This window comes from Anomaloglossus baeobatrachus, chromosome 1, assembly GCF_048569485.1.
Source record: "Anomaloglossus baeobatrachus isolate aAnoBae1 chromosome 1, aAnoBae1.hap1, whole genome shotgun sequence".
NCBI lineage: Eukaryota > Metazoa > Chordata > Amphibia > Anura > Aromobatidae > Anomaloglossus > Anomaloglossus baeobatrachus.
This window is the reverse complement of record NC_134353.1, coordinates 257,299,840-257,588,197: the sequence shown is the minus strand read 5'-3', so window position 1 is coordinate 257,588,197 and position 288,358 is coordinate 257,299,840. Positions and strand designations below refer to the sequence as shown.

Genomic DNA, 288,358 nt, shown 5'->3' with positions numbered 1-288,358 from the left:
CTTACTGTCCCCCACCCCCAAAAAAAAAATAAAAAAATATAATATTTGGTCTGGTCACAGCCCTTATAAAGTAATTTTCCTCCTATTGAAGCCCCTAGATTCCCCTTTCATTGTACCCATACAGTATGATGCCAAAAAAGTATACAAATGTAAAAGCTAAGGACAAAGAGCCCAAATAGGGTCTTACCAGATATTAAAAATGTGGTGTGCAAGAGATTACACTCACCTTATAGGGTTGGGTAAGTCACAACCACTACGCATGCATTAAGATAATGGCAGCTGCTGTAGCCCCACGTGGAGAGGTCTTCAGTGCTGGAGAGGAGAAGTGGGGTTAATGCCACGCTGTCGCCAAAAAGGAGGAAAATTGTTGATTCAATAAATAAAAGTGTTTTATTTCATAGGCCAAAGCATTTCAGGGATCAAGTCCCCTTCTTCAGGACCAAAAAAAGGAAAAATCAACAATATCTAATTGTTGATAACTTGATATTGTTCATTTTTCCTTTTTTTGGTCCTGAAGAAGGGGACTTGATCCCTGAAACGCATTGACCTATCAAAACAGTGAATTCCCCCAAAGCACCCTCCACACACACAGTATGGTGACCACCGGCAAAGTATGGTGACTCCCATGCAATAAGATAGCCCAACTGTGACCCCCTACACAGCCGTTCATGCAGTATAAAAGGCATGCATACTGTATATTTGCCTCTATTAGCCCTCCAAACATTATAATGGCCCCCACCCAGTATAATGGACTCCAAAATAACATTCATACTGCATAATCGCTTGCTTACAGTGTATTGATCTGCACACAGCCCTCCATAAACTGTAAAGGGTCCCACATAGCCCTCTAAATACTATAATGGCCTCCAAATATCCTTACAAATATTATAATGCACCCACATATCATTTAATATAGTATAATGGTTCCCACATAGCTCTTCATATAGTACATATAGTATAAAGGGCCCCACATAGTCCTATATATAGTATAATGAGTCCAACATAGTCCTTCATATAGTATAATGGGCCCCACATTGCCTTCCATATAGTATAATGGGCCCCACATAGTCTTCCATACAGTATAACAGACCCTACATTAACTTTCATATAGTATAATTGGCCCTGCATAGGCCTCCATATAGTATAATGAGCCCTACATTGCCTTTCATGTACAACCCCTGGCAAAAATTACGGAATCACCTGGCTCTGAGGATGTTTATTCAGTTGTTTACTTTTGTTTAAAAAAAAAAAAAAAGCAGATCACAGATATGGCTCAAAACTAAAGTCATTTCAAATGACAACTTTCTGGCTTTAAGAAACACTAAAAAAATCATGAAAACATAATTTGCTAGCCAGTAACAGTTACTTTTGATGACCAAACAAGGGGAAAAAATTATGGAATCACTCAATTATGAGGAAAAAATTATTGAATCACCCTGTAAATTTTCATTCCCAAAACTAACACCTGCATCAAATAAGATCTGCTCATTAGTCTGCATCTAAAAATGAGTGATTACACCTTGCAGAGCTGTTGCACCAAGTGGACTGACATGAATCATGGCTCCAACACGATAGATGTCAATTGAAAAAAAGGAGATTATCAAACTCTTAAAAGAGGGTAAATCATGATGCAATGTTGCAAAAGATGTTGGTTGTTCACAGTCAGCTGTCTAAAATCTGGACCAAATACAAACAACATGGGAAGGTTGTTAAAGGCAAACATTCTGGTAGACCAAGGAAGACATCAAAGCGTCAAGACAGGAAACTTAAAACAATATGTCTCCAAAACAGGAAATGCACAACAAAACAAATGAGGAACGAATGGGAGGAAACTGGAGTCAATGTTTGTGACCGAATTGTAGGAAACTGCCTGAAGTAAAGGGGATTTAAATACATTAAAGCTAAACAAAAGCCATCATTAATATCCAAACAGAAAAAAACAAGGTTACAATGGGCTAAGGAAAAGCAATCGTGGACTGGATACACGTTATATTCAGTGATGAAATTATAGAATAAGAGGGCACCTTTTCCCTATTGGGATCACCATCAGCAAAATTAGGGAAAATTAAGACAGGAGAAAAAGAGTTGCTGTATATAGGGATCAACCAATTCGTTTTTGTTCAATTCAAAAAATGTATTTTATTGGTACAAACACTTGTGCATACATAGAATCCACACAAGACATTGAAAAGGTTAAAAACATTTAAAATATGTATAATCAACGAACACCCCAATACATAGTTCCATGTCAGGAACCTGACACCGAAATTCCGAATACCACTATACTAGATGTACCATGCAATAATAACTCCAGGTGGGATACAGAGCATAAATGTCATCAGTTACTGCAATCATATACCCAATAGTACATAAAAATATAGCATACTATCTGACACCACCATTGTTAAATACAATGTAATAATTAAAGACCACCAGCAGGACAAAAAAAAACCCAACAAAACAACCTTATATAAAGGAAATCAGCGTACAACAGACACCGATTTAAGTAAGGTAAAACACCAGCTAACCAAAGGTGTCCGAAATGTAACACCAGGTTATATTGCCACCTGCTGAGGTCCAGATTTAAAGCAGCGCAAGGTCCCAGGATCGGTGTGGGTATGGGGTGTTGCCCCCCATTGGTTGATCCCTATATACAGCAACTCTTTTTCTCCTGTCTTAATATTCAATGATGAATCGCGTATCTGCATTGGGCAAGGTGATGATGCTGGAACTTATTTTTGGTGTCGTTCCAATGAGATTTATAAAGATGACTGCCTGAAGAGAACATGTCAATTTCCACAGTCATTGATGACAGATCAGATAAAGGCACTGGGGAGATGGCTGTCATTACATTTTTAATAAATGCCCAAGTTTACATTGAAATTGTGGACACTTTTCTTATCCCATCAATTGAAAGGATGTTTGGGGATGATGAAATCATTTATCAAGATGATATGCTATAGAGCAAAATCTGTGAAAACATTCCTTGAAAGAAGACACATAAGGTCAATGTCATGGCCTGCAAATAGTCCGGATCTCAATCCAATTGAAAATCTTTGGTGGAAGTTGAAGAAAATAGTCCATGACAAGGCTCCAACCTGCAAAGCTGATCTGGCAACAGCAATCAGAGAAAGTTAAAGCCAGATTGATGAAGAGTGCTGTTTGTCACTCATTAAGTCCATGCCTCAGAGACTGCAAGCTGTTATAAAAGCCAAAGGTGGTGCAACAAAATACTAGTGATGTATTGTAGTGTTCTTTTGTTTGTTTGTTTTTCATTATTCCATAATTTTTTCCTCACAATTGAGTGATTCCATAATTTTTCCCCATGTTTGGTCTTGAAAAGTAACTGTTACTAGCTAGCACATTATGTTTTCATGATTTTTTTTAGTGTTTCTTAAAGCCAGAAAGTTGATATTTGAAATGACTTTAGTTTTGTGCCATGTCTGTGATCTGCTTTTTTTAAGCAAAGGTAAACAACTGAATGAACATCCTCAGAGCCAGGTGATTCCATAATTTTTGCAAGGGGTTGTAGTATAACGGATCCAATATTCTTCTATATAGTATAATAGGCCCCATAGTCCTCCATATAGTAAAATGGGCTCCATAGTCCTCCATATAGTATAATGCACCCCCTTAATCCTCCATATAGTATAATGCACCCCTCATAGTCCTCCATATATTAGAAAGCACTTCATAGCCATCCACATAGTATAATGGACCCCAAAGTCCTCCATATAGTATAATGGACTCCATAGTACTCCATATAGTATAATGCAAAATATAGTCATTTATATAGTATAATGCACCCAATAGTCCTCTATATAGTATTATAGCCACCACAGTGTACTCACTGATTTAAAAAACATAAATGTAATACCTTTCCCCGTTCCCCAGCTGCTCCATTGTTAGCAAGAGCATTCTGAAGCTCTTCTCTGATTGGCACAGCTGGTGTGATGAAGTGACATCGTTGCGCCCACTGTGCTGAGACATCAGAACTCAGACGCCAAGGGTCTTTCGTCATTGTTTTCAACTGTATCACTATCCAAGTTTCCAAAACAGTTGAATTTGCGAGGATTGGTAAAGTTGCATGGTGCTGACGATGGCACTAGGCTTCCCCCGACTCACGGGCCCCATAGCGGCCATGTGGTCTACCACCATTGGCGGTACACCACTGCCCCAAGTACTTTTCCCAGTTACCTCTGGACCATGAAAAAAAGCACATGTGCTGAACACCACTATCACACATTTAGAGTTTGTATCGCACAGTAATATGTCAAATACAGTACCTTGCAAAAGTATTCACACACTTGGCTTTTTACTTATTTTGTTATATAACAATCTGTGCTTAAATACTTTTGTAATCTGATTTGTGTGGGATGCATCAGCACTAAATAGTCTAAGGTAGGAAAATGAAGTGAGAAAAATATAGACAAAAGCTAAATTTTTGGGATAAAATAAACAAAAATTGCCATGTTCATATTAATTCATCCCTTTTGCTATTAAGCCCCGAAACACTTGTGGTGCAAGCAATTACCTTCATAAGCCACATCCTTAGTGAAAGGAAGTCCACTTGTGTGCAATCTGTGTCTTATGGTCTGTCAGTATATACACACACATAGACTATAGAGGCTGCAACACCATTAAGCAAAAGGCACCACTAACCAAACAACACCATGAAGACCAAGAGTTCTTCCAACAAGTCTGACAAAGTTGTTGAGAAGTACAAGTCAGGGGTAGGTTCTTAAAAATATCCCAATCTCTGATGATCCCTGGAGCACCATCAAATCCATTGTCAAATGGAAAGAACACAGTACAAACCTGGCAAGAGAGGGACGCCCACCAAAACTCTCATTATTCACAGAGGCAGCACAGAGATGAAAGGTAACCCTGAAGGAGCTGCAGAGTTCCTATGCAGAGACTGGAGTATCAGTCCATACGACCACAATAAGCTGTATACGCCATAGGGATGGGCTTTATGGAAGAGGATCCAGAAAAAAGCCTTTACTTACAGTTAAAAATTAGAAGACTCATTATGGTTTTGTCCAAAGACATGTGGTAGACTCCCCAAATGTATGGAAGAAAATGCTGTGGTCAGATGAGACCAAAATGTAACTTTTTGTCTATCACAGTAAGCGCTATGTGTGGCGCCAAACCAATACAGCTCATCACTCTAAGAACACCATCCCCACAGTGAAACATGGTGATGGCAACATCATGTAGTGGGTATCTTTATTGGCATCAAGGATAGGGTTAAATGGTCCGAGTCACAGGGAAGATGGATGGTGCGAAATACAGGGATATTCTTGAGCAAAACCTGTTTCAGTCTTTCAGTGATTTGAGACTGGGATGGAAGGTCACCTTCCAACAAGACAATGACCCAAAGCATACTGCTAAATCAACACTAAGGGGAAACATTTAAATGTATTAAAGTCACGTAGTCAAAGCTCAGACCTTAATCCAATGTAGAGTCTGTGGTCAGACTTGAAAATTACTGTTCACCAGAGGAAACCATCTAACTTAAAAGAACTGGTGCAGTTTTGCCTTGCGGAATGGGCAAAAATCCAAATGGCAAGATATGGAAAGCTCATAGAAACTGTAATTGCCGCAAAAAGAGGCTCTACAAAATACTGACTTTAGAGAGGGGAAAAGTTAAGCACACTGAAGTTCTCAGTTATTTTGTCCTTTTTTTTGTTTGCTTCACAAAAAATGAAACCAAATGTTCATGGTTGTAGACACGTCCTTTACATAAACTGATGTGAATCCTCAAAAAAAATCTGTGAAATTCTAGGTTGTGAGGTAACAAAACACCAAAAATGCAGGCTATTTGACAAACGTTGTATTCATATACTCTTAAGGCTGCCATGTACATTGGATGAAACTTAGCCAAACTGACTGATTTCAGCTGGACCATCCAACCACCTGATGTGCGTTGGCACCTCCCGACTCTCCTCCAACAGATGATCGCACGGGAGAGAATAATTGCACACTTTGAATTTCAACACCCAGTCCTTTAGTTTTCAGTGAAGATAAGCTGCTGTCAGAGGAGACTGCCAGAAGCTTTCTCCTCTCTCACCTTTTCACCTATAAAAACACTTATATATGTGGGTGATTCAGGTCAGATAGCTTTCTGATGAATAAATGTTCCTCCGACATTTATCTTATGTACTGTATATTCCCATCTTTATACCTATATTTCAAACTCTGGAATATGTTGGTGCTATATAACAATATATTGTTTTACCTATTAATTCTAAGATTTTCCTTGTTGTAATGTGCACATTATAGATTCAGACTGAAGGCATCAAAACCCACGAAGGAACACATAAGAAAACAAGTAGTAAAGAAAAAAGTTTTAAAGAAACCAGAATATGTGTTAAACCTTAGATTCCTCAAAGTATCTTCTTTGATGACAACTTTAACCCCTAACGATGGATGACGGACATAGAACGTTATGAGCGAGTGTCAGTTCCCAGGCATTTGGTTGCCAGTGGAGTATGGTGGACTGATCCCGGAACTATAGCACCAACACCAGCCCCAGTAGTGAGAACTGTGCAATGGCGGCTCCATCTACATAGCCGCAACCCACAAGTGGCCTCCTGAAGCAGTTACTGAAACACGTGTCGGGACCGGTCCCACACCTTGGACGGCAGGCTTTCCCCTTCAGCCCTTTTCTACTAATATACAGGTAGGCTTTTTCACTCTGACTGATTACCACCAACGAACTAGGGATTTAATCACCTCCTATTTTCCTTGCCCTATTTGCATTGGCGGTTTTCTTTATGATTTTGCCTCCTGTCTGACCCTTTGGGTATTGTTGGGGTCAGCCTCCTGTCCTCTCTGTGGGACATTTCTCCTCTCCACCTCTCTTACTGGTTTTTATAACTATTAATCACTTTTCTACTGTGATACTTACACTGTTTTATAAATAATTTTTTGTACAATAAAATTGACATACTTTTTCAAACAGTGATTGATTACTTTTCTTGTACTCGCATGGTATAGCCCCCTGGTGTCTCTGTTCTCATTCTACATTGCAGCTACTACCGCAATATACAGGATCCGGTGATATGCAGTTTTTGGTGTAGGTGAAGAATGCAACAAGTTGCGTTTTTGATAAAAGGTAAAAAAAAACTGTAACTCCCCGGATCCTGACACTACCGCACGCAAACGCATGTTGCCGCAAGTCCATTGACATTGCATTGAGCAGACAATGGATCCGATAAGATGTGTCTTGCGTTTTTTTGCCGACCGGCAAAAAAACGCTGATGTGAAACCAGCCTGATTCTTTCTGTGAGATAATCCCTACCTGATTTTTATCACATGCATCAAGGTACTTTATTGCTTGGCTAGCCGTTTCTTGGCCCCGTCTTGACATTCAGTCTTCTGCGTCTTGTTCAGTGATGGTTTCAGCCTGCCTTACTTTGCCCTTGTCTCTGAGCACACTTACACTTCTGGGCACTCCATGGAGATTGCAGTTCTGTAATATGACAGTATTGCAGGTTGGGTTCCTAGACACTTCAGGTTTGATTCATCTCAATTATTTCATTTAATGTACATTTTTTCCTTAACACATTTTTTGTGACCCTGTTGACTATTTACAACAAATCTTTTGAAGGTTCTGTGATCACAGTCTAATATCTGAGCAATTTCAAGAGTACTGCATCCTTTTCTAAGACTTGTAACAATTTTTAACTTTTCAGAGTCAGTTAAATCTGTCCAGATCCGCACGCACGGATTACTACTACGGCATCGGACTCTGTTCACATTGCAGAGTCCGACGGGCAACCTGGTCTCTCTTAAGTTCTCAGATCAGCTGGGTGTCGGCTGAGTTGTTTCACTGCTCCCAGCCGTGCAGGAGTTAATCCTTTTTGGAGCAGTGTGCAACTCTTCTGAGAGCCAGGTTGCTGATTAGGCGTCAGCGATCCTGGTCTCAGTGGTTGTCAGTTTATGGTGAACAACAGTTGCTTTCCTGCGTCATATGAAAGGTCCCCTGTTGTGAGTTTATTCCCTACCCTTTTCTTTATTCTCCCGTACACATATAGTCTCTCCTTTGTGTTTAAGTGCAGCGTGTAGGAGGTTTTGTTCTTCGTTGTCCGTGTCATTTCTGTGGGGTTTTGTTTCTAGGTTTCTGGACCGCTCCTAGGGTGGGGGGAGTAAAATCAGGACTCGGACAGGAGACAGGGTCACGTTGAGGGCTCGGACTTGGCTACCATCAAGCTTACCTCCAAGAAGAGGGTCTCAAGTCTAAGGGCCAGTTTAATAACCCCTGGTCCATCAGTATATTCTCCATGAGACATTTTGCCTGAGAAAAACAAGCTGTTTAATAATTTTAAACTCTTGATAAAGAGTGTTGATATCCTTAGAATTATGTCATCCTTTTCATATTATGGATATGAAAAGGACAACGTAGTGTTCCTGAAGGACAACAACCTGAAACATATGTTGAAATTGGCGAAGAAATGGTTCAATGACAATGAAGTACAGGTGCTGAATTGATCCCCATAGTCCTCAGACCTCAACACAAGCAACCACTTGTGGGTATAGTTGTGTGGAGCCCAGCCCAGGTCTGCATTACCTTCAGGGTCTTCAGGGACTCCACGTGGAGGGACAGTCTGGTCACAGGTAGGTTGTCTTCTTAGGATTCGTGACGCCACTCTCGGTATTGCGGTCAGGGGGACCGCCACTGCAGATTAGGGGACACCTGGGGCTTATGTTGAATGCAGCTAGATGTGGTGGCCTCCCGAGAGTGAGGCTAGCCCAAGGGCCCAGTGTGGATGTGTAGAACCACAGGTCGCAGAATGACTCACACGCACAACCAGAGTGTCTTTCAGGGTTTTTACTCACATAGGTGGCAGGGTGAGTAACCCGGGACGATGCTTCAGTAGACCAGGAAGAATCAGGTATCCCTTTGGCTGAAATAGGGGTGACTGCCGGCTCGCCTTCCTAGCCCTCGTGTTTTGAGGTGACCCCGACTTGTAGTCTTGCTGGCATCACCCAGGGAAGTCGCATTCGCCTTTCTCCCCTTTCTGGCCCGTTTGTTTGCAGCGTGGACCAGACGATTCTAGCTGCTACCTTTTGTCGCCTATGGGCCCCCTCGTTGCTGCGTGACTCCGGACTCTGTGTGTGGTTGGTGGTAAGCTTGCAGTGCTCCCACCGGCAAGTGAAGCAGGCCAACTGAATAGGCCCCTGCTCTGGGTACCTGTACCACATGCGGCCAGGGTCTACTGGCAGTCCCCGTACTCAGCCACCTCTCTGCGCTCCTGCCTCAAGTGGTTTTCGGGTAGTCATTTCTTCCCCGCCAGCAGCCACGAACGGTGCAGTGTCTGGAAGAGCTCTGCTCCACTTTGCTCTGCCCTCACCAGACGCGACTTCTCTCCTCCACTTCCTCTCACTGACTGCTTCTGCACACTCCCTGTTCCCAGTGACACCGCCCACCACTAGCTGGGAGGCGAGGGCCACACCCCCTCCCTGAGTCTGCTCAGGGGTCCTCTCTAGCAGTGTGTGTGCTCCTGGTTACTGAGTGTTCCGTGTGTCCACACCCTATTCAGCCTCTGGGAATACCTGTGTTGTACTGCCCTTAGCATGGGTGCAGTACTCAGTGGTGCCTGACCAGGTCAGGGGCGCCACATTTGGAAACAAAAGCTGTATACCAGTATGCACCAACAGTGGGAACGTGAAGAAGAGACCTGGGATCAGATTTCGGTCGAGACATACTTGAATTTGATAGAGAGCAAGTCGAGAGCCCAGAAGTATCCAGGCAGTGATTAAAACCAATGGTGGATTTGAAAAATACTAACAAAATAATACAAATTTAAAATGTAGATTTTTAGGAGCAAAACAGTAACCATGCAGTGGCATGACAAGAATCTGTATAACTAATCATATGCTAAATAGTTGAAAGTCAAATTTATCAATGAGATAGCCAAGATGATTGTCTATAAAGTGAAGGTAGTCTCATGGCTGAAGCTCTAGTGGATGATGAAATATGGAGCCTGAAATTCAAAAGTTCAAAACATTGTTACCCTTTTGCTCTTCAGTGTACAAAAACATGCAAAAGTTTAGGCACCCCGGATCACAATCACTGTTCTTGTGAACAGTTAATCAAATTGATGAAATGATCTTTAAAAGGCATAAAGTTAAAAATAACACATTTCCTTTGTATTTTAGGCAACAAAAACTATATAATATATATATATATATATATATATATATATATATATATATATATATATATATATAGATAGATAGATAGATATATTTATTTTTATTTTTTTTATTTTTTTTTATTTGTTTATTTATTTTTTTCATCTTTCTCATCTTCAAAACGACAAAAAGGAAAAATGGGCCAATGCAAAATTTGAACACCCTTGAAGATTTGTGTGCTTATATAACTTGGACCAAGTTTCAGACTCTAATTAGCCTTTTAGGGTTATGGCTTGTTCACTATCATCATTAGGAAAGGCCAGGTGATGCAAATTTCACAGCTTTATAAAAACCCAGCCTCCTCTAAGCTTGTGCAATAAAACAGCAGCCATGGGTTCTTCTAAGCAGCTACCTATAAAAATAGCAACAAAAAGAGGAAAATATCCTCCAAAAATTAAGTATTACTCACAGCAAGATGGGCTGCAGTGTGTACATCGCCCAGGCCAAAAACTACTACTCTACCAGGATACAGCTAAACCCCCACTAAGTGGAGGCATCACAGGTGCAGGAGGAGCAAATCACACACACACCTCCATGAAATGGAGGAGGCGATTGCTGGATGATAAAACTGCACACTAGTGGCTTGCATAGAGCGCTGTACACACATGCAGATGCACAGTCACAAACCCGCAGCCTATTAGGTGACGCCCATACTATTAGATCAGGCAGACTGCCAAGCCGTACCCCACCTGTGTATCATGCACAGACAGACACTCTACAATGCAAGGCCCAACAGAAAGGGGCCTGGCTGTATCCTGTACAAAAAAATATGAGGTTTTTGTATGGCCATAAAACGTAAGCCTACAACCCTCGTCACGGGACCTCATGCTTGTAGGTCCCTACACTAAATATAAAAATAGCAACAAAAGCTGTATCCTGGTAGAGTAGTAGTTTTTGGCCTGGGCGATGTACACACTGCAGCCTAAGCAGCTACCTAGCACTCTGAAAATGAAAATGGTGGAGGTCCACAAAGAAGAAGGCTAGAAGAAGATAGCAAAGCATTTTCAAGTTGTCCTTTTCTTAGTTTGAAAAGTAATTAAAAAATGACAGTTAACAGGAACAGGGGAGGTCAAGATAATGTCTGCAAGACCAAGCAAAGTTTCTGTGAGAGCTGCTCCTAGGGTTGCAAGAGAGGAAAATCAGAACACCCTCTTGACTGCAAAAGACCTTCAGGAAGATTTAGCAGACCCTGGAGTTGTGGTACATTATCATACTGTTCAGAAACACGTACAGAAATATGGCCTGCATGGAAGATTCATTAGAAGAAAATCTCTCCTGCATCCTCAACATAAAATTCAGCATAAGAAGTATGCAAAAAAAACATTTAAACAAAATTTTAAATTTTGGAAACAAATGTGGTAGATGAGGTTAAAATAGGACTCTTTGGCTACAATGATCAAAGGTAACAGAATTTCAGGAAAAGAATATCTTGCCAGCCATTAAGCATGGTGGTGGATCAATCATGCTTTGAGGTTCTATTACAGCCAATGGCACAGGGAACGTTTCACAGAGAAAGGGAAGAATGGATTCAATTCAATTTCAACAAATTCTTGATGCAAACATAACACCATCTGTAAAAAAAATCTGAAGTTGAATAGAAGATGGCTTCTTCTATGAATAATGGTTCCAAACACACATCAAAATCCACAATAGACTACCTCAAAAGGATCAAACTGAAAATTTTACAATGGCCCACACAGTCTCCTGATCTGAACATCATTGAAAATCTGTGGCTAGACAACAAAAGAGCAGTGCATGCAAGACGGGCCAGGAATCTAACAGAACTGGAAGACTTTTCCAAGGAAGAATGGATGAAAATCTCGCAAACAAAAATTGAAAGACTCTTGGTTGGCTACAAAAAGCATTTATAAGCTGTGATACTTGCCACAAGGGGGTGCTAATATAACATAGGTGCCCAAACATAATTGTTTTGCATAGGCCATTTTCATTTTTTGTTAATTTAAAAAATGAAAAAGATAAAAATATTTTTAGGGGCCTAAAATAGAAATGAAATGTGTCATCTTTACCTCTATGCCTTTTTTCTAGATCATTTCAACTTCATCTTGCTTAACTGTTCACAATAACAGTAATTTTGTCCAAGGGGCCCAAACTTTTGTATGCTACTGTATATAGGCTGTATTCTCCTATTAGCCCTTTTGAATATTAAAAGCTGGGAGTTATAACAACATATCAGTGTGAAAAAATATTATTTTTCATTTTCACAGCACAATGCTACAAAATTCAGTGAATACTCTGTAGGCTTAAATGATCACTGCACCCATAGATAAATTCTTCAAGATGTGTAGTTTCCAAAATGGGGTCACTTGTGGGGCTTTCTACTGTCTCAAGGGTGTCAAAGGAGTGAGAGAAGGAGCCCATTCCCGCTCACAATCTTCTAAATGCAGTGATAAGAGATCAGGAAGAGGTTAAAGTCCAAAAAATATGTTGTTTTACTGTCTGTATATTTTTGTATGCTGATCATCTTAATATTATTGGTAAACTGTAAAGTCATTGTGTGTCTGTATTGGTATGAATGACCATCAGCAGATTTGGCTTTCAGTACCATCTTTATGTTGATGACACACAGCTATACACCTCATCCCCTGAACTCACCCCTGCTGTTCTACAGAACACCAATGACTGCCTGACTGCAGTTTCCAACATCATGTCTGCTCTCTATCTGAAACTCAACCTTTCCAAAACTGAACTTCTTTTCCCTCTATCTTCCAACCTTACTAAACCTGACATCTCCCTCACTGTGTGTGGCACAACGATAAGTCCTAGGCAGCAGGCCCACTGTCTGGTTGTTATACTTGACACTGATCTCTCCTTCACCTCCCACATACAATCTCTTGCCCGCTCCTGCCGCTTGTGTGACGCCCTGGACTAGCCAGGTAGTCACAGGTAGGCCCTTGCACAAACACCCTTCACTTAATAAGGTACCAGCAGCCAACCTAAAAACCCTTGTCACCTCTCTCAGTGTTCAATGGTCACACCAGGGGGCGGAGCCAGGCTGTTGGCCATTCCCACCGAGGAGTCCAGGGGGCCTGAGGCAGGAGAACAGTGTGCAGTTCAGTGCAGTTGAGTTCAGTTCAGTGAAGTTCAAGTGCAGCAGGCCTGAGGCGTCAGGTCTGCAGCGGCAACACTGATCGGTGCCGGGGTCATAGCCCTGGTACCGCAGCAAGGTGGCAGAGGGTGGTTGCCGCCTGCAGGAGCCGGGAAGACGGCTGGTGGAACCGTAAGGGACCGGGACAGGGTAGTGGCCCGCCGGTACCGAACCGGGGAACCAACTTGAAACCGGAGCACCAGGAGGGGTATTCAGACCCAGAACGAGGTCCAGAAGCCACTGGACCACATCGAATTTACTGATTCAGGTCTGGACTTTAGGTCCTTTCCCGTCCCAAAACCCGAAAGATGGCAACAGCCCACCAATGGGGATAGAAAGCCACCACACAGGCAGAGAGATCCCACATACCAGTGCCTGCGGGCAAACGGGTTCCCCGACACACATAAAGCTGAGGAGCGGACTACCATTGCTGAAGCATAGGCAGTCAAGTTCTACAAAAGAGGTGCAGGAGAAAGGCGGGAACCACCAACCTGGTGAGGGACCAGGCGCAGCCGGCTACGGGCACCGACCACCATCCTTTTTGGTTTACCAAAGACTCTGGTCTATTTGTCAAAGTGAGTACAACAGTGCCCTCGGGCTGCGCACCGTACCGCACTAACACGCCCGCACCTCGCAACCACCGGGTCCCGGGACCATCAGCCCCTACCCATGGAGGGGTCAACACCAGGCTGCGCAACACCGTCCCCGGGAACCTAGTCAACGGCAGCTGTGGTGTCCACGTTCACCACAACCCGTGGGTGGCGTCACAAACTTACATCCCTACACACCACAGCCTCGGCCGTGAACCTCTCCCCACCGAAATCCCCTCACGTAGCGCCAGCCTCCCTTCAGAGCGACGTGACCCCCGGGTCCGGAGGCACTCGAGCCATCCACCAAACGAGCCCGGATCCGAGCGGCTTGGCTGCTGCCGAGCGCGGGGTGGTACACATCGACTCTTCTGGCGTCACGAACAGGATTGAACCCATCCACTTACCGGTGGAAGTGCGCCTTGAAGTAGAAGTCAGCGGTGACCCGTTGAAAAATTTCAGAATCCACCATCTTGTCACTATCCCTTGGCGCGAAGTTTCCCGCCAGACCTGTCTTCCCCGCAAAAGTTGAAGCCCCGCCCCCTGGGAACAGAGCGGTGCAGAGAAGTGTGCGGCTAAAAAGTGAAGCCGAGAAGAGAGATCGCCGAGTGCCGCGAAAAAACCAAGGGGGAGCAGATGGAAGATGTCTGCTCCCAAGCTTGATGCCAGCCCTGCGCCGACCGTTGGAGTGGCGGCGCCCACCGAGAATGTCGCCGGCAAGGAGGAGGTTCCAGCTCCCGCTCTGGACGCAGGAGCGGCGGGCCCGGAGGTACCGGTGGTGACTCCCCGTGCAGCAGCTGGCGGTGACCCGCCTGCCGCAGGAAGGATGTCGGCTCCGGCAGTCCGCCCGGCCGTGATGGAAACGGTGCCCAGTTCGGAGGCCCCCCGGATCGCCAGCTCAGAGTCGGAGGCAACGGATGGCAGCAGCTCAGGGGATGACACGGAGTCCGTTTCTGGAGATGAGGCCCCGCTCGTCATCGGCTTCTTTGGGAACACGATGATGGCGATCTGCAGGTACTGTCGGCAGCTAGGGCACTTCGCAGGCATGTGCCCTGAGAACGGCCATCCTTAAGGAGCCGCACCACAAGTTAACCCCTGAAGTACCAAAGTTTTAAAAGTTGAATGTTTTAAAGTTTTAAAGGACCTGCTCCTGCAGTAACCCTCCTGCCTTTGTTGAATGTCCCCATGTTCCCGGGAGACGCCATCCAGCACATGGGTGGAAAGAGGAGGACCCTGCCCGACTTGTTGAACGCCGCTGCGGTTGGAGTCCCATAAGGTGCCATCAGGGGTCAGAGCTCCTGGTGGAGGATGGCAGGGAGTTAAAGGAGTGAGGACAGTTCCAGTTCCAGAGCCCGGTTACCATACCCGCACTGCAGGCAGTGGGAGACGGGGTCTTTCTGGACAGTGTCACCATGAGTGAAGTGGCATTGGGGACCCGTGCTGCCCTGTAGTGGACTGTGGGAAAGTGGCTGGAGAAGGCTGCGCCGGCAGCAAAGTCCCGTTTGTAAATAAGTCCCGGACCACCCTTTTGTCCCACAGCCTCCGGAGAAGCAGACTGGAGGAAGGGCCTGCGGGAATGTGATGGCCAAGGCCCTGTCACCAATGAAACCGGTGACAATCCTCGAGGTCGGGGGTCCCCTGGACGTGGGGCCTCTGAGAGACTGCCGGGTAAGGAACTTTTTGCCCGGCCCGTTTGGGCAACACTTGGACCCATTCCTGTTCCTGGACTGGGGAAAAGGGGTGCTGCCTGTTTCTTAGAAACAGCATCAAGGCTATGTTTGCTTGGGTGGGCAACTGAAAGGACCCGGTCCTGTTATCGTTAATAAAAATGTTATATATGTGCAACGTTCAAGGGATGATTTCCAAAAATTTGCTTGAAATGTAAAAAAGTTTAGTACACTTGTACCTGTTTTACCCGTTTTATCTTTTTCAGTAAACAAAAATAAACCGGTGGTGGTCGGGCAGCCCGCGGACGGTCTGCATTAAACCAGGGGGTCCGGGTCCGGAGGCGATCGAGCCACTCATCAAATGAGCCCGGATCTGATCGGCTTGGCTGCGGCCGAGTGCGGGGCGGTACACTTGCACCTCAAGAACATCTCTAGAATCTGCCCCTTCCTCACAATGGAAACGACAAAAACCCTCACCGTGGCCCTGATCCACTCCCGCTTTGACTATTGTAACTCTCTATTAATTGGTCTCCCCCTAACTAGACTCACTCCTCTACAGTCCATCCTTAATTCAGCAGCCAGGGTCACCTATCTGACTAACCGCTACTCGGATGCCTCTGCTCTGTGCCAGTCCCTGCACTGGCTGCCCATATATCACAGGATCCAATTCAAACTGCTTGTTCTCACCCACAAAGCTCTCCACAGTGCAGCACGCCCCTATATCTCTGCCCTCATCTCTGTCTATCACCCCACTTATTCTCTACGCTCTGCAAATGACTTTCGACTAACGTCCACACTAATTCGAACCTCCCACTCCCGGATCCAAGACTTCTTCCGAGCTGCACCAATACTCTGGAACGCTCTACCCCAAGAAGCTAGGATGACTTACAACTTACTCAGCTTCAGACGCACCCTAAAAATGCATCTTTTTAGAGTGGCTATCACACTCCCTAGCCGAACTAAATTCACATAGTCCCTCCACGCCTTCTCAGAACATAACCTCACGTCAAACTCCATGGAACCCAAATGCATCTCAAGGTTCTGGCCAACTGGTCCAGGCAGCCATTATCTATCCCCCATTTCCTTGAAATGGCTGGATTGCCATTGTAAATAAGCACTTGTACCTTGCCCCCCCATCTCATTGTAGACTGTAAGCTCTCACAAGCAGGGTTGTCTTTTATTTCCCTCAAATTATTGTATGTTCTATAACTGTTACTTGTTTGTATATGATCCTCCGGAATTGTAAAGCGCTGCGGAATATGTTGGCGCTATAGAAATAAAGATTATTATTATTATTATTTATAAATTGATTTAGGCTTCAAATATTCATTGCAATTTTATGATGTACTGTATATGAAAATGTTGGATCGTTATTTTTTTTCCAAGGTTCTAATCATATCATCCACATTATTTATAATTCATTAAAAACTTCCAAATGTATTCATAATAACTGCTAATAAAGTAGCCTCTAAGCAAAAAAAATCCCATTATGGCAAATAGATTTTACTATATGTAAAGAAAATAATAAGTATTATTGATCAACTCAAGAAAATGCTCCTGCTATATCAGCACATTCTGTTATGTTATTATGTTCTTTACCATTCGTTAATAATGGCATTATTACTGGTAGATGTGAAAAAGAAGCATACATTGTTTACGGACATGCTTAGACATTGTGTCACTTGAGAGCAATGACTCATGTGGCAGCCTGTTCTGCTGCTCTTTGAAGTGATAGGGTCTCCTGGTGTTGAGTCACTGTCAGGTAATAAAACCTTCACAGATTGTAACCTGGTGGTGACTCAAACCCTGCATGCCTGTTGCACTAATGTACACAAAGCATATCTGTTTTGCAATGGCCGCAGGCACTTTGTTTGGTCTTGTCTCCTCGCAAGCCTTTCAATTCTCTTGGTTTCACTCTGGTCAAGTGCCTTGCTAAAAGCTTTCGAAAAGCTGCCTTCATAGTGGCCTCCATATAGTGTGATAATATCTTTGAAATGAGACTCTGAATTTAATTAGCAATCATTATTTTTTATTATTACACAATAAAATGGTACCAACATTAGGAAAAACTGCCTATCAGATAAAGTAAACATTATGAACAATCCTGGTTTGTGAAGCAGTAATCAGGGTGCATCCCTTCTGATGGCGAATTCCCGACAGACCACCATACAAGAGCAGAATTATTGGAAGACGGAGGCAGCAATCCAAGTTTGTTGCAGAAAGGTTTATCAGTCCAACTGTTTTGGCAGGGGAGAGGGGCTATATCAGCCAACACACAGGAAGGGGGAAGCAATGCTTTATAGTTAGGGAAAGGGGGAAGTGGTGACCCCTGACTACAACCTGCAGATCACCCTCACTATCATCACCGACCCTATACAGGTTCCACACCTGTCGCCGAGTTGGAATACCTGGGGCCCTGTCTTACCCTGGCAAATGGGCCCTAAGTAAGGATGGAGGGTATGAGCACTAAGTCAACACTACTAACACTAAAGACACTAGGGAACAATAACTGCAATCACCAGAGCCCTGGTAGATAGCAAAAGACAAACACTTATCTGAGCAGCAGCAACCACAGATGTCTGGTGCAACAGAGGACTACCTCTCCAGAGCTCAGCAAGGAACAAATTATAAACCACACCCAAACCACCCCAGGGTGAGGTTAATAAAGGAAGTCAGAGGCTGGCAACTGAAAGATAAAACCTACAGTTTCCCAGTGTCAAAGAGTCCACAGCTGCAAAAACAGGAAACTGTTGGATAACTACATGTGCTGCCAATCTCTGGGATTTTCTAGCACTCGCTGCCACTGGATTGTCAGTCTCCATTGACACCTCCGTGATAGGCCGTGACTCATCCATGACACCAATATGTGATATTTAGAATATAAAATTAGCTTTTCTCAAGCATATAGTTTTGTCATCAAATAATTGCATGTTGGACAACTAATGCACCATCTTTCAACAAACATGGATTGCTGCCTTTGTCTTCCAATATTTCCACAATGGGGAAGATAGGTGCTGTAGGGTGAAAAGAATGGAGGAGGGTATACAAATATTTTCAGTTGTGCTCAGCTGGGGTGGTTGTGTGAGACACAACCATTTCAAAGTTTTAGTTTCCAGCTGGCACTGCCCTGTGGCTGAGGGAAGGTGCCACCAGATAATTCTCCATGTAGTGATAAAAACATGTTTAAAAAAGTGGCTACCCTGCTGGAAATAAGGCTGTGTGCGCAGTGAGCACGTGTGCATTTTGCATGCATTTACGCAGCGCTTTGCACTGCAGCGTAAATGCATGCGTTCTGCCTTCCAGCAAAGTCTAAGTAACTTGTGCGAATTCCATCCGCATGTTGCGTTTTAGAATGTAGCGATTTGCATACTGAAATTTGTGGCCGAATCGCTGCGTTCTAAAAAGCAACATGTCACTTCTTTTGTGCGTTTTGGATGCTTTTCCCACCCTGTCTATGGCAGAGCAAGCATCCAGAACGCATGAATTCTGCATCCTTTCTGCACTCAAAAGACATCCAAAACGCGGCTTTTCGGCTGCGTTTTGAAACGCACATGCAGTGACAAAACGCTGCAGAATATTTGACAACCAGAACACAGACGAGCGCATATGGCCTAAAGGTTCTTTTATTCCACTACGCGTTCCATTGCTTTAACGACATCTTTTTCAAGTGAAAAAAAACCCCTATCATATGAAAAAGATGCTGGCACGGTATTTCTACTTAGAACATTTCCACGATGTCAGATTAAAAAATTATTGGTCCCGTTTCATAAGGGGAAGATGCAGGGTGGTCACCTATTGGCACAACGACAAACATGTTTAACACAGTGGTAGTGTAAGATAAGTTTACTTAGTAAACACCATTTCACTATGGATACAGACATATGCGTAGTTTTCTGTTTCAGCTTAGTGGCACTATAGATGTAGCCAGTAGCGTAGCTAGCGGGGGGAGGGGGGCAGAGGGTGCGGTCGCCCCGGGCCCCGTGCTCAGAGGGTGCCCACTTGGAGCTACAATACTATTAACTGAATCAGTGACACTGCACCTTTAAATACAGTGGCTTGGCCGTGTCACGAGGTTTAGGTCCTATCACACAGCGCACTGTTTGCAGAGGGTTCCCTGCTGCTGTTTCTCCAGGACCTGTGTGGTGCTCAGAGCCGGCTCCGCCTCCCTCTCCCTCCCTTGTCTCAGTGATTTCCTCTGCTGCACACGGAGCTCTGGGCTGCTGGTAAGAGGCAGAGAGGATCTAAGATTGTGTGCAGTGGGGGAGGGGAGAGATTTACTGTGGTGACAGGGGGCAGTGTCCATTACTGTGCAGTGTGGGGGCCTGATAACATATGTACTGAGGGGATGTGTGTGAGGGGGGATGGGGCTGTATATTATAAAGGCCTTATCACATGTATGTACTGAGGGGATGTGTGTGTGTGGGGGGGTGGGGGCTATATATTATAAAGGCCTGATCACATGTATGTACTGAGGGGATGTGTGTGGGGGGAATGGGGGCTGTATATTATAAAGGCCTGATCACATGTGTGTACTGAGGGGATGCGTGTGGGGGGGAATAATAATAATAATAATAATAATTTTATTCATTTATATAGCGCTATTAATTCCACAGCGCTTTACATACATTGGCAACACTGTCCCCATTGGGGCTCACAATCTAGAGTCCCTATCTGTATGTCTTTGGAATGGGGGCTGTATATTATAAAGGCCTGATCACATGTATGTACTGAGGGGATGTGTGTGTGGGGGGAGGGGAGCTGTATATTATAAGGGCCTGATCACATGTATGTACTGAGGGGATATGTGTGGAAGGGAGGGGAGCTGTATATTATAAAGGCCTGATCACATGTATGTACTGAGGGGATGTGTTTGTGGGGAGGGGAGGGGAGCTGCATATTATAAGGGCCTGATCACATGTATGTACTGAGGAAATGTGTGTGTGGGGAAGGGGGGCTATATATTAGAAGGGCCTGATAACCTGTAGTGTGGGCCAATCTTACTGTGTATAGGGGAGCTGTGGGCCCATCATACTGTGTATAGTGGAGGTGTGGGCCCATCATACTGTGTATAGGGGAGGTGTGGGCCCATCATACTGTGTATAGGGGAGGTGTGGGCCCATCATACTGTGTATAGGGGAGCTGTGGGCCCATCATATTGTGTATAGGGGAGCTGTAGGCTCATTATACTGTGTATAGGGGAGCTGTGGGCCCATCATACTATGTATAGAGGAGCTGTGGGGGCATCATACTGTGTATAGGGGAGCTGTGGGCCTATCATACTGTGTATAGGGGAGGTGTGGGGCCATCATACTGTGTATAGGGAAGCTGTGGACCCATTATACTGTGTGTAGGGGAGGTGTGGGCTCATCACACTTTGTATAGGAGAGCTATGGGCCCATTATAATTTATATAGGGGAGCTATGGGCACATCATACTGTGTATAGGGGAGTTATGGACCCATTATACTGTGCATAGGAGAGCTGTGGGCCCATTATACTATGTATATGGGTATAAGGGAGGTGTGGGCTCATCATACTTTGTATAGGAGAGCTATGGGCCATTATACTGTGTATAGGGGAGTTGTGGGCCCATTATACTGTGTATAGGGGAGTTATGGGCCATTATACTGTGTATAGGGGAGCTGTGGGCCCATCATACTATGTATAGAAGAGCTGTGGGCCCATCATACTGTGTATAGAGGAGCTGTGGGCCCCTTATACTGTGCATAGGGGAGTTATGGGCCCATTAGACTGTGTATAGGGGAGATGTGAGCCCATTACACTGTATAGGGGAGCTGTGGGCTCATTACACTGTGTACAGGGAGCTGTGGGCCTATTATATTGTGTAGAGAGGAGCTGTGGGCCCATCATAGTGTGTATTGGGGAGTTGTGAGCTCATTATAATATGTATAGAGCAGTTGTGGGCCCATTACACTGTATAGGGAAGTTGTGGGCCCAATATATTGTGTATAGGGAAGTTGTGGGCCCATTATACTGTGTATAGGGAGCAGTGGGCTCATTACACTGTGTATAGGGAGCTGTTGGGACATCATACAGTGTATAGAGAACTTTGGGGACATCATATTCTGTATAGAGAGTGATGAAGCCCATCATATTGTGTATAGAGAGCTGTACCTGGGAGACTCAGGAAACTTTGTTAAATGTTAAGTAGTGGACACTTAAGAAGCATTACTGTGGCGCCCTGGACTAGCCAGGTCGTCACAAGTAACACACACACAAACCCACCTCCTAGACAGTTACATTAGCCAGACACAAAACCCTTGTTGCCTCCCTCCAGGGTCTGATGTCCACACCAGGTGGGGCGGAGCCAGGCGGCTGGCCTCGCCCACCGAGGAGTTCACAGGAGGAGGCGGGAAAAGCAGACAGTTGAGTCCAGGAGGTTGAAGTGAGAGGAGTGAAGTGGAGAGTGTCTGGGTTTGTGGCCCAGGCACTGACAACAAGGTTGGCAGACGGTGGTGGCCGTCTGCAGGAGTGGTGGATCAACGCGGAACCGTAGGACCGGGGTCCGGCGGTGGCCCGCCGGTACCGACCGGGGAGCGAAGTGAAGCTAGCACATACAGGCAGGGCCATCGGACCCCGACTAGGCTTGGAGCCGCCGTCAACAGTCAAATCCGAGTGTGACAGGAACCCCAGGGGTTTCCTAACAACCAAGTCCCGATTAAAGGCAACCGTCCGCACCGTGAGGGTATACAGCCACCGCCAGCGGCTAGAGACCCAAGGGAAAGCGCCTGCGGGCAAAACGGGCTCCTCCGGCATCCATACACCGGGGAGCGGACTACCGTTGGGGACCCATCGTAGTCAAGACAGTACACAAAGGTGCAGGGAAAGACAGCCGCCATCACCTGTCCGGGGAGAGACACTGCAGCCGGCTGCGGGACCCGTCCATCCAGCCGTTTGGTTTACCGGAGACTTTGTGCATCTCTTGCTGAGTGAGTACACCCATGCCATCCGGCACCGTGCCACACTGTCCCTGCAACCCTGCACCTCACCGATTCTGGCTCCCCGTCACACCACCGGGCCCCGGGACCACCAACCCCTAGTCACGGAGGGGGGAAAACAACATCCCAGCTGCTCCCTACCATCGCTCCCGGGATCCCCGTCACCAGCAGCGGTGGTGCCCATCTTCACCACAACCCGTGGGTGGCGTCACGGACTAAATCCCCAAACAAACCACCCCCTTTTCACTCACGGGCGAGTAGCGCCGCTTGAGCCACCGAGCAGCAGCAGCAGCGCCGGACCCGAGCGTTAGCGAGCGCAGCGCCCCGCCGCCCGCGACATTACTGTTATAGGGGCACTAAGGGTATTGTGACCGTCACAGGCACACTGGGGGCATTATTACATTCTAGGGGCAAAATGTGGACACTTTTCTAGGGCACTTGCCAAGGGCAATAATATTTTTTAGGGCAATTTACCATCTAGAGGGCACAAATGAGGCATTATTACCATATGGGGTACTGTGGTGCCATTAGTATGTGGGGTGGTAAGATGAGCAGTTATTGTAACACACAGCAGGTGCAGCAATAGGGGCACATATGGCAGCAGTAGCTCAGTATTGGGGTATCAGGAGGATGAGGGGTTTGTGCAGGTCGGAAATACATGGGGTCAGGGCTGGAAATGAGAGAAGTCAGATGAGTCTGTGTTGTAATTTCTGCAGACGAGCCCTGGCTGGAGAAGTCGCCATGTCGGGCTGGGCCAAAAAGAAAAGACGAGAAAAGTGAATGAGTTCATCAGAAAGAACATTAGCTGTAAGTCACCACCTATAACTATACTATAATCTCCCCCCCCCCCTCCCCTACCCCCCTGAGCTGAACCACTAGCTACGGCACTGGATGTAGCTTTTTAGAGTTTATGTACCCTTTTGCATTGCTACTAAATGGCATCCAGGATGTTCTTGATCACATCCTAGAGAATCTCAGGCTTTTCAGTTTTCCACATTTGTTTTGCCACTCTAAATAAAGCAACATTGGCAGAAGTCTTGTACCAGGTTACTGATAAAAATCGTTTAAGTAAGTCCAGATGGATAAACAGGAATTTCTGATCTTAGATGATGCCACAACTTGCATTATGTTACAGTGTTCAGGTCCATTTGAGAATGGTTGTAAAGAATATTGTGTTTTTTACAGTTCTTCTCTTGAATTGAAAACTATTTTTAAAACAGCAAACCTCAAAGTAATATAGAAGGTGCAGAAATAGGTTTTCGAAACTGTATGTGTGTGTTACGCCTCTGCCCGTTGTGGGTCCGCTACATATCAGGATTTGCAGGCACCCTGGCGCCCTATTATTGAATGAACGTCCTTGGCCTATTTAGCCGCTTCCCGGACTCTCACCTGGGCCCTGGTATTGACTTTGATTTACTGATGGAGACTAAAGCTGGGTTCACACATAGCGACAGCGACAACGACGTCGCTGTTACGTCACCATTTTTTGTGATGCAACAGCGACCTTGTAAGTCGCTGTTATGATCGCTGCTTAGCTGTCAAACACAGCAGAAGCAGCAGCGATCATAATGACACGCGTCACTGTGCTACATGTGCAGAGATCAGGGAGCCGCGCACACTGCTTAGCACTGGCTCCCTGCACTCCTAGCTACAGTACACATCGGGTTAATTACCCGATGTGTACTGCAGCTACATGTGCAGAGAGCAGGGAGCCGGCACTGGCAGCGAGATCGGTGGACGCTGGTAACGAAGGTAAATATCGGGTAACCAGGGAAAGGTCTTCCCTTGGTTACCCGATGTTTACCCTGGTTACAGCTTACCGCAGCTGCCAGAAGCCGGCTCCTGCTCCCTGCTCGCTTCATTTCGTCGCTCTCTCGCTGTCACACACAGCGATGTGTGCGTTACAGCGGGAGAGCGACGACCAAAAAATGAAGCTGGACATTCAGCAACGACCGGCGCCCTCACAACAGGGGCCAGGTCGTTGCTGGATGTCACACACATTGACAGCGACGGGACGTAGCTGCAACGTCACAGAAAATGGTGACGTAGCAGCGACGTCGTTGTCGTCGTCGCTCTGTGTGACACCACCCTTAAGGCCCAGACACACTAAACAACTTACCAGTGATCCCAACAACGATACAACCTGATAGGGATCGCTGGTAAGTTGCTAGGAGGTCGCTGGTGAGATGTCACACTAAGCGACGCTCCAGCGATCCCACCAGCAACCTGACCTGGCAAGGATCGCTGGAGCGTCGTTACACGTGGAAGCATGCTGCGCTTGGTAACTAAGGTAAATATCGGGTAACCAACCCGATATTTACCTTGGTAACCAGCGCACACTGCTTAGCGCTGGCTCCCTGCACACCTAGCCACAGTACACATCAGGTTAATTACCCGATGTGTACTCTGCTACGTTTGGAGGCAGCAAGAAGCCGGCTTCTGCGGACGCTGGTAACCACGGTAAACATCGGGTAACCAAGAAGCCCTTCCCTTGGTTACTCGATATTTACCTTCGTTACCACCATCCGCCGTTCTCACACTGCCAGTGCCGGCTCCCTGTTCCCTGCACTCCTAGCCATAGTACACATCGGGTTAATTTCCCGATGTGTACTCCAGCTACGTGTGCAGGGAGCCGACACTGACAGCTGAGAGCGTCGGACGCTGGTAACGAAGGTAAATATCGGGTAACAAAGGAAAGGGCTTCTTGGTTACCCGATATTTACATTGGTTACCAGCGTCCGCAGAAACCGGCTCCCTGCTCACTGCACATTCAGTTGTTGCTCTCTCGCTGTCACACACAGCGATGTGTGCTTCACAGCGGGAGAGCAACAACTAAAAAATGGTCCAGGACATTCAGCAACAACCAACGACCTCACAGCAGGGGCCAGGTTGTTGCTGGATGTCACACTAAGCAACATCGCTAGCAAGTTGTGCCTCAGCAGCGATGTTGCTAGCAATGTTGCTTAGTGTGACGGTACCTTTACCTGATGTGAGCTCTGAGGAGGACTGTGCTTTTACTTGCTTTGTACCTACTGTAAACTCTGGAGTCCTGTTTGCAACCTATCTCGGGTCTAAGACCTTCTGTTCCATAGCTGTCTAACTTCCATGCCACTAATGCAAGTTTTCTTTCTTTTACCTTCCTGACAGCAGTCTCCAGCCATCTTGTGTCCTTCGGTGGCGCCCTGGACTAGCCAGGTCGTCACAGGTACTACAACATTACACCCCCACCCCGAGACAGGCACATCAGTCAGACACAAAATCCTTGTTGCCTCCCTGCAGGGGCTGATGTCCACACCAGGTGGGGTGGAGCCAGGCGGTTGGCCCCACCCACTGAGGAGTTCACAGTCCTGGAGGCGGGAAAAGGAAGTCAGTGAAAGTTGAGTGAGGAAAGTGAAGGAGAAGGAGTGAAGGAGTAGTGGAGGAGCAAACTGACAGTGTCTGGGTACGTGGCCCGGGCACTTAGAGCAAGGTTGGCAGACGGTGGTGGCTGTGTGCAGGAGAGGCAGATCAACGCGGAACCGTAGGACCGGGAACGGGCGGTGGCCCGCCGGTACCAAACCGGGGAGCGAAGTGAAGCCAGCACAAACCGGCAGGGCCTGCAGACCCCGACCAGGCTTGGAGTCGCCGTTAATAAGGTCAACTCCATCAGTGACCGGAACCCCAGGGGTTTCCTAACAGCCAAGACCCGATTGAAGGCAACCATCCAACCAATAAAAGGAAATACAGCTACCGCCACAGCTAGAGTTCCAAGGGCCAGAGCCTGCGGGCAAAAGGGCTCCTCCGACACATACACACGCTGGGGAGCGGGTTACCGGTGGGAAGCCATCGGGACCGAACATCCACAAAAGGTGCAGGGAAAGGCAGCCACCACCAACCGTCCGGGAGAAGCCACAGCAGCCGGCTGCGGGACCCGTCCATCCAGCCGTTTGGTTTGCCAGAGACTTTGCGTACATTTGTGGCTGAGTTAGTACAACCGTTCCTTCCGGCACCACATTGCGCAGTCCCCGCGACCCTGCACCTTGCGAGCCCTGCCTCCCCGTCACCTCACCGGACCTGGGACCACCAACTCCTACCCACGGAGGGGGGCACCAACATCCCAGCTGCTCCCTACCATCGCTCCCGGGATCCCCGTCAATAGCAGCGGTGGTGCCCAACCTCACCACAACCCGTGGGTGGCGTCACGGACCAAATCCCCAAACCAAACTACCCCCTTTCAGTAACGGGCGAGGAGCGCCGCTCGAGTCCCCAGATCCGGCCCACCGCTCGAGTCACCGAGCAGCAGCAGCAGCAGCGCCGGACCCGAGCGCGGTGAGCGCAGCGCCCCGCCGCCCGCAACACTTCCATCTGTATCAATGAGGCCAGGTGACACCCATGGCGGTCATTTGCAAAGCCGCCATTTTGAATTCAACTTTACTTTTTTTATCAGGGTGTATCCATACTTATGGCCCACCCAGGGTGTATTCATACTTATAGCCCACCCTGTATATATATATATATATATATATATATATATATATATATATATATATATATATACACACACACAGTGGGTGAAATGAGAATTGGCCATGTCACCAATTATATAAGCAAGTATATTTCTACTAGATGGTGGCCCGATTCCAATGCATCGGGTATTATAGATACAGTTAGGTCCAGAAATATTTGGACAGTGACACAATTTTCGCGAGTTGGGCTCTGCATGCCACCACATTGGATTTCAAATGAAACTTCTACAACAGAATTAAAGTGCAGATTGTAACGTTTAATTTGAAGGTTTGAACAAAAATATCTGATAGAAATTGTAGGAATTGTACACATTTCTTTACAAACACTCCACATTTTAGGAGGTCAAAAGTAATTGGACAAATAAACCAAACCCAAAAAAAAATTTTTATTTTCAATATTTTGTGGCGAATCCTTTGGAGGCAATCACTGCCTTAAGTCTGGAACCCATGGACATCACCAAACGCTGGGTTTCCTCCTTCTTAATGCTTTGCCAGGCCTTTACAGCCGCAGCCTTCAGGTCTTGCTTGTTTGTGGGTCTCCTGTAATCAACCCCAGACCTTTTAACTACTTCATTGATTACAGGTTAACGAGGGAGACGCCTTCAGAGTTAATTGCAGCCCTTAGAGTCCCTTGTCCAATTACTTTTGGTCCCTTTAAAAAGAGGAGGCTATGCATTACAGAGCTATGATTCCTAAACCCTTTCTCCGATTTGGATGTGAAAACTCTCATATTGCAGCTGGGAGTGTGCACTTTCAGCCCATATTATATATATAATTGTATTTCTGAACATGTTTTTGTAAACAGCTAAAATAACAAAACTTGTGTCACTGTCCAAATATTTCTGGACCTAACTGTATGTGCCCCCATCATGGTATAGGCAGGATCCTTGTGTATGCAGCACCCTGGTCTGTGTCCCATCCTGGTATAGTCTCCATCCATCTATGGCCCTCATCCTGGTATGTGGGCTGATGTTTGATGTGGCCCCATGTTGGTATGTGCCCCCATCGTGGTGCAGCCACCATCCTAATATGTGCCCCCATCCTGGTCTGTGTGCGCAATCTGGTGTAGGCAGCCTTCCGGTATAGGCACCATCCAGAATGTATCCTAAGGTGTCCCTTGTACCTGTCCGCCGGCTACTCACTCTTGTGCGGCGTCCGCTCCGCTTTTCCACTGTGGCCGGCGGTGAGTTGCAGGCTGTGGCGTTGGGAGGTGTGGGTTGGCCTGGTATGTGGGCTGATGCTGTGAACTGGCCCCATGCTGGCATGTGCCCCCATCGTGGTGTAGCCACCATCCTGACATATGACCCCATCGTGGTATAGATAGGATCCTTGTGTATGCAGCATCCTGATCTGTGTCCCATCCGGGTATAGTCTCCATCCTTGCATGGCCCCCATCCTGGTATGTGGCCCCATCGTGGTATAGGCAGGATCCTTGTGTATGCAGCATCCTGGTCTGTGTCCCATCCTGGTATAGTCTGCATCCTTGTATGACCCCCATCCTGGTATGTGGGTGTCTGTGTTTGATATGTGTCTGTGGGCAGTGTTTGATATGAGCGGGGTTGTGTGTGTGTGTGTGTGCGCGCAGCAGTGTGTGTGCGTGGTGGTTTGTATGTGCCAGTGTGTGTGTGTGTGTGTGTGTGCGTGTGTGTGTTTGTGTTGGACTGTGTGGGAGTCGTGGTGTGTGTGTGTGTGGCTTCATTTCCCGCTGGCTATGAATAGTAATGATTGGCTCATGAGCACTCCGGGACGCAGCTCTCCCACTAACCACCGATGAATGCAGGGGAAGCACATGGCTACTTAAAGATTAACACTGCAGTGAATGTTAAGTAGCCGCTCATGAATAGTAATGAGCAGCTCATGAATAGTAATGAGCAGCTCCTTAACATTCACAGCAGTGTTAATCTTTAAGTAGCCATGTGCTACCCCTGCATTTCTCTTTGGTTAGTGGGAGAACTGTTTTCCGAAGTGATGGGTTCCTAGAGTGCCGCAGCTGTGTCTCCTCCGGTCCCCGTCCCTCTGTGCCTCTGTGATGTAGTTGGGTCACTGACCTGCGCTTTGGGCCCTCCTGTGGGTTGGGGCTTAAGGACGCTTTCACACTTACATTGAACGACATCCGTTGCAATCTGCCACCTTGAGGAATTACGTTAACCGTTGCAGGAATCCGTTTATTCCTCATCGGCTTCTATTAAGGGCGGATTGCAACGGATGGTGTTGCGTTGCATCCGTCTCGCGGCGCATCAGTTGTTTTGTCGGTGAACGTCAGTGTCCGTCGGGCGGAAGGAACGCTGAATGTAGCATTTTTTGCTGCTGTAAAAAAACGCACTCCGCAGGATTCCGTCGGGATCCGTTAAGAGGCATAATGAATGTCTATGGTGCTGGATTCCGTCGCTATCTGGCGACGGATTCCAGTGCAAGATTTCATCACGTTCCACTGAGCATGCTCAGCATGTCCAGCAGAACGTTCTAAATCGTTAAAAGCACTCCTGGTCTCTCTCTCTCTGTCTGTGGGTCTCTCGCTCTCTCTCTCTGTCGGTCGCTCTTTCTCTTGGTCTCTATCTCTTTCTGTCGGTCTCTCTCTCTGTCAGTCTGTCTCCCCCTCTCTCCCCCTCTCTCATACTCACCGATCACCGTCACTGCACAGCTGTCACACTGCTCTGGCGGCTTTTCCTCTTTTGCAAATGCCGGCCGCTCATTATTCCATCTCGTATTCATTGCTTTCCCCACCCACCGGCGCCTATGATTGGTTGCAGTCAGACACGCCTCCGCGCTGAGTGACAGCTGTCTCACTGCAACCAATCACAGCCGCCGGTGGGCATGTCTATATCTTACAGTACAATAAATAAATAATTGGTCCCCCCAATTTTGATACCAGCCAAAATAAAGCCACACAGCTGAAGGCTGGTATTCTCAGGATGGGGAGCCCCACATTATGGGGAGCCCCCCAGCCTAAAAGTAGCCAGCAGCCGCCCGGAATTGCCGCATCCATTAGATGCGACAGTCCCAGGACTCTACCCGGCTCATCACGAATTGCCCTGGTGCGGTGGCAATCTGGGTAATAAGGAGTTAATGGCAGCCCATAGCTGCCACTAAGTCCTAGGATAATCATGGCAGGCGTCTATGAGACACCCCCCCATGATTAACCTGTAAGTGAAAGTAAATAAACACATACACCGAAAAAATCCATTATTTGAAATAAAAGACAAAAAACACCATCTTTCACCACTTTATTAAAATCCCCAAATACCCCTCCAGGTCCGGCGTAATCCACAGAGGTCCCATGACGCTTTCAGCTCTGCTACATGAAGCTGACAGGAGTGGCCGTAAAACACCGCCTCTCACTGTGAGCTCCAGGCAGAAACTGAAGTGAATCGCGCTGTCAGCGGAGAAGCGGAGACGTCACTCAGGTATTGCCAGTGTGTGCGGTGATGATGGGTGCGATAGTGCCTGCGTGTGTGCGGTGATGATGGGTGCGATAGTGCCTGCGTGTGTGCGGTGATGTTGGGTGCGGTAGTGCCTGGGTGTGTGCAGTGAATATGGGAGTGGTAGTGGCGGTGTATGTGCGGTGATGATGGGTGCAGTAGTGGCGGTGTATGTGCGGTGATGATAGGAGCGGTAGTGCTGGTGTATGTGCGGTGATGATGGGAGCGGTAGTGCCGGTGTATGTGCGGTGATGATAGAAGCGATAGTGCTGCTGTATGTGCGATGATCATAGGAGCGGTAGTGCTGGTGTATGTGCGATGATCATGGGTGTGGTAGTGCCGCTGTATGTGCGGTGAGGATGGGAGCGGTAGTGCCGGTGTATGTGCAGTGATGATGGGAGCGGTAGTGCCGGTGTATGTGCAGTGATGATGGGAGCGGTAGTGCCGGTGTATGTGCGGTGAGTATGGGTGTGGTAGTGCCGGTGTAAGTGTGGTGCTTATGGGAACGGTAGTGCCGGTGTATGTGCGGTGATGATGGGAGCGGTAGTGCCGGTGTGTGTAGTGATGATGGGTGCAGTAGTGCAGATGTATGTGCGGTGAGGATGGGAGCGGTAGTGCCGGTGTATGTGCAGTGATGATGGGGACGGTAGTGCGGGAGTGTGTGCAGTGATGATGGGGGCGGTAGTGCCGGTATATGTGCGGTGATGATAGGAGCGGTAGTGCCGGTGTATGTGCAGTGATGATGGGTGCAGTAGTGCCGGTGTATGTGCGGTGATGATGGGAGCAGTAGTGCTGGTGTATGTGCAGTGATGATGGGTGCAGTAGTGCCGGTGTATGTGCGGTGATGATGGGAGCGGTAGTGCCGGTGTATGTGCGGTGATGATGGGTGCGGTAGTGCCAGTGTATGTGCGGTGATGATGGGTGAGGTATTGCCTGGGTGTGTGCGGTGATGATGGGAGCGGTAGTGCCGGTGTATGTGCGGTGATGATGGGAGCGGTAGTGCCGGTGTATGTGCGGTGAGGATGGGAGCGGTAGTGCCGGTGTATGTGCGGCGATGATGGGTGCAGTAGTGCCGGTGTATGTGCGGTGAGGATGGGAGTGGTAGTGGCCGTGTATGTGAGGTGCTTATGGGAACGGTAGTGCCGGTGTATGTGCGGTGATGATGGGAGCGGTAGTGCCGGTGTGTGTAGTGATGATGGGTGCAGTAGTGCAGGTGCATGTGCAGTGAGGATGGGAGCGGTAGTGCCTGTGTATGTGCGGTGATGATGGGGGCGGTAGTGCGGGGGGGGTGCAGTGATGATGGGGGCGATAGTGCCGGTGTATGTGCGGTGATGATAAGAGCGGTAGTGCCGGTGTATGTGCGGTGATGATGGGTGCAGTAGTGCAGGTGTATGTGCGGTGATGATTGGTGCAGTAGCGCCGGTGTATGTGCGGTGATGATGGGTGCGGTAGTGCTGGTGTGTGTGCGGTGATGATGGGTGCGGTAGTGCCGGTTTGTGTGCGGTGATGATGGGTGCGGTACTGCCTGGGTGTGTGCGGTGATGATGGGAGTGGTAGTGCAGGTGTATGTGCGGTGATGATGGGAGCAGTAGTGCCGGTGTATGTGCGGTGAGAATGGGTGCGGTAGTGCTGGTGTATGTGCGGTGATGATGGGTGCGGTAGAGCCTGGGTGTGTGCGGTGATGATTGGAGCGGTAGTGCCGGTGTATGTGCGGTGATGATGAGAGCGGTAGTGCTGGTGTATGTGCGGTGAGCATGGGAGCAGTAGTGCCGGTGTATGTGCGGTGATTATGGGTGCAGTAGTGCCGGTGTATGTGCGGTGATGATGGGAGCGGTAGTGCCGGTGTATGTGCGGTGATGATGGGTGCGGTAGTGCCGGTGTGTGTGCAGTGATGATGGGTGCGGTACTGCCTGGGTGTGTGCGGTGATGATGGGAGTGGTAGTGCAGGTGTATGTGCGGTGATGATGGGAGCAGTAGTGCCGGTGTATGTGCGGTGAGAATGGGTGCGGTAGTGCTGGTGTATGTGCGGTGATGATGGGTGCGGTAGAGCCTGGGTGTGTGCGGTGATGATGGGAGCGGTAGTGCCGGTGTATGTGCGGTGATGATGGGAGCGGTAGTGCTGGTGTATGTGCGGTGAGCATGGGAGCAGTAGTGCCGGTGTATGTGCTGTGATGATGGGTGCAGTAGTGCCGATGTATGTGCGGTGATGATTGGAGCAGAAGTGTCGGTGTATGTGCGGTGATGATGTGTGCGGTAGTGCTGGTGTATGTGCGGTGATGATGGGAGCGGTAGTGCCGGTGTATGTGCGGTGATGATAGGAGCGGTAGTGCTGCTGTATGTGCGATGATCATGGGCGTGGTAGTGCCAGTGTATGTGTGGTGAGGATGGGAGCGGTAGTGCCGGTGTATGTGCAGTGCTAATGGGAGCGGTAGTGCCAATGTATGTGCGGTGATGATGGGAGCGGTAGTGCCAGTGTGTGCAGTGTTGATGGGTGCAGTAGTGCAGGTGTATGTGCGGTGAGGATGGGAGCGGTAGTGCCGGTGTATGTGCGGTGATGAATGAGCGGTAGTGCCGGTGTATGTGCGGTGAGGATGAGAGTGGTAGTGCCGGTGTATGTGCGGTGCTAATGGGAGCGGTAGTGCCAATGTATGTGCGGTGATGATGGGAGCGGTAGTGCCAGTGTGTGCAGTGTTGATGGGTGCAGTAGTGCAGGTGTATGTGCGGTGAGGATGGGAGCGGTAGTGCCGGTGTATGTGCGGTGATGATGGGGGCGGTAGTGCCGGGGTGTGTGTGGTGATGATGGGGGCGGTAGTGCCGGTGTATGTGCGGTGATGATGGGAGCGGTAGTGCCAGTGTATGTGCGGTGATGATGGGAGCGGTAGTGCCAGTGTGTGCAGTGTTGATGGGTGCAGTAGTGCAGGTGTATGTGCGGTGAGGATGGGAGCGGTAGTGCCGGTGTATGTGCGGTGATGATGGGGGCGGTAGTGCCGGGGTGTGTGTGGTGATGATGGGGGCGGTAGTGCCGGTGTATGTGCGGTGATGATGGGAGCGGTACTGCCTGGGTGTGTGCGGTGATGATGGGAGCGGTAGTGCCGGTGTATGTGCGGTGATCATGGGAGCGGTAGTGCCGGTGTATGTGCGGTGATGATGGGATCGGTAGTGCCAGTGTATGTGCGGTGATGATGGGTACGGTAGTGCCAGTGTATGTGCGGTGATGATGGGTGCGGTACTGCCTGGGTGTGTGCGGTGATGATGGGAGCGGTAGTGCCGGTGTATGTGCGGTGATCATGGGAGCGGTAGTGCCGGTGTATGTGCGGTGAGGATGGGTGCGGTAGTGCTGGTGTATGTGCAGTGATGATGGGAGCGGTAGTGCCGGTGTATGTGCGGTGATGATAGGAGCGGTAGTGCTGCTGTATGTGCAATGATCATAGGAGCGGTAGTGCTGGTTTATGTGCGATGATCATGGGTGTGGTAGTGCCGGTGTATGTGCAGTGATGATGGGACCGGTAGTGCCGGTGTATGTGCAGTGATGATGGGAGCGGTAGTGCCGGTGTATGTGCGGTGAGGATGGGAGCGGTAGTGCCAGTGTATGTGCGGTGATGATGGGTGCAGTAGTGCCGGTGTATGTGCGGTGATGATGGGTGCGGTACTGCCTGGGTATGTGCGGTGATGATGGGAGCGGTAGTGCCGGTGTATGTGCGGTGATCATGGGAGCGGTAGTGACGGTGTATGTGCGGTGAGGATGGGTGCAGTAGTGCCGGTGTATGTGCGGTGATGATGTGTGCGGTAGTGCCGGTGTGTGTGCGGTGATGATGGGAGCGGTAGTGTCGGTGTATGTGCGGTGATGATGGGGGCGGTAGTGCCGGTGTATGTGCGGTGAGGAGGTTGGCAAGGTTTCGTCAAGTGGCGGTGTTCTAATTGAGCGGTCGTTGCTGCTGATTGGGTGTGGGTAGAGTAAGGTGTGGGTGGGTGGGGGATGTGATGCAGGGCCACTGCTGATTTGGTGAGGTGGAGTGAGGGGTGGGTGTGTGGGGGGGTGTTCGGCCTGTTGGATATGTGTGGGCGTATGACGTCATTTTTTGGACATACAGACAGAGAGACAGAATAGGGCAATTATATATATAGACTGCCAGGTGCTATTGAGTTTCTAACCAGGTGTCAGTAACAACCCATCCAGTCCTCACAGAAAAAGAAATCAAAATCAAACCATACATGTACATAAATAAAGTTATGTGTGTAATAATGAAATATGAGACAATGAAAAATTACTGTAGACAAGAAGAGAGAGGTGCAAAAGTGATGGAAAGATATGACACCAGATGAAATCTGTATAACAAGAAAAAGAACTTAACATATGGATGAGCACACCACCGATTAGAAGGTCAAACGTTTATTGGTAACAAAAAACACATGGGGGAAAACAATAAAAATCCTAATGTGTGCAGCAATGCATCCAATCCCCAAACAATAAACTGTATGTATATCCAAGACAATGCTGTTAATTAGTCCACACAGACCTGGGAATTATAACTAGTGATGAGGGAGTACTAAAATGCTCAAGTACTCGCTATTCGAATCGAGCAGGTTGGACAATCACATGGGTGCTACACGACACGAGTAGCGAGTATAATGGAAGTCAATGGAAAACTCAAGCAATTTTTCAGCAGACCTTCCCAAGAGGTGTGGGGGGAGGGGGCAGGAAAATCACTGAAATGGATGGAAATAGTGAACAAATGGAATGAAACAGCATGGGGGAGATGCTTGGACCCATCTCTGACTCGCAGGCTGCTACTGGGAACAATGCTGTCAGAGTAATATGCCACTTTTACGGAGGGACAATAGACATACAAAACCGAATCTAAAATGTATTTTACAGGAAAAAAATATTCTTTCCTATATAATGAAAGGAAATATAAGGCAAATTAAAACAGTGGGAAAAAATGCATCCGCCACCTCTTAGACTATGTTCACATGTAGCATTTTTGCACTTTCTCATGGATTTCAATGTTGACAAAACGCTGAAAGAATTGACATATTGCGTCTTTGAAAAACACAGCAGTTTTCCATTGCAGTCAGGGAAAAAAACAATTGTGTGCATTAGATGCATGAAATCTCTGAGCTTTTGCTAGAACTGTAAAAATCAGCTTTTATTTTGCATAAAACACAAGAAAAAATGCTGCAAAAAAATAAAAAATGCCACATGTGAACATAGCTTTAATAGCTGGGCCATCTCTCACCGCATTTATTTAAAAGAGGGATTGCAATACATCCTGGAAGACATGTAAAAGAGGGCCTCAAAATAAATTTTGGGGCAATTTTAAAAAGAGTGGGATTTCTACAGTGACAAAGCCTATGCACTGAGTGCAAGGCCTAACAAAAAAATTAAAGGAGGGAATGCAATACACAATGGAGGACACATAGAGGAGGACACCAGAATACATTTGTGGACAATTTTAAAAAGGTTGGGACTCTAAAGCGGGCTTTACACGCTGCGATCTTGCTAGCGAGATCACAAGCGATCGTACCCGCCCCCGTCGGTTGTGCGACACGGGCATATCGCTGCCCGTGCTGCACAACCTCGCTTACCCCCGTCACATGGACTTACCTGCCCTGCGACGTTGCTCTGGCCGGTGAACCGCCTCCTTCCTAAGGGAGTGGGTCATTCAGCATCACAGCGACGTCACAGCAGCGTCACTGAACCGCCACCCAATAGAAAAAGAGGAGATGAGGGGCCGGAACATGCTGCCCACCTCCTTCCTTCCTCCTTTTCCGGTGGAGGCAGGTAAGGAGATGTTTGACGCTCCTGCGGTGTCACACACAGCGATGTGTGATGCCGCAGGAATGACAAACAACATCGTACCTGTTGCTGCAGCAATATTAAGAAAATGAGCGACGTGTCAACGAGCAACGATTTTTCACGGTTTTGTGCTCGTTGCTCATTTGTGTTACACGCTGCGATGTCGGTAACGGCGCCGGATGTGCGTCACTACCGACGTGACCCCAACGATATATCGTTACCGATATCGCAGCGTGTAAAGCACCCTTTACACTAGTAAAGCCTATTCACTATATGCAAGGGATGCCAAAAATAAAAAAGAGTTACTCCAATACACTCTGGAAGACACGTAGAGGAGCGCCCCAGAAAACCATTATTTCCCATTATTAAGATTGGGAATCCTACACTAGTAAAGCCTATGCACTTGTGTCGCCCGGGGACCAAGGGTACTCAGATCCGGGCCACGAGGTCACTTCTGTGAGTATCACGGTGGCGTGACCCGGTCTGTGATCCCAGGCTCCACAGTAAAAGGGGATTTGGTAAGGGAGATTGTCCGTGACGCCACCCACGGTTGTGGTGAGGTTGGAACACCACCGCTGCTCTGGACGGGGATCCCGGGAGCGATGGTATGGAGCAGCTAGATGTTATTTCTCCCCTCCGTGAGTAGGGGGTTGGTTGTCCCGGGGCCCGGTGATGGGGTAAGCAGATGGCCTCCTCCTGAACTTGAGGGCGCTCAACAGGGGTGACAGTCCATAAAACAGTCAACTTTTTAACTTGTGGGTAGCCGTCCATGCTCCACTACCACTGCCGCCACTCCCAGTACGGGGCACGGATTCCGTGCTCTGCCTCCTGCTCAGAAGCCAGGCCCACTTGGATGCCCTCGGCGCCGGCTACAACCGGCATCGCTAACTGCTCCATCTCTCACTGGCCTGCTCCTCCTCTCTGCAGGTGCACTCCGGCTGCTCCACAGCCGTGACGGGGTACCTGGGAGCGGCTGGCGCCACATCTGGGGCAGACATCCAATCGGGTGCCACCTTCGTTGCGGCCGGGCGGACTACCAGAGCCGACGTCATCACCGTGGCGGCTGGGCGGACTGCCGGAGCCGGGTAAGATGTCATCGGGGTTGCGGCTACTGCTTGTCCAGGAACGGAATTAGGCAAAGTCCTGGCGTCCCTGCCTTTACAGTCCTAGTCACATAAACTGCGGTTCCTTCTTCCTGCTCCCCCTTGGTACTCGGGAGCAGTCCTTCTAGCAACTTTTAAAGTTTCCCTTTCACTTCCGGTCCTCCGGAGCTTCACTTCCGCCCGCGTTCTCAGGGGGCGGAGCCTCTTTTTCGCGCCCGCCGCTCGGAGAAGAAGGCGCCAAGCTGTTGTTTTTGGCGCCTAAGATGGCGGCTAAAATGGCGGACTTCGGGATTTTTCCTCAGCGGGACGCCGCTGACGGACGGGGCAAGGCGCACTTCCTCCAGGTAACTGGATGGGTTCGATCCTGTTCGTGACGCCAAATGTGTCGCCCGGGGACCAGGGGTACTCAGATCCGGGCCATGGGGTCACTTCTGTGGGTACCACGGTGGCGTGACCCGGTCTGTGATCCCAGGCTCCACAGTAAAAGGGGATTTGGTAAGGGAGATTGTCCATGACGCCACCCACGGTTGTGGTGAGGTTGGAACACCACCGCTGCTCTGGACGGGGATCCCGGGAGCGATGGTATGGAGCAGCTAGATGTTATTTCTCCCCTCCGTGAGTAGGGGGTTGGTTGTCCCGGGGCCCGGTGATGGGGTAAGCAGGGAGAAGGGTGCAGGACTGCGGTGCGGTGCCCGAGGGCACGGGCGTACTCACAAGTAATTCACACGGAGTCACTGGTAAACTAGAAATTGCCGGTGTTCACAGCCTTCGGTACGGGGGTGTTAGTGTCCCACACACGGTGCAGCAGCTCCTGTTCTTTCCCTGCAGCCAGGTGCCTTTCTCTCCACTCTCTTCCTCTTTCTCCTCAGCCGTGAACGGGGAATCCACTCCCCTGTAGTGATCCGGGTCACCCTAGGTACCGAGGGGCCACTACCCTGCTCCGGCTACCTCTGGCCCCTTCCTCACTACGGCCTGTCCCGGCCCTCTCGGAGCACGCTTCACTTTCAGCCTGGGAGCTACAACTCCAGACTTCTCTTCTGTCTCCTCTCCAAACACTCTGCTCAAGCCCCTCCCCTCTGCTCTGCTTTTCTCTTACCCTGGGGGATGTGGTTTGTCCTGCTGCACCGGTGTGAGATCAGATTACCAAGGAGGATTAACTCTTTCTGTGACAACCTGGCTTTGCCAGGGCGTCACACACTATATGCAAGGGCTGCCAAAATACATCCTGGAAAACATGTAGAGGAGGGCCTCAGAAAACCATTTTTTCAATTATTAAGAAGTGGGACTCCTAGACAGGGAAAGCCTATGCACTAAGTGACTGGGCTGAAATCATTTAACCTCTGAGGAGTATACATATACAGTGAAAAGCAAAAGTGTAACAATGTTTTGAACTTTTTACTTTCAGCAGCTATACATACACTACAGTTCAAAAGTTTGAGGTCACCCAGACAATTTTGTCTTTTTCATGAAAAATCATACTTTTATTTATCAAATGAGTTACATAATGAATAGAAAATATAGTCCAGACATTGACGAGGTTAGAAATAATGATTTTTACTTGAAATAATAATTTTCTTCTTCAGACTTTACTTTCGGCACAGAATGCTCCCTTTGCAGCATTACAGCTTTGCAGACCTTTGGCATTCTAGCTGTTAATTTGCGGAGGTAATCTGAAGATATTTCACCCCATGCATCCCCCCTCCCACAAGTTGGATTGGCTCAATGGGCACTTTTTGCGTACCATACGGTCAAGTTGCTCCCACAACAGCACAATAGGGTTGAGATCTGGTGACTGGGCTGGCCACTCCATTACAGATAGAATACCAGTTGCCTGCTTCTTCCCTAAGTAGTTCATGCATAATTTGGAGGTGTGCTTTGGGACATTGTCCTATTGTAGGATGAAATGGGCTCCAATTAAGCACTGTCCACAGGGTATGGCGTTGCGAAATGGAGTGATTGCCTTCCTTATTCAAAATCCCTTTTACCTTGTACAAATCTCCCACTTTACCAGGACCAAAGCAACCCCAGACCATTGCATTACCTCCACCATGCTTGACAGATGGTGTCAGTCACTCTTCAGCATCTTGTCAGTTGTTCTGCATCTCACAAATGTTCTTCTGTGTGATCCAAACACCTCAAACTTCGATTTGTCTGTCCATAACACTTTTTTTCCAATCTTTCTCTGTCCAATGTCTGTGTTCTTTTGCCCATATTAATCTTTTCCTTTTAATAGCCAGTCTCAGATATGGCTTTTTCTTTGCCACTCTGCCCTGAAGACTCTCTGTCTCTCTCTCTCACTCTCTCTCTCTGTCTCTCTCTCTCTGTCTCTCTGTCTCTCTCTCTCTCTCTGTCTGTCTCTCTCTCTCTCTCTGTCTCTCTCTCTGTCTCTCTCTCTCTCTGTCTCTCTCTCTCTCTCTGTCTCTCTCACTCTTCTTTTCATTATTCTGGCATTTGTTTGGCAAATATAAATAATTTTGGTTCCTATTTGACCTAAAACGGGTAAGGTTTATTCTAATTTCATGCAGGTGTGTCTTATTTGATAGTGTATGTAAACTTCTGGTTTTAGCTGTGTATCTATAGCATTTTTTAGTGCATTGTTGCCAGCAAAGTCAATGAGAATTGTGACGTTTTGTGCACATTGCTTTTTTTTCTTTTGCAGATTTGATACAGAAATAAATCTGCAACATGTCAATTCTGTCAGAATTTTTGCAGCATTTTTTCATAGAATGCACGTAAAAACACGCCAAAAACGTTGCAAAAAAGCGCTACAAAGCACAGCAAAAACACGTTTTTTTTCTGCCAAAAGATGCAGATTTGGTGCAGAAATTTCTGTAGCCATATGCTCAGTGTGCCTTATAGTTAGGATTAAAACCATATTAAGCCAAAACCTGTTGTATTATGTTTGTGTTGTCTTCAAATTAGTACATGTGTCCGTAAGGACCAAAAAAGTCATTTTTCACACATGATTGTGATTGTTCAGTATAACTAAGGCAGGCTTTGCACGTTGCGACATCGCAAGCCAATGCTGCGATGTCGCACGCGATTGTCCCCGCCCACGTCGCAGGTGCGATATCGTGTGATAGCTGGCGTAGCGAAAATTATCGCTACGCCAGCTTCACATGCACTCACCTGCCCTGCGAACGTCGCTCTGGCCGGCGACCCGCCTCCTTCCTAAGGGGGCGGGTCGTGCAGCGTCATAGCGACGGCACGTGGCCAATAGCGGCGGAGGGGCGGAGATGAGCAGGATGTAAACATCCCGCCCACCTCCTTCCTTCCGCATATCCTACGGAAGCCGCGGTGACGCCGGTAGGAGATGTTCCTCGCTCCTGCGGCTTCACACACAGCGATGTGTGCTGCCGCAGTAGCGAGGAACAACATCGGACCGTCGCGTCAGCGTAATTATGGATTACGCCGACGCTGCACCGATGATACGATTACGACGATTTTGCGCTCGTTAATCATATCATCTAGGCTTTACACAGTACGATATCGCATGCGATGCCGGATGTGCGTCACTTTCAATTTGACCCCACCGACATCGCACCTGCGATGTCGTAGTGTGCAAAGCCCGCCTAAGTAGCTTTTTCTTGGATGGTTGTACATTAGAAATGGTAAATATGTTATTCATGTCAAACCTTGCCAATTTTCCTTTCTATTGTGCACCTTATTTTGTTTAAAACTAGTCATAAATATGTCTAAAACTTGTACAGTCCAAAGTCATACTCGCTATCAATCTTTCAGAAGCAAAGTATTGAGCATGTTGAAAAATACTATTCTCTCTACTGAAAATAGTGTATAAATATGTGTAACCTGAAATGGGCCTCTTTTGGACACACTTTTGTCCATATACACTGGAGATCAAAATTAGAGAACAACACAAAATTTCCTAAATGTTAGGCTGGACTCACACAAGCGTATGGCGCATCGGATGCGATATGCTATTGACTCCAGAGTGTCATGTGTCTGTAACCCGATCTTGCGATCAGGTCACAGATATGAAGCTGAGGGTGGGCGCTGCAGAGGAGAGGGAGGGGTTAATCCCCCAATCTCCTCCATTGTCAGCCTGTGCGTATATCGCACTGCACTGGGATAACATCCGAGTGCAGTTTGATATATCTCTCGCACCCATTCACTTGAATGGGTGCGAGTGATACGGCTCTCGAAGAAAATCACAGCATGCTGCTACTTTTTTCGCATCCAGAATCTGAATGAGAAAAGCTGCCCAACTGCTCGCCCTCATTGACTAACATTGGTCAGAGTGCAATGTGAGATTTTCTCGCATTGCACTCGTCTGATTTTCCGTACCCTGAAGGTCATTATATAGTCCTATGTGATTATATCCTAACATGAGTAAACTAGCAGTATTTTAAGCTTATTTCATAAATTAAATTTTTTAAAATGCACATAATAAAAATGTAAATGAGATAAATGGAAAATAACACTGATCAATATTAGAGAACACTTTCAGATACCTGAAAGTTATTGGTGTTAATCTGGCACCTTTCCTTAATTATCTGACAAACCCTATTTAACTGGAAGCCTAACTTTCCAGTTTGCACTGACTTTGCAAAAATGGTGTGCCATTCCAATCTGATTGAAACCCACTGGCAGCAGGTTGTATAGATGATGGCTAAAGGGGTGACCCTATCAGTCATAGCAAAAGAAGTTGGACGTTCCAAGAGTGTGATTCCAAGAATATTGATTCTTTACAACATCACAAACTCTTTTAAGTCCTCCAAGAAGGTTGGTTGCCCTCAAAAGACAAATGCCAAAGTGACAAAGTTATGGGCAAGAAACCCACAACAAAGAACTGTAGAAGAGACTGAAAAGAAGAGTGGACCAAAATCACACCAGAGCAGTGTGAGAGACTAGTGATGTCCTGTAGCCGCAGATGTGCTGAGGTCATTCAAAGCCAAGGCCTGTACACTTCATACTGATTGGTGACTGTTGTTACCTTCAGAAAATGTAGTCATAATCTTTCTATGTGCTACAGTCATTGCTGTTCTCCAATTATGATCATTGCATTTTGGGCAAAATAAAGGTTTTATGTTGATAAACTTTGGATCTTCTGTAAAACACTGTTCTAGTGGCATGCTGTACCCCTTACAAAAAAATCTTCAAATGTTGATCAATGTAGATTACATTATTTCTGAAAAAAGCAAGTGATCATACATTGTTTTCTAATTTTGATCTCCGGTATATGCCCCATTCAATTTAAAAGTCACCTTATTCAGAAAAGATTTTTCTGTTTAAGAAAACCCTTAATCCAGAGAGAAAGGTACCTGTCATGGTTCCACCTTCCCGTCCACATGGCTAGGGGGCGAAGCCTTCTCTCGGGCCTCACTTCTGGAGCTTGGATGCTTTAAATTCTGTCATCTCTGGTGAACCAGCACCGGCTATAAGCTTAGCACTGCTTTGCCTGTGATTTCTGGTCCCTGTAAGTGTTTCCTGATCCGTCCTTCCCCTGTGCTCTGTCTGTGTTCCGTCCTACCTCCTTCCTTCCCACAATAGCCCCAGTCATTCCCCCTTCTCCTACCTCCCCACTCGGTTGCGTCCTCTGGTACTGACCTCGGCCTGGCCTCGACCCCACTTTTGCTCGTTCCTCCAGTCTTCCTTCTTACCGTACTGTGTATGACCTGGCCTGCCTGACCATCCCTCGCACGCCCCGTGGCCTCTGTATTCTGGCTGACTCTGCAGGGCAGTGCTCCAGCACACACTGTGTGTCCACCTCCATGATGATTCAGCTCTGTGTAGTGTCTTTACCTGCAGGGCTCCAGCACCCCCTGGTGGTAGCCTGACAGTACCGAGCTGCAATATCTGACATGGCCTATGGGCCAGAGTGGCACTGTTTCTAGAGAAAATGCCAAACATGTTATTTACAAGTACTATTACTATTTATCTACTTACTGCAGGGTGTGTGCTCTTTTTTTCCTAGGTTTGTCTGTTAATGACCACAGTGTGACTGTTCACCTACACAATGCACCTATACCCACAGATGTGCCGGCCTATTTATTCAGTTTACCTTTATTTAATCCACAAAAACATTTATTTTCAGCATTTTAACAGAACTCCTAATATGCTTAACTAATTTATATCGAAATAAGCCTTTACAATATTAGTTAATTTCTCCTATGTTATGTAATTGTATGTATCAAAAAGACAGATTTATTTCATTTATGTGTCAAAATGGTTGTAAATTACTTACAATAAATAATAAACTTAAGATTTCCTATAATTCTATTCTCCCAATGTATTCAGTAAATATATAGCCCAGTCAGTACATCTGCTATTGAATCTAAAGGCCGCTTTACACGTAACAACATCGCTAACGAGATATCGTTGGGGTCACAGAATTCGTAATGCACATCTGGCCTCGTTAGCGACGTTGTTGTGTGTGAAACGCACGAACGACCATTAACGATCAAAATTACTTACCTAATCGTTGATCGTTGACGCGTTGTTCCTTTCCCGATTATCATTGCTGTTGCAGGATGCTGGTTCTTCATCGTCCCTGCGGCAGCACACATCACTACATGTGACACCGCAGGACTGAGGAACAACACCTTACCTGCGGCCGCCGGCAATGAGGAAGGAAGGAGGTGGGCGGAATGTTCGGCCCGCTCATCTCCGCCCCTCCACTTCTATTAGGCGGCCGCTTAGTGACGTCGCTGTGACGCCGCACGAACCACCCCCTTAGGCCCCCTTCACACGCACGTGTCTCCGGTACGTGTTAGGTCCGTTCCTGCACGTACCGGAGACACGGGCACACGCAGACCCATTAAATCAATGGGTCTGCGCACATGTGCGTGTTTTGCCATGGAACGTGTGTACGTGTGGAGCATACGTGTGTACGTGTGGAGCATACGCGTGTCCGTGTGTTCCACACGTAGACATGTCCACGTTTTCTCCGGCATCACGGGTGTCACACGGCCCGCATATGGACCACACGGATGTAGTGTGGATGCAGTCCCGTGTGACACGCGCCGGAGAAAACTCACATGTCAGAGAAAAAAATAACAAATCTTTACTCACTTTCTCCAGCCCTCCTGTCTCTGCCGCTGCTGTCACTTGCTGCCGACCGACGCTCATTATACTCATTGAATATTCACTTCACTGCGGCCGGAAGCTGCAGCAGCGGGGAGTCGGCAGGGCTGGAGACCAAAGTTCAGCACCACGGACAACGACGCCAGGGACAGGTGAGTTGAAAGTTCTCATTCTCCGTGTGTTATCACAGATAACACACGGAGAACACACGTAGTGCCATAAACACGGCTCACGGGCGGGAAAACGCACCTTTGACATGTCCATGAAACACGTGCGTGATTTTCACGGACGTGTGAAGGGGGCCTTAGAAAGGAGGCAGTTCGCCGGCCACAGCGACGTCGCTAGGCAGGTAAGTATATGTGACGGGTGTAAGCGATGTTGTGCGCCACGGGCAGTGATTTGCCGATGACGCACAACCGACGGGGGCGGGTACGCTCGCTAACGATATCGATAGCGATATCGCTGCATGTAAAGTGCCCTTTATTGTAACTGGATAAGTTTACTATGCAGAATGCTTTATTTTATTCAGGACACCATTTTATTTAAAAAATCATGGTCATCTATACTTTTCGGTTCTAAAAATGAACAATCTGACATATTTTAGGTCCCCAGTAGACTATGGATATTCAGCAGGTCTATGTAAAATGGTTACGTACAGTGAAATGCACTGTGAAAACTAGTTTGGACATAGCCTTAATATCAACATTAATTCAGCAATATTGGAACCGTCCTGATACAGCAGTTCCAATTAAAGCTCCATTAAGATGTCAGTGATTATTCTTGTATACAAAAAATTGCTAATCTTCAGTGTCCCCATGTTTTGGTGCAGACCACTTGGTCCATGAGAATACATGGACATGAACAGCCCCATAGACTTAAAGGAATAAAATGAAACATATACAAAAGAGGGTGATCACCAAGAATATCACAAAAGATTTCTTTGTATAAGGCCCCCTTCACATGTCAGTGATTCCGGTAAGTATGAAGTCCATTTTCATAGACACGGACTTACGCAGATCCATTAAAATCAATGGGTCTGCGCACACATCAGTGTTTTCACAAGGACCGAGTGTCCGTATGGAGCACACGTGTGTCTGTGTGTTCCGTTTTTCTCCGGCAGCACTGATGTCAAACGGACACAGAGTGGTGTGATCAGTCTGATATCAGTGTGACATGCACCGGAGAAAACACGTGTCTTTGAAACAAAATGATTTTCTCACCTGTCTCCAGCTCTGCTGTCTTCGTTGTCTTCGTCCTCATGCATATTCACTACACCGCGGACCCGGCAGCAGCAGTGTTGAAGACAACAGCACCAGGAACAAGTGAGGATAGAAGTTCCTGCTGTCCGTGTGCTATCTGGATGGCACATGGATAGCACAGGGACAGCATGTGTGCCAAAATCAAAGCACACGGATGGGCCTTGCAAAACACGAACGTTTTTCCCGGGCGTGTACAGGGGGACTAAAATATATGAATTTATTGACACATATGCCAAACACACATATTAAAAACATTTTTAAAAGCTAGTAGTCCCTGATGAAGCTGTTCACATAGTGTGGCGATACGAGTTGGATATGCTCTTTTTCTTTTTCCCTAGCTTCATTTTCTACTTGTGGCCAGGAACTCCTCTCATTTCAGCCTGTGTTCCCTCCATTGTTCATCTGTCTTGTGGTTTTAACTATTGGATCTATGCTGTCTTGTAACTGCATGTTTATTCCCATTAGTCCTTCGAGGGATACACATGACTCATTTGTGCTTGCAATTTGTATATTTAGTGTAATCATGATCTGATGGTGATATAACATGTATTTATGTACATGAGGTTTCCTCTTCAACAGTCAGGGTTACCCTTTGGTTGTACAACTACAGGGATGTACAGTCATTATGGCCGTTTTGCTTTTTTAAATGCTTTTAGCATGTATGTTTGGTATATGCGTCAATAAATTCATATATTTTATGCAATTAATTGTTTTGTGATATTCTGGGTGATCCCCCTCTTTTGTATATACTTTTTTATTCCTTTAATTGTTATTTTGACATATGCAGGGTTGATCCCATAACTATATTGTTGGTGCCCTCTTTTTCTTTTTTTCAGCCCCATAGACTATGGTATGAGCTTTTTTTGCAATAAATATGGATATAGCTGGTACGTGAAGCACTGTCATCTCAATGAGCCGTAGGTCTAAACTTCTCATTAGGCACATTAAATATGTGACTTTGTAAAGCTCTGCATTAAAGCTTGGTGGACGCAAATTATTCCTGCTCAAAAAAATAGCACATAGTACCTGTCAGGTAATCACACCAGGGCCCTATAGTTTCCATATGTACCAGGTATACATTAAACATAAGTATAGAGCTCCATTCATTCAATGAATGCCTAAAAGTGCATTTGAGGGTATTTAACCTTCGTCAGGCTGCATAATTTTGCCAACATTTCTCGACCCCTTATTTCGGAAGGGGGTGGTGATATTTCATTGAAATTTGGCCAATATATTCTGGACCAAAACTGCTGAGATGTCACGAAATTTCAGCCCTTTATGGCTTTTCGAAAAAACAAATTATTGCAATTTTAAAACTGAATAGTTACAATTGTACCTACTCAGCCAGACGAACGTTAAATAGATGTGTAAGCAAATTAGCAGGCTTTCTATGCACAAGAAACATCCAATGCATCATAAAGACTCATATAGGAAAACTCCCAACAGGCAAATAATCAAGAAGAATGGAGTCATATTCCAAATAGTAGTTTTAAAAGTACAGCTTTATTAGATACAATATGTAATAAAAACCACACACAGTGTAAAAAAGGGGGGGAGAGATAAAGTGCAAACAGGTAGGGCAGCAAAATTGCCGTGGATAGAGTGACTTGGGAGCACTAATGGTGTAATGGTGTAACGGGGTGCCAGGGGCGCCTCTGGGCTTGTAGTCGTGGCCCCTTCTGTCAGGCTTACCCCTGGCTCCGCCGTCACTATCGGGACGGGAGATGTCTTGGTGGGGCAGAGTGTGGTGGTGCAGATGTCGTCCGACGTATAAACACTCTCCAGGCATGGTTCGATGCAAATAAAAGACATTCTTTATTTCACAACTCTTTCCAAAAACCGGCAGTTACAGATGACTTCACGTTCTTTTCTTAGCTGGGGAAAGCCTGCCCTGACGTCTCCTCCAGTGGGGATGTGCCCGGCTACTCTACTTCACCTGGCTCCCACTTATGGCTACCCACAGCCCGGACCCACACCGGGACTGCTTCGCACTATGAGGTTCCGCCCGCTCCTTTTCTCTCCGGCTTCCCTGTTCTTCCAGCTCCCTTCTTTCTTTCTTTCTGCCCACTCAGCTCCACACTCTGCCCCTGGCTGTTTCTTCTCTCCCGTCCCGGACACAACTGCCTTCAGCACACACTTCCTTTCCCCCTAAGCTGCCGGCTCCTCCTCCCTCCTGTACAGTTTCTATGGGGACAGCATTAACCACTTCAGAGAAAACCTGTGCTTCCTTGTAAGGGGTCTGCCCACCCCTTACAATGGCATACACTGCAGCGTGTACCAGAATTGCAGCTGACAAGCACACTGTGCTCCTTGAGTAAATTGTAAAGATCTTTGGTACTACCAATGCCTAGAATCAACCACTAAGTCACTAGGGTAAATTAACCCCTAACAGGTGTGGGCATCCCCATCCGCGCACAGGACATCGATGAGGTGCATGTAATGCGTATCGAGATGCAATATACATCCCCCATGTGACTGAAACTGCCTGTCAAGCTGTCCAATAACGCGGATAAGGGGGGGGACCCACAACCACAATTCCGTAAAATAAATGTGGAGAGACTCAGGCATGGAGAGCCCAGACTGTGCAAGTAAAGGTGATTACCCAGCTGCAAGTCAGGGCCAAGCTGTCAAATCAGTATGTAAAGTCAAAAGTGCTCACCCATATTAAACAACCCACGGCAATGCTGTCCAGGGGGCCCCGACGCTGCGTTTCGCGTTGGGCTTCCTCGGGGGGCCATGCCTGAGTCTCTCCACGTTTATTTTACGGAATTATGGTTGTGGGTCGCCCCCCCTTATCCGCGTTATTGGACAGCTTGACAGGCAGTTTCAGTCACATGGGGGATGTATATTGCATCTCGATACGCACTACATGCACGTCATCGATGTCCTGTGCGCGGATGGGGATGCCCACACCTGTTAGGGGTTAATTTACCCTAGTGACTTAGTGGTTGATTCTAGGCATTGGTAGTACCAAAGATCTTTACAATTTACTCAAGGAGCACAGTGTGCTTGTCAGCTGCAATTCTGGTACACGCTGCAGTGTATGCCATTACACCTTAGTGCTCCCAAGTCACTCTATCCACGGCAATTTTGCTGCCCTACCTGTTTACACTTTAGCTCTCCCCCCCTTTTTTACACTGTGTGTGGTTTTTATTATATATTGTATCTAATAAAGCTGTACTTTTAAAACTACTATTTGGAATATGACTCCATTCTTCTTGATTATTTTTCTATGCGCAAGAGTAGGAAAGGAACATCAAGAATTGGATAGGCCAAAAGCCTCTTTATCAAGAGAACCTTAGGAGATTGACAGCAAACCAGCAGATGAAACTACAGCAAGATGTCATCTCAACATGTACAGTTTGTTCACCTGTAGCACTGCAGAACAGTAGCGGCAGCAGGCCCCATATCATTTGCCACGTTATTCCAATGAAAGTGCAAGGGGAAAAGTTTTCTCCTCGCGGAGACTGACAGAATGCACTATCCTCTTCCATCATATATCAGATGATAATAGTCTGTGGGAGCGCAACAAAAAAATCAGATCCCATCTGAAAATGGGTGTTGAATTCGATTTTTATGGATACTTTGCCATGATTAACCTAGGAAACTGTATTTGATCATATATACTTTAACACGTTCATGTAAAAATATGGACGGACTTAAAATATGTACCGTAGACGCGGATGGTAGATGGGTGGCACATTCATGACAATATGGATGAAAATCAGAATTTTTCCATACTCTTGCTTGATTTTGATCGTTAAAACACAGCATAGCCATGCAAGGTACCGTAAGCTATTGAAGTATCTTTCAAGTTGTAAAAAAAAAAGAGTAGCACCACGTCCTATGCTTTTTCTGTAACTCCCAGTCATTTCTATGGGCATCACAATTATAGTCAATAGCATACAGCAGCGATGATGTTTATCAAAACTCTCCGTCTGGTGGCCGCGACTTAGAGGCAGTTATTTGTGTAAAGGTAGAGAAGGGGATGATCCTTTAATATAAATGAAACCGTGACCATTTCTGGATTACATTGTGAATGTAAATAATTCCTTATAAGATCTAAAAAGTCATGAATATTTTTTTGCCCTCCCCAATCTATACACCCATGCATCTTTATGTTTTGGCGGTAAATATTACAGCCGCCTTTTTAAGCCAGGATGTGTATTGATAATACTAATTACTTGGATTATTTCTAAACATGTTTGCATTCTATGATTACTTAAATAAATCATCAATAAAAAGTGAAAGTTTTTCCTACATTTGTAGAGATTCAGAAAATAAAGGAAGAAAATATTACCGCTTCTGCTTCTACAGAATTTCTAGTACTTGTAACTGCATCTCTAGGGCAGAGCGGAAATATTTTTGTTGTACTATTTCTTCATTGGCGGAAAATAGTTTTTTGGTCAAAGATCAAGTTATTGTTGATTGACAAGTTCCAAGTCACATTGCTGTTAAAGGTAAGTTCCCACGATGAGTATTTTGTGATTTTCTAGTGTTGGATTTTCTCCACCTCTTCAGTAAATTAGGTTACGTGCATCTTTTTTAATGCATTTTTTGGCTATGTTCACACAGGGCTTTTTTGGTAAGTTTTTTTTCCTGACCAAAACCTGATCTTGTGGCAGGAAATCGCCTTTGAGTCATCTGCGTTTTTGGTGCGGTTTTTAGTGGCGTTTTGTCTGCAGATTTGGTGCGGATTTGCTGCTTTTTTTTACTACAAAATGGGTTCTATCAATGAAAAAACGCAGTAAATCTGCAGCAAAGAATTGACATGTTCATTCTTTAAAAACCTGACCAAAAACGCAGGTATTTGACAAAACAGTCAGGAAAAAAACCTGATGTGTCTGTGTGTGCATGAGATTTCAGAAATCTCATAGACTTTGCTGGGACTGTAAAAAGCAGCTTTTGATTAGCATGGATTTGCATAAAATCAAGGCAAATCTACGGCTAAAAAAAAGCAGCAAAAACTTACCAAAAAAGTCCAGTGTGAACATAGCCTTTATATGTTTTTTTTTATCACGGTTTTGACACTGTGATTATTGTCTTTTGTTGGTGTGTCATGTTTTAACTAAAGCTCCTTTGTTTTTGATACTTCTTTTGTATTTGGCTTTGACAAACCTTTATTGGTACAGTCGTGTGGGGATTACCTGCATTTTTTCTATGAGGAATACACATAGAAGAAAAATTGACATGTTGCGGATTTCTTAAACGCACTGCAGGTCTGTATATCATGAGTAAAAAAGAAGCCTAGTGGGCAGGAGATTTCTATAAATCCCATCCACTTTGCTGGAAATGTAAGACGATGTGTTTGTTTGTGCAGCAAATACATGTAGTGTCAAAAACTCACCAAAAACTCATCGTGGGAACTAAAAAAAATGCAAAATGTATCAAACTGTATGAGACTTATTGTAGTACATTCAGATTGAAAACATTGTTATTGGAGTGGCATAATCCATAACTGAAAATAATTACCCATTTATTAATCAGTGTTTTTTGATCTACAATTAATAATATTATTGCTGTATTGTTGTTTATAAGTAAAACAAAAGTTACCAACATTTCTACAAGGGTGACGTTGCTTGTCATCATTAATTTGATTAGGCCTATAAAAAAAGGTCACATAAGGATATTGATAAATCCTGGATTTTATCACTATCAAGCGTTATATTTCGTTTTTAGTATAAGTTTATTGCAAACAGAATATATTATTATTAAAGGAATTCATTATTTTATTTAATTATAAATAAAAGAATGACAAAATAATAAATACATCAAATAATAATTAATAAAAATGATTATTATGTATCATTTATTATTTTATGTATTTATTATATTTTAATTAAGGATACAATATTATGCATTTATTTTGTATTTATTATATTTATGTATTTATTAATAATATTACATAAAATAATATAATACATAAAATGATACATAATTGTATCCTTAATAATTAAAATAAAATACATAAAAAAATTATACATAATATTGTATTTTTTTATTAATTATTATTTGATGTATTTATTATTTTGTCATTGTTTTATTAATAAATCAAATAATGATAAAAATAAAATAATGAATTCCTTAAATAATAAGAATTAAAAACAAAATAATAATAATATGTTTTATTATAAACAGTTCTTCCCCTTAATCATCTGCAAGTTTTTCTAGGCCATATAACCATAACATTTGATTTAGCCCATACTTATTCAATGCATAAGTCACATGCTAGACCAAAACAAATCATGTTTTTTTTCATATTGGGATTATGCAGTATTTTTTTCTTTTTATTTATATTAATGAATAGATTATTGCAACACTGTAAACTCTCAGTAAATATCTATTATATATACTTATATACTATTAGATTATTAGACTATAGACTATACTTATTAGATTCTATTAATCTGCCCTTTTATTAAAAAGTACATTACATGGCGCTGCTATTTCAACATAAAAAAAATAAGAAATTAAATAAAAAATTAAGATACTAAAATTGATTTTTTTTCTCTGCATAGGAAGATCATGGCTTTCGATAGCTCGCTGCGTTAGAATGGCATTATTGTTATTTGTTAGCCACACACTCCATTTCTTACAGATCTGGCTCAAGCACAGATGTGATTTAAAAGGAAACGGGTAAAAGAAAAAAAGAAAAGAAAAAAAAAAAAAAGTATTTTGATGTCTGCTTCCCTCCAGCTTTTTCCTTTCCTGCTCTCATAATAATCAGCATCCTTTCCTACTCCCCCTTATCACTGTAATCTCCTCCTCCCCCAAATATTCCTGCAGGTTTGTGTTGTCTACACTTAGAAATGCTGCTGGTGAGGTTTCCTGAGCTCATGTAGTAGACATAAATCATTTTACCCTTTTTTGTATGTAATAGAAAAAAAAACAAAAAAACCCAAAAACCTAAAGATGAGAGGGGAAAAAATGGGAGTGGGAGTTCTGTGGCCACATGAAAGAGTTAGGAGATAGGGGAGGCTGCAGAGCAGGCATCTCTGCTCAGCCTGGAAGAAACACCAGCAGTCTTCCAACTTCTTATTACTAAAAGCAAGAAAACAAATCTGAAATGTATTAGTGCACAAAACAGCCAAGGACATGATTGTTTATTTACAGGATGCAACCAAAAAATTAGGAAAATGCAGTATTATTCTTTATTTTCTATTATATCTGGTGATACAAATATGGCTTAAACATGACAGTAACAATAGGAAACAGCCCTGCCCATAAGAGCTTACAATCTAATGGAGAGGTAATGTCTGAAGAGCCATTAATGTTACAATCAGAGGGAACATTGCTTCTTCATTCATTCTATCCTCTTTATGTGTTTAGGTATTTTATATGATCTTATAAACAGTTTCATAGATATGGGATTATAGAGAAAGAAATCCAGATGTGATCATTGATAGCGAGTTCTCCAAATAACAGGATTATTTCCTCTTCATAGAGATCTTCCTCTAAATCACTATCGGAAACAATGTATCCTCCTGAAATAAATACCCCTCCACTTCAGCATGTAGGACTTGGATGAGGAAACCTAAGCGGTGGATAATAATAAGTGTGCAGCATTGGCATCCACCCTGCCTGCCAGGCTCTTTGTACTGCCTCTGCCCTGTATCCCTGGGGCAGGGAAAAGGTGCTCCAAAAATTAGGATGCAAATCCAGGCAATTAGCATGAGAGTAGGGGGAGGAATTACCCAGAAATGTGTGAGTGCCCAACTTCTACATAAGAGGCTGCCCCTATATGTACCAGAGGGGAGGGACACAGTGCAGACAACTCAGGAATAGCTGCCAAATGTCACTGAGTGCACTCAGCATGGAGCGCACCCGGGTGTGGGGAGTGCAGGGAAGGGCAGTGGTGCCAGCTGCAGACACCGTAAGGAAGGTGCTCACCTCTACCCAGACGGCCTCTCCATACAGCAGCAGCTCCTCCGCGTCCTCTCTGCCAAGAACACGGCTGAGATTCCCCTCTATGTCCTCCATCAAATGGGATCTATCATGTTACTTCTGTTTGATCTCAGCTTATACTCACCCAGCATCCGAGTATTAGAGAGCCCCCCTGCTGCCTGCCCCCCAGATTTAACAATTATATATACATACATAATGAAGTATGCTTACACTATGTCAAATATGGGACATACATTTATTGCCTACAAGTAGAGATGTACACACACTCATACAGGCAGACACACACACACAGGCAGACACACATACATACAGACACACATACACTTACAGGCAGACACACACGCAGACACACTCATACAGGCAGACACAGACACACAGGCAGATACACAGAAACACATTTTTATCTTTAGAAGTGCAAACAAATTTGACACAGTTGATGTGATATTTTGATACTGTGAAGCATACTTCATGAAATAAATATATACTTCTATATACAGTTGACAGTGATATATATATAGATATATACAGCATATATATTGTATATATAAAGCATACCTGTACGATTTCAATCACACAATTATGTCTGATGATACCTGCATACATGTATCCTTTATACACAGTGTGTATATATATATACATACACACACACACACACACACACACACACACACACACTTATAGTCCTGTATAGATATATGCGTATATAGTTCTTATATACACACACATATATGCTTTTGATGATCATTTTGGCACTAGCTGCGGGTCCTGAAAAGTTCCAGCTCTTGTCCGTCCAGGCCATGTCCACCTGCCCGGCTTATTAGATCTGTCTCGTATGTTTCCCCTAATTGCAGTTATTAGGAGTCTCTGATTTTGGACTGTACTCCCTTCTCCCCCTCCCTCCTGTGACCCCCTCTCTCCCTCCTGTGACCCCCTCTCTCCCTCCTGTGACCCCCTCTCTCCCTCCTGTGACCCCCTCTCTCCCTCCTGTGACCCCTTCTCTCCCTCCTGTGACCCCTTCTCTCCCTCCTGTGACCCCCTCTCTCCCTCCTGTGACCCCCTCTCTCCCTCCTGTGACCCCCTCCCTCCTGTGATCCTCCTGCCCCTTTGCTGGGCTGGTGTGTGTCTGTTTCCCTCCTCTATCAGCGAGCTGTCAGTCAGTGCGGCGGCTTCTCTTTCATCTCCTTCCACCGCCCCCTCCTCCCCTACAGCAGACAGAGCGGGGGAGGAGGGGGCACAGGAGGAGGGGGATGTTAAAGTTACATTACACAAACACACAGGGAGAACACAATCCCACCCAGAGCTAGAGCAGGACGTGGAGCGGGGTCTACAGAGGAGCAGGAGAACCTTATGGAGTAACCTGGGGATTGTGGGGTGACAGACACTGGAGCTGTGCCTTGTGGGGTCCATGCACTGCTGAGGGGGCTCAGTCCTCACCAGTGGCTGGAGTTCCTTCTCAGACATCCTCCTGGTGCACTCAGCCTGAGTCACTGCCATCTTACTCACAGTCACAACAAACTTTTGTCTGCTCCCTGCCGCCTTGCATGTGACGCTCTCACAGAGGAGAAAGTTTGGATAGTGGCACCAGAAGCCTTGTCCTCGGGATCGCAGAGCACAGGTGAATTGTGGAGACCCAAGGAGTAAGGAGCAATCCCTGGAGCTGCTTCTCGTCTGCAGCAGGTCCTCCTGCAGCCTGGATATAGGGATCAGCTGGATGTGATTAGGTTTGGGGAGATTTGCCATTTCTTGTGTGCTTTCTGATCCGCTGTGCTCAGTAGTGGTGTCTTCTCCTGTCACAGCCATGCCTCAGCTCTCTGGAGCAGGAGGAGGCAATGGAGGTGGTGGGGACCCTGAGCTTTGTGCCACTGATGAGATGATCCCATTCAAGGATGAAGGGGATCCCCAAAAAGAGAAGATCTATGCCGAGATCAGCCATCCGGAGGAGGAAGGGGACCTAGCAGACATCAAGTCCTCTCTGGTGAATGAGACTGAGATCACCCCCAACAGCCATGAGGTAACTAGAAGCCCTAGAAGACACCTGGGGCTACTGGGGAGGGGGGCTGGTTTACTTGGAATAGGGCTACCTGGGGCTACTGGGGAGGGGGGCTGGTTTACTTGGAATAGGGCTACCTGGGGCTACTGGGGAGGGGGGCTGGTTTACTTGGAATAGGGCTACCTGGGGCTACTGGGGAGGGGGGCTGGTTTACTTGGAATAGGGCTACCTGGGGCTACTGGGGAGGGGGGCTGGTTTACTTGGAATAGGGCTAGCACGGATTTTCCTGGAAAACTCAAAGTCCACAAGTCTGTAAAACACCAAAACCCAGTACCAATAGTAAGCGATTTCTGTGTAGACCATGATGATAGCTCTCCAGGGTGTACTGGTCTTCATAAATCAGATTACATCAGCATGCATTGTTTTATAGAGACTGGATACAATGTTTAATAGGAAATATGATTAATGGTGGTTTGGCTATGACCGACCCCAGCTTCATGTCTAGATTCTAGAAGATGACAATTGTCCTCCTAACCACTCATCAGTAGTGACCATATAACTGGTGGAGAATGAAGGACTTCTAGGGTTTTACCTACATCTGGCCAGGAACAGGGCTCACTGACACCTGTACTGACTGCAGATGTTGGACTATTGTTGTCAGGTTTCCCATAATTCTGCTGACAACTATTGTGTCCTAAAGATTTCTGCCATGACTTTTGTCAGGTCTTCATCTGGATTTGTATGTCTAGTTTGTCATTACCAATGCTGTCTTTTAAGAGTGTAATTGACGTAGACTGATACACAATAATTTGGAAATTTTTTTAGATTTTTTTTTTGTTTGCTTGATTCACAATATTCTGGATTAGTAAATCTGGAAACTCCATTATCAGTGTGTTTTTTCTTTTTCCTATGACCTCTGAATTACTGTGGATGCCTCTTTGGCCTTGGCATGTGTCACCTCCATTGGTCATGTGAGCAGTGATGGTGATGCAAGGTTTAATTCTAATGGCTTATCAAAACTAAACCTCTGTATCATATCCCTTTATGTCAATGTTTACCCCTCATAACAGTAAACAAAGTGAGAATTCCAATAATGCAATACAAGTAATGGATACAATGTACAATGGTGGCCCCTGGCAGATGTTACATGGCTGGGATTAGGCACCATTGTGATTTAATGATGTATATTTCTTTAGAGGTACACTTTTGTGGTCATTTAAGAAGATTGCAGCCGTATTAATGAAACAGCAAAAATGTGTTACACCAAATCTGTGTAATAGGTTTAAAAAAAACAGATGCAAGTGAGTAGTAGCACACCACAGGTTACCTGCTCCAATGGGGTTAATGGGACCTGGGATAGGACTACATAATGAATAAATCTGATTATTATACCCTTTATTGGCTATATATATATATATATATATATATATATATATATATATATATATATATATATATAATTATATTTTTATTTTTTTTATTTATGATTCCTATTTATGTTACTTTAGTACTTTTGCTAGCAAGTAAAAAATAGCTAAATATCTTTTTTATTATTGTGTATATGTATGTGTGTGTATGCATGTGGGTATATGTATGTGTGTGTATGCATGTGGGTATATTATATATATACCCACATGCATACACACACATACATATACACAATTATAAAAAAGATATTTAACTATTTTTTACTTGCTAGCAAAAGTACTAAAGTAACATAAATAGGAATCATATCAATAAAAAAAATAAAAATATAATTTATATATATATATATAATTTATAAATTTATTTTTGTTTTTAATTTTACTTCATTAGGGACCTTCTTGTTAGAACCGTTCATATATTAATGTTTTCGGGAACAATTTGTTCTTCTATGAAAAAAACCCCTCCCATCATAAATGCTTCCAAGAATTAAGATTATTTAATTCATATACAGTAATACAGTACTGTTGTTTGTTTGTAATAGTCAAAATCCACTAATGAAACTGATTGTTTCTCTGTGGGCCATAACATCGTGTATGTATTCTTATTTGTACATATTTGCCCGTCATTGGCCCAGTAATATGGTATTACCATCCATACAGTTTACGCAGTGTGTTGTCGCCACTCTTCCAGACCTAACCCGTCCAGAGACAGTTGTGGTGCAGCCATGGTTTTGGCCATTGCTGCAGTAGAGCCAGGTTTTGGCCCATGCTGAGGGTAGAGCTGATTTATGAAATTGAACTCCTAGGGTGACATAAGTTTGTGTAATTGCTGCATTGCATATTCAGGACACTTGTCATTTAGACTAATTGTTTCCCAGCAACTGAAATGGCAACACACATATGGCTGGAGTCTCCCTTATCTGTCCAAGTTCTGTGTCTGCTTTGCTTTGCCTGTATGTAAACTTTTCCTAGCCTATCTAATCTTAGATTAACCCCATGTAACACCATAGCCCTGCCTCAGCCCTTTGAATTTTTGTTTAATTTGACCCAATCCTGGGACCTCCCCTAGAAGATTAGGCTCTACTTGTACATATAGATGTATACAAGGTTAATTGAGTTGATAGAATAAACAGCTTTCACCCTATACATGTGACAGAACAACCCCTCTGTTGGTGAAACCTCCATAGCACAAAATGACAACACCAGTCAGGCACTAAAGGGCTAAGTCCAGACAGGAGAAAGTTCACAGGACTCCCATAGCCTTCTGTGACGTATCAATGAGCCAGACATATGTTATAAGCTCTATTTTTAATTAGTGTTTTATTGTGATTCTGGCACCAGATCTTCCCCAATTTAGATGATTTGGCCTAACATGAACCAATTAATTCTCCAATACGGCGCGTTCTATTTTAAGGCCTTTGGCTGTCTATACTGAGAAAGCCCTACACCTAGATACAGAAATCCTTATTAGTGATGGGCGAATAGTAACTATTCGTGTTCAGATTATTCATAACGAGTCCCAAAGTACTATTCCGGAATTCGGCACTAATAATGAACCTAATACAAGTCAATGGAGAACCCGAGTGTTTTCCTTATCGTGACAAATACTAGAATAGTACTCGGTATTATAAATGATGCACTAGATGGCACACGATCAGCTACACATAGGGCATGAGAGCTATCACATACACATGACTTTTCTATAGGAAACACATTCTTCCCTACAGAAAACATGAGCCATGTATATGCAATAGTTCTCATGCCCTATGTGTAGCTTCTGTGCCACTGATGCCCATCTTCATCACCCAACACTGGAGGAGGCCTTTTGTATTTCTAATTTTCATTACACAACCGTAGTTGATAAATTGGAATAGGGTAGTAGTGATGGACCCCACGATGTTGACTTCCATGTTGAGTTTAGTAATAAAGTCGATTGGTCTTGTCTTATCCTCTAAATGTATTACTTTAGTATTATGTTTGTAATGCCTCTTACAATCCAGTTTACCATAGTTATATAGGTTGGAGTTATTCTACTACTTTTATGGGATATGTAGTTCCTTTTTAAATTTCTATTTTAACCTCTTTGGTGCCAGTTGCCTAATACGAGTGTTCTCATACAGGTAAATACTCTTGCTGAAAGAGAGCTCTTGTGTTCACAATTGGGCTGTCATCACGCAAGTTTCCCCATAGCCAGCTGTGTCCAACACAAGCAAAGCAGAATGCAGGTGATGCTACGTGAAGTGAAGGGGTTATTGGCATATTTTGCAAACATACCCTCTGACATAAGAGTGCCCACCTAGAGATGTTGCTACAGTTTAGTGTGCATCCTATTACTTCATAGTCCAAAAATAATTCAGTCTAAAAATAGTGGCTTTATAGGCGATAATGTAGGAAAAAATAGCTAAATCGTGTAGACATTGTTCTCATGATATTTCTAAAATTTTGATGTTGTTTCAACATGAGCTACAATCACATATAGATAACCAGCCTGTGCGTTTGTCCTCGGCATACGCAGAGCATGTTGATTTGATTCATTGCATTTTACCATTGTATAAATAATAGGAAACACGTTTGGTGACCGGCATTCAGGAGCCTTGTGCCGATGACCTGAACCAATGGGTTCAACAGGATTACAGAATATATCTGCAATCTGTCTGATCTCAGATCTTTCTCACAAATAATGATTTATTTTTCATTTTTTGGTCTTGCCGTGAAGAAGTACCAAATTTAATACTGGCATGAATCAATTCCTGAACAACACTATGATTTTTATAAAGTAATTAGCTGGTTGCTCCTCGTAGATACAGAATACGTTCATTGCTGCACCATGTAATTCATGGAAAGTGATACCGAGGCGTTAGGGGACGCTTGTGAGCCTCATGTAGCAAATTCGGACTTTTGGGTCTCCTCACTATTGTAATGATATAACAGTGGGAGTGTGAAGATGTTTGTTTTTTCTTAATTTATAACACAAGTAATAGTCATCATGGTCTAAAAATAATGTTCACTTTAGCCGAAATCGTAACAACCTAAGCACTTTACTAGCCACATTCTGATCTATAGTAAATATATATCTGTTTTTAGTAAGGAAGCAGTAATCTATATTATATACTATATAATACTATATAAACTGACAATTCCCATTGATCAAACACAAGTTTTCTACCATTTTCGACACAAACCTTGTTTTGGCTGTGTCTGTGTGTCTATATCAAGTTTTCCAAAATTTGCTAGATCTGGTGAAGCGCATTTTTTGTAGTCACGTGTTCTTCAGCTTTTTTTAATGGTGGAGTTACTGTACTCTGGCTGACCTTGTCATATGTCCCCCTATATCGTCTAAGGCTCTAATTCCTGTTAGTTTCTGACATGGCTGCTTACTCTGAATTTTTAGCATTTTATATTGAATTTCTTGAGAATCTCTCACGCTCGCTTACCATACAGGCTGACAGTGGAAACCTGACGTGACAATTTTGTAGAACATTCCCAAAAGTAATGTTATCTGGGTATGGAAATATATCTACAGAGCTTTGGATTAATTCATTCACAATGATTTGTGGTCTTGTCAGACAAGTCCAATTCTGCCAGAGAAAGAATCCGTCATTATCAAAATTCTCAATTCTTAGGTAAAATCTGTTTTCAGTGAGGACTTTCCCATTACTGAGATAGGAGATGGCAGTTGTTACTGAGCAGATTCTATGTCGATAGAAGATTGAGGAGGGGCGGCGCTGTCTAGCTCCTCCCTCTGCCTCTAGCTCCTCCCTCCTCCCGTCGTCATAGAATCTCTTCAGTAACAGCTGCTATCTCTTATCTCAGTAATGGGAAAGTCTTCACTGAATACAAATTTTACATCCGAATTGAGAATTTTGATAATGACTATTGATGAGCGAGCACTGCCGTGCTCAGTACTCGTAACGAGCAGTAGGATGCTCAGATTGGCTTGACTTGAGTACCCGGGTATAATGGCAGTCAATGGGGATCCTAAGCATTTTTCGAGAAGATTTCACAGAAAAATGCTTGAGTTCCCCGTTGACTTCCTTTTTATAGTTGGGTACTCAAGTCTCGCCCATCCAAGCTTCCAACTGTTTGTGTACTAAGCACCAAGCATGGAAGTGCTCACTCATCACTAATAATGACTGATCAATTCTGGCAGAGAAAGAAGCAAATTTATCTGATAAGATATATTACAAAGTTGCTTATTTTCATGTGTACGAATGATTTATGAAATAAGAATTAAATCGACAGTTATACTTTAACTTATTATTCAATTCATTGCTTCCCTTACTTGACACCTATGTAGTGAAACCTCAGTCCACAGCAATTACTGTGAGTAGACTGCTTTCGAGTAGCCTGAAGTGTGGATGTGATAAATGCTCTTGCACCTTCTCACGTGTTTTGCCCACACATTCCCGACTGATCTGAACCATCAAACAATTGAGAACAAAATGGTACCAGCTGTATATTTCTCATCATTTGGAAGCTTTGGTTGTCTGACATCTATATTTCAATAATTTTTACTTGGGTGCCAATGAATTAAGCTAGATGATTTGTAATTCTTAAATTCTGATTTTTTTTTTTTTTTGTCTAATATACTGTTTTATGACTTATTAATATAGTAGGATACAGAACATTGATTTCAATGAAGTCCGTGTTTTGGTCTTATTCGCCTGGGCAGAGCATGAGCGTTCTCTCCCCACTGTGAATGAATGGAAGCTGCACAAAGTGAAGGCGCATAAAGCATTATAGTGGTAAACCCCATCTGAAAGAAACCAGTCAACAGTTTCACGCTGCCTTTATCATGTACAGCATAAAATCCAGACACTCCCTCATACAGATAGCTACGTATTGGTCCTAAGAGCTGCGGTGTCTTTGAAAACAAGCTTGTATGGAGAGAAGTCTGATGGGCAGCTCACTTCAGCTTTTTCCCACACCCCAGATCAGTTTAAAGGCATATTCTCAATTTTGGAAGTTATCATCTATCCACAGGTTATCCACAAAAATTGAGCTCTAAAGATAATGTGCATTGCTACTCTATTCATTCTTAACCCCTTCATAACCTTTGACGTAAATTTACATCAAAGGTTGTGCCCCTGCCTTTGATGCGGGCTCACATGTTGAGCCTGCATCTTTCCCTGCACGTCGGCTGCAGCTGACATATGCCTCCAATAGCAGGAGATCCATCCATGGCTGTTAACCAGTTAAAACCCACTGTAAATCTCTGACAGAGGGATTTAACACGCAGCGCAGGGAGCACATCCTCCCCCGCCCCCCTCACTCCCATCGGCATGCCCATGAAATAACTATCATCCTGTGAGCGCCGGCAGTGATCCAGCATTCATAGATTTCTGCTATACTGATGCCATTCCTTTTACAGCACAGGTGATCGCAGCTTCAAGTCCCCTAAGAGGATTAGTACCTACAATAAAAAATAAAATAAATATCAGTTCAAATCACCGCCCCTTTGCCACATTGAAAATAAAACCATGAAACAAAATACGCCAGAATTATGTACTTTTGGCCTCCACAATATTGCAATAAAAAACAATAAGAGGCGATCAAAACTTCGCATCTACCCAAAAATGGTATCCGTAAAACGTAAGTTTAGGGTGCAAAAAAATAAGCCATAGAGCACAAAAAAATAAAAAATGGTACGGTTCTCTGCTTACTAAAGAAAAAAAAAATTGTTGTTTTTTTTTTTTTTTTTTCTTTTTTCTTCACTAAGTCGTGTCTAACCAACCTGTTGGGGTTCTATGAGGGGGTAAGTGCAAACCTGGATATTGGTAATGCAGCTGATGTGATTTATTTGGACTTTGCAAAGGCATTTGATACTGTACCACATAATAGGCTTATACTAAAGCTCCAGAAGCAAGGACTGGGGGAAACTATCCAACTGGGTAAGGAATTGGCTAAAAGATTGGAAACAAAGAGTAGTCATAAATGGTACATTCTCTAAATGGGCCATAGTCAGCAGTGGGGTGCCGCAGGGATCTGTGCTAGGACCGATTCTTTTTAATCTCTTTATTAATGACCTTGTGGATGGGATTGATAGTAAAGTGTCAGTCTTTTCTGATGACACCAAACTATGTAGGATATTAAAAACTGACCTTGATAGTACAATATTACAAAACGATATGGATAAGATGTCAGAATGGGCAGATACTTGGCAAATGAGATTTAATGTTGATAAATGTAAAGTAATGCACCTAGGACGGAGTAATCCTATAACTGCGTATACATTAAATGGAAGTAAACTCGGGACTACAGAACAGGAGAAGGACTTGGGTATTCTCATTACAAATAAGCTGAGCAGCAGCATCAATGTCAAGCAGCAGCTGCAAAAGCAAACAAGATTTTAGGGTGTATAAAAAGAGAGATTAGATCCCGTGATCCCAACGTATTGTTACCCCTCTATAAATCACTTGTAAGGCCACATCTGGAATATGGGATCCAGTTTTGGACTCCACATTTTAAAAAGGACATTCAGAAGTTAGAGTCAGTTCAAAGGCAGGCAACTAGACTACTACAAGGAATGGAAGGCCTCCCATATGATGACAGGTTGAAAAAGTTAGATATGTTTAGCTTAGAAAAAAGACGTCTCAGAGGAGATCTCATTTATATGTATAAATACATGTGTGGTCAATATAAAGGACTGGCACATGACTTATTTCTTCCAAAGACAGTACTAAGGACCAGGGGGCACTCACTGCGAGTGGAAGAAAAGCGATTTCGACCGCTAAATAGGAAAGGGTTCTTTACAGTTAGAGCAGTCAGACTGTGGAATGCCCTACCACAAGAGGTAGTAATGGCAGATACTATAACAGCTTTCAAAAAAGGGCTGGATGATTTCCTCAGTACACACAACATTGTTGGTTATAAATGACTTAGTGACCAAATGTAGAACTGGTGGAGGAAGGTTGAACTAGATGGACCTAGGTCTTTTTTCAACCTTAGTAACTATGTAACTATGTAACCACTTTAAATTAAAAAAAAACCCCTAAAAATAAAATACCCAAAACAACTCTACATGTTTGGTTTCTATGTACTCATACTGACTTGGGGAATCATACTGCCAGGTCAGTTTTACCATATAGTGAACACTATAAATAAATTATGGAATTGCACTTTTTTGCAGTTTCACCGCACTTGGAATTGTTTTTGAGTACACTATACGGTAAAATGAATGGCTTCATTCAAAAGCAGACCTTGTCCTGCAAAAAAACCAAGCCCTCATACAGCTAAATTTTGAATGAAAAGTTAAAAAAAAGTTATGGCTCTTGGAAGAAGGGGAGATAAAAATGGAAAATTGCAAGGTAATGAAGGGTCATTGGGACTGCCAGAGGTTACTGATTGCTCCCTTGGCTGGTATTTGGCACCCACATAAGATAGTGTGGGACAGCAGTGCTCATCGTTGATCTCCGTTTCATTCATGTGCTTCGGAACGCTGATTGTTGGGATCCATGGAAGTAACTGGATTATGCCCACCCTAGTCATCATAAAGTTATCTCCTATCCAATTGATAGGGGAAAAGTACCAAACTAGAGAATACCTTTGTTTAATTCACACATTTCTCTAAATAGGAAGAGGAGTTAAAGGTTATAGCTAGGGGTAGGGTCATCTTCTGGTCCTCCGCCTGTCACCTGTGTGTCTGACAATCACTGATTATTTGGTGACCTGTCTCGTTTTTGAAGATTCGCACCACTGTCACCGTCATTGTGCACATGCCGCCCACCCCAATGTGATACCATGGCTGGCCTTCAATAAAATAGCCTCTGAAGAGGCGCATGGACAGGTTGAGATTATAGCTTAATGCGCCAATATCTCAATCTGCGCGAGCACCGCCTCTAGCACAACTTTACTGAAGACCAGCCGTGAAATCGCTATGAACATGTGCTGCCCACCCCACTGACAGCAGCAATGTGAAATTTCAAAAAAGAGGCAGGTCACTGAATAATCGGTTACTTCTCATAGGCACACAGAAGGCAAGTGGAAGGGCGAAGAAACAGTCCTGCCCCAATGTACAGAGCTGTCATTAGAATATATCTTCAGAGGCTGATTAAGCAAGAACCAGATATTGGATTCCTTCACCAAGCATCAGTTTAATTAGTGTGAGGGCTCTTTCATACATCTGTGCAACACGGTCCATGCACAGACCAGAATGCACGGACTGTTCATGGCTTCCCCGACCAGAGTGTGACAGCTTCGTGTATTTCTGAGGCCCGTTTCACACGTCAGTGGAAAAACTCTGACGTTCTTCACTGACGTGTAAAACGCGAACATGTCCATCCATGTTCCGTGATTCACGGCACACGTGGGTTGTCCACGTGCGATCCGTGATTGCAAATGGACATTACTCGCTTGCCTTCGCTCCTGCTGTCCATGGTGCTGAACTCCTCGGCTCTGCAGCGTCCGCCCACCACTCTCTGCAGCTACTTCCGGGTCGGCTGTTCCTGCTTTCATGAATATTTATGAGCTGGGCAGGAGCTGCAGAGAGTGGAGGGTGCACAACGAATCGCTGGAAAGGTTAGTTGAAAATGTTTATTTTATATGTCGGTGTTTTTATGGTACGTGTTTCACGGATCACACCATAGTGTGGTTTGTGGGTCATCAGTGATGCCAGAAAAAAACGGACTTGTCTCCGTGCAGAATCACGGACACGCGTGTATGCTGCACGGAGACACGTCCAGTGAAAAATCACTAATGTGTGAGCAGACCCATTGATTATAATGGGTCTGCGTATGTCAGTGATTCTGGTACGTATAAAAAAAAAAAAAGCACAAACGTACCAGAATCACTGACGTGTGAAGGGGGCCTAAGGCCTCTTTCACATGTCCGTGAAAATCACGCACGTTTTTCACGGACGTGTCAAAGGTGCATATTGCCCTCCGTGTGCTGTGTTTATAACAGAGAGAGGTAGAAAAGGGCTTTTTTTCACTGCGCCAATGATCACTGATGAATATGTTGGATTAATGTAACTTTATTTTGCACAGGTCTACGCGTTTCTGGAGGCTCAGCTCCCTTCTTCAGGACCGACAGGCACAAGAAACATCAAATCATTTGGGATTTGATGTTTCTTGTGCCTGTCGGTCCTGAAGAAGGGAGCTGAGCCTCCAGAAACGCGTAGACCTGTGCAAAAAATAAAGTTACATTAATCCAACAGATTCATCAGTGATCATTGGCGCGGTGAAAAAAAGCCCTTTTCTACCTCTCTCTGTTATCAGCCGCCTGGGGTACTGCTGCCGTGATCTGGATTTTACATGCTTTTATAGGAGTTGTGACTTTCACAACTCTATTTGGTGAGTAGGTTTGCTCATTGTATATACCCTGCATATATTAGGGTAAGACCCTATTGCACTTTTCTTTCCACAGCCTTTTATCCTTTTGACTGTGCTGTGTTTATGGCACACGTGTGTTCTCTGTGTGTTATCCGTGATAACACATGGAGAACCGGAACTTTCTGCTCACCTGTCCCTGGCGTTGCTGTCCGTGGTGCTGATCTTCGGTCTCCGGTCCTGCTGCAGCTTCCGGCCGACAGTGGAGTGAATATGCAATGAGCATAATGAGCGGGGGTCGGAAGCGAGTGACAGCAGCGGCAGAGAAGGTTAGTATAGAAATTCTTGTTTTTTCACAGACATGTGTGTTTTCTCCAGTGCGTGTCACACGGATCACATCCGTGCGGTCTGTGTGATGCCGGAGAAAAATGGACCTGTCTGTGTGGAGCACATGGGCACATGTATGCTCCACACGGACACACGGTCCATGGCAAAACACGCATTTTAATGGGTCTACGTGTGCGCGTGTCTTCGGCATGTGAGGAAACGGACCAAACATGTACCAGAGACACGAACGTGTGAAGGGGGCCTAAGATGCAGTCGCGCTCGACACAGGAGACCCGCAGCCAGTCTATTGCATTCTGGCCTGTGCATGGACCGTGTTGCATGAACATCTGAAAGAGCCCTGACCGCCATTATGGCCATGCCTTTCCTTTTATATTGTTTATCCTGCTGATAGGTCTCTTTAAAGTTCATATACATTATGTTTAACACTATAAACAATCGCTGATCAGATATGGTACTTTTCTGTTGTTATACAATCATGTACAATGACAGACTGAAGAATCTGTAATGGTCTGCCATTATTCTCAGCAGCACAGGTCACTGGAGCTTATAGTCCTTTTTTTAATTGTTTTTATATATCTGGTCCTATATATGCTTTCAATAAAGCTATTTTTTAAATATATTTATCTGTTAGTTTGTGTAGTAGATTTGTTTTGCCCTGATCATACACCAACTTTTCTCTTTATTCATTGTTTAGATTTTTTTTTTGTTGTTTTTTTAAAACAAAGTGCAGGTGAGCATGAGTGTCCACTGCTCCAATTCAATAGTGTACTTCAATCCCTTGGGATCAACTTAAGTGATCTGTGATGGTCAGCACAACAGAGTTTAAAGGGAATCTGTCAGTAGGATCAACCCTTCTAAGCCGTTGACATGTGCATGTAGGTCATAGGAAGCTAAATAAAACCATACCTCTGCAATCCAATGTGTTATTCCAGAAAAATCCACTTATTTTTAATATATAAATGAGCTATTAAGATCTGTTAAGGGCGTGACACATATCTCAAGAATCTGCCTCCAGAGCTCAATTGAAGGGAAAAGGATTGTTACCAGTGTGAGACATGTAATGACTGACAGTCTGCTCTCCTGATCTACATGTCTCACTCTGGATATACCCCTTTTCATTTCAAATATGAACTGGAGGCAGATTTTGAGGCAGATTTTTCTTTCACCCACTGCTCATTTACATATTGAGGGAAAACATGTCTATCTCTGGAATAAGACATCGGATCGCAGATATCAAGGTATCATATTCAACTTTTTATAACCTTTATGCCAATATGATGGCTTAGTAGGGTTGATATTACTTACAGATTGCATTAAATGTGCTTTAAGTAGTAAAGGAAGATTAAGAGTTGTCTCAAGTTATGTGGTTAAAATTGAAAAGTGCATTTAAAGGGAATCTGTCGCCAGGCTTTTGCTACCTAATCTGAGAGTAGCATAACATAGGGGGCAGAAGTCCTGATTCCAGTGATGTATCACTTACTGGGCTGCTTAGTGTAATTTTGATAAAAAATCACTGATTAATTGTCACTATAGGACTACTTGGTGTGTTGCATATTCATGAGCTCTGTATAACTGCTAGATCTGCAGCAGAGAAAACATTAATTTTATCAAAATGACAGCAAATAGATCAGTAAGTGACACATCACTGGAATCAGGATCCCTGTCTCTACATTATGCTGTTCTCAGATGGGGAGCAAAACCCTGGTGACAGATTCCCTTTATACTGGCGATACTCATCTTATTAAAAATCTTTTCTGTTTTGAAAATTAGAGGGATTTTACATTTTATAGTCTACAGCTCCTTGCCTAGGTTTATGGCCACGTTGCAGTCTAGGTTGTGCGCTAGCGGACTCTTTACAGAATTTAGTGGCTAGCTTAAGTCACCCTGTGCTTCTCCTATGTTGCAGACGTAAAGCTGCATCAGTCATTGCTAATCGACCAGTTCCTATAGAGTTTGTGGATTAAGGAAAACTGAACCCAATATGTAGAAGGCCTTAAAGGGAACCTGTCACCAGATTTAGTGACTATAAGCTGCGGCCACCAACAGTGGGCTCTTTTATATACAGCATTCTATCATGCTGTATGTAAGAGCCCAGGCCGCTGTGTAGAACATAAAAATCACTTTATAATACTCACCTAAATGGTCAGTGCGATGCAGACTGGTCAGATGGGTGGCTCCGTTCTCCGGGTACAGCACTTCGTCCTTCGGCCATTTTTGTCCTCCTTCTGAAGCTGGAGTGCATGATGCGTCCTATATCATGCACACGCACCGGCATTGAGGTTCCTGAGCAGGGCAGATCAAAGCATTATATTGCGCCTGCGCGGAACCTCAATGATAGCGCTTGTGCATGATATAGGACGCGTCATGCACCCCGGAAGAAGGAGGACAAAGATGGCTGAAGGACGAAGCGCTGCACCAGGAGAACGGAGCCACCCAGCTGACCAGTCTGCACCGTTTAGGTAAGTATTATAATGTCATTTTTACGTTCTACACAGCGGCCTAGGCTCTTATATACAGCATTCTAACATGCTGCATACAAGAGCCCACTGGTGGTGGCCGCAGCTTATAGTCACCAAATCTGATGACAGGTTCCCTTTAAAGGAAATTTCTCACCAGGTTTTTGGAACCCCAGCATATGCAGTAAAGGAAAAGATCTACCAGTTCTCTGAATGCTGAGCTCTGTATATCCCACCCATACCACTGATTGACAGCTTTCTGCCTATGTACAGTGTGCACAGGAAGCTGCCAATCAGTGGTGGGGGCAGGCTTATACAGAGCTTATGTGTATGAAGTACTACATGTTCAGCAGGTTTACAAGTCCTCTAGTGATATTGTGCTAATGAGTGTTTTTATGAAAACTACAACATGCAGCCCAGTATGTGACACATCACGGGTATCTGTATGTTATGCTGCTCTTCGTGGCAGAAACCTGATGACAGATTTCTATAAATGTTCCCTATTTATCATCTCTCAAATAAAACCCTGTGTACCCTTACAACCATTGAGCAAAAGCGTTTTTGTTTTTCTTTCTTTCTTGGATAGTACATTTTTTCTGACTTCTCGGGTGAATGTTACTCCCTGTATAAAGTACATCCTGTGATAATATTTAGTTAAAGGCTACAGTTAAAAACAAAAACATGGCTGTACAAAGAATATTTATTTAAAAAAATTGGGACTTCCAACACAGAGGAAGTGGATTAATGAACAGATGCAAAGTGGGTAATTGCTGTCAGATGGCGGCCCCCCTAATTCAGCAGGCAGATTATCAGATACCTTGTTCTCACACAGGAAGGAAATGCAGTGCTAATAGGACAGTTTCATTGTTGGGGTTATGTCGGACCAACTCTTTGTTCTAATTATAGCTATGCATTTTATGTTCAATTTGGGCAGTGCTGGAGTTGTATTTGTTAATGGAAAACTCCCAGCAATCCGTATTAAAAAAGCTGTAACAAAGTAGCATCGGTAGTAGTAGGGCTAGTACGGTATTACACAAGTGCGTAGACTGGAAAGAAGTACATATCCAGTATACGGTATGTAAAAGACTCTCCTGATATTTCAGTACAGTGGAACCTCGCTTAACGAGTAACCCACTTAACGAGAATTTCGCTTAACAAGCAAAGCTTTCTGTAAATTTGTAACTCTGTTTACGAGAAAGCTTTGCTGTACAAGCGAAATACTCACCGCACACACTTCCGGTTCCGTACATCCACAGCGTTCTGACCCGCACTTGCAGTCCACACAAACACAGACAAGCACGTACAAACGCACACACGCACGCACATACAGTATTATGCTCACCTTACCTTCCGTTCCATCGCTGGTCTCATGATTCTTGTAGTTCCCGGGTACATCGCGACGTCCTCGCGGTGAACTAAAAGACCCAGGGGGCTGGCGATGGAACGGAAGGTAAGGTGAGCATAATATGTGTACCTTCCATTCCATCGCCGGCCTCCTGGGTCCTGTAGTTCACCGCTCCACTCCAGGCTGTGCATCGGCAAGCATAGCGACGATGCAGGAACTTCCTGTCACCGCTACTCAAAGGCAGCGTGCTGGCCAATCAGAGGCAAGCGTCTCCTGCCTTTGACGTCAGCACTCTGGCAGCGGAAGTTCCTCCCTCGTCGTTTTGGTAACCCGATACACAGCCCGTACTGGAGAACAGCAAGTCCCAGGAGACCGGCGATGGAACGGAAGGTAAGGTGCGCATAATATGTGCGTGCGTGCTTGTGAGTTTGTGTGTGTGTTGTGCATGTGTGGAATGGCACAATAGGGGACCAGGATGGGACACTTAACAAGTTGTGGAACGAATTGTCTGCATTGTAATGATTTCCTATGGGAAATCTTGCTTTGCTGAACGAGTAACTTGGTTAACAAGCACACTCCCAGAACGGATTGTTCTCGTTAACCAAGGTTCCACTGTATTTAAAACATAAGAGAAAACGCAGGAACCTGACGCGTTTCGGACGTGAGTCCTTAAGCTTAGGACACGATAAGGACTACGATTAAGAACTCTAGTCCGAAATGCATCAGTTCATATGTTTTAAATATTGAAATAGAGAAGTACTTTACATATACTGGTGCTGGATATGTACCTCTCTCCTGCCTGCAATCTGTGGATGCCAGCCACATGGATCCATGCATCAGCATTAGAGACTATAGCTTTTTCGCTTGAATATGGACAATTTTGAGCGAACGGTGACCTGATCACGTTTTCTTTCTGTCATAGGATTAGACTAATTTAAAAGAAATGTACATTGTCACCTAGCCTGCAAAATTCTAATTCTAGTGTGTATGACCAATGTTTAATGGTTAACTGTGCATGATACAGAATAAGATGATCTAATATCTTCTAAAGAATCACATTGTATATATATTTCTCAGCTTTCAAGAAGAAGACAGGACTCTTATCATGAAAAGTCCCGAGAACACCCGGATGATGGTGAGTTCAAATAATTTCTCTTTATGTGAATAGAAGTGACCTATTAGACAAGACCTTTTAAAGACCCTTGAATTAGAAGTCGATCTAATCTGCATTTTCTTTGTAAATCAATCTGTTGTAGCAGAAGAAGAAGCGGAGTGTAGTATTGTTCAGTTACATTGCTAGCAGCAAATCCCCAAAAATGTCTAGTTCTGTTGATATATTGTTGTAGACCGGTTCCCTGCTTGGAAAGAACAGCTCTCGCTATCGCAACCATTTCTAGATACATAATTACGGATGAATGAATACCTCAAATATTCGGCTACGCCCGTATTCGACGAATAGGTCGCCGCTATTCGACTATTTGCGAATATTCGATACGCAACGTAAGTCTATGGGAAACCCGAATAGTTGCCAAATAGCAACTATTCAGGCTTCCCATAGACTTGCATTGCGCATTGAATATTTGCATAGCGGCGACCTATTCGTCGAATATTGCCGGATATTTGTGATATTCGATCATCCCTAATAATAAAACATTTGAGTGGCTACATGCAGCTGATACTATCGATCAGTTAATTTTTTGGGGTGCCTTTATGCTAATTGTGGTCATATACATCAAATGCATGTTGGCAAGACTTTATGATTTCCGTAACTGATCCCATAGTATGGTAGTGTCCAATCTCTCCCCCCAATGGCAAGAGAAAGGACTAGAAAGATAATTGGCTCATCTCAAAGATGATTGGCTGCTGTCAGAGACTTAAAGGGGTTGTTTGACTTACAAAATACAGTCATGCTCAAAAGTGTTGGCACTGTTAAAATATTTTCAGAAAATGAAGTTTTCTCCCAGAAAATTGACGTTACACATATTTTGTTATACCATTTATTTCCTTTGTGTCTGTTGGGACAACAACAAAAAAAATAAAGGGGAAAAAAAGCAAATTGGACATAATTTCACATACAGCTCCAATCATGTGCTGGACAAAAATGTTGGCACCCTCAACCTATTATTTGGTTGCATACCCTTTGGAATAAATAACTTCAATCAATCGCTTCCTATAACCATCCATAAGCTTCTTACACCTCTCAACTGGAATTTTTGACCACTCTTCATTTGCAAACTGCTCCTCGTCTCATATTTGAAGGGTGCCTTCACCCAACAGCAATTTTAAGGCTGGTTTCACACTACGTCTTTTTAACATCCGTTGAAAACGTTATTTTAGCGGAAGTACGGATCCTGCTTTTACAGCAAATAACGTATGCAAACGCATCTGTTATTTTGCAGGATCCTGCACTGGATGTTTAGGGGCGGGCATTGGAGTCATGTGATCGGGAGTGAGGGGAACTAGACTGGGAGGAGGCTTCTGACAGCTGCAGACGCTGGTAACCAAGGTAAACATCGGCCTTGGATACCCGATAATTTATCTTGGTTACGAGTGTCTGCAGCTGCTAGGAGCAGGGCTGCCTGCACGCGTAACCAACGTAAACATCGGGTAACTAAGAGAAGTGGTTACCCGATATTTACCTTGGTTACGAGTGTCCGCAGCTCTCAGGTGGGAGAGAGAGGAAGGGGAGGAAGGGGGAAAGACAGAGATAGAGAGAGAGGGTGAGGGAGGGAGTAGAGAGATAGACAGATCACGCGAGACTGGTTCTGGGCATGCTCAGTACTTTCTGGGCATGCTCAGTACAAAAGCAGGATCCTGTCTATCAGCACGCCAGCGTTCACCTGCGTTTGCATGCTGTTTAGTCAGGATCCGGTGACTTGCAGTATTTTGACGCAGCTCAAAAACGCTACAAGTAGCGTTTTTGAAACATGTTAAAAAACTGCAAGTCACCGGATCCGCACTATAACGCAGGCAAACGCAGGTGAACGGATGTTAACGCGAGTCCATTGCAAATGCATTGAAATGAAAACGCATTTGCACTGGATCCGTACTTCCGCTAAAATAACGTTTTCAACGGATGTTAAAAAGACGTAGTGTGAAACCAGCCTAAGATCTCTCCACAGGTGTTCAATGGGATTTAGATCCAGACTCCTTCCTGGCCTCTTCAGAACTCTTCAGCACTTTGCTTTCATCCATTTCTGGATGCTTCTTGAAGTATATTTGGGGTCATTGTCCTGCTGAAAAACCCATGACGTAGGACGCAAACCCAGCTTTCTGACACTGCGCACTATATTGCCCCTTTTTGGTTATTTTCAGATTTCATGATGCCTTGTACACAGACAAGGTACCCAGTACCAAAGGCAGCAAGACCACCCTAAAACATCTTTGAACATCTACTATATTTGACTGTAGGTACTGTTCTTTTCTTTGTAGGCCTAATTTCATTTTCGGTAAACAGTAGAATGATATGCCTTACCAAAAAAAAAAAACTTCTTATCTTGAGCTCATTTGTCCACAAGATCCTTTCCCAAAGGATTTTGACTTAAGGCCCAGTCACACACAACGACTTACCAGCGATCCTGAAAACGATGCGACCTGATAAGGATCGCTGGTAAGTCGCTTGGAGGTCGCTAGTGAGATGTCACACAGTCAGACCTTACCAACGATGCAGTAACGATACAGGTCGCAGTAGCGACCTGTATAACGATCTCAGCAGTCACTGTGACCCTGTCACACAGTGTCAAACACAGCGATGTGTCCTGCCCAGCAGGACATAGCCTTTGAAGAAAATGGCCTGGACCATTCGGCAACGACCGGCGACCTCAAAGCAGGGGCCTGATCGCTGGTAGGTGTCACACATAATGAGATCGCTACTGCGTCACAGAAACCGTGACTCAGCAGCGATCTCGCTATGTGTGACGGTACCTTTACTCATGTTCATTTTGGCAAACTGCTGTCTAGCTTTTTATGTCTCTGTAAGAAGGGGGATCCACCTGGATCTCCTGCCGTAGTGTTTCATTTAATTAAAATGTTGACAGTTCACGATGACACTGATGCAACCTGAAGCAGAAGAGCCAGAACTTTTTTGAAACTTGATTGGTGCTTCATATCCACTATCCAGACTTTCATCAATTTTTCTCTGCCGTCCAAGTCCAGGGATATCAGCCACAGTGTCATCGGTTGTAAACTTCCTTATTGTGTTAGACACCATGGATAAAGGAACATCAAGATCTCTGGAGATTGTTGATATTTTTCAACAATTTTGTTTTTTAAGGCCTCAGACCCTTCTCTTCCCTTCTTTATTTTCTTCATGCTTGGTGTGGCACAAAATGCACAGATTGAGTTAACTTCACACCTTTTTATTTAGTTTGAGTTATGATTTTCATATTGCCCATATCTGTTTCTTGCCTCCAGGACTTTGAATGAGCATCACATGCTTGAAACAAAGTTATCTACCCACAATTTTGAATATGTGACAACAATTTTGACCAGCCCATTTTTTTTTTTTACGTTTTGTGTGAAATTAAGTTAAGTTGTTTGTTTTTTTTTTTTTTTTGTGTGTTGTTCCAATACACACAAAGGAAATAAACATGTAATTGATATAAAAAGATGAAGTATTTCTCCCATAAAATTATAAGTTTCAACAGTATAGACAGTTTTGAGCATGACTGTAAAATGTTTTGAAGCATTTTTTTTTTTTTTTTTTAGTTAATAATTTGAGGCATGTTCTGCTCCCAGCCCCCCTGATGATTCAACACAGGCTGCTCTGAAGGTCTGCACATGTCCAGAAGTTTGCCTGATCTGCGTGAAAGTCATAGGATGCAGCGATGCTGCAACTTGTGAACAGGTCAGACTCTGCTTCTGAAGCTGGCGCAGACCCTTTAGAACTCATGTTCTGGATCTGTGGGAGTGCTGGAAAGTGGGTATGCCTATTTTTATTATTTTAATACTATGAAGAAAAAAACATTTTCACTGTCGGACTGTCCCTTTTTTAAAGGGAATTTGTCAGCACTAGTGATGAGCAAGGGTTCTTGCCACTGCTCGTTCCTCGATTGAGCATTGGGGTTCTCGGATGTGTCTTGAGTTCCAAATATAATAGAAGTCAAAGGGGTTCTCAAGCATCTTTTTAAACTCTGATGCTCGATCGAGTAACAAGCAGTGGTGAGCACGCTCGCTCATCACTAGTCACCACCATTGTGTAAACTACAAGTAAGCATCATGTAGAGTTTCAAAAAGTCACAAAATATATTTTCTTGCTGTCTTTATACTCACCCTCCATACCCTGCTGCAATCCAACTAACTTATCGCGCTGAAGCCATAGGTAGTCCCCCCCCCAATGTTATGTCGTGCCACAGAGTCTTCCACGTGCAGATTAACGGCCCCAATCCAGCTTCCTTCAGCCCTACCTTCACCCTCATTATCAAGTTTGAGATAAAGTAATATTATTATTTATTATTATAGCGTCATTTATTCCATGGCGCTTTAGAAGTGAAAGAGGGTATACGTACAACAATCTTTAACAATACAAAACAGACTGGTATAGGAGGAGAGAGGACCTTGCCAGCGAGGGCTCAGTCTACAGGGAATGGGTGATGGTACAATAGGTGAGGACAGAGCTGGTTGCACAGTGGTCTACTGGACTGAGGGTTATTGTAGGTTGTAGGTTGTAGGCTTGTTGTAAATGATGAGTCGTCAGGTTCCTCTTGAAGCTTTCCATGGTAGGGGAGAGTCTGATATGCTGAGTTAGAGCGTTCCAGAGTATAGGGGAGGCATGTTTATTAGGAGTGAGTATGGAGGAGCTCAGAAGTGGGCTTAATTTGTGGATGATTGATGTATAATTTATAACTTTTTACTAACAAATTGCAGGGGTAAGCTGGTTACTATTGTGCCGCCCCGGTGTTAGTAGGGGGGGCTCAGATCCGGGATCATCGTGGCTCGAAGGGCCCGGACCCGCCTTGGCGGACACTTGAATCTGTAAAAGGGAGATATTTACAGGGGAAAAGTTTATGACGCCACCTGCGGGTTGTGGTAATGGGAGTACCGCTGCTGCTGGAAGGAGTACCGGGGCAGATGGTATGGAGCAGCAAGGTATCAGTCCCTCCGCAGGTAGGGAAGGCCCCAGGCTAAGGGTGTTGCTAGATTTGGGAGGACAGGGTGCAGGCGACCAGAGTACTCACTGCGGGTAGTTGTGGTGTTGGATGAGGTTTAGAAAGGAGACACTCTCACAGTAGGTAAACCAAAGTCTCTGTGTACAGCTGCCGGGTGCCAGTCCAAGTACCCAGTCCCAACGGTGTCACTTAGTGATTCGGAGCCTGCCTCCATGCACAATTGTTGTCCGTTGGTGGTCCCCGTGGCTTGAAGCTGTTGGGGGCCCTGCTCACTATGTGTAGTGTAGCTCTGCACTTAAGGGCTGGCACTTGGGACTTTAGTGGGTTACTATCTGGAAAAACCCTGCCCCCCTCGTTGTGCTGATGCCCTCAATCTCTGAGCTTGTAGGGAAGTCCTTGGAGATCCTCTCCCTTTCAGGTGAATTGTCAGGACGTTGAATCCGCTCCTGACCTAGGGTCCTATACCCCATCGTGCTCGGTACCGGTCAGTTCAGTTGGGGCCTTCTGGTGCCGACAGTCCTCCAAGACTACGTCCGTCACACCCTTGTCCAATGTCCCTGCTACCAGTCCCTGACTCCTCTGGACCCAAATCACTACTTGTGACCCAATCAGTTCCCCTAGCTCCCCAGGAGCTCACTCTCCCAGATCCTCACTCACAGGAGCCTACTTCCTCTCTCTCTTCCCTCTCTTTCAGTCTCCTCGCCACCCTAGGTGGGTGGCCCTTTTTCCAGCTAAACCAACCCACTGGTGTGTCTGACAGTGACTGATGTGAGGTGATTGGGTTTTGTAGTGCAGATGGGAGTGACACCAGTTTCTTGGGTACCTGGAACCATGGGGGGTAGGCCCTGCACCCTGGGTAAGGATGCAGTTCCCTGTGGCACCCTGATGTATTCAGGGGCGCCACTATATATATCACTATGCTCAGCATCAGGTAGGGTATAACATGATCAATGATCGTTCAGCCAACAGTTATCCAATGTGAATGTCAGCCTTTATTACCTTTTCTCCCCTATAGCGAATGCCGGAACACTTGGCAGTGCTGTTCTTTATATGTGGAGTTATTGAGATGGCTCTCGGCATTATAATGTGTGTGGCCACCTTTTTTATTTTAGTGGATAATGGACAGTGTGGCCTCCCTTTACAGCCCTGTGAAAATTAATTTTTAACATGGTCTATATGGAAGTATGTCTATTTTGAAGTCAACAAATCGGACAGCTGGGCTGCAGAATAACATCAGCTGAAAAGATTACTAACCTTCTTCCAGTAAAAACATACCTCTGACTATAAAAAAACGCTATTTGAGGTAAAACTAGAGAACCCTGATTGAACATGCTTAGATATTTTTCACCACATTTTTTCCTAATCAGACAGTCTGTAGAAGTTTGTATACAGAGGCAAATGGCCAAACAGTATAAAGTCTGAAATGGTGTTTTGGCCAGAAACCGTTGTTGGGAGTAAATGTGGTACTTTACTGAATAGGATACTTTACTAATTCTGGGAGGCAACCAAAGGACTTCCAGATGCACTTGAACCCTTAAGTGTCAGAACCCCGTTAAGATAAAATATTAGCTGACACTCCATTACAGATCAATAGACTAATAAGTTATTTCCGACTTTACAGCGAAGTTGACGAATGTTATTTCAGTGGGAGTTGTGTCGGAGAATACTGTTCTGAATGTCAGACTCATCTTCTTACTTTAATGAATGTGCAAAGCAAAAAAAGATCCAGCGTTATCACATTTGGTAACAGACGGTGCTAGTGGCCAAAGATATAATGTTACAAATGAAATTGTGTTCAAAGATCATTTCCAACATTAAAAAGTAAAATTGAACCAGGTAATTCTTCTATGTTCTGATGATCGTACTGGTTTTCTTTTTATTTCTTTATTCCTTTATTATATTTCCTATCTTTTATATAGTGGCAACATATTTTACAGCTCTGAACAGCTATTGAAACAATTTCCATCAGTCCATAAAATCTAAATTCCCTAGCTGAGACACGCGCATGCGTCAATCGGCTCATCAGGAAATAATTTTAACTAATTCTGCTCAACTTTTTCCGGTATATAGAGATTTTAGAAACGTTAAGTAACAATCATTATGGTTACCATTATAATTAAATAGCTGGGTGTATTTACTTACTGTTGTAGCTATGGAAATACCAAAATATAGGTTGTCATACACATTAGACTACAACTGCAGTGGCTCAGTGGTTAGCAATGCAGTCTTGCAGTCCTGGGTTTAAATCCGGGTGTGAGACCCGAATGCACCCGGCTGCGGCGGCCGGCCACCACCACCTTGGTTTACCACTGGACTCGTCAGTTTACTCACGATTGAATAAATCAAACACCCCCCCGGTCTGACCAGGTGCGCCGGCCCCTGCAATCACCACCCTCATCACGGAGACAGTGGGCTCCGGGGCAACCATCCCTACCCACGGAGGGGTTAACAACCAGCTGCCATCCCATCGCCCCTGGGTACCCCACAACAGCAGCGGTGGTGCCACACTTCACAACACACCGCGGGTGGCGTCACAGACAGTTTACAGCAAATCCCGTACAAATACGTCCCCTTTTATTTGGAGTGTCCGCGTGACCCCCGGGTCTGGAAGAATCCTTCGAGCCTCACTGCGCATCCAGATCCGAGCAGCCCAGCTGCTGGCATGGGGGCGGCACACTTACTTTATAATTGTTTTCCATCCAAGTTTTACCAGTGTTTAACTGAAACATTAACCCCTTCACAACCCTGGATGTACCAGTACATCCAAGGTCGTGTCTGTCCCTTTAATGCAGGCTCTCCCGGTGAGCCTCTATGGTCCCCCACACGTTAGCAGCTCATGTCATTTCATCAGATCAGTTAACTGGCGTGGATGGATCTCCAATCCACCAGATCCTGTTAAGCAGTTAAATCTCTTTGTCAGTCTTGGACAGTGGGATTAACACGCGCCAGTCAGTAATGACCCCTGTCATTTTCATGACGTAGTTCCTGTGAACTCCGGCTGAGAGCGATCATTCACAGGAGATCGGCATGTAGTGTACCACGGGGACTTGGGGTACTAGTCACCGGGCCAGTGGTTTCTTGGGGTAGCTGTGACTGGCCTGACCCAGCTCCGTGACCCCGTCGGCTACATGTTAAACAACAACAGCAAACAAACAGTACAGATGGGGATGGAATAAGGGTGACGGGTCCCTGGGAAGCGTGTCAGCGTTTGCAGCGGTGACTGGGGTCTTGGCCTCCTCCGCCGCCGACCCTTCCTGCGACTTGTCTTCTCCCAAGGGCAGTACTGGATGGTGAGTGGGGATGTTTCACAGCGCCACCCGCGGTATGCGGCCAGGAACTAGCCGCCGCTGCACAGCCTATCTCCGGGGTAGGTGTTATGTGCAGCCGGGATGCTATCGTTCCCCACGGGCGAAGTGGGGTACCCCGGGAGGTTGGTGAGAAATGGGGGCGGCAGTCCACCGGAGTGCAGGGCACGGCAGTTACTCAGTCACCAAGTGCAGGTTCCAGTCACTTTATTTGCTGGCTCAGGTGGTATCGCACCCCGCGTGCTGATCCTCGCCATCAGAGACTCCGGTCGCTTCCCGGGTAGGTCAGAGGCTGGATCCGGTTTGGTAATCTGTGGCCTTTCTCCTCCATGCACAACTCTGTACTCTCCCCCGGTCCTGGCCCGTACAGGCCGGCAGCTTGGGCCTCTCGTGGGTCGGACCTCTCTCCCATCTCCCCAGGCTCCCTCTCTGCTGCAATGCCGCGGCCACCCGAACTGGGGTTCTGTACCTCTCCTGTGCTCAGTCCCATGCTCTGGTGACTGCTCCCCTTTTAGTCCACGATTACAAGTGCCGGGTCCCGTCTCTCTAGGTGTTACTGGCCCAAGCTTGGTTGTGCTCTCTGTTCAGTGTTATATCCAGACAGCTCTGTTCTGCCTCCCTGAAGGCCTGACGGCCTCCCTTCAGGGAGCTACACACTGTGCGTCTGCTCTCTCATGCCCAAGCTTGTTCTACCTGTCTAAAAGTGAAACTGCAATGTTCTCTACTCCTAACTGCTCATGCCCCCACTTTTGCAAGTTGCTATGGCAACCACTCTTGACCTAATTAGTGGAGGCCACTTGGTGTCTGCCAGGAAGTAAAGGTACCTTCACACTTTAGCGATGCAGCAGCGATCCGACCAGCGATCTTACCTGGTCAGGATCGCTGCTGCATCGCTACATGGTCGCTGGTGAGCTGTCAAACAGGCAGATCTCACCAGTGACCAGCCCCCAGCCAGCAGCGACGTACAAGCGACGCTGCGCTTGCACGGAGCCGGCGTCTGGAAGCTGCGGTCACTGGTAACTAAGGTAAACATCGGGTATGGTTACCCGATGTTTACCTTAGTTACCAGCTCACACCGCTTAACTTAGCGAGTGCAGGGAGCAGGAGCCGGCACTGGCAGCGTGAGAGCTGCGGAGGCTGGTAACTAAGGTAAATATCGGGTAAGTGGTTACCCGATGTTTACCTTAGTTACAGCTTACCGCAGGCTGTCAGATGCCGGCTCCTGCTCCCTACACATTCAGGATTGTTGCTCTCTCGCTGTCACACACAGCGATGTGTGCTTATCAGCGGGAGAGCAACAATAAAAAAACGAACCAGGGCTGTGTGTAACGAGCAGCGATCTCACAGTAGGGGCCAGATCGCTGCTCAGTGTCACACACAGCGAGATCGCTAATGAGGTCACAAAAAACGTGACTCAGCAGCGATCTCAGTAGCGATCTCGCTGTGTGTGAAGCACCCCTAAGTGTGTGTGTGTGTGTGTGTGTGTGTGTGTGTGTGTGTGTGTGTGTGTGTGTGTGTGTGTGTGTGTGTGTGTGTAAACATTGTTAACCCTTTCCTAGTGACTGCTTCTCCCTGCTGTATGGTGGTGTGAAGTGTGTGTAGTAACCAGATTAACATCTTCCTGCCCGGGGAGGATATAATGATATACCCTGTAGCGACCAATCTCAGGGGCGCTACAAGCATTTCTGCTGTACAGAGCAGAGCTGAAGCATCGCTCCGTACAGCAGAAGTGATCGGACTTTGTCAGCTTCAAGTCCCTAAGGGGACTAGTAAAAGTAATGTGTTTTTAAAAAGAAAAAAAATGTAAGCAAAACTAAAAAAAGTTTAAAAAAATTTGATAAAACCCCCCCACAACTTTAACTTTTGCCCCATTTGAAAATAAAAAAAAAAATCATAGACCCTGTGCCCACGGGAGATCGTTCGTTCCTGCGGACTTTCTGCAGGTATTTCCACAGGTTCACGCAGCAGCTCCCCGGAATCTGCAGTTATCCATTGTTGCGGAATGGTTGTGGAAAACATGAGGAATTCAAGCGTTATTCCTACAGATTCCCCCCCCCCCCCCCCCGTATCTTCATAGTAGAAAGGCAGGAAAGCCGCAGGATAATCCGCAGGAATAATTGACATTCAGTTCATTGCGACTGCGGGAAATACGCAGCATTTTCCGCATGTGCAAAATCCTCAGCATTGAAACAGCACTCCCCAAATCGCATAGGCTAACATAGGGAGTGTCTTTACTTGCGCAAACCTGCGGATTTATCTGGAAAATCTAGAAAATACGCAGGTTTTCCACAGCAAAATCTGCAGGTATTTTCTCCCGTGGGCACAGGGCCTTAAGCGGGCTTTACACGCTACGATATCGTTAATGAATTATCGTCGGGGTCACAGTGTTTGTGACGCACATTCGGCGTCATTAACGATATTGCAGTGTGTGACACTTATGAGTGACCTTAAACGATCGCAAAAGCGGTCAAAATCGTTTGCCGCGGAGAGGTCATACTGAAACAAACAATCGTTTTCTGCTTATTAGCGATGTTGTTCCTCGTTCCTGCGGCACCACACATCGCTGTGTGTGACATCTCCTTACCTGCCTCCACCGGCAATACGGAAGGAAGAAAGGAAAGGAGGTGGGTGGGATGTTACATCCCGCCCATCTCCGCCCCTCCGCTTCTATTGGACGCCTGCCGTGTGACGTCGCTGTGACGCCGCACGGACCGGCCTTTTAGAAAGGAGGCGGATCGCCGGCCAGAGCGACGTCGCAGGGCAGGTAAGTAGTGTGACGGGGTTAAGCGACGTTGTGCGGCACGGGCAGCGATTTGCTCGTGTCGCACAACCGACGGGGGCGAGTACGATCGCTTGCGATCTCGCTAGCGAGATCACAACGTGTAAAGCCCGCTTTAGTGTCTCCGCTTTCATAAATGCCCAATGTATCAAAATATAAAATGAATCTGATCGGTAAAGAGATAAAAAAAAATCAAAACGTCAAAATTACATTTTTTTTTAATTTTTATTTTTAATTTTTTTCAGTGACCGCAACATTACAATAAGAGGCAATCAAAACATCACATCTACCCAAAAATAATATAATTAAAACTGGCAGCTCTAGGCCCAAAAAAATAAGAGGCTGCACAACCCCAGGTCCTGAGAAATGACAACGTTACGGGTGGTTCATGAAAAATGGCGCCAATAATACATTTCTCCTTCTCCTTCTTTTTTTTTTTTTTTTTTTTTTGACGATCTGTGTTTTTTGTTTTTTTTAGTTGCCATTAAAGTAAAAAAACAAAACAAAAAACTATACTTGTGTTGGTATCTACAAACTCAAACCGACCTAGGGACTCCTACTGGAAGGTCCGTTTTACCATATAGTAAATAAAAAAAAAAACATGTTTGCAATTTCGCCACACTTGGAATTTGTTTCCCGTCTTTCAGTCCAATATGGGGCAGAATGAATGGCGTTCTTCAAAAGTACAACTCATCTCGCAAAAAAACAAGCCTCATTTGGCTATAGTGATGGAAAAATAAAAAAGTTATGGCTCTTGGAAAAAAAACGAAAACGAAAAAATTGAAAATCACTGGGTGGTGAAGGGGTTAAGAGTCCAATGAATAGAAAAGTTCAGTCTACAAGTTTTAATAAAGAAAGAAGGGGGAACCCCCCCCCACACACACACACACACAAAAAAAAAAGGTCCTACAATTGGGTTGGTGCCTGAGGAAAAAGTGGGTTTATTCCTGGTAACGCTCCCATTGATGTGAGGATCTAGCCTAAGGCTGTTAAAGCCCAATGGGCAAATGTCTGACCTAACGATCTGTATTAGATAAGAGGCTTAGAAAGACAGCTTCTAAAAGACTTTCCATCCAACGTTCTAAGGCCCTGTGCGCACTTGCGGGTTTTAGCCGCGGATTTCTTGTGGTTTTGCTGCATGTTTCACTGCATGTTATGTTCATAACATCTCTGCAGTGATTCACCAGCAAAACCTATGGGGGAAAAAAAAGATGCTGTGCGCACTATGTGGATTTTGACAACTGCATGTTTTGCTGCGGGATTCCCGCAGCAAAAACAATTGCATGTCACTTCTTTTCCGCACGTCGCTGCAGCATTGCACTCCATTGACTGCAATGTAATCAAGAAATCCTGCAGGGAATAACGCAGGCAGCAAATTCTGTGCGGTTCACTGCGTTTTTCTGCGTTATTTCCCTCCGGTATTTCACGGTTTCGGGACACAATGTTCAGCACTGCCCTGCGTTTTGCAAGGAAGTGATGTCATTATGACAGGATGAGGAAGCGGAGCAGAGAGTAAACACACACACATCACACACAGACACAGAACACACACACATCACACTCACACAGACACAGACATATACAATACACCTACAAATCAAACGGACATATAGAAAAAAAAAAGCACGTGGGCTCCGCCGTATTTTTACCGTCCAGCCGAGGTAAGCACACAGTGGCGGCCCGGTATTCTCAGGCTGGGGAGGGCAAGCACCAGGGTTAATGACACCCGCCCTCCCCCGCAGCCGAGAATATCAGCCCGCAGCTGCCCCGGGACTGTCGCATCCATTATGCGGCAGTACTGGAGTGTTCCCGGCTCTTCCTGTTGCCGTGATGCGGTGGCAATCAGGGTAATATAATGAGTTAATGGCAGCGCGTCGCCGCCACTAAAGGCCACTTTACACGCTACGATATCGGTGCCGATATCGCCATCGTGCATACCCGCCCCCATCGGTTGTGCGACACGGGCAAATTTCTGCCCGTGTCGCACAAAATCGCCCGGACCCGTCACACGGACTTGCCTACTCTGCGACGTCGCTATGACCGGCGACCCGCCTCCCTTCTAAGGGGGCGGTCCGTGCGGTGTGACAGCGACGTTACAGCAGCGTCACTGAACCTGCCGCCCAATAGAAGCGGAGGGGCGGAGATGAGTGGGACGAACATCCCGCCCACCTCCTTCCTTCCGCATTGTGGCTGGGACGCAGGTAAGGAGAGCTTCCTCGTTCCTGCGGTGTCACACTGAGTGATGTGTGCTGCCGCAGGAACGAGGAACAACTTCGTTACTGCTGCACTAACGATATTTGAGAATGGACCCTCATGTCACCGATGAGCGATTTTGCACGTTTTTGCGACAATGCAAAATCGCTCATGGGTGTCACACGCAACGGCATCGCTACAGCGGCTGGATGTGCGTCACAAAATCCGTGACCCCAACGAGATCGCTGTAGCGATCTTGTAGCGTGTAAAGCCCGCTTTAGTCCAGGCTTAATCATGGCAGCGTCTATGTGACAGCTGACATGATCAACCCGTAAGTAAAGTGATTAAACACAAAAACCGAAAAATCCTTTCTTTTAAATAAAACACAAAAAAAAGCCCCTGTTTCACCCCTTTATTAACCCCCCCCCCCCCGAAACACACAGCTCCGGCGTAATCCATGTCCTACGATGCTTGCATCCAGCCGCGTCTGACACACAGCGCTGAATGCAGCCTCGCAACGAGACAGACTGCAGAGAGGTAATTACAGGTCATTTCCCACGGCTGGTAATGTGAACACACTACCGCTTGGGAGAAATGCAGCGTGTGCTCACAGGGACTCTATCCTTCTATCTATTCTTCTATCTGTCTATTTATCTACTTTCTATCCCAAAAGGAAATTACTTTTTTTTTTTTTCTATTTTTTTTCAATGTGCTTTATTGCATTGAATGCATTAAAACACATGTACCAACCTGCACGCGGCAATACCGCGAACAATACCGCAGCAAACCGCATGCGGTTTTTGGGTGCAGTTTGCCGCGGTTTTTTATCGCGGGTGCGGTAATCTTTCAGACCCTGCGGAATTTTCTTAAGAAAATTCAGTTTTCCAGTGCGCATAGGGCCTTAAGGGGCATTTAAACGGCAAGATAAACGTGAACTGGCTTTGTTGAAAACTCTCGTTTCCCGATTTTCTCGCCCTGTACACAGGCTGCTGATGAATGAGCAAAATATTCATTCAAGGGTGAAGTGATCCTTTATGTCATGTAAAAGATTCTTTCTCTGTGGTGCATCGTCCTGTGTAAACAAGACTTGTGCTGCCGAGAACCATGGCAGCCTATGAGCACTAAGCAATAAAGTATAGATTGCTCAGTGCTCATCGCTTGCTTTGGTCTGCCTGTGTTGACTGCCGAACGAAGCTCAGTGATTGGCGGTTGCAGTTTGCTGCCGGTTGGTGTGTGTAAATGGACCTTTAGGACACGTGCACACATTGAGCATTTGGTGAGTTGTTTTTTTTATCTCAATAGGAGTGGGACAATCAAAGGAAAAGTATAATAGAAACACGTCACCACTTCTGTATTTTACCCACTCCAGGTTTTGAAGAAAGAAATGGCAGAAAATAATACAACGGTATTCCTCAGAGACAAGAGGGTGATATTAAAAAAAAAAAACATTTTATTGAAAATACATCATAAAATCCAGCAAAAATAATGGTGACAACCACTGGAGGTTAGTCACCATTATTTTTGCTGGATTTTATGATGATTTTTCAATAAAATGTTTTTTTAATATCCCCCTCTGGTCTCCGCAGAATACCGCTGGATTATTTTCTGCCATTTCTTTCTTCAAAGTTCTTTTGGATTGCTTCATCCTATATCATGAGCGGGTCCCACCAGTGGATGACAGAATCCAGCAGTTACAAGGGTAAGACGGCTCCTCCACAATATCTTGTTTTTGACTCCAGGTTTTGGTTACAAATACTGAGGTAAAAAACTTACCAAATGCTCAACGTGTGCATGTGGCCTTACGGTCTTTCAATCTATGTTAGGGAACAAAGGATCAGACATGTTGAATTTCGATGCCTGACCTTTTGATTTTAATGCAGATGAATCACTATCAGAGGTGTCTGACAGTGGCTCACGTTCCGTATCTCAGCTAGAACATATACACTCCCTGACAAATCGAATGTGCAGGTACATGGGGAGATTACAGGAAAAAAATCAATGGTGTTCACTGCAAGGAAACAATGCTGCAATACCCAGCACAACTTCCAGGGGTGGAAATACCATTGGGGCAACCTCTGGTGCCTAAGAAGTACTAGGGCCCATTTCCACATCCAAAGCAGCACATAAATCCCAATATGTAGTAGGTGATATAATAACAATATTAGCAAATACCTCAAATTAGTATGTTTTCCGTGATAAGCTATGTGACTTACCTCATGTGCAGGCATGACAGTAGCTTAGGTATCCATGGCTATGACCACTAGCGACTAACTGTCCCTATATGCGTGGCCATAACCTTGGATACCGAAGCTACTATAATGCCCTGCACATGAGGTAAGTGATATAGATTTTCCCAAGGACCAAAAATAGAAAAAATAAAGTTAAATTTTAACTTTTAATAATGGCATTAAAAGGACACCAACAACCTAATTATAAATACAGATAGGGTGTATAGTGGTGTTAGTATACTAACATGAAGCAGTAGGGGAAATACACTGGCCCCTGTAAGCCCTTAAGTGTCTATCCCTATTTAGCAATGGAGGGTATGATGCCCTAGGGTTATGGCACCCCCGTTCACCGACTGGAATACCTAAAGGAATCCCTAAATTTCTTTAATGCACTCTATACCGTATTAAAGTTGCACCAACATGTTAAAGGGGTGGTTCACCAATAATTTTTGTCTAGATCGATATTATATTGAGAAACAATGTTTCTCTCAAATGCCTTATGTTAGCAATAGTGCCTGTGAGAGGCGCTATTGCAGACCGCTGTTCTCCGCTCCGTGACCCCCAAGCTCCGTGACCTCGGGGATCCGGTGACGTCACGTCAAGTTCCTGACACTGCGGCTGACCGCAGAGTCCGTGAGTTATGGGCTATGAGCGGTGTTTCACCGCTTGTCACAGCCCATCAGCTCCCTCCTCCCTGCAAGCAGGAGACACGCTGAGCTGTGACAATCAGTGAAACACCGCCCACAGCTCAGTGAGTCAGGAAGACTGGGGCGGCCGCAGGGATGTGACGTCACCGATCCCCGAGGTCACGGAGCCGAGAACAGCGGTCTGCAATAGCGCCTCTCACAGGCACTATTGCCAACATAAGGATTTTTTAGAGAAACCTTTGTTTCTCAATATAATATCGATCTAGACAATAAAAAATATAAAAAATATGGGTTAACCACCCTTTTAAGGATAAACAAATATCAGCATGACCAATAACTTTGGGCCAAGATTCATAATAGATTTATATGAAAAAATAACTTTCTTATGATGTCCAGAAGAGGAATATCAAAAGAATCTGACTCGTTTCTGCCCATAATGTTCATCATTGGATAAGATCCAGGGGGTTCAAAGCAGCTGATAGTGCATCCCTGGAGAAATCAGTATATGGTGCCTGAGGCATTATCCTCAATTTTAATACAGTGTAGGGTGCATTAGGGAAATTTTAGATTTTCCCATTGGTAAATCGGGGCACCACAACCCTAGGGCGTCATACCTTCCATTGCTAGGTATGGATAGACGCTTAAGGGCTTACTGGGGCCAGTGTATTTCCCCTTTTTCTTGTTGGTACCTAACACCACTATACACCCTATCTGTATTGATGTTGTTGGTCATCTGACCTTTTTAATGTCATTATTAAAAGTTTAAATTTTAATGTTTTTTTTTTCTCTTTTTGGTCCTTGGTTTCACTTTACTCGTCTATCGGTTGTGGCCTGGTTTTTCTGACATAGCTTTCAGAAGAACTATATTACTGTTCTTATTATTACACCTATTACATATTAGGATAGGATCTTGGCGATTGGAACACCCCTTTTAATAACCTCCTTAAGAATTGGTTAAAGAAACTGGCAGAAGACTAGAAAACGTTAAAATATCAATCAAGCCAAAATGGGCATGTTTGTCCAAGTCAGATAATGTGTGTAAGAGCCTCCCCATTGTCTCTAGGAGATTATATCCGATGACATAAGGTTCACATGGTTGAAATTCAAGAGCCCAATTCTTTTATTTGGTGGCAAGACTAGCCACTGCTGAATGACTTTTCAGTTGTTCTTTCAGAAAGTACCTAGGAACAATCGGCCGAGCGTTGCTGTGTATGGTGGAGTTGGAAGTGATAGTTTGGCCAATAGCATCTAGACCAGATTTTTATTTTATTATTTATTTTTTTTTCGGGGGGGGTATGGAAAATGCTAGTTAAAGTACTTCTAGATATTAAAGTGGGGGGAAAAATGTGTAGTGTATATGCTAAAAAATAATTATTTTGAAACCGATTTTAGGAAAAAAATGTTAAATGAATTAGACTGACCTACAGAAATAATATATTTAGTCCCTTATTTCCAGGATTAAATACTATGCAGATTATCTCCTGTATAAGTTTTTCTGGCCCAAGAAACAATTTAGACCTAGCAAAGTACTTGTCACTTAGGTGTCCTGATTTTAATTCAGTATACAATGGAGCCCCGCTGTGGGTTAAACTATGTGGGGGAACCTTATGTTACATTTGTATCACAGTCTGAATTTAATTGCAGTCAATTGGCATGAATAGAAGCAATTGTTCATGTGACAAGTATTCATAAGGGGAGCCAGGGTAACATAATATAATGGGGAGATGCCAGCCTGTCCCGTGTAGTGGTCACATTACACAACACGTAGCACAAAGGCCACTGTTTTCCTAAATAGTTGCCTACAATGAACAACTGACATAATAATACTGTATGAATAGGAAGACGATTGTGGTTTTCTGAACAGCTGACACATTAAAAATACAGCCGGCTTACACATTCAAGTATCACCTCTCATCAAAGGCAAATAAGCAAACATATCATAAACTCTTCCAAGTGCTTGCATGGCGCTGGAAATTCTTGACGTCAACCAAAATTTGAAAATAATAAGCCTTACAATTTCTCGCTTGTCAAGGGGACAAATTGTAAATTCTTCCTTTTTCCACTTGTCAGAATAGAGCTTAGAAAAATATATAGGAATAGTTTAATATAGTGAATAGTGTTTTCCAACACCCAAAATGTGGTTTAACTGATAAAGCTGGCCAGGTTAACAATGTGCCGATAAAGCTTCGACTAATGAGGTGTAGATATGTTCTGGCCATGGGTTCAAAGACAAAATCCAAAAGGTCAGTCCACTGCTACTGTGTGCTCTTCCCCTTTTTTTGAGATGCCGGAAGACTCGCCAAGGTTCACCTAGGAGAGAGCCACTTCAGGATAAAGCCGGCGGTCTTTTTCCTGAAGTGGCTTTGCAGGCGGTATTGCCATTGTATCTCTACAACCTGCTTCTTTTACAACTATAAAGCACGGCTGGCTTTTAAATGACCCTGTCTAAAGAAATAACAAATGAGTGGACATGTGCACAGCAATGTCGTTTTTACATGGCTGTGCATTTTTACTTTTTCAATGGTTTTGGGCAGTCTGCGCATATCGTAACACTGGCCAAGACATTAGTTTGGCACACCATAGGCTAATGGGGCTCTATGGATACATTTGAACAGATCCTAAAATATTGACTTTGCTGTAAAATAAAATCCTATACTGCTTTAATTGGAATATGTCAACAGGCTTTTGCTACCTCATCTGAGATCAGCATAAGGTAGGAATAGAGACCCTGATTCTAACTATGTATCACTTAGTTTACGGAGTGGAGTAGTTTTGACAGAGCTTTTAGATGTAGCAGAGTTCAAAAAGCTGCCCTGCCCACACCACAGCATTGTATGTACATAGTCTATAGACAGTGAGTTGTTTATCAGAATAGGTGACTACTGGGTCGGACTAGCAGTTTCTTGAGCTGGAGTCCAGGCAGTGATAATCTCCTGGTGATAAAACCTTCATTGTAATTAAACAGCACATAACCTGATAGGAGACACGTCACTAAATTCAGCGTGTTAGCCCCTACATCATGCTGTCCTCAGATTATATAGCAAAAACCCAGACTGTTTTCCTTTAATACAGGGTATTGAGGGAAGTCTCCACATGACATTATGTAGCAATTACAATAGATTAGCTATAATAATATTAAATCACACTTCCAGCTAAAACAATGTGGTGTAAAAAATATTAAGAAATCTAATCTTTTCTATCCTCTTCTTTTGAGTGTCTTCATTCTGTTTATCACAACAAGAGATGTATAAAAAAAAATAAATAGTAAATTATCTAAGGATGTACTATGTATCCTATATGTGACAATGTCAGTTCTTTATGCATTCCTATGAGAGCCACAATGTGAGTGTTGCAGTCCTACTGTAGAGACTTCTGGTCCACATAGATAAGACTCAGACAGTCGGAGAGCGCCATGCCAGACTGCTGATAAATGTAATGGAGGCTCATAAATCAGGAATAAAGCCTGTGGTAAGAGAATTGTGCCCCTACTGTCTGCTACCAGTGGATTGCTATTGAACCATGTGATAAACCTTTTCCTGCAGTGCTGTTTTTTAAAAGGGGGCACCATTTTGTTGTAATGAACAAGATGAGGCAACAAAAGAAAAGGAGAAAAAAATATTAGTAAGGGCAGATGACAGGTGGGAGATTTTGTTAGGGAAATTTCCCTATTATTGATCCATTCATCTGAACTTGCAGAAATCAATGTGCTTGTTTCCAAAACTCCCCATTTAGATGAGCGAACTGATGTCCAATCCCCAAAATTTCTGCCATATAATTGTGACGCCCTGGCAAAACCAGGTAGTCACAAATAGGCCCCTGCACAACACCATCCTCCACTTAGGAAACACACAGCCGACCTGAAACCCTAGTCACCCCCCCCCCCCTTAGGGAAAGATAAACACACCAGTGGGCATGACCAGGGGGTTGGACACGCCCACCCAGGGGTCTAGACAGCCCGGGGCGGAAAACAGTAGTTCAGTTTGGAGTTCAAGTGGAGAGGAGTGTGGGCTGGAGCTAAGTGTAGCTCCAGCAGAGAAAGTTCAAGTTGAACGGTGCCAGGGTAGGAACCCTGGTACCTTGGCTAGGAGGCAGACGGTGGTTTCTGTCAGCAGGAGACGGGAAGATGGCTCGGCAGAACCGAGGTGGACCGGGACAGGGTTGTAGCCCGCCGGTACCAACACGGGGAACCGACCTGGAAACCGGAGCACAGAGAGGTACTCTGACCCTGAAGCCAGGACCGGAAACAAACGACCTGGTTAATTAACCGATTGAGGCCAGGACTAGAGGATCTGTCCCACCCAAAGTCCCTCATAGAAGACAACAGCCCACCGATAGGGATAAGAGGTCACCGCCAGGGCCCATAGATCCCACGGGCCAGCGTCTGCGGGCACGGCTTCTCAGGCCACATCCAGCCGGGAGTGGACTCCTAAGTTCCAGACTAGGAAGTCCACCTACACAATCAGTGCAGAGGAAAAGGATAGAGACCACCAGCCCGGGTGGGGGACCCGAATGCAACCGGCCGTGGTGCCTTCCACCAGCACCTTGGTTTACCAGAGACTTGTGTGATTTATTGACTGTGAGTAATCCAGCATCCCCTTGCCATCGCTATGTAAGAGAGTGAACTATGACAATACAGGGCGAGCATTAGGACCCTGCAGAGTCTGCCTGTCTGTCTGAGCGATAAACAGGAAGTTGTTGTGGAGATCCAGGAAGTGCGAGGAGGGAGTTTGGTGTCCATGGCAACGGGTTTTTGAAAACGTAGTAGGTGAAGCAATATGGGCCTGAAAAAGTTGGTTGTAAGCCCCAGTTGGTGACCAAGAGACTTGTTGGTCCCTGAGGCTACAGAATTAAAGTGCTTGACAGGTGACTCTGGCATTGGCTGATAGCTGCCAAACTTTGTTTTTTTTGCAATAAGTACTTATTTTTGGCGCCAAAGTTTTATTTTTATTTTTCTGGACTTGCTGCAGCCCACGCGGAAACATACCGGTGTAAAGTTACATTGGAGTTTAATAGTACCATAGGTTGTGAGATACCCGGGTATCCCTGTGATAAGTGTATAGTCATCATTAATTTAGTGTATTGTATTATTATCTGTGATAAGTTATACTCAGCGCGCCATCTCAGAGTTTCCATCAGACCACCCTTACCTAATTTACATCGTCTTTCCAGTTTGATAAGTTTAACGTGTAGGTAAATTTGTTCCGGGTCCCAAATGTGATTTACATATACTGGGATCTCTGAGATCGGTGCATTGATTTTCGGCTAGCGCTTAGTGTGTGAAAATTATTAATGGTAATGTTTTTAAAGGGATTTTGAGCTTATTATATTCTACATTTCACCGTAATTTGATCCCCATTTCAGTAAAATACTGTTGTTCATTTCTGCCTCAGTCTCGGTCTGTGACTCACTGGATCTTAATAGGACCTCTGGTCATTACATTTTTGGCGTAGTCGGCAGGATTCAGTGTTTGTCATGGACGGAGGCGGCGAGGGAAGAAATGATCCCACCGCATCAGCAGCCCCGCTGCTGGGTGCGGGTCTTTTGGCAGCCGCGGCGAATGTGGGAGGGCATGTACCGGTAGGAGCTTTACTCCAGCACATGCCGAAATACGACGGGCGTAATATGGCGTTGCAGGATTGGGCAGAGAGGGTCCAGAGTATTCTGCGGATGTGTAATCTGACTCCCGCATTGCGAGCAGAACTGGCATTGAACGCACTAGAAGGCGACGCTAGGCGGACGGTGATGGTACGACCAGAGGCTGAGAGAAGTACGTTAGAGAAAATTTTGGTACTGTTAGAGGGGAGTTCTGGAGGCCGGGCCCGTGTGACCCAGCTTCGATCATTTTTCTTTAACCGCCCTCAAAAGGAAAGGGAGTCTCTGATGCAGTACTCTAATATGCTACAGGAAACATTGAATGAAGTGCAGCGACTAGACCCAGGGGCCCTGGGAGCGTTCTGGGAGGTAGACCACTTGCTCCGGGACCAATTCATCACAGGGTTAGCTAACAGGCTGCTTCGGGATAAACTGTATGAGGTGGCCCGGGCTACCCCAGAAATATCTTTCTGGCAGATTTACCAGGCCGCGGTGGAAAGGGAGGCAGAGTCCATTCTGGTAGTTCAAGGGGCTGTGGACAGTACACGGCTGGAGGGAGGCGGAATGCAATTGTCAGGAGCGGAAGGACTGGTAGATGTTGTACAAGCTCTGCGTGCTGAGTTGAAGGAGCTAAAGCTGGAAGTGTCTAAAATCAGAGCTGGGTCGTCCCCTACTCCCCTGGAGAGGCCACCAGCTACACCCTCTGGGATGGTGATTCCACTGACAGCCGGACCGCCCTCTTTGACTTAAGCCCCCGTCCCCGGGGAGCAGTCACCTGCTGGAGGTGCGGGCGCCGGGGACACATCTCACGATACTGCCGGATGTCCACAGTCCCCGAGACTCCTCCGCCGACGTTAAACTCCCAGCCGCTGCCTTGAGGGGGCAATTCGCAGCGGCCCCCCCGTCACAAAGCCCCCAACGGAATGAGCAAGATTTGGTTGCATGGAGTCCAGTCTTAGAAGCAGAATTTGAAGAACAGAAGATGAATTGCTTGGTTGATACGGGATCTGAATGTACCATTATGCCTCTAGAAGTTTTCGAGAAATACTTCAGTCAACTAGTGGTTCCCGAAGATGGTCGAATGATAAGACTTACTGCCGCTAACAATGGCCAGCTGACGGTGGAAGGGATCGTGTGGATGAGACTGAAAATGTTTGGTCAAGAGCTAGGTCAGAAAGGGGTAGTGCTGGTGGACCACCCCCCTAGAAGAGGGATGGAAGTGACACTGGGAATGAACATTCTGCGAGATCTAAATCATCAGATGTATGCCCGTGAGGGACCCCGTTACTGGACTCGTGCTACAGGTCACCGACCGACACAGAGAATGTTACACCGCCTAGTGCTGAACTGTGATCTGCTGAAAAGTGCAGTCCCTGGGGGCCGGGTGGGCCTTGTCCGAGTGCCATCACGGACCACGATTTCACTGGCGCCCCGACAGGAGGAACTCTTGATGTTGCCAGTGGGGGCGGCTCAGAGGCTGAATGGACTTGAGGTATTACTTGAGCCAGCCCCAGAGAAGTCCTCTTGTGCCAAGGTGCATGTGGCCCGGTCTCTGACGATTGTGAAGAATGGACGGGTGCCAGTCAGATGCATTAACGTGTTGGAGGAGGCTATTACCATTCCTGCTGGGACCATCCTAGCTGAACTGTTCGTGCCAGAGGGGAAGATGCCTGACAAAGCGGTGTTTGAATTGCGGCCAGACCCACAGTCATCCTGGACATATGCGGTCGAAGTAGCAGGGCCTGAATCTCCTACCAAAGAATGGAATGGTCGTGTGATCATGGATCAGATGGGAGTAAATCGGGAGGAACTGACTTCCGTGCAACTAGAACAGTTGGAGAGGGTCGTGTGGGAACATGAAGAGGCCTTCTCGCGACATGCAGAAGACTTCGGGTGCTCACCGACGATTGAGCATGAGATTCCCACGGGGGACACCCCTCCCATTAGAGAACGCTATCGTCAGATTCCCCCGACACTTTATCAAGAGGTGAAGGGCATGGTCGCCAGTATGCTCGACAATCAAGTAATACGAGAGAGCCAAAGTCCTTGGGCTGCTCCCGTTGTCCTTGTCCGAAAGAAGGATGGGACCCTCCGATTTTGTGTGGATTATCGGAAATTAAACGCGCACACTGTGCGAGACGCATACCCGTTGCCTCGGATAGAGGAGTCCCTGTCTGCATTAGGACGGGCCAAATACTTTTCAACGTTGGACTTGGCGTGTGGATATTGGCAGGTACCAATGGCTGAGAAAGATCGGGCAAAGACAGCATTTGTTATGCCAATGGGCCTCTATGAATTCAACCGAATGCCGTTCGGACTCGGTAATGCCCCGGGGACCTTTCAACGCCTTATGGAACACTGTTTAGGCGACCTGAATTTTGAATCGGTATTGATTATATCTAGATGACATCGTGGTGTTCGGAACGTCATTTGAAGACCATCTTGAGAAGTTGCGCCAAGTGCTCCAACGTCTCAGTCGCCATGGCTTAAAGATAAAACCAAAGAAATGTCAACTGTTCAAGAGTCGCATAGAGTATCTAGGCCATGTGGTGACTCCCGACGGGGTGTTACCCTCAGTCAGTAAGATCTTAGCGGTACAGGGGTGGGCACCTCCTCAGACTCTACGGGAGGTGCGGGCTTTCTTGGGATTGGCAGGGTACTATCGACGATTTGTGCCCAGGTTTTCACAAGTAGTGGGTCCCCTGAATGAACTTTTAAGAGGGACGGCGCTGGGTCCTCGCAACCGTCCTATCCAATGGGGGCCTAAGCAGCAAAAGGCATTTGACGAGGTGAAAGCCGCCCGAACGAGTGCCCCTTTGTTGGCATATGCCAGGTTTGATACCCCTTTCCTGTTGTACACTGACGGTAGTCTTCACGGGTTGGGGGCGGTACTGGCCCAAATTCAGGATGGCCGGGAGCGGGTCATTGCCTATGGCAGCAGGTCTTTAAGGGACACTGAGCGCAATCCGGCTAATTATAGTTCGTTTCGCCTAGAGCTGTTAGCCCTGGTGTGGGCAATGACGGAGCGCTTTGCTGAGTATCTAACGGGAGCTGAGGTGTTGGTCATGACCGATAATAACCCTCTTGCTCACTTAGAGAATGCGAAACTGGGAGCGTTGGAGCAGCGATGGGTCGCTCGCCTTGCTAAGTTTAATTATCAGATTAAGTTTCGCTCGGGGCGAGAAAACGGTAATGCGGACGCATTGTCGAGGGTACCCCTTGGATTTAGGGGAGAAAGCATTGATGACCAGCTCGAGGACACAGAGACCCCTGACTTGGGGCAGGTACCTATCTTCCGCAGTGTGGTACATTCAAGTGGGGTGGCATCAGGGATGCCGTGTGTCCTGGGAAAAACGCCATCAGATTGGGCAAAAGATCAGAACGAGTGTCCAGACATCTCGCGAGTGCGCACCTGGGTACAGAATGGGATTTGGCCGAGTACAGAGGACAAGGCCCAGCTATCCGCAGAAGGAATTTAAACTATTGCGACAGTGGGATAAGTTGTGTGTGGAACAGGATCTTTTGTATCGTAAGGTGTATCTGCCATCTGAGCTGCAACACCGGTACCAACTGGTAATCCCTGTAGGGATGGGTCCGATGGTTGCCCGCGAGGCACATGAGAAAGGAGCCAACTTTGGTAGTGAAAAGACACTCCAGTGGTTACAGCGAATCCTCTATTGCCCTGACTTGGGAGGGATGGTAGCGGAGGCATGTCGGCAATGTCGGGTCTGTGGGCTCAGTAAGAGTCCTGAGCAGCGGGCCCCTACTCAAACCATTAAAACGTCTGCCCCCTTGGAATTGCTCATGATTGATTATGTCCTGATAGGATACTCGACGTCTGGGTGCTCCTATTGCTTGGTAATGACAGACCACTTCACTAAATATGCTGTGGCAGTGCCGACAAGAGATCAGACAGCGGAGTCGGCGGCTAAGGCTGTGTGTCGTCATTTTCTCCAAGTGTTTGGGTGTCCGCAAAGGATACACTCAGACCAGGGGGCATGTTTCCAGGGGACACTAATGGAAGAGCTACGCCGGCTGTATGGCATAGCACATTCAAGAACAACACCTTACCATCCCCAAGGAAATGGGGCCTGTGAGCGTTTCAATCGTACCTTGATACAGATGATGAGAACATTAGAGGAAGGGCAGCAGGGCCACTGGCCTGAGTACCTCCCTGAACTAATGTGGGCCTACAACAATCGATTGCACAGCACTACGGGCTATTCGCCACACATGTTGATGTTTGGGAGACCCGGGAGGGATATTGAAGATTTGAACATGCCAGATCCCTCCTCTGATTCCCCTCGGACTGCATCTGAATGGGTTCGGGAACACCAGCGGCGACTGAGAGTGGTGTATCAGGTGGTGGGTAATAGACTCAATCAGGTGTCTCATAGGGACACAAGACCTGTGCAGACGGAACCTTTCTCCCCAGGGGATAGAGTGTTGGTGAGGGTCAAACGACCGACAGGGAAACTGGCCGATCGATGGGAGGCGACCCCATACCTGATAAAGAGACGAGTGAACCCTGAGATTCCAGTTTATGAGGTCGAGCCCGTGGGGGCAGGGGGGCTCACTTGTAATCTTCACCGTAACATGCTACAACGGTGCTGGTTTGAGGACGTGACTCCCGTTTCTACGGAACCAGAGGCTGTGTCCCAAGGGTCAGGTACTCCTGATGTTTTTGAGTTTGATGATGAGCCCTCCTCTGCACCTGTTTATCTGCCCCCTGTGAATGAGATCTGCACCTGTGTGGAAAGAGTGTTGAGCCGGTGGAATGTCAATAATAAATAATAATAATAATAATAATAAAAATAATAATAATGTCCTTCCGAGGGTGAGGGCTTGAGTCAGCCACCTGACATGAATAATAGGTCACGGGGTGTCGCACTTCAAGAGGGGGCAGCGTCACGCCTTTCCTCTGATGACACTTTTGAAGGGACTCCTGCCCCTTCGGGGACAGAATCCGTTGGGAAGGACCTTCGGAAAACCACTCGACCTACGGCAGGAATACCCCCTCAGCGCTACGCACAGGATGATTTTGAGTGGGGAGGTATGTCGAGGACGCCAACCTCTAGTGGGGTGGCATGTAAGAGAGTGAACTATGACAATACAGGGCGAGCATTAGGACCCTGCAGAGTCTGCCTGTCTGTCTGAGCGATAAACAGGAAGTAGTTGTGGAGATCCAGGAAGTGCGAGGAGGGAGTTGGGTGTCCATGGCAACGGGTTTTTGAAAACGTAGTAGGTGAAGCAATATGGGCCTGAAAAAGTTGGTTGTAAGCCCCGGTTGGTGACCAAGAGACTTGTTGGTGAACAGAGCCAGTGACAGCATCTGAGGAGAGTGAAGGGAAACAGAAATTGCGAAGACAATACCACATCACTGTGTGATAATCGATCCAGTTGTGCGGACCTGGGTCCAACTGAAAGAGCATTTGAGGAGAAGCTGAGGAGATGTTTCCCTCCCTGACAGAGCAAGTGATTGATGTCCAGTAAGGCCGTGAGTGACTGCGATAAGAGAGACGGCGTCCGGTGTCATCCCCATTGGAAGGATTCTGACAAGCCCTGGAAAGGAGTGATCCCCAGACTGCACCCTGAGGCTACAGAATTAAAGTGCTTGACAGGTGACTCTGGCATTGGCTGATAGCTGCCAAACTTTGTTTTTTTTGCAATAAGTACTTATTTTTGGCGCCAAAGTTTTATTTTTATTTTTCTGGACTTGCTGCAGCCCACGCGGAAACATACCGGTGTAAAGTTACATTGGAGTTTAATAGTACCATAGGTTGTGAGATACCCGGGTATCCCTGTGATAAGTGTATAGTCATCATTAATTTAGTGTATTGTATTATTATCTGTGATAAGTTATACTCAGCGCGCCATCTCAGAGTTTCCATCAGACCACCCTTACCTAATTTACATCGTCTTTCCAGTTTGATAAGTTTAACGTGTAGGTAAATTTGTTCCGGGTCCCAAATGTGATTTACATATACTGGGATCTCTGAGATCGGTGCATTGATTTTCGGCTAGCGCTTAGTGTGTGAAAATTATTAATGGTAATGTTTTTAAGGGGATTTTGAGCTTATTATATTCTACATTTCACCGTAATTTGATCCCCATTTCAGTAAAATACTGTTGTTCATTTCTGCCTCAGTCTCGGTCTGTGACTCACTGGATCTTAATAGGACCTCTGGTCATTACAGCTATACCCTGCACAAGACACTGGGCCCCGGGGCAACCATCCCTACCCACGGAGTGGTTAACAGCCAGCTGCCACTACATCTCCCCCGGGTGCCCCATAACAGCAGCGGTGGTGTTCCAACTCCCCACACACCGTGGGTGGCGTCACAAACTTAATATGGCTTAGCCTGTACATCTACGTCTCCCCCATTTATTCGGCGTATCTGCGAGACCCCCGGGTTCGGAGACCCTCGAGCCACTACCCCAGCACGCCCGGATCCGAGCAGCGCCGGCTGCTGGCATGGGAAGACGGCACATAATATGCATAGTATGAATCCGTCCTAACGATGACCACACCTCTAAGATAATGTATGTTTCTGTTGGAATAAGCTGCTTCTCATCACTGTCCTTCTTTCGTCTGTTGGCCCACCGCCCTTCACATCTGTTAGCTTTTTGGGCTATCCTGCTGAAATTGTTGGTTTTGTCAAACCTCAATCAATCTGTATGGCAAGCCTTAAAGGTTGAGGTCTACCATGTATAAATTAGTGCTACTAACAAAAACCATCATCTTGGGCTTTGTCACATTACATTTCTGGAACCATTACATCATGGATATTGCTGCGATTGACAGATTCCACTTACACATTAGTTTAGGTCATGGGTTGAACTCGATGGACTTAAGTCTACATTCAACCTTAAACACTATGAAGCTATGAATACATCATTTTTTTATAGTGGTTTCCATTGTCTTGATAGGGACAAATGATACTGAATGTCAGCTCTGCTAAAGCCGGTGTGCCAGGCCCTCAGTTTTATTTTTAATACGCACTTCACCATAGGGAATATTAGCATGGCCATGGGAATTGCATTTTTACAGTTCCTCATTCTTTTCCTAGACTTTCTTGGTTTTAATTACTTTTTAGGATGTTATGTCTCATGAGGTATTAGGATCCTGGTAAAGCGATACGCAAGATATTTCACCTCGTCACAGATTCTGATACTGTATTGTCCTATAAGTCAATATTTTACTGTCACTAAACAGAATGTACTTCAAATGGCTTTTTCATAAGACAATTTTTGTTTTCTCTTCTGTTTTTGTGGTGATGAATAGCTGGAAAGCATCCGGATGGTGGCTTATACAGCAAAGGCCCTTCGTATCCTGGATACCCAAGTTACATCATGATGCCAAATATGAATGACCCATACATGTCAAATGGATCTTTGTCTCCTCCCATTCCTAGAACAGTAAGTGCACTGTGTTACTCCAGTTTATTTCTTCACAGACTCCATCCAGGTCAGATTTCTGTGTAATGTTTATGAGCCTTCAAATTCTCCTTGGCAGCACAAAGCATAAAATGGGTTCTTTCTGTGTGAACTGTGCTTTGATTGTCTCCAGCAGTTTCTGAAGAATTGGGGTATCTTCTCACATCATTTGTTGATACTACCACCAATTACCAGTGTGTATGAGCTGTGTTTTTCTTTAAAATGTATGTTTATTTGGATTTATTTTTTTTTACCCTAAGATTTGTATGAAATTGAAGATTTTATGTGAAGAACTGGTAAAGTGGGAAGTATTCTAAAAAATAAAGTGTTCTGCTAAAGTGGGACAAGGTTCCCATCTATGAGATCGCAAAATGTTAGAATTTAAGGAACCCAAATTAACCTTTTTATGGAAATATTAAATTTTAGTGCGTGTTTCATGAAGTAGTAAATATACCCCTGTGAGAGCCATCTGAAGCTAGCGCCCACCATCTAATATGTATCAGGGTCTCAAGACGTCCTTGGCGGCAGGTTTTGGAGATGAGGATGGGACATTTGTCAGACGGGTGTGTATTGTATATGGCTGGCCTATGTCTATGAAAGCTATTTAATGAGAATCTGTTTGATTTCTGGGGGAAAGTAATAAAATGTGCATGGCGGTAATTGTTTGTTATGGCATTGGCCAAAAGTGCCGTCATTCTAACAGCCTGTGGCCCAATTTAGGGAATGTTCACCTGACCTGTATTTGCAGTGAGACGGACATATATTTGAGCTGCTGCGTGTCCACACATGGATAAACCTGATTCAGTGGCGCTAAACCTTATTTGGCTGCTCTTTACCGTAACGGGTGGAAACAGTTGAGCTCTCTGCCTCACAATGTTGTTATGGTGGATTCATTACACATATTTATTAAAAAATTGAAGAGACCTGAGTAGTCTCGAAAGCTTGCAATTATTACCATCTTTTCAGTTAGCCATTAAAAGGTATCAACCACTGAGGACTCTCTGTTCTTTTAAACAATTTTTTTTATCTCTACTGGCTAACACGGTACAAAGATATATTTTACATATTTATTAAAAATGACTACTGGATTTACTATTTCATTTTATTTAAACTAAGTATTGCCTCTAGTTGCTACTGGTTCTGGAACAAGTTTTCTTTTTCTTCTGTACCCCACCGCTCCAAAATGATGTTCCTCATCAATAATAGTGCAAATTTTCCCTTTAACAATTGGACTTCAGTGGGTGTTTGCATTTACTTTTCTGATGCTGGTCGAACAAGCCATACTCTTGCTCACAGACCTTTCCTGTGGTATACGTCCAGTTGGTAAAGGGGGGACAAATGCACCATTATTATCAGGGGGCACAACTTTGGAACAGAGGAGCACAGGAAAAAAAATGTTCACAAATAGTGGAGCAGCACCAGTTGGAAGAAGAACTCTGTAAAATGTGGGGAAGGGTCCTCTTTAAGAGCCTAGAGGCCTTTTTTTGAAACCTATACCACAAGTTATATGCTCAATTTCGGTATATGAACGTCGACCCAATGATTTTATTCTGATATTTGTAGTCCGGTTTTAATTACTACCATGGTATGGGGCAATTGGTATCAGCCCTAAGGGTGGTCAGTGTTAGGGGGGCTTTGCACGTTGCGAAATCGCTAGCCGATTGTAGCGATGCAGAGCGCGATAGTCCCCGCCCCCGTCGCAGATGCGATATCTTGTGATAGCTGCCGTAGCGAACATTATCGCTACGACAGCTTCACATGCACTTACCTGCCCTGCGACTTCGCTCTGGCCGGCGACCCGCCTCCTTCCTAAGGGGGCGGGTCGTGCGGCGTCACAGCGACGTCTCATCGGCAGGCGGCCAATAGAAGCGAAGGGGTGGAGATGAGCGGGACGTAAACATCCCGCCCACCTCCTTCCTTCCTCATTGCAGGCGGGACGCAGGTAAGGAGATGTTCCTCGCTCCTGCGGCTTCATACACAGCGATGTGTGCTGCCGCAGGAACGAGGAACAACATCGTACCTGTCACTGCAGCGAAATTATGGAAATGACCGACACTACACAGATCACCGATTTTCGACGCTTTTGCGATCGTTTATCGGTGCTTCTAGGCTTTTACACGTTGCGACGTCGTTACCGGCGCTGGATGTGCGTCACTTTCGATTTGACCCTGACGAGATCGCAGTAGCGTGTTTCTGCTGTGTCCAAAACGCTGCGTTGTACAGTACAAGCACAGTGGATGGGATTTATAGAAATCTCCTGCTCACTGGGCTTCTTTTCTCCACAGCGTAAACTGAGACACAGCATGTCAATTTATGCTTCTGGTGACACGAGTGTTGTCTGCAGGGAGAACACAGACCAAGTTCACAGTGCCCCAAACCGTCATCATGGGCACAGAAAGCTGCGTTCTCCTGCGGAGAGCACTCGCGTCTCCGCAGGAGAGGACACACTGCATCCTAGACGCAGTATCTACAGATCGTGTGCAAGTGCCCTAATGGTTTTTAATAGGTTGAATAAAAAAAAACAACAATCTAAGTGACATGTTACTTTTTGACATTGTGAAACCTGCTGTGGAAAAATGTGTAGCTGGTTTGCAATACAAAATTCATAGTAATGGCTAAAGGCTATATGTTGTACCTGGTTTAAAAAAAAAAAAATGTACCTAAAAGAACAAACTATGCAGCATTACATGATGGGAGGTGAGCTTTTTGACACCAACACATAAAGCGTTTGTTTTCACACCTCCAAATACCAATGCTTTGACTGATTGTTTGTCATCCAACCAAAGTGTCATGTCACCTAAGTGGTATGTTTAAATACAAAGGCCCCCAACACTACAGCCGTGTGAAGGCCGAGCTTTTGTTCTCCGATGCTTCTCAGCCCTTTAAATGTTCCAGCTGTTTTATTGAAAGTGAAGAGTCCACGTGTTCCCGGCTGTTTCAGGGCATAAATGGGTCCCTGCTACTTTCATCAGTGTGAAAGTGAAGGCGGCTTCATGGGCAGCCTCTGCTAGCGAAACGTGTTACTGTCCACAGATGCGGATCTGGAGACTTTTAAGTCTATATTATGTTACATGACACATAAACTGAGTTCTGACTGAAGAAATCAATACCAGCTTCACATAACACATTGCCTTCATATGAGGAGTAAAATCTGTTTTGAATCTGAAGACATCATGTTAGAATTCTTTGTTTCTCAGAAAGCTCGGGCCTACATAGATTTAATTTAAAGCATTCTCACATTTTGCCACATAGAGCCTGTGTAAAACGGACTGGCGCATGTTGAAAGATCCTTAATAGAATATTTTTTTTTTTATTTTTTTTATTTTTTTTTGTAAATGAAGTCAACAGAATTTGTGGCCTGGCAGATTGCAACAACCAGATTCTTTAACAATGTATATTTACGGCTTTTTTAGCCTAGAGCGCCGTGTAAAACTTTTTAAGGTGCAAAGTGCTACTTCCTGTTGACTGCTTCATGAACGTTGTTGCAGGGCCTCGTACATAAGGGGTTAACCCCCTAAATACTTGTAGTGCTGTCACTTCATAATGTAAGTGTCAAAATGTAGTCCTTTAGAGCAGGGGTGGGGAACCTCCGGCCCGCGGCCGTCCGTCACGACTTTTTATGCGGCCCCCAGGCACATTCCCAGGGACCGCTGTGCTCTGGCAGCAGCCGCGCTTTTCCCGGCTGCCGGCCCTTTAAATCTCACTGCCTGATGCCTTGAGGGTAGATGCTAGAATGTACGGGCTCTATCCAGATCCTGACTTCCAGGACCTGACTGCAGCCCATACATTCTAGGCTTAACCCCGGCCTGTGCTAGTGTGCTCTGGTGGGCGGGGTAAGCAGCACGCTGCATATGTCAGAGAAGAGCTGCAGCAGATTTACCAGCCTCCCGGCCCTGCTGTCTGCGTGACTCCTCCTCCCCTCACTGTGAGTACGCAACCCATCGCTACCCCCCCCCCCCCTGCTAAGTGCTGTGTACTCCCTCGTGCTGTGTGTACCCCTCAATGCTGTGTACCCCCTAATGCTGTGTGTACCCCCTAATGCTGTGTGTACCCCCCAGTGCTGTGTGTACCCCCCCAGTGCTGTGTGTACCCCCTAATGCTGTGTGTACCCCCTAATGCAGTGTGTACCCCCTACTGCAGTGTGTACCCCCTAATGTTGAGTACACCCCTAGTACAGTGTGTACCCCTTAGTACTGTGTGTGCTCCCCTAGTAATGTCTGTACCCCTTGGGTGATGTCTATGCCCCCCCAGTGCTGTCCGCACCACCTAATGCTGTCCATGCTGCCACCAGTGCTGTCCATGCCACGGTCAGTGCTGTCCGTGCTCCCCAGTGCTGTGTGCCACCCCTCAGTACTATGTACCCCCCAGTGCTCTGAACTTGCTACTGCTGTCTGTACCCTCCCACTGCTTTCTATGCCCCCCAGTCTGTGCCCTCCTGTTGATGTCTATGCTCCCCCAGACTTCTCTGTGTCTCCCTAGTGCTGCCACCTAGTGCAGTCCGTGCTGCCACCTAGTGCAGTCCGTGCTGCCACCTAGTGCAGTCCGTGCTGCCACCTAGTGCAGTCCGTGCTGCCACCTAGTGCAGTCCGTGCTGCCACCTAGTGCAGTCCGTGCTGCCACCTAGTGCAGTCCGTGCTGCCACCTAGTGCAGTCCGTGCTGCCACCTAGTGCAGTCCGTGCTGCCACCTAGTGCAGTCCGTGCTGCCACCTAGTGCAGTCCGTGCTGCCACCTAGTGCAGTCCGTGCTGCCACCTAGTGTAGTCCGTGCTTCCACCTAGTGCAGTCCGTGCAGCCACCTAGTGCAGTCCGTGCTGCCACCTAGTGCAGTCCGTGCTGCCACCTAGTGCAGTCCGTGCTGCCACCTAGTGCAGTCCGTGCTGCCACCTAGTGCAGTCCGTGCTGCCACCTAGTGCAGTCCGTGCTGCCACCTAGTGCAGTCCGTGCTGCCACCTAGTGCAGTCCGTGCTGCCACCTAGTGTAGTCCGTGCTGCCACCTAGTGCAGTCCGTGCTGCCACCTAGTGTAGTCCGTGCTGCCACCTAGTGTAGTCCGTGCAGCCACCTAGTGCAGTCCGTGCAGCCACCTAGTGCAGTCCGTGCTGCCACCTAGTGCAGTCCGTGCTGCCACCTAGTGCAGTCCGTGCTGCCACCTAGTGCAGTCCGTGCTGCCACCTAGTGCAGTCCGTGCTGCCACCTAGTGCAGTCCGTGCTGCCACCTAGTGCAGTCCGTGCTGCCACCTAGTGTAGTCCGTGCAGCCACCTAGTGCAGTCCGTGCAGCCACCTAGTGCAGTCCGTGCAGCCACCTAGTGCAGTCCGTGCAGCCACCTAGTGCTGTCTGTGCCCCCTTATGCTGTCCGTGCTCCCCAGTGCTGTGTGCCACCCCTCAGTACTATGTACCCCCCAGTGCTCTGAACTTGCTACTGCTGTCTGTACCCTCCCACTGCTTTCTATGCCCCCCAGTCTGTGCCCTCCTGTTGATGTCTATGCTCCCCCAGACTTCTCTGTGTCTCCCTAGTGCTGCCACCTAGTGCTGTCCGTGCTGCCACCTAGTGCTGTCCGTGCTGCCACCTAGTGCTGTCCGTGCTGCCACCTAGTGCAGTCCGTGCTGCCACCTAGTGCAGTCCGTGCTGCCACCTAGTGCAGTCCGTGCTGCCACCTAGTGCAGTCCGTGCTGCCACCTAGTGCAGTCCGTGCTGCCACCTAGTGCAGTCCGTGCAGCCACCTAGTGCAGTCCGTGCAGCCACCTAGTGCAATCCGTGCAGCCACCTAGTGCAGTCCGTGCAGCCAACCTAGTGCAGTCCGTGCAGCCACCTAGTGCTGTCTGTGCCACAGCCAAGGCTGTCCATGCCCCCCTACTGATGTATATGCCCCAGCCCCCTCCTGTGATGCATATGCCCCAGCCCCTCCTGTGATGTGTACTCCCAGTGTCTCCTGTAATTTATGCACCCCAGCCCCTCCTGTGATCTATATGCCCCCAGCATCTCCAGACCGAGACAAACCTGGAAAAGCAGCTGTGAGAAACAAGATGATCAATATCACCGAACACACAGTCACACCAAACAGAAGCAGCTCCTGCCTCCACAGTAAGGGTGAGTTAATTAATCGTTTGACCAAATTTTTCAAGTTGATAATGTTGTGCGGCCCCCAAAGGTTAGTAGGAAATTCCAAATGGCCCCCGGCAGTAAAAAGGTTCCCCATCCCTGCTTTAGAGCTTCCCCTGAGGATCATGACTGACTAGGGAACAATGTACATATTGCTACATGCATAGAGATCAGTGTAGCTAGTCTGTCACAATCATCTACATAAAGCTGAGGACAAAAGCGTGCAAATAGGGTCTTACTAGATATTAAAATGCAGTGTGTACGATATTACACTCGCCTATCGGGTTTGTGGAAGTCACAACCCCAATGAAGGCTTGTAAAGTAATGGCGGCTGCTGCAACCCCACATTGGTTGATATTGGGTGCTGGAGAAGAGAAGCGGGGTTAATGCCGCGTTGCCGCCAAATGAAGAAATTGTTGATTATTAATACAACTCTTTTCTTATTTCATAGGCTCCCTTCTTCAGGACAAAATAAGAATCAACTATTTTTATATATTGTGAGACTGTGACCGGGGTTATCTATGACGGCCGGTATGTCTCGCCCCGGTTGTGCTCACTCCATGACAGAAAGTAAATCCACTCTAGGGTTAATACTGTTTCCCTACAAGCTGAAGGAAGGGTTAAATGGAAACAGGAACGAGGGCAGGTGTGCCAGGTGTGAGGGAGTGATCACAACTCCCTGAGTTCTCTGCTGGAGAGGCACATGTATATTGCTGTGGACTTTTGTTTGGACATTAAACAGTGTGCTGTGAACCTTAATGCCTGGATCCCGTGTCTTCTGCTGCGCAGCCGACCGTGCTACCTCACATATGGTGGAGAATGCGGGCATGACAGCCGGTGAGGTGAAGCATCCATCCCTGGTGACCCAGTAGCACATGTCCTGGATTCGAGCAGCTATACTACAGCCCAAACCCGGCGACGCCATGGAGGATATACTAAAGCAGCAGCAACAGACTAATGCACAGCTGCAAGAGGCTAATGCACAGCAGCAACAGACCAATGCACACCTGCTCCGGGCGTTGGAACGTCAGCAGCAATCCTTGCAAATGCAGGACAAAAGGCACCAAGAACAGCTGGTTCAGGCCAATACACGTCAGCAGCAAGCCTTGCAATTGCAGGAACAAAGACATCAAGAACAGATGATTCTCCTGGCCAAGTCGATCCGTGCCGGACCGGCAGCAACAACCCCGGGACCGGGTGACGACTGCAGCGTCCGGAAAGCGGTGAGACAAGCGTTGCAAAAGATGACCCCGGGGATGATGTGGAAGCGTTCCTGGCGGTGTTTGAGCGGGTGGCCGAGCGGGAAAAGCTGCCGACCCCCCAGTGGGCTGAGGTATTGTCGCCCTATCTGACGGGGGAACCCCAAAAAGCGTACCTGGACCTCTGTACCGAGGACGCCATTGACTATGTGACACTGAAAGCCGAAATACTGGCTCGGTTGGGGGTGAATACCTATGTGCGGGCTCAGCGGGTAAATCAGTGGTTCTATGAGGAAGCCAAACCCGTACGCTCCCAGGCCTATGACTTGTTGCATCTTGTAAAAAAGTGGTTGCATCCTGACACTCTGAGCCCAGCGCAAATGGTGGAAAGGGTAGTAGTGGATCGTTTTGTGCGCACTTTACCCGTCACCATTCAACGGTGGGTAGGACAGGGTGACCCGAGTACCCTGGACCAATTAGTGTCCCTGGTAGAGCGGCATGTGGCTACGCAGGACTTGATACGGGACACTGAGACTTTGCGTACTGCCCGTCGGTCCAGCCCCTCCAAGCCTAGGGCCAAGGACCCACCGCTGACAACGGTGCAGGAGTCCCCTACCGTCCCGTCTGAGGCCGCGGCCGCCATTCCTGAGGTCTGGAAGGTTCTGTACCCTAAACGACAACCCGTCAAGGGGGTTTCCGTCCCCATTAGATGTTTGCGGTGCCAGCGGGTGGGACATATGGAAGCCCAGTGTCCACTCACCACGGAGCCCATGGATTGTGGGGTTACTCGGCGGGGTTCAATGTATGCTCAGGTGGTGTGTACCGCTGACCTGGTCTCCCCCGAGACGGAGCCCCACTTGTGCCAAATACAGGTGAATGGATGTCCGGTTACAGGATTGTTGGATTCCGGAAGCTTAGTGACCCTTGTGCGATCCACCTTGAGGGCTAAAGTAAAGGCCACAGGACGTACCGTGGGGGTGGTTTGCATACATGGGGACCGCCGAGACTATCCCACGGGGATTGTCACCATCACCGCACCTTGTGGTCAGGTGCAACATGAGGTGGGACTTCTTAACACTCTTCCTTATGACGTGATCCTAGGAAGGGATCTGCCCTATTTTTGGACTTTATGGAGGGGACCCCCTAAGTCCCCTCAGATATTGGTCAGTCCGGGACCTGAGCCCTACAATCCTGAATCCGGGACGCCTGCCGTAGGGGTCACCATGATAGGGACAGAGTGTGAACCCGATAGGTCACCCCTAGAGGTATTGGCAGGAGAGGCTGAGATGGTCGAGCCCATCCCGGAGTTGGAGGCGTTCCCAGATACGTTTGGGACAGCCCAACTCCAGGACCCTACGTTAATACATGCCCGGAGTCGGGTGACAGTAGTTGACGGGGTGGCACAGCTGCCCGATGCCCAGGTAAGGTACCCCCATTTCGCTCTTAAGCAAGATTTACTCTACCGGGTAGATGAAATACGGGGCGTGGGGGTAGAACAGTTGTTGGTGCCCCAGCCGCATCGCCGGCGGGTCCTCGACTTGGCTCAAAAACACCTGATGAGTGGCCACCTAGGAGTCAAGAAAACGCAGGAGCGAATATTGCAAAGGTTCTATTGGCCCGGGGTCTTTGGGGAGGTAAAACGGTTCTGCGAAACCTGCCCGGAGTGTCAGCTTACCGCACCCCTGACCCATTTTCGCAGTCCGTTGGTACCGTTACCCATTATAGAAGTCCCGTTTGAACGGATAGGGATGGATCTGGTGGGGCCCCTCGTAAAGTCCGCTCGAGGGCACCAACACATCCTAGTGATCGTTGACTATGCCACCAGGTATCCCGAGGCGATACCTCTCAGACATACTGCAGCAAAGCTTATAGCTCAGGAGTTATTTGCTGTGTTCTGCCGGGTGGGGTTGCCCAAGGAGATCCTTACGGATCAGGGGACCCCATTCATGTCTAAAGTGACCAAAGCGCTATGCCGGCTACTCCAGATCAAGCAGTTGCGTACGTCTGTGTATCATCCTCAAACGGACGGTTTAGTCGAGCGTTTCAATAAAACCCTGAAAACCATGCTCAAAAGGGTGATTTCAAAAGACGGGAAAGACTGGGATATGATGCTTCCCTATTTGATGTTTGCCATACGAGAGGTGCCACAGGCATCCACGGGGTTTTCGCCTTTTGAATTATTATACGGGCGACATCCCCGGGGATTGTTGGACCTGGCAAAGGACACATGGGAGCAAGAGCCCACCCCCCATAAAAGTGTGATTGAACACATTTTGGGTATGCAGAACCGCATAAGCGCGGTCATGCCAATTGTGAAGGAGCATTTACAGGAGGCTCAGGCCGCGCAAAGCGGCCGCTACAATAGACAAGCCACCGTGCGGACCTTTAAACCCGGGGATCGGGTGTTGGTATTAATCCCCACGTCGGAGAGTAAATTCCTGGCTCAGTGGCAAGGCCCCTACGAGATAAAGGAAAGAGTAGGGGTGGTTAACTATAAAGTATTGCAGCCCGGTAGGCGGAAACCTGAACAAATATACCATGTCAACCTATTAAAACCTTGGCAGGAACGGGAAAGCCTGATGGCTGTTTTTTCCCCACCTCCCTCCTCTTCGAGTCGTTCACATCCGGCTCCAGCGACCTCCGGAGAGGATGAACCGGAAGTAAGGATTGGAGAAGCCCTCACCAAGCAACAGAGGCGAGAGGCCAGACTGTTGGTTCAGCAGAACCCCGATGTCTTCTCCGAGCTGCCCGGTAGGACCAGTCTGATACGACATGATATTGTCACCGAGCCCCACCTGAAGGTACGCCTGAAGTCATACCGGGTACCGGAGGCTCGACGACAAGCCATATCGGAGGAAGTAAAGACAATGTTACGCCTGGGGGTCATCGAAAAATCCCGGAGTGAATGGGCTAGTCCGATTGTCCTAATACCAAAACCCGATGGCTCCTTAAGGTTCTGCAATGACTTTAGGAGATTGAACGAAATATCCAAGTTCGATCTCTACCCCATGCCCCGGGTGGATGAGCTGATTGATAGGCTGGGACAGGCGCGATATTTTACCACGCTCGACCTGACCAAGGGGTACTGGCAGGTGCCACTGACGGAGTCCGCCAAGGAGAAAACCGCTTTTGTTACGCCGGAGGGTCTCTTCCACTATGTTGTCTTGCCTTTTGGGTTACATGGCGCTCCGGCCACGTTCCAGAGGTTGATGGACTTAGTGCTGGAACCCCACCAGGCATATGCATCAGCGTACCTGGATGACATCATTATTTACAGCTCCGATTGGCAGACCCACTTGGAACAGGTACAAGCGGTGGTGGACGCGCTTCGAACAGCCGGATTGACAGCCAATCCCAAGAAATGTGCATTGGGACTCACGGAAGCCCGCTACTTGGGCTACGTGATAGGCCAAGGAGTGATTAAGCCCCAAATTAACAAGGTTGAGGCGATCCAGAAGTGGCCTAGACCCCTGACCACGAAGCAGGTTAGGGCCTTCCTGGGTATCATGGGGTACTACAGGAGGTTTGTAAAGGATTTTGCGGGACTATCAGCCCCCTTGACGGACCTTCTCAAAGGCAAGAAGTCCGTCATGGTGCGCTGGACTCCGCAGGCCGAGGACTCCTTCCGGGCCCTAAAGGGGGTCCTGTGCGGACAGCCCGTTCTTGTACACCCTGATTTCCGGAAGGAGTTCATAGTACAGACTGACGCCTCAGAGGTCGGCCTGGGGGCAGTGCTGTCTCAGGTTGTTCAGGGGGAGGAACACCCCGTCACCTTCTTAAGTAGGAAGCTCACCCCTCCCGAGCGGAATTATAGCGTAGTGGAGAAGGAGTGCCTGGCGATCAAGTGGGCCTTGGAGTCCCTACGCTATTACCTGCTGGGACGGCAGTTTCGCTTGGTGACGGATCACTCTCCACTGGTCTGGATGAGGTCCGCCAAGGAACGGAATACCCGGGTTACCCGGTGGCTCCTTTCTCTGCAGAACTTCCGGTTTACGGTTGAACATAGGGCCGGTGGGTTGCAGGGCAACGCCGATGCCTTGTCCCGCGGCCCGTGTTTGAGGCGGGAGTTCAACCCCGCACGCTTGAACTGAGGGGGGGTATGTGAGACTGTGACCGGGGTTATCTATGACGACATGTATGTCTCGCCCCGGTTGTGCTCACTCCATGATAGAAAGTAAATCCACTCTAGGATTAATACTGTTTCCCTACAGGCTGAAGGAAGGGTTAAATGGAAACAGGAACGAGGGCAGGTGTGCCGGGTGTGAGGGAGTGATCACAACTCCCTGAGTTCTCTGCTGGAGAGGCACATGTATATTGCTGTGGACTTTTGTTTGGACATTAAACAGTGTGCTGTGAACCTTAATGCCTGGATCCCGTGTCTTCTGCTGCGCAGCCGACTGTGCTACCTCACAATATATATATAATTCTGGAGAAGGAAACCGGATCCCTGAAATGTATAGACCTATGAAATAGAAGAATTGTATAAATAATCAACAATTTCTTCATTCGGCGGCATTAACCCCACTTCTCTTCTCCAGCACCAACCATAATCTACATCAGTGATTCCCAAACTCCAGTCCTCACGGCCCCCAAGAGGTAATGGTTTCAGAATTTCCTTAGCTTTGCACAGTTGATGCCATGATAATGCTTCCATCACCTGGGCAATGCTAAGGAAATCCTGAAAACATGATTTGTTGGGGGGCCATGAGGACTGGAGTTGGGAAACACTGATCTACATGGACCTGAATGGATGCTCTATAAAATGGCCAAACTGAAAATTGGTCCTGCTTCGGCCTAGCTCTCAAAGGGAACCTGTCACGTTGTACAGGCACTCCGATCTGTGAACAGCATGGTAGAGAGAAAATGCTGATCAGTATGATATATGGGTTTATTGTATTAAAAAAAAAAGTCAATAAAAATGAACATATGCATCGCAAAGTAAACCTTTTGGTGCATATGTTCATCTTTCGGTGTCAAAGTTCCAGCTTTACCACTTTTTCAAAAGCCACGAAGCAGCCCAAAAAAATGACCCGTCCATTCTTCTGGTATCTTTCACCTAGTATTTTAAATATAAAATATTTTTTTTAAAGACGCCAGTGTCAAGGCTGCCACAAAAGTCATCCAGAAAGACATCAGAAAAGGCCACCATTGGTATCTTCCTACAGAAAAAAAACTACATTGATATGCCAGCGTCTAAAAGTTGATGTGTGTACATACTCTTGCTAGTATTTTATTCATTAATATCCCTGGGACCGTCTGTCAATCACATAATAGTCCCACCCTCAGGACCCCTACACATACAAACATCAGAAATTTCAATGAATAAATAAGTTTTACTGAAGCTTTTTCCACAAAAATGTGCTTTAATCTGATCAACTCCTGCTCGAAAAACGGACAGGCGGGATATTCTAAACATGAGAGGCTCTCTTCAGCCAAAAAATAACTAGTTGGGAAATAACGTTTTGGTGATGTTTAGCAACAGTCCCATTTGTGAATGAATTTTTTTCTAATGGCAGCTGCACTGCTGCCTCCAATATCCAGGACTGCCTTCAAAGATCCCGGCAGCTGATCATGAAATTGGATATTGTTCCTGTTGCTTGACATTGAGATGGAGGGACAAGCCATATTGGCAAGCAGTGCAGCATGAATGTGCCTGCTACATTCTTGTTTGTCAAGTATCTTTAACAAGCAGCATTCAGTCTTTTTCTACTGTTCCAATATGGCCTTCATCTTCGAGTACGTACAAGTCTTCTTTGTAATCATTGAATGATGTTCTCCAACGAAAATATTCTTTGGAAACTCTGATTTGCACCATTGACCGGCATGAGACTGGCATAACCTCGCTACTCCATTCTGCATTGACCTTTTTTTTTTTTTCACAAACTGCTAATCTAAATTTGAGCTGAACAGATATGTAGTTGGGGGTATATAGATGCCATAGGGAGGTATAAGACTGTCAACCTGACTTTTTCTGGGAAATGTATATAAAAAAAAACCCCCATTCAGCCAAAATTATTTGACTTTTATTAAAAAAGTATATTAAATCACAATGTATATCAGAAATACAAATGTCAGGTACATATATTAATATGAACATATTAAAGGAGTTGTATCCTAATCTTAAATGGCTGAAACTGCAAAATTCTTGTAAAAACAAGCAACTTTGCAAAATGCTTGCTTGGTAGTACATTTTTTTTTTTTTATTTTCAAGAATAAATGAATGGATTTGTAAATGTGTTTTATTGCTCATTGCCTATCAGGTCATCACAGGATATTGTGCAATCTGCCCTTCTGCATGATATCCATCTCCTCCTTGGCTACGGGTCCCTGGACTCTGGTGTTGCTAAGAACAAGCTAATGAAAATCCTAGGAACACTCTGCACCGCAACCACCAGACACACTAGTGGGTATCCTGAAGGGAATAGGGGCGTCCACTTGGGGGGTTGGTTTGGGAAGGTCAGGAGTGTTAGGAGTAGGTCAGTCGTGTGGTGCCTTAAGTGGAGAGGTCAGGAGCTGGGCTCCCTGTTAATACTAGGTGTCAGACGTTGGTCTGGGCCTGGTAGGAGCTGGAACCACGGTCGCAGGGGATCGTGTCAAGGGGCACGGAACTGCCGAAAAGGGCAGCCGGCGGCCTTGAGCCATCTCCAGGCAGGGGCCAGGGCACGACAGGTTACGTGGACCCTAGGCCGGGAAGTAGCTTCAAGCGTCCTGGTAATTTACCCGATGAGGGCGAAGTCTTCAAGATTCGTTCTCCACCCGCTCCAAAATCGGGGTACTGGCGCAACGAGGGGGATAGGACTTTCCCAATACACAGTCCAGAAAATCCCAAGCGTGAACCCTGAGAGCAAGCTCACTCAGTTAGCCATACAGGTGAGCGTGATCCGACTAGTTCTATACTACAGCGGCCAACCAGTAAAGAAGGTGCCAAGAGAAAGGTCACAGGCTAACAAGCAACACCATCGGGCACGGGATCCAGGTGTACTCCCTCCTTGCTGCAGCGGTGCTCAGAATTTCGGTTTACAAGTTGTCGGTGTCAGCGTTATTGGTCTGAGTGAGTACGCAGTGACCCTTTCCTCCCCAACGGCACCCCCCTCGCATCATCTGCGAGCCCCGGGGCATTATCCCCCAACCCACGGAGGGGTTAAACACCTAGCTGCCATTCCACCGCCACCGGGCGCTCCCAACAGAAGCAGTGGTACTCCACCTTACCACACACCGTGGGTGGCATCACGAACTCTAAACACAAAATCCCCTGTAAATACTCCCCTTTTATTTCGAGTGACCGTGCGACCCCCTCGAGCCACCGCGCATCCGGATCCGAGCAGCAGCCCGGCTGCTGATGCTGGGGTGGTACACCTTGGTAACTGGCCACCACTGCAGTTTATAAGCAGTGGCTAGACTCCTAGACAAGGAGCGAAGTGCTTACAATTCTACAGAGCTCAAAATTTGTCCGGATTGCTGAATTTGGACAGGTTTGGTGCCTCTGTGCTCCCCAGGGTGCCGCGTAGCATACAGTTTGGGCAAATAACATAATATCCATGACTCTGGTGTGAACTTACAATCAATGCGCTTCGCAACGCACCCCCACATTAAACAAGAAGCTGAAGCTGGGAGGCAAGGGAGCAGTGTGCTCCTGTTCAGCAACGTGAGACAAACCTATTAAAGAGGATGTCCACTATTCGGACAAACCCTTCTAAATCCGTATTCTTCCCCCATTTAAAATAAAACTTATACTCTCCAGCCAGTGCCGTTGCCATTTCAGCAGTGGCGGTGTTGTCGCTCCCAAGATGTGGGATGTCACGCGATCCCGCAGGCCAGTCAGAAGCCGCTCCACTCTCCCCCACCTTGGAACAAATCGCTTACATCTGGAGGACGTGACCGCTGCTGCTCTCTCTTCCTCCAGATGAATGTGATAAGTCGAAGGAGGGGAGAGTGACTCGGCCGCTGCAGGTTTTGTTGCGGATTTCTTACAGATCTGCAGAGGAATAGCCGAAGTGGAATGTTTTTATGTCGCCCAGGGTTAAGGGGTACTCGGTCCCAGGCGGTTTATAACTGGGAAATGTCACTTTGGTGGCATGTCTCATGCCCTGGGTGCTTTTTGAAAAGAGGACTATTTACAGGGGATTAGAATAGTGTTCACGTGTGAGGCCACCTGCGGTGTTGCGGCTATGTAGATTGAGTCGCCACTGCACAATGCTCACTACTGGGGCTGGTGTTGATAACAGCCTGGATGTTAGGCCCCCTGCAAGCGGGGCTGGGCCCCAGAGGGTAGGTGATGTGACGGGTGTCGGAAGAAGGCACGCCACACGAGGGTTTCAGTGCAACTGGTACTCACTGTCTGGTGGTAACTGGTCACCCGAGGCAGACTGGTTTCACCTCCAGGTCCCCTTAGTCCCAGTGCCGGTTTAGTAACCTGGTGCCTTCTTCCCCTATACCTCTCTTTTGGTTGGTGGGTCCCTGTGGTGTAGAGCAGCTGGGGGTCCCCTCCTGTTTGTCTTCAACAGCAGTCCATATGACGGTAGCGTGAACCCTGTGGGGATGGAGTCGCTGTTCCTGTCCCTGGTTCTCCCGTTGCTACTGAGCCCCGAACGTCAAGGTCAGTGAGGTCCTTGATGGTCCCCTCACTGTACACATGTTATCAGGGTGCTTGGAGCTTGTGCCTGATCCAGGGTCCTGTACCCCGTTGGTCCGTAGTTCCGGGAGTACTCCACCGGCAACTAACCGCCTGAGTCCCCAGGTCACTGTTCACTCCTGTCAGTCCATTCACTTCCACTCCTTCACTGACTGTCTCACACTGACTCTCCACTGTCTCACACGGACTGTCCACTGTCTGCCCCTCCCACCTGGTTGTCTAGTGGACTGGATTGGCTCCACCTCTAGGCGGCCATCCATTGGTCCGACCCTAGCCTGGTACCATTCTATGGGGGAATGTTGGGGAAAAAACAGGGATTTTTGTGAGTGTTTGTGTGTTACCGGCACTGGTCTTCTGGGTCCCTAGGGGGTAGGCCCTGCATCCTGGTGGTGATGCAGTATCTTGTAGCTCCCGGATGGCTTCAGGGGAGCTACATTTTTATGGATTCATTTAGGGGTTTTTTTCCTGTTCTGGATACTTGAAAAAGTTCCCTAATTTTTAATGAGGAATTTATGGTAACCCTGAAAAGTAATCCCCTTCTAGCACAGAAGTGTTGCAGTAATGAGTGCCTCTAGACCTGAAGGACTCTACTAATGCAATCATAACAGTGATAACCAGGGTCATTGCTTTAATGAAAGCCACATCATGTTCAATTTTGGTTGCTTTGGCACTTGCCAGTGTAATACCAGTGGATGGTGGAAGAACCAGCTCATCAACCACTGTAAGGTCAAACTGGTGCTAAATAGAGGGTTAGAAATGCAACAGGAAGGCTCCACACAACAGTACCCAAACCACACTTTTCTCTATATAGCTAATTTAGTTATTTCACGTAGTGTTGTTCAAGCCACATTTCAGTGGTGCCCCGACTTTAAGAGACTACAGCTTATTGTGTGTTTCATTACGGCTTTCTTTTGGGTCTATATTAGTTGTCTAAGCAAAAATTAATATATGGAGGTTTCTTGCCTTGTATATTCTAAGAGTCTTATTCCGGAAAAGCAACAGCTGAACCACAGCAATAGCACTGCGCAGACATTTTACACATCTGTTGGTATGTTGTCAGTCGAGCTGTGTCTGTGGTAAAATATCATTACAGGAAAAGTTTTTTGGTTTTTTTTTTTCTTTCCTTTTGCGTGACCCATACCTGGGAGCTGTCATCGTATATCATTGTAACAGCTTAACCATAGTTTGAGTAGACTTTTTCATAATATCTGGTGTTCTTCCGGTATGTGTGCTGTACGAGGTGGCATCATAAATCACTTGGGGATATAACTAGCATTCCTATGTACAGAGCATACTCCATAGTTCATATTTATGGCATTTTAACCAATAAACCTGGTATTGGGGCTCTGCTGCTTGCCATTTTGTTTTGTACCACTGGTGTTCTCATTTATCTGCCTTGAAAGATGTTTGTACTGATTGCTCCACTAAACTCCTTTCTTCCGCTACTTCAAAATCTAATTTTAGCTATGACCGATAAAACTACCTACTGAATATGCTATGGAAATCTGTTGGACAATGCCCAGTTGAGTTTGAATGGCTACCAAATCTGACCAAGCTCGCCTTGAAGGCATAAGCTTCCCTCTAGCTCTTAACGCGTTTTACAGGAAAACATGGCTGCTTATACCTCATCCTATCACTCGGCAAGGCGTGTAAATACTGTTTACATTGTACTGGTAAAAAGAGGCGAACAGCAGGACATTGCTTCTCAAAACAGAGTCTCCTTAATATTAATGTATGTTTTCTGAAAGGAAGCTATTGCCAAGAACTGTAATGGACTCCTATGTCCTTGAGCAGTCATTAAAACATGGCTACTTTTTGTTTTTTTAATTGGTTCTTGGGGACTCTGTAAATGCGGTTTTATTTAACAGAGCCCAGAACATGCATTATATAAATGATTAAGGGGAACCAGACAGCTGATTAACACTGCCCAAACAATGGGGAGATTGACTCTGAGGCTGGTTATGTTATTGCATATATGTTTTATTGTATTAGTCTTAAAAGCTGGATGGATATAATATACCCAGCTCACATATTAGATGCACACACTGTACGCATCTCAAATATTAGGTTAGACTCATGTTAATAAAGTGCTCACTACGTGAGGGTTCTGTCATAATCTCCGAAAAACCTGTATTCTACGGAAAACCCAACGGAGACCAGATGGAGCCATTCACTTGAATTGAGCTAATAGTCATTGTGGCCTCCGTCCTGGCAGAATTCATCTTTTTTGTAGGAGTACAAAAAACACTTTTCTTTTTTTATTAATTTTTCTAAAATTTTGGAACAAATTAAATTCAGATCTCATCGGCTCGCTCATCTCTGATCCTGTCCATCTTCAATTTCATTGTTCTGCTCCTATGTTGGAGCAAAACAATTTGATTAGCGCACACTAGAACAGTTTATATTGCTGTGCTGCACAGTCCTTTTGTATAGTCAGGTTTTAATCTAATAAAATAGGAATGTAATTTTCCTGTAACAATTGGTTACAAATTCTAATAATATATATTTACATGCATAAATCACCACTGTCCAATCTACAAGCTAGGGCTCTTTCACACGTCCATGCACTTTGGTCCAGTGAATCACAATGCACGGTATGGCTGCGACACTACCAACCCCAGCGTGACCGCTTCATAGAAATATAGGCAGCTGTCATGCTTGGGTCCGCAGAGCCACAGCCAGTCTGTACATTACGATCCAACTTCGGACCAAATTGCAGACGTGTGAGAGAGCACGTAGTCAATGTGTGGTTTCACCTTAATTAGCGGGATGGTAATAACTACCATTGTCTTGTGTATGGTATTAGATTTAGTCTGGTTTTTCTAATTATGACTTGCTCGATAACCCATTCGTACAACATTTCTGATTAATCATATACTCACTCTGAGAGGTTTATCTATTACAATCCTTAGTTATTTCTATGAAAATTTATCCAGGGGATTAAACCACATCAGTGCTAATTCAATTAGTCAAATGTTGAGTAAACCACCCTTGTTTAATCATAGATGACTACGATCCAGATATTGAGTAAACTTTGCATGATTCTTTTTTTCACTACAAGTCACTTGTGTAATATATTCTGATTTTACCAGATCACTTTGTGTAAAATCTAACAGATACATGTACAAGGAAAAAGGGCCCACTCCTGGTTCATCTCAGGAATAGAGATGAGCGGACCCATGGAAGTTCTGGCTCGGCGGGTTCAGCTGGACTTCGCATAAAGTTCATTTCTAGACCCGAACTTGACCAGAACCTCAAAACATAGCCTATGACGCTCTCTGGGTCTAGAAGTGAGTGTGCAAAATTTTGTGCCTGTAGCAGCGACTGTGCAGATGCCAATCCCGGACACACACACACACACACACACACACACACACACACACACACACACACACACACACACACACACACACACGGCTTTATATAATTTGGGCAGTTCATGTCTCTGCCCACATACAGTCAGCCATAGGCGGATCACTTCCGGGGGAGGGAGGGCAAACACTTATTTTTGTGTAAAGTCTGTGTTCGGTACGAACACCAAATTTTAAAGTTCAGGTCCGTTCATCTCTAATTGGGATATGAAGGTATGACTTTTCTTGTTTCCTCCTTTCCATCCCTCATGGAAGAGAGGGACGGTGTGACCCTCGGTCTGGTACAGCTTTACCGTATGTATTTTTACTAATCACAAGAGGTAGTAATGGCAGATACTATAACAGCTTTTAAAAAAGGGCTGGATGATTTCCTCAGTACACACAACATTGTTGGTTATAAATGACTTAGTGACTAAATGTAGAACTGGTGGAGGAAGGTTGAACTAGATGGACCTAGGTCTTTTTTCAACCTAAGTAACTATGTAACTATGTGCAATACAAGGTAATATTGTGGCACCGTGTTAGCCCGAAAAATCAATTGAAATACTATGTCCGAAGAATGACAAAAGTATTTTAGGTTAGCCTATAAAGGTATCACTCCTAAAATACTTTTGTCATTCTTGGGACATAGTATTTCAATTGATCTTTACTAATCAGAAACCCAAGAACAGTATAGTATTTCCAGACGTAGATTTGCTTTGTCAATCTACTATTTGAGTAAAGTTTGTTTTTTATTGTTCTTTTGATCTTTATTAAAATAAAGTCCTGAATGGAGTGAGATAAACACAATGTCTAGTAAATACTATTGTTGTTGTTGGCACCAGTGGGTTCAGCCTGTCTGGGTGGAAAAGTCCTTTTAACATGGACTTAATCAATAATAGCAGTAAGAGGAGGACGGTCGTGGTGTTATTGCAGCTGTTCACACGCTGGGACAGAGCTTGTTGTCTGTTTCTACTCTATCGGTGACACTGGCGGCTGAGCTAACTCCTTAAAACTCCCATACCTCAGATGTGATCCCATTCTGACTGCATCTAGTGATATTCGCTTCAGGTTTCTAAACTAATATTGTTTTCATTGAATAATGATTTCTGCCATTGTAACTGAATTTTGGAAACTGCCTCATCTGTTACAAATCTGTAGATGTTACACTGGTGTTCGGCTTATAGGCAGAAATACTGTATGGACTACCGACATGTCCGATTAAACCAGGGTCCTGCAAATCATTATGCTCCACTCTACAAGGCACTAATAAGTGGTTGTATAATCATCAGTTCATGTATCTCGGACACGTCCCGCCCCAGAAGCGGTCAGACCGGGTTGACGTCGAAATGCGATGGGGGGTTATTTACAGGGGATTTAGATAGTTCGTGACGCCACCCGTGGTGTGTGATAATAGGGAGCACCGCCGCTGCCGTTGGGAGTACCCGGAGTGATGGAGTGGGGCAGCCAGATGACGTTACCCTCCACTGGTAGGGGAAGGCCCCGGGACTCTGGATTGTGGTTTGGGGAACGGGGAAAGCGCAGGCTCGCTGGTTGCAGGGGTTTATCAGGTACTCACTCAGAAGAAAAGCAAACGCTGACAACGTAGTAAATAAAGTCTCTGGGTGCCGCTGCCCTCTTGGGGAGCTCGTTCCGGTCCTGTCCCCTGCAGCACTGCCTGGTGATTCATGGCCTGCCTCCGGGCAAAGTATTTTTAGAGTGTCTAGGTGGCCCGTCAGCTTGGAACTTTCCAGGCCCCGCTCCCTACGAAGAGTAGCAGAGGAGCTTGATCTCAGGAGCTCACTATTCTATAATATTATATTCCCCCTTGTAAAATTAAAAACGCCTCATACTCTTCCCCCATGTTCCTGTACCGGCGTTGCTCCAGTGATGTCACCATTGAGTTTCCTGTGACCCTGTTATATCACGTGTGTTGTGCAGCCTATTGGCCATTGCACCTCTCCCAGACATCAAGAGCTCTCAAAGTAAGTAAGAATGCAGCAGCTCCGTAGCAGATGCTGATGGGCAATATAGCATAACAATGTTGCATGGGCATCAGGGGACCAAGTGCTGCTGAAATTGCCCGAACAGTGCTGGTTTTTGAAGGGAGTATAACTGGTTTCTAATTTTCAAGCGGGAATATAGAATTTAAGAAAAGGTTGTTCGGGAGTTGGAGAACCCCCTTTAATAAACTGACACATAACATGCGAATTGCATAGTTTGCACCGGACTTCCATGCTGCTATCCAAGTCTGCCCATATCTTGAAGCATTAGCTCTACAGTAATGTTCCAATAGCCTTAGGGACAATCTTGCTAAAATGGTTATATACAAAAATAGACAGTAAAGAGATCTTTCTAATGGTCTTCTTACCCCTAGGCCTGCAACAGTGACATGGGGGCATCTTCTACATCTGGAGGACAAAAGATTTAATCTTAATCACACACGCAGATTCTTTACTGTAAAAGCAGTAAGATATAATGCTCTGATGATGTAATGGTTGAGTCGCTACAAAAGTTTGAGTGTCTGGATGAATTTTTTTGAAAAATATGACTGCCAGGACCCAAACACCACCTTTCCCCCCCCTAGAAAGACACCACACAGTTCTTTATAAATTAAATTACTTTTATTTTTCACTTATGGAGAGGCATAGGGAAAAAACACCCCTCATCTTTTACTTTGGCATAAATTATGGTCGCAGCTTTCAAATTAGGCATTACCAGCCAACCCAACACCATGGGGTTTTGGGAAATTTTCCGCCACCGGCCGTCCGGTACGGGTATTTCACCACCACTTTTCCTACCCCTTCCGCCAAGGAGCAGCACAGCGCTAGCAAGCTGCGACCCCCCCCCAAAAACACAATACCTGAGCCATCTCCTCACACATTCCCACCATTAATCCATCCGAAAACCGCATCATGGAAAATGCACCCGCTCCCTCATAAGGACAGCAAAGTTAATAACCTCCAGCTGGCGGTACCACACCAATTTTTTTATATATATAATTATATATATATTTATATATATATATAAGTTATATATATAAGTTTTATATATATATATATATATATATATATATATATATATATATATATATATATATATATATATATATATATATATATATATATATATATATATATATTATATAAATAAATATTTTACACTAACAACTTAGGTAGACACTGGTTGCCCGTGCACCAAGGACAGCCCCGTAGCACATCCTTCCTTGGATACGTTCCAATATGAACTGAAAATCACCTCTGCCTTGCCCATCTTAAATTAGGAAAATAACAGGAAAAGTTGTACCATCTCTGATCGGATGAGGGTACGAGGCGAAGCGCAGCTAGGTTGCAGGAGACCAAATCTGTGACATCTACTTGTCGCCAAGTCAACTGTGGAGGGCGGCTCCACAATCCTGAACACCTCAGGTAGCACACTCAGCTCAACCAGCTCCCGGCAACTTCTCCAATCACATCCAGGCCAATAGAAACCACGGACCAACCGCCAGAGCGAGGATCACCTTTTCCCGCTGCCCGAAAAGTATGGGCATGACCTAAGCTTGAAACCTAGGCCGACTGACATCTGAAAAGGAAAACATTGTCAGAAAGGAAAAACTCTCGAAACCATCAAAATTCTCTTAAACAGCAGACCCCCTTTCCCTTGGGGTTGATTTGGCAAGAACTCGCAGTGGTTTTTTTTTTTTAATACACAAATCTGAAACGTATGTAATGTTACGCTAACCTATATGACAGTCAGTAGCCTCCCGCCCTTCTACTAGTGACGGTTTATAAAACAAACTCAGTACGGACGTTCCTCAAAATGCATTTGCGTTGCCAAACACATCCCATTGGAACCACGCTCATACACACTTGCCCCAAAGCTTCAGCAGCACCCCAGTTCTGGGGGGGGGGAGGGAGGGGTGTTTACAACCCAGGTACTGCAACTAACGCACCCACAGTAACAACCATCACCAATTCACCGCCATAAAATTGCTCGCCAAATATGGGAAAAAATCTTCATGGTTAAAAATTGCTCCCCGTCATCCCTGTTCATCTGAGGGCTATCACTAACACCTTAGGCATACCAACCAGAGGTGGGGAAAAAGATCCCAAAACTGTGAGGAAAGACAGGCTTGGCTAGATAGACCTAGGCCTTTCTTCAACCTGTGTGACTAAGCTTTAAGATCAAGACCACAATGGACGTAACCACCCGGCCCGATACCTTTATAAGATCAACAAACGGCCAGGAGTATTAGGCCTCCTGACATCCACCCACCTGCCGCTAAACCACTACCCATTTCATACCGTGCGTCCCACTAGGCCTTGGTCACGCAGGTCCAGTTCCCCAACTGAAAAAATTTCAGGGCAAAAACCCCATACCAGTTTGCTCATAACAGGAAAAAATGGTACCCGTTGGTGAAGTAGAATCACTAAATACTGCCGGTTATACACTAGCAAGGGATCGCTTGAAAATCATCATGCTTTTCACCCGCCTGGTAAACCCCACTCGCTGCATACCCTACTATAAGCCCATCATGTCTGTGTTGTAACGAGAGGCCGGGTCCTCGGCCTCCTTTCGATGGGAGCACCATTACGAATTTAAAGAATCAAAACCCTTTGGACCTGCCAGCGGACGGAGTTAAGTAGAATACCTGGAATTGGAAAATCAATAGGGAGTAAACAATCCTATCACGGCAACTGGATACCTGGTATGACTTTAACCTTTCGTTAACTTATACGCATTCTAAAAACCGAAAAGCCTAAACAGCCCACTACTGAAAAGGAAAGTTGTAAACAGGTGGTTAGACAGTTTTGTTTTTTGGTTTTTTTTTTAAACGTTGTGTTGAAAACAAACCCAAACAGCCATACCTGCTGTTGTTAAATACACCCCCTAACGATTCAACCGTTACTGCTCTTGAAGCGAATGTAGCCGTTGAAGCTTAAAGAAAATTCAGCTACCAATCAGTTCCTCCTTTTCAGGTGCCTGATTCCATGTAGCGGAAAATAAAATTAAACTTACCGCACCTAGGGTTGGACCAATGTACCGATACCGGGTAACGTGATCCTGCCGCTTAGTCCTTCACTGGAAAGCCTATGAAAGGCGCCTTGGAAACAATGACAGCAATAGAAATGACCTTAACCGCAAAGTTGAAGTTCATACCTAAGGAACCGCAGGGGCCGAAAGATAAACCTCCATACGATGGGTAATAGCCGGTAAACGCTATTTCCATGCGGCAAAACCTTCCAAAACAAAGTCAAACCCAAAAGGAGGGGCTTTTCCATAATTTTTTTTTTTTTTTTTTTTTTTTTTTTTAAATTTCATAATAGGTGCTTCAAATAATGAAGCTGCTTGACACCCTCCTATAATCTAGTATTAGAATGATTGTTGGCTACTAACACATGGGAAAACACTGGTCAGTTGTACACACCTGAGACCTAAACTAAAATTGTGTATTTTTTTTTTTTTTTTTTAGGCTATTTATGTGGACATAATTGCTCAGGAAATATTAGCGGGCATAATTATGCACTTGCATAAAATTGACAATTTTCGCATCTCACGTGTTCATTTTCGTCTGTTGAACTGAAACTCCAACAAACACGAAAATGCACAGAAATACACTTTGCTATTACCATAAAGTTATCAATGACGAACACAGCTTACGCCTTGTTAACTACAGCCCTAAGTTAGAATGTATACCAAGGAGAGGTGATATCCTGTGCGCCCAACATAATGTAACCCACCTATAAATCACTTGACAGGCCACATCTAAAATCTGGGATCCAGTTCTGCTCAACTTTTTTTTTTTATTATCAAAAGGCGGTGGGTAAACATTCTGAGATTAGTCGGTTCAGGGAGAGAACTAGATTATTGCAAGGAATGGAGGAGGAGATCTCATTTTTATGCATAAATCGTGTGTGGTCACCATACAGGACTTGAACATTACTTCCACCTACCGCAGTTAAATGAGAAGGGTTCTTTACAGTAAAAGCAAACCGACTGCGGAATGCCGACCACAAGAGGTAGTAATGGCAGCTACTAAAGCGCCTATTAAGGCGGGTGTATGATTTCCTCAGTACACGTGTAGTGCCGGTCATGATAACTTAAATACAGAATGTTGAATAGGGCGGAAAACCTGCTGCCTAGTGACATCACGTGACCCCCCCCCCCCAGGGCGCTTATTCCACCCCGCAATCCCACGTAATGGTGCTTGCCAGATTGTGCAGAATAAAAGGGGGGCAGCCGGACTCCAGATGTTCCTGCCCAATTCCCACAGCACTCCGCTGTCCAATGTACCTCAGATGCTCATCAATCCCACCGCGGGACAGCACCAGGAGTTAATTCTGAAGAAAAAAGCTGGCACTAATGTAAGGGAGCTTTTTTTTTTTTTTTTTTTTTTTTTTTTTTTAAATTTATAATTTATTTATTTAATTTATTTATTCTTTATTTCTTTATTTATAATTTATTTTTATTTATTTAATTTTTTTTTTTTTTAATACTTGTCTGGGGATACCAATAAGGGATGTGGATTCTGCTGACTTCAGCAGTCAGCACATACATCAATGCAGCACCTCCAATCTGAGCTGCATCAGAGGCTGTGATTTATTTATTTTGTATGTATAATTTATTTATTTATGACAGGGCAGCGGTGACAGGGCAGTGGAGAGATCAGGGGCACGGGGTTTGTTATTCACACAAATCCGGCGAGTCCCCACTGCAGCGCTTCCACCTGCGCTGCATCAGGGACCGCGCCGGCTCACAGTCTGCACTCGCCCCCACCGCTGGCAGAGGCAGGGCGGCGGGTGGGCGGTGCCTTAAGCAAAGAACGCTTTCGCGCTCTTTACAAACTGAGGGATGGGCTCCAGCTGACCGGCGGGCGGGTAGTTCACTCAGAACGCCGCTCGCTGGCACACCCAGCTGGAGCCTCAGCAGGGAGGAAGCCGCTCACAACTAACAGCGTTGTGAGTCGGACGCTTCCTTCCCTGCTGATGGGGGGATTTGTGTCAGCCTGCAAGCACAGGCAGACCGGCGAGCGGGTATTTCCCTGAAAACACCGCCCGCCGGCCATATCACCTGTGCCTCAGCAGGGAGGGAGCCGCTCACAGCTAAAGCGCTGTGGGCAAAACTCTTCCCTCCCTGCTGATAGCTCTCTTACCGCCCTCCAAAGCGGGTACACTCCACCGGCCGCCCAAACAGGTCCGGGTCCAGGAACAAAGAGACCGGAAGCTGGGCAACGCAGTGACTTATATCAGAGCAGATCATACCACAGGAGCCGGGAGGGGGGTAGCTGGTGAGTCTTTCCAGGGGGAGAAACCACCTAAAATTAGCATAGGGGGCCTGCAGTCAGGTGGCAGCATCTCAAATTTTGGCTGCAGTGCCCCTCAAACATCATAGGTTATGGGTATGAGATGCTGTGATGCGGCGTTGATATAGGGAACTTGTCTGATTGCCAAATGTGGAGTTATAAAGGAATCTTTCCCACAATATATAATACATTATAATATCATTATAAGATTGGGTAATTAGCATGAGCTTCATGTTTTGTTTTGGATCAACTTGTTATGTTTATAGGTTTTACTTTGTCTACCTTCAACCTTAAAAATGATTAAACTATATTTGCCTCAAAATTCCCATTCTCATTTTGATTACTGCAGCTCACTACTTGCAACAAATTACTAATTGGTGTCTCCCCCTCCCCTTCCTCCAAATAAACTATTTCATCGACTCGAGCAGCCGGGACTAATACTGTACTTCAGTCCAGCTGCACACTAATGCCTCCAATGTGTTCCAGTCATTGAACTGTTTGCCTATCCACTACAATGTACAGCATAGTTTATCATTGTTGCACATAATGTTACAACAACCTAAATCTCCTCCATTAATTCTGTTGTACCTGTGCTCTGTTAATGATCTAAGACTAAAGGGCACTTTATACACAGCGACATCGCTAGCGATGTCGCTGGTGAAAGCACCCGCCCCCGTCGGTTGTGCGTCACGGGCAAATCGCTGCCCGTGGCGCACAACATCGCTAAGAATGATCACATGTACTTACCTGTCTAGCGACGTCGCTGTGGCCGGGGAACCGCCTCCTTTGTAAGGGGGCGGTTCATGCAGCGTCACAGCAACGTCACTAAGCGGTCGCCCAATAGAAGCGGAAGGGAGGAGATGAGCGGGTGGAACATCCCGCCCTCCTCCTTCCTTCCTCATTGGCGGCGGCCGCAGATACGGTGATATTCCTCATTCCTGCGGTGTCACACATAGCAATGTGTGCTGCTGCAGGAACGATGAACAACATCGTACCTGCAGCAGCAATGATATTTGCGATTAGAACGATGTATCAACTATATGGTGAGTATTTTTGATCGTTAACGGTCGTTCCTGCGTTTCACATGCAACGACGTCGCTAACTAGGCCGGATGTGCATCACAAATTCCGTGACCCCAATGACCTCTCGTTAGCGATGTCGTTGCGTGTAAAGGGGCCTTAACATTCTACAAAATTTGAACTTCCCATTCTCATATCCAAGACTTTTTTTGTGCTTCTCAAGTTTTCTGGAATGCACTACCCCAGACAATCTGGAGTTTTAAGTGTGCGTCTTTTTGTCTAATGGGTAACGTTTCTCCTTGTGGAGAGTGACATGTCTGACATGCCAGTGTAAGCAGATTTATAAGCCACGCAATGCTCCTCTGGGAAATTAAAAGTGCAAATTGTCTTTACAGTGAGGAAGAGATCTAGCAGTCCTATTGACCCTTTAATGAGTCTTACAATAAAAGCCAAATAAGAATCTCAATTTACAAACCTCGTTTGGGGCGTTCCCTTCAAAGCACAAATATTTTGGCAGACTATCACATGACATCACTAATCTAACCGTTGTTGGCTCTCTCCTATTTTTTTTATTTTTTTTTGTTCTTTTTTATTGTACGCTCTTTTTAGCAGGATCCTCAATATTTGACTTCATGAACCGTGTGTTGCTCTGTAATGACTGTTATTGCTTGTACAAGGACTGCCTAAATTGTAAAGTGCTGCAGAATATATTGGCACTATACAAATAAAGGTATTAAATTAATATTGTGCGGAACAGCTAATGGAGACTGTATACAATAGTAGTCTCTCGAACACTATAATTTTTCCCATTTTACACAGATGTGTGTATGCAGCATAATTATTCAGACTCCAGATTTCTGTGCAATTGAAAATGGACTATATTTCATAACCTGAAGACAGTTATTGGACTGTAAATTAAAAAAAAGGCGGATCCCCAGCAGAAAGAACGTCCATAGAAGCTTGAAATAGTTAAAATTTCATTTTATTCCAATAATCGTTAAAGAGGCAAGAAGGAGTAAAACAGAACTCCTCTGATCTACGCGTTTCAGACGCGATCGTCCTTAGTCATGATCATGATGGTCATTTTAACCATTATTGGAATAAAATTAAATTTTAACTTTTTCACGTTTCTATGGACGTTCTTTCTGCTGGGGAATCGCCTTTTTTTGATTTGACTACAGCCTTCTTGACCCACGAGCACCGTCCGGATTTTCCTTCCTGGAATGACTACATGGTGGAGAGCTGAGTCACTCTTGTTTATGATCATTGGACTGTAAATTGTATGTTCAATGCACATTGTGATTATTTTAGTGTGATTGTGAATCTGAAATTAAAATATCAAAACTATTTAAACAATTTAAAGATCCTTGGCTTGTAGGCCCCTAAAGTTGGTATCTTCTGTCACTATTATGAGACTAGGGACCAACTCTCGAGCTACAAGATAACTCGCTGAGTTGTAAAACATTTTTTACATCTTGGAGTTGCACAAGAATATATCAATGGAAGTTTTGCCATTTTCAGATCCGCCAAAGTGTGTGGTGCATGGACAAGACGGTGTGCAAGACCGACAAATAATTCAAGAGATATGCCACTTTAGGAGCTTACTCGGTGACTGAAGTGTATTTCTGGCAAATCCTTTTTGGCGAGGTGCACCCCAGTGATAACATGCGCCAATTACACCTTATCCCATCATTAAGACAGAAGAATTGTCATGCCCCTGTGATGTGGACAATTCCCACAGACATTCTGAATTGAAAACCTCAAAATGTTGATGTTCATTAGAATGGCAACATTGTTTTTTGTAACTCTCCTTTTCTGGCAATTTCCTAGTTTTATAACTCAAAAAGAAAAAAACTGCTTTCCCATACTGAGCAGACACCCTTAGCCAATGTGAAATCAGCCAAGGTCAGAAGTTCTTGAACCCACATCCTGCTTGCTAAGTCATAAACATGTATGTTTAAGAAATCTGAACTTGCATGTCAGTGAGTGTTTTCTGGCTGCCATATAAGAGATTGTCAAGTTTGTCATAAACGTTTTCAGTCACTCTACGTAACTGCAGACTGGTGAACACTCACAGCTAGTGCTGCCAGGGTTCTCCAATGCCTGCGGCAAAACTGGGCAGTCATGTAACCACAAGTAGGCTATATCCATAACTCCGGCCACATTCTGTCTAGATGTGCACATCCTTGCTCAATTCGATTAAATTGATAAAGGTCATGCATGGGTAGTGGGAATGTTGCCGGGAGTATACATATATCAGACTTGTGGTTACATGACTTGAACTGGAGGATCCTGAAAGTGCTCAATGTGCACACTGTGAGATGTCACAAGTTTTCAGTCACCTAGTGAGTGCAGACTTTCGCGCCATCTACGTCTGGAATGAACTGGAGAAGGAATGATCACTGGGAACACTTATAGAAGAGGACCTGTGTTAATCTAGGCTCAAATTATACATCTTCAAACATGAGCCTTTTGTCTCAACATACTTATCTATATCTATAGGTTTTTACTAGAGTTGAGCGAGTACCTAACTATTCATACTCGCTATACTCATAACGTGTACTGTCTAATACTCGCATATTTATTCCTAATAGCGTGTACAATGCAAGTCAATGGGGAAAACTCGCAAAGTAATGAGTAACCTGAATGCTGTACTATTCGTGCGAGTAGCAAATAGTACGGCATTTGTGTTACTCGTTACATTGTGAGTTTTTCCGCATGGACTTGCATTGTACACGCTATTCGAAACAAATACGCGAGTATTAGACCGTACACGTTATGAGTATAGCGAGTACGAATAGTTAGCTACTTGCTCAACGGTTAATACTTAAAATGCGTTTTTTTTTAACTTTAAAGCTTGGTCTGTGGGTGCACAAAAACACAATATAAAATAGTTAACAAAATGCAGTCAAAAGATCATTCATTTTGACTATGTCTTGCCCACATTAGTCAGTGGATAAACTTCTGTATACATCGGAATACAGTTTTCTGCAATTCGGGTGTATACGCCCAGTGGAATACAGCGTACAAATGGAAAATAAAACTTATTCATAAAAGACATAAAGAGGTCACTGAAAAATAAGCGCACATTTGATTTGTTGCTCTGAGCTGCACTTTGCATTTTATTCAACACATATTTCCAAACTTTTCTGCAAACTGTTCAATTGGGTCAATTTTTACTGTACATTGATGTGTAGGTCTATGGACAAATTATCGACAGCAAATTTTTTCGTACTCCCATTCACACTTGGTGAGCGAGCGTGATCGGTACTGCTCGTTAATCGATCAAGCATTGTGGTGCTCGGGTACTCACGGAGCTCGGCCAAGTATTACAGGTGCTTTGATGTTTGATCCTTGAAACGACCACAATGCACAGCCTTGCTTCACTGCATGATGTGTGCAGACCCCAGGGTGACCCACTCGCAGTCTCTGAATGGCTCTCACTGAGACCCGCAACACACATCCGTTTAATTTGTACGTGTGCTGTATGTATTTGCACGTACCGGAGACACGTACACACGGAGACCCATGTTATTCAATGGTAGATGGCACACACACGTAAAATCACACGGAACGTGTGACCGTGTGGTAAGTACGTGTGTGCGCTTTTCTACATGGACGACATGTCCGTTTTTGGCCGGCAGCACGCAGGCAAGGACCCGCTTTAGTCTATGGGTCCGTGCCTGCACGTACCGCACACGTTGTATGTCAGTGTTCAGGACGTTTCGTGCATGTGCGTTTTTACACTACCGATCTTATTTTTTGGCTTTTTTTTTTTTAAATTAAAGTCAGTATACTTACCTTTTTTTCTGCTGTTCTCAGTCATACTTACATTGGCGCTCGTTTTTTTTCTTCCCCCGGCTCATACCGCTCCCCGATCACCAGCGCGGCGAGGAACAGCTGTGCAGAGAATACGCGGCAACAATTACTTTGAATATGCCGGCCGCTCATTAATCACTCGTATTCCCTGCTTTCCCCACCCAGAGACGCCTGTGATTGGTTGCAGTCAGACACGCCCCCCACGCTGAGTGACAGCTGTCTCACTGCACCCAATCACAGCAGCCGGTGGGCGTGTCTATACTGTGCAGTAAAATAAATAAATAAATAATTAAAAAAAACGGCGTGCGGTCCCCCTCAATTTTAATACCAGCCAGATAAAGCCATACGGCTGAAGGCTGGTATTCTCAGGATGGGGAGCTCCACGTTATGGGGAGCCCCCCAGCCTAACAATATCAGTCAGCAGCCGCCCAGAATTGCTGCATACATTAGATGCGACAGTTCTGGGACTGTACCCGGCTCTTCCCGATTTGCCCTGGTGCGTTGGCAAATCGGGGTAATAAGGAGTTATTGGCAGCCCATAGCTGCCAATAAGTCCTAGATTAATCATGTCAGGCGTCTCTCCGAGATACCTTCCATGATTAATCTGTAAATTACATTAAATAAACACACACACCCGAACAATCCTTTATTAGAAAAAAAGACACTAACAAATTGCCGTGAAAAAGGTCTTAAAACTACGTAGGTGCATGCAACCTCTGGTGTACACGAATGCATGACAAATTACACCACCTAAGTACAGACTCCACAATGCTCAGAAAAACGGCAAAAAATCATAATCTCTAGCTCAGACATTAAAGGCCTCAGCGCATGTTAAAGGCAGTCTGTCAGCCCAGAATGACTGTTCATACCAAATACAGGTGCTCAGAACTCCTTCCCACCTACTTGTTTTCTATCTTCAACCCACCCATCAATTTTATTTGACCACTCTGGCTTTATAGAACCAGAGAAGAGCAGTGATGTATGAGAAACAAGTAGGCGCAATTGTGCACTTAAGTGTTATGCCTCGCCAAGGGTGCACCGAGCACCCATAATTGGTTTGAACAGTCATTCTTTGCTAACACACTCCATTTAAATGTTCAAGAAAGTGCAATTAGAATAAGTATGGCCTGTTTGGTCTCCTCAGTGTCATTCTGGAATCTTTTCCAAAGTGATTTGGCCATAATGCCATGTACCACAAGTGTAAAAAAAAAAAATTTCAACACTGGCACCTCATGCCAACTGTAAGGCACGATGTGGAGGGGGTAATGTTTCAAGCATGATCTCTTTTGTATAGATGAGGCCATTAATCCAAAAGCTATAGTTTGGCCCAAATTGACAAATATAAGCGCACCTCTAAGAATGCAAAGTCTCCATGGTCCAATTAAAGTCTTCAACCTTTTGAAATGATGTAGTAAAACTTTGATGGAGCTGGATATGAAAGAATGGCCACAAAACTCAATGAACATAAACTCCATTGTAAAGACGATTGGGCTGAAATTCCTCAATATTGATGTGAAAAACAACCAGAAAATGATTACCTGAAGTTTTTATTGTTGTGGGGTGGGTTTACAAACCACTGGTCCATGGGGTGTACTTTATGTTTACACATTACTTTTGTATTTTAACCTAGTTTTTTGCCATATAATGACACTGCAATATTTTACATGTTACTGTTCATCTGTTATTGTATTTACCTAATTTGAAGACTTTCTAAGGACCAGATGTTTGTTGTTTCTTTCCACATTTCTGCACCTCCCCTACATCTCCTCTCTCATCTGTCGATCACCCTACCTATGCCCTCCATTCCTCTAATGACCCAAGATTGACCTCCTCTATAATCTGAACCTGCCACTCCCGTCTTGAAGACATCTCCTGAGCTGCACCAATTCTCTGGAACGCCCTACCCAGGACAATTCACCTAATTCCCAATACCCACAGTTTTTAATGTGCTCTGAAAACTCCTTTCTTTACAGACTTATCACCGCACCTTACTTATCCAACTAAACCCGTTTTGCCCTTACAATATTTTCTTTCAAATCTGGTCCTTTTTATCTTCTCTTTATACCCTCCATGCCCTCTGTACCTGTATTTGTACACATAGTGACTGGTGACCGGTTCATGCAGCGATATATGAATTCCCTATTTATTACTTTGATGGTTGGACTGTACAACACAAGCACTTTTGACCATTTACCTTTTTGTATCTTCCCTATTTCCTGATAGATAGGGCCGTGCTCACAAGCTTACAATCTCCTCTTAAGGCGGCGTTACACGCTACGATTTATCTGACGATATGTCGTTGGGGTCACGGATTCCGTGACGCACTTCCGTCATCGTTAGCGACGTCGTTGCGTGTGAAACCTACGTGCGACTCCGAACGGTCGCAAATAGGTTGAAAATTGTTGATCGTTGACCTGTCATTCACTTTCAAAATATTGTTGATCGTTTGGATTGCAGCAGACATACTGGTGTGTTTGACACCCTGACAACGACGAACAACATCCACACGACCGCCTTGGTCAAACAATATATCGCTGAACGATGTGGCGTCGCTTGTGAGATCGTTACGTGTGACCGTTAATAAACAACCTATGAGCGTTCTCGGCAAATCGTAACTACGATCTGGGCGTGTCACATCGCTAATGAGATCATCAGATAAATCGTAGCGTATAAAGTGGCCTTTATTCTGTAATGTCTGATATTGTCTGTACATTCTGTACATGTCTCCTCTGAATTGTACAGTTCGGTGGAATATGTTGGCACTATATAAATTATGAATAATAATATATAAAAGCCTAGAATTCCGAGAGGGTGTACTTAGTTTTTCTCATGATTGTAATTGTTACTATACCATAGATTCTAACTGTTTGGTGTATTGTGTTTAGTCTATGTTTATTACCTGTTGATACTGGATATGCAGAGGATGTTTTGCATTTCTTTTTTTACTATTTATCTAAAAACATCCTCTTCTTCAAAAACATGACATTTCTTTCTCCAACTTGCGTCAAACAGGTTTGTGTAGAAGGTTCCGTAGCTATCATGTTACTGTATCATATTACAATTTGTATGTGGAACCAATCAGACTTGATGCTGGTCAAAACAGTTTGCAAGAAGCTTGTTTTGTTGGCCCGGAGGCATGTGGAGAGGAGTATTTTGGTGTGGCTGGACTCTTTTGATGCTGTAGGAAAGTGGTGAAGTCAAATAGCTAGGTATGTGTATCCAAAACCCGCTTTAGAATGGAAAGCGTATGGCTTAGAATCTCTGAATATTCGAGTTAAAGAGCTGAGAAAAGCATTATCTTCAGCTTTTTTTTTTTTTTTTTTCCCTTTCCAAAACAGCTATGGGTGATGTCAGATCCAGTACTGAAAACATTGAGAGTCCTGGCAGAATGTAATACAGCTGCAGTCCAACATGATGCTGAAATGGGGTTGTGAGAGCATAAAGGCTTTCCGTATTCCCAGGGCGCACAACTGCTTGCGGCCTTGGCTTTGATCTCTTCAAAGGCTGCTGCCTCCTCCTAGATGGGGGAGACTTGGCTGCTGCTCGCTTACATTGAAAAAAGGCAGAGGTCTCTATTCAGGCAGAAATCAATCACTGTGCAGGAACAATTAAGTGTAATTCAACCATCATGGAACCAGGATGAGATTATGGGTTTGTTACCTGAGTGACTGCGTGGAGATGGGGAGCAGGGGCCTGCTGACACGCCACATTCTGATGACAATAATAGGCACATGAGTGATGTGTCGGGCGGGGGGAGACACAATGACAAATCATGGTCATGCTGTCCAGCCGAGCAGAAAATGAGGTTACAATTGAGAGATAATACTTGCATATGTAACCGTATTTTAGCAAGCTGGGCAACTTAAGGGAGTGAATACAATGGAACCCCAATTCAGGCGCATGAAAAAGTGAGATAAAATTGAGTGTTTGTATATTATATTCCATTGCTTGGTATATAGAAGTTTAAAACCGCTTAATATGTGTCAGTCCTGATCACTAATGCTATAGAAATATTATCATTATTATGATTAATACCTGTCACATGGTCACATCAGATGGTACTTTTCATATATATTTGGTAAATGCTTTAGTATATGTGTGTGATATGCATCTACTGAAGCATTTTATGCAAACATAGAATATATGAAATGTAAACTGCATTAATGCTATATAAAATATACTTAGGTGCTATATAAAGTATACTTCAGTTAAAAAATTGGCCAATTCTTGTGGGTCCATCAACCGCGACAAGGTGACCTTTTCTTTGATGGGACCCTATCCTAGTGTCATTCTCAGTGTTTTTTTTTTTTTTTTTTTTTTTTTTAAATTAACCTTAAAATCAGCCTTTTAATAAAAGGTTTTTATTTTTTTTCCAAGAAATCTTTTTGTGTCGTCTATTAGGAGAAAATTGACAAAATGTTTCCTTCTCTTGTCAAGGCTAGGGATGTTTAAAATTTCATGTGCTGCTGTCTCAGATGTGATTTCCTTTGCATAAAATGGAAATCCACTCATTTTAGCACTTTTTGGCACTTCACAGACATTGTCGAAGAATAAAAAAACCTATCCCCTTGATGTACGTTATATTAATGACACATGTCCTGTCACTGAAATCCCGGTCATGCCTGTCATAAGATAATATGCAACGGCTGCGTATCTTGTTCTCGGAACCATAAAAATTACAAGTAGGAAATCCTTGCTAACCATTTGTAGCAAAAAGTGCCAATTTACCCCTTTATCCCTCTAGGGAATAGCCAATTAGGAAAACAGGCTTTAGAAGCTTATTAGGTTGGCAGTGTCTAGTAATACTAGGAATAGCTTTGTTGTGGCATGTTTGTCTCCAATAAGTAGGTGTGCAGGCCAAGGCGCAAACAAGTTTAACAAAGGTGGTCATTAAGCTGGAGCCATGAATATAGTTCCGCATCATCGTTACATCGGTCAATGACACATGACAGATAGAGGTAGGACTAAGAAATATGACGGCTTTCCGTTCTTGATAGGAAAAATAATTGACTTTACCCAGTTTTTTTATGTTTTTAAGCATTTGTGTTAATAATATATGTTCTCCGCTGTAGAGCTGAAATTTAAAGGGGTTATCCGGCTTATTTTGACTTTTCTTGTTATTTCCCTATTGGGCTACATTGGGGCAGGTAAGTAGATAGGGACTACTTACCTGCCCTGCTATCAGCCCCTCTCCCCTGGCTCAGAGCGGTCATGTAACCGCTCCTACCGTGATTTTGCTGCTTCCTGTGATGTCACAACGACAACTGCAGGAGCTTGTGCGCCTGCCCAGTCAATGGGCAGCACAGGCGACGTCATGTACCCGCCCTGCTGGGCAGGTACAGTGCGTGGGAATCCCTGCCTCCCTTCCCTGCACCCTCCCACACATCCCATAGTCCAGGGATCTCGCTGCCTGTACGCTGCATGCAGCACCCAGGCAAATGGCCCCCCTGCTGAATGCGGCCTGTGCTGGGAGCCCGTCCAGTTAGCGCTGTATATCAGATGCCAGATTCCAGGGCACCTTGCAGAGCCTCTGTAGACAGCGATCAGCCGCCGGCCAATCAGAGGCCAGCAGCTGATAAGTGGTGAAGCTTCATACAGAGGCGTCCCTGCACAGTGCCTGGAGATCTGACATCTGATATACAGTGCTGACTGCACAGCCCCTGCACAGGCTTCGATTAGCAAGGAGGCGGCTGCGCCCGCAAGAGTCAGGACACCAAGGGAACGAGGAGAGAGGAGGAAGATTTGTGTTTTTTTGATTGCATGTGTGAAGACTGGCAGACTAGGGGGCAATTCTACAGGACAGAGCATTGCTACAAGAAAAGGTGCAGGAAAGGGGCCATTACTTCAGAATGGGCAGATGGATGGGGCACATTACTATAAGATGGGGCACAATACTATATTATGGGGACATTACTATAGGATGGGGACCGGGATGGGCACTTTGCTACATTATATGTGCGGTAATTGTGCTGTAACAGGTGAAAGAAGCAGGATCACTGCTGTGTATTACCAATGATTGGAAATACAGAGCAGTGATATCTCATCTGAGCAGCACAATCACCTCACATCCACCGCACATATCATGTAGTAATGTGCCCATTTTTGCTGGAGTAATGAGAGGTCAGTGCTGGTGCAGAATACTGACAGCCAATGAGTGTGCAGAGGGCGGGGCTGAACAGTGAGGCCAGGCGGTGCCAGCTCTGACTGTGAGGTTCGGCAGTCACGCATGCCATGTTTGCTTGAGCTGCAGACAAACAAAGAGCTGCAGAAATAAAGGGATAATTCAAGATGAATATATCATTAAAAGTTAGAAAAAAAAAAAAATAATGTAGGGGTGATTTATATGACCATACAGTACAGATTAGCCTACAAAAAAATTTGGAGTTTGTCGGACAACTCCTTTTAAGGATCATTACAATTTATCTAAGACAAAACTATTTTTGGTAAAGATGAAGAAAATATATTTAATTCTAGCAAACAACAAAGTCTCCTTGGCCATGGGTTGTGGAATCAAGACTTCTACGTAGAGGTCAAAGAGCAAAAAAAGAAATATAAAATGGCAACAGCAAGGGTATAAAGATGCATCGACGAGGAGTTTAGTACACAGGGCTGCATTTACCTTTTAAGATGTTCAGGCAGAGACATCAGAGGCGTGAGAGCTGCTTTGAGTTACAGATCTTCAAACAATATAAGTCAAAACAAAAAATCAATTCCTCTGGTCCCTGGGAGCAGTTATCTAGAGATAAAAGAGAAAAATAAAGTTATGCTAAAGCAGAGAGGGGAAAGGAACCGATATGCCAAGGGTATACGGAGCATGAGCATTGCTGTAGTGGACCTCAGATGAGCCAACATCAATGAATTTTTAGCTCATCAAAAAGGTTCGTTCTTGCCAACTCTCTTCAGTAAGGCTACAATCTGCTCCAGGGCTGCCCGAAGCTTTGGCTTTAGTAAACTTCTTTTTTTTTTTTTTCTTTTCACCCCCAATCCTTTTTTTATTTTTTTTTTCCCCCACTTCTTTATATAATCACATAGGAATTTGATAATATAGTGCTGAAGGAATGAAACTTTTTGCTGTCAGTTTTTATAGGACACAATCAAAATTGGCCACTAATGAACTAAGGATACTATCTATGGAAGTATATCTGTGAGATAAGTTCTTTTCGTAGTGAGATATTTTTTTTTTTAAGGGTTGAATCTTGATGTCTTTACTATTACGGTATATAAATTGTTATTGCTCTGCCTTTTAAAATTTCCATCAATGCTTATAGATTTGTAGATCCAAACGGTGGTCCATTCAGAATACGTTTTGCCAGGGCCTGGGTATTTTGGAGCATAAAGGACCAGGACATTCAGTACCATAGAGGTGGCTACTGTGAGGCCAAAGACAGGTTGTGCTATCGTTTTCCTCCATGTAAACCTGCACAAGGTATCTCCTGATTTGCAAAAAAAAAAAAAAAGGGAGTGGTGAAAACTTAGTGGTATAAAACCTTACCAAAAGGAGGCCCTATTCTACGCTTACTATAAAGTCCACTCTTTATCTATAATTATTTGCCATTATTTACATATATAGTCCATGTCCAGTGTGAAATTAGTCTGCAGTCGTTCTACATTAATCCTGACAGCATGTGAAGTCACGAGTGCCCTGTATGTCCTGAGCAAGCGGGTGGTCAAAAAATGTCATGTATTCAAGTTGCATACCTGTAAGCCCATGTGAACCAGCCTCATCGATCTCCTCTGTTTTTCTATTGAGAGAAACTGGACGATACCAGTCTGCATATGACCGTACATATGCAAATCGTATATAGTACGGTATATTCTGTTATGTGACCGCCACCCGTACAGGGCAGACAGGTGAATCGTGACAGTGTGTATATCACACATGGAGTATTGGATAGAGAGTAGAGATGATCGGACCCTTTGACGTGTGGGTTCGGTGGGTTCAGCAGGACTTAAGATAAAGTTCAGTTCGGTACCTGTACTTGACCTGAATCCAAATGGAAGTGATTTGGCAGTTTGGGTCTTCGCCCACATACAGCCAGCCAAGAACAGAACACTTCCAGGGAGGGTGGGTGGAGTGTGTGTGTGTATATATGTAGATATATATAGAGAGAGATATAGATATATATATAGTGTGTGTGTGTGTGTGTGTGTGTGTGTATAAATAAATATATATAAAATCACAGTACAGACCAAAAGTTTGGACACACCTTCTCATTCAAAGAGTTTTCTTTATTTTCAGGACTCTAAAATTGTAGATTCACATTTAAGGCATCAAAACTATGAATTAAAACATGTGGAATTAAATACTTAAAGTGTGAAACAACTGAAAATATGTCTTATATTCTAGGTTCTTCAAAGTAGCCACCTTTTGCTTTCATTACTACTTTGCACACTCTTAACATTCTCTTGATGAGCTTCAAGAGGTAGTCACCGGAAATGGTTTTCCAACAGTCTTGAAGGAGTTCCCAGAGAAGCTTAGCACTTGTTGGCCCTTTTGCCTTCACTCTGCGGTTCAGATCACCCCAAACCATCTCGATTGGGTTGAGATCTGGTGACTGTGGAGACCAGGTCATCTGGTGTAGCACCCCATCACTCTCCTTCTTAGTCAAATAGCCCTTACACAGCCTGGAGGTGCGTTTGGGGTCATTGTCCTGTTGAAAAATAAATGATGGTCCAACTAAAAGCAAACCGGATGTAATAGCACGCTGCTGCAAGATGCTGTGGTAGCCATGCTGGTTCTGTATACCTTCAATTTTGAATAAATCCCCAACAGTGTCACCAGCAAAGCACACCCACACCATCACACCTCCTCCTCCATGCTTCATGGTGGGAACCAGGCATGTAGAGTAATAAAAAATAATAATAATAATAATGTAGAGTCCATCCGTTCACCTTTTCTACAAAGACACGGTGGTTGGATCCAAAGATCTCAAATTTGGACTCATCAGACCAAACCCAGATTTCCACTGGTCTAATGTCCATTCCTTGTGTTCTTTAGCCCAAATAAGTCTCTTCTGCTTGTTGCCTGTCCTTAGCAGTGGTTTCCTAGCAGCTATTTTACCATGAAGGCCTACTGCACAAAGTATCCTCTTAACAATTGTTCTAGAAATGAGAAGGTGTGTCCAAACGTTTGGTCTGTACTGTAATTATACAAACAATCCATCCTTTTAGGCGGAAACAACCAAAGCCTCCTAACTGAATTGCTGAATTAATAAAATCACACTACGATTAAGGGTATGTGCGCACGTTGCTTTTTACCTGCTTTTTACCTGCTTTTTTGCTGCTTTTTCTTCTGCGCTGTTTAATGCCAAAATGGATGTGTTCTTCTATTCAAGCAAAGTCTATGGGAATTTGGGTTTCTTGTTCACACTATGTTGTTCAAAATGCTGCCTTTTTGTGGCAGAACTTTGGTCAAAAACTCAGCTTTTCAAAGAAGCAACATGTGAATTGTTTTTGCCATTTGGGTTTTGCACTGCAAAGCTGAGTTTTTGACCAAAGTTCTGCCACAAAAAGGCAGCATTTTGAACAACATAGTGTGAACAAGAAACCCAAATTCCCATAGACTTTGCTTGAATAGAAGAACATATCCATTTTGGCATTAAACAGCGCAGAAGAAAAAGCAGCAAAAAAGCAGGTAAAAAGCAGGTAAAAAGCAACGTGCGCACATACCCTAAGGGCCGGTTGGCCTGAAAGATGTGAGCGATATTCAGATCTCCTGTTTGTGCATTCTCACTGGATACATGTTTTTAGCTTGAAAAAATTCTGGGTTTTAACTAATCAACTTTAAACTCTGTTTTTTGGTTGTTTCCTTCTGCTTATCCGCTGGCTGGCAAAGTGAGCTGAATGTTCCTACTTATCTCTGTTCTTTTACTATTATTACGCTATGTGCCCACGGGAGATTAAACCTGCGGATTTATCTGCGGAAAATCTGCGGGTTTTCTGGATTTTCCAGATAAATCCGCAGGTTACAGCATGTACAGACACTCCCCATATTATCCTATGGGACATGGGGAGTGCTGTGTCCGTGCTGCGGATGTCAATTGTTTCTGCGAATTACTTGCGGAAATCCCAGCCCTCCACTATGGAGATGGGGCCGGGACTTCCGCAGGTTATCCGCATGAATGTCCGCAGGTTTTCCGCAGCTATTTCTCTGTACTACCGCAGCTAAAAATAGCTGCGGATTCCAGCGAGCAGCTGCGGGACAACTGCGGCTGTACCTGCGGATATATCCGCAGGTACAAACTCCCGTGGGCACATAGCCTAAGGGTGCGTGCCCACGATCAGTGTTCACATTGTTTTGAATGGAGCATGCTTCAGTTGCGTCCAAAACGCTGCATTGTACAGAACAAGCACAGTGGATGGATTTCTAAAAATCCTGTGCCCACAGTGCTTGTTTTTTCCGCAGCAAACACTGACCTGCGGTGCGTCTTTCCAGACCACAGCATGTCAATTGTTTGCTGTGGAGTCGCATGCATCCTCCGCACTGAACCCTGAACATGGGTACGAGCAGCTGCGGTCTCCTGTTGTCTCCTGCGGAGGAGACTCATGGCCCCGGAGGTCAGGACCGGCTGCATTCTGAACAGAGAGAGTCCTGATCGTGGGCACATACCCTTAAGTAAATTTTAGATTAAAATGTATTTTTGTGTGACAAATTCTGCAAATTTCTGAATTATCCTTTTGAAATGTTTTTTTTTATTAATGACGCCACAGATACCAGCTATTGTTAAGTGACATAAATAGTTTGCTTTCTCCGTGCAGTATCATGCACGCTCATCCAGCAGACGGAGTGTGCAGTGGCAGCTGTATGATGCTGTTTGTGCAAGTGGAGACATTTTTTTCTTCATGTAACAAAAGTATCTGTACAGCAGAAATGCCTGACCTTTCCCAGGCCTTTGATCATACTCACAAGCTGTGAGATAATGAACACGGAGTAAAAAAAAAAAGGAAATTTGGAAAAGCCTCATGTCTTCACACTAATGGGCTGAATTCCACTTTTAAATGTGCGACATTAACAATAACCACAATTTGTGGCTTTCTTATTAGACCAGGGCAGAAGTGTAATATGTGCAATATTCATATTACGTTTGGACCATACTCAAAACAAAAAAAAAACAACTCCACATATATACACTGAAGGTTGGAAAGATTTATATGGGGTAAATACAGTATGTACCAGCAGGTATAAACTTCCTACATGTCAATTTTTGATTGCATTGACTAGTGTGGCCATAAACACTATTCACGAACACGGATATATAATGTATATAGTGTCTTTTTGCACTGTAGAACTCAGTATGGCAAATAGTATTGTTTTTACTTCTTTGGAGGGGTATGTCCTAATTTGAAGCTCCTGTGACAAGATGTAACTCTCTAAGGTGCCATAACTATTACAAGTCTCATATTCACATGAGCCACACAGTGCCCTCAGGCTCTATGGCCCATACGTGAAAGTTTAACTTCTAGTTAAAGCCTAAGACATATTTTAGCTATATGGGTAAAATGTAATTTGTCTTCAAAGGATATTCCAATCGCAACACAGGATTAGTCATCAATATAAGATTAGTTGGGGTCCAAAGCCTGGCATTCCCACCAATCAGCTGTTTATGTGCTTGAATAGAGCTGCAGAACAAGATATATTTATTATGTAGTGGCCGATTGTAGATGAACACCCTAGTCAAAAAACAAACCCTTCAAAGCCGTCATACAATTTCAATGACCAAGCTGAACCTACCTATTCCGGCAGAACTATCGGTGTATCTGTAGTGTATGGGGTCGTCCTAACTCTCCCCACGACAGATAATGTTGGAGAAGCATGTGGCCTGCTTAATTTCAGTGGCCGACCCTTTTTGTTCTTTTGGGAAAATCTGGCAGCAGCTCTTGCGTACAGAACACAGATGGCTACCTATTGGTTGTTGATCGTTTGTCCAACAACTAATGGAAATGATGGCCTCTACTACTCCTTTCCTATTAAGAATGTGGGGATGAGCGGAATACTTGTCGATATCAACAGCCTAGAATTTCAAAGGCTGATCTTTTTGTTTTTGGGTGAGATGAACAACTGCCAGAATACTCTAGAAGCAGCTTACCACTCTTAGGCCGCTTTCACATTTGCGTCGTTTTGATGGAAACAGAATTCAACACAGATGCAGTACAGTTCATGTATTTACAGTGGAAGCGTGACACCATGTGGACACATGCGGTTGTGTATGAAGCAAACCATCGCATGGTGTCGCGCTTTCACTGTAAATAAATGAACTGTACTGCATCTGTGCTGGATTCAGTTTCCGTCAAAACGATTCAAATGGGAAACCGTCCTTACCCTGACGAAAACACATGAGCTCTTGGCCAATCTAAGTGCTACTGTGTATGAGGAAATCATAAGAGATAACTACTGGCTCAACATTTGGTTGGTAGACCTAATGGTCAGGTTTAGTCACTGTGCACATCTGCGTTGCAGGCATATGACTTGCCAAATAGCACTATTTTGTTTTTGTAAAGTGAAGGTCACCAAGACTGAGACCTTAGGCTCACAGTGACCTGGTTGTGTGATGATTTTGGAGGCCATGTTGGGGATATTCTCCGCTAGAAAAAATTCTTCAAGCGGATAATGCCTTTTTAAAGGAGTTGTCAGGACTGACTGTAAAGTCTGCAGTCACTCAATGCGATGTGAGGATTTCTGGTGTCAAAGCCGAGAGCGGCAGTCATGTGGTGGCAAGTATGCGATATGCGTATTCCCAGACAGTATCTGACTAGATAGGCACGGCCTAGCTCATTATACTTGCATACAGTGAAAATGCTCCCAATGTAGCCACATACATATCACATACTTACGGCCACATAACCACCATTCCAGGCTCTGATGCCGGAGAATCCTCACAGTGTACATTGCTCGCACTGTGAGGATTCACAAGTCTGCATTCACATCGAGTAATGGCAGAGTTGTCATTTTAGACCCAACAACCCTTTTAATATACTTGGGATTTAGCCTTCAGTCCCATAAAAATCTATGGGTGTCAAACAAAGGCAATTTGTAGGCTGTACTATGCTTGTACAGTTACTTTTGTGTTTATACATGGTTTGTTAAAATCCTATAGAAGAATATTGGCATGCATATAAATAAATGGCAGTTTAAGTATGAAAGCAATTAAAGACCTGCAGGGTTACACAGAAGAAAGAATGTCCTTGTCTCTTAGATTTAAGTGACGATTTTACATGTGTGTCAAAGGTGAGGAGACCGGGGTGCTCCCATGGTTAAAGAACAATGTCCTGCATTTGTAGCTGTGGTCAGTAACCACAGCTTCTTTTCCCATGTGTGTAACTACTGAATTGGGTCCTTTTGTCTGTCCTTCATGTGAACAGTAAGTTTGACCTCTTTCTCCAGTAGCTGGACATGCTAAATATAGAGCCATTCATTCCTTTGATGAAATGGAAGCTTCTACATCCTGTCGAGGTCACATCTATGAAAAATAGGACCCCCTGTTTCCGTGCTTCAGATAGTTCATGCATCCACCGGAGCTTTTTAATACATCAGTAAAGTCCTAGAATCTCATGTGCTTTCCTTTAAAGCTTTGTTTCAGTTGACAATTGAGAATACGGCTGGGGGTTACACTGTGATTTTGGCCTTGGCGCCTATCATAAGACCTAAGCAATCTATTGCTGAAGTGTGATGTATGTGAATAGGGGGGTATTGTGACTGCGACAAGCAGGGTGCTAGAAGTCAACCAACATAACGTATTTTGCGACTTGCTTGTTTGAGTCGTAGTACCTTCAGGGTTGAAATGAAACCCCAAGTACTTGTATTGCGCTGCTATGTAGCCTCCGAAATTTTGATCACACAAGTGTGGCTTCCAAAGTTGCTGTGTAGCCCCAGCCTAAGCAGTCTGTACGTCCTTAACAGTACTGACACTGACCGCTAAGGTCCCCCAGGCCAGGGCGTCACACACTCTTCTTGGACAATCACGTCGTCACAGGGTATTGTGCAATCTGCCCTTCTGCACAGTATCCACTCCTCCTTGGTTACGGATCCTGGTCCATTGGTGTTGCTAACAGTTTAGCCAGTCAAAATCCTAGAAACACTTTGCACCGAACCCACCAGACACACCATTGGGGGGCCTGAAGGGAATAGGGCCGCCCACATGGGGGGTTGGTAGGGAGAAGTGAGAAAGTGACAGACAAGTGAAACAGGAGTGAAAGGAGTTTTAGGTGGAAAGTGACTCTCAGAGGGAGAGGGCACTGGTCTGGAGCAGGGCTTCTGGAGTTTACTAGGTGGCAAACGTTGGTCTGGGCCTGGTAGGAGCTGGAACCTCGGTCGCAGGGGATTGCGTCAAGGGGCACGGACTGCCGAGGAGGGCAGCCGGCGGCCTTGAGTCATCACTGGGCAGGGGCCAGGGCACGACGGGGTATGTGGACCCTAGGCCGGGAAATATCTTCACGCGTCCCGGTAATTTACATGACGGGGTTGAAGACTTTAAGATTCATCCCTTACCTGCTCCAAAATTGGGGTACTAGTGCACCGATGGGATAGGACTTTCCCAAATACAGTCCAAAGAAATCCTACGCGTGAACCCTGAGAGTAAGCTCACTCCGTTAGCTATACGGGTGAGCGGGACCCGAAAAGTTTCAAGCTTGAGGGTCCAACTAGTGAGAAGGTGCCACGGAAAAAGGCCACAGGCTAACCGCAACACTAAGGGCATGGATCCAAACGTGCTCCCTCCATGCTGCAGCGGTGCTCAGAATTCTGGTTTACAAGCTGTCAGAGTTGTTATTCTTGGACTGAGTGAGTACGCTGAAAAGCCCCTTTTCCTCTACCCAACGGCACCCCATTCACCAACACCCAACGGGCTCCGGGGCACAAACCCCCTACATCCTGCTGCTACACAATCGCCACCGGGCTCCCCAACAGCAGCGGTGGTCTCCTACATTACCACGCACCGTGGGTTGCGTCACAAACTTACACATCCCCTGTACATATCTATCTCCTCTTTTAAATTCGAGTGTCCGCGTGCGAACCCCCGGGTCCGGAGACCCCTCGAGCCACTGTGGCTCCGGATCCGAGCGGCTCGGCCACTGGCACGGGGGCGTTACAAGTGTTTGGGCCCTCCTTTGCCTCAGCTGCTGATACAAATATCTGCATTTTATACATTATGCACATATACAAATACATGGATTTTTGTGAGGAGCTTGAAATGGCCACTTTCCCACTTTTATAGACATAGCAACCATAATTCCTTTTTTATTTTTATGTAATCTTTGCTATATTAGTCCTTGCTTCTTTCATGACAAGCTGTTGTTTTTTTTAGACATCAATTTGCCATACAAATACAGTCATATGAAAAAGTTTGGGCACCCCTATTAATGTTTAACCTTTTTTTTTTTGTTTTTTTTTTTCTTTTTTCTTTATAACAATTTGGGTTTTTGCAACAGCTATTTCAGTTTCATATATCTAATAACTGATGGACTGAGTAATATTTCTGGATTGAAATGAGGTTTTTTGTACTAACAGAAAATGTGCAATCCGCGTTTAAACAAAATGTGACCGGTGCAAAAGTAAGGGCACCTCAACATAAGTGACATTAATATTTTGTAGATCCTCCTTTTGCAAAAATAATAGCCTCTAGTCGCTTCCTGTAGCTTTTAATGAGTTCCTGGATCCTGGATGAAGGTATATTTGACCATTCCTGTTTACAAAACAATTCCAGTTCAGTTAAGTTTGATGGTCGCCGAGCATGGACAGCACGCTTCAAATCATCCCACAGATGTTCAATGATATTCAGGTCTGGGGACTGGGATGGCCATTCCAGAACATTGTAATTGTTCCTCTGCATGAATGCCTGAGTAGATTTGGAGTGGTGTTTTGGATCATTGTCTTGCTGAAATATCCATCCCCTGCGTAACTTTAACTTTGTCACTGATTCTTGCACATTATTGTCAAGAATCTGCTGATACTGAGTTGAATCCATGTGACCCTCAACTTTAACAAGATTCCCGGTGCCGGCATTGGCCACACAGCCCCAAAGCATGATGGAACCTCCACCAAATTTTACTGTGGGTAGCAAGTGCTTTTCTTGGAATGCCGTGTTTTTTTGCCTCCATGCATAACACCTTTTTATATGACCAAACCACTCAATCTTTGTTTCATCAGTCCACAGGACCTTCTTCCAAAATGTAACTGGCTTGTCCAAATGTGCTTTTCCATACTTCAGGCGACTCTGTTTGTGGCGTGCTTGCAGAAACGGCATCTTTCCCATACAGCTTCTCCTTGTGAAAGTGCGCTGTATTGTTGACCGATGCACATTGACACCATCTGCAGCAAGATGATGCTGCAGGTATTTGGAGGTGGTCTGTGGATTGTCCTTGACTGTTATCACCATTCTTCTCTGCCTTTCTGATGTTTTTCTTGGCCTGCCACTTCTGGGCTTAACAAGAACTGTACCTGTGTTCTTCCATTTCCTTACTAGCTACAGGAAGCGACAGGAGGCGACTAGAGGCTGTTATTGTTGCAAAAGGAGGATCTACAAAATATTAATGTCACTTTTATGTTGAGGTGCCCATGCTTTTGCACCGGTCAAATTTTGTTTAAATGCGGATTGCACATTTTCTGTTAGTACAATAAACCTCATTTCAAACCAGAAATATTACTCAGTCCATCAGTTATTAGATATATGAAAGTGAAATAGCTGTTGCAAAAACCCAAATTGTTATAAAGAAAAAAGGTTAACATTAATAGGGGTGCCCAAACTTTTTCATATGACTGTATGTAAGGTTCACCTTTTTATATTAAAGGGGTTATCTGCCTCTGTACAACACATTTTTTTCAACGTCCCTACAAAAAAAAATGCATACCTCCCAAACGTCCTGCACCCGTCAGCGAGTACTGTGTCCCCTGGCAATCTTGTTGGATGCAATTGAGGCTGCAGTTCACCCGTGGCTGCTGTTGAGCTCACAATGTTTACGTGACACAATGTCACAAGATAGCTGAGGGGATACCGTGCTCGGGGCAGCACCAGGTATGCAAAGTAAATATATGCTTTTTTTTTTTTCTCTACTGTAATAGCCACATTAGGAACATTTGAATTTTGTTTACAGATTAGTTATTAATTTGTGATATTTATTTAAAAAATCATATTCCAAAAATGTGATCATTGTTTTTGTGTCATTATTTTTTAAACAATTTTATGGATAATAAAATCTGTCTTTGCTTTTCTGTCTTATTTTTTTAATACTTAAAGGGGTCGTTCACCTGTTTTCATTACTGGCCACATCGATATTAAGTTGTAAAACAAGGTTTCACTCAAATACATTGTGTTACCGATAGTGCCTGTGAGAGGCGCTATTGCGGTCTGCTCATCCCCTTCCCGTGACCCACAGGCTCCATGACCTCTGATGTCTGGTAATGTCACTTCAACTGAGGCGGGCCGCAGTCTTCCTGAGTGACTGGGCTGTGAATGGGAGACGTTTCACCGCTCATCACAGCCCAGTATATTGTGTGTTCTCTCCTTCGCTGTGGAGCGCTGCAAGCAGGAGCGACACTGGGCTGTGATGAATGGTGAAACACCGCCGATTCAAAACCCAGTCAGGAAGACTGCGGCCAACCTCAGTTGACGTGACAGAGCCCGGGGGTGAGCGGACCGCAATAGCACCGTTCACAGGCACTATTGGTAACACCAGGTATTTGAGAGAAACCTTGTTTCTCAACATAAAATCGATGTGGCCAGTAGTGAAAACTGGTAATCCAACTCTTTAATGTACTGGTACATACAAATGTATCTTCTACAGATGCTTTGGTAGAGAAAATTCTCTTATACATAATAGTGCAGTCTGTGGAGTCTTTTAGTACAGAACGACTGAATAAAATAAATTATAGCTCTTCGGTGCACCCTTGGTGTGACCAAACATTTAGGTTCACCTTCCCATCTGCTTGTTTTCTATCTTTTGCCTTCCTTATCTGGCTCTTTAAAGCCAGAACTGTCAATCAAAGAAGTAGGTGGATGTAGCAGGAAAAACAAGTAGGTGGGAAGGTGCACCTAAATGTATGGCCATGCCAAGGCAAGCCAATCCCCAGGTAATTCGGAGGCACGAGACCGGTGTCACTTTCTTTGTCACTTTCCTTGTTGTCTTCCTGCACTGGCTTCGCCCTCCTGCCCTGCGCCCTCACACTCAGTGCCCTGAGTCGGTGTTCGCGGGTCTTGTTTGGGAGGCTTTTCTGCCCTTGTTCCCTGACACTCTGTGGTCACCTTTTCAGCGGATTCACATGTGGTTGTGACTTCGGCACATGAAGTTACCCCAGCCTCCGGTTTGCTAGCTGAGCCTGATTGTTCTCCACCAGTCTAGGGGTCGGTCCCCTTTGCGGCCTAGTCCCTCCACACCGGTGCGTCTGCTGTGGATGCAAGCCCACGGGTGGATCTCTCACTTCCCATGGCTCTAGGACCCCTTCTTCCTTTTCTTTCTGATTCTTCCTTACTTGTCCTAAGACGAGTTCCTACGGCTCCAGTCCTCAGGACCTCTTTTCCACTGCTTCCTTGCTTGTTCTACTTAGTTTCACTTTCTCCACTCCGTTCTAAGTGTCGACCCACTAACTAACCCCCACCTCCAGACTGGCTCCGAGACTGTGCTCTCCCTTAGGAGCAATATCGCCCTAACCATGGCCTGAAGTGGTGTAGCTATACTAAGAGTGTCTGTGTGTGTGTCTGTGTGTGTGTCTGTGTGTGTGTCTGTGTGTGTGTCTGTGTGTGTGTCTGTGTGTGTGTGTGTGTGTGTGTGTGTGTCTGTGTGTCTGTGGTTTGTGTCCTCCTCGTTACCAGGGAATGTGATATCAGACCTCTGGCTGAGGTGCAGTACCTCTGTGGCGACTGGAGCCTCAGGGGCGCCACATAAACATCAAGCGACATCTACTGAGCATATTCATATGAGCGCCTTCCCCAATGTCACATGTACAGTGATAAGCAAAAGGGTAACATTGTTTTCAGGCTCCATATCTCACTATCCACTACAGCTGTGCATCATTGTCCTGCTAAAACACTATGTTGTCCTTTTCATACCCATAGCATTCGAGTGTATAAAGTAACTCGTCTTGTAGGAAACTCACATATAGTGCAGCATTGAGACCATAATCGATTGAATTTCTCAATCCCTTTGCCACTTTTTCCCTTGTTTCTTCCAGACCCATTTGCATAACCCTAGTCGGTTTACTTTTGTCTCATCGCTCTATTTCACCTGATTCCAATCTTCTATTGTTCACTTTTCGTACTTATTTGTAAACACGAGCCAACACTTCATATGACAATATTGAAGCGTTATATTTTTCTTGTGCCACCATTCCAGAGTTGTGTAACTTGCGTTGCACGGTGCTTGCATGGACATCTGTGATATCACTATTACGAAGCGTAAGAGTCACCTGCACTGCCGTGTGTGCTGTGCCAGAACTGTTAGTCCTTGTGAATCGACTTGTTGATGTTAATATTGTGCCTGTACGTCCACCTCTTAACTTTTGAATGGATGTACGGACTTAACTTTGTATTCTTACAACTATCCTGGTACTCGCATGTTGCAGTTTTTCAATTTTCATGGCCAAGAGACCGCTATTTATGAGCTGGATGATGCTGTTTCTCTTTTCTTAGGAAATCTTCATGTCGGCTCTTCGATTCAAGCCAGTGACCTTTCGCTTGGGATTCAACCTAATAAAACATTGAGTTCTTAGGGAATGTGAGAACAGGTTGCAATTTGTAGTATACATGAAGATTTGTTTTATTTTCAAACGCCAGGAGCCAAACAATAACAATGCAGTGACGTGGCAAGGATCTGCATAACTAATCACATGCTAAATACTTGCAAGTCACATTTATGTATGAGATAGCCAAGAAGATTGTCTATAAAATAAAGGTAGTCTCACACTCACAGCTGTTGTGGATGGTGAGATATGAAGATTGAAAGTCAAAAGTCCAAAACATTGTTACCCTTTTGCTTGTCACTGTATGTACAGAAGATAGAAACTACTGTGCACACAGTAGACTGAACAGTGAATTGAGATTTACTTTGAAATAGTATATAGTTGAAACCAACTACTGGCAAAGATCCCTCCTGCTCTTTGGACTGCTATGCAGTTGCATAGGCTTCACAATGATATGACTCCCTACTTTCCCCCACACACTGTCTGGAATAACAGTCTGTGGCCATTATATGACTTGTATCTTCCTTTTTCGACCAGTCTTGCAATCTGCAGACTCTATCTTTAATTTTTAGTTGACTCTGAGCTAGTGAGTGGTCACTATCTGCTCTCATGTTTGTCAAACACACACAAGCGTGCAGGATTGTCTCTTCTGTCTGCTATGTAGCATACCATCTGAAGCAGCAGCATGGATATCGTACATTAGTACTCATCAGAGTAGCAATAGACCCAGCTAAGGAGTGAGGTAAAACATTAGCACTCGTTGCTCCCTCTTTCTCCATTACGCTCTCCCACTTTTGCTTTTTGAAACTCTTTCCTCCTATGAAGATTTCAATAGGCACCTATAAGCTGATCCCTCAGTGAGTTGGCTTCCTCGTCTACTTTAGTGTGATTATTAATGAGGTCAGGAGGCAGTGGATTGGGAGAAGTGGTCTAAAAGTACAGAAAAAAAGCATATTTGTGATGAGATATATTACAAAGTTGTGGGGGTTTTTTTTGTTGTTTTTATTGTTTGCTTGAACTTTTTGATTAATGCAAAATTTGTTTAAGCTGCATTATACTGACCTAGAGAAAATAAGTTCTTTATGTAGTTTGGACATCTAAAACATATATATATATATATATATATATATATATATATATATATATATATATATATATATATATATATATATATATATATATATATATATATATATATATATATATATATATATATATATATATATATATATATTATATATATTTATTTTTCTCTCCATGTGTATCTCCTTTGGGATTTCTTGGAGTTACATATTCTCATCCAATAACTGTTTGCAGACTGACTTCCTCTTTCAGAAGTATTAACTGTAAGAAGAAGTCCACTGAGGAAGAATCGGATTAATTATGGAGTATGTGGAAGAAGAACAAACATTTTGTTTTGAAGATGCTTATTTTCTTTGTCTTCTTTTAACCAAAGAGACTTTGCAAATCACGTTGTAAGGCCTCTGCTATGTGCGTTATGCACAAGGGATTGCATATCCAGAGAATTGTCTTGAAAACGGAAGAGACACTTAGGGGAAAACAGATGTGTTAGCAAATCACAAACTGCTTCTACTTAGCTTTGTGCAGCACATCAGAGTGTGAAGATGGGAGCTTGCAGCTATTTTGCCAAAGGACAATGAGCTAGTTCCAGTAATTACTTGCTGTTTATACATCAGAAACTTGTATAGCTGACAGTAGGTCATAGGGCAGGTCCTTCTGGATCATGTCACCTAAAGGCTTTAAGGATTATTTCTTCTTGCGAAGCTCCTGACATTGATCATCAGCTCCCATATTGTCTACCCCGGACAATAACTTGGAGGTGCATCTTCCTAGAATGTATATTTTTTTAAGAACAATTATAATGAATTATGGAGACAAATATGTCAATCATACATTGCTAACTAGTAGAAAAAAAAATGTTGCCTTACTTTGCAGTTCACTAGATTGGACTGACTTTGCATAGCATGAGCGAGATTTTTACTGATGGTAATTATGATGACTGGAAAATATATACAAGTGCATCTCAATAAATTAGAATATCAAAAAGTTAATTTATTTCAGTAATTCAATACAAAAAGGGAAACTCATATATTATATAGTCATTACAGAATAATCTATTTTAAATGTTTATTCTGTAAATGTTGAGGATTATGGCTTACAGCCAATGAAAACCCAAAAGTCATTCTCAGAAAATTAGAATATTTTATATAAGACAAACTGAAAAAAATGATTTTAAACTTAAATGTTGGCCTACTGAAAAGTCTTTACAGTAAATGCACTCAATACTTGGTTGGGGCTCCTTTTACATGAATTACTGCATCAATGTGGCGTGACGTGGAGGCGATCAGCCTGTGGCACTGCGGAGGTGTTATGGAAGCCCAGCTTGCTTTGATAGCAGCCTTCAGCTCGTCTGCATTGTTGGGTCTGGTGTCTCATCTTCCTCTTGACAAGACCCCATGGATTCTCTATGGGATTTAGGTCAGGTGAGTTTGCTGGCCAATTAAGCACAGTGATACTGTGGTTATTAAACCAGGTATTGGTACTTTTGGCAGTGTGGACAGGTGCCAAGTCCTGCTGGAAAGTGAAATTTCCATCTCCAGAAAGCTATTTGGCAGAGGGAAGCATGAAGCGCTTTAAAATTTCCTGGTAGACGGCTGCGCTGACTTTGGTCTTGAGAAAACACAGTGGACCTACACCAGCAGATGACATGGCTCCCCAAACCATCACTGATTGTGGAAACTTCACACTAGACCTCAAGCAGCTTGGATTGTGGCCTCTCCACTCTTCCTCCAGACTCTGGGACCGCGATTTTCAAATGAAAATAAAATTTACTTTCATATGAAAACAGCTTGGACAACTGAGCAACAGTCCAGTTCTTTTTCTCCTTGGTCCAGGTAAGACACTCTTGGCGTTGTCTATTGGACATGAGTGGCTTGACACAAGGAATGTGACAGTTGTAGCCCATGTCCTGGATACGTCTGTGTGTGGTGGCTCTTGAAACACTGACTCTAGCAGAAGTCTACTTTTGAATCTCCCCCAAATTTTGGAATGGCCTTTTCTTAAAAATCCTATAAAGGCTGCGGTTATTCCGGTTGCTTGTGAACCTTTTTCTATAACACTTTTTCCTTCCACTCAACTTTTCATTAATATGCTTGGATACAGCTCTGTGAACAACCAGCTTCTTTAGCATTGACCTTTTGTGGCTTACCCTCCTTGTGGCGTGTGTCAATGACTGCCTTCTGGACATCTGTCAAGTCAGCAGCTTTTGGGAGTGTTGTCAGCCTTTTTTGTCTAGATTAATGGGGATTATACCTTCTGACCATGCACCCCTCCCCCACTAGCCACAGGTGATTTTATTTCTAGCAGATTCCGACTTGCCCATACAGAAGAGGTTTTTAAATCCAGAGAGGCTTCAGTATAGAGTAGGTACCCAGTTACAAAATATGACATGGCATGGAAACTGGGCTGATATATAAATGGCCATTTGTATATGCTAAATATCTCATTTTTCTTAGATTTTCCTTAGCAGTAATGCATGTACATATGCTTACATTCATGGTTTTCATGCTTTAGCATATCAGAGTGAAAACTTTTTTTTTTTTTTTTAACTTTAGGCCATGTTCAGTTATGCACTTGTTCACATTGCAGTTTTGGGAGTGCAGTCGGCCTTTTTGTCTAAGTGAATTAAGGACCGTGTACAATAGTTTGTGTGTGTGTGTGTGTGTGTGTGTGTGTGTGTGTGTGTGTGTGTGTGTGTTTTATGCATACAGTGAAAATTTACACCCAGCTCCAACATATATGCTACAAAGAATTAAGTACACAGCTCCACACGAATAAATGGATTATATTATAGTATATACTGTTGCGTTTATGTATATATTCTTTAATGTTCACCTATACCTGTGTATATAATATATAGAAAGGAGTCCACATTATATATGATCTTTATAGATTATAGTGTGGAGCTGTGCAAATACTATATAGTGTGAAGAATTGCCTGTGTAAGTATATGTGTAGTATGTTTGGAGTCCACATTATTTACTATATAAACACCACCATACTGTGTACACATGTCTACGTTATATAATGCATGTAAATAACTCTACACTATATGCACAGGTCCTCATTTATGCTATATACATCACATCGGGTACACTGAGATATAGACCGTATTTTTCGCTTTATAAGACGCACCTGATTATAAGACGCACCCCCAAATTTGGTGAAGGAAAAGAGAATTATTTTTTTTTTAATGTTAAATGGGGTCCATCTTATAATGCCAGTGTCCGTCTAACAAATCATATAGGGTATATGTCCCTCATAGCCCCCCATCCTAAAATTAGCCCCCTTAATCTGGATATGGCCCTCTTATATTGAACATAGCCCCCTTGTGCTGGCACACGTTCCCCTGTGCTGCCTATTGCCCCCTATGGATTGCATACGTTCCCCTGTGCTGCCTATGGCCCCCTATGGATTCCCCTGTGTTAGATATCGCCCTCATGCTGCTGCCCATAGTAAAATAAAACACTCTTTCCTTACCTCCTCCAGCGCTGATCTCCCTTCTGTCTCCCTCCGTGCTTCTGTTTCTCTACTTCCTGGTTCTTGGTGCCGGTCATGTGATCGGCAGAGCAGAGTGACTTCATCTCTGCGTGCTTGATCACAGTGGAAGCAGGGACACCGGGGAGAAACACTGGAGGAGGTAAGTAAAGCTTTTTTATTTTAGGATGAGCAACAGCATGGGGGCCATATATAACACAGGGGGGGCATGTGCCTTCACAGGGGGGCGCAGGGACATATAATATGCACCGCTGCCCCAGCCCGTCACTGCGGTGCAGTTTCAGCACCATGGTGATGGACAGCGGCTGTGCATATTATATGAGTGGGAGCAGGAGATCTAACGCTGCCGCCCGCAGCGTTCACCTGCCCCCAGCAGCGCTCCAGAGCAGACCCTGCATTGTGTGTGTGTGTGTGTGTGTGTGTGTGTGTGTGTGTGTGTGTATATATAATATATATATATTATATATGTACACCCCCTCCCCCCCCCCGTATATTCGGCTTATAAGACGCACCCCCTACTTTCCTCCAAAATTTGGGGGAACAAAAGTGCGTCTTATAAAGCGAAAAATACGGTAACTGTACACTATATACTATATACACAGGTCCACACTTATTCTATACACATTATATAGGATATACTGAGACACTTCTTCTGTGTATTCATCACACAGGCCACATCTCAGCAACTTTCCAAGTCCCAGGAGAGGGGGAGAAAATTGTAGGCTGAGCTGAGCGCACTAACTCCACCCACAAAGAACGTCCTAACGCTGGCATTGGTCAGCTTAAGACTCCAGCCTTGGCGCACTGTGTCTCTATGCAGGAAAATTAAAGGGTTGGCGCCGGAAAAAGAATGCCGGCAATCAGCTATTTAGTTGAGTTCTGCACCCACCTATAATCTTCCCAGTCAAGCAGATCTGGTGATAATGGCATTTTTAGGCTATGCTCATCTCAGTGTAGTGCAGTTTGCCGAACATACAGTATGTGCAGGAATTTAAATTTCTATTACAACGTATATGGTGGAGTATCCATAGACTTAAACAGGAGAAAACATAGTGCAAAAAAAATAAATGTTCTTTTGACTAATTTTTTCAGGCGTGCTTCTTGCGACTTGTGACCAGTGACAGAAAATCAAACATTATTAAATATTTGCAACTCTGTCACAGTCGCAGCAAGTCACAGGTCACAATGCAATACCCTAGGAAGTTATTGCTACCAGTGTTGTTGTTCATCTCTATAATTTCAGTGTTGCGAGATACATTTCATTGTGTAACACCAGCTTCATTCTCAATGACAGACATATTTGAAATCTATAGCAGTACATTTCCATACATCCTAAATGTGCTCCGTGCCCCTGATTTGCTGAGGGGGCAAAGGGGGGAGTTAACTTTTTTTACTTTTCTGGTGAATAAGTAATACAACCCTCAATGCTTGCATAGGTCAAATGTCGCGCCCAGGCATATGGGGTACTCTGTCCCGGGCAGTGTCTCTATTGGGAATGTCACAGGGGTGGCCGTTGCCCGGTTCCGTACCCTGGGCCCTTTTGTAATGGGAATATTTATAGAGGAGAATAAGATAATGTTCACTTGTGACGCCACTTGCGGTGTTGCGGCTAAGTGCAGGGGGCCGCCGCTGCAGAATGTCTCTACTAGGGCTGGTGGTATTGGCAGCTAGAATGGTAGACCCTCCACAAGTAGGGTTTTACCCCAGAGGGTGTAATGTGCAGTGGGCGTTGGAAGAAGGTAGTCCACACAGGTGTTCAGTGCAACTGGTTTACTCACTGCTGGTAGATGTTGACTGGTTGCCCGAGGTCTGCTGGTTTCGCCTCCAGGTTCCCTTCGTCCCAGTGCCAGTTTGGTTCTCTGGTACCTTCTTCACCTGCACCCGTCTCTGGTAAGTGGGTCCCCATGGTATAGAACAACTGGGAGTCCCTGTTCTGTGGTTTGTCCACTTCTGTCCGCATGACTGTAGAGTGAACCCTGTGGGGTTGGAGTCTCTGGTCCTGTTCCCGGTTCTCCCTTTGCTACTGAGTCTTCAAATTCTTTAGGGTCAGCAAGGTCCTTGATGGTCGACTTGGAGCTCTATCCTGTCCTAGGGTCCTGTACCCTGTCGGTGCGTAGTTTGGGGAGTACGCCACCGTACTCCACCGGCAACTACTTCTCCTGGGTACCAGGTCACCGTTAACTCGAGTCAGGACGTCGCTTCGCTTCCACCTTCACTCCTCGCTTGTCTGACACTTGTCTCTCTACTCTCCACAGTCTGCCCCTCCCACCTGGTCAACTAGTGGGCTAGATTGGCTCCACCTCTAGGCGGCCATCCATGGTCCCACCCTAGCTGGGTACCATTGTATGGGGGATTGTTGGGGAAAACTGGCATTACCTGGGTTTTGTTGGTACCGGCACTGGGGCTCAGGGTCCCTAAGGGGGTAGGCCCTGCATCCTTGTGGGGATGCAGAACTTTATAGCACCCTGATGGTTTCAGGGGCCCTACACAAACATATGGTAATATGTGCCTATATTTTGACGTAAATGCCTTACATCTACAGATATACAAATGTGAGTCTGGCCTTAAATATCTGTGCAGGGATAAGACAAGTTGTCCAAGGAAACAAATTTCAAAAATCCCCCTACCAATGAAAAGTCAATTATTCATTGAATTACTCACTGGTGTTTTGCATGGTTCTATGATCTCTTGGACGATCGTTTCCAATCCCTAACCACTGTAAACATGTTCAGTAACTGAAGTTGCTTCTATCACAATTTTATATTGCTGACCAAAAATCATCTTTGGTTGGAAATGCATCTAATCATGCAAACGTAATGTGCCGTTTTATATTGAAATGAGCGATTTGATTTGCTCTGCCCCGTCCGTTGTCTGTTCTCCATGGCAGCCTGTACTCAGTTCTGAATCCGACATCCTTGGGCCACAATCTTGTATGTCTCTTGAACTTCCATCACATAAAGCCTACTCACCTGTTAATTGGACCCTCTGTTTCGTCTAATACCCCTACAGTGGTACTCTATGCCTCTACCTATCCTTTGTCGCAGCCATGTGTCATATTTTTAGTGGAAAAAAAGCGCAAATTGTACTATGTAATGTAATTCTGAAGAAATTGTGGATTTAACAGTATTTGGTTGTGTCTATACAGGGCCGCCATCAGGGCATTACTGCGCTTACTGGTGTATGGTGCCCGGTGAAGAGAGGAGCTGAGGTCCAGCCAGGGTAAATACTTAACTTTATTAAGCCCCTGGTCTGGCACCAGTCACAGACACAGTCTGTAGTATGGCCGCAGCAGAGGAGGCCAGCCATGTCGCTTAGGCCACTTTAACTGAGTGCACATTACCTAATTTGCATGCGATGCGCTTCAGGCACATTGCATGCAAATTAGCCATGCGGTAGCACCAGGGGCAGTGGGTTAGTGCAGGTTGTATCATTCCGAGGCGACCTCATCACACTGCTACAAGAAATGGAGGTGGTAAGGATGTGGCAGTCATCAGGGAATGGTAAGTGCTCCATGGAGGAGTAGAAGACAGAAGTGGGACGATCACAGGGGTTGGGGGAGGTGGAGAGGCTCACCGACCCCAGCCCCTGCTTCAGCTAGATGTGCGTCCAACGGCGCACAACCAGCTGAAATGCATCCACATCACATAGAAGACGCTGCGCGATGTAGAAACCGGGAAGGGTAAGTTAAAATGTTTTTTGGTTTTTTTTTTTGCATTCGAGACAGAAAAAAAAAATGTCCTGTAGTTTCTTATTGCATTATATCTTTGGACGGTTTGATCTTATTGCCTCTATTGTATTTACTACATAAGTCGTCTTATTCATTTTTTTATAACCTCTATTAACTTACTGCTACATTACCTTTTCAGAGGAGGCTCTACAGCCAAGTATGATGTGATTTGGGATTATATTATTTATCTGCGGACTCTGCCTTGTTTATATACTTAGTGTGCATTCTATTTTCCGTGCCCTGATACTTCATTGGGGATAAGTACAAGATTATTATGTCCATCCGCTTATGTCATCCATTGTTTTTCTCTTGTCAATCATGTTTTGAATTGTTTTTAACCTATTATTTTTTTTGTCGGCCTTATATATGTATTTTTTTTCTTTTTAGTAATAAAAGCCATGTTTATATATAGATAGCTGGGTGTGCACATTTTCTCTACTATGCAACGTTTTTCCCTTCATGTTACAATTTCATTTTTTTATTCATAGTTTTTATTTGCACCCATCCATTCACTTGTATTTATTACCCTTACTACTTTCTTAACATTGTGTGTGTGTGTGTGTGTGTGTGTGTGTGTGTGTGTGTGTGTGTGTGTGTGTGTGTGTGTGTGTGTGTGTGTGTGTGTGGACATTATGTGAAGGGGAAGTGTCTGCATGTGTGAGAGATATATCATACAGAGGGGCAGTGTGTGGGGGATATTATACAGAGGGGCAGTGTGAGAAATTTATTATGGTTAGGAGCATTGTAGGGGAGCATTGTAGGGGTGTATTATTAATTTTCTGAGGTAAATACTTAATTTTCTGTAACAACTTCAAGGATGCTAACACTTTTAGCCATGACCGTGTGTGTGTGTGTGTGTGTGTGTATTCTAATATATAAAGCTGAATATGTGTGTGTGTGTGCATGTCCGGGATTGGCATCTGCACCATCGCAGCTACAGTCACAACATTTTGCACACTCCCACATCTGGACCCCGAGAGCGTCATAGGCTATGTTTTGAGGGGAAATTTTAACCCCGCGCTTTACAGTTATTCACCAAAAAACCTGCCTCCATTAAAGCGAATGGAGCTGGGAGCCACAGTACAACCAGAACTTCAGAAGAAGGCGCAGCCACACCCTTATATGGAATGTTGGCGTGTTACAATGCAGCCAGGGAAAGAGACAGACACGGTAAGAAATAGACAGGGTAAGAGACCGACACAAAGAGACAGACAGACAAAGAGACTGACAGGGAAAGAGAGAGACAGGTTAAGAGACAGACACAGGGAAAGAGAGGGAAAGAGACAGACAGGGAAAGAGATTAAGACAGACGGAGAAAGAAACATAGACAGTCAGATACAGATAGGGAAAGAGACAGACGAGAGAGAGAGACACAGAGAGATATATACAGAGGGAGAGCCAGACATTATAATTACATTTATATCTATTTGTTTTGGGTTTTTTTGTGTGCAGAATACATTTTTGGTAATACATTCTATTTTGTTAACAGCAGTTATAAACCCGGGCGAAGCCGGGTAGTACAGCTAGTATGTATGTATATGTGTGTGTGTGTGTGTGTATATATATATATATATATATATATATATATATATATATATATATATATATATATATATATATATATATATATATATATATATATATATATATATATATATATATATATATATATATATATATATATATATATATATATATATATATATATATATATATATATATATATATATATATGTGTAATGTGTGTGTGTATATATATATATATATTTATATAAATAATATTTTCTGGTGGCAGATGGGTGTTTGATGGGAACTGTTAATGTGTGATTTGTGAGGATTTAGTGCAGAAGTGGAGTTTTTTCAAGAGTGGGGGTGAGATTGTGTAACATTTGAGGGGTGGAGGCGAAGCCTGGGCAGAGTCTCCAGGGACCCCAAAATGTTGCCTGTATATGGGGCCCTGAAATTCCTGGTGGCAGCCCCGTGTGTAATTTATTCATAATAAATAAATATAAATATATATTTGCCATGCATGTATATATGTATGTGCCGACTCAGACTGCCCCGCAGAGGTAAGGGTGAGTCCCCTCAGTTGGGTCCCTGTGCAGAGGAGCTCCCCCCACCCTGTATGAGCAATGTTTGGTACAATACACTTCCTCACTAGCGATAAACAAAAGCAACATCTCATCATTTAACAAACTAGGCAGAGAAAAACCACATAGAAGCATAGGTACATTTTTGAATGAATGGGGGGGTTATACAATATCTGTAGTGGGCCCCCAGACTCTATTTATTGGTGGATTTCTTGTCTTCGCAGTACTACCCTTGAATTCGTCATACAACACCTGGATAGAGTACATGTTAATTCTGACATTATCCCTGACATAATTTTGAGTAATAAGTGATGAGTGTTTCAAAAGTGGGCTAAATGATACAGTGCAAACATTGCATTATTATTCAAATGGACAAAATAATGTGCTTTTTGGCTAAGGAAACCTCAGCTACTGTGCTGTATGAGAAAGGAGAGCATGCATAAAGCCAACAAACATTGATTTCTATTTGTTGAACTTTAAACCTTTTCTTTTATGAAAGCGTCTCAAGAGGACAGGGTAGGGTCAAGCTGGATATTCCCCGGTAGGACTCAGCTCATAAATAATAGGGAGATATTCTAATTCTTTTGTTATATAGTGACAAAAAGAGATCTAATTCTTGACACACCTACCGGCACTGTGTTCACTATGCAACCGGCAAAAATATAAGACAAGGCCAAAGCTTAAATTAAAATCCTTAGGTTCTTATCTTCTTCCCACAGGAAAGCAAATCTGTGTTGAAAACCGTAAAATTAAGAGGAGAGCTAGGATGGCATAATTTAGTGAGAATTCATGGTGCTGGATTTTTTTTTGAGCTTTATGACTGGAGGGATAGGCCAGACATTAATAAGATACAGTAATACAACTTCTTGTGGTCTGTAAGAAAAAAGCATTGGGAATGAAAACAAAATGAAAGGATTTTATTTGGGTTTCTGCTTACTAAATGTCTGTATTAAAGTATTGTCTTTTCAATTATCTTAACTAGCAAATTACTATATGAGAGATGTCTCGGTACAGAAATTAACGATCGATTTGGCAAAACTGTAGAAAAATGTAGAAATCTAAATATATATTAATATGTTGTTGCTAAGCAAAACTTACAAAACTGAACACACTGTTCTTAACATTTTGATCTGAATATTTAAGCCCAAACCTTCAAACCTCTCAGTAGGCCCCTACTTGTCAGGCGTAGTAACATACGGTCTCACCCCACCCCACCCGCTATAGTGACACCGCGTCCTGATTGGATCAACCCAGGTTTCACACAGCACAGAAAAGCCCCAGAAAAGCCCCCACAACCCTAACACACCACAACAGCGGCTGCCACACAGCACCACCATCCATATTTTTATATTTATTTATTTTGGGTCCGACCACTATGATCCTGCTGTTTTGCCCGAACGGTAATAAAAATGTCATTCGTGTTCTGACCTCTTTGTTATCCACCTACTCCATTTAGCCGTTAACTATGACTTCATAGTCATTGTTTACATTCAATGGCCAATGATGCTGCATCTGGAAAATGTTGTACTTGGCCTCATTCACATGACTGTGTTTAGAAAAAACTAGTTTGTTTTACCAGCTATGGGCTGTGTCTCTATACGAATGGTGATGAGCTGCAGTACCAGACATCCCACGGACAAGAGTGGTGCTGTTTCTGGACTAATGGGCATTTCCAGGACAATACAACAAGCCTACTATCTGCAGCACTCATGTGATACTAGACTACCTCATTTTTCGTACTATTGTAATTGATATTAAATACAGTAATATGGAGAAATAATTCACTGTATAGTATAATGCTTTGATTTCTGTCACATACCGTCTTTCTCCAAAAAGAAGACTTAACCCAAAAATAAGCCTTAACAGGACTTTTTGGGCTTTTTGGAGTATGCTTAAAATATAAGACCTGCTCCAAAAATAAGCCCTAGTTACGGTTCATTTCTTGGGCAGCCCTTTCAGGATATGTAATTTTTATTGCTATACGTTGCCTCATTGTGTTGCTCTCTAAACCCAGGAAAATGTATAGACCTGCGCAGGCTGTAAATGCAAAATGAATATTCACCCCTTTCCCTGCCCATAATCCCATTCACCTCTCTACGAGGGCATCAGTAATTGCCATCAGACTGCCATATTACTAGCCATCTGTTTTCCTGACCTGTGAGTGACCGCTGCATAGAAATATATGCTGTCACGCTCGGGTTAGGAAAGCAGATAGCCTGTCCAAGGACTGCGATGCGATCCTCAGTTGAGTAATACAGCAGTCTGACTGCAATCGGGGACACTGGCGCAGAGGAGTGGGCGGGATTATGATCGGAGGAAGGGGTGAATATTCATTTTGCATTAACAGCTAGTGCATGACTGTAAATTTTCTGGGGCTTACAGCAACACAACGGGGCAGTGTACAGCAATAAAAGTTACATATCCTGAAAGGGCTGCCTAAACCCTATTTCAGGATACTAGGTATTAGTATGGTACGCAAAAAATGACCTGACAGCTTCCATTTAAAGAAAACAGCAGGGCCCTTTATTAAAGAAAGCAAAGAAATAGAACACAGCCCCTGAAAATATAGCCTGCTTTACACGCTACAATATATCTTACGATGTGTCGGTGGGGTCACGTCGTAAGTGACGCACATCCGGCATCGTAAAGTATATTGTAACGTGTGACAGCTACTTGCGATTGAACGTTAAAACGTTCATCGCATGCATGTCGTTCAATTCGTAAAAATTGAACATCAGATTGTTCATCGTACCCGGGGTAGCACACATCGCAGTGTGTGACACCCCGGGAACGATTAACAGATCTTACCTGCGTCCCGCGGCTCCCGGCCGGCTATGCAGAAGGAAGGAGGTGGGCGGGATGTTTACGTCCCGCTCATCTCCGCCCCTCCGCTTCTATTGGCCGCGTGACATCGCTGTGACGCCGAACGTCCCTCCCACTCCAGGAAGTGGATGTTCGCCGCCCACATCGAGGTCGCATGGACGGGTAAGTACGTGTGACGGGAACTAATCGTTTGTGCGACACATTGAACAAATTGAACGTGCCGCACATACGATAGGGGCGGGTACGATCGCATACGATATTGTATGCTTAATCGTATGGTGTAAAGCAGGGTTAAGGCATAGCACATCTTTCAAAGCAAAAATAATATAAGACCCTGACTTCTTCTTTCTGGGGAAACACGGTAGTTGTAGTAATGTTACAATGTTAATTTTAGACCATCAGTCTCCAAGATATTGGAGTATTGCACAATCTGTATTATGTGTAGTTGCTATTCTGAAGTAAAAGGTCTGGACATACAAATGGCCAGTGGCAAGATTCTCTGACAACAAATAAAATCAATGATCCTACTGACAACACAGGTGCAAGAATTTGCAACCATTTCATGTTACTTTTTGACAAGAGACTTCTATATAAAAAAAATGCAGAACACCAATGTGTTCTTACATTTAAAAGTTTGCCGTAAGATCCTAACTTTTGCTTGTAATTTGGTATGTATATTTACTTTTTATCTTTTTCCTTATTATTACAGTCAAACAAGGTCCCAGTTGTGCAGCCGTCGCATGCAGTGCACCCCCTCACCCCTCTCATTACATACAGTGATGAGCACTTCGCACCAGGAGCTCACCCTTCACATATTCCTTCAGATGTCGGCTCAAAGCAAGGTATGGATTATTGCTCGGGATTGATGAAACGTGTCTTCTTTTTCTGGTCTACATAAAGAGCTGTATTACAGAGTATACACCAATTGGAGGGTTGGGACTACAATTCTTATAGTGCTTCTAACCTTAATTGGTTTCTGCTTGGTAAGTGTGACTTGTATATGTCTCATTGTAAAGGGAATAAAAGAAAGCTGAGAAATGGTTTCATTTTTAGGATAAAAATTCTTTACAAACACCTACTATTTGGTTAAAGAGTAACCATTAATTTTCATTCTGGAATGATCTTTCATTCTCTGTTCACCGGTAAAATCTGTTGTCAGTGCATACAGATTTTCCCATTACTGGGCTAGGAGATGACAGTTGGAGCTCATAATGTTCTATGGAGAGCTGTCACTGTCATTTCAGAAAAACGTGGAACAGAATGTCTCATCCCTCCTCTTTCCTTTTTCATAGAATTTTAAAAGCACCAACTGTCATCCACTATCTTATTAATGTAAAATCTGTCTTTATCAACTACACATTTTACCTATGCATTGAGACTGATCCATTTAGGAGGAGAAAGCAGCAGATTTCTCTGCTAGGAAGTATTACAAAGTTGCTTTTTTCACGTGTACTATTGATTTATAAGAATCAAATGACAGTGAATTATTATTTAATTATTTTTTGTTTGATAGACTATCTTTGTCATAAATAATTGGCATTACTGCTCTTATAATTTTAGATTCCTTAACACAGTTGCCTGATATTGCTGTAGAGAAACTTCTAATGAAAATCCACAGCATGCAATTTTCTGCAAGGTGTATGTAGGGTTTAAATATAGTCTAACCTTAAAATAACTCTAAAGAACTAAATGAAAGAAAATGAAGCTGCAAAAATACCTGTGTCGCATTCAGAAAACCTGTCTCTTCCTAGTCTCCTCCATCTTTACCGGTGCATGTCTTGTGAGTTTGTCTAGCCTCCATTACAGTTGGCGTAAACCCATCTCTTCCTAGTCTCCTCCATCTTCACCGGGACATGTCTTATGATTATAGGCTGCTTTACACACAGCGACATCATTAGCGATGTCGCTAGCGATAGCACCCGCCCCCGTCGTTTGTGCGCCACGGGCAAATCGTTGCCCGTGGCGAACAATATCACCGGTACCCGCCACACCAACTTACCTTCCTAACAACGTCGCTGTGGCCACCGAACAAACCCTTTTTTAAGGGGGCGGTTTGTTTGGCGTCACAGCGATGTCACACAGCGGGCCACCAATAGAAGCGGAGGGGCGAAGAGCAGCCGCATGAACGTCACTCCCACCTCGTTGCTGGAGGACGCAGGAACGCTGTTGTTCGTCGTTCCCGGGGTGTCACACGTAGCGATGTGTGCTGCCTCAGGAATGACGAACAACCCGCGTCCTAAGCGAGCAACGATATTTGGGAAAGGAATGACGTGTCAACAATCAACGATTTGGTGAGTATTTTGGATCGTTAGCGGTCGCTGGTAAGTGTCACACGCAACGACGTCGCTAACGAGGCCGGATGTGCGTCACGAATTCCGTGACCCCAGCAATTTCTCGTTAGCGATGTCGCTGCGTGTAACGGGGCCTTATGTCTAACCTCCATTGCAGTTGGCATAAACCCATCTCTTCCTAGTCTCCTCCACCTTCACAGGGACATGTCTTAGGACTAGGTCTAGTCTCCATTGCTTTTCCCATAAACCCATCTCTTTCCAGTCTCCTCCGTCTTCAGCGGGACATGTCTTATGAATATGTCTAACCTCCATTGCAGTTGGCATAATGGGGGCTGTTTCTGCTTTCTCAAAAACTACTGAAATATTTAATAACACAAACCATAAACCCAAATTCACTTCCAATACATAAAGATGATAGTAAATCATTTCAAATTAACATCAGTCATCAACTATGCAAGAAATAATAGTGGTAAAGTGTGTTGATAATGCTATTACCCTTCTTATGTGAGCATTGAGCTCATAACTATGGTGCAGAAAAGCTGGCATCCATTTGGGAAGAGGATTAGATGTCTGTGGCAAGGTGTTTGGTCTACTTGTTGTAGGGTTTTCATTCCCAGCACAGTGAACGATGATGTGCAATTTCTTAAGGGATTTTTCTTCATATCATTTTTTGTTCTACAATAAGTAGTACCAATGCAAAACAGCTTGACCTTGCCGCCCAAAGGCGTCAGCTTGATGAAGAGCTTAGTAGAAGCTGGAGTGACAATCGGGAGCCAAGTGAATCATATCAAGAATGAGCATTAGAAGCCTTAAAATGATTCATAATTAGTCACTGATCCTCTGTGGTTGAAATGGAGAGGAAAAAAAATGTAATGCAACCTTTAGGGAATGGAAGTTAATGGACAAGCCCTAATGTAATGTACCTAATCTATGCTGTATTTAAGCCTATTTTAGGCAGCACTTTTTACTGTATTTCCCAATTTAAAAGTTTCCATTGAAACAACAATAACAGAGAAAATCCAAGAGTATAATAAGACAGTTTATTTTCGCTCGGATTTATTTCGAAGCATATCTCCTCTTACTACGGGGGCCAGGGTATCTCCGCAAGAAACTAAAGGGTTAAAATCAAAATCAGAAATTGCCTAAGCACCTTATAAATGTAAATTTCATGGTTATTGCATTATGCATGCTGTTCATGTATATTTTTCCTCATCCATCAAAAAATAGAACAGAACTGGAGGACAGTGACTAATCCATTGAGGGCTGAGAAGGAATTAATGTCCTCCGGGGTAAAATAGCAGCACTTACCACTTCTTTGCACTGGAACCTAACATTATTTGTCGTACATTACATTTACAGCAAGAAAAAGAAGTATTGATGTGACTGTCCTGTGACTCTTCCTACCGACATACACACGTATAACATTTTTTTCAAAGTCTTAATGTAACATTCTACCTCTTTCACAGGCATGCACAGGCATCCACAAGCGCCTGACCTACCTACCTTCTACCCACTATCTCCTGGCGGTGTGGGCCAGATGACTCCTCCTCTCGGCTGGTGAGTTTTAGGAACAGGCCACGTTGAATTGTTTCATCCCCATAACTATACTGTTTTAGGCTATGTGCGCACTAGGCCGTTTTTCCCGCAGATTTACCCGTGGATTTGCCGCGGAAATTTCTTGAGAAAGATTAGAAATCTTTCTGCAGACATTTCCCAGCAAAACCTATGTGTAAAAAAAAATAGCCGTGCGCACGCTGCGGATATTTCTCAAGAAACTTTCATGAGAAAATGAGCATGTCCATTATTACCTGCGGAATACCCCCGGAATTTCTATACCTGCATGTGTCAGGAACAACTTGCGGAAAATCCGCGGTAAAATTGCGGCTAATCCGCGGTAAAAACACATGCGTTTTTACCGCGGATTTGGTGCGTTTTTTTCCCGCAGGTGCGGGAATCTTCAACTCGCAGAATGTCTCTCAAGAAAGTTTCTTGAGTAAAAGGACATTTCTAGTGCGCACATAGCCTTAGGCCCAGTGCCCACGCTGTGACGTTTTGACGCGTATTTACAGAAATCTGCAGCAAAATCTGCATTTCCATTGTGAAGTCAGCAAAGTCTGAGAGTTCAGAAGTGCTGTGCCCACCCTGCTTATTTTTCCTTGCGTATTTGGTGCAGAAAAAAAGAAATCTGCACCAAATATGCAAGGGAAAAATACTCAACATGGCCACAGCACTTCTGAATTCTCATAGACTTTGCTGGCTTCACAATGGACTTGCAGATTTTGCTGCAGATTTCTGAAAATCTGCATCAAAATCCGCAGCGTGGGCACAGGGCCTTACGTCAAATGTTTCTGATATGCCAAGAACAGCAAAACTGTTTTGTTCCCATAGCTAATAATCCAGAAAATCGGTGAAATGTCTGACTGTGGTTTATGGAACTTTGTTGCCTAGAGTAATCAAACTTCCTTGATCTCCTTTTTAAAGAGTAGCTTTTTTTTTTCCGTTTCATAAATAAATGGCGAATCGGAAAATAAAAAAACTTTTCTAATATATCTTATCAACTAAATCTGCTTCTTTATGCACAACTGAGAGATTTTATTCTCAAAATTCTAGAATACACAGGTAAAATCTGTAGCAAAGGAAGACGGATTGTTACATTACTGAGATCGGAGATGACTATAGAGAACTATCATTTCAGGAGAAATTTTAGCAAAATGTCAGTCAACCTCTAGTCCACCCACTCCCTCCTCCGTGAAATTTTAAAAGTACCAAGTGCCATCTCCTATCTTAGTAATGTGACATCTATCTTCACTGATTTACACGTTTTCCCATTAATTGATAGTGGAAGATCAAATTAGGAGGTAAAAAAGTAAATTTATTCATCCGACCATAAGACATGTTGCAAAGTTGCTGATTTTCAGGTCTACTATTGATTTATTAAAATATAAAAAGGAACCCAAAACATTTCTTTCAGTTTACTGTATTCATGAGGAGCATTTTCTCCACTTTTCTAAACAACAATTGATGGCCACCACGTACTTGTATGTATATACAGCAGCCGCCCATCACCGATGAAGGGTAGACTCTTGGACATGGCTCTCGCGATGGAGCTGTCAAGAAGCTTTCCTAGTCATCCCAAAATTAGAATAATTTTCCATTCCAAAGTCTGAGACCATGAATTAACAATCTCAGTGATGAATGTCATGGTTGAAATAATCTTTAAATTCAAATAGGAATACCATTAATTAAAAATGATGGAGGTGGAAGGCTACATGGCAAACATGCCATTAAGTGTGTGACATTTTTTTTTATAAACATTCCCTGCAAATCCTGAGTGTCCTAGTTGAAAGAGAGGTAAGGTGGTCAGTTTTGGGTTGGGTTTGGCAGTCCACTGACATTCGATATTCATGGAGAAGTGCTGTCCGTGTTTTTCATGGGTAACACTCATACCTGTGATTGTCTACGCAGCCATTAACATGCCCATGACTGGATGGATCGAAGATGGCAATGCAAGTCAATGGGTCTGTGAAAAAAGAATCAGACCACACTCTGATGACATCAGAGTGCAGTCCGATTTTCACGGACTGTCAAAATGGAAAAGGTGGAGAATTTTTTTTTTTTTTTAATTTCTCAATGTCTGGGGGGAAAAAAGGGCCAAAGTCTGATCATAATAATCTGTCAATTTTTCTCCTATGTGGAAAAATCATACGTGTGAATGAGCCCTAAACATAAACCGCCAACACTATTTCTCTTTATGGGAATAGGTAGGAATACTTTGGTAGAGAAGAAGCCTACCATACCATTTTATTTCCTATACGTGCGATTAATATAATCCGGCTCAGTTGATATTCTCATTCATCTTCAAGGTGTCAGCATACATTTTATGACTCATTGTTAAATGTCTGATAACTTTGGTAACGATTTTGCAGCGCAGTGCATGGCTGTGTAAGCCTAGTTCAGGTTCATACTCTTGTGCATGGCTGTGTCAGTGTGTACAAAGCATAGATGATTGCTAGTGAATCACTCACATCTGTGATTTAAGCCCCTATACACCACTACTCCCTCAGCTCCGTGATCCTGACTCATGTGAAGAAAAAATGGATCATGAATGCTCAAAAATCATCCTGTCTGTGGGGAAGTAGGATGAGGTTCAGCATGCTAGCCATATTTATTGAAGAATGTCTTCTATTTATCGAGTAAATACTGACCCCCCGATAAGCAATGGAGCAGTTTCCTGATTCTGTATTGTGCTGTGACATATATTGTAGCCTGATAGCTGTCAACCAAATGCCTATTTAGTAGAGCTGGGCGGACCCGGACTCTAAATATCCGGATCCGCGCGGTTTCAAAGTTTCCCAGATGTCGGGTCCAGGATTCTGGCTGTTTGAAACCGGATCTGGCACTCGAGAAGTTAAAAAAAAAAAAAAATGAAGCCTACTTCCCTAGGCTCCATCGCAGCTGTGAACTCTTCTCGCACACGGCTGTAGCCTGCTCCTGTGCCCTCCACTCATCATTGGTCGTCCATATGCACTCAGCACTGCTTTCCCCGCCCACCGGCTGGCCTTGCTTCTGTGATTGGTTGCAGTCAGACGTGCCCCCAGCTGTGTGACCACGTCTGACTGCAATCAGTTATCGTGACTCATTCATTTTCTGCAGCGCACAGCGAGCGGTCATGCTCTATGTTTGCTCGCTTTGCCTGAAATGTAGCAGAGCTGGAATCGTCGTGGCACCTCCTGTGGATTATGTCAGACCTGCAGGGGTCTGATGGGGTTAAAAAAAAGTGGTGAAACAGGATGTTTTTTGTATTTATTCCAAATAATGGATTTTTTCGGTGTTTGTGTTTACTTACTGATTAGTAACGCTGTCATTACAAGTCCAGGACTTAGTGGCTCCTTAGTACCCTAATTGCCACTGCACCAGGGCAATCGGGAAGAGCGAGGTAAAGCTCCGGGATTGTCACATCTAATGGATGCGACAATTCCGGGCAGCTGGAGGCTATTTTTAGGTTGGGCCTCCCCAGCCTGTGAATACAGCCCCATGGGGAGATAAGGTATGCACACCAGTGACTATGTAAGGGGAATACATGGAATAGCAGAAACTGCTGTGTGAATACTGACTTGAAAAATCCAATAGCTATATGTAAGGATGAAATGTGAAAAATGGAATCTGCATTACTGCCATGAATATATGAATAAAGAGAAATTTAGCTACTGAATTGATCAATGCAATAGAGCCCCAACACTACGCCAAAGTATTTCTCTACGTTGGGGTCCCTAGCTTATGTGTGTCCTCTCATGCAGTTAAAAAACTTACCGTGTATGGGAAGCTGAGACCCAGGCTATATATACGATGTGGATTGGCAATAGGTGTGTGTGGGGAGGGTTCCCAAACGAAAAACAACTAACAAATAAGAAATAACGTTTGGAACTCCATTCTATGTCTAAACTGGGTGCAAAAACCTAAAAAAACATCACTATGTGAATACAGCCCCAGCTGTCAGCTTTATCTTGGCTGGGTATCAAAATTGGGGGGAACCACACGTTTAGTTTTTTAAATAATCTATTTAAAAAAAAAAAAATGCCGCATGCAGTTCCTCTTAGGCCTTAGTCACACTTGCGAGGAACTTGCATGAGTCTCGCGTCACATCACCCAGCATGGCCGCATACACTCTCCTGACAGGAGCGCATCGGCTGCATGTAGTTCTATGCAGCTGCACGCTCGTGTCAGTATTTGGTTAGTATTTTATATCAGTATGTACAAGGTGGCCTTTAAAAAACCTAAGGTGTTTGGAGCCGTGTGCAGACTGACCCAGTGGTCAGAATTGGCTGAAAATTGGTATGTATGCTATTCAAGGCATGGGGAAACGGAAGGCATCTTTAAAAATTGTTTATACCAAAACTCCTCACCAGGTGAAAAAGTGGCGCTGTACAGTGAGCGAGTGGCCAAAAAAACCTTGTGCTGATAATTGGATATGTCACAATTGCTCCACAGACTAGCATAACTGTTAAATATGGCCACCACCAGGCATAGTGATCGTGTTCTTTCTATGTAGAACAAGCTCAACGCTTCCATGTAACCTGTCAGGCGGGATGCTGCGCACTTCTAAAACCTCTTTGAGGTCAGCCAGGGTGTCAACATTTCCTCTATAAACACACTCTTTGAAGTGTCCCCACAAACAGAAATCACAAGGATTGAGATCGGGCGAACACGGTTGGCATGCGTTAGGAAAGGAGCAGCTCAAATTCCTGCCAAAATGTGCACGCAGAATGTTCTTCACATGATTTGCGATGTGAGGCGGTGCTCCATCATGCATGAAGGTGCTCATCTGAAGACACTGCCTCTGTTGGAGTTGCAGAATAACCACTGTTTCCAGCATTGTCTGGTATCTCGCTGTTGTCACGGAACAGGTAGCAACTCCAGTTGGCCGCATTTCTTCGTAAAAGAACGGTCCAAGGATGAATGATGAGATGAAGCCACACCAAACTGTTACCTTTGACGAATGGAGTGGAATCCCCTCGACCACATGCATATTTTCGGTAACCCTTATGCGACAGTTTTGTGTGTTCACCATTCCAGTCAGGTGTCAGCTAAAAATGTGCTTCGTCGCACCACAGAACATTCCATATACAATTGCCATCCACTCTTGCCAGAAACATGAATGCAAATGTCATGCGGGTATCATTGTCACAAGGATGAAGTTGTTGATGATGGCTAATTTTGTACGGGTCTGCCTGCAAGATCTATGTGCTGTACGGGAGCCCCAATTGCCTGGAAACACTACATGCACTTCTTCTCCCGACAGGGTTGTTCGTGCCCTGTTCCATGACGGCAGTGGCAATGTCCTCCACAACCTCTCTGTTTACCGGTTATCGCCAGCACCCTGACTGAACACTCAGTAACCCTGTTGCCTCAAAACGTGTCATCATCTGTCTCAGCAAACTGACATCCATTGAACCGCTACATGTGTGAAGGTCTTTTGAACAATGAATGGCTATCAGTGCAGCTGTAGCATTCCTGGCATTCTCATAAAAGAACAGCACTAACCGTGCACAATCCGGCGAAGAGACTGGCATCTTGAAGACTGAGTGGCAAGGCGCGCTCACCTTACCTAGTGGGGAGTTTTGGTATACATATTTTTTAAGATGCCTTCTGTTTCCCCATGCCTTGAATAGCATACATACCAATTTTCAGCCAATTCTGTCCACTGGGTCAGTCTGCACATGTTTATTTTATGGCCACCTTGTATAAGCCAAAACCAGGAGTGGAACAATCAAAGGAAAAGTATATTAGAAACCTGCACAAATTCTGCATTTTCACCCACTCCTGGTGTTGACTTGCACATTAAATGATCAGCCAGCCAAGTTTTGGGGTTTTTTTTTATGTTCCTCTTGTTGTTATTTTATTGTATGGTATGTTTTAAATTTTAAAAAATACGTTTCACTTTTGTCCGGTAAGTGTTTTTAGTTTTTTTTTTTTTTTGCGGCGGTGAGGGGTTATATTTTTTAACGGGTGTGACTGATATCGGCTAGACATGATAACAGGAATGCTTATATCATGATATGTTGTGGATTTTTCTATTCTATGTACACATTGGTTGACTGTAGTCAGCGATCCCTTCTGACGCCCATGCTAACAGCTATTCATTCATATATAGATACATTGTACCATTAAACAAAAACATAGTCTTTTTTACACAGGGCAGACATGACATTGGGTCAGTTCCATCTGGGCCCAAGAAGTAAGGTAGCCCACTAACACTTCCAAAGCAGGTGAAATTGTGCACTATGATGGGCTACTGGACGGCAAGGGGCCCATATACTGTTTTTGTTCTTCTGTCTGTGTCTGCTTCTGGTTTCACACATCAGATTTGGCTGACAGTTATCCCCTGACACGTTAATTCACATGCAAACTCACCTTGACCGAGCATACATGTGTTCTAGTGGGGAAGGGAGGAGTTTGCTGATGCTCAACTTCTGGCAGAGGCTTATTTGTGAGGAGAACAAAACACTTGAGAATCTAAATTTAAACTGCCCGATTTTTCTCTCCCCCCAACAATATCTGACTGGGCAGAATCTGGAGGCCCCGACACATTAGGGTTGCTGGTAGAATTAAAATCCACCAGTTTGGTCAGTTTTAATGAGTGTGATAAAAGAACTATTTTCATGATTTACTTCTATGTTACTATTGTGCCTCTTAGAAAGCTAGCTGTTAGTGTCCTAAAAACGTGATTAATCCAAGTATATATGTGTGTATGTGTATGTATGTGTGATGCCCCAGAGCTCTGGGGTACTCTGTCCTAGGCCGTATATGTACGGGGATGCTGTGTCACGGTTGTGTAACAGCCAGTGCCTGGTTCCGTGGTTCCGTCGCTTTTTAAAGGGGATTATGTACATGGGAGATTAAAGAGTTTATATGGTGATGCCAGTTGTGGGTAGCAGTTATGGTGATGGAACCGCCGCTGCACAGTCTTTTACCACTGGGGCTGATGGTAGTGGCAGCCTGGATGGTAGCCTCTCCGCAAGTAGGGCCGGGCCCCAGGGAGTAGATGGTGGATCCAGCGCAGAAAGAAGGAGAGACCACACGTTGGGGATGCAGTGCAACTGTTTTACTCAGAGTTGTTGATGTTGCTGCACTAAGGATGGCTGCTTCAGACCACCGGTCCCTGTAGTCCCAGTGCCAGTGTGGTGTCCTGGTGGCGTTTTTCCCCGACACTTCTCACTAGTTGGTGGAACCCCGTAGCTTGGAGCATCTGTGGGTCTCCTACTGTCTGTCGACAGTCTCTGGTCCGTACGGCGGGCAGTGTGGATCCTGTAGGGTCGGTGTTCGGTTCCGGTCCCTGGCTCAATCTTTACTGCTGGTGCCCTTGGATTCTTGGGTCAGTGAGGTCCTTGAAGGTCCCCTCACTGTGCAGGTATTTGTCAGGTTGTCCGACGCTTTCACCTGACCTAGGGCCCTGTGCTCCGTCGATGCTCTGGTTCCAGGGGTACCTGGCTGTACCCTCCCTGGCAACCACTCTCCAACGCCACCTAGATCACTGCTACATGACCCCGTCTGGAGACACGTCCGTCCCCTTCAACTGTCACTTTCAAGGACTCCTCTGTCTGACTGTCTGTGTCTCTGTCCCCTCCCACCGGGTTGTCGTCTAGTGGCCATCCATTGGGTCCCGGACTAGTCAGTCACCCCTGATTGGGTGAGGGAAACTGGGGATGTTTGTATTTTGGTGGTACTGGCATTGAGCTTCTGTGACACCCTGGACTAGTTAGGTCGTCCCAGGTAGTCACACACAACACCACACCCCCCTCCCGGTTAGGGAACATCAGTCAAACTAAAAACCTTATCACCACCCTCCAGGTTTGATGTCCACACCGGGGGGCGGAGCCAGGCAGTTGGCTCCACCCACCGAGTAGTTCACAGGCCTGGAGGCGGGAAAACACACACTCAAGTTCAAGTTGAGGAAGAGACTATCATATAGAACATAGACAGAAAGGGAAAAGTACAGTACTGCAATTTCTTCATAATAAATTATATAATAATCCCCATATAAACGGATATCATGGAATATACTCCCAAACTTAGCTATATACTTCGTGTAAAAAAACACGTGTAGGAGACTCATTCAAATATAAAATAATTAGATTTTATTGTGTACAACCATAGAACATTAAAATTAATTTTCCATAAATTACATACATGAGGTAAGGTGGATTCCCACACACCCAACTATCAAAAAACCACCATGATTTGTCCCATCATTACCCCACAGGGCTAAGTAACAAAGTGCAAATGCTATCAAAAATTGTATATTTATAATGCACCATAGGGTCAGAGAATCACAGTGTAAGGAAAAGCGTTCCTAAACTTACCCATAGTGCATAGGCAGATGGACTACCAATGGTGGCTCAGAGGTGGGTGAGAGAAAGTCCGTCAACCGGACGCGCGTGTCGCAAAAGCTTCATCAGCGGGGTGCAGGCGAATGAATGTGCTCACTGCACGCTCCCCATTTTATATCCACATATGGCCGTGATTGCTGGTAACATGTTCCACGTGTTTGTGATGCTTACATAGCGGCGCATGCGCGCAGGACGGGAGGCCCGGAAATTGTGTCGACACCCGGCGGCCCTCACACCCGATGCACACATCAGAGGGAATTCCCTCAGTGACATCACCCGACATGCGCATCGGGACTACTGAGGTCGCCGAGCGACGACACCCGGAAGTCACATCCTGCGCGCACGCGCGGCAGCCGCAAACACCCACGGGAAGTGTCATTACAGGGACCAGTGTAAATACAATGCACAAGTGATTTATCTGACTCATCCAGACATATACCAGGGGGGTGTAGAGTCGGGGGGAAGACGCACAAGTTGAGGAAGAGAGTAGTCTGGAGGGTGTGGAGAGCAGTCAAGTTTACAGGCAGTCCTGTGTCCAGGCCTGCCAAGAGACTACCAGGTGGCTGGGTCGGAGACCAATCACCATTGGCAAGGAGGCAGATGGTGGTGGCCGCCTGCAGGAGCTGGGATTACAGCCGGTGGAACCGTAGGGACTGGGGTCGAGCGGTGGCCCGCCGGTACCGAACCGGGGAACCAATTGGAAACCGGAGCACCAAGAGGGGTACTCAGACCCAGTACAAAGCCCTGAACCGACAGGGCCGAGTCGAATCAACTGATTGCGGACTGGACTTAAGGACCTATACCACACAAGCCCCGTTAGAAGTCAACAGCCCAACCATACAGGGTAAAGCCACCGCCAAGGCATAGAGACCGAAAGGGCCAGCGTCTGCAGGCAAACTGGCTCCTACGGCATATGCAAGTCGGGGAGCGGACTACCGGTGTCTAGGCATAGGAGTCAAACATTTAGGGCTGCTTCTCATTTGCGAGTTTCTTGCAGTAGAGCAATGCGAGAAAATCTCGCATTGGAATCGGACACATGTTAGTGAATGATTCAGCTCGCATTTGCGATTTTTTTTTTTTTTTTTTTTTTTTTTTTTTTTTTCTCAGTCCAAATCGGACTGAGAAAAAAATCGCAGCATGCTGCTTTTTTGCGAGTTTCTACTGCGAGTCTCTCCAATGCAAGTCTATGGGAGCGTGTAAAAAATCGGATGTCACGGGACGGCACTCACACCATCCTAGTGATATCCGATTTTCTAAATACATTTCTCGCATGTTTCCTAAAACACTGAAAACGAGCGGTCTCACAATATCTGTCAATCACTATTCTGTCAGTCGGTCTCTCCCTCTCGGTCTCTATTCTCTCTCTGTCGGTCGGTCACTATCTCTGTCCCTCTCTCACAGTCTGTCGGTCATTTTCCCCTCCTCTCTCATACTCACCGTTCCCCCGATCTCCGGCGCGGCGCTGCACGGCATTCACACTGCTGCGGCGGCTTTTACTATTTTGAAAAAGCCGGCCGCTCATTAAACCATTTCGTATTCCCTGCTTTCACTGCCCACAGGCGCCTATGATTGGTTGCAGTGAGACACGCCCCCACGCTGAGTGACAGATGTCTCACTGCACCCAATCGCAGCAGCCGGTGGGCGGGTCTATACTGTGCAGTGAAATAAATAATTAAAAAAAACGGCGTGCGGTCCCCCCAATTTTAATACCAGCCAGATAAAGCCATACGGCTGAAGGCTGTTATTCTCAGGATGGGGAGGTCCACGTTATGGGGAGCCCCCCAGCCTAACAATATCACTCAGCAGCCGCCCAGAATTGCCGCAGACATTAGATGCGACAGTTCTGGGACTGTACCCGGCTCTTCCCAATTTGCCCTGGTGCGTTGGCAAATCGGGGTAATAAGGAGTTATTGGCAGCCCATAGCTGCCAATAAGTCCTAGATTAATCATGTCAGGCGTCTCCCCGAGATACCTTCCATGATTAATCTGTAAATTACAGTAAATACACACATACCCGAAAAAATCCTTTATTAGAAATAAAAAACACAAACAAATTCCCTCATCACCAATTTAATAAGCCCCAAAAAGCCCTCCATGTCCGGCATAATCCACGGACCTCCAGCGTCGCTTCCAGCTCTGCTGCATGGAGGTGACAGGAGCAGCAGAAGACACAGCCGCTCCGGTCACCTCCACACAGCAACTGAAGACAGCCGCGCGATCGGCTGAGCTGTCACTGAGGTTACCCGCTGTCACTGGATCCAGCGATGGCCGCGGGTAACCTCAGTGACAACTCAGCTGATCGCGCTACTCACCGCCGCTCCTGTCAGCTCCACGCAGCAACTGAGGTGAGTAGCGCGATCAGCTGAGCTGTCACTGAGGTTACCCGCGGCCACCGCTGGATCCAGCTGATCGCGCTCCTAAACTCAGTGACAGCTCAGCTGATCGCGCTACTAACCTCAGTTGCTGCGTGGAGGTGACAGGAGCGGCGGTGTCTGCTGCAGCTCCGGTCACCTCCATGCAGCAGAGCTGGAAGCGACGCTGGAGGTCCGTGGCCTATGCCGGACATGGAGGGCTTTTTGGGGCTGATTAAATTGGTGATGAGGGAATTTGTTTGTGTTTTTTATTTCTAATGATTTTTTCGGGTGTGTGTGTTTTTATTTACTGTAATTTACAGATTAATCATGTAAGGTATCTCGGGGAGATGCCCGACATGATTAATCTAGGACTTATTGGCAGCTATGGGCTGCCAATAACTCCTTATTACCCCGATTTACCAACGCACCAGGGCACATCGGGAAGAGCCGGGTACAGTCCCAGAACTGTCGCATATAATGTATGCGGCAATTCTGGGCGGCTGCTGACTGATATTGTTAGGCTGGGGTGCTCCCCATAACGTGGAGCTCCCCATCCTGAGAATACCAGCCTTCAGCCGTATGGCTTTATCTGGCTGGTATTAAAATTGGGGGGGGACCGCACGCCGGTTTTTTTAATCATGTAATTATTTATTTCACTGCACAGTATAGACCCGCCCACCGGCTGCTGTGATTGGGTGCAGTGAGACACCTGTCACTCAGCGTGGGGGGCGTGTCTCACTGCAGCCAATCATAGGCGCCTGTGGGCGGGGAAAGCAGGGAATACGAAATTGTTTAATGAGCGGCCGGCTTTTTCAAAATAGTAAAAGCCGTCGCAGCAGTGTGAATGCCGTGCAGCGCTGCGCCGGGGATCGGTGAGTATGAGAGAGGGCTGCTCACTTCAGTCACTCAGGGGATTAGCGGTCACCGATGAGCCATTCACGGGTGACCGCTAATCAGGACGCGACACAGACAGAGCCGCAGCATGACCATGAAGTCTGGTGAAGTTCCCCCGAGTTCATTCTGATCGTGCGGCTCTGTCTGTGTCTGCTGTCATCTGACATTCAGCTCTGCTACTTGGCTGTCTGTGTCTGCTGTCAGCGGCCATGTAGCAGAGCTGAATGGCAGATGACATAGTAAAAAATACGCATTACACATGCATTACACACGCTAGTAAAATCATTAATTTATTCCGAAAAAGCATCGCACTTGCGTTGCACTCGCACCTAACATGAACTAAAATCAGCCGAGTTTTTTTCAGCCAACTCGGACCGATTTTACTCGCATAGATGTGTTTCCAGCCTTACACAGAGGTGCAGGAGAAAGGCGGAACCCACCAACCTATTCTGGGAGAAGCTGCAGCCGGCTGCGGGCCCCGTTCATCACCCCGTTTGGTTTACCAGAGACTCCGGTGTCTTGTGTCATAGTGAGTACACTAGTGCCTTCGGGCCGCGCACCGCACCGCAACACTTCACCCTGCACCCCGGCCCTAGCCCAAGTCGACGCGTGTAGCGCCAACTCCCTTGCAGAGCGACGTGACCCCCGGGTCCATGAGAGGCTCGAGCCACCACCCTTAGTACAAACACGGATCCGAGCGGCTCGGCACACTTCCAGGTCCCTGGGGGGTAGGCCCTGCATCTTTGTCAGGATGTAGTACCTAGTAGTGCCCTGAAGGATAGATAGATATAAAATAAATAAATATATATATGTATATATAATATATATATATATATATATATATATATATATATAATTATACACACACAAATATACATATAATATTTTAGGGACCAAAGGTATTCTATTTTGCTATGGAGATAGTGGATTCCTACCCTCCAGCCATGGTGTGTTGTGAGAGTAAAGTAAAATGCCCAAAGGATAAAACAGATATTGGTGACTTTCTGGTCTGTATTCAATTTCACCAGGAAGAAAACCAGGTGATTTCCAAGTACTGTAGTCATTTACATTTTACAAGCAAATGATATTGTTGCATTGTTGTTTTTTGCTGGTCTTCATTAAGGGGATAGTTGTATAATTTGTCTGGATTTTATTAACCTTTTACTGAAAATATTAAACCTACATACCCGCTTTTTTTTCATATAGAGAATGTGTACACTAAACATACAATAAAAAAAACAGAACGAGCCTTGTGTATTTTGCAGATGTCCTCCATAACCACCACATTCTGGTTTTCATTTTATCAGTACAGTGATGACTTAACTCTTTGGTCTTGGCAATGCCTTATTTTTTTTTATCTCTACTGTATAAGGATGAACTTTTGGGCTTTGCCTGCTATCAGAGTGGCACGGTTTCTGGAAATTAAAAAAACCTTATTAAAGGTGTAGAGGCTCTGGAATGACGTGAACAAGATACTTCTTTACCTGCAAATGTGTCGCCAGGGGTTAAGGGGATACCCAGAACCGGGCCAAGGGTCGCTTCTGGAAAGGGTATCACGGTGTCGTGACCCGGTCTGTGCTCCCTGGTTCCACAATAAAAAGGGGGGTTATGTTCGTGACGCCACCCGTGGAATGTGATCAGAGATGACCACCGCTGCTGCAGAACCTCCGGGGTGATGGAAGGCAGCTTGAGATGGGACGGCTCCCCACGGGTAGAGCCTTTTCCCCGGGGCAGTGTGTTAGTCTATGGGGGGAGTGCAGGACACGAGCACAATAAACAGGCAGACTCACGGTTTTGCAGTTTCTTTGTCCTTTACTGATGATGGTATTCAGCAGAGTACTGTCCACGGAGTCTGTGAGGGGTTCAGGGCTTCTCCCACCCAGCCGGGCCGTTTTGGCTTCCTTGCCTGCACTGTGTGTCTGTGGCCCTGCTGATGTGTGAACTATGCAGCCGGCTCTGTTTCTGCTCTGCTCCTAGGTACCGACCTGACAGGCAACTCGAGTCCTTACTTGTATGTTCCTGAACTCTGCGTTTGTTGCTTGTGTCTGTGGTACAGATAGAGAATGTGGAATCCTCACTTCTCTGGTGTTCACTGTGCAGTATGTAACCTGCAGTCTCGGATCCAGCATCCGTTCTGTGTGCTCCACTGGGATGAGCAAAGTAATGCTCTGTCTCCCAGGAATGTTCCTCTGTGTACGCTTTCTCCTTTCCTCAGACCCTCAGCTAGGCCTGGAATTGGTCAGTGGATCCTGAGGTGAGCTCAAGCCAGCTTCCAACCTGCAGATCCTTCCTTCTCAGTGCTCTGCTCTGCACCGAGCTTCCAAACTGAAACTACTTCTGACCATTTCCTCCCCCCCAGCAGAATGTACAGGGAAGCAGCTTGGTCTCCCCCTTCTGGCCAGGAGGTCTTGGTGTTGTGTGTGGGGAGTTAACCCTTTGTGTTGTTACTGTGGCAACCCTGGGGTGCCACATTCCCCCTTAGTGAAGAACAGTACTCCGGGACTGTGAAACAAACAAACAAGTTATCACAACAATTATATATATACAGAGTCTCAAAAGGAAAAAATACAAAAACCTTAAAGCTCAAAAAGAGTCCAAAATGTTCAAAAATATATAAGTGTTCATACAGTATAGTCTCTGTAGGTACTGGGCTTTTGGTCTTAACGTTGCAATTAAATAAACATTTCAATCAACAAACACTTCTTAAAGGTGTCTCTACTCTGGTCATAAGTGCAGTAGACCTCACGGCCCTCGGGCCACCAACATGTGATCAAGTTGTAACTCTCCGCGCTGCCACCTTATACCACTCTTCTCTCACCTTTTCTGTACACTAAACTGTTACGGTTTTTCATATAAACATTATAACATATGTACATTTTATATGCAATTCCACATTAGTTTTTATATCTTGCTGGTATCTGACCCTGAGTACTACGCTGTGACCTGCGTACTGCTGTTGTACTGGGTGTACTTAGCATAATGGTGTGGGTGGAAGTGTACCTATTTGGTGTTTCTGGTACTTGTGAGGATGGGGGGCTGACTGTAGGACTGGCAAGCTCACTGGGACCAGGAATCTGTTCTTCCTCTACGGTTTCAACTTCCAGTTCTTCATGTCTTGGGACTTCTTGTGGTATGGATTCTGATGTTGGTTCCACCACTTGAGGGAAGGCGATCATTGGGACTACTACTGCTCCATGGTAATTTGGCCATGTTTTTGGGAAATCTCCTAAGACTGTATGGAATACATCTTCTTCCTTCTTGACAGGTTGTACCTGTATGGGTAAGGTGACTTCTGGTGTTTTCAGGGTTTCAGGACACGGTTTGAGTTGATCTCTTGACACGACAGCTGATGTCCTTCCTTCATCCTTACTGATGAGACACACTTTGGGATTATCCATACTGGATGGCAAGACTGTATATGGGGTGGTTTCCCACTGATTATCCAATTTGTTTGTGCGCCGTTTCCTCTTGAGAACTTGGTCACCAGGTTGCAATGGGGTTGCTAGAGCATGCTGGTTGAAGGTTCTCTCCTGTCTTCCCCTAGCTTGTTGGAGACTTTTCTCTACGCACTCTTGTACTTGGCGATACTGCTGCTGACGTAGGGTATCCCAATTGGATTCTTGAACTTCCGCATCTGGCTTCAGAATTCCCATATCTAAATCAATTGGCAGTTTACCGGGCCTTGCACGCATGAGGTAAGCGGGGGTGCAGTTTGTAGAACTCACCGGGACATGATTGTACAAGTCCACCAAGTCTGGCAATTTCTCTGGCCATTGATTTCTTTCTGACTCTGGTAAGGTCTTCAACAGGTCAATCACAATATGGTTCATCTTCTCACATATGCCATTTGTTTGGGGATGGTATGCTGTTGTGCGAATCTTTTTACAGCCATACATGTTGCAGAATTCTTGGAAAATCTGTGATTCAAAAGCTGGACCTTGATCTGCAAGGACTTGTTCTGGGTAACCATGGGGTCTGCAAAAGTACGTCTGGAATGCTTTAGCTGCTGTTCTAGCTGTAAGGTCTTTCACGGGTACCACCACTAAGAAGCGTGAGTAATGTTCCACGATGGTTAAGGCATAGACATAGCCAGACCGGCTTGGTGACAACTTGACGTGGTCTAATGCAACTAGCTCGAGTGGTTGCTTGGTTACTATGGACTGGAGTGGAGCTCTCTGGTTCTGTTGATCCTTTCTTCTGAGGTTGCACGGTCCGCATTTTCTACACCAATCTTCAATTGATTTTCTCATGCCAACCCAGTAGAATCTTTCTCTTAAGAGCACTTCCAACTTTTTCCAACCAAAATGACCAGCACCGTCGTGGTAAGCTTCCAGAACCATCTTGACGTCTCTCTTGGGCACAATGATCTGCCAGACCAACTCATGTGTTTTTGGATTGGTGTGCCTTCTACAGAGCTTCCCTTGGTACAGGAACAATTTACCTCTCTCCTTCCAGAGATGTTGCGTCTCAGCTGGGTCATTCTGATTAGGGTAAGCACCTTGTTGTGTAAGCAGTTCTTTCACTAGCTTCACAGCTGGATCGCTGTCTTGTGTGTCAGCCCATCCGTGGTGTGCTAATGGGTTGAGAGTTGCCTGCTGTTGTTTTTGGTAGACACTCGGTTGGTACTGTCCCACCTTAGGACGGTGAAAGGCCGGCAGCTCAATTTCTTCCAGTCCCTCAGGTTCCTCTTCCACGTTCCCCGAGTGTGGCATCCGGGATAAGGCATCTGCATTCCCATTCTTGTGGCCTGCCCTGTACTTGATGACAAAGTTGTAGTTTGACAGTCGGGCTATCCATCGCTGTTCCAGCGCACCTAATTTTGCAGAGTCCAGGTGGGTCAACGGATTGTTGTCAGTAAAGATGGTAAATTCTGCAGCTGCCAAGTAGTGTTTGAAACGCTCTGTTACAGCCCAAACTACTGCCAGTAGTTCTAACTTGAAGGAGCTGTAATTCTCTGGGTTTCTTTCTGTAGGCCGGAGCTTCCTGCTTGCAAAAGCAATAACTTTCTCCTTGCCTTCCTGCTTTTGAGACAATACGGCTCCCAGTCCTACGTTGCTGGCATCCGTGTACAAAATGAAGGGTTGATGGTAATCTGGATATGCCAGGATCTCTTCTCCTGTCAGTGCCCACTTCAACTTCTTAAAGGACTCTTCTCTCTCATCACTCCACTGGAAAGGAGGATTTCGGGCTGCAGACTTCTTTGACTGTCCTACCAGGATGTCTTGTAGGGGAGCTGCTAGCTTCGTGAACCCTTTTATAAATCTTCTATAGTAGCCTACCAGTCCCAGGAATTGCCTCACCTCTTTCACGCTGGTGGGTCTCGGCCAATCTCTGATCACGGTAACTTTTTCAGGATCTGGTGCTACCCCTTCTGAGCTCACGACATGTCCCAGGTACTGTACCCTTGGCTTTAGAAGGTGACACTTGGATGGCTTGATTTTCATGCCGTATCCGGATAAGGCTTCAAACACTTCTGCCAGGTCTTGTAGATGCTGTTCATAGGTCTTGGAGTAGACTATGACGTCATCCAGGTACAGGAGGACAGTTTCAAAGTTCTTATGTCCTAGGCAGCACTCCATCAGTCGCTGGAAGGTTCCAGGTGCGTTGCAGAGTCCAAACGGCATACAATTGAACTCACAGAGGCCCATCGGCGTGGTGAATGCTGTCTTCTCCTTATCAGCCTCTGCCACAGGAACTTGCCAATACCCACTAGTCAGATCTAGGGTGGAAAAGTAAGTAGCGGATTTTAATGCAGCCAATGACTCTTCTATCCTAGGTAATGGGTATGCATCCTTGTGTGTAATGCGGTTGATCTGTCTGTAGTCTACACACATCCTCATGGTCCCATCTTTTTTCTTAACTAGCACTAGTGGGGCTGCCCAGGGGCTACAACTGTCTCTTATTACCCCTGCTTCTTTCATTTCTTTGAGCATGTCTTTGGCGCATTGGTAGTGAGCTGGTGGTACTGGTCTATACCTCTCCTTTATGGGTGGATGGTTACCTGTGGGTATAGTGTGCTCTACCCCTTTGATCTGCCCAAAGTCTAATGGGTGTTTGCTGAATATTTGTTCATATTCTTTCACTACCCTGTATACTCCATGCTTTTGATGGGAGGGTGTAGAATTGGTACCTACATGTAGCTTTTGGCACCAATCCTCCAGCTTTCCCTCTGAGCCATTGTCTTCCGCCTGACTTGACGGCTTCAAGGGCTCAACGGTGGTGATGGCGTTGTTATCAACCGTATATAGCTTAGCCATGGTAGCATACTTTGGTAGGGTGACCTCATCTTCCCCACAATTTAGAAGGCGTATTGGCACTCTCCCCCTGTGTACCTCAACTATTCCTCTGGCCGTCAGTACAGTGGGCCTACTGTCTGAGTACACGGGTTCTACCAGGGCCTGATAGTCTCGCCCTCTGATGCCTATTGCGGCTCTACACCAGACCAGCATTTCTGTTTTGGGAGGAATTACAATAGGTATTGGGTCACTTACCCTTGCACTGCCAATTTCACCTCCTGACATTTCTACCTGCTGCTTCAGCATCAAGGCTTTAATTTCCTTCTGCAGGAGTCTCTGTTGCCCAGGTTTGGCAGTCTCGACGATCTGCTGCAAGACAGTAATTACCTCTGCAAAACAATTTTCAATTACATTCATTCCTAGCAGCATAGTTGGTTCACGTTCTCGTCGGTCAACATCAACAATGATAATACCCTGATTCTGCAATTCTACTCTCCCAATCTTAATGGTCATTTCTCTGAAACCAACCTGTGGTACTAATTCACCATTGCTAGCCCATATATTCAATGCAACATTAGATGGACCACTGCTAACGTCTGAATCAGCCCAGTACCTCTTATAAAGGACATGCGGAATTGATGATATTTGGGAACCAGTGTCCAGCAAGGCGTTGAGCGGAATGCCATCCAGCACGATGGGGATGACTGGACGTCCCCCCACATACTTGTCGTGCCAGGGTGAAGGACCTTGAGAGTTCATTCCTGAGGAGCGGCCCGCCTCCCCAGGGCATCCCCATTTAAAGCACATTCACGGGCAAAGTGACCTGGCTCATTGCAACGGCGGCAAATGGGCTGTCCATCCGGCTGGTAGCGGTCGCTGGGTCGTCCTCTCGTCGCTTGGTATCTCCTAGGCCTCATCCATGGGACATCCTCCTTGCTGGTCGCCAGCTCAATCTTGGGTGCAGACTTGGATCCACGCAGCTCCTGGACGATTCTAGCCATGGAAGCAACGGTGTCTGTAAGGGCTTCAAGCTTTTGATGTAGAGCCTCATTAGTGATCGGCTCCAGGTGGTTACCAACAGCCGCTGACATGGCCGATGTCACCGGCACTACTGGCTGCTGGGGTGCCACTGTAAGGTGTTGAACAGAGTCTATATCCTGCGGCTCCTCCACCTGCTGGAGGCGGATGGCTCTATCCTTTAGCTGGGCAAATGTTAGCCCTGGATCCTGGATCACCATCATGCTCAGTTGTCCCCGGTGGGAAGGGGATGAGAGTCCATCCAGGAATTGGTCTATCAGCAGCTTATCTGCTCCAGGGGCTAAGGCAGGTTCTGCTAATTTAAGTGCTCTGAGCGCCTCCTGTAAGTTTAAGGCAAAGTCTCTTGCGCTCTCTCTAGGTTTTTGCTTGCATCCAAAGAACCTCATTTTAGCCCGGCTGCCAGCAGCGGATTCAAAAGCTGCTTTTAGTCCAGCTATTATATGCTCTACAGTGTCCTTTGCATCATCCAGCCAGGATGTAGCCTCCCGCTGGGCATTGCCGGTTAACTGTCCCATAAGCATACCAACACGCTGAGCTTCTGTCAGGGGGTACATGCTGTAGTAGATTTTTAGCTTTCCGATAAAGTCATTAAGTGTGTTGGGCTCGCCTGAGTACTGCGGCAGCCACACTGCACCCGGGGTGTACGGCATCAGGAACGGCATGATAGGTGCCGCTGCACCGCCGGGTACAACAGCGTCTCCCTGCTGCGACATCTTTGCGCCCCCTTAGTTAATTTCACCAGTCTTCTTGACAGCAAGCCTGGGACACTTTTCTGCGTTTTCGTTCGGGTCGCAGCACCGAGCGCACCTCCTCTGCAAGCGGTGGGCGGAGTCTTAGTTTAGGAGCGATGTTTTCCCGCGCGTAGCAGGTAATGGCGTGATTAAATATGGCGCCTGGAAAATTTTACCAATGATGTTTTTGGATTTTTCCAGGTATCTTTGCAAAGTTTAAAGTCCGTTCTTTGTTGCAACAATTCACAGTTCAAGTCTTTTATGCGATGCAATAAGTCTTTACAGGCACACGTCACCCGGGTTGCAGCCGGGTCCAGTCCGCATCCTGTTCGTGACGCCAAAGTTGTGTCGCCAGGGGTTAAGGGGATACCCAGAACCGGGCCAAGGGTCGCTTCTGGAAAGGGTATCACGGTGTCGTGACCCGGTCTGTGCTCCCTGGTTCCACAATAAAAAGGGGGGTTATGTTCGTGACGCCACCCGTGGAATGTGATCAGAGATGACCACCGCTGCTGCAGAACCTCCGGGGTGATGGAAGGCAGCTTGAGATGGGACGGCTCCCCACGGGTAGAGCCTTTTCCCCGGGGCAGTGTGTTAGTCTATGGGGGGAGTGCAGGACACGAGCACAATAAACAGGCAGACTCACGGTTTTGCAGTTTCTTTGTCCTTTACTGATGATGGTATTCAGCAGAGTACTGTCCACGGAGTCTGTGAGGGGTTCAGGGCTTCTCCCACCCAGCCGGGCCGTTTTGGCTTCCTTGCCTGCACTGTGTGTCTGTGGCCCTGCTGATGTGTGAACTATGCAGCCGGCTCTGTTTCTGCTCTGCTCCTAGGTACCGACCTGACAGGCAACTCGAGTCCTTACTTGTATGTTCCTGAACTCTGCGTTTGTTGCTTGTGTCTGTGGTACAGATAGAGAATGTGGAATCCTCACTTCTCTGGTGTTCACTGTGCAGTATGTAACCTGCAGTCTCGGATCCAGCATCCGTTCTGTGTGCTCCACTGGGATGAGCAAAGTAATGCTCTGTCTCCCAGGAATGTTCCTCTGTGTACGCTTTCTCCTTTCCTCAGACCCTCAGCTAGGCCTGGAATTGGTCAGTGGATCCTGAGGTGAGCTCAAGCCAGCTTCCAACCTGCAGATCCTTCCTTCTCAGTGCTCTGCTCTGCACCGAGCTTCCAAACTGAAACTACTTCTGACCATTTCCTCCCCCCCAGCAGAATGTACAGGGAAGCAGCTTGGTCTCCCCCTTCTGGCCAGGAGGTCTTGGTGTTGTGTGTGGGGAGTTAACCCTTTGTGTTGTTACTGTGGCAACCCTGGGGTGCCACACAAACACTGCAGACAAAATGTATTATTTTCACTCCAATATGGGAACCACCAACTCCAGCATTTTGTTTTGCTTTTAGCGCTGGAGTCGTGCTTTAAAGGGAACCTATCAAGTCGCATATGTGTCGCCCAGGGAATGAGGTACTCTGTCCCGGGCAGAATATACAGTTAGGGGGTGTCACTTTGGTGGCCGTTGTCCGGTTCCGTGCCCTGGGCCTCTTTTGTAAGGCGAGTATTTACAGGGGAGATAAGAGTTAATGTTCATGTGACGCATCCTGCGGGTTGCGGTTATGATTGTGCAACCGCGGCTGCTTAGGTGGGTAATCACAGGGCTGGTGGTAGTGGCAGCTGTGATGGTAGGCCCTCCGCAGGTAGTGCTGAGCCTGGGAGATGTACGGTGCAATATTCAGCGAGACCAGTCCGTGGATTGTATTTAACGGTCTTTACTCACTTTGGACCCTGGACGGCTGGTTCCGGTCCCTGTATTGCCAGTGCCAGATAGTGACTCTGTTGCTCTGTCTCAGCACTCTGTGTAGTTGAGACCCCGAAACTTGAAACTTTGGGGGTCTGACTGTCCCTTGTTTGGTGGGTGCAGTCCCTCTCTCTCTCCGTGCGGCGGGCAGTGTGGACCCTGTGGGGAGGTATGTGTCCGAACCCCAATCCTTATGGTACTGCTGATGCCCCCAGATCTGTAGGTCAGTGAGACCCGTGGAGGTACCCTCACCGTGCAGGTAATTGCCAGGCCGTATGAAACTGGCGCCTGACCTAGGGCCCTGTGCTCCATACGTGCCCAGGTTCCAGTGGTGCTCCCTCGTACCGTCCCTGGGGTCTTGACTCCTGCCCAGAGGTACTCGCTTACCCTATGCTGTCAACCTGATTCACGGACCCAACTAGAGGCACGTCTAGTCCCTGGGTTCGCTTTGCCCACTGGTTAGCCCTCCCATTATCTGACTAACCCTTTGAGCCCTGGTGTGAGTGGCAACTGGGATTGTTAGGCGTGTGTTGCTGTTGCTGGCACTGGTGTTACAGGTCCCAGGGGGTAGGTCCTGCATCCCCGAGAGGATGCAGTTCCCTGTAATGCCCTGAGTGGCTCATGGGTGCTACACATATGCCCTCCAACCTAGCAGCATCAATCCTTCTATGCCCAAATTCCCTTCCTAACCAGCCCTGTATAATGCTATTCGCTAATCTGAATGTTTAATTGGCATTAGTTCCACCGCCTAGTCACGCCTGTGGGCGTGATAGCATGACTTTACAATAAGCTGGCTTCCCCGCCAGCTAATGGATATCTCGCACATGTACGTGGCTTATTTTGGCAGCGTTGGTGCTTTTCAGAAGCAGGGGGTGGGGGGGGGCGCTTCTTGCCGAATTAGGCGCAGGGTACATGACCAGAAGTTCAGAAGACAGCTCACATACACGTTTTCTGAACTGCGAAAATGAAGCCGTGCACATGTGCAACATTTCCAGTAGCTAGTGGTGACGCTGGCTCCTGGAAGTCCTGTTATCGCGCCCACAGGGGCACGATAACATGGAAAGTGGGACGACTAGTTTGGAGAGCTAAGGCCCCATCATCTAGTCAAGGCTTTGATTAGCATAGGAAAGTGAGATTTCGAAGTCTTCTTTTTTTAAACATTCATATTAGTGAATAGCATTACACAGGCCTGGTTAGGGAGGGAATTAGAGCATACAGATCTCAATTCTGCTGGGTTAGAGGGCATTGGGGACCTGACAGATTCCTTTTCCATCCAAGTCCCCTACCCACAATCTCATACTCACCTGCTGTTGTTTACTTCAATTTTCGGTGTCGCTCCTGTCCTGTGGCGCCATCTTGTGCCTGTAACGTCTGACTGGCAGGATGTCATAAGTTGGGTCACCAGTGCTCAGTACAAGTCTGTAAAAGCCAGAACGAGGCTAGATCGAGGCTCTCATAGACTTGTATTGATGTATGACCTCCAGCTCATTCCATGAAACACTGGAGACAAATCGCCAGAAACTGACCTGAATGGTGGCAGTAACGGAAGAAGACAGCGGCGGGGACAAGGCACTTACATTTAGAGCACCACTCCAGCACTGTAAACTAAAATAACAACAAAAAGTGCTGGAGTAGTGCTTTAAGGCTCACTGAGAAGTGCATCCCCTTTAGGACGTCTCTGATATGGTGTATGGACATGCATGGTCTTCATGAGCCGACCTCTTCAATTTTCATTCACTAAATCAACGTTTTCACATGCATGATCTCTGACCCGTTAGGGTTTCTTGAGGACAGGTTTCAGAAACAGTGGCTTTAAACATCTATGTGCGAAGCTCTAGCAAGGATTGTTTTTCTAGCATCATATATACTGGGTACTTTGGCAAAAGTTCATGTGTCTACCCTGATATGAGTAAATTGTTCCAAATTGTTGGCACCATAGGTCGTTCTGTCTTCATTTAAAATCAATTTGATGTTGATACTTCTCTTGAGTAGACTTTGCTGGCACAGATCTAGATTTGTGGGTGATCCAGATGGTTTAAGACATCATCCTAGTCATCTTAAAGGAAGTATAAATTTTCTCCAACAACAGTACGGGCATAATATATAAAGGACGGGTAAGACAACCTTCCCCTTTGACGTAAATAGGAGTAACTCGTGCGAATAAATTTGGAAAATCGCTAAATATTTCCCGGAAAAGTTAGTCATTCCTGTCCCAATATACGACTTTCTTTGCCTTGCAACACGAGCCACAAGGCTTGTAGTATTTTGTGATATTCTCTTACTAATGTATTATATCTAAGATTACTTAGCCTCTAAAAGCTGCCAAGTTGTCTTGTTTACATGATAAATTTACCGTAATAGCAGCTTTCATTGGTTATTAATGAGTTATAGCGAATTTGTTACTATAAATCTCTTTAATTGTAATGCATAAAAGTATTAATGTGGCATATAAACTAACTCCCAGAGAAAGCGTGTTTATTTTCCAGATTTTAGGAATCTGTGCTCATGATGTTGAGGAGAGCCATAAGATGAAATACTTAATTAACCTCTTGACAAGGCATTGTGGGAAATATGTCGATTTGCCTTACATAATTCAGGTTTCAGATCATATACATGACACAGATATAAAGGTGGCTGTCATTGCCTGTTTCTCCACACCTTGCCTGGAATGCAAAGAATGTCCAGGTGTAAGAAGATACCATATAAGAGAAGACCAACCCAAAGATCAGATGACCTTACAGACCAAACCGTCCAGCATGGATCCACCAGATGACGTCCCTCCCATCACGATCACCATGGATCCATCCAATGATGTCATAGACCCGCCTACAATGACGCCTACCAATCAGCTCATGGACTAATACATTGTTCGACCCACTGACCAATGAACACATCCGGACATGTCCCTTTGCAAGGTTATATCAGAGCAAGCTCCGTTGTAATAAAGCAGAGCATGGGCTGACATCTGTCGAGGAAAGATGAATATCCGACTGTGTCTGATCTCATTTTTCAAGCATGCACTCGATCCACACCAATTAGACCAGGCAGTAGGCAGCTAGTGATCTCTGGTTAAGAGTTCACCTTAACAATGATATTAAAGGAATTGTTGTGTTTGGAAAATCTAATATCCCGTCTTGGGGCATGTGTGCCCCTCACATGGACAGCCTATTGCTTTCTAGGAGCACTATGCTCAGAATTCTTTATTTTCCAATTTGATTGGAAATGAACACTTACTCCAGGGTTTCGCAGACTATATCTGAGCACCAGGGGTGCAAGCAGCAAAATAACCTGAAACCTTTACATTTTTTTTTTCTTTTTAAAAAGAATTGAGAAAATCTAGGAGTGGTCACATCAGTACACAAATGACATAAGGTAGTTGCCGACGCTATTACATATTTTATATTAGGACTTCTTGTGGGTTATGCTCCTATACAAAAGCAAATGAAGTACTAAAAAGACAAAAGACATTTAGCTTTTGCATTTAAAGGGGTTGTCCTTGACCATTATATTTTTTTTTAACCATGGGCTTAAGAATTTACAAGGTGCTGACTACCTGCCTGTTCTGCCCTGCACAGATCTCTGCTGGCACAGTGTCATCACAGTACGCTCCTGCTGGCAATTCTGCAGCCTCCGCTGACCTCACGTTAACAGAGCAGCTGCTTCTCTTCCACTCTGCTCTGTTGATGGGGTATTACTGTTGCTCATGCTGATTGACAGGCAGCGTGGAGCTGGCTGTCAAACTGTAGGGATCGAAATGTTAATGAGCATGACATCGGCAATCACGCCTTGTACACAGAGCAGAGCAGAAGAGGAAGAGCTGCTCTGTTGATATGAAGCGCTAGATTTAGGAGCAGTCCGTGACCACTCTTGACCGGCGTTGGATAGCACAGGCAGGTAGTAAGTAACTACCTGCCTGTCATTTCTTAAGCCCATAGTTAAAAAATAAAATGTTCCTGGACAACCCGCTTAATAGTACGTCAAACATTGATACTAAGTGGCGATTGTTTGTTTGGTACTGTGCGGTTATTCTCGTTCTTTGCTACATTACAATACATCATTTTCTGAATCCCAGTGTTTCCATGTGACGTCTAATTGATTTTTTTTTTTAATGGGAGTAGTGAATGGAAAGCCCAAAATATTTACACCTGCTGTGTAGAAGGAAGACTGGCATTTTGGGGCCAAGCTAGCATTTTCCCCAGGAGTAAGATGCTGCTAGGTTCTTGCGGTTTAGTGCATTTTTTAAGATACCTTTTGAGTATTGTGTGTAGTGCACATACCGAATTATTGTAATATTGTTTTTCTATTTACTATATAATCCACAATTGTCCAGTACAATATATTATTACTCCTTCACCACATGCATTTTATCACATTGGTATAGTTTATCCCTACAGTATAATAGCTGACAATCAAGATGTCTAATCTTCTCCACTAGAATAATCCCAATCCTCCGTTTCATGCCTGTGGCCTGTTCTCCCCAATAATGACAATTCACTAAGTGCAGGGATTGTCAGTGGAGCAGCATTATAGACGCCTGCAGCTTCTAAAGCCATTTTTACATGAAATCTGTCAATCAATAACCCTGTTTGAACTGAATTGATTGAGCCAAGTCGGCTAGGAATGAATCAATTATTCTGTCTGAACTATTCTTTTTAATATGTTAATCCAGTTCAAAGTGGAAAGCCGTTCTAATCAAAAAGGAAACACAATGTAATCTAAGCAGTTCAAAGCACGCACAAAACAATAATACTTGATTTCTGAATCCTGCATGTTAATTTGTGTCTGTCTGTATCTGTTATAATCCCAGTTATCGCAAATGTCTTCTTGCTTTCAGGATACAGTCAGTTTTTACTGTGATCAATAATAACTATTAGCAATACTTGAAGAAATACACTCGTTTATTATTGGTCTTCAATTTAATTATTTCTTTTTTTTGTTTTGTAGGTATTCACATCATATGGTTCCTGGTCCACCAGGTCCACACGCAACTGGAATCCCTCACCCCGCTATTGTCAATCCTCAGGTTAAACAAGAACATCCACACAATGACAATGACTTAATGCATGTGTAAGTATTGCTTCCACTGTAGCATTATGCAGTACCTTCAATAATACAGTTCTGTGCTCAGATGTTATGGCAGGGGTCGGGAACCTTTTTGGCTGAGAGAGCCATGAACACCACATTTTTTAAAATGTGATTCCATAAGAGCCATACTCACCAGGGGGAACTGCAGTGGTGGAGCAGCTCAAAGTCCCAGGAGGTAGGTTAGGCGATGCTGCGGGCACGGAGGATGGTGTGTCACGGCTCAAAAGGGTAAGTGTGCGGAGGGGCGTTGATACTGCTGTGGGCTCATGGGGTGTCACGGCGGCAGGCGCCATTGATCTGCCGATGGGCTGATTTGAATCTCCTGCAGTTGACAAGATCACCTTCAAGAAAATACGGCACATGCGCAGATTGACGCAATGGACTTTAAGAAAATGGCCACGGAGTCCTATCTGGCATGCGCCGCCTCTGCGGCCATTTTCTTGTAGTCGATCTCGTTAACTGTGGGAGATTCAAAGCAGTCAACTGGCTACTGCGGGCTAGCTGCCATGACACCCCACGAGCCCGCAATAACGCTGACCTGCACCACCACTGCCGCTCCAGTAAGCCATGTGCGGTTTGTAAGACTCAACCCCATTTTTCACCCAAAAAAAAAGTGTGTCTTGAATACCGTATTTTCCGGTTTGTATTTTTTTTTTTTTTTTTTTTTTTTTTAAAGATTTTGTCTGCCATCAAAAGAGCTCCATCTGCCTTGCGAGCCATAGGTTCCCGACCCCTGTTTTCTAGTAATATCTGAAATTGTAACATGGTCCCACATCTGCAATGTAAGGGTTCCTTAAGTATTATGGAAACTAAATACAGTCGGCACAGGGCTTTGAAAGAATAAACAAACAAACTTAAATTCTCTTGCCAAAATGCAGTCACTCCTCCACATTTTGTACTGTTTTTCTCGCCAGTCTACTGTATCAACATCCTGAGGAGAAAATTACATGATCACTGCAGTCAATCAATGGTTACTGATTGGCTGCAGTGTCCACATTCTGTACAGGAAGAAACTGCTCAGATAAAATGTAAAGGCTTCAGGTATTTCGCAGGGCAGACCATACAAAGTGTGGAGGAGCACGGAGCTAGACTGGTAGGTGAATGGGTTTTTTCTTTCTTTTTTTTTTTTTCCCTTACATCATCCAAGTTTAACTTTCATAATATCAAGAAACCTTTTTTGAAGTTCGTCATCTTTCGATCTGTGTGACTGTATTTAATTGACAGTACTAGACTCTAATACAGACCATAAGGAATTTGTATACCCCCCCCCAGTGTCCATAGTGACAATCCATGCTCTGAAACCCCTATGGTTACACTGTTAATGTAAACTGAATGTCTGAAGTGGAATAACAGCCATTACTGCCTGTGTGCCTACTACCTTGTAAAAAAAAAAAAAAAAAAATTATATATATATATATATATATATATATATATATATATATATATATACATACATACATACATACATACATACATACATACATACATACATACATACATACATACATACATACATACATACATACACACATACACACATACACACACATATATATATATATATACATATATAATTTGTGTGAAAAAGTGTTTGCCCCCTTCCTGTTTTATTCTTTTGCATGTTTGTCACACTTAAATGTTTTAGATCACCTAGGTCTCCGCAAGAATAGTCTTCCCAATGATTCCCACTATAGCTTCTCGTAACCCAGATCAGTTCCCATACTTTGCACTGACGAGGGGCAATCACCCCGAAACACTGTCTGCAAATTGGGGTTCTGATCTGGTATAAATGCTAAGTCATATGAAAAGGCTTTTTAAAAGGCCACTTTTGACTTGTAGGATTGCTACTTCCAATAGGTGGCGCTAGAGTTCCTCTCCTTCTTGCCTGGAGAGACAATTTGAATATTTCCCAGAGGGGCATTGCAACTATAAGTCCCCTCACTGGCAGCCAGACTGGTTTGTCAGGTCTCCGGAATGAGAATAGTCTTGTATATATAGTGGTCCTCAGATCACCTAAAAATTTAAATATTTGACAAAGATTACAGAAATAAACACAAAATGCAGTTTTATAAAGGAATGTCTTTATTATTAAGACAAAAAGAAATCCAAACCTACAAGGCCCTGTGTGAAAAAGTGATTGGCCCTAAACCTAATAACTGGTTGGGCCACCCTTAGCAGCAACAACTGCAATGAAGCGTTTGCGATAACTGGCAATGAGTCTTTTTATAACAGTCTTGAAGAATTTTGGACACTCATCCTTACAGAATTATTGTATTTCAGCCACATTTGACAGTTTCCAAGCATGAACCATCATTTTAACCTTTGTCAGGCTGCATAATTTTGCCAAAATTTCTCGACCCCTTATCTCGCAAGGGGTGGAGATATTTTATTGAAATTTGGCCAATATATTCTGGACCAAAACTGCTGAGATGTCACGAAATTTCAGCCCTCTACGGCAAAAAAAAAAAAAAATATTGCAATTTAAAAAGGGAATAGTTTCAATTGTACCTATTCAGCTGGACGAAGGTTAAGGTAATGCCACAACATCATAATTGGATTATGGTCAGGACTTTCACTAAAGGCCCCGTCACACTAAGCAACATCGCTAGCAACATCGTTGCTAACGAACAACTTTTGTGACGTTGCTAGCGATGTTGCTGTGTGTGACATCCAGCAACAACCTGGCCCCTGCTGTGAGGTCGTTGGTTGTTGCTGAATGTCCTGGGCCATTTTTTAGTTGTTGCTGTCCCGCTGTGAAGCACAGATCGCTGTGTGTGAAAGCGAGACAGCAACAACTAAATGTGCAGGCAGCAGGAGCCGGCTTCTGCGGAGGCTGGTAACCACAGTAAACATCGGGTAACCAAGAAGCCCTGTCCTTGGTTACCCGATATTTACCTTTGTTACCAGCCTCCGCCGCTCTCACTGTCAGTGCCGGCTCCTGCTCTGTGCACATGTAGCTGCAGGACACATCGGGTTAATTAACCCGATGTGTGCTGTAACTAGGAGAGCAGGGAGCCAGCGCTCAGTGTGCGCTGCTCCCTGTTCTCTGCACGTGTAGCTCCATGCGCTGGTAACCAAGGTAAATATCGGGTTGGTTACCCGATATTTACCTTAGTTACCAAGCGCAGCATCTTCCACGCGGCACTGGGGGATGGTCACTGGTTGCTGGTGAGCTCACCAGCAACTCGTGTAGCCACGCTCCAGCGATCCCTGCCAGGTCAGGTTGCTGGTGGGATCGCTGGAGCGTCGCAGTGTGACATCTCACCAGCAACCTCCTAGCAACTTACCAGCGATCCCTATCGTTGTTGGGATCGCTGGTAAGTTGCTTAGTGTGACTGGACCTTAAGCCACTCTAAAGTCTTATATTTTTTTTTTTTTAAGCCATTTAGTGGTGGACTTGCTTGTGTGTTTTGGGTCATTGTCCTGTTGTATAATCCAAGTGTGCTTCAGCATGAGGTCACAAACAGATGGCCAGACATTCTCCTTCAGGATTTTTTGGTAGACAGCAGAATTCATGGTTCCATTTACCACAGCAAGTCTCCCAGGTCCTGAAGGAGAAAAATAGCCCCAGACCATCACACTATCACCACCATCCTTTTCTGAAATACTGTTTTACTTCTATGACAGATGTAATGAGATATACAGTACACCTTCCAAAAAGTTAAACTTTTGTCTCGTTAATCCACAGAGAATTCTCCCAAAAGTGTTGGGGATCATTAAGATGTTTTCTATCAAAACAGCAGATAAACCTTTGTTCTTTTTGTTCAGCAGTGTTCTTCGTCTTGAAACTCTGCCATGCAGGCCATTATTTGCTTAGTTTTTTCTTCTAGTGGAGTTATGAACACTAACCTTAACTGAAGTTGTTGTGGGGACTTTTGTGACCTCTTTGAGTTGTTGCTTCGTTCTTGGTGTAATTTTGGTCAGCGACACTCCTGTAAAGGCTCACCACTGTTCAAAGTTTTTGTTATTTGAGGATACTGGCTCTCGCTGTGGTTCACTGGCATACCAAAGCATAAGAAATGCCTTTATAACCTTTTCCAGACTGATAGATTTCAGTTACTTTGTTTCTAACTTGTTCCTCAATTTCTGTGGATTGCGGCTTGAAGTCTAGCTTTTGAGGATCTTTTGGTCTACTTCACGGTCAGGCAGGTCCTATTTAAGTGATTTCTTAATTGAGAACAGGTGTAGCAGTAATCAGGCCTCAGCGTGGTTAGGGAAATTGAACTTCACTTCCCAACAATGTGATAAACCGAGTTAACCCCTTAACGACCGCGGGCAGTAATATTACGCCCCTGTGGTCATAATGTTAATCCCCACCTTCTGCTGCAGGCGGTGATCCGTGCACATGTCAGCTGATTTATACAGCTGATGTGTACCTCACAGGTATAAGTGGAATTGCTACCACCCGTACCTGTTAACCCCTTAAATGGCGCTGTCAAGATGTGATAGCGCCATTTTAATGGTCGCGGTAGTAGTTTACTCACCGCCCGACACCGGAACTCAAGTGATGTGATCACGTGGATCCGGTGGTTGTCATGGTAGAACAGGGTCATGTGATGACTCCTTTAGCTCACGTCACTCAAGTCCTGTAAGAAACAGCAGAGTACTGGCTGTTACAAGAGATGATCATTTCTCCTGGTCTGAGTGAGTGTTGCCCCCTAGGGGAACTAGGAAAATTAAATAAGAAAACTTAAAAGTTCAAATCACCCCCCTTTCGCCCCATTGACAATTAAAGTTTTTAAAAAAATATATACACACACGTGGTAGCGCTGCATTCAGAAATGCTCGATCTATCAAAATATAAAATCAATTAATCTGATGGGTAAACGGCCAAACTTCACTTTTTTTTTTTTTTTAACCCCGTGCATAAAAGTAAACCTGTTCATGTTTGGTGTCTACGAACTCACACTGTCATATCAGTTTTAGCATATAGTGAACACAATGAATAAAATCTCAAAAACAATAGTGCAATTGCCCTTTTTTTTTTTTTTTTTTGCAATTTTTCTGCATTTGGAATTTTTTTTGCCCTTTTCCAGTACATTATATGGTAAAACTCGTGGTTTCATTTAAAAGTACAGCTCGTTCTGCAAAAAAAAATGAGCCCTCACATGACCAGATTGACTGAAAAATAAAAAAGCTATGTCTCTCGGAAGAATAGCGAAAAAAAAACGGAAAGCGCAAAATCAGCTGGTCGTGAAGGGGTTAATTTGTTTTTATTTTTCCCTTAACAAAGACCTTCAATTATAAATTGCATTTTCGTGATTACCTGTGTTATCTTTGTCTAATATTTAAATTTGTTTGGTGATCTGAAACATTTAAGTGTGACAAACATGCAGAAGAATAAGAAATCAGGAGGGGCAAACCCCTTTTCACAACACTGTATGTGTGACTTTGCCATAGCCTGCTATTGAAAATAGTAAGAACTGTGAACACAAACAGTTTGATATAATATACTCTGAAATGACAGTGTTTGAGGGCTGGTGACAATGGCTGAAAAGGGGCTGTTTTTACGTAATTAGTTGCAAATGTATATAAACCCATTAATTATATTTATTCATTTGCTCTTTTGTGTGATTTTCATCTCCATGTGTCCTTCTTTTCCATTTAGGAAATCTCATCATGACCAGAGAAAAGAACAGGAGCCAAAAAGACCTCATATAAAGAAACCGCTGAACGCTTTTATGTTGTATATGAAAGAGATGAGAGCGAATGTTGTAGCAGAGTGTACGCTTAAAGAAAGTGCTGCCATCAATCAGATTCTCGGCAGAAGGGTGAGCTTTTGGGGTTTCTTTCTTTTCCTTTCTGCTAAGCTCTACTCTGTTCTACAAAATACTGATTTCTGCCCTTGTGACATTCGGATGCTCACGAAGGTTCCTTTTACAGTTTGTTTGTTTTTTGCTTTGGTTTTGGGAGCTTATAAAAATTACCACCAAGTTTGTGCTTATTTTTGTGTTCTCCTACAAAAAAACAAACAAAAATAAACTAGCATAAGCTGTATTTGACAAAGAATGCCGAGGATTCGGAAAATGCACTAAACTAGGAAAAAATCATTGTGAGAACTCACTGTTTGGGTTTTTAATATTTCCCTTATGGACAAATGGCTAATATCTGGTTGCAGCATGTTTTTTTTTTTTGCTGCAAAATAAAGTTGCAGAAAACATTCCGGAAACTGGTGGGTTTTTTTTTTTCTCTCCCAAAAACTCTCATGGTTGTTCTATAACTTGGCAACTTTTAAAGTGAACCTGTTACTAGAATTTTCGCTATGAAACTGAAAGAATGCCCTTCTTCAGCTTCAGGGCTGCATTCTAGAAAGGTTCCTCTTGCTACTGGCTCCCCTTTCAGACCAAAATAAACACTATAAAATCTTACCTTTTGGTATGCTAATGAACTTTGCTGGCCACGGGGGCGGGCTGTATTGTGTCCGTTATTCCCTCTCCTGCCGCTGTTCGCCATCCCCCAGTGTTGATTGACATAGATGAGGCCACCGCCCACATCTTCCACAGTGCTCCTGAAGTCTCGCGCATGCCCAGTGGCACTATCGCGTGACTGAGCCCTGTTCAAATCTTGAGCGCCGGTGATATTATTGCGCAGGCGCGAGATTATGGGCGGGTACTTGGATGACGCTGGTGATGACAATGTCATCACTAGAGTCATCCAAGTAGCCGCCCATAATCTCGCGCATGCACAATAACATCACCGGCGCTCGCCATCTGAAAACAGTGCTGTCCAGGGATAGTGCCACTGCGCATGCGCGAGACTTCAGGAGCACTGTGGAAGATGTGGGCGGCGGCCTCATCTATGTCAATCAACACTGGGGGACGGCGAACAGTGGCAGGAGAGGGAATAAGGGACACGATACAGCCCGCCCCCGTGGCCAGCAAAGTTCATTAGCATACCAAAAGGTAAGATTTTATAGTGTTTATTTAGGTCTGAAAGGGGGGCCAGTAGCAAGAGGAACCTTTTTAGAATGCAGTCCAGGAGCTGAAGAAAGGAATTCTTTTAGTTTCATAGCGAAAATTCTAGTGACAGGTTCCCTTTAAAAACAGAGTAGAGGAAGTGAATGATCAGTGCTGAGTTCACCTCTCTGCTCTGCCACATGTCCCAGAAGAATAATTTATAATGTACCCAAAACAAAATTGCTTTAGAAAAGTCCTTTGTAGTCTTTCCAACAAGATATCCTGAGTGCTTCCTGCTTTGGTAATGTTTAGGCATTCTATTTACACCACGCTTGCAGAAATTAAAAAAAATTACCTAAAAGACATAGCTCTCTTCCATAAAAAAAAAATTGTCACTCTGTGCCATTTAAATCTCTTGGTTGTAACTCATGGTCTCAGTCCAGTACAAAATCTTGGGAATTAACTTAAATGTTTAATTTCACCTTTCTGTTCCAAATATTATCAGTCTAAGTATTAGGCACCTAATGAGTTAATTTTGATTAAGTCTAAGGGGATGTTAGATAGTTTTCACTGGGGGTGTGTACTTCTCCTTGTATAATGCTGACCAATCAAGAGCAGAAAGCAACACTTTGGAAAAAGAACATGCTTCACAATAAATCAGAACAGGCTTCTCAGTGTGTGACATTTATAATGTCAGACAGCTGATGACCTGGTCTACCTTCCAGCATGATTAGATAGTAGTGGGAGTAGAACACAGATGACTAAAGGGCACTTTTCACGCACCGATATCGCTAGCGAGCGTATCCGCCCCCGTCGGTTGTGCGTCATGGGCAAATCACTGCCTGTGGCGTACAACATCGCTTACACCCGTCACACATACTTAGCTGCCTAGCGACGTCGCTGTGGCCGGCGAACCGCCTCCTTTCTAAGGGGGTGGTTTGTGCGGCGTCACTAAGCGGCCGCCCAATAGAAGCGGAGGCGCGGAGATGAGCGGGATGAACATCCCACCCACCTCCTTCATTCCTCATTGCGGGCGTCCGCAGGTAAGGTGATGTTCTTCGTTCCTGCGGTGTCACACATAGCGATGTGTGCTGCCGCAGGAATGTCGAACAACCTGCGTCCTGCAACAGCAATGATAATCTGGAAAGGAGTGACGCATCAACGATTTAGGTAAGTAATTTTGATCATTAACGGTCGTTCGTGCGTTTCACACGCAACGACGTCTCTAACGAGGCTGGATGTGCGCCACGAATTCTGTGACCCCCAACAACATCTTGTTAGCGATGTCGTTGAGTGTAAAGCGGCCTTAACACCTTTCAAAAAAGAGCAGGTCAGTCTGTGTGTTAGTATAGCTGAGCTTAGAGGGATTTGTAATGTGTCATAGCTAAGCTATCATGCGAGGAGTGGCAGTACAACAGAGGTCACAGTGCTATGAGACGAGGAGAGCTGATAAAATGGTTTGCAATGTGGCACAGCTAAACCCACTTGTGCTGCCCATTGCCCTGAACTTTCTAACCATGCAGGAGGTTAGAACATAAGATTAGGCTGTCTTATATTATATTCTGCATCTCACACACTGAGAAACCTGCTCTAAGCTACTGTGTGGCATGTTCTTGTTGTCCTGTATGCTGCTGTCTGCTTATGATGGGAGACGTACAAGCCCCTAGTGAACACCCAACTGATAACACCAGCTTGGAATTAAAAATCAACTCATTAGATGCCAAATACTTTGATTTCTAATATCTCGTTAACGGCAAGGGGAAATTAAAAAGCATTGTATTCCTTTCTGCAGCCATGAATACAGCATGTGTCTAGTTCAACATGAAAAAATTGGTGTTTAAATATTAGCAAGCCAGAGACCTTGACAAACATAGTAATATGTGGAATGCTCTGTTTCGATCAGTTGGACCTCACCAGCACAGAGTAGAGATCTGAAAAATATTTTACATATTGTTTCAAATAAGCATTTTCTGACTTCTCCACATCTTATACCTAAATGTCTTTGAATTAACAGCCCTGGCAAATGGTTCACATGAGTTATGTATGGAACAGGGACTTGTATCTTTCCTAATCCTGTCTATAATGGCTTGATTGACATTTGTGAGGACAGGGTGTGTCATGTCAAATCTTCCTTAAATTAACCTCTGTTGCATGTGCAATGAAGGATGGTATAGTGCACCACTGAAGCCAAAGCGGTTACACCCTGTTTCACTGCACTAGAAGTAGACCTCAATCACACATGGGATCTCAGAAAGGGTTGGTATCATGTACCTTGTCCTTGGGGACATCACTCATGCCGAATTGGAGGGATTAGGGTCTAACATACTTTGGTATGCAGCGTCTCCACCTCTTTGACTTTCACACATTGCAAGCAATTTTTCATAAAACTAAGTTCACTAATATACCCTAAAAACCCTACTATAGAAAATACTGGAGGAGCACAGCAGGTGGAAGGTGGCTCAACAGGTTCCTTTTAAGCAATAATCTCTGAAATCATGTATTATCTATTTTATAATTTAAGTAGCAAAATAGAAAATTAGTACAAAAATAGAACGTCCATTTAAAAAAAATCACCCAAAGTCTTGTTTAATTCTTAGATTACTTTTGATTAGTTCATTGAGAAAGTCATGATGCTATTTAAAAATGCCATAGATATTTTAATATTGTTGACTATTAAGATTACAGGAACACCTAAGGGTACCGTCTCACTAAACGACGTACCAGTGATTCCGACCACGATATGACCTGGTCAGGATCGCTGGTGCGTCGCTGCATGGTCGCTGGTGAGCTGTCAATCAGGCAGATCTCACCAGTGACTAGCCACTAGCCAGCAGCGACTCATGGAAATGATGCTGCGCTTGGTAACCAAGGTAAATATCGGGTAACTAAGCAAAATGCTTTGCTTGGTTACCCGATATTTACACTGGTTACGCACACCGCTTAGCGCTAGCTCCCTGCACTCGTAGCCAGGGTACACATCGGGTTAATAAGCAAAGCGCTTCGCTTATAGTTACCCAATGTGTACCTTGGCTACGTGTGCAGGGAGCAGGCAGCCGGCTTCTAGCAGCTGCGGACGCTGGTAACCAAGGTAAATATCGGGTAACCAAGCAAAGCCTTTGCTTGGATACCCGATGTGTACCTTGGTTACCAGCGTCCGCAGAAGCTGGCTCCCTGCTCCCTGCACATTCAGATCATTGCTCTCTCGCTGTCAAACACAGCGATGTGTGCTTCACAGCGGGAGAGCAATGAGCAAAACATGAACCAGCACTGTGTGTAGCGAGCAGTGATTTCACAGCAGGGTCCGCATCGCTGCTTCGTGTCACACACAGCAAGATCGCTGATGAGGTCACTGGTGCATCACAAAACCTGTGACTCAGCAGCGATCTGGCTAGCGATCTCGCTATGTGAGAAGTACCCCTAATATGTCCATGTTGTTTGATGATTTGTGATTATTTTTAAAATCTGCACATTCAAAATTACATTCTATTTTTTTTTTTATTTATTTTCATTTCATTTAGAATAGAAGAAAAAAATATTTTACTCTCCCCTTAGAATACAGGATACAGAGCACTGCTCTGTACAATGGAGCTCTGTCCTGTGCAGTCTGCTGTGTAATCAGAGGCTGCTCCTTCATCTGTATAAAATTCTCTCTCTGGTGGTAGCATAACCTGTGGCCCCACACTTAAAACTCCTCTAATGTGTTTGAAAGTTGCTGGTTTGATTCCAAGGGGGATGAAAGTAAAATAATATAATATTTTTGTCATTATTTCTTTATAATAGTTTTATAGGAACAAAAAATTTATATATATATATATATATATATATATATATATATATATATATATATATATATATAATCTCATATATCTGTGTAGGTGAAGGAAAAAGTCAGATTTTTATATATAGAGATATATATTGCTATAATACACACTCTATGTAGCTGAATAATGTGCTTTTGGCTTCTCAGCCTGCAATACAGGTCAAGATTACCAAATGCTCCTCCATGTCAGTGTAGATGGTGGCTCACAAGTTTCTGAGTTCTATCCCTGTCCTGGAAAACCAGCACAGATGAGAATTTAATTTATGCTCTGCTCTCCTTGAGTTAATTTATTAACTGCACTGGGTGGAAGAGGCGGGACAAAAGCTGTAAACAGCGGGATTGCAGGAGAGAGGTCTCAATTCAGGACAGCCCAGTGAATCCAGGACAGTTGGGAGGTATGATTACAGTGTAACGTCTAAACCGCTGGTAAAAAAGTGAGTACACCCCATACGTGAAAATGGCCAAATTGTGCCAAATTAAGCATTTTCCCTCCCATTGTCATGTGACTCATTACTCCTACAAGGTCTGTGCAGATGTGATAAATTTGGTGTTATCGCTCACACGCGCTCTCGTACTGGTCACTGCATGTTCAACATGGCACCTCATGGCAAAGAATGCTCTGAGGATCCAAAAAAAAGAATTGTTGCTCTACATAAAGATGGCCTAGGTTATAGAAGATTGCCAACACCCTGAAACTGAGCTGCAGCACGGTGGCCAAGACCATACAACAATTTAACAAGACAGTTTTTACTCTGAACAGGCCTAATCATTGTTGACCAAAGAAGTTGAGTGCACATGCTCAGCGTCATATCCAGATGTTTTTTGTTTTTTCAAAATAGACATATGAGTGCTGCCAGCATTACTGCAGAGGCTAAAGTGGTTGGGGGGTCAGCCTGTCAGACCATATGCCTCAGACTGCATCAAATTGGTCTGCATGACTGTCGTCCCAAAAGATAACCTCTTCTAAAGATTTTGCACAAGGTGGGGAAGAGGATCTCTACTGTCGAGGTTTGTAGCCTCAGTGATGCAAGACTGGAAACAAGCTCCAGCACATATAGTGCCAAGAGCATTAAAAGGGCATGTCAGGGCCGGGTGTCAAGTTAGGTACGGGGAAGTGCCAAGTGACTGTTAAAAGGGAAACCCTTTGTCTAGGGAAGGGGGAGATGGTGACCCCTGACCAAGCCTACCGCTGGTCCCTGGGGTCCCTCACCACCCTAGATAGGTTCCACACCTATGCGCCAAGTTGGATACCTAGCCCTAGGGGTTCCTAGTGCTGGACCCTAAATAGGGAATGAGTGGGATGAGCTCTTCATCAACCCCACTAAACACTAGAGGAAACGCAGGAATTTCACACTGGGGAAAATGCAAGAACTACTTATCCACAGATGACTGGTAGAAGTTCAGCAAAGTTTTAGCAACTATACTACAGATGAGTACAAGCCGCCTGCTTGCAACCAGAGATTGAATTAACTGAATAATATCACCAGCAAAAGTCAAGGGAAGATGAAAGTATTTAAGCACAATGGGAATACTGATAATCAGCAGCTGAACGGAAGGAAGTCTCCGCTGTGTCCTAAAGGGAAGAGATGAAAAGCAAGCAGGAAAGCTACCTAGTACAATGAATACTAACATCAAGAACAATAGATTGTCAGGGAGCATTTTGCACAGCCAAACACTGTGACCTTCTATTGCTAGAAACCACATGACTGTCACCCGTGACACACCCAGGTTTACGAGCAGTCAGAGATGGGTGGGAGTGGCTGCCTCACATATCCCCACCGCGACATGGTACAGCAGGTAAAATGGAGAACAGTTGTCTCATTCAGGAGATGTGTTTGGAGGTGTACAGACCTCCAGTTTTTTATTTTTTCTTTGGAACGAGAGCTGGGCATCAACCTGAGTGGTTGAACCTGCACTATTGCAGGGACCATTTGCTTTATGTTTTCCCTTTGTGTCGGAGGAGGCTGTTTTTGGTTTTGTCACACTGAGTGGTTTTATGAGATTAAAATAAATTAAGCTGGATATTTTACTAAAACCGGTCCCTGTGCCTAAAGCACTTCGAAATGCAACCGGGTAGAAATACTGGTGTGTGTGTGTGTGTGTGTGTGTGTGTGTGTGTGTGTATATGCATGCATGCATGCATACATACATATATATATATATATATATATATATATATATATATATATATATATATATATATATATATATATATATATATATATATATATATATATATATATATATATATATATATATATACATATATACATACATACATACATATACACACACACACATACACATTATAATATATATATATATATATATGTGTGTGTGTGTATATATATATAATATTCTGCATGCAGCATTGGAGAGGGCATAGCCAAGCTGCTGTCCGAACTGTCAATCATTGGTTGCGCACCGCACTGTAAAGCAAAATGCCGGAAGGCAGAGGAGAGGTGAGATAGGAACACAGACTTTGCACTCACAGACTTCAGAATATGTCATATTCCAATATATTTGTATAAGATGATTTTCTGGGAGGAGCCACAGGTTGCTAAAATGAGTATATTACACAAATCACATGTTGGTTCACAAAGTTGTGCGTCATCTAAAGTTGTGTCATCTAAAGTTGTGTGGTTTAACAAACATCTGAAGAAAGTCAATAACGCGTCAGAGTTTCATTTTCTTTACAGATTTGAACACACAGCATTCGTTCACTTCCCAGAAACAAATGAATCATTTTTGCAGTAAGTTTCCTGTGACTCGCACACTTCCAGGAAAGCTATGACCCTCTCTGCTTGTCATTTTGAGAACCTCAGTTTGACAAGTTTACCTTTTACTATAAGCTGTTTGCAACGTTTTTGTCGGCTCATTAAAATGAGGTTTGTTTATTGCACTCATAAGCAGTTTATGAATTGCAGCTAGCTGAAGAGCGTTTTTGTGTTTTTTAGACTACATATGGCCTGGTTGATACATGCCAAACTAAATAAAGTAACCCAAAATTGAACCCAGGGTGATATGACAATCTGTAAATGTTGATAAACTATAATCAACCATGAACGTGGTGTTTTATAGAGGCATCGTAATTGTTTTGGTTGTTTAAAATACAGAAGGCATCACACAGATGAGCTTTAAGATGTACAGTATATTATATATTTTAAAGAAAATCTATTGATAAGTGAGAAAAAAAAATGTACAAGTGGCAAAAGACTTATAATTCCATCTAGAATCAATAATAACTGAAAAAATGCCATATGACTAAATATACGAAGGAAAAAAACTCCAGAAATATGTAACCTATAATACCAAAATATGGAGTAAAAAAAAAAATCCAAAAAGTATAAAATAGTAAAAAAAGAAAAACTTTAATTTTAATTAAGGCATAATACAATAACAAGAATAATTTTTTATATGTATTTTAAAAGAGAGACCTAGGTACACTTATAAGAAATCAGACACTCCCCATACGCAGGACTACATATTTGGCACATTAACAATAATTCTGTAACTAGCCCTTTAAGTCCCTGATATGATGCTAAGAACACACTGAAATAACAGTGACAGAAATGGATATGCATGGTAACCGCACCAAATGAGGTAGAGTGTGTAAATCTAATAAAAAGTGTATGTAAATGCAATAGGTTCAATTAAGTATTAAAGTCTAGCTTACCCATTATGGCCTGCAGTGGGGAGAGGAGACCACAGACCCTTCCGTGTGTTTTGCGTTGGGCTTCCTCGGGGAAGAGCGAAAGATCTAGTGAGGTTCTCTTGTCTGGGAGATCCCAACCCAGGGGGGAGATGGCGGTTCTATATATAAACTGAATGGTAAGGGTATGAGTGCATGCTGCAGGTTAGGTGCAGAAAAAACGCACCTTGTTGCAGAAAAACGTACCAAAAAACGCATGCGTGTTTTTGTGCATTTTTCTGCCATGCATCTTTTTTTTAGTGAAATCATTAGCTGGAAGGCCTGAAAAACAGGAAAAAAAAAACAAAAAATGCTACAACAATTGACATGCTGCTTCTTTTTTCTGCAAGGAAAAAAGAAGAAACGTGCGCACAGCTCTTAGGGATTTTCGTAGCGTTTGCTTGCATAAGGATAGACATGCAGGTTTGGGAAACAATCTGCACAATAAACTGTACCAAATCTGCAACAAAAAACTCAGCGTGTGCACACAGCCTAAAGTGGAGCATTGTGCTCTGATCTGGCATGTTTTGGCATTTGTTAATTTGCTGGTCCATAGAATACAAGATTTATTTATGTATCTTTTTTTTTTATAGAGGTTTTATAGTTTGCCGTTCTTTTACTTCAGGAGGTGATAGGTCCTCATTAACCAGTTCAAGACTGGATTATGCTCCTCCAATTCCTGACCAGGAACATATATTTTTTTCTTTTTATCATATATGTGGTGAAGGCTATGTGCGCACGCTGCATCTTTTTCTGACCACAAGATGCAGTGTTTTTGGCCCAAAAAAGTGCGTTTTTTTTATGCGTTTTTTGTTACACTTTTGTCCATAGCCTTCAATGGGTGAAAAACGCAAAAATAATTGACATACTGCATCTTTGTGGTCACCACAGACGCAGCCAAAAAAAAAACTCCACTTTACTGGGGAAGGACACTCATGCAATTTTGAGACAAAAACTGCTCCCAAAAAAAGTGCAAAAACACAGCGTGCCACATAGCCTAACAGAGCTAGAAAATCTTTTTCATCGTTCAGCTATTTAAGTAATTTTTGCTTCTTTTGCTTTTGTGACCCATGAGGCTTCAATTTTTATATCAATGTGTAAAATAAATGTAAAATAAGAGGATATGACATTGTGCACTACATTACGTAATAAAAGACCTTGGAGGGGGGAAATATTGAAAAAAATGTTTTCCCTGTTATTTCCTTGTGACTGGGGCTGGTGTCCCCATATGAAGAGGGATACAGCCTACTGTCTGGGTCTCCTATGACCTGGTAGCCCCTGTTGTTTCCCTATAATCCGCAACCAAGACTGTAACAAACCGTCTGTGCCTTCTCTATGGGACTCCGTCTGTCTCTGACAGCTGGATCTCTGCTCGTGCAGCTACAGGATTGTGTGTAGCTGCGCTCCTATGCAGTGATGTTTTAGAACATCATTGCCTAGTAGGTGTGGGACCGCCTGGAAGGTTTGAGTCTATGGGCGGTCCGAGAGCAGTTAAAGCAACATAACCTGCACCCAATATATAGATTCTGTGATACTGCTCACTGTTAAAGGGAACCTGTCATCAGAAATTTAGCTATAAACCTAAAAGTTTCCCCTTCTGCAGCTCCTGGGCTGCATTCTAGCAAGCTTCATCTAGTTTTTCTGGCCCCTTTTATACCAAAATAAACACTTTATAAAGTTGTACCTTTTTCGTATGTAAACTTTGTAAATTATCCATGGGGGCGGGCTGCCTGGTGTCCGTTACTGTCCTCCTGCCGATTTACGCCGCCCCCGAACGCTGAATTTCAAACCTCAGGACGCCGCCACTGGGCGCCCGAGGTCCCGCGCATGCGCTGTGCGACTGTAGCGGGACTGTGCACTGCGTGCACGTGTGACCGCTGGTGATGTTTTTCGCAGGCACGAGGTTATGGGCGGCGCTGTGAGTGTCATCAGCAAGTGCCGCCCATAACCTCGTGACCGCACTTTCCCCTCTTCCTCCAGCGTTCTGCGCCGGCCAAATGACCAGACGTCACCTCCTTCCCGTCGTACCCTGCAGCAGGAAATAGATGGGAGGAGCGGAGCAGCACAGCACAGGAGAAGCGGAGAGGATCTCAGCGACGTACAGAGGGGAGAGCGCGGCCACGAGAGTATGGGCGGGCAATTGCAATGCAATCACAGCGCCGCCCATACTCTCGTGCCTGCGACCACGTCACCAGGTGTCCTGGCGTGTACGGGACCTCGGGCGCAGTGGGAGGCGTCCTGAGGGATGATTTGGAGCGTGGGGGGACGGTGTAAGGGACAGCAACGGACACCAGACGGCCCGCCCCCATGGAGAATTTACAAGATTTTCATACCAAAAAGTATAACTTTATAAAGTATTTATTTTGGTTTAAAAGGGGGCACAAACAGTATAGAAACCTTGCTAGAATGCAGCCCACGAGCTGCAGAGGGGGAAACATTTAGGTTGAAAGCCAAATTTCTGATGACAGGTTCCCTTTAAGCTCCCCTAATTCTGACCTGGTTTTCAGTTTTGTTCTGTTTCACTCCATTGCAGAGATATTCACATTTGTTAGGCTATGTTCACACTGCGGTTTTGCTGCGTTTTTGTGGGGGTGTATTTTGCTGCATTTTTACAGTGTTTTTGCATTTTCTCATTGCTTTGTATGGGTGAAAAAACACTGAAAGAATTTACATGCTGCTATTTATTAGCAAAGATTTGTGTAAAACCAATGTAAATGAAAAAAACATTCAAAAAGCTGCAAAAATGCCCTGTGTGAACATAGCCTTAATTCAGGAGCACATTGAAGAAACGTCCAATTAGACTGCATCCTTCCCTCACAGATGTCAATTGTGGCTCAGGATTTGATCTAGTAGTCTGTCAATCTCGGACCCTGCCCCAAGCTGTGATTGGCAGGGAGGAGTGAGGGTACATGCACCCAGAGAAGACTGTGAAGAAAGGCCCAGCTGGAATGCAAAGCAGAGATTTCACATAGAGTGCCACAGGAGAAACCAATATCTCTGAATATCTCTGCTATGGACTGACACATCATAAAATGGAAAACAGCTGCAGAATCTGAGGAGCCCAGGGATTTTTAGAAAATATCGTACACACTGTTTTGTAGCAAGTGGCAAATTTTCTTTGGCTACATTTCACTGATTTTGTCACCAACCAGTATATGTTTAAATTCTAGAAATCCATCTTATTTTATCCTTGCATGTATTGTGTTTTACAAAAACGTGGATTAGGGCAGGGATATAGGCTGTGTTTAATTGCTATTGCAGCAATTGTATACCATGCTGCACCATTAAAAGAAAAGTGTTTTTCAGGGCTACATACAGTCAGGGCCAGAAATATTTGGACAGTGACACAAGTTTTGTTATTTTAGCTGTTTACAAAAACATGTTCAGAAATACAATTATATATATATAATATGGGCTGAAAGTGCACACTCCCAGCTGCAATATGAGAGTTTTCACATCCAAATCTGAGAAAGGGTTTAGGAATCATAGCTCTGTAATGCATAGCCTCCTCTTTTTAAAGGGACCAAAAGTAATTGGACAAGGGACTCTAAGGGCTGCAATTAACTCTGAAGGCGTCTCCCTCGTTAACCTGTAATCAATGAAGTAGTTAAAAGGTCTGGGGTTGATTACAGGTGTGTGGTTTTGCATTTGGAAGCTGTTGCTGTGACCAGACAACATGCGGTCTAAGGAACTCTCAACTGAGGTGAAGCAGAACATCCTGAGGCTGGAAAAAAAAGAAAAAATCCATCAGAGAGATAGCAGACATGCTTGGAGTAGCAAAATCAACAGTCTGGTACATTCTGAGAAAAAAGGAATTGACTGGTGAGCTTGGGAACTCAAAAAGGCCTGGGCGTCCACAGATGACAACAGTGGTGGATGATCGCCGCATACTTTCTTTGGTGAAGAAGAACCCGTTCACAACATCAACTGAAGTCCAGAACACTCTCAGTGAAGTAGGTGTATCTGTCTCTAAGTCAACAGTAAAGAGAAGACTCCATGAAAGTAAATACAAAGGGTTCACATCTAGATGCAAACCATTCATCAATTCCAAAAATAGACAGGCCAGAGTTAAATTTGCTGAAAAACACCTCATAAAGCCAGCTCAGTTCTGGAAAAGTATTCTATGGACAGATGAGACAAAGATCAACCTGTACCAGAATGATGGGAAGAAAAAAATTTGGAGAAGAAAGAGAACGGCACATGATCCAAGGCACACCACATCCTCTGTAAAACATGGTGCAGGCAACGTGATGGCATGGGCATGCATGGCTTTCAATGGCACTGGGTCACTTGTGTTTATTGATGACATAACAGCAGACAAGAGTAGCCGGATGAATTCTGAAGTGTACCGGGATATACTTTCAGCCCAGATTCAGCCAAATGCCGCAAAGTTGATCGGACGGCGCTTCATAGTACAGATGGACAATGACCCCAAGCATACAGCCAAAGCTACCCAGGAGTTCATGAGTGCAAAAAAGTGGAACATTCTGCAATGGCCAAGTCAATCACCAGATCTTAACCCAATTGAGCATGCATTTCACTTGCTCAAATCCAGACTTAAGACGGAAAGACCCACAAACAAGCAAGACCTGAAGGCTGCGACTGTAAAGGCCTGGCAAAGCATTAAGAAGGAGGAAACCCAGCGTTTTGTGATGTCCATGGGTTCCAGACTTAAGGCAGTGATTGCCTCCAAAGGATTCGCAACAAAATATTGAAAATAAAAATATTTTGTTTGGTTTATTTGTCCAATTACTTTTGACCTCCTAAAATGTGGAGTGTTTGTAAAGAAATGTGTACAATTCCTACAATTTCTATCAGATATTTTTGTTCAAACCTTCAAATTAAACGTTACAATCTGCACTTGAATTCTGTTGTAGAGGTTTCATTTCAAATCCAATGTGGTGGCATGCAGAGCCCAACTCGCGAAAATTGTGTCACTGTCCAAATATTTCTGGACCTAACTGTAAGCTCTCCTTTTCTCAAGTAAAACCTCTGATATCTGCATTCAGTGTAGGGCTAGCTGGTGGAGGAGGGATAGTAAATAAATGAAGATGACATGCTGTCCCCCTTTCTTTTTTTTTTTCTCTAACCAGCAAAGGTAAAGCAGACAGCTGCGGGCTAATATTATTAGACTGTGAAGGTCTATGGTTATTTGGCCCTTCCCAGCCTAAAAATAGCAGCCCTCAGCTGCCCCAGATGTGGCACATCACATAAGATGCACAAGTTATGATGCTTCACCTCGGCTCTTCCCGATTTGCATTAGTGCAGTTGCAATCTGGGTAATGAGGCATCAAGCCTTGGTGTTAGTAATGGAGAGGAATCTATTAAGCAACCCCATTACTAACCCAGTAAGTGTAAAGAAACTAAAATAATGCACACAAATAATATTTATTTAAAAAAATATTTTAATAAACAGTCCCTGACTCTTGCTCTGGCTCACTAATTTATTTAAAAAAAGAAAAAGCCATGTACATCTGAAGTAGTCCACCAAATTCAACTTAGTCCACAAATGGAAACCTGAAAGACCTAAAAAGAGAGAAATAAAGAAATAGAGAAGAGACCGTTCCTTGGACCTCCGACCTAGCCCATGCTATTCCCTCGAATCTGTGATGAATGGTGCTGATGTCAGTAACGTTACCGCTCATCACTGCTCTCGCTGGGCCACACAGAGGGCAGCACGAAATCTTTAATGTCTCACAAGCGGTAACACAGCTTAGTAACCGCACCGATTGTGATACATCTCTGGACTCATGCTGCCTGCTGGGTGACCTGGTGAGAGAGGTGATGAGCGGTAACGTTACTGACGCCATCATCACTTGTCACAGTTCCCATGTATCGCAGAGTGCAGCTTCACTGCGAGTGACCTATTAGAGGTCGTTCTCTGACCTGGGCTGCATAGGTTGTACTAAAGAATTGGTGGACGTCGTGGGAACGCCAAGTACTACATCAGAGATGGAGATATTATTTTTATTAGAATAAATTGGCAAATGAGAGAAAGTATCTTGTCTCTCTTTTTATGTGTTTCAGTTTTCCATTTGAGGACTAAGTCAGATTAGGTTAACTACTTCAGATTTGAATGAATTTTTTTATTTTTTTTTTTTATATAAATTGGTGAACCAGAGCTAGAGTTGATGTTTTTTTTTTTTTTTTTTTTTTTAAATAAAGGTATTTGTGTATGTTGTTTTCTTTTAACATGCTGGGTTAGTATTGGGGGTATGTAATAGACTCCTCTCCATTACTAACACCAGGGCTTGATGCCAGTTGACCCTACACAGCTGACATCAACCTCAAGCATCATTACCCCGATTTCCAATGCACCAGGGCAATCAGAAAAAGCCGAGGGAAGCGCCAGAATTGGTGGATCTATTGTGATGTGCCACTACTGGGGCGACTTCACTCTGGTATTTTTAGGCTGGGAAGGGCTGGTTATCAAAAATAGTGGGAACCCCCATGTTGGTCGTTTTTTTTCTTAAAACTGTAGGTTAAACTAGGCTAAACACTCTTTAGTGCCACATGAAAGGTACTAAAGGGTACAATTGTTTAATATGTATTCGGGTGAGATATTACTTTGTCAACTTCCTTTTCTGCTTCATGTCTTTCAACCATCTTCATTAAGGTGAAAATGCATGTGTCTAAAACGCTGAAAGAATTGACATGCTTCAAATTATTTTCTGCACCAAATCTGCAAGTCACAAATAGGCAATGTGTACATGACATTTCAGGATTCTCATTGAGTTTGCTGTCAACAGAATTTCCTCCAGGTTTTGTGATAAATCTGCAGTAAAAAAACTCAGCAAAAATGTCACTTGTGTACACAGCCTTACTGGTTGTTCACCCTTCTCGACCCAATCTACAGGGAGAATGTTCCATCTCTCCTTCCTGTGATCGAAAGGGCTAGTAAAATGGCACAATGCCACAAGGCCTTAGGTGAATAATTAGCACATACATTTACATCTTTAATTGCTGCTGACAGAGGTCATAGTTCCTTGGGCAACCAAGGAGGACAGACTAGGGAGACACGCACCAGGTCCAACAGAGATTATCAAAGGTCTCAGACACTTTCATTAGACCCTCCCAGGCTTTGATGCGTGGCGTAGTCTGACAAGGAGTGAAAAGTTTTTTGGAAGATTGGGACGGACTCTCGTTAACTGTACCAGAATCATCCGTGATTCCTTTGTGCCGTACAACTATTGGGTATCCAAGCTCAACGCGTGGCATGAACTGTCCCTTTACACCACGGAGGTTCTGGCCTGCCTTGCCACCAACATTTTTTCTGAGCTGGTTTTTAGTGCCGCCAGGGGCATAATAACTGATCGGCCTGTCAACTGAAAATGCTGACAGGATGACCTTATCAAAACGAACAAGGCCTCAATTGTCCCAGACTTTTCAACCCCAGTGAATGACAGCAGTAGAACCGAAAACCAAATAAAATGTTCCTTTTAAGTGCATAGGCTTTACCAGTCTAGGATTCCTTTTCATTAAAAATGGGAAAAAAATATATTCTGAAGCCCTGATCTACATGTCTTCCAGGGTGTATTGCATTCCCTCCTTCTAATTTGTGGCAGCCCTTGCACTTAAGGTACCATCACACTAAGCAACATCGCTAGCAAAATCGCTGCTGAGGCACAACTTGCTAGCGATGTTGCTGTGTGTGACATCCAGCAACAACCTGGCCCCTGCTGTGAGGTCGTTGGTTGTTGCTGAATGTCCTGGACCATTTTTTAGTTGTTGCTCTCCCGCTGTGAAGCACACATCGCTGTGTGTGACAGCGACAGAACAACAACTAAATGTGTAGGCAGCAGGGAGCCGGCTTCTGCGGACGCTGGTAACCAATGTAAATATCGGGTAACCAAGAAGCCCTTTCCTTGGTTACCCGATATTTACCTTCGTTACCAGCATCCGCCGCTCTCAGCTGTCAGTGCCGGCTCCCTGCTGCCTGCACATGTAGCAGAGTACACATCGGGTAATTAACCCGATGTGTACTGTGGCTAGGTGTGCAGGGAGCCAGCGCTAAGCGGTGTGCGCTGGTAACAAAGGTAAATATCGGGTTGGTTACCGGATATTTATCTTAGTTACCAAGCGCAGCATGCTTCCACGTGTAGCGACGCTCCAGCGATCCCTACCAGGTCAGGTTGCTGGTGGGATTGCTGGAGCGTCGCTTAGTGTGACATCTTAGTGCGACCTCCTAGCAACTTACCAGCGATCCCTATCAGGTTGTATCGTTGTTGGGATCGCTGGTAAGCTGTTTAGTGTGACTGGGCCTTTAGTGCATAGGCTTTAGGAGTCCTACTATCTAACAATGGTAACAGACTATGTATGAGGCCCTCCTTTATGTCTAATGCAGGGTGTATCAGAGTCCCTCTTTTTTCTATTTTTTGGGAGTTCTTGCATTGTCCGCATAGGCTTTGTGAGTTTGACTCCCTCCTTCATAAATTAAACAGGATGTGTCTAACCATGTCACACACCACATGCCCAGATAAGTTAGTCACTGGTAAATGTAATTTTAACATTTTACTAACAGTGGGTGTAGTTTTATTTCCCACTCTATTATGTCATCAACTGTAGTCATAGAAAAAGTTGTTCCCAAAGGGGGAAAAAAAAAGAGGATACCTTTTTCTGCATTTTACTGCATGGGGCTGCAGTGTATGAGTATATGAGGACTACACTTTATATGTGGTGAATGACATGATGGACTTTTGACTTTTTTTTTTTTCTTTCTATAAAGATTTATCTCTGTGTGTGATGGGGCCTTTAGGGCCTTCCAGAAAAATGCTTGAGTTTCCCATTGACTTACATTATACTTGGTACTCGAGTCGAGCCTGTCCACAAATTCGACATGCTCGATTGGAGTACCGAGCGCTCATGGATTTTAGTGCTCGCTCATCACTAGTGCTGATAAAGTCTGAAATAGCTGATGGCTGAAAAGCACATAGTCCTAACCTATTGAAACTAGAAAGCTTGAATTATGTTACTTTCCCGCTGGATTTCCGTCTTTCTCTAAGTCAAGTTGTACCTTTCTAATCAGCCATGTTCTCTATGATCCTTTTATTTCAGAGTTGTTTGAAATTCCCAGCAATAAACTGTAGAGCTTTGTTTTAGTTGCATTCCTCCTTCTATCGCATTTCATGAAGTCCCTAGGGCACCATAGATTGGACTATGCAGCTCCTGACCTGTTTCTGAGTCCTGTCCTGTTATTTCCAATTTAAAGTGTTCACTGATCAAACTGTGACCTCTGAACTACAGAGAACATTAGTTACAAAGTTCATTATGTATCCTTTAATGGGTCATCTCTCTTTACACTGGAAGATTTTAGTCCAAAAATATGCATCAATCAATGATCTAACCATCATTTGTATAGCTTCATTCACATTGAGAAATCATTGGCACTGTATGTGAAAACCACAATTGTTTGTTCGTATATAGTTTGTCATCAACACATACCTGTTTACACAGGGCGATGGTCTACCGACAAACGAGGAACCAAACTTGAGTAATGACTGTAGCAGGGATAAGAGGGAGGTGTGTATCCTACTAGGAATGTAAGAAAAAAAATGACAAAAAAATAAAATGGAAAATAGCCTTTTTTCTATTAAGTCTTTTATTACTGGAAAGAACTATGTATATTTGGCATCACCGTATTTGTAGCTACCCAAAAACGTTTGTCTTGAAAAAATTAGTCGTCCTACACCCATCAGCGAAAAAATAAAGTTTTGGTTCTCTGAAGAGAAACAAAAAAAAGCATTTTTAGGTTATTTGCACACATTCTGATTTCGCAGCAGTAAGTACTGGAGTGCTGGCAGGAAAAACGATACAACAAATATGCACATTTTTGCATGCATGTGTACAATAAAACTACATGTTTATATAATGGCAAAAAAAGCAACATGTGAACATACCCTTTAAATAGGGTACTGTAATAGAGTCTAAATAATGTATACATATGGTGCCAGTCAATTCCTGCAATGGTTGTCCTTGTTCTTATTGAAATGTGCATATTGTAGATTCAGACTGAAGACCACAAAACCACCAAAGATCAGATGTGGAAACGAGGAGTTAAAAAAAAAACATGTGAAACAAACTTGTTTATGCCAGCACAATTAATATGTCACTTATTAACTCTGTGGTGCAGTTTCCAAAACTGGGGAAACTTCTGGTGGGCTTCCTTTGTATTAATGCTTCAAGAGATCTGCAAGTGTGACATGGTGATTGAAAACTAATCTAGCAAAATTTGCACTCTAAAAGCCAAATGTTGATTTTTCCATTCGAGCTGTGCCATGTGACCAAGGAGTAGAGTATGACCACACATAGGGCATCGCCATATTCAAAAGAAATGTAGGCATGTGGGGTGCTTTTTCTCTTGCTCATAGGTGAGGTATTCCATCAATTCAATATAATTAAACTTCCTTAACCAATTAAATGCATGTGTACTACAAAAAAATTAAAATCCAGAGACCCTTAAGCTTTTCTTACCTTGAGCCACATTCCGCTCTGAGAGAGGGTCGAGAGCCACATCCAGAGCCCCGAGATTAGTGACCTCCAGATCCTACAGTAGTGACCCACAGAGGCCCATGACCAGTATAATAACAGCTAAAGCATCCCCATAGAAATCACACGGAGCAAGTATCATCCAGTGGTTCCCACCTTACCCCCATTTGGTAGCTTCACATCAGGCACTGCCACCACACTGTTTCATCCATCTTTAAGCAACTCCTTAACTGGCAGTATCATCCGGTCTCCATCTTACCATACTTAAATTATCTCTCCAAACCTTAAGCTGGTATATGGGCATCTAGATCTGCTCCTCCATGCAGGTCTATTCACATAATTCACCATCTGGAAATATGCTCTTCATAGCTGTTTTGTTATACCTGTTCCTAATGCAGCAAGCTGACCATGACCCACGAGCCAAACAAAATGAGCCCGCGAGCCAAATGTGACCACACACAATAAGCACGTCTTACCTTTTTGGTCCTCTCTACTTATAGAATGTAAGCTTTCAAGCAGGGGCCTCGCTCCTCTTTATGATTGCTGAATTGTGTTGCTCTGTAATGTCTTATATGGTTTGTAAATTGTTTCATAATGGTAGGAATAATAAAAATAAATTTAAATAAAATAAATATATATAAAAAAAATGTTTCGACTTTGAGATGTAAAAGGTAGGAAGGAGGCTCTAGTGTCTATAGTTGTGAGATATTGAATAAAACAATGTATCAGTCTTCCAAAAGTTATGTATTTAAAAAAATAAAAAAACCTTGACTTACTCTAGTCATTTCTCAAGCAGACCGAAATATTTAGCATGAGGTATGTTGTTATGGCAGATCAATAGTGAGTTAGATCTGCTGCAGATGTTGAGGAAGTGCTAATACAGGTATTAAAACGTCAGTATGTAATTAAAAGTGGTGGAAGCATTGCAAAAACTAATTAGGTGCCTTTTACAGAGTGGGAAAAAGGCATTAATGACTGGGCGCCCCTAGAGATCTTTTAGACCTGAGGCCCTTTTACCACAAGCCGTGTTATTCTGTTGGCTACAAGCGCGAATGAGCAGTTACGGCATTGGACCCAATGGGAAGCACATTTTACCTTGGCCTAATTATTAACACGTCTTGTCAATGCTTTTCTCTGGTTATTGATCCCCCGCTCCCAATACTTCAATTTTTACGTATTTAGAATGCATGTTGTCTGGAATGAGCAACTATCTAATCTCCATGCCTAAGGCTATCAGGCCCTTCTCTTTCAAAGCATGTACAGCCAACATTGCATTTTCCTGGCAACATAACGCCTATTCACATCCAAGGCACATATGTCACAGTGGCAGCTGGAAAGCCGACCATAAAAGCGGATTATGGTGACACCATTTTAAGGACTTAAATTGATATTTGGGTAAATAAGACTGTTAAATAAAAAGCAGGTTTCCACATCTCTACACTTTTTCATTGTCAGCTTCTGTTTGTTATATGGCAGAATCGCAGTATTTATTTACAGCACACTGTATTTTAATAGACTGTGGGTGCAGAAGCAACGCAAAATGTCACATTGCACACCAAGAATGAACTGAGCAATGCTTATTACCTGCCGTATAGGGCTCAGCTCTGAAATGTCTGCTCCTATGCTATTTTTATGGAAGCCTATTTCTATGCTTTAGATTTGATTCTAAAATAGCAGTTGCACTCAAAGGGAAGGAGAAAAAACAAGTTTGTAGATGGTGAACATTGGAATATGAATACGCATTACTGCCAAGAAAACCTGCAATTTTTATAAAAAAAAGTTACTTAGCAAATAAAGGTGGCCAAATTTGTGCCTAGAAACCACGTCAAGGTGTAACTCTCATCTGGGTCCTACTCTAATTGCTATGCCTCTCTTGTCCAAACTGAACTATTATATGGGTTAGAATAGAACCTGCAAAAGGGAAATTTAAAAAAAAAAAGTTTTCTTGGCAGTAATGCAGATTCATATTCCAATGTTCGCCATCTACATTCTTATTTTTTCTCCTTCCCTTTACTTGAGTGCAACTGCTATTTTAGATATTGTATGTCATGTTCAGTATGCACCAGTTCAGACTAGGAGATTAGGAAGTGCTGGCAATTTTTCTAGTTAGATTTGATTCTACTATTTTTCTTATCTACAAAATGACTTTCTTGAAAATAGTTCAGTTAGCAATAGAAAATTGAAAAGGTCAGGCGTTGGAAGACCCGGAAACACGCAGTACACAACAAAAATATTCCACATGTTGTAAAACGCAATTTGGGCTTCAAGAAAAATAAGTTCTAATAAACATTTTTCATTTTATTTCTGAATATGCTTTAAGTCCCATATATTGCACAGCTCAGAGAGCTGTGACATTTAGTATTTTGGCAATTGCTCCTTCTGTCTACTGCTGATCAATGGAAAAAGTCTTGAGCTCATGAGCAGTATCCCGCGGCAGCCATTAAACATATGGACTACTTACATCCGATTGCCGCCGGAGGTAATGATCATAGCTGGTTGCTGGAGGTGTCAGACCCCCACAATCTTATATTGATGACCTATCCCAAGAGTAGCTCATAAATATAAAAGTACTAGACAAGTTCTTCAATACATATTTTATACATCTATTATTATTAGTTATAATAACTGTTCTATGTATAGCCAGTGAAGATGGCAAAACATATCTGCTCAATACTTTTCCTGTGCGATTATTAAAACTGTATTCTCTTCCTTGCAGTGGCACGCTTTGTCCCGTGAAGAACAGGCCAAATATTACGAGCTAGCCCGAAAAGAAAGGCAGCTACATATGCAGCTCTATCCAGGCTGGTCTGCAAGAGACAATTATGTGAGTAGTTTTCAAAGTCTTTTATTAAGAATGAGTGTCTCAACAACTAATCTATCACAGACAAGTGCACACTCCATAAAACCTTCTAAAAATAAGGAAAGCTGCCCATTTATTAAAAAAAAGTAGCAAATGCTTAAAATGTGTTCCCTTCTCGTAAATCTCTGGAGGGCAATCATAGTCAAGGGACTTGCTGAATTCAATATTTTGTGCAAGGACATGCATGACTGATGAATCTATCCACTTATAGCCCTTGTCCATAAGCCTCATGTATAATGTGTGTGTGTGTGTTTATGTATATATATGTCTGTATGTATAATATCATGTGTGTGTCTTATATGTGTGTGTGTGTGTATATAATGGTAGCATGGGCTACCATTTATCTGTAGAAAGCCATGTAATTCCACGATTTCCTTATATTGGAAATTATATTTCTGGCTAGCTGTTGTGGCTTTCCCCAGCAAACTCAACAGATTGTCAAAGGGCAATATCCAATCAGCTGAGCGCTCTGATGAGCCAACAACTTGAAAGGGTTGTTGCCTTTCAAAAATTCCTGTTCCCCAAAAAAGGGCTCTTTACTCACCGTCCCATGGTCACTCACTCTCCATTGCTGCTGTCTGTATCTGATATTAGCTTCAGCACAAACGTCACAACGACAGAGTGGCATCAAATCTATTGAAATACACTTGGCACATGTTGTTAGTCACCATTGTTGCTCATTCAGTGAGGCCACCAACTTTTCTGTAATTGCTGTGTGATATTATTTGCTGAATTGATTCTGATCCAAATCCAACATATTGTTCTTGAGTTCTTTAAAGGGATTTTCTAGAAATAGCAAATAATTAAAATAAATTTCCTGATTACCGAAATGGCTGCTAACTTGTTACACTGACAGAAGCCTGTTCTAGGATGTTAATAGGACAGGAGTCTGTGACCTGTGCAGAAGAAAACTCCTCCCCACTCCATGTGTATCTTCTATTAGATAAGAAAGACCGGGTAGACAGCAGTGTGAGCAGCCTCTTCTTCCCCCAGAACTGGTATCTTCAGTATTAGATCAGAATATACATTTGGGAGCACATCTTCCTACACATGAAGGAAGGAAATTGAAGCTTACTACTCCACATGCTCAGGGTCTCCTGCCCGTTTAACATTCTAGTACAAGTGTCTCTCCGTGTAACAAGACAGCAGCCATTTTTATTCTAAAGTGACTATCTCCCAAGAAAAAAAAATTAAAGAGAACCTGTCAGGTGCAATATGCACCCAGAACCACGAGCAGTTCTGGGTGCATATTGGTAATCCCTGCCTAACTGTCCCTATATACACTAGCATAAATAAACAGATCTTTAGAAAAGGTATTTCTAAAGATCGTGTATTATATACTAGGCGGGGACTAGTCCCGAGGGCGTTGTTCCCTTTAAATAGCCATCCCACATAGCATGGTAGCACGCCCCTGTGGGTGTACTAACATGCTAATGAATGCCAAGCTATGCCACACATACCTCATAGTTCATGGCGGCTGGCAGAGGATGGATGCGCTCTGCGCATGATCCGGAGTTCTCAGCACTTCCGGTCATGCGCGCACTGTACCTTATTGAACCCAGGAAGCTTCCACCCGGCATCAGTTTAGTGCGCATTATCGGAAGTCCCGGGCACACCGGATCATGCGCAGAGCGCATCTATCCTCCGCCGGCTGCCATGAAGAGTGAGGTATGTGCAGCGTCGCTGCGTATTCATTAGCATGTTAGTACGCCCACAGGGGCGTGCTACCATGCTATGTGGGCCGGCTAGCTAAGGGAACAAATGCCCTCAGGACTATTCCCCGCGTAGCGTAGCGTAGCATATAATATACGATCTTTAGAAATACCTTTTCTAAAGATCTGTTTATTTATGCTAGTGTTAGTTAGGCATGGATTAGCAATATGCACCCACAACTGCTCATGGATCTGGGTGCGTATTGCACCTGACAGGTTCCCTTTAAAAATATATTTAGTAATTTATTAATAATGACATTTCCTTTTTAGATAGCTTGTTTTTTTCCCCCCAAATGACCCCATTAAGTTTGTAAGTACTCCAGTTTACTCTCACGCTCTAAGAACATAACGATAGGAAATTTAGATTGAGCCCCAAGGATGATGACTGCAAAGTGCTGTGGAAATTAATGCCACTAAATAAGTTTCTAAAAAGTGTTTATACATTTGTTTTACGTGTACTAGTGAAAAATGGTTTAAAATTGTAAGTGTAATAATGTAAAATAAAGCTTAATGTCTGTTATGCCATGCAATTACAGTGGAATATAAAAGGTCAGGCACTCCTTGTGAAAATTACTGTTATTGTGAATCGTTAAGCAAGTTGAAGATGCGATGATATCTAAAAGGCATAAAGTTAAAGATGACACATTTCCTTTGTATTTTAGGCAAATTAAAAAAAATAATCTTTTAGATTTTAAAAATGACAAAAAGAAAAATGGGCCGAAGCACAAGTTTGGGCACCCTTGGAGATTTGTGTGCTCTGATAGCTTTGACCAAGTTTTCGGTCCTTAATTCGCCTGTTAAGGTCATGGCTTGTTCACTACAATCGTTGGGAAAAGCCAAGTGATCCAAATTTCACTGCTTTATGAAACGCCAGCCTCATCTAACCTTGTGCCAAAAATAGCAGCGATGGTTTCTTCTAAGCAGCTGCCTAGCACTCTGAAAATGAATATGGTGGAGGCCCACAAACCAGGAGAAGGCTAGAAGAAGATTGCAAAGCATTTTCTAGTTGCCCTTTCCTCAGTTGGAAATGTAGGTAAGAAATGGTAGTTGACACGAATAGTGGAGGTCAAATAAGGTCTGGAAGACAAAGCAACATTTTTATGACAACTGTTTGTAGGATTGCTAAAGAGAGAAATCAACCCCTCCCCCGCCCGACTGCTTGCAAAAGACCTTCAGGAAGATTTAGCAGGCTCTGGAGTTGTGGTACATTGTTGTACTGTTCAGAGACACCTGCACAAATATGGCCTTCATGGAAGAGTCCTCAGAAGAAAACCTCTCCTGTGCCCTCACCATAAAATTAAGTCAGAAGTATGCAAAAGAACATCTAAACAAGCCTAATGCATTTTGGAAACCAGTCCTGTGGACCATGAAGTTAAAATAGAGCTTGTTGGCCACCATGATAAAAGGTATGCGTGGAGAAAAAAGGGCAAAGAATTTCAGGAAAAGAATATCTCACCAACAAGTAAGCATGGAGGTAGATCAATCATGCTTTGGGGTTTTGTTGTAGTTAATGGCAAGGGGAACATTTCATGGGTAGAGGAAAGAATAGATTTAATGAAATGTCAACAAATTCTTGATGAAAACATAACACCATTTGTAAAAAGCTGAAGTTGAAAATAGGATGGCTTCCCCAAATGAATAATGATCCTAAACCTATTGCAAAATCCACAATAGGCTACCTCAAAAGGCACAAGCTGAAGATTTTACAATGACCCTCTCAGTCCCTTAATCTGAACATGACTGAATATATGTGACTAGACCTCAAGAGCAGTGCATACAAGACAACCCAGGAATCTCAAAGAACGGGAAGACTTTCCCATGAAAGAATGGATGAAAATCCCTCAAACAAGAACTGAAAGTCTCTTGGCTGGCTACAAAAACTGTTTTCAAGCTGTGATACTTGCTAAAGGGGGTGGTACTAGATACTAACCATACAGGGTTCCTAAAAGTTTGCATCTGCCCATTTTCCTTTTTTGTCAATTTTAAAATGTAAAACAAAATATTTTGTTTTGCCTAAAATAAGAAGGAAATGTGTCATCTTTAACTTTTCTTTTTAGAGCTCTTTTCATGTTCAACTTTTTTAACTGTTCACAATAATTGTGATTTTGACCAAGGGTGCTCAAACGTTTATATACCACTATATGTAAGGTTCGTTCGATTATGAAGATGACTTGTATAACCCAATTTCCAGATTATAGCGAAAAAGATAAATTGAACTAATGATCTTGCTGTAATTTGGTATTTCCTCAATTGTAAAGCGCTGTGGAATATGTTGGCACTATATAAATAAAATTATTATTAATTATCACTTGAAGGGCTCAGTTACACGGCTGTATGACATGTCTGATAATCACATTGCAATGCTCAGACTGGCAGGTAGCTCTCCTGACCTGAACACAACAGCTGCATAGAAATACACGCTGACCTGCTCAGGTCTGAAGAGCCACTGGCCAGTCCAACCCTTGCGATGTAATCCTCGGACAAGTCATAAGGCTGTGTGAACGTGTCTTAATATGTAGAATGACTTTCATAATGAACTGTTGAAAAATAAGAGTTACATCCTAAGTAAAAATACAATCATGTACAGCGTCTTGAAAAAGTATCCATACCACGGGAACTTTTACCACATTTTTTGATGTTACATTGACAAACTTACATGTATTTTACTGGGATTTTCTGTGATATACTATCACTTAGTAACAAGTATTTATGAAGTATAAAAGAAATGACCCATGCTTTTCTAATTGTGTAAAAAATATAAATATGAAAATTATGGTGTGAATTTGTACTAATACCCCTAAAAATAATCCTGAGTGACCAATTGCCTCTGGATGTCACCTCATTAGTAAATTGAGTCCACCTGTGTGTAATTTATCCTCGGTATAACTACAGCTATTCAACTAAGGCCTCAGATGTGTGTTTACAACATTAGGGATCAAATAGCATCATGAAAACCAAGGAACACACCGAGCAAGTCAGGGATAATAAAAAGTATCCCAAGGACCTGAACATCTCACAGAGCACTGTTCAATCTATCATACAATAATGGAAGGAGTATGGCACAACTGCAAACCTACCAAGACATGGCCATCCACATACACTGACATCCCAAGCAAGGAGAGCACTAATTAGAGAAGCAGTTAAGAGGACCTTGCTCACTCAGCTCAGGTGGGAGTATCTGTCCACAGGACAACTATTAGTCATGTACTCCATAAATCTGACCTTATATGGAATAGTCTCAAGAAGAAAGACATTTTTTGAAAAAAAAAAAGCCCATAGGAAGTCCCTTTTGCAATATGCAATGCAGGGGATACAGCTAGCATGTGGAAGAAGGGTCTCTGGTCAGATTAGACCAAAGTGGAACTTTTTGGGCAAAGTGCAAACACTATGTAGAGCAGATTGCTAGCACTGCACATTACCCTGAAAACACCATCCCCACCGTTAAACATGGTGGTGGTAGCATTAAGCTGTGGGGATGCTGTTCTCCAGCAGGAACAAAAGAGCTTATCAGAGTTGGTGGGATGAATGCAGTTAAATACCATGCAATCCTGCAGGAAAACCTGTCGGGTTCACTCACATCTGCGTATAAAAGATAGATAGGTTTGATTTTCTTCCAACAAAGATATATGAATGGAATCTGTTTTGATATTCAATTTGTCATGCGAATGTGTGATTATATATATTTTTGTTTCTCACCTAACATCCATATGACATGCGTAACCAAAGCGTTTTTTGTGTGTGTTGGTATATCATATGTTAATGACATTTGTTTGTGGGTGTAATGTGGGAAAATATGGAAACGGTCACTGGGTATGAATACTTTTTCAAGGCACTGTATAGTATTTAGTCTATACCAGTGGTGCCCAAATGGTCAATGGCAATGAAGGTGTCTTGGCGTTTGAGAGGGGTAGGAAGAAGCAAATAATATCGGGTTGTCATGTTGCTCTAGAAATGGGTTTGCAGCAGCTGTGTATCTCAGCCAGTCTCAGTGATTCATTAACTCCTTTAATACCAAGGCTGCTTCAAGCAAATGTTTGCCTTCTGTTAAATGCTTGTCTTTTTGTAAAGGAACAGTTTTCTTGGTAAACACATCCTAATTTATGAGCAATGATTTCCAAATGGCCCAAGACATAAAGCCTGCAAAGTTTGAATTACAGTCTACGTGGCTGTAAAGCCTTTGTTCAGACAAGTAGTTTTATCTTCTCTCAAGGGAGCTCCTTTGGCTGACAAAAGTAACATCATTGGCAGATTCGTCCCTTGTTGGCTGCCTTCCACCACATCCCTCTGATCACTCTTAGTACAATTGTAGCTTTTCAGTAGAACTGGGATTATTAATGGCTATGGAATCAGGCAACAGAATGCACACGTCTGTACCGCAGAACAGTATGAGTAGCCGTTTCTGGTAGTGGGCAAGAGTTCCAGCTGCTATTCGAGGCCAACAGGGCAGCTTCAGCCTGCATCCTCTTATGTACTATTCTCAATTGGACAGGGAGATGATTATTATTGAGTATTACAGATCATTTCAACATAATATATGCGGAGTTAAAAGCACACTTTTTGATTATTTTACAATCAGTTGTACAAAAGTATCCTGTTTTTGCTACAACAGGGTAAAAAGAAGAAAAGAAAGAGAGAAAAACTCCAAGAATCCACATCAGGTTAGTTGTCTTCACTTCATTCTTACTTTTGTATCTTTTTAACTTAAAATGCACAAAATATCAAATGTGAAGTTGGGCATCAAAAGGCATTGGAATGTCAAGGCTAGTCTCCACCGATGAGTTCTACGGTCAATAAAATAAATTATTGACCTGTCGCCCAAAATGACACCCCAGTGTAAATTAATATATTACTGTATAGGTTAATTTCCGATTCAATTTTTTAAGCTGTAGGATGTTCTGTATTGTCCATATATATGTACATAAAGGTGACACAACTTATGGGTAATGTAGTTCTTCGGGGATTTTGTAAACGGGTTGCAATAGACAAGTTGATCTCTTTTGTTGATATTGATTGACGTCATGATTATCCTTTTGAGACTCTTTAAAAAAAAAGTGTGTATTTTTAAAAACCAGTAAAAAATTGTTTAAAAGAACTGAAGTCCTCAGTGGTTGATACCTTTTAATGGCTAACTGAAAAGATGGTAATAATTGCAAGCTTTCGAGACTACTCAGGTCTCTTCATCAGGCATGGTATAACACAAAATCTGAAGAGTCATAAAAACCAGTAAAATTCAATGTATAAAATATATATTCAACACTGTACAAAAGTTTTAGGCAGATTTGGAAAAAATGCTGCAAAGTAAGAATGCTTTAAAAATAGAAGTATTAAGTTTTTTATTTTTTATCAATGAATAAAATGTAGTGAATGAACAAAAGAGCATTCCAAATCACATGAATATCTGGTGTCACCACCTTTTGCCTTCAAAACCACATCAACTATTCTAGGTACACTTGTATACAGTTTATGAAAATACTCTGCAGTCCTTCAGCAAACTGACTTCTGTTACAGCCAAATATTTCAAATTTAGACTATTCAGCGCACCTGCCACTATTTTCCACACTCCAGTTCCTATGTTTTCGTAAATAGTTGAGTTACTTGGTCTTATATCTATTTTGAAGATGGGGCTGTTTGATTGCAGTTCGTTCAAAATCACCATTTCTGGCCAAACTTCTCCAAACAGTAAAACCATACCTCCCAACCGTCCCGGATACAGCGGGACATTCACGCTTTACGTTGTTTGTCCCGTTGCCACGGGCGGGACGGCCGGCTCCCGGGCTCCGCCCACCCACTCTCTCTCCGCCTCCCTGCTTTTCCCTCCTACCTCCCAGTAAGACGTGGCATAACACAGTCAGAGAGGAGCGCTGCTGCTGGTACAGTAACATCTCCTCCCCGGCGCTGATTTCCCAACCCTCCCCCCCCCCCCCCCTCACCCCCGGCCGGAGCCTGTCTGTGCGGTCGGCCGGCCGCCTGTCTGTGAGGGCGGCCCGCCGCCTCATTGTGCGGGCTGCCGGCCGCTTCTCTGTGCGGGCGGCCGGCCGCTTCTCTGTGCGGGCGGCCGGCCGCTTCTCTGTGCGGGCGGCCGGCCGCTTCTCTGTGCGTGCGGCCGGCCGCCTCTCTGTTCCGGCGGTCGGCCGTCTGTTCCCCCAGGCAGAGCATCTCACCCTCTCTCTCCCCCTCCCCATTCCCACAGGCAGAGCATCGCACCCTCTCTCTCCCCCGGCCCCTCCCCATTCCCCCAGGCAGAGCATCGCACCCTCTCTCTCCCCCGGCCCCTCCCCATTCCCCCAGGCAGAGCATCGCACCCTCTCTCTCCCCCGGCCCCTCCCCATTCCCCCAGGCAGAGCATCGCACCCTCTCTCTCCCCCTCCCCATTCCCCCATGCAGAGCATCGCACCCTCTCTCTCCCCCTCCCCATTCCCCCATGCAGAGCATCGCACCCTCTCTCTCCCCCTCCCCATTCCCCCATGCAGAGCATCGCACCCTCTCTCTCCCCCTCCCCATTCCCCCATGCAGAGCATCGCACCCTCTCTCTCCCCCTCCCCATTCCCCCAGGCAGAGCATCTCACCCTCTCTCTCCCCCTCCCCATTCCCACAGGCAGAGCATCGCACCCTCTCTCTCCCCCTCCCCATTCCCCCATGCAGAGCATCGCACCCTCTCTCTCCCCCTCCCCATTCCCCCAGGCAGAGCATCGCACCCTCTCTCTCCCCCTCCCCATTCCCCCAGGCAGAGCATCGCACCCTCTCTCTCCCCCTCCCCATTCCCCCAGGCAGAGCATCGCACCCTCTCTCTCCCCCTCCCCATTCCCCCAGGCAGAGCATCGCACCCTCTATCTCCAACTCCCCATTCCCCCAGGCAGAGCATCGCACCCTCTCTCTCCCCCTCCCCATTCCCCCATGCAGAGCATCGCACCCTCTCTCTCCCCCTCCCCATTCCCCCATGCAGAGCATCGCACCCTCTCTCTCCCCCTCCCCATTCCCCCATGCAGAGCATCGCACCCTCTCTCTCCCCCTCCCCATTCCCCCATGCAGAGCATCGCACCCTCTCTCTCCCCCTCCCCATTCCCCCAGGCAGAGCATCTCACCCTCTCTCTCCCCCTCCCCATTCCCACAGGCAGAGCATCGCACCCTCTCTCTCCCCCTCCCCATTCCCCCATGCAGAGCATCGCACCCTCTCTCTCCCCCTCCCCATTCCCCCAGGCAGAGCATCGCACCCTCTCTCTCCCCCTCCCCATTCCCCCAGGCAGAGCATCGCACCCTCTCTCTCCCCCTCCCCATTCCCCCAGGCAGAGCATCGCACCCTCTCTCTCCCCCTCCCCATTCCCCCAGGCAGAGCATCGCACCCTCTATCTCCCCCTCCCCATTCCCCCAGGCAGAGCATCGCACCCTCTCTCTCCCCCTCCCCATTCCCCCAGGCAGAGCATCGCACCCTCTCTCTCCCCCTCCCCATTCCCCCAGGCAGAGCATCGCACCCTCTCTCTCCCCCGGCCCCTCCCCATTCCCCCAGGCAGAGCATCGCACCCTCTCTCTCCCCCTCCCCATTCCCCCAGGCAGAGCATCGCACCCTCTCTCTCCCCCTCCCCATTCCCCCATGCAGAGCATCGCACCCTCTCTCTCCCCCTCCCCATTCCCCCAGGCAGAGCATCACACCCTCTCTCTCTCCCCCCTTCCCCCAGGCAGAGCATCGCACCCTCTCTCTCTCCCCCCTTCCCCCAGGCAGAGCATCGCACCCTCTCTCTCCCCCTCCCCATTCCCCCAGGCAGAGCATCGCACCCTCTCTCTCCCCCGGCCCCTCCCCATTCCCCCAGGCAGAGCATCGCACCCTCTCTCTCCCCCTCCCCATTCCCCCAGGCAGAGCATCGCACCCTCTCTCTCCCCCTCCCCATTCCCCCAGGCAGAGCATCGCACCCTCTCTCTCCCCCTCCCCATTCCCCCATGCAGAGCATCGCACCCTCTCTCTCCCCCTCCCCATTCCCCCAGGCAGAGCATCGCACCCTCTCTCTCTCCCCCCTTCCCACAGGCAGAGCATCGCACCCTCTCTCTCTCCCCCCTTCCCCCAGGCAGAGCATCGCACCCTCTCTCTCCCCCTCCCCATTCCCCCAGGCAGAGCATCGCACCCTCTCTCCCCTACCAATAGGCAGAGCATTTCAAGTAGTGCTGCACACTATTGCACCCAGAGACGTTGACCTACAATCCCTTTTTATTTCCCTTGAAGCTCACACATACCTCCCAACCGTCCCGGATACAGCGGGACTTTCACGCTTTATGTTGTTTGTCCCGTTGCCACGGGCGGGACGGCCGGCTCCCGGGCTCCGCCCACCCACTCTCTCTGCCTCCCTGCTTTTCCCTCCTACCATCCCAGTAGACGTGGCAAAACAGAGAGGAGCGCTGCCTGTGCTGCTGCTGGTACAGTAAAATCTCCCCAGCGCTGATTTCCCTCCCTCCCCCCCCCCTCACCCCCGGCCGGAGCCTGTCTGTGCGGTCGGCCGGCGGCCTGTCTGTGCGGTCGGCCGGCGGCCTGTCTGTGCGGTCGGCCGGCGGCCTGTCTGTGCGGTCGGCCGGCGGCCTGTCTGTGCGGTCGGCCGGCGGCCTGTCTGTGCGGTCGGCCGGCGGCCTGTCTGTGCGGGCGGCCGGCGGCCTGTCTGTGCGGGCGGCCGGCGGCCTGTCTGTGCGGGCGGCCGGCGGCCTGTCTGTGCGGGCGGCCGGCCGCCTGTCTGTGAGGGCGGCCCGCCGCCTCATTGTGCGGGCGGGCGGCCGCATCTCTGTGCGTGCGGCCGGCCGCCTCTCTGTTCCGGCGGACGGCCGCCTGTCTGTGCGTGCAGCCGGCCGCTTCTCTGTGCGGTCGGCCGACGGCCTGTCTGTGCGGTCGGCCGGCGGCCTGTCTGTGCGTGCAGCCGGCCGCTTCTCTGTGCGTGCGGCCCGCTGCCTGTCTGTGCGGTCGGCCGGCCGCCTGTCTGTGCGGGCGGCCCGCCGCCTGTCTGTGCGGGCGCCCCCCGCCGCCTGTCTGTGCGGGCGCCCCCCGCCGCCTGTCTGTGCGGGCGGCCCGCCGCCTCATTGTGCGGGCAGCCGGCCGCCTCTCTGTGCGGGCGGCTGGCCGCCTCTCTGTGCGGGCGGCCCGCCGCCTGTCTGTGAAGGCGGCCGGCCGCCTGTCTGTGAAGGCGACCGGCCGCCTCACTGTGCGGGCGACCGGCCGCCTCACTGTGGCTGCCTGCGTGTCCGTGCTGGAGGCCCGCCGGCTGCCTGCGTGTCCGTGCTGGAGGCCCGCCGGCTGCCTGCGTGTCCGTGCTGGAGGCCCGCCGGCTGCCTGCGTGTCCGTGCTGGAGGCCCGCCGGCTGCCTGCGTGTCCGTGCTGGAGGCCCGCCGGCTGCCTGCGTGTCCGTGCTGGAGGCCCGCCGGCTGCCTGCGTGTTTGTGCTGAATGGGTGTGGATGGGGAGTGGATATGGGCGTGACTGTGAAATGGGTGTGGTTAGGGGGCATGGCCTAAAAATTTGCCGCGGCGCGCTACGCGCGCCGCAAACTTTGTCCCTCTTTTCCTTCTTTAAAAGTTGGGAGGTATGGTAAAACACCAATAAATGGCCAAAATCATATATTAGCTAACTCTGAAGTAAGAACAATAACCTATAAAGAACAGAGTGAGTAGCCAAAAGGTAGAATCAAATAATATCTTTATTGAAAAAATTAATCAGCAAAGTAAACACTAACAAACAAAAAAAGAAAAAGGGGATAAGCCATGAAAATTATTTCCATCCATAAGCAACCCGAAGGCACAATTGTATCACCAATACATAATGGATAAATAAATATATATATTTTGACCACTAGGGGTCCTCAATATAAGGTTAGATATTACACTCCTCTTCAGTCAGTACATAAAGCAATAAATCAGATATGTGGGACAAATCCACCTGTGCAAATAAGGCAAGAAGTAGATAAAATGCACTATATGGGCTGTGTTTCAATAACGAGCTAGAAAAGTATAAATGGCACTGCCAATGTATAATCTATTGCACCAACCCAAGGATGATAAATAGCAGCAGAAAGATAATAATTATTGCACTGACCCAGAGCACCGAAAACCAGCGGTTTTAGCAGCAACAGGACAAGTAATATTGCATTAGCCCGAGGTTCAAAGATGCAGCCATAAAAGCATGAAGAGGCCAGGGGATACAAAAGCGGCCATACGAACCAGTGTCAGGCTGCCAGAATAAAGTGCATGGAGCTTGGAGAAAATAAATACCCTAACGCGCGTTTCGCCAGGGGCTTCTTTCGTCTGCTGCGCTTGGTTTCCTTTGTTGACCACTAAATCCACCGATCTTAATATTGCCCATTTTGAGGTGCTTCTTCAGAGCTTGAACAGCACATATTTAAACCCCAGTCTGCTTTCCAATCTTTGCCTGGGAGAGGCTTTGCAGATTCAGTATAACTACCTTGTGCATTGTTGCTTTGCTCAGTCTCGTCATGGTGTATTTCATTTGACATGAATCCTCTTTTGTAGCAGAGTTTGGATGTTCCTCACCCAGATTTAAGCCTCCTGCACACAAAGCTTTTTGTATGACTGTTTCAACGTCCATATTGAAATATGATCAACATTGCCAGTTTAGTACAATTAAGGCCGCTATGCACGCAACGACATCGCTAACGCGATGTTGTTGGGGTTCACCGAATTCACACATCCGGCCTCGTTAGCGTCGTCGTTGCATGTGAAACGCACGAACGACCGTTTACGAGCAAATTTTCTTACCTGATCGTTGACACGCTGTCCATTTCCCAAATATCGTTGCTGTAGCAGGACGCAGGTTGTTCGTCGTTCCTGCGGCAGCACACATCGCTATGTGTGACACCGCAGTGCAGGAACGAGTAACAACTCGTACCTGCGGCTGCCCGCAATGAGGAAGGAAGGAGGTGGGCGGAATGTTTGTTCCGCTTATCTCCGCCCCTCCGCTTCTATTGGGCGGCCGCTTAGTGACGTCGCTAGGCAGGTAAGTAGTGTGACAGGTCCAAGCGATGTTGTGCGCCACGGGCAGCGATTTGCCCGTGACGCACAACCGACGGGGGCGGGTATGCTTGCTAGCGATATCGATAGCGATATCGCTGCGTGTAAAGCGGCCTTAAGTCATACACCTGGCTATAATCTTACAAAAATCCCTGACTTTGTTCAACTGTACCTAGATTTTTTACTACTTTGAGGGCAAAGGTTGGTCAGTGGTCACACCAAATATTGATTTGATTTCATTTACATTTAGTTAATTGATTTAAAAAAAAAAAGTGTCAATTCTTTATTTTTAAAAACATTGTTACTTTGGCGCATTTTTTCCACACGTTTAAAACGTTTGCACACTACTATACATAATTAGACTGATCTTTTATCACTTTGTAAAACATAATTTCCATGCGAACAAGCTTAGTATATTCCATATTATCAGTTCAAATCCTCTATTAAACTAAAGATCTGTACTTAGAAAACCAAATGTATTTTAGCAGGTATTCATGTTAGGCCAGTAAATCATTACCACAAGTGCACACGCCACATTTTTTGGTGCAGTTTGTTGCCCAAAACTGCATGTCTTTCCTTCTCCCAGCAAAGTCTATGAGAATTCAAAAATACTGTGCGCATATTTTTTTTTTTTAGTTTGCAGTTTTTGATGCACAAAAAAACCCTGCAGCATGTCATTTCTTTGTGTGTTTTGTTTTTTTTTTTATCCCTTTTAGCCATTGATTTCACACAAAAAAAACACTCTTGGGACAAAAACGCACCAAAAACGCATGCGTTTTTTTTGCTGCGTTTCCTGCCATAAAGTGCTGTTTTTTTTCTGTGAACAAATTTGCTGCAGCATGCACATATACCATAATAGTTTCAATGCCTACTTTCATATTGAGAGCCTTCCAGTCCAAGCTTCAGCTTACAGTTTACAAAATAAGCATACACTTCAGGTCCAATTGTCAGTAATTAAGTATTACATGCCTATGTCTAGCCAATAACTGTCAGTCAGACATAGACAGTGATGAACCACCAAAGAAATTCTTTCTTCATAGTTGTTTCAAAGCCATAGAACAAATTTCCATCGTGGTAAAAATGTCTAAAAATATAATTTCATCTATTCATCACAAGTTGCCAGTTTGTATTATTATTATAAGACGTTTGCAGTCTATTCACAGCACATGAGACATTTTGCATAGTGGATTCAGCAAAGAACTACACATCTGGACGTTTCAGGGGCATGTCCTGTAAATGTGTCATTCCTTGCTGAATTCACTCTGTGCAACGTGTTTTGCCATCATGATGGATTGAGATATAAATATAAAGAGAGAATTCCTTCACTAGTTCATCATTGTCCATGTGTCATTGATCGTTATGGTCGAGAGCTTGGCTTGAGAGAATCCAGTGGACTTAAAAGTTGACCACTACTTGTTTATTGATGGCCTATCCCCGGTATACTGTAGGCCATTAATATCTGATCAGTAGGGGTGCAAAACTCTGCACCCCTCCCAACCAGCTGTTACCGACAGCTACCGGAAGATATAAGATGCTGACAAAATACTATTTGAATAAGGGGTGGATCTGCAGTACCAGGCCGTGGCCACTATAGATGTGACGGAGCTGCTGTTTTCCGGCAGCATTTGAGAAGTTCTGGCTGGCCTCGGGAACAGTTGTTCTTCAGGAATACTGCATGTTTCACTTCCATCAATCCGATATTGAAGGCCTATCCTAAGGATTGATGAGAAAGAAAGAAAAAAAAAAAAAGCAGGGGCCAAACACTTTAATGATATTCCACTGTTGCCAATGGAAAATTTGGCGAATTTTGCTAAAGATTAGCCTCCACAATGACACTTCCATTGAACTTAGTTATTTAAAATCATTGAACTTTTTTTTCGATTTAAGCATAAAGCAAAAAAAAAAATAAACACCCCCCCCCCCCCAGAACCTATTAATATTTTTGTGTGTATTGGGTGGCCAGGTCCAGTTGGCAATCTGAAATTGATTGGAAAAATAATCCAACTAAGTTTCATATAATTGCAATCTCGCTTGATAGATCTTTGATTTCCCTACCATCCAACGTACCATGTCCATGGAGGCTACCAGAAAGTCTTCCAACCTTTTGCTTTGAAGAACACAGGGACATGTATTTACAGTAAATCAGCTCAATATACTGTGAAAAAAACATTTTTTCTCAATGTCATATTTTCAGGTTCTGATATTAGAAATTACATTCTCCATCTCCCATACATTTTATAATCTCATAAATGTAGAAAATAAATTATAAATTGAACTTTTGTGCAAAAAAAAAAAGGCCTTTTTCTCTCAAACATTGTTCACAAATTTGTCTAAATCTGTTAGTGAGCACTTTTCTTTTGCCGAGATATTTCATCCACCTCACTGGTGTGGCATATCAAGATGCTGATTAGACAGCATGATTATTGCAAAGGTGTGCCTTACCTGGCCACAATAAAAGGTCAGTCTAAAATATGCAGTTTTATCAAACAGCACAATGTCACAGTTGTTACAAGTTTTGAGGGGCGTGCAACTAGCATGCTGACTGCAGGAATATCCACCAGAGCTGTTGCACTACCATAAGCCATCTCCAAAGGATGTTTTTTTGAGACAATTCGACAGTGCATCCAATTGGCCTCACAACTGCAGGACATGTGTAACCACACCAGCTCAGGACCTGAACATCCAGCATCGTCACCTCCAAGATCATCTGAGACCATCTACCCCAACACCTGCTGCACCAATTTATTTTCATAACCAAAGAGTTTCTACATAAACTGTCAGAAACAGTCTCCATGTGCTCATCCGCTTGTCGTTCTCATTGAGACTCTACACCTAACTGCAGTTTGTTGTAGTAACTGACTTGAGTAGTCAAATTTTCACATTCAATGATGTCTGGCACATTAGAGAGGTGTTCCCTTCACAGATTAATCTCTGGTTTCTTTGTACACTGCAGATGACAGACTGCGTGCATGGTGTTGTGTGGGTGAGCAGTGTGCTGATGTCAATGTTTTGAATCAAGTGGCCCATGGTGGTAGGGTTATGGTATGGGCAGGATTAGGTTATGGACAAGGAACACGGATGCATTTTGTTAATGCCATACTAAATGCACAAAAATAATGTGACGAGAGGCCCATTGTTGTGCCATTTATCCCCCAAACAAAGCTTAAAAAAGTCCCAGTTCTGGCATGGCAAGCATACTCCCCAGACATGTCGCCCATCAAGCATGTTTGGGATGCTCTGCATTGGCGTATACATCAACATGTTCACGTTCCTGCCAATATCCAGCAACTTCGCAGCCATTGAAGAGACGTGGACCAACACTCTACAGGTCACGTTCAACAACCTGTTCAACTCTATGCAAAGATAGATGTGCTACACTGTGTGAGGCAAATGGTGGTGAAATCATAAACTGACCAGCTTTCTGATCAGTCCCTCTCAATACTGTAAAACTATACATTTTAGGGTGGTCTTTTATTGTGGCCAGCCTAAGACACATCTGTGCCATAATCATGCTGTCTTGTCAGCATCTTGACATGCCACACCTGTGAGGTGGACGGATTATCTCAGCAATGAAGAAGTGCTGACTATCACAGATTTAGACAAATTTGTGAACAATATTTGAAAGAAAAAGGCCTTTTGTCCATAGAAAGTTATAAAGTCTTAAATCTTTGGTTTCAGCTCATGAAAAATGGGAGCAAAAACAAGTGTTGTTTTTATATTTTTGTTCAGTGTATATTAGAAACTTTCTGACAATCACTTACAACCCATGGAAAATAACAGACCCTTAAAACGAAGATTAAAGTTAACCCTGGAAACTTTTTGGCCACAAACACACCACAGAAAGTACAAAGATGCTGACATTTAAAATTTTGTCCTGCTCTTGACCTGAAATGACCTTACGGTCTTATTTGGCATGACCATTTGGCTAGTATGTCTTCTATACTGGCTGTTTCTCCCAACAGCTGTCAAGACACCAAACATTATGCAATATTATAGGTTGCATGAAAAGTGACATTTGTTCTGGAGAATGAAAAGAAAAATCACAACTGTAACTTTTGTCATATGCAAAATATATAGGCTACTTACTATAAAGATGGGTGCTGCCGGAGATTAGCAGTGCAAGCTTATCCTATTTCATTCATTGCCCCAGAGCTGTTAGAAATATTGGTACACGCAGGATACAGGGGCTGATTAATACAAAAATGTGCTTGGTGCTTCTTTCAGACAACATAGAAGTTTCATTTTCTTCATCCCACTGCGTTACTCTACTATTTGTGCTACATAGGAATCCAAGAAGCTAAGATTAGTGTTAGGGCGGCTTTGCACACTACGACATCGCAGGTGCGATGTCGGTGGGGTCAAATCGAAAGTGACGCACATCCGCCGTCACTTGCGATGTCGTAGGGTGTAAATCCTAGATGATATGATGAATGAGCGCAAAAGCGTCGTTATCGTATCATCGTTGCAGCCTCCGACATTTCCATAATGCCGATGCCGCGACAGGTACGATGTTGTTCCTCGCTCCTGCGGCAGCACACATCGCTGTGTGTGAAGCTGCAGGAGCGAGAAACATCTCCTTACCTGCCGCCGGCCACAATGCGGAAGGAAGGAGGTGGGCTGGATGTTTACATCCTGCTCATCTCCGCCCCTCCGCCGCTATTGGCCGCCTGCCGTGTGACGTCGCTATGACGCCGCACGACCCGCCCCCTTAGGAAGGAGGCGGGTCGCCGGCCAGAGTGACGGTCACACGGCAGGTGAGTGCATGTGAAGCTGGCGTAGCGATAATTTTCGCTACGCCAGCTATCACGATATCGTACCTGCGACGGGGCGGGGACTATCGCGTGCGACATCGCAGCATCGGCTTGCGATGTCGCAACGTGCAAAGCCCGCCTTAGGCCTAAGCCACACGGCATGAAAATCGGTGCAAATGGAGTGCAATAAAAAATTGCATTCCACTCGGACCAATATTAGCCTATGTGTTAGCACACATGAACAATTTATTTTCTCAGCCCTAATCAGACCGAGAAAACAATCGCAGCATGCTGCGACTGTAATGCGAGACTCTTTCTCTCGCACCCATTCAAGTGTATGGGGCGAGAGAAAAATCGCACTGCACTTGTGGTACACTGGTGTACTTGTGAGTGCAGAGCGAGAATCGCAATAGCTGGCTACGGAGGAGAGAGGGAGATAAATTCCTCCCCTCCTCAGTGCCGGCCTGCCCCCCGCAGCTGAGGTCCGCTCGCACGGACGGACCTCAGTTGCAGGGACACTCGCATGACACTCGGCTCTGCTGTACTGCCAGCATGAGCCGAGTGTCATGCGAGGGGATCGCTGTAATCCCCGTGTGGCCCCAGCCTTACTGTTTGAATAGGTCTTCATGCTCAAGAACTGAAAGCCAATGTTTCTTGCCATGATATAAGTATTATATTTTTTGGTGACTTTGATAGAAATTAGAGTTGTCTCACAAGTAACACATAGGACAGATACCAATTAGAAATGAGCAAATCAATCAAATTTTAGTGAATTTTTGGAATTCGCTAAGTCCGGCAAATTTGTACAACCTGCGATTCACTTTGCGTAAATTGCCTAAAATGGCAGTTTTCATTTGTACACTGCAAAAGATTGCATCAACCATAGAAGGCTCAGGTGATCCTAAGTGCGGCTGATGATGCTTCTATAAAATTCCTTGCAACAATCACATGGAATAACACAGCCAATCGGAAGGGACTATCATAGCCTGTATAAAAGATGAAGCAGAGAATACAGCAGCCATTTGATGCTGAATCTTGATAATTATAAAACTTAAGCCACAGAATTAGGGAGAGCACATTATATAACACTAAATAAACTGTACAGAAGTGGAACAGTAGTTGGGTCATCTGTGCTGCTGACTGATATACAAAAGAATTGTCCAGGATACAATGTAGACTTGATTCATTTTATTCCAATGGGTTTTTTTGACTCGTGATACTGCAGTACAGTAGAATAGCTGACAAGTTTAAACTTTTATCTTTGTGTGATACGCAATTTCACCAGGTGACCAGTCCCCTGCACCTTATTGTCCTTTATCATCAGAGAAGACCCTACTGTGCTTTTTGCTCCTCAGCTTTTTCATACATTCTGTGTGACCTCAATCAGAGCACTAAAGAAAAGTTACATCTTGAGGGCACTTTGACATTACTGTTTGCATTAGTTTTTGAAAGCAGCTTGATGCAGGTCTAGAGACATCAAAATGTTACACATCTATTCAGAGCAGTTTGGGTTTTGTTCTATTTGGAAAAACTAGCAAATTTGAAAAGTTTGGCTCCTCTCTAGTAGTTACCCTTTACACCATGTTCCAAATTATTATGCAACTTGGATTTAAGTGTCATAGCGATTTCATTTTTTTTTTCCCAATGAAACTAATTGATGGTATTGTGTATCACGGTTCTTTGGATCACTGAAATCAATCTCAGATACCTGTGATAATTAGTTTGCCAGGTGAGCCCAATAAAAGGAAAACTGGATGTTCCACAATATTAAGCAGGCCATAGTTTTCAAGTAATATAGGAAAGAAAAAGGATCTCTGTGCTGCCGAAAAGCAGCAAATATTGCAATGCCTTGGACAAGGAATGAAAACATTAGATATTTCACGAAAACTTAAGCGTGATCATCGTATTGTGAAGAGATTTGTGGCTGATTCTGAGCACATGCGTGTTCGTGCTGATAAAGACAGAATGAGGAAGGTTTCTGCCAGGCAAGTCCATCGGATTAAGAGAGCAGCAGCTAAAAAGCCATTACAAACCAGCAAACAAATATTTGAAGCTGCTGGTGCCTCTGGAGTCCCTCGAATTTCAAGGTTTGGATTCTTCAAAGGCTTGCTGTGGTGCATAAACCTACTATTCGGCCACCCCTAACCAGTGCTCACAAGCAGAAACAGTTGCAGTGGGCCCAGACATACATGAAGACTAATTTTCAAGCAGTCTTGTTTACGTATGTGTCGAGCAATCCTGGATGGTCCAGATGGATGGATTAGTGGATGGTTGGTGAATGGCCACCATGTCCCAACAAGGCAGCGACGTCAGCAAGGAGGTGGAGGAGTCATGTTTTGGGCCAGAATCATGGGAGACATCCAATAGGCCCCTTTTAGGGTTCCTGAAGGTGTGAAAAGGACCTTTGCAAAGTATATAGAGTTTCTGACTGACAACTTTCTTCCATGGTACAAAAAGCAGAAACGTGCGTTCAGAAGCAAAATCATCTTCATGCAATGACAATGCACCATCTCATGCTGCAAACACGACGAGTTGAGTTAATGCCAAAGAGCTCAATTTTTGTATCATCTGACCACAGCACCTTCTCCCAATCACTCTCAGAATCATCCAGGTGTTCATTGGCAATCTTCAGACGGGCCTGTAGGTAGGACTTTGCGGGCATTGAAGGATTTTAAGCCATTATGGCATAATGTGTTACCAATGGTTTTCTTGGTGACAGTGGTCCCAGCTGCCTTGAGATCATTATCAAGTTCTCACATGTAGTTTTAGGCTGATCTCTCATCTTCCTTATTATCCTGGATACTCCACAAGGGGAAATATTGCACGATGCCCCAGATCGATATCAATTGACACTCATTTTGTATTTCTTCCATTTTCTTACTATTGCACCAACAGTTGTCTCCTTCTCACCCAGTGTCTTACTTATGGTTTTGTAGCCCATGCCAGCCTTGTGCAGGTCTATGATCTTGTCCCTGACATCCTTAGAAAGCTTTTGGTCTTGCCCATGTAGAGGTTAGAGTCTGACTGATTGAGTCTGTGGACAGGAGCCCTTCATACAGGTGATAATTAAGACAGCTGTCTTAAATGCAGGTAACGAGTTCATTAGTAACGTCTATTTGGTGTGTAGAAGCCAGAACTCCTAATAGTTTGTAGGGGATCAAATACTTATTACTCTCTTCAAAATGCAAATACATTTATATAATTTTATACAATATGATTTTCTGGATTTTATTTTGGATATTCTATCTCTCACTGTTAATTTTAACGTACCCTTAAATTTATAGACTGTTTATCTCTGTCAGTGGGCAAACTTACAAAATCAGCAAGGGATCAAATACTTATTTCCTTTTCTGTATTTGCTCAATATTTTTTCCTTTTTGCTAGGGAGCAGAACTTACAAGAAATTATTCATTGGATGAAAGTATGTAAGACTCCATGTTAGCTGGTCTCTTTTAGATGAACCAGTACTTTCTCTATTTAGTCTTAGGAGTACTTCTCACATAGTGAGATCGCTGCTGAGTCACGTTTTTTGTGACGCACCAGTGACCTAATTAGCGATCTCGCTGTGTGTGACACTGAGTAGCGATCTGGTCCCTGCTGTGAAATCGCTGCTCGTTACACACACTGCTGGTTCATTTTTTGGACGTTGCTCTCCCGCTGTGAAGCACATATCGCTGTGTTTGACAGCGAGAGAGCAACGATCTGAATGTGCAGGGAGCAGGAGCCGGCTTCTGGCACCCTTCGGTAAGCTGTAACCAAGGTAAATATCGGGTTACCAAGCTAAGCGCTTTACTTGGTTACCCAATATTTACCTTGGTTACTAGCGTCCGCCGCTCTCAGGCTGCCAGTGCCGGCTCCCTGCTCCCTGTACACGTAGCCAGAGTACACATCAGGTAAATAAGCAAAGCGGTTTGCTTATTAACACGATGTGTACTCTGGCTAGGAGTGCAGGGAGCCAGCGCTAAGCGGTGTGCGCTGGTAACCAAGCGAAGTGCTTTGCTTGGTTACCCGATATTTACCTTAGTTACCAAGCGCAGCATCGCTTCCACGCGTCGCTGTGGGCTGGTCACTGGTTGCTGGTGAGATCTGCCTGATTGACAGCTCACCAGCGACCATGTAGCGACGCACCAGCGATCCTGACCAGGTCAGTTCGCTGCTGGTGTGATCGCTGGAGCATCGCTAAAGTGTGACGGTACCTTTAGGGGCAGGAAGTGAAACTTTGAATTTACTCTCACTCCACTGTGACACTTGTATGTGATCACTTTATACTCTTTCAATCGGCCTTTCCCCCATACATTAGCGCTTCCTAAATATTTGTATAAGTTAAAAGATCGAACAGTAAATATTTCATGTCCTTTCAAAATGAGTGACCATATCAAAAATAATAAAACATTTCAAATTTTGTGATAGATATAGGTGTGTGTGTGTGTGTGTGTGTGTGTGTGTGTGTGTGTGTATAAAAATATATAATGCATTGATCTATGCTGTGTTTGAGAACATAAACTGTTGAGACATGAGGGTCTGTCTTAAACTTGTGTTCTTTAAGTATAAGGGACACCATAGAGGAGATGGGTGTCACCTATTTACGTATATACGGTTCCTGACTAGTGTTTTTTAGGTAGCAAATTAATATATTTTACGAAAAACATGAAATCATTTTCTATCTCTAGTTCTGTAATTGTATGCAGGTAAAGATTATTTAAAGGTCACTAAAGGATTGCCACATGGGTTTTATTGACTTCACACCTAGCTGCTGACCAACAAGGATGACCTTTATGCATTTATAGAGGAATAGATGGCCCTTTATACAGTATTAATGTATACGGGAGACCTATATATAGCTGTAGAAGTATGTACGTGTATGTGTGTGTGTGTGTGTGTGTGTATATATAAATTCTGTATTAATACAATGGCAATTAATAGCAAAACATTGAAGGCTGGTATAACAACCATTATTTCAAGTTTATATTTTTTGCAATATTTCAATCAACAACTTTGTTAAAAGACACAAATTTTCTACAGGTGCAGGCCCACCAAGAATGACAGCCGCCTACATCTGAAGCATGGTAAGAACTTCTCTTTGGCTCTTATATTGTTATTAGATGGGATGAGCCTTGTATTGAACTTCCCATCTATCTTAAGCTAATTGTTCATCTGCTAAAGAGACCGGCTACTTTCTTAATATGGAAAAGTTTTTATCAGATCTGTTATAGAAGGTGATTGAGTTAAAATATCACCGGTTTAAAATGATACATTTTCACAATGGTTTTTATACCGGCTTTGTCAAAGTTGTAGGACTTTACTATTGTAAAAACACATCATAAAAGCATCACTTTCACACTTAGGACAATTTATCTGATATCTCCAGCCTCTGAATCTAAAGAATATTTTGAAATCCAGAATGAGGTTTGAGATGTTTGTGTTTCTTTACATTTTCCTATGCTGTACAGTTTTTAATGTAACTGTTCCCTGTACCTACAGTGGGTATGGAAAGTATTCAGACCCCTTTACATTTTTCCCTCTTTGTTTCATTGTAGCCATTTGGTACATTCAAAAAAAGTTCATTTTTTTTCCCCTTATTGTACACTCTGCACCCCATCTTGAAAGAAAACAACAGAAATGTAGATTTTTTTTGCAAATTTATTAAACAAGAAAAATTGAAATATCACAGGGTCATAAGTATTCAGACCATTTGCACAGTATTGAGCTATTACTTTCTTCCATCGCTCTACTGCATCTCTGCAGCTCTGCCACAGTAATCTTGGGGTTCTTCTTTACCTCTCTCACCAAGGTGCTTCTTCCACGATTGCTCAGTTTGGCTCGACGGCCAGGTCTAGGAAGAGTTCTGGTGGTCCCAAACTTTTTCCATTTAAGGCCACTGTGCGCTTAGGTACCTTGAGCACTGCAGAAATTCTTTTGTAACCTTGGCCAGATCTGTGCCTTGCCACAATTCTGTCTCTGAGCTCCTTGGGCAGTTCCTTTGACCTCATGATTCTCTTTTGGTGTGACATACACTGTGAGTTGTGAGGTCGTATATATAGACAGGTGTGTGCCTTTCCAAATAAAGTCCTATCCGTTCAATTAAACACAGCTGAACTCCAATGAAGGAGTAGAACCATCTCAAGGAGGATCACTAGGAAATGGACAGCATGTGACTTAAATATGAGTGTCTGAGTAATGAGTCTGAATACTTATGACCATGTGATATTTCAGTTTTTCTTGTTTAATAAATTTACAAAGATTTTCTACATTTCTGTTTTTTTCTATCATGATGGGGTGCAGAGTGTACATTAATGAGAAGAAAATTAACTTTTCTGAATTTACCAAATGGCTGCAATGAAACAGAGTGAAAAATTTAAAGAGGTCTGAATACTTTCCGCACCCACTGTAAAGCAAAGTTCCCATAATATCATGTAGGACTGCAAGAAATTTCCAAGTGCATGTGGGGTAACCTAGATATTTGCTTGCGAATCACAAACTGTTTTGTAGTAGCCTATGCATTTAGATTTTCAAGCAAAGATCAACAAAGCAAAATGCCCAAAGGCCCTAGTACATGTTAGGTAAATGTTGGCCGATCCCTTCAATGTTACTGAATCGGCCTGCCATCTAACGTGTTTGGGAGGCTCCTGGCTGAATTCTCACAACATAATCTGATGGGGGGGTCAATGATTTGATCCTTTTGGTTTCCGTGAAAGAAGTAGCAGCCAAAGAAGTCTGGCAGCAGCTCGTTCATAGAAGAACACAGGAGTGCTCGGCAAGATCCAGCATTCTTGTATATGGGGGAGTTGGGGGAGAGAGCTGTCAGCCGAACAATCATTCCACTTCCAGCTGTCTAATGTGCCTGGCCGCTTCCAACAAACTATAGAATATTTTAATGGTCTATTTACAGATATGATCACCACCATAGATGTTTTGGTACATTAACCACTAGAAAAGTGTGAAAATAACATTGGCTTTAATGGATTCTGTAGTTAGTAAATTATATATGAGATGAGGTCATGGGTCAATATGTTATCGTAGACTTTAAGACCCCAGGTAACTAAAATTTGCATAGACATGGAATAAACATTAAAAGCGAATGCTATTATTTTACTCCGAAGCAAAGTATACACATTATGAAGCTAAAGAAGCCTAACAATACTTATATTCTTAACACCGATGACATGTAAAAGTCATCAGTCTGACTAAGCTACAGTATATAGTCCGTCATTAGTCTATGATTAATAGAGTCTGAGTAAAGACTCCAGACACAGACCGTCTCAGCTAATCACAAAGAAGAGCGTCTCCATATTGGCTACCATGTGATGTTGACATTGCCGAGCAGCATTCCAGACCACTGGCTCCTGAAATCTTTAAGGTACAGCCAAATTCATGTTACTGCCTGTTCCTTTGAGCCAGGACATATTTGTAAATGTATGTACGTAATTTGCGAATTTGTTTTCCAGTTGTTTAAGCACTCTCCCTCTTTCCTTACCAAGTCTATAAAGTGGAATCTTAGAATGGTAGGCATTTCCTTTCATCTGGCACTGGTCCATTGTTTACGGTCTGTGTGGTCTGACTCCTTGCAACATGCCACTCTCGAGAAGGACCTTCTCTTTTTTTAATAAAGACATCTGTTAAGATCCGGACAAAGACGTTCTGTTGAGAGTCCTCACACACTGCAGGAAACTAGTTTGCAGTGTGCTGGGGATATTTCACACAGCGCTAAAAGTTCTGTGGGCATTAAATAGTGAGAAATATTTCTTTGGCAGTTTTTTACTTTTTCCCCCAAAATTTCCAGGAACACGATGTGCTAATTTTTGTCTGCACACTGCTTACTACTTGTCTGCTTGCTCGACATATGGAAACCATGTGTCTATTTACATGAGCAGTATTACTGAAGAGCGTTGTGTATACACACACTTTATATCCCTGTATTACAGGCCTGGTAAGTGCCATACTCTTCTGGTGTAACATATTGGATTATTTTACATGTCAACGTATTGGCAAGCAAATTCAAGCACATTTATTTTCCTTATGGGCAGCATCTTTCAACCTGGTTACCTCAACATTTTGGGGCCACTTATACCCATTTATCCCTCCTTGCAAACCATTCAATATTTTGACACATAACAGTTAATCTGAACCATCTCATGGGAATAAATGAGTGCAGACTTTATTTCTTGCCATCGCTGATTTTGTAAAATTAGTGTTCTATATAGGAATATAGAGAGATAGATAGCTGTTAATTATGAGAAAAGCTCTGTGTAATTTCTCTCATTGTGCCAAAGCTAGTAGTTTCACAATCTCCCCAGTTGTCTTTAATCATAGTAGAAAGTTTGCCTTTCTTTAGTTGTGGATACTAATGAAACCCACAAGGGAATGTTGCACCACAATTATTTGCAGGCTTATTGACTTAAGCACTATCACATACGAAATTATACTCCACCACTCCGTCCCTCCTGTTATTGACTCTTTTGTGTCTAAAGTATAAGCTTTATATATATAAATTGTAGATTCACATTGAAGGCAACAAAGCTCATAAAGAGAATGCCAAGAGTGTGCAAAGTAGTAATGAAAGCAAAAGGTGGCTACTTTGAAGAACCTAGAATATAAGACATATTTTCAGTTGTTTCACACTTTTTTGTTAAGTATTTCATTCCACATGTGTTAATTCATAGTTTTGATGCCTTCAATGTGAATCTACTATTTTCAGAGTCATGAAAATAAAGAAAACTCTTTGAATAAGAAGGTGTGTCCAAACTTTTGGTCTGTACTGTACATTATAAAATTAGTGTCTTCATAGATAATTGGGACTCTGTACAGTGCTGTGGAATATGATGGCACAATATGAGCAAAACCTATTCAAGTAACTAAATAAAAAGGGGTTGGCCTTTTAACAAGTACATTTCAATTGATTTACATCCGAATAATAACAAGTGCCACAATTCAGTGTATCTAAAAAACATGTTTCCCCTGTGCTGATATAATCTTTTAAATGTGCCCCTGCTATGTACTGTGTAATACCCGTGTCTGACCGTACAGGGACATGGTCTGATCATACCACAGATCCTGGGCAGGGGAGGAAGCAAAAGTATAAAGACATTATAGCATGGGATCCCAGTTGCTGGTTTCTGTTAGGTAAAATGTGTTTAATTAAAAAAGGCCTTTTGTTGATGTACTGGTCCAGAAGAAGAGGTCTTTGACCTTGAAACGCGTAGACCGATGAAATAAAAAGATTAGTATCCTTCATCAACGTTTCTACAGTTTCATATGTGGCTGATGCGTGGCTTTAACCCCTTCTATATAACTCTTGAATGTTCTTCCACGTGGGGCTGCAGCAGACGCCAGGATCTCATGCGTATTAGTAGTTGTGACTTTCACAACTATACTAGGTGAGTGTATATTTTCCATATATACCACACTGTCCTTTTGGTGTTACACTATTAGCGCTTCTTAATTTTAGATATACATTGACCTCGTAGAGAAGGGGATCTGTGGTTCTGTAAGGGGGTGGTCGAGCCCCTTCCCTTGGAGTCGTTGAACATGTTGTTGTTATGTAATGTTGCTTGAAAATATGTCTATATAGCAATAAGGTTTAGATGGTAGGCAGATGTAGTAGCAGTGTTAGTCATGTTAGCTAGTGAAATATTTGGTAAGGTATTGCTATGTGGGGTTCTTGCATAGGTCGCCCTGACTATAAAATTAGTTCAGGGGCATTAATACCTGAGAATATAATTAACTTCTCTATTAGGGGCTAGTGATAGGATAGGGTAAGTTATTGATAGGTTACATAGGGAAGGCTTGGTGGTGCTCGTGGGGAAGTTATGTCCCCATGCATAACGAGCTGTTGCCCTGATAACAACTGTGGCAGACGGAGGATTGTGAAGATTGGAATAATGGCAGTTGGGAGACCGACCTCTGAGAGAGAGAACGGACATGTAGCTGTGGCCAAGGTAGAAAGAATATCCCAGAGGGTTTCACGGTCCAAGGACTGAAGGACCTGGCTACTGTAATGTTCAGTGAGTGCAGCAGTCTATGAGGAAGTGAAGGATTACCCTGAAGTGTAACATATTATGGAAAAACCTGTGAACGAGTTGATGCCAAGTAAAGAAGTGCTGTTATCAGGTAGCACTCCATCATAGTAGATTTGTATGCAACAGACCCACAACCCTAATTTTGGTAGGGGTGCCAGTGCAAGTTACTGAAGACCACATCTGGCAAGGACTACTGCGTCCTGTTCTGTCACTATGGCCAGAGAAGTGCCTTGTGTTCCAGATGCTACCCTATTCACATCTCTTTTCTAAATAGAGGAGGTGGGGGGAAAAAGGGGTAGCTAGTAGTGACAGAGAAGAACCTTGTGCTCTTGAACGCTTGGGAAGGTTTCACCCTGGATAGTCAACTCTACTCACTTCACCTTTTAGGCTTGGAGTCTAGTTGTTAAAGCCTGATTCTCCGAACCCGTCGATTTGAGGCCACTCCATATGGAGGCTGGTCTCTAGCCTCAGCATTCTTTAGCATTCAGTGTCCCAGTCAGCATTTAAAGATAATGCTATCTTGACTTTAGTCTATTTTCTCCTCCACAAGTCACCCACTGCTTTCGACCTTCACAACCTAGAGCCTAAAGCCCACTTTACACGTTGCAATTAGTTGTACAATCGCATTTGCGATGTGACACGCCCAGGTTGCATACGGGATCTATGAGATTTCACGTTGGTCGTTCATTTGCTGTCACACGTGCGTTAGTAGTCTATGTTAAATTGGTCAATTTTGTGTGCGATCCTTTAGATCATGTGTTCTGTGACGTATGCATTGAGCACCTTTTTTTTTTTTTTATTTATTGACTTGCCAAGCGTGTGTAATGTGTAGGGATGCGTTTTTTACTATGTCATCTGCCATTCAGCTCTGCTACATGGCCGCTAACAGCAGACACAGACAGCCATGTAGCAGAGCTGAATGGCAGATGACAGCAGACACAGACAGAGCCGCACTGTCAGAATGAACTCGGGTGAACTTAACCCGACTTCATTGTGATGCTGCGGCTCTGTCTGTGTCGCGCCCTGATTAGCGGTCACCAGTGAAGACTCACCGGTGACCGCTAATCTCCTGAGTAACTGAAGTTAGCAGCCCTCTCTCATATACTCACCGATCCCCGGCGCTGCACGGCTTTCTCACTGCTCCGGCGGCTTTTACTGTTTTGAAAAAGCCGGCCGCCCATTAAACAATTTCGTATTCCCTGCTTTCCCCGCCCACCAGCGCCTATGATTGGTTACAGTGAGACACGCCCCCACTCTGAGTGACAGGTGTCACACTGCACCCAATCACAGCAGCCGGTGGGCGTGTCTATACTGTGTAGTGAAATAAATAATTAAATAATTAAAAAAAACGGCGTGCGGTTCCCCCCATTTTTAAAACCAGCCAGATAAAGCCATACGGCTGAAGGCTGGTATTCTCAGGATGGGGAGCTCCACGTTATGGGGAGCCCCCCACCCTAACAATATCAGCCAACAGCCGCCCAGAATTGCCGCATGCATTAGATGCGACAGTTCTGGGACTGTACCCGGCTCTTCCCGATTTACCCTGGTGCGTTGGCAAATCGGGGTAATAAGGAGTTATTGGCAGCCCATAGCTGCCAATAAGTCCTAGATTAATCATGTCAGGCGTCTATGAGACACCCTCCATGATTAATCTGTAAGTTACAGTAAATAAACACACACACCAGAAAAAAATCCTTTATTAGAAATAAAAACACACACATATACCCTGGTTCACCACTTTAATCAGCCCCAAAAAGCCCTCCTTGTCCGGCGTAATCCAGGATGATCCAGCGTCGCATCCAGCGCAGCTGCATGGAGGTGACCGGAGCTGCAGCACACACAGCCGCTCCGGTCACCTCCACACAGCAAATGAACACAGCCGCGCGATCAGCTGCTGTCACTGAGGTTACCCGCGGCCACCGCTGCATCCACCGGTGGCCGCGGGTAACCTCAGTGACAGCTCAGCTGATCGCGCGGCTGTCTTCATTTGCTGCATGGAGGTGACCGGAGCGGCGGTGTCTGCTGCGGCTCCGGTCACCTCCATGCAGCTGCGGTGGAAGCGACGCTGGATCATCCTGGATTACGCCGGACAAGGAGGGCTTTTTGGGGCTGATTAAAGTGGTGAACCAGGGTATATGTTTGTGTTTTTATTTCTAATAAAGGATTTTTTTCTGGTGTGTGTGTTTATTTACTGTAACTTACAGATTAATCATGGAGGGTGTCTCATAGACGCTTGACATGATTAATCTAGGACTTATTGGCAGCTATGGGCTGCCAATAACTCCTTATTACCCCGATTTGCCAACGCACCAGGGTAAATCGGGAAGAGCCGGGTACAGTCCCAGAACTGTCGCATCTAATGCATGCGGCAATTCTGGGCGGCTGTTGGCTGATATTGTTAGGGTGGGGGGCTCCCCATAACGTGGAGCTCCCCATCCTGAGAATACCAGCCTTCAGCCGTATGGCTTTATCTGGCTGGTTTTAAAAATGGGGGGAACCGCACGCCGTTTTTTTAAATTATTTAATTATTTCACTACACAGTATAGACACGCCCACCGGCTGCTGTGATTGGGTGCAGTGTGACACCTGTCACTCAGAGTGGGGGCGTGTCTCACTGTAACCAATCATAGGCGCTGGTGGGCGGGGAAAGCAGGGAATACGAAATTGTTTAATGGGCGGCCGGCTTTTTCAAAACAGTAAAAGCCGCCGGAGCAGTGTGAATGCCGTGCAGCGCCAGGGATCGGGGATCGGTGAGTATATGAGAGAGGGGGATAGACTGACATGGACTGAGAGTGAGGGACAGAGAAAGTGACGGACTGACAGAGATTAGTGCATGACAGACATTGTGAGGCGCTTCAGAACGCAGCTTTTCAGCTGCGCTCTGAAGCAGACCTTTTTTAAGCTGCGGTGCAGAGCGCACACCTGCGCACATAGCATCAGACAACAAAATCGTATGAGGGATGTCACACGTTACAATTGACTAGGTTCGTGCAACAAAACGCTCAATTCTAGAGAATGATACGATGTGTTTGCGATCACCGGTTTTGCGTTCAATCCTGATCGCATGTAGCTGTCACACGCAGATACCTCACAAACGATGCCGGATGTGCGTCACTTACAACTTGACCCCAACGACGGATTGTGAGATATATTGAAGCGTGTGTAGCGGGCTTTAGGGTACCTTCACACTTTAGCGATGCAGCAGCGATCCGACCAGCGATCTGACCTGGTCAGGATCGCTGCTGCATCGCTACATGGTCGCTGGTGAGCTGTCAAACAGGCAGATCTCACCAGCGACCAGTGACCAGCCCCCAGCCAGCAGCGACGTGCAAGCGACGCTGCGCTTGCACGGAGCCGGCGTCTGGAAGCTCCGGACACTGGTAACTAAGGTAAACATCGTGTATGGTTACCCGATGTTTACCTTAGTTACCAGCTCACACCGCTTAGCTTTGCGTGTGCAGGGAGCAGCAGCCGGCACTGGCAGCGTAAGAGCTGCGGAGGCTGGTAACGAAGGTAAATATCGGGTAACCACCTTGGTTACCCGATGTTTACCTTGGTTACAGCTTACCGCAGGCTGTCAGACGCCGGCTCCTGCTCCCTGCACATTCAGGATTGTTGCTCTCTCGCTGTCACACACAGCGATGTGTGCTTATCAGCGGGAGAGCAACAATAAAAAAACGAACCAGCACTGTGTGTAACGAGCAGCGATCTCACAGCAGGGGCCAGATCGCTGCTCAGTGTCACACACAGCGAGATCGCTAATGAGGTCACAAAAAACGTGACTCAGCAACGATCTCAGTAGCGATCTCGCTGTGTGTGAAGTACCCCTTTAAGCTGGGGTCACACTAAACGACAGCGACAACGACGTCGCTGTTACGTCACCATTTTCTGTGACGTATCAGCGACCTTGTAAGTCGTTCTTATGATCGCTGCTTAGCTGTCAAACAGCAGCCGAAGCAGCGATCATAACGACAGTGCTGCAACATGTGCAGAGAGCAGGGAGCCGCGCACACTGCTTAGCGCTGGCTCCCTACTCTCCCAGCTACAGTACACATCGGGTTAATTACACGATGTGTACTGCAGCTACATGTGCAGAGAGCAGGAGCCGGCACTGGCACCGTGAGAGCGGCGGAGGCTGGTAACGAAGGTAAATATCGGGTAACCACCTTGGTTACCCGATGTTTACCTTGGTTACAGCTTACCGCAGCTGCCAGATGCCGGCTCCTGCTCCCTGCTCGCTTCATTTCGTCGCTCTCGCTGTCACACAGCGATCTGTGCGTCACAGCGGGAGAGCGACGACCAAAAAATGAAGCTGGACATTCAGCAACGAGCGGCGACCTCACAGCAGGGGCCAGCTCGTTGCTGGATGTCACACACAGCGACGGGACGTTGCTGCAACGTCACAGAAAATGGTGACGTAGCAGCGACGTCGTTGTCGCTGTGTGTGACACCACCTTTAGGGTACCGTCACACTTTAGCGACGCAGCAGCGATCCCACCAGCGATCTGACCTGGTCAGGATCGCTTCTGCATCGCTACATGGTCGCTGGTGAGCTGTCAAACGGGCAGATCTCACCACCGACCAGTGACCAGCCCCCAGCCAGCAGCGACGTGCAAGCGACGCTGCGCTTGCACGGAGCCGGCGTCTGGAAGCTGCGGACACTGGTAACTATGGTAAACATCGGGTATGGTTACCCGATGTTTACCTTAGTTACCAGCGCACACTGCTTAGCTTTGCGTGTGCAGGGAGCAGCAGCCGGCACTGGCAGCGTAAGAGCTGCGGAGGCTGGTAACGAAGGTAAATATCGGGTAACCACCTTGGTTACCCGATGTTTACCTTGGTTACAGCTTACCGCAGGCTGTCAGACGCCGGCTCCTGCTCCCTGCACATTCAGGATTGTTGCTCTCTCGCTGTCACACACAGCGATGTGTGCTTATCAGCGGGAGAGCAACAATAAAAAAACGAACCAGGGCTGTGTGTAACGAGCAGCGATCGCACAGCTGGGCCAGATCGCTGCTCAGTGTCACACACAGCGAGATCGCTAATGAGGTCACTGCTGTGTCACAAAAAACGTGACTCAGCAGCGATCTCAGTAGCGATCTCGCTGTGTGTGAAGTACCCCTTAGTCCATATCTATTGCACACTAGTTCTTCACTAACTCTTTCAGAAGGAACTGCCTCCTACCCTATCAACTTACCCCTCCCATTGTGGGCTAGTCCCAACACTTAACTACTTCTGACCCTGCTCACTACCTATTGGTGCAGAACTCAACCCCCTGCAAGGACTGTGCACAACATCATATGTGAAACATTATAGCATACCATATTCCATGTAGTCCCACTCTACATTACACATCAAGACATCACAATACATCATGCATTGAATTAGACAGGCAAACCTCACATCACATTACATTGTCACAATTAACATGGCACATTATTTACAAAAGACGCAGGACATTATTCAAATTACCCTACATGATGATACAATAACGGGACTAGGTGTCTTTATGGGAAGGAAAGTGACAGTCCTTACAGAGAGACATGGGCAGGGTATGCAAGTCTAATACCCAACCACCACTAAACTAGACACAGAAATGAAAGCATCAAGACTCGTCCAAGAAATATCTGAAGACTGATTTTTTTAAAGGTTTAACCCTGCTGTTCTGTTCCCATGTACTATACACTTGTATTGCTCCCGGGTCACTATGACTTGAACAGAACAGCAGGGTTAAGGATGGATGAGATTAGAATGAGCACTGATAGAGAAGATGGATGGACCCGTGGCTGGATCAGTAACAGGCACCGACCTCTATATCTCAACTCTTAACGCCAGCAAGATGGTGGGGTAGTACTATGGACTGGTATTATTAAAGATGAGCTAGTTGGAACTTTTCAGGTTTAAAGGAATTGTCTAGGTTTATCATGGAAGTCTGCAGTCACTTTATGTGACTGCAGACTCCTAAATCCTCACATCGCACAAAGCACATGCTGTCAGGATTCTCTGAGATCAGCACGAGGAGCGGGAGGCCATGTGACCGCAAGTATGCGATATTCATACTTCCAGCCACATTCTGACTAGATGCCTGTGGCTTGCTCAATACAAGAATTGAACAATGCCGCGCATGTCAATGCAGCTGGAAGTAGGCACAGCCCATACCACCCAGTCTCGTCAACGGTTGTGAGCACCGTGAGGATTCACAAGTCTGTAATCACATAGTGACTGCAGACTTTCGGGAAAAATCTGGACAACCCCTTTTAAGCAGGGCTGTGGAGTCGGAGTCTGAGTCGGAGCTCATTTTGTCGGAGTCGGTATAAAATGCACCGACTCCGACTCCTAAAATATATAATAAATTGGGGACAGTAGTGCAAGGCAGAATGTGCTGAATATTTTACTAAATAATAACATTTAGTATAATGCTTATATTTAAGTGAAAAATTTATTGTAGTACAATGTAAACATCAGACATTTTAATTATTTTTATGATACAATAATCAAGATATTTAGAACATAAAATATATTTATTGGAATACAACTTTAGAACACAAAAAACTGTAATAAATTGTAAATATGTAATACAATATGTTATATATATATATATATATATATATATATATATATATATATATATATATATATATATATATATATATATATATATATATATATATATATATATATATATATATATATATATATATAGACTGGTCGGATGGGAGTCTCCGTTTTCCGGGTCCCGTGCCTCCTCTTTTGGCCATCTTTGTCATCCTTTTGAAGCTAGTGTGGATGACGCGTTCTATGTCACCTACACTAGCTGACAGTGAGGTCCTGCACAGGCGCTCTTTGATCTGCCCTGCTCAGCAGATCAAAGTGCGCTTGCGCAGGACCTCCCTATCTGCTAGTGTAGATGATGTAGAACGCGTCATCCACACTAGCTTCAAAATGAGGACAAAAATGGCCGAAAGAGGAGGCACGGGACCCGGAAAACGGAGACTCCCATCCGACCAGTCTGCTCTGAATCAACTGTTAGGTAAGTGTTAGGCTACATGCGCACGCTGCAGTGTTTTCTGCATACAAACTGCACCCAAACTGCAAACAAAACTGCACCTTGTCAGAGAGACCTTGGAAATGTAAAAAAAAAATGCTTGTAATGTAGGTGCCTTTCTGGTGCGTTTTTGACAGCATGCGTATTTGTGACAAATGATGACAAAAACGGTAGAAGAATTAACCAGCTTCAACTTTTTTGTCACAAACTTTTGATAAAAAAACGCTGACAAACGGCAATGTGCGAACAGCAAATCTGACATCTCACAGACTTTGCTGGGAAGTCATATGTCAGAAAGTTCTGACAACAAAACTGCACCGAAAAAGGGAAAAAAAAACGCAGCGTGCTCATGTAGCCTTATACACATCCGGTGACAGGTTACCTTTAACGTTAAAGGCACAAATTCCAGTTTTGATAGTAATTAAAGCACTAAAGGTTGTACATTGACCCAAGCAATTTATCGCCCATCTATTTAATCCCTACCAATTGCGAATGGGAACTTGTATCCCCTGTTTTTTCCTGTAGAGCAGCTAATTCATTCAAGTCTGTTGATGACAGCACAACTCTTGCTTGTCTACATCCATATATCAGCTTTGTATAGGAACGGCAGAGCACATGCGTGACCTGCTGCTCCATTCCAATCCTTGGGGCTTCCATCTTACTTTTAGAGAAGAGTGAGGAGCCCAGGTCCCCTCTTCTGTCAATCAGTAGGTTCATTGTAATAGCTTAAAGAGGTTGTCCTCTATTTTTACATTGATGGCCTAACCATAGGATAGGTCATCAATGTCTGATCAGCCGGGGTCTGACAACAAGCACCCCTGCCGATCAGCTATTCTCTGAGCCGGCGGCAGCAGCAGGCAGCGACAAATGCTCATTTCTGGAACTGTCCCATTTTCTTATTGCTCTACTAGTAGCACTGGCCGGCTACTACACATTCACCTCCTATTGATATAAAAGCGGTGTGGATGTGCAGTACCCGATCATGGCTGCTATCAGTTGATGAGTCAATGCCGGTCCTGAGCATTTCTGGTCACCTGCTGTCGCCATTGGCATGTAAAATGGCTGATCGGTGGGGGTGCGGGATGTCGGACTCCGGCCAATCAGACATTGAAGACCTATCCCAAGGATAGGCCATCAATGTAAGAGTAGTGGACAACCTCTTTAATTATACTAGAATCGTCCTTTAGGTTTTGTTGAGATTAACTCCTGCCTGTATAGTTTGAATAAATGAATCCACATTGATTTCTATTTCCTAACTCTATATATTTGTGCCGAGATTTGTAAATTGTGTTTGGGTTGACACAGTATTGCTCAATTTAGATTTGGGTACAAATACTTGGCAGCAAATTAGATGTATTAATTATTTCTCTATAATACGGTATTAATGATTTTTAGTCTTCTATGTCCCACTGTTCAAAGTGCAGGCCACTTGTTTAGGATAGACTGACCCCTAATGGTAGATTTGTTTATTGCGTACGTTTTTTTTGGGTTTTTTTTCAGTTATGAAAGACTATATTGGTATTAAAAAAATGCACTAACTTTGTTACTGCCACTTTTATGTGAAATATTTGATATTTTAAAACTTAGTGTCATCAGTGAAATAATACAGTGGATATAAAAAGTCTACATACCCCTATAAAAATGCCATTTTTTTGTAATGTAAAAAAATCAGACCATGAAGAATCGCTTTAGAACTTTTTCAACATTTAATGTCACCTATAATCTGTACAATTCAATTTAAAGAACCAAAATGTTGTAAGGGTAGGTAAAAAAATTAGCATGGCATATGTAGAGATGACAGTCTTTGCTCAATCCTTCCTGCAGTAGCTGCTCTAAACTGACATATTGACAAGGTATTTCCTGTGTACAAAACTCTTCAGATCAATGCACAGATCTTTCAATTGGATTCAGGCTGGGTCATTCCAAAACTTCAATATTCTCCTGGTGAAGCCATTCTTTTGCGGATTTGAAGGTATGCTTAGGGTCATTGTCATGCTAAAATCGGTAGGATGTTTAGCAGCGGCCTGAAAGTTTTGTTGAAAAAAAACAAATCACTGATATTTGTAAATGTCCATAATTCCCTCCACCTTGACTAAAGCATCAGTTCCAGCTGCTGGAACACAGCCCCAAAGCATATTGCTGTCTTCACTATGTTTCACTGTGGGAATGGTGTTCTTTTGGTGATGTTCAGTGTTTGCTTTGCACCAAACATATCTTTTGAAATTATGGCCAAACCGTTGAGATTTGGTTTAATCAGACCATAACACTTTTCCCACCTGTTTTTGGCAGACTTTATATAGGTTTTGGCAAAACATAGCAAGGTTTGAATGCTTTTCTTTACAAGAAAAAGCTTCTGTCTTGCCACCATAGCCCATAGGCTAGACATATGACGAATACAGGAGATTTTTGTTACATGTAGTACAGAACTAGTACTTGACAAAAATTCCTGCAGCTCTTTAAATGTTAATAACATCTTGCAGTCCCATAGACCAATTTTATTGTATTTCTATCAAGTTTTGAGTGACATCTAGACCTAGGTAATGTCACTATTGTGGAATATTTAAGCCACTTCTTGATCACCGTTCTCAGTGTCCCACAGTATATCTAATCTATCTAATGCCATGGAAATTGTTTTGCACCTTTATACTGACTGATAATGTACAACAATGAGATCCCTTTGCTGTGTTGTAAGCTGCTTATATACTATGGCTTTTGGTGTGAAATGTATCTAAGAAAATGTAAGAAAAAAATCCAACTAAAACAGCTAAACTTTTTATATGCGGTTAATCAGAATCACATTAAAGGAAACCTGTCCGCGGATACATGCTGCCCAAGCCGTGAGCAGCATATTCCTGCCATTGGATCCATGATCACAACCAAGTATTAACATACTTTCTGCTCTAATCCTCAGCGGCTTCTTCCTGCCCTTTAACAGTGGCTGAAAAGGTCTCTGCCTATGTGCACGTATTGGCAGAGACCTGTCAGTCACTGTCAGTGAGCGGGGACCCTCCTGTGTGACAATTTCACAGCATGGCTCACTCCACAGCAGCTGCTAAACGTCTGTTTTTCTCCTTAAGTGCCGCAGCATTTCGGCATGAAACACACCTTGCTGTGATCATACAGTTTGGGCAGCATGGATTAGCTGACAGCTTCCTTTAAATGATGGCATCTAAGAACTGACTACTATTTAACAGTTGTGTAAATGTCATTGTGTAATTCTGAACAGAACCTCATCACCAATAAGAGGATGTTCATGCAATCATGCAACTACATTATTTTAGGTTTTATTTTCCCACTTCAAAATAATTTGTTTGCTTCTCAATGGGTTTGTCCGAGCTTAGGCTAAAAGTCTGCAGTCACACTGTGACTTCACACTTGTAAATCCTCACACCGGACACACTGAGTGCTGTGAGGATTCTTTCCTGCTGGCACCATAAGCAGCAAGTGTGTGACCGCAAGTATGTGATGATTCGCATACACACTGCCGTGTGCCGACTAGTTGGATTCGGCTTCACTCAATGCAACCGTATTGAACAAGGTCGGACACGGTCTAGTTGGAATGTGGTCTAAAGTATGCAAATCACATATACTTGCGGACATGACCACCCGCTCACAGCACCAGAAAATCCTTATAGCATCTCCAGTGTGCAAGATGTGAGGATTCACAAGCCTGCAGTCTCATAGTAGAGTATAACCGAAGACCAGACAACCTCTTGAAAGGTGGAAAAATTCTGAAATTCTTCATATTGGTATTTTTTCTTTTGCATGACATAAACCTGGCATTTTAATTGGGGTGTGCAGTCTTTTTATATCCATGCTATGGATATAAAAAGACTGCACACCCCTATGGATTCCATAGTGTAAAGGCCCCGTCACACTAAGCAACATCGCTAGCAACATCGCTGCTGATGGACAACTTTTGTGACGTAGCCGCGATGTTGCTAGCGATGTTGCTGTATGTGACATCCAGCAACAACCTGGCCCCTGCTGTGAGATCGCTGCTTGTTGCTAAATGTCCTGGGCCATTTTTTTAGTTGTTGCTCTCCCGCTGTGCAGCACAGATCGCTGTGTGTGACAGCAACAACTAAATGTGCAGGCAGCAGGAGCCGGCTTCTGCGGACACTGGTAACCACGGTAAACATTGGGTAACCAAGAAGCCCTGTCCTTGGTTACCCGATATTTACCTTCGTTACCAGCCTCCGCCGCTCTCACTGTCAGTGCCAGCTCCTTCTCCTTGCACGTGTAGCAGAGTACACATCGGGTAATTAACCTGATGTGTACTGTAGCTAGGAGAGCAGGGAGACAGCGCTAAGCAGTGTGCGCGGCTCCTGCTCTCTGCACGTGTAGCTGCAGCACACATCGGGTAATTAACCCAATGTGTGCTGTAACTAGGAGAGAAGGGAGCCAGCGCTAAGCGGTGTGCGCTGCTCCCTGCTCTCTGCACGTGTAGCTGCGTGCGCTGGTAACCATGGTAAATATCGGGTTGGTTACCCGATATTTACCTTAGTTACCAAGCGCAGCATCGCTTCAGTGCGTCGCTGCTGGCTGGGGGCTGGTCACTGGTTGCTGGTGACAGCTCACCAGCAACCCGTGTAGCGATGCTCCAGTGATCCCTGCCAGGTCAGGTTGCTGGTGGGATCGCTGGAGCGTCTGACTGTGTGACCTCTCACCAGCAACCTCCTAGCAACTTACCAGCGATCCCTATCAGGTTGTATCGTTGTTGGGATCGCTGGTAAGTTGTTTAGTGTGACGGTACCTTAACACTGCTGGTAAATACGCATGTCTAAGGAAAAGGCAACCCTTTCTATTGGGCAGTTGTCTTATTTTCTTTATCCACTTGGTCAGTGATCTCTAAATTATGGTAGTCCAGTAGTCGTAGAGTTACATTAAGCCTGTGGATGCAAGAAAACAACAGACGTTGTAGTATTGCAACACCTGAAGAGCAACTACTCCTGTAGAGAAATCTTTTGCTTTTACCTACAGCTTGAAAAACCATATCTGTTCCTAATCCCACCTTTAGTATTCATTCATTCATTCATTCATTCATTCATTCAGTGTATGGTACAATTCAGTATTTGATGTCAGTTCGGCATTGCTTTTGTATGTGTATCTTGGCTATAGTTGACCTTTTTAAGGAATTTGTAGAATCTTACAAAGTTAATATACATAATGGAAGCCCTACAGCTGATATTTCACTGAATTGAACCTACTTGACTGGCCATGTGTAGGTTAACCGAGAGTTTCATGCTGTTTCTTTAATAATGCGGAGCAGTGTTTGTTCACAATTGTAGCATGCCGGCTCTTTTGTTGAATTGAGAGCCACTTGTGAGCGTCTCAGAAAATATCATGTTGCCCTCCCCTGCCTTACAGAATGAGCCATCTGTGAGGGCTTGGAGAACACAGCCTTCATGACATGCCTGTGAAGTGATCTGCTAAATTCTCATATTCCCATGTCCACATAGCGCCCGTGTCAACTGTGTGTGGCTAACTTTATTATTTTCATTTTCTTATGGGTGTTAGGAAATGCGTTTTCAGATTTCACTTCATCCAAGATTATGTAGTGCCTGTACCCAATGTCAGATTTTTCATGGGTGGATCATATGATTTTATATGCCTGCTCAAACTTTTGACCTTCCAAAAGTCTACATACTTTATGTAACGGATGTGATTTATTTTACTTGACTGGATGCAATATTTGTGTGTGTTTTCCTTGCCAAGAAGAATGAAGATCCCTCTATCAATTTGTGGTGTAGCTCACGTCACTAACACCCTGAACCCAGAACTCTTCCTATTAGGTTGAGGTTTTGGTCTGGAAGCCCCAGACCTCAATCACTTGGGTTACTGGACATGAACAGCTGCTGCACTGTGTTTTCAGGCTTTAACATGTCATCTAGGCAATGTTTGCTGCTTTGTAGTGGGAATGTTTCAAGGATATTGGCAGAAATGTACAATGTAAATGGACAAAAGTATGTGAGAACCAACATATTACACCTACAGGAGCTTTAATGACATCCCATTCTAAATAGGCATATGCATTAATTGGTTGAGTTGGTCCCTCTTGGAAGCTAAAACTTTCGACTCTTCAGTGTGTGGGATTTAATGTACAGTACTTTTACCCATAAGAACATTTGTGAGGTCAGACAGTGATTTTTGACGAGAAAGCCAGACTTTTCCCAATATATCTGTCCTAGCTAATTCCAAAGGTGTTCAATAAGCTTGATATCAGAATCAAGACTCTACGTCTACCAGTCAAGTTCTTCCACACCAAAATCTCCAAATTATGCCTTAAGGACCTTGCTTTTTGCACTGGGGAACAGCCATGCCTTCTCCAAACTGCACAAAAATGTCTTGGTAAAATAAAAATTTTCCTTCACTGGAACTAAGGGGCCAAAGCCAAACCCTTAAAAACAACTCCCCAGCATTCTCCTTCCTCCACCAAACTTTATATTAGCACAATGCATTCTGACAGGTAACCTCCCAGCGTTAGCCAAGTCCAGATTTGTCCATCAGACTCGCAAGCCAAAGAGCATGATTATTCACTCAACAACACGTTTCTACTGCTCCAGAGTCCAGTGGCTGTGTTCTGTACTGCATTGTGTTTGGGGATGTAGGGCTTGTTGTATGCAGCTGCTCAGCCATGGAAAACGTGGCATGAGGCTCCCAACAAACACATTATATACTGTATGTGCTGATGTTAATGCCAAGGAAGATTTGGAACTCTGCAGTTGAGTAAACAGTTTATTGGTGACTTTTATTCACTCAGCGACTTTCTTTATAACTTTACCTGGTCTACTACTTCATGGCTGAGTTACTGTAAAGCTTATCAAGCAAGTCTTGGAGTCACATGGTCCTGATTCATCAAGAGCCTTACGGCTCCTAATGAATCACAAGCGTCTGAAAAGTGGAGTGCACCACTTTGCTAAAAATCTTAATCTAGTCAGTGACTGGAGTAAGATTTCTGGAGTAAGGAATGGCGCAGTTCATGATAAACTAGACTAGATTTGGTGTGACGTCTCCATCCCCTCAGCTCTGCCCATATTGGTGGAGCTGGGCAACACTGGCGTGACAATGCAAAAAGTCACAATTTTTATGCAACACAGAGTTGCACAGATATTTTTCAACTGTTCAAAGCTTTCTACACCAGTTCTTTGGCATAAAAGCTTTGATTAATCCTGGTCATCCACTTTTCAATAATACCACTCACAGTTGGTTATTGAATATTTAGGAGGAAAGACATTTTACGAGCGGACTTGATCAACAGTAGCATCCTGTTACTGTACAATACATGAATGCAGTGAGCTCTTTAGAACAGCCCGTTCTTTCAAAAATGTTAATGGCATGGCTAGTGGTCGATTTTTATACACTTGTTGCAATGGGACTGAATGAAAACCTGAATACAATGATTAGGATGGGATTTATACCTCATGTCATAAATAGGAAATTAGACATTGTGGTATATTTTACTAGGTATGATGCTGGTATATATTATTTGTCACGTTGTACATAAAATGTAATGCCCATGTGCCTATATACAAAGTATATATGGCTCCTCAGTACAGTGATTTCTCAAAATCACAAAAAAAGGAATGTTCAAAGTACAGTTAACAGCCGGAGAGATCATACCAGACGCAACCCGAGATGGGACGCAACCCGAGATGGGCCGCACTGGCCGCAACCCGAGATGGGCCACAACCCGAGATGGGCCGCACCGGACGCAACCCGAGATGGGCCGTAACCTGAGATGGGCCGCACCAGCCGCAACCTGAGATGGGCCGCACCGGACGCAACCCGAGATGGGCCGTACAGACACAACCTTTGGACAAGAATGGCGTTGGTTGTGGGAAAAATAAACACTTTTTTCTTAATCTCATAAAATTCACACCTTACTAGTGGTTTATCAGTTTCTCAATATTTGTATGCATTGACAAATTTTAGAAATCTACAGAAATGCTTGAGTTTGATATGTTAACCTAAATTGACCTACTAGGCATGCTGATAATATAAACTGGGATTGTAAAATGAGTTTATTAACCGTTTCATGTGCTGACTCCCAGGTCTCGATGAAACTGAACCACAGTTATTTAGATTCTGGATGTAATATTACTGTGATTCCACTTTGATTCACTGTTTGCCAGAATGAGTGAAATCATTCTGTAGCTTCTTGAAAAGTAATTCTGCTGTGGGAATGGTTCCTTTTGGCTTTATCAGTAAACTCACAGCAGTGGCATTAAATATGAGGGACAAATAATAAGCACACAGTGGCTTTTATTCAGCCCTGATCCTAGGACTTCACATATGTAAAATGTGACTTGCAGCACTCTCTTTGAAGCCTAACCACAGCCAGGGTGCTGTAATTGCCGCCTTTGATTGTGCCGACTTTACTTGTGGATTGGGCCGTGCAGCGGCATGCCTGGCTTGGCAAGACTTCAGCAAAAAGCCCCCCAGTGAAGTCTCAGATGTGGGCAGTCCTTAGTCTGTGAGCCGCATGCCTGTGGTTTCTTAAAAAGAATCCTGATTTGACCTGTTTTTCTGTCTACACAGTAATACCAGAGTTTCTTTCAAAGGTGCTTTTCAGCTAAGCCAGGGGACTCTGCTTCCCGCTGGCTGCACATAGACTACAGGCTGCTGATGTAGATGTGATCTTCTACACAACTTCTGATGGTCATATTGCCTTCTAGTGTTTCTCCATAATGACCGATATAGGGGTCTCTGTTCCAGAGCTTTTACTGACGCCTCTGGAAATGTTTACGTCTTGGAATGTCCCTGTTTTTCATTATTGACCGAATCCATGGAATATTTCATATCTTGCATCATCAGTATGTCACTTACTATTTGTTACTGGGTTGTGACTCTGTGGCGGAGCTTTGTCTCCTTGTCACTAATAGTTCTCAATTAGATCGACTCTGGCTCCACAGCATGTGCCCACCACATTTTCAGCCTGCTATTATCTTCTTCAGTCTCAATATGTGAAATATGAGATCAGTATAAAATGACTCTGATTCCACCTCCGCACTTTAATCCCAGTGCGGAATTATTTAGTTATATAGCGCCATCTTATCCTGCAGCACTTTACAAACGTTAGGATCACCATCTCACAATTTGAGTTCACGATCAGTATATTTTTGCAGTGTTGGAGGAAACCAGAGACCTCAGAGGAACCCCTCACAAGCACAAGGAGGGTACTTCCATATATTGTCCTTGGTGGAACTGGAATCCAGGACCAGAACACTTAAAAATCTTCTCATCTGCTCCAAAAAGGCATGAAATAAGTCAGAAAAGGCGCAAAAAATGCAATTATCAGGGAAGAATGTTATGGTGTAGTTTGGCACAGACGTAAAAAAACAGTACTTATGCAGTGTGAACACAGCCTTAGGGCAGAGTCACACTGGAGTATGACTGGCACAAATGCAATGTGAGAAATCTGGCATTGCACTCAGCCCCATATAGGACAATGGTGCAGCATGCCTGCAAGTCTAGGTTCACTCATACAAGTCTATGGGTGTGAGTGAAACACCAGACTGTACTCTGATGACATCCAAGTGCAGTGCAATATACGCATCAGCTGACAGTGGAGAAGATGGAGAGATCACTTTCTCCCTCTCCTCCGCAATTGTGATCTGATCACAAGTTCGGATCACAGTATGACCCTCGGATCACGCTCACAGCAGAGCAGGAGCTGAGGGTCATTAGCATATTGCATCCAATGCTCTCACATCACAAATGTGACTCCAGCCTTATCAGACACAAAAGCCAGATTTTGTAAAATGAAGGTACATCAAGATGAGAAAGTTCTGCCAAATGTTCTTCACTGCCAAATAGGCTTATGGTGTGGTTAGGGGTGTGGTCAAAATTTGCCACTGCACGCACTACATAATTTCTCCCTCTTTCTGCTCTTCAAAAAATTGGGAGGTATGGGTTTAAGTCTGCAGTTGAGTACGCTGTGTGAGTTTGCAAGTCTACAGTCACATAGTGTGACTGCATACTTGAACCCTAAGCCTGGGCAACCCCTTTAAAGGGAACCTGTCAGGTGTAGTATGCACCCAGAACCACGAGCAGTTCTGGGTGCATATTGCTAATCCCTGCTTATCCGTCCCTGTATACACTAGCATAGATGAAAAGTATTTCTAAAGATCTAGGTTCTGCATCCCCACCAGAATGCAGGGCCTACCCATTAGGGCCCCAGAAGACCAGTGCGGGTAACACACAAAAACTCCAGGTAATCCCAGTTATCCCCAACAATCCCCCATACAATGGTACAGAACTAGGGTCGGACCAATGGATGGCCACCTAGAGGTGGAGCCAGTCCAGTCCACTAGTTGACCAGGTGGGAGGGGCAGACTGTGGACAGTAGTCAGTACAGAGTAGAGTGTCGAGGAGTGAAGGTGGACAGGAGGAGACTCACTGACACGGGGTTGACAGGGAGGTGCCGGTGGAGTACTCCCAGAACTACGCACCGACGGGATACAGGACCCTAGGACAGGCAGAAGCTCCAAGCCGACCTGTTAACACCTGCACAGCGAGGGGACCATGAAGGACCTCACTGACCCTAAAAATCCAAGACTCAGTAGCAAAGAGAGAGCCGGAGACAGGACAGACTCCCACCCCACAGGGTTCACACTACCGTCATTCAGACAGAAGTGGAAAGAAACCCCACCGGACGGGGACCCCCAGTTGCTTTATGCCACGGGGACAGGTGGAGGGGAAGAAGGTACCAGATTACCACACTGGCACTGGGACAAAGGGGACCTGAAGGTGAAACCAGCCGGCCTCGGGTAACCAGTTACCACCAGCAAAAGTGAGTAAAGACCAGTTGCACTGAACCCTTATGTGGACTACCTTCTTCCGGCACCCACCATTACACCTACCCTCTGGGGCCTGGCCCTGCTTGCGGAGGGCCCAACATCCAGGCTGCCATTAACACCAGCCCCAGTAGTGGGGCAGCAGCGGGTCCATTCATATAGCCGCAACACGGCAAGTGGCGTCACGTATGAACACTAATCTAATCCCCTGTAAATATATCCCCTTTACAAAAAGGGCCCAGGGCACAGAACCGGGACCGAGTACCCCATATTCCTGGGCGCGACACTGAGCGAGGGGACTAGTCCCCTGGGCGTTAGTTCTCCTGGCTAGTCGGCCCCACTAACATGCTAATGAATACGCAGCGTTACAGGATGATCTCAATCACCTCTCTGCTGCCATCGCTTCTGACGGGGGATTTCGGTTTAGTGCGCATAACCCCGGAGTTTGGATCATGCGTACCATCAAGCCGGGTGTACGCACCCTGGCTTCAAACTGAAGTAGTGCCCACAGGGACGTGCTAACATGCTAATGGGGGCGACTGGCAAGGGGACCTAATGCCCAGGGGACTAGTCCCCGTGCTCATTAGCATACTGTAAAATATCTTTAGAAATACTTTTTCTAAAGATCTCTTTATCTATGCTAGTGTATACAGGGACGGTTAGGCAGGGATTAGCAATATGCACCCAGAACTGCTGGTGGTACTGGGTGCATAATGGACCTGACTGGTTCCCTTTAACATCTCCTATAAGAACCACACCATGATGAAAAGTGACTATTTTATGCTACTGAAGGTCACCCAGCAGGTGCCCTCCCTCCAGCATCTCCCCTCAAGCCAAAGCAGGTAGGCTGGTGAGGATCCATCTCCTCCTATGCGGCCTATGTAGTTGTTTCTAACCTCTTTTCCCACTCTGGAGGAGTGCAAGATAAAATATAATTACATTTCTCCTCCAGAGTGGCCATTGTATGAGAAATGCGTGGCAGTCTGGAGCGTCCGTTTACAGAACCAGCCAGTGAGTTCTTAAATAGGATTTGTCACCAGATTTCACAAACTGCATACATTGATTAATAGACCTGATGAGGCTGGTGTAATCTTTTTGTAATTTTCAAAAATGCTAATTTTGACAAAACAATCAAAAGAATTCTGCAGCCAATCTAGCGTGGACTTTTAAAGTATGTACATCAGCTTCATCAGATGCAAAAAAAATCTTACTAATGCATGCAGTTTTTGTATTGTGAAATATGGTGACAGATCCCCTTTATCTCCTGGATCCCACTCTATCATTTGGGTCATATTTTCATGTAGAAAGGCACATACCCTTATAAGATACAATACACAAGATGAACATCTTATTGCAGAAGCCAATGTTACACATCTCTGAGGAGTTTATAAAGCTGAACTGAAGTCACACAAACAAGATGAAATGTTCTGCGTGCAGATGCTGAGGTTACAACTCCACCCTTCAAATATGCAAAGACCAAAATCAAAGAGGTCAGCAAGTTCAATCCCATGGAAAGAAACACTCGCCTTGACAACTAGTAATCCTGCGTTCCCATGGCTGGGCAGATTCCTGAGTTTCTCCAAATTCCTTCTGCTTTTACCTCACAAGTATGCTGTGGCTTCATCATAGATAGTGTTTATTCACTGATGGAGTAGTTCTTTAAATTTCCTGTCTAAGGCCCTGTGCGCACTGGAAAACGGAATTTTCTCAAGAAAATTCCGCAGGCACTGAAAGATTACCGCACCCGCGGTAAAAAACCGAGACAAACTGCACCCGAAAACCGCATACGGTTTGCTGCGGTTTTATCGCGGTATTGTTCGCGGTATTGCCGCGGTTTTGCCGTGTGCGGGTTGGTACATGTGTTTTATTACATTGAATGCAATAAAGCACATTGAAAAGAAAAAAAAATCATTTCCTTCTGAGATAGATAGCAGACAGATGAATAGATAGAGGGATAGATAGATAGGGGACAGATCGCTACATTTCCCCCGAGCGGTAGTGAGTTCACATTACCGGCCGTCGGAAATGCCCTGTGGTTACCTCTGCTGTCTCGCTGCGAGGCTGCATTCAGCGCTATGTCAGTGTCAGTCGCGGTTGTATGCAAGCATCGGAGGACGTGGATTACGCTGGAGCGGTGTGTTGGGGGGGTTAATAAACAGGTGAACGAGGAGGCTTATTTGTGTTTTATTTAAAATAAAGGATTTTTCGGTGTTTGTTTATTCACTTTACTTACGGGTTGACCATGTCAGCTGTCACATAGACGCTGCCATGATCAAGCCTGGAGTTAATGGCGGCAATCCGCCGGCATTAACTCCTTATTACCCTGACTGCCACCGCATCACGGCAGCAGGAAGAGCCGAGGACACTCCAGTACTGTCGCATAATGGATGTGACACTCCCGGGGCAGCTGCGGCTGATATTCTCGGCTGCGGGAGGGGGCGGGACATTAACCCTGCCCCTCGCCCTCCCCAGCCTGAGAATACCGGGCCGCTGCTGTGTGTTTACCTTGGCTGGAAGGTAAAAATACGGCGGAGCTCACTTGTTTTTTTTTTCTATATTTCCGTTTGATTTGTATATGTATTCTATATGTCTGTGTGTGAGTGTGATGTGTGTTTACTCTCCGCTCCGCTTCCTCTTCCTGTAATGACATCACTTCCCTGTGGGATTTCACGATTACATTGCAGTCAATGGAGTCAAATCCCGCAGGGAAACATGCAGCTGTCAAATTCCGCATAGTGCGCACAGCATTTGTTTTTTCCCGTAGGTTTTGCTGGTGAATCACTGCAGAGATGTTATGAACATTTTCTGCAGCGAAACATGCAGCAAAACCGCAGGAAATCCGCGGGAAAAATCGGTAAGTGCGCACAGGGCCTTATACTCCACCTCTAGCATCCTTATCTCTTTTCACGGCGCTCCTCTCGGTCACTGGCACTTTGTGACCTGCTGGCAGCTCCAGTGTTTCATGGAGGAAGCTGGAGGTAACAAATCTGAGAGCCTCCGTCTGGCTCGCATAGACTTGTACTGAGAACTTGTCACATAACTTCTAAATTACGGCCAATCACAAGATGGCAAAGCCAGACTGGAGCGATGCCGAAAAAAAAATGAAACTGTTGGATGGTGAGAATAAGACTAGGGACAGAGGCTTGAGTTTAAAGCACCACTGCAGCGCTGAAACAAAAAACGTTGGAGTGGTGCTTTTAAAGACCTAACTTATTGAAAAATCTTGTAAAGGGAACCAGAAACGCTATTTACTCACTTGCTTCCAGTCTTTGGGACAGTAGAAAGCTGTTACATTTAACTCTCACTACACCGTGAGTGCGCTGTAATTGTGGCGCCCCTGAGGCTTCCGTCGCCACAGGGTACTGCATCTCCCTTTTAAAATGTAGTACTCATCCTGGGTAAGGAGAGATTAATCGCTGGTGTTTCTCACATTTATACAACAAACACAGCTAGGTGCTTACCCACCGGGTGGGATGGCCTGTGGTAGACTGGGGTTGGCCATCACGAAGTGAGGGACAACCACCTGGGGGGGGTGGGCACCACTTGGGAAAAAGGGAAGGAGCAGCTTCACACATAGCCAGTTAGCCCCGAGCACAGCTTGGGGTGAGAGATGCACCTGGGACCTCATTCCAATCTTCTTTTACCTCACACTTCTGGAGCGCCATGGGACCCGTGGCTTGGAGCAGATAGCTTGGCCCGGGTTTTCTACAGCTACACCGGGATTCCAGGGTCTGTGGAGAGTGCAGAAAACAACCGCAGCCCATTCTATATTCCACCTACACCGGGATTGGAGAGATCCCGACTAGAAAGGACTCACAGTGGGAACACTGGCGGTGACCTCAAATTGCTCTGGATCGGCTGGGGCCCATCACGGCGGTGACCGGCGTCTCCCAGGTAAACCAGGACTGTGAGTAAAGAGACCTTGAACCCGCAGAGACTGTGTCCGCCTGTCCTTGCTGGCACCCCACGCTTCAGTGCTCGCTATTACTACTTCCCTCATCATCCTCCCCGGGGTCCGCTCCACCTGTGGGGAGCAGAAACATCTTAGCTGCTACTACCATCCACCCCGAAGGACAGCGACAGCAGCGGCGGCTATTCCCTGACCGCGTACCGTAGGTGACGTCACAAAACCAACCTCCACCATTATCATTCCTCCCTTCTTTATTGTACACCTCGAGGCCACAAAGCCGGGTAGGGTCACCCGTGACATCCCCAGGCCCTGTAATGAGTAAAGTTTAACCCCTTGCCCCGTGGGTGCTAATCACTTCCCTGCACATTGATATTCAACACTGCAGTGTGTGTGCATGTGTGTATCAAAGTACTGAGAACTGACTAAATTTGTGCTCACTGAATAGGGAATGGTGACTGTAAACACTCTCTGCACCGCTCTAGAAGCAAGGAGCTTCAGTGAGGATATACCTTCATTTTCTCCCTGTAGCTGCTGTTCCAGAAAGCCGGCTACACAGAATTTAAGTGCTGTTTACCTGCAGATTACCCCTATATGTGAGGTAAAGAGCATTTCTGGACTTAGGGGTACTTCTCACATAGCAAGATTGCTGCTGAGTCACAAGTTTTGTGAAGTACCAGTGACCTCATCAACGATCTCGCTGTGTGTGACACTGAGCAGCGACCTGGCCCCTGCTGTGAAATCGCTGATTGTTACACACTGTTCTGGTTCATTTTTTGCTCGTTAGTCTCCCATTGTGCAGCACACATTGGCGTGTTTGACAGTGGGAGACCATCGAGCACCGACTCTGTGTAAGCAGTGTACGCTGGTAACTAGGGTAGATAGTGGGTAACTAAGCAAAGCGCTTTGCTAAGTAACCCGATGTGTACCCTGGCTACGTGTACAGGGAGCCAGCGCTAAGCGGTGTACGCTGGTAACCAGGGTAAATATCTGGTAACCAAGCAAAGCGCTTTGCTTAGTTACTCGATATTTACCCTGATTACCAAGCGCAGCATCGTCACAGGAGTGGCTGGTCGCTGGTCACTGGTGAGATCTCCCTAATTGCTCACCAGCGACCATGCTGCGACACACCAGCGATCTTGACCATGTCGTATCTTGGTCGGAATCACTGGTACGTCGTTTAGTGAGATGGTACCCTTAATCATTTCCCTTTAAAACTGTAGGTGATTAATCCTCTCCCATTAATGTATCTATTACTATTGATTGCACTTAAACATCTTCCTAACAATTCACAGCTTATTTCAATAGTCATTGTCATAATAACCCACGAGAAAGGCATTCGGGCCCCTCCAGCCACCAGGGGCCAGGACCCAGTTGTGGGTGTTTTCCTCCCTATAGTGGCTTTCCTAATATCATCTGCATAGGAAAAACCATTATTGACTTCAGTGTGGGGTCATAGAGATCAATGCATTCAGGTATACGGCTACATAGATGTGGAATCACAAGTCTCCACACAAGGACTACATTTGGACACCATGCCATTAGTGAATCTACTAAAGATACTCCTGCATCTTATTGATAGAAATCAGTTGCTCTGTGACGTGTTTCCACTCACATCAAAATCCAAAAAATAAGAGTTGTGATGTCCTTTATTTGTAATATTTACACATACATAAGACCAGTCCCACCTCCGGACAGACAAACTGAAGATCGTATACACACTGAAAGAACTATGAAGTAAATTGATTGCGCTTTTAAATAAAACGAAAACATATCTGAGCCCTAAAACAGTTATTTGAAACCCAAGCAGAGAAGGTCCAATATCATTTTGGAATTTTTTGAGAAGGATAAAATTACATAAAGCTATAATCATTCTTATGATGAATGATATAGTTGTTCCTGAATTCAGAAAATCAGGCTTTCAACCATCATCCTATAGTAGTATAGTCCTAGTGGCATAGTCTGTTTATAGAGGTGAGATTATCAATCCATGGAGGCTAGAGTGAACTTTCCTGAAATTCACGGTTTCATGTGAATTCTAATATCACGGTTTCACGTGAATTTGCGGTTTGCAAAAAAGAGAAACTTGTCCAGCACCATTTTCCACACTGCTGAAGCATCAGATAGCAGGCTTTTTTTTTTTTCTTCGCAGCCGCGCGGGCCTCCCCGTAATGTCCTGCAGCTATGACATTTAGAGGATTATCATACTTTGTACAGTAGTGATCAGTCCTGATGTTATGGCTAGTGGGGTCCTCTCTCCTGTAGAGTATAAGCTCTTATAGTCAGCGGGATCCTCTAGCTCTCCTGTAGAGTGTAAGCTCTCGTGGTCAGCAGGGTCCTCTTTCTTTCTCTCCTGTAGAGTGTAAACTGTTATGGTCATCTGGATTCTCTCTCTCTCTCTCTCTCTCTCTCTCTCTCTCTCGGTTAACAGGGTGCTCTCCTCTGTAGAGTGTAAGCTCCAGTAGTCGGCAGGGCCCTCTCTCTGTCAAGGTGTACACTCTTATGTTTAGCAGGGTCCTCTCCTGTGGGGTGTAAGCTCTTATGGTTATCTGGATCCCTTCTCTCTCTCCTGTAGACCTCTCCTGTAGACTGTAAGCTCTTATGGTTAGCACAGTATTCTCTCCTGTAAAATGTAAGCTCTTATTGTCAGCAGAGTCCTCACTCTCTCCTGTAGAATGTAAGCTCTAAGTCAGTGGTATCCGCTTTCTCTTTCTCTCTCCTGTAGAGTGAAAGCTCTTGTGGTCAGCAGCGTCCTCTCTCTATCCTGTATAGTGTAAGCTCTTATGGTCAGTGGGATCCTGTCATTCTCCTGTAGAGTGTAAACTGTTATGGTCAGCAAGGACCTCTCTCTCCTGTAAAGTCTAAGCTTTTATGGTCAGCGGGGTTCTCTCTTTTTCGCTCTCCTGTAGAGTGTAAGCTCTTATGGTCAGTGGGATCCTCTCTCTCTCCTGTAGACTGTAAGTTGTTATGGTCAGTAAGGTCCTCTCCCTCCTGTAGAGTGTAAGCTCTTATGGTTAGCAGGGTCATCTCTCTCTCATATAGAGTGTAAGCTCTTACAGTCAGTGGGATCTTTCGTAATGGAACCACGCTTTAATCCAACGTGTTTAGCCACCACATACATCAGATTATCAGATCTCACCAAATTCGGCTAATTCTGTCAATGGTAAATATCTAATTTCTATGTTCATCTTAAGACAGTCACAATCTTAAAGGATCAATTATAATAGTGTGTCCACCCATATCCTGTCCACCACCATTAACTTGAGAACGACGGCAGCTATAGGCATAGAAGTGGTGTCTAGGTGTAGTAAAGTAGCCATGCGATATGCAATGAAACCACCTGTAGCGCCACCTGGTGGAAAACAGAGTTAGCATTTTTATCTCGAAAACTGAAGAAGATAGAGGAAAAAAAAAGTGAATTAAAAGATTGTAGGGCATCATGATGATGCCCTACGACTTTGTAATTCACTTTTTTCTCTATCTTGTTCCATTTTCAAGATAAAAATGCTAACTCCGTTGTTTTCCACCAGGTGGCACTATAGGTAGTTTCATTGCATAGCGCATGGATACTTTACTATACCTAGACACCACTTCTATGCCTATCGCTGCTGCCGTTCTCAAGTTAATGGAGGAGGACAGGATATGGGTGGACACACTGTATATATGTAATATACTATAGGATTTCAACAGGACTGGATAACCTTCAATTTTACTTTTATATTTTATTTTTTTAGGGGATGTTCTGATCTCCCAATTTGGCATGGTGGTGTAAAAAAGGATTGGGCATGTAGCATTTTACCATGCTCGATCCTATGAATTCACTCTGCCATAAATGCGTGGCAACAATTTTTTTCCCCCTCCACATCTAGAACACATGTAAACAAAGAAATAGTGATTTTTCTTCTTCACATCTTCAAATGCAAAAAGGGAAAATAAACTTTACTGCTGATCCTCCATTTAGTCTTATCCAGGCCACATTTGTGACTGGTAATGATGCCGATTGTCTACTCTGAATTGTACAATTTTTACACTTTCGTTCCCGAGTCCAAAGCATTGCTATCACTAGGTCTTTTAATTCCATCAGATTTCACGGCCCCTCTCTCATTGCAGAGGTCTGGAGCAGATCTGCCATAGTTATTATAACCTCCTGACTTCAAAGGCGGCATAGGGAAGAAATGGTCTAAACACAGCGGAGCTATATTTCTGTGTGTAGCAGACATTCCTGGCTCCTAATCTGCTGCAGCTCTGAATCACCGCTCTTGTATGGGGCTGCTGTGAACCTACGGCCCTGGCGCCTCCGGGACATTACTCAACAGGAAGCCCAATGTTTTAATGTTGGGTTGAGAGGAAAACCTTCCCAGGAAGAGCAACCTGGACCAAACCCTTTGAACATCTGGGATGAAAAGACTAAAAGTAAATAAAATCTGTGGGGTGCTCTTGTGTTTCTGCAGTTCTCTTGGATAGAGTTAACTCTTCTAGTCGAGCCTTTTTCCTGCATAGGAATGAGGTTGTGCCACCATTGTCAGATATTTTCTAAATGAATGGGACTGTGATATTTTTGTGGATTCTCATTCACATATTGACTCTCATCACATTAAGGTTGTGTGCCACGATCCGTTTTTGACTGTTTTTTTGCTGCATGAAATACAGATTCTTTACAGTTTCAGTGACATGGATGGGATTTATAGAACTCTCCTGCCTCCTGTGCTGCGGAGCGTAAACTGACCGGAGGTGCTTCAAATCCACAACATGTCAATTTCTCTTGCAGGAACGCCGAGTTTTATATGCAGATTTTTCCCATAGAATTTCATTAGATATGGAAAATCTGCATGTTTGTTTCTGCAGCGGAAACACATGTAATTGACAGAACATGACGTTTTGTCAAAGCCAAATATGACGTACCAAAAAGAGCCAAAAAACACCGTCAAAACTAGGTAAAAAAAAAAATGCTGCAATGAAATAATAAGCAACCTAATTCCGGAACATCAAAAGCTTATTTTGGGAACGTAGCCGAAAAGGATTCTGTCACCAGGTTTTTGACACCTAATCTGAGAGCAGCATAACATACAAACAGAAACCATGATTCCAGCGATGTGTCACTTACTGAGATCCTTTCTGTAGTTTTGATAGAATCATTGTTTTAAATGCAGCAGATTATCATTTGAGGACTAGTAAACCACCTGTCGTGTAGTTCTCCATACTCAAGAGCTCTGTATAACTCCGCCCCCACTACTGATTGGCAGATTTTTGCCTATGCATAATGTACACAGAAAGCTGAAGGAAAACGATCCAGCTGGGTGACCAGGTGATTTATTCAGTGCAATACAGACATGGCATGGTCGTGGTTAACGCGTTTCTGGCTTAACGCCCTTAATCATAACCATGTTATGATTGGTTGATATGATATGGTTATGATTAAGGGCGTTAAGCCAGAAACGCGTTAACCACGACCATGCCATGTCTGTATTGCACTGAATAAATCAGCTGGATCGTTTTCCTTCATTTTTCACTGCTGCGGCCGGGGCAGGGCCGGATCCGAGTCTGAGGTACGGTGAGGTCAGACGTGGGTGAGCTGGATACCTTTACAAGTTTACACAGAAAGCTGACAATCAGTGGTGTGGGCAGGGTTATACAGCGTTTGGTATTCAGAGAACTGGAAGATCTGCAGAAAATAAAACTCATGTTTATCAAAATTGCAGCAAGAAGCCCAGTAAGTGACACATCGCTGTAATCGGGGTCTCTGCCCCAAATCAGGCAGCTCTCAGATAGGGTTGCAAAAGCTTAGTGTTAGATTCCTTTTAATCCTCATACAAGTTGTAATAACAAGTTATACATTAGAACTATATAAGTAAATCTTGGGTGGACATGTACATACTGTGCATGTAGTAAGAGCTCCCTCATGTGTCTCTTCATGATGGAAGCCTTTGTTTTCTCCCTGCATTTTCCCATGCCTAAATCTAGAATGTCAGCCTATCTTTCAGTAGACTAGTTTCGTAGCTCACTAAATATATACTGTGGTTACCCACATAAACTGATGGTTCTGATTTTTGTGCCATTTAATTGTGTGATTGAACCAACAAATTACAAATGTAGAAATTATAATTGCCGTTTTCTTGGTCCAATAAAATGGTTTATTATGTGTTAAGGGGAATCTGTCAGGATTTTACGCCCCTATTTATATGTACATGTAGTTCTTTCAAAGACAAGTCCAGCAATACCTTTACATGCCCAGTTCTTTCCTCCATACTGAGAAATCAGCTTTTACATTTATATGCAAATAGCCTGTCACTCCAGCTCTATAAGCCTGAAGCTTCTGTCACTCCTCCAGCTCTATATGCCTGAAGCTTCTGTCACTCCAGCTCTATACGCCTGAAGCTTCTGTCACTCCAGCTCTATACGCCTGAAGTCTGTCACTCCAGCTCTTTTCCCCAACCAAAACTGCCTCTTCTTACTTGGCTGACAGCTCCTTTGCCTGAAGTCCTACAGCATAAAGGCTTTCAGTCAAGCAGGAGGAGGTGACACTGTACTGAGAATAGAGCTGGAGTGACAGAGGCTTCAGACCTATAGCTATATTTCCATGTCAGTGCAAGCACTGATTTCTCAGTAATGGAGGAATGGAATGGCAATGTGAAGATATTACTGGACTTTTCTTTGAAAGCATGTAAATAGTTTGGGGTGTAAAATCCTGCTAACAGATTCCCTTTATGTCATGTAGGAGGGGTTACAGGAGAACGAAGAAGAGAAATAATCAGATATAATTTAATATATTTCTTACTTTCATGTGTATTATTGATTTAGGAAAATCAATTAAAATAAGGGTGTGTGCACATATTAAGTATTTGCTGCTTTCCTGTTGAGTTTTTTTCCAGAACAAATTTTGTCACAAAAACTGGAGGATTTCCTTCTGTCAGCAGAGTGAATAGTGTTATTCACCCACTCCAATACATTTTAAAAATTGCATAAAAAAAAAAGTCTGTGGGAAGCCTAATGTAGGGGCAGAGATCCTGATTCTAACAATTTATTATTTACTGGGCTGCTTATTGTAAGTTTTGATAAATCACTGTTTTTATTGACAGTAGATTCATGAGAGGACTAGTAAACTTGCTTCCATGTAATCATCCATATTCATGAGCTCTATATAGCACCGCCCATTACTGATGCCTATGCACAGTGTTTACAGAAAGCTGTCAATCAGTGGTGTGAATGGGGTTACCAGAGCTCAGCATTTGGAGTACTGGTAGATTGGCAGCAGAGAAAACAATGATTTTCTCAAAACTGTAGTAGGCAGCCTGGTAAGTGACACATGGTTGGAATCAGGGTCTCTGCCCCTACATCATGCTGCTCTCAGATGGGGGAGCACTCAAAACAATGAAAAGTTTCACCACGTTGTTTATTGTGCTTCGTGCGAGGGACTCAGTCATGATACTGTATAGAATAAATGACTTTTGCACATTATGAATATTGAGTATTTATCTGTATTTTCTGTGTATTGCAGGGGGTAAAAAGAATTCCTTCTCAGCGTGTAAAGCAAAGGCAGCAACATCAGGAGGACTCCTGGAGATGGAAGCTTGTTAAACCACCCAACTTCTCCATTAACAGCAACCCCACCCCCAAGGAGTCCACTAATGACATTGATATGCCACTGCTAGAGACACTGTACCGTATAGACAATCACTGCCTATAGTTTGGCACCACTGGTACTGGGGGCCTTCATGTACCACAGCTAGATCCCCAAGGATGGAAGATTCCAAGAATCATCGGGATACATTATTCTCCATCACATTCATACTTCCTACCTGCAGCGTGTGCTGCGTACGTGGAGATCCTAAAGTAACCCAGCCACAGACCAGACAGAGTGCTGGACAGACACCATGGACCGGACAAACTTCTTTTATTTAAAAATGGAGCAAAAGGATCAATTTTTTTTTTTTTTTTTTGTTTTTTTCTCTTTTTTTTTTTTTTTATCATTGTAATGTTTATCTCCATAAAACTTGAATGCTTTTATATATCAGATTTAGGATTGATGTATATTTTATTAGTCAGGGTATAAACTAAACCCCCATTCCCTGCCCCACTTCTTGCAAAACAAAAAAAAAAAGATTTTTTTTTTTTTTCCTGCACGAAAATTTTTTTTTTTCTTTTTATACAAATTCTCTATTTACTTTGGGATGTATAGGCAGCCATCGATGCATCTATTGTGAAAAGGGTCTTATGGAAATATAATGTATTAAAGATATATAAAAAAAAGTTGTTTTTGCTGAGCCAATATATGACATTGATGTCGAAGTTATAGATTGGCAAGACGAAATAGTGTTCTTTTTTAAAAATCTTTTTTTTTTTTTTTTAATATATGGAAATTAGGGGCTCTCTTACATGGTGATTTGTGGAAAATTATGCGTACTTTAAGAAGTTTAGTAGCCCCAACTAATAACTAGTGCAGTTTCCAATATACAGTAAGTCATACCTGAGTGTTCTTAAAGGGAATCTGTCAGCAGATTTTTGCTATGTAAGCTGAAGACAGCATGCTGCAAGGATTAAAGCAGAGAATTCAGGGATGCCTGTCTTGTCAAGGTCCGATCTATTGTTTATTTGCTATTTTTGTTTAAGCAGCAGGACTCAAGGCTTGGACTACAATGTCACGCTCACAGCAATCCAGCTCATCCCCTCCTCAGATTGACACCTCGCTATCAATGTACAATCTCTATTGAGAGCCTGGTGTGGACGGGACAGGTCTCTCAGCTCTGCTACATGGCTAAATCTCACAATTCTGATTGTGTCAGAAGGCTGCAGTCAGTAATCTAAGTGATACATCGTTGGATTCAGAATTTCCTTGGCTACAATATGCTGCTCTCAGTTGAGGTAGCAAAAACATTGATAGATTCCCTACAAGAGCAGGGCCTTGTTCACATTTGCATCATAACATCCACTTATTGGCTGGATACATTTTAAAACAGATGCTGGTCAATTCTAACTGAGTTAAAAGTACTATTCTTGGTGTCAAAATATCAAAACCAGTAACAGAAACTAAGTCAAGTGAGAATCTACCCTGAGCCACTGTTATTGTATAGCCACAGTTTGGCTAAGGAACAATAATTACATTTCTGAGCCCAGATGGCATGCCAGAGGTTGCCCGATCCTCTTATACGCTCATGGCTGGCACCCAGTTATTGTACATTAATATTGTACAGGGTGGGCCATAAGTATGGATACACCCTGATAAAAAGAGTAAATTTGAATTCAAAATGGCAGCTTTGCAGATGGCCACCATGGGCGTCAACCGGCCTCAAATGTTTTGCCCCTTCCATGTACTAATATGCTGCAAACGGTAAGATGATATCAGCAACCACTTCCATTTTATCAGGGTGTATCCATACTAATGGCCCACCCAGGGTGTATACATATTAATGGCCCACCCAGGGTGTATCCATACAAATGGCTCACCCAGGGTGTAGCCATACAAATGGCCCACCCAGGGTGTAGCCATACAAATGGCCCACCCAGGGTGTAGCCATACAAATGGCCCACCCAGGGTGTATCCATACAAATGGCCCACCCAGGGTGTATCCATACAAATGGCCCACCCAGGGTGTATCCATACAAATGGCCCACCCAGGGTGTATCCATACAAATGGCCCACCCAGGGTGTATCCCTATTAATGGCCCACCCAGGGTGTGTCCCTATTAATGGCCCACCCAGAGTGTATCCCTACTAATGGCCCACCCAGGGTGTATGCATACTAATGGCCCACCCAGGGTGTATCCATATTAATGGCCCACCCAGGGTGTATCCATATTAATGGCCCACCCAGGGTGTATCAATACAAATGGCCCACCCAGGGTGTATCCATACAAATGGCCCACCCAGGGTGTATCCCTATTAACGGCCCACCCAGGGTGTATCCCTATTAATGGCCCACCCAGGGTGTATCCCTACAAATGGCCCACCCAGAGTGTATCCCTACTAATGGCCCACTCAGGGTGTATCCATACTAATGGCCCACCCAGAGTATATCCCTACTAGTGGCCCACCCAGAGTGTATCCCTATTAATGGTCCACCAGGGTGTATCCCTACTAATGGCCCACCCTGTACTATCTTTCCATGTTGTGCAGAAGGTGACCATAAGAAGATGCAGTTCACTTGGTTTGTCAGTGTCACCTAATGCAGGCCAGGTTTTAGGAAGCCCCCCCCTTCCCAACTCACCACTAATATGCCCTTATTTTTCACAAATAACCATGACCTCTTGTCTTTTATCTGTTTGTATTATGTCAAACACATATTTAATATATAACTCGTCTTATAGGAAGACATGGAGTCTTCTATTTGGCCCATTCGGAGAACCATCCCATAAGTCACAAGGAAAGGGTGATGCAGTTTTGTGTATTACTCCTTTATACTTTATATAAAAAAGAGCCCAGCACTTGGATTCATTGTTATAATGTAAATTGTTCTGTATCGTATTTGTATTATTTTCTTCTGCTAACCTATAGTGGGATTTGATGCCAGTTGTACAAAAGAAAAAAAAAGGAAAAAAATAATTTTGATGTGTCCCTTTATTGATAGCAAAGTATGGGCTTTGCAGAAAGAAAATTGTCAATTCAACTTTTTTTTTGGTCATTCCAATTTGAGTTAATGTGCTGAGCATATGTTTTTAAAAAATAAAAAGCTTTGTAATAAAACTGAAAAAATACTATACTATTTGTTGCTAAGGAAATCCATGGTGTGGCCTTTTTATTAATAGGGTTGGTTTACTGTAGAACTAAATGTCCAAGCAGCAGGTCAAAATGATCTTTTAGATACCTATGTGACAAGTAAATTGAGTACGTTTTTTTTTTTTGTTTTTGTTTTTTTGGTGTGTTTTTTTTTTTTTTTAATGCAAACATGGGTCAGGTATTATGTGCATGTAGCAGCACATTCTCCATATATTTCTATGCATCCACATCTCCATTGCAGTACATGGAGGATGCAGTGAGGTGGAATTGATAGACCCTATTCTTCTGGTGAGTAAGAGTCCTGGAGGTGGCATTTATGCTTGTTTTGATAATACATGTTCATACCTGCCTGTATGTAGTACATATGTGTACTGTACCAAACACTAGTCACGTGAGGCCATACTGAGCCCAGCCACAAAAGGGAGGCTGACATGATAGGGTTTGAGGGGAAAGTGACATGATTAGTAAGGTTTTGGGCACTGCAAGGGTTAAGAAAATAGTGGATTGGAAAGGTACGTTCCTAGGAGGGTGCCTAGAGGAGGAGAGTAGCAAGGTAGGGGTTTATGAAATGGCATCCACATTTGCACGGGAAAGCCATTTTAGGCATGAGCTAAGTAGAAGTAATATGTCGCATTGTTCTCCCTGGTTGCTAAAAAAAATTTGGAATCTGGACGCTATGCCCCAGCTGCTGAGAAACACTGCTGGGGTCCATGTAGTCGATCGAGTGAAGGCATCTATGCAGAATCTGCCACAGGGGGCCAGAAGTGACCAAGCTCAGTCACCGTCCCCAAAGTTCACCACAGAGGACCAAGCCTCTGGTGCATTTAAAAGCAGAGAAAACCCTCTGGTCAGGCACAACATCAGGAGCCGCTCTCGGGACCCTCCACGTCAGGTTGTGGACCATACTGCTGTCTCATTGTTTCCGGTCTGGGAGGAATCAATCTGTGTGACGAAGCCTGCAGCAGTGGGGGGGGGAGTTTAGCCAAGGATTGTAGCAGAGGTGTCCAAAACAGGAGCAGTGGGTCTCCAGGGCGCACAGGGACCTGACAACTAGGCTATTCTTCAGGGGGGAGCACAGGAGGGAGGAGCAGGAGTCAAAGTCAATGACTCACCCGGAGACTGGATGAGAGTTGGCTGACCCGCCTCTAACAGCCACAGCATGGCTGTTTTCGCATCGAGCCCCTCTGTTGGTGGAGGAGGCTCTGCTAGATCTGGGAAATATTTGGATGAGGAGCAACCTCATCAGAATCCAGGACCAGCAGCTGCTGGGGACACAGCTCCCAGGCAACTAGGTGAGGCACCAATATTTTTTTCTTCTAGGTCTGCTCCACTTGCGTCTGAAAATAATGGCTTGGTGGGTCTTTTCGGAGGGTTTGGGGATCTGGAAGTGTGCACAGAAGAGAGTGCCCAATGCATGGATGGGCTCCTCAGATTTAGGTTTTAGGAACCATGGCATCTAGTACTTGTAGAGTTTGGAGGCTGGTAGGATCAGAGGTGGTGTCGGCGAATGGCAGGCGACAGGGCATCGTTCTGTTCAGAAGACAGAGTTGAGTGAGAAGAGTGCGGATGTTACTGTCAGGCTTGATAATTTGGCGAAAGGGGAGATTTATGTATGTTTTAAAGAGCAGTTGAGGGCTTATTTAAAGCAGGAAGTAAGAGGATTTGGAAAAATGAGACTGTGAATATTTTTTCACTCTTGCCGTTGGAGCGTTTTAATCTTCATAGGGTTAAAAAGGACAACTAAAAAAAGAGTAAGGAAAAAGGAGGTTTTGTTTGTTTGATTCCACGTACATTCACTAAGTGGTCACAATTTAAGCTAGTGTGATCATGGAAAAAGCCCCCAAAAATTGTTCAATGCTTCTTTGCTACACAGACGCAAATGGCAAGGCTGATAGTGTCAGTGTCAACATCCGTTGAGATCATATAATATAATGGGATCATGCCAATGTATGTAAAGCGCTGTGGAATTAATAGCGCTATATAAATGAATAAAATTATAATTATTATTATTGTCATAAACATTGCTTTTTCGTTAAGGGTGACTGCACCCAGTATTGTAGGTCAAGGGAGTTGATCCTTTTCAGGGAACGCCGGGGGGGTTCAGGGCATTAGGAAATTCGGCGGCCATGGAGAAGGGACTGTTTCCACCTAATTAATGGGTTTTTAAGTTCAGAGGCAGAAGAGAGGAGATGGATGGCACTGACAAAAGGAATGACACCAGTTAGGCTTGCAGAGAAGGGCCACTTTCTAAATTGATATCCTGATACGGCAGTGGCTGATTTTTTTCTTCTGTTGATTGATTAAATAGTCAAGCGCTCGACAAGGAATCTGAAATTGGCATTCCAGTTTCCATGGGTTGTTATGGAAAGATTGGAGAAGGATGTGGCGTTTGGTCATATGGCCTGGCCTTGAACACTTTAGGATGTAACCTTTTGAGGGTTGTTCCAAAGAAGGAGGTCAATAAAGTGGTACGTGTGGAGAAAACCAGGCACTGCTCATCACCTGCCCAATACAATCTAAACAGTGAAACAGTGTGGCAGCATCATGCTATCGGGACAGGACGACTGGTTGCAATTGAAGGAAAGATGAATGTGGCCAAGTACAGAGATATCCTGGAAGAAAACCTCTTCCAGAGTGCTCCAGACCTTCCAACAAGACAATGACCCGAAGCACACAGCTAAAATAACAAAGGAGTGGGTTCAGAACAACTCTGTGATCATTCTTGACTTTCCCAGCCAGTGCCCTGACCTAAACCTAATTGAGCATCTCTGGAGAGACCTGAAAATGGCTGTCCACCATCCAACCTGACCGAACTGGAGAGGATCTGCAAGGAAGAATGGCAGAGGATCCGCAAATCCAGGTGTGAAAAACTTGTTGCATCATTCCCAAGAAGACTCATGGCTGTACTAGCTCAAAAGGGTGCTTCTACTCAATACTGAGCAAAGGGTCTGAATACTTATGACCACGTGATATTTCAGTTTTTCTTGTTTAATAAATTTGCAAAAATGTTTACATTTATGGGTTTTTTTCTGTCAAGATGGTGTGCAGAGTGTACATTAATGAGAAAAGAATGAACTTTTTTGAATTTACCAAATGGCTGCAATGAAACGGAGTGAAAAATGTAAAGGGGTCTGAATACTTTCTGTACCCACTGTATATATAAAGAACAATATAATTACAAATACATTTTTAAAAGTTTTCTATACCTGTTACAATCTACTGTAGAATATTTGATCATCTCGCACCATATCAGTTGCCACTATTGCCATATGCACGTAGAGCTGTAGGAATATCATACTTCACAACAGGATATAATATAACATAAATTGATTTTAATGAAAAACCTTTGGTATTTCTGTGTCTGAAAATAGTGGTATATAGCGATACCACATAGCAGTTACCATATTTTGTCTCCATACAACTTGGAGCATACTTGGAGCATACACCTTCATACCATTGCTTTCATCCTCAGTAGGGATGAGTAAACCCAAACTGAACACCGAACCCAGACTCTTGACTCTACGTCCGGTTCCTGTTCCTGTTAATAAAGCTTGTTGCAAGGTTGTTGAGCAAGCTTATAAGCTGTGGGCACTTGGCTAGGGAAATTACTGTTAAGAAAAAAAAAATGACATGGGCTACAACTGGAAGTTAAATGACAGTAAGAGCAGGATAGTTATACATACCGTGTTTCCCAGAGGATCACACTGCAGTCAGACTTTCTTCCGGGCATGCGAATTGAAGTTCATCAATATTCACTGCTTTCCCCCACTCCCCCTCTGTGCCAGTGTCTGTGATTGGTTTCAGACTGCTATATATACCCCCCCACCCTGTGTCCACGTCTGTGATTCGTTGCAATCAATTTGCTGTATAGCAGTGTAAAAATAAATAAATCAATAATTTGAAAAAATGATGTAGGCTCCCGCCATATTTTGATAGCCAGCTATGGTAAAACAACAGCGTCAGGCTGCAGCCCACACCTGTGAGCTTTACCGTGGTTGGATATCTAAACAGAGGGGGAAAAAAAGACGTAGGGTCCCCACAGTTTTTATATACAGCCACGGTAAAACCGATAGGTGGGGCTGGTATTATCAGGATCGGAGGAGCCATGGTTATTGCCCCCCCCCCCCCCCCCTCAGCCTACAAATATCAGTTAGCAACTGCCCAGAATTCTTGCATCCATTACATGCGACAATGCCTGCGCTTTACCTGGATCATCCCACTTGCCCTTACGCGATGGCAGTTATGGGTTAATGACAGCTGTGATTTGTCAAAAAAATTACAGCTGCCATCAAGCCCTAAATTAGTAATGGGAGGCATCTATTGATCCGATATTGATGCAATTTTTTGCGCTATGACTTTTTTTTTCCCACCATTTCACTGCACTTCTTCCCCTCCCCCCGTCTTTTGGGACATTATATGGTAATGTGAATCATGTCATTAAAAACTACAACTTAAACAGCAAAAAAAGAGTTTCAATAGTAATAAAAAGAAGCAGCACACTCTCAAGTCACTTATCCTCAATATGGATGTAGGCAACAAAGTACTGCACGTTCATCCAGGGTGTTAGATTCTTTAATTCATAGAAAATATCCCTCACATGGCTGTATGGATGGAAGAATAAAAAAGTTATGGGAAAAAAATGAAAGCTCAAAAAAAAAAATTAGCCTTGGTGGGAAGGGGTTAATAATAGGCCATTTTCTGATATGTAGATTTCTGCTCTGGAGAAACAAGAGACTCTAGCTTCTAATAACTTTATTCACTATGTGTGCTTATTGGCACCTAACATGGTAACCAAAATCTAAAAAAATAGAAGATTCCTTACAAGAAGGTCTATAATAATTATTACCACTTTTTCCAAAATAGTAAATTGATATCATGCGTAGACAGAATAACACCTAATTGTGCAGATCCTGGCCTGAGATACTGGGAAGACTAAACATTTCAGATGAATGCCATCCTTTACTGGACATCCATACAATGCACAAAGACATGAAACCCAGGCCTTGGCTGCAGATCCAGAATAAGATTGTCCTGTGGTCAGGAGAACTGGCAGGGGCGGCCTCTGCCAACTCATTGACTGTCAAATGATATCCGTAGTACTATGATGAATAAGACCTGGGATTTGGGACAGAAAAACTGCAAGCCACACAAGATCCAAAACAAGCAGCGAATACTGACTGGAAATAAAGTGTTTTGCTTATATCATTGGCTTGAAAATGTCTGACCAAGGTAGAAAAGTATACTCCACCTAAAATAAAAAGCTCCTTTACTGCTAAATATAGGCCCTCACAATCTACATACATAATCACTAGTTGTGTCTATCCACCTATTCCGGCATGCATCGCGCCACTGTCAGTGGCGCAGGCGCAGTGACATGCATGTTACCGCA

The 288,358-nt window shown here is 44.6% G+C and overlaps 1 protein-coding gene across 2 annotated transcripts; it reads left to right on the top strand.

The window, feature by feature from the left end:
* Positions 1 to 54,835: 54,835 nt before the first annotated feature.
* On the top strand, positions 54,836 to 282,962 carry LEF1 (lymphoid enhancer binding factor 1). Of its 2 annotated transcripts, XM_075349259.1 has the most exons (11): positions 54,836 to 55,564; positions 71,460 to 71,517; positions 100,519 to 100,652; positions 165,686 to 165,818; positions 168,734 to 168,824; positions 195,145 to 195,267; positions 200,894 to 201,056; positions 222,894 to 223,001; positions 229,359 to 229,407; positions 245,514 to 245,557; positions 279,754 to 279,840. In XM_075349259.1, the coding sequence occupies exons 1-10, from the start codon at positions 55,352 to 55,354 to the stop codon at positions 245,549 to 245,551; spliced, it is 1,110 nt and encodes a 369-aa protein (XP_075205374.1). In that variant the 5' UTR covers positions 54,836 to 55,351; the 3' UTR covers positions 245,552 to 245,557; positions 279,754 to 279,840. The 2 variants fall into 2 exon arrangements, with proteins under 2 accessions (XP_075205374.1, XP_075205365.1); XM_075349250.1 differs by lacking the exon at positions 245,514 to 245,557 and having other exon boundaries at positions 279,754 to 282,962.
* The last annotated feature ends 5,396 nt before the right edge of the window (positions 282,963 to 288,358 follow it).

Excerpts from the sequence above, each read along its gene's own strand:
- LEF1 (XM_075349250.1), top strand. The coding sequence starts at position 55,352 with ATGCCTCAGCTCTCTGGAGCAGGAGGAGGCAATGGAGGTGGTGGGGAC. Across the intron at positions 223,002-229,358 it reads GGTCTGCAAGAGACAATTAT|GGTAAAAAGAAGAAAAGAAA; the intron begins GTGAGTAGTTTT and ends TTGCTACAACAG. Across the intron at positions 229,408-279,753 it reads ACTCCAAGAATCCACATCAG|GGGGTAAAAAGAATTCCTTC; the intron begins GTTAGTTGTCTT and ends TGTGTATTGCAG.